The sequence below is a fragment of the Narcine bancroftii genome, chromosome 3, assembly GCF_036971445.1.
Source record: "Narcine bancroftii isolate sNarBan1 chromosome 3, sNarBan1.hap1, whole genome shotgun sequence".
In the NCBI taxonomy this organism is placed as follows: domain Eukaryota; kingdom Metazoa; phylum Chordata; class Chondrichthyes; order Torpediniformes; family Narcinidae; genus Narcine; species Narcine bancroftii.
In genome coordinates this window covers 195,261,926-195,550,283 of record NC_091471.1, presented here as the reverse complement: position 1 = coordinate 195,550,283, position 288,358 = coordinate 195,261,926, and the positions used below count along the sequence as shown (strand labels likewise).

The window sequence follows — 288,358 nt, the reverse complement described above, 5'->3', positions numbered from 1 at the left end:
CTTGTCCTGTTCCAGTCTCAGCTACTCTGCTGGCTGCAACACTATACAAATGATCTGTGTGCGTGTGTGTGTGTGTGTGTGTGTGTGTGTGTGTGTGTGTGTGTGTGTGTGTGTGTGTGTGTGTGTGTGCGTGTGTGTGTGTGTGTGTGTGTGTGTGTGTGTGTGTGTGTCCTGTGTGTGTCTCCCTCTCTCTCTCTCTCTCTCACACACACACACACACACACACACACACACCCTGAGAGAAAGCCTGTTTGACTCTCTGCTTGCAAAACCACATGACCCTCTTACAACAGCAAGCTCTACTGCAGACAATATGCAGCTCCAACAATCTCTTTCATCTGTTGCCTTTGGTAAACAACAATTCATTAGTAAAGTCTCTTGAGCACTCTTCAAGGCTCTTGCAAAAGGTGTTAGAAGCCATTATGTCTAACATTAGCAGAGTTCCAGTATTTCAAATAAGATCTGTTTTAAAGTATTTGTATGTGACCTACTCTAACAAACCTTTCCCAATTTATCTCCCAAAAACATTTCTATATACTTTGTCATGGGGGGAGGGGCCACAGGTACAATCAGCCTATAGGCGTGTCCAGACAGATAAATATCCAAACAGTGCTTTACCACAATGACATTTTTTTCTAGATATACAGCTAGTCTGTGCTGCCCAATTTATACTCCCACATGAGGTCATAGGGAGAACATATAAACCCCTTACAGACAGCATGGGATTTGAACCCCGGTCCCCATCGCTGGCGCTGTAAAGGTGTTGTACTAACCATTATGCCAGCCAAGCCGTGTCTTGGAAGAGCCAGTTCAAGTACTCAGCACCGTGCTATTTGTGCATAAAATCCTCTCAACTGCATTGAATAATCATATTTTAGATAAAATTAAGTTGTGTAGCATGTAAAAACAATTGATTTCCTTGTTCTCATCTCCATCTAATTGTTCAGAGAATATTACAGAGCTTAAGAGAGGGCCCTCACAGAACACCATCTCAGAGTGTTACACATATACCGTAAATATTCGTGTATAATGCATTCCATGTATATTGCGACCCCACCATTTTTTGAGGGGAAAAAGGGGGAAAAATATTACCCCTGTGTATAATACGACCCCCACTCACCCGCCTGAGTTGCACTGCCATCTCTCCACCAGCTCACCTGCCCGCCGGCCGCCTGAGTCACGCTGCCATGTCTCATGACCCTGCTTCCCCTCACCCACCTGAGTCACGCTGGCGCCTCTCCAGCCCGAGTCACGAGTTGCAGAAATGTCTTTTTTTTAATTTTACTCCCATGTTTAATGCGACCCCCCCCCTATTTTTAAGAGGAAAAAGGGTGGGGGGAAATTTTTGCATTATACTCAAATATTTATGGTAACTAAAGGGATTCTTACAGAGAAAAAGCCATGTTATTGCCCTACTCATGTTGTATGTATAAGGAGGGAGAAAAGGTAAATTCAGTGTTTATACTAAAAGCTGAAAAGCCAGGTCACACAGTCCTTTTACAAGAGAGATGTTAGCGAGCTGGCTTCCCAGGGCAAAAGAAGCATGATGTGTAGTACTGCAGCGCCGCCCTCTACTGTGAGGCCCAATGCTGAGGTTTTGTATACACATTTCTGCGTTGCCGCAGAGTTTTCAAAAGAAACACAAATTTTTTTTTTTTGTTTTAACTGTATTTGTCTTATTTTACTTCCCAATCAACAAATAAATAATTGTACCTGTATTTAAACCTTTACTTTCCTCTGTTTGAATGGGATCAGAAGGGACATTGATTCTCCAGCAAAATCAATTGTCAACAGAAGCAAATCGAACCAGGCTATAAATCTTGTTAAAATTATCTGTTCGCTTACCACTACAAATGTGAAATCCACGTACCTTGCTCTGTACCTCCTGAGATCAACCCAATCAAGTAACATAAAGCAGTACATAATAATAATGAATATCGAAACTAAGGAGATGAGGACTCCTTCGGACCATTGATAATCCATTTGGTCCATTTCAGTTAGTTGCAACCTTGAGAAAGTTTCATGAAAATATGTTCAAGGAACAAGTTTATTAGAAGATAAAGTGAGCTCAGTAGTAAAAGTACATTACACTGTAGGAAATTTGGGTTTAATTTTGACAAACAAGGAACTTAATGTGAGTTTTACAATTGACATGATTATTACTCTGTCCTGGTGATCAATCTCCCAGAAGAAAGCCTCATTGTCACATCCATCTTGTTTCCAGCTCCCACATGAGATGAGTTCACTTGTCTTGACTGAAGCTAATGTTAAAATGGTGAGAGATATGGTGGGCGAAGGAACGAGGACATGCCACGGGTAGAGAGAAGAGAGATCTGAGAAATCTGAGTCCATATGCTGACAGCTCCACTGACTGCTCCACTGAACCTGCTCTGATGTCATCAGTCATCCCCCTTTCAAGCCACTTTCAGTGGTAATCCTTTTACATAGGAGGTGGTGCGACTTGGTGGAGGGAACCCGAATCGGAACGGACCCACCAAACCACCTTTTCTGCATTCACGGAAATAGGTAGAGTGTATAAAAGCCCACCTCACTGACAAAAGGCAAAGGAGGAAAAACCCAACACCCAACCCCAACCAACCAATTTTCCCCTGCAGCCGCTGCAACCGTGTCTGCCTGTCCCGCATCAGACTTGTCAGCCACAAACGAGCCTGCAGCTGACGTGGACTTTTACCCCCTCCATAAATCTTCGTCCGCGAAGCCAAGCCAAAGAAAAGAAGATAAAAGCCAGAGGAAAGCTGTCTCAAAGGTTCTATGTAGAAGGGACTTAAGATTATCCATTGTCTGAGCCTGTCCTCATTTTCAACTGTACTAATCACATTCCACCAGCCAACAGACAACCAAATATTTCCACTTCTCCATTAATTTTATCAAATCATAAATATGCATAATATCCACAATTTTTTTTTAAACTGCAGATACTAAAAATTTGAAATTAAAGCACAAAAATCTGGATAAATTTGACAGATCAGGTCGCATTTATGTTACCTGGCCTGCGTTAATAGTTCAGGTCAAAGATCCTTTTCTCTTTCCTTAACTCTGTTTCTCTTTCAACTGATGCTTCCTATCCTGCATGTATTTCCAGCATTTGCTGTTTTAATTATTTACATTTTTCATGATCTTGATTCAACTCATTTTGTTTCTTTGTATCTTTTCCAATGCATTGAATTATATTTTAACACACACTTCTAAATGATGCACTAATCATAGTTTAACAGCATTTCAACTCATTCATTTGCACTCAATCCAATCAAAAGCATTAATTTATTGAATTTCATTCAACTAAATCAAATCTATCTGCCTTGAAAACTATTTTGAATTGAACAATTCAAGTATTGATTTTGTTGGATTAAGCAGTATGTAATCTCCTTCTTAATTTAATAATGTTGGACAGGGTCCATTTTATTCTTGATTTTGTAATATTTTAATTAATTATAATTGTCTGGTTTTACCAGGAATGGCACAACAAGAGATGAAATTTGATGAAAATATCCTTTTCTTCTTAAAATATTTTTTATTAATTTGATAGAGAGAAATATTACATGTAGATATTGTTTAGGTATTAATTATACAGCTTTTATATAATGCAATACAGAATATGAGTCACATTGTCTTATATAAATCTCAAAAAAAGTGAAAAAACATAGGAATTTCACATCGTATTCTAATACTGAGATATACATTGTGATTATCTAAATGGGCCAATCTCCAACTAGAAGATAAAAACAACAAAAAAGACCATACTAATCTAACCCCTCCCACTAAACTTGGTCGCCAGCAAATAAATTGTAAAGAATCAAGTATCGGCTCTTAGACATCGGATAGAAAACTCCCAGAACACCCCTGCCTAAGTAATCAAATTATAATCGTAGTCCATGAATGGGCCCCATATCTTGAAAAATTCAACCTTGATCTCTTTAATATTATATTGTAGTGAGACACTACTGCAGAGCGAGAAGAACTACACACACACGGGTGTAAGTGAAGTAAAGACTGATTTATTGATCTCCCCAGCCCTGCTTTTATAGACCCAGCTTCCTACCACTGGGCCCAGTATTCCCGCCTCTGCAGGCGGATGTAACATCACCAGTGAGCTGGCCTTTGATTCCCACTCTGTAGTCTCCTGGCCAGTTAAGGTTATTAGTGCGTGCGAGCTTTCCGCATTTGCCGCATTAATCCGCAATTTTGAGTGCTGGTTCGCTTGCCAGGTAGCGGGCCACTACAATATCTAATTTTCTCCAAACTCAAGCAAGACATAACAGAATTTGATGAAAATATCAAAATTAATATGATGAATCTGTGTGACAAAATGAATTGCATTTGAAACATTTTGTGCTCTCATCTCTGATATGATGGTGTTAGATGAAAATAGCTGGTGATGGACTCTCCATTTCTGGTTCATATTGTTTCAAGTATGTAAAGTCCATTGTTGCCTGGAATTGGAACTTTTCCTCTTCGACAGTCTTTAGCACTGAGAATGTCTAATGACTTGCTTCTTTTATGGATTTGTGCTACTGAAGCAAATGTAAGAAATACAATCTCTTCCAAGGATGGGCAAGGAGGTTATCCTATAGGTCAGTAGGTGAGCACTTTGTGAGCTGGTGTGTCCCTCCCAGTGAAGGGACTCAAGGTTTTCAATGCCATCCCATATTCTCCTTTTTTCGCAGTAATGGGCCAGGGACTCTCAGGAATTAGCAGGGAAGATACATTTCTTCAAAGAAGTTTTAATCACTGTTTAACTGATAATCTCTTCCCACAACAGAACCCAGAATAGAAGATCTGTTTCCTGAGAATGCTGTCAGGCATGTGAATGATGTGGCCTGACCATCGTAGAGTTTAACTGCAGCATTCATACCAGAGGCATTGGCCTTAAAGAGGACATTGGTGCTAGTTTTAAATTTAAATTAAATTTATCTACAACAGAGTAGAAGCTGAGCTTACCCATTGAAAACCTTGCTGTCTGATTATACCCAATTAACCTTCCATCCTCATACATTTTCGTTGGGCAGGAGGAAACTGGAACACCCAGGGAAAACCCATGCAGGCCATGGGGAGAACATACAAACTCCATACAGACAGTGCTGGATTTGAACCCTGATCACTGGTGCTATAATAGTGTGAAACTAACTTTATCCATTAAATTTGGAGGATTTTTTTGAGGAAGTGTTGGTAGTATCCTCGAATCTTTGAGATGCTTGCTGCAGGAAGTCCAGACCAAGAAACATAAGCAAGAACAGAGATCAGTGATGCCATTAGACCATGAGTTTTGTGCCAGGTCTAAAACTAAGATATTCATCTTAGAGCATCACTTTTCTGAAACAGATGCATGGGTTCATTGAAGGTAATGGTAAATTTCAGCATTGATGTTTGCTTTTTTCTTGAAGTGTGTAACAATATTAATATTTGGGGAGAATTTATAAGATTTAGAGTAGGTCACATACATTTATACATTTTAAAACAGATCTTATTTGAAAGACTGTAGAATTCACATTGCAAGATCTCTTGGAGAATGTAAGCACCGTTCTCAAGTAAATGTTAATTGAACTGACATCATAAAATGCTTGACAATTGTCTTGATGGAGTCATGCTGTCTATCAGTACCCTTTCTGCAAAGTGCTCACAGAAAAGTCAATTCTGGATTGTTTACCTAAGATAACAACAGATGGAGCAGAAGAAAGGACTCCTGTTGTTTGCTGGAGAAGGTGGGGGTTTTGCAAGTCATGAGTCACATGCTCTCTTTGGAGTTTCAGTTGGAAAAGAGAGAGAGTTGAGTTAACAGCTCAGTCAGTCAGTCAATTTGTGGGACACTGGCAAGTAACTGAAAAGTGCAATCCAGGGAAAACTGTTTGAAACTGATGAAAGCAAGTTCCAGAGGGGTAGATGGTTGAAGTGCTATCTGTCTGATGTTTCTCTTGCAATAGAAGAAGGAATGGAACTCTGTCGTAGCTTGAAGAAAGAGGTTACCATCTAGAAGACCCTGATGGGGCAAGTTTCATCAGCGAGACCACGAGGTGACTAGTGGTGGTACCTCAGTTGTGGAAATCTTGGAGCAACAAATATCTCTCTGCAAACCCTACAAGAACCTTCCTGAGTGGTAAACCTTTACCTTTCAAGTACCAAGCCTGGTGACTTTTATACATGTTAAATTCTATGCACAGTATGGTGATTGCCTGCAACCAGAGAACTTGGAAAAAGGAGAAGTGAGATTGAACTGTGAACCCCAAAGAACTTTTCTTGAATTTACACACACATTACATACACGTGTGCTTAAAATTAGAAGGGGGTAATTTGAGTTAGTATAGTATAAGAATAGAGTTATGTTAAAGTTTGATTCTATTTTCATGTTTAAAATTGATTAAAAATAACTTTTGTTTTGAAAGCCACTTGTCTTAGTGAATGTCTATTGTTGCTGGGTTTTGGGGTCCTTTGGGCTCGTAACAGGTATCTCCCAACCTAGGGGATAGAATTCATATTTTCCAGGATCCTGTCATGAACTTTTATCATCTGATGCCAATATTAAAAAATTGGGGGCTGGTTGAAAAAAAGGCCATGTACTTATGGATGTTGAGTTTAAGGTCCATCTTCTCAGATGCTGCAGTGAATAACATGGAGCTTGACCACCAAGCATGCTCAGTGCTCCTTCTCAGGGTCCTACTGCTTGCCTTTCCCACCTGCTCGCACTGCACAGTTCCAAATGGTCTATAGAACAGGGCTGGGGTTAATATTTTTACATCAAAGACCTGAGAGGTTCTTGACCTAGATGGCAGCACCCATCCTTGGCAGCCAAGACCTCAAAGGGCTACAAGGGAGCAGTGGACTGTTACAGGGAACCAGAGCAGAGAACAGACTCCCTACAGAAAAGGAGAAGCCTAGGAGGGATCCCTACAGGATAGGAAACCACAGCAGCAGACCAACACAGAGCTTGTTGGCCAAAGGACTCACATCAGGCTTCAGGCTTCTGAGAACTAGGTATGGGACCAGGATTCATGAGGGTATCAATGGTGAGCAGGGCTCCTGAAGGTTCTTAGGCACTGTCAAATTGTGGGTTCAGAACCAGAAATCAGGGAGGGTGGCTTGGCCTTGAGCTCAGATTCACTGTGGAACAGACACCCTGGCTATGGAAGTTACAGAAGCACAGGAGGTGACAGCATCGGTGGTACATGGTTGGATACACGGACACTTGCTGACTCTGAAGGCAATTCCATTTTCCCCTCTCTCTGTCATCTGAATTAACGTCACCACTTTGTGTGCCTTTTTGAGTACATGTCAACAAAGAGATCTTGAACCATCATCAATATACTGCAGCTTGATTACTGATATTTGAGCAGCATTGGTTCAGCACTGCATTTGCCAAGGGTCAGATTGTTTCCCAATAGCTCTGAAGGTTATTAGATTTAAAAATCTGTCTTTGTGTGCTCCTTGAGAGCTTTGACATTGATATTCCTGAAACAATGTGTCTGTTGAAGATGATGCTTTGGAGCCAGAGAAGATTAGGTGGATTTAATCTAATGGTCATTTATAATAGTGTGGGGATGTGGACATCTTTGCATACCCTCTGGCAAAAAAATGTTACAATTTAATAGGTGCCAATGCTTGGAGCAGGGGTGAGCTATGAATCTTGTGTTTTCCCCTCTGGCAAATAGTGTGTTATTTATAGAAAGACTGGGACGTGGCAGCGAGGTCCTTGGGTCGTAGGTTTTATATCGGAGTGGCCTTCTCCTATGCAGGTTTCTTACCCGGGCTGGAGGGGCCTGCCTCCCCTCCTAAGTCAGACCATACTGCCCGGACCGGGGCCGCGTCCGCCACTGCTTTCCCTGTGCCTGGACCGAGGCCGCCGCCCCCTTCTTTCTGCCCGGACCGGGGCCTCCGCCTCCTTCGCTCTGCCGAGGACGGGGCCACCGCCTCCCCCTCGCTTCTGCCCGGACCGGGTCCTCTGCCTGCCTCACTCTACTGAGGCTGGGGCTGCCCCCTCCCCCTCGCTTTTGCCCAGATCGGGGCCTCCGCCTGCCTCACTCTACTGAGGCCGGGGCCGCTGCCTCCCCCTCGCTTTTGCCCGGATCGGGGCCTCCGCCTGCCTCACTCGAATGAGTGATTACTCCATGTGTTTTATAAAGAACAGAAGATAGCTTTATTTTTTTACTTTTCTGCTGCTTACACCTTTCTAGAGGGAGCCTCTTCTACCCTTCATTGACCTGCTGAGTTCAGTAAGTGCTTTGCACATGAAGTGACTAAGTTCTCAAACATTTGTAGCAAAGAACCAAAAGAAAGAACCAAAGACTTGTTGATCCAAACCAAGGCTTTTATTAGCAAAAGACAGGAGCTCTTCACAGGTGGCTGACCAGTCCGAAATGATCCGACCTGGCTAGGGACACAACCCTTTAAGGCCCAGACAGTAGGCGTGGCTAAGCTCTCAGCCAATCGCTGTAAGCACAGTCATTACATACTCTAGATACTGTAACTATATACATTGGTGATAGGTCTGTACTATCACATTCACCCCTTCTTGGAGAACTGACCCTGGGGTGGAAGGGCTGAAGAGGGAGAAGGGAAGGGAAAAAAAATGAGGGAAATAATGAATGGAAGGGGTAGGTTAAGGACTGTAGCGGTCTGGGGGTCTGACCATCTGGCGTGACCGCCGTGGTGCCGGGATTGGGGACGCTGGAGTGGTGTTGCCAGCAGGCTCATTGGGTGCGACCACTCCTTCGCTTAATTCCCCAGCCGTGTTGTCGGCAGGGTGGCCCGGGTCATTGGGGTGCTGTTGGTCCTTCTGTTCCGGCATGGGGCCTGGGGAATAAAGAGTTGGGGAAGGTTGGGTTGGGGGGGTGTTGCTGGGCCTACCGCGTCCTGAGCTAGGTCCCGCACCGAAACAGTGTCCTCCTGCCCGTCTGGGAACTCAACGTAGGCGTAATGCGGGTTCACGTGGAGTAGAGTCACTCGGTCGACCAAGGGGTCGTTCTTTGAGTGCTGGACGTGGCATCGTAAAAGGACGGGGCCAGGGACGGTGAGCCATGCCGGTACAGTGGTTCCTAATTCGGATTTCCTCGGGAAAAGGAACATCCTTTCGTGGGGGGTGACATTTGTTGTGGTACATAGGAGGGAGCGGATGGAGTGTGAGGCACTCGTGAGAACCTCCTGCCAGTGAGAGGTGGGGAGATCAATAGACCGAAGAGCCAGTGTAACCGCTCTCCAGATGGTGGCATTCTCCCTCTAACCTGGCCGTTACCGCGTGGGTTATAGCTGGTGGTCCTGCTTGAAGCGATACCACACTCCAGAAGGTACTGTTGCAGCTCAGCGCTCATGCATGAGGACCCCCTATCACTGTGGATGGAATTGGGGTACCCGAAAATGGCGAAGATACTGTGAAGGGCCTATATCACTGAGGTGGCGGTGGTGTCTGGGCAGGGCACAGCGAACGGGAAGCGAGAGTACTCATCGATGGCCGTAACGTCGTAGTTATTATGCTTGGTCGACGGTAGGGGCCCCTTAAAGTCTACGCTAAGACGCTCGAAAGGGCGGGTGGCTTTGGTAATGTGGGAGTTCCCCGGACGGAAGAAGTGGGGCTTGCATTCAGCGCACACCGAACAAGCTTGGGTCATGGAACGGATCTCCTCGACTGTGTAGGGTAGGATGCGTGCCTTCACAAAGTGGCCTAGTGACCCCTGGATGACAGAGCGCCTCATGGAGTTTCTGTAGTCTGTCCATCTGTACGCTGGCGCACGTCCCCCTGGAGAGCGTGTCAGGCGGGTCGTTGAGCTTACCAGGCCGGTACAGAATGTTATAGTTAAAGGTGAAGAGTTTGATTCTCCATCTGGAGATTTTGTCGTTTTTTATCTTACCTCGCTGGGTGTTGCTGAACATGAAGGAGACCGCACGTTGATCAGTCAACAGTGTAAAGTGCCTCCCAGCGAGGTAATATTTCCAACGACGCACCGCTTCAACTATGGCCTGGGCCTCCTTCTTGACTGAGGAGTGTCTACTCTCTGGACCCTGGAGGGTTCTGGAGAAGAAGGCTACAGGCCGACCGGCCTGGTTCAAGGTTACTGCCAGGGCAAAGTCAGATGCATCGCTCTCGACTTGAAACGGGACAGATTCATCAATCACGTGCAGTGTTGCAGCGGCGATGTCGGATTTGATTCGATTGAAAGCCGCTCTGGCTTCAGTCAAGTGGGGAAAGGAGGTGGTCTTGATAAGAGGACGCGCCTTGTCGGCGTAGTGTGGAACCCATTGGGCGTAATATGAGAAAAAGCCCAAGCAGCGTTTGAGGACTTTCTGGGTATGGGGGGAGGTAAGTCCATTGGGGGATGCATGCGGTCAGGATCTTGCATCACTACCCCGTTCTCCACCACGCAACCTAGAATCGCGAGTCGTGTGGTCCGGAAGACACACTTGTCAAAATTGTTGGTCAGGTTCAGCCAACTGGCAGTTTGACGAAATTTGTCTAGGTTGGCATAGTGGTCCTGCATGTCGTGACCGCAGATGGTGACATTGTCCAGATACGAGAAGGTAGCGGTTATCCCATTCTGATCCACCATCCGGTCCATTTCCCGCTGGAAGACCGCGAATGGTACCCTGAGAAATTGATACAGCCGCCTATTCGCTTTGAAGGCCATGAATGGTCAGTCCACACAGCGGATTGGGAGCTGGTGGTAGGCCGAACGTAGGTCAATGTGGAGAATATGCGGTATTGGGCGATCTGGTTCATCACATCTGTGATGCATGGCAGGGGGTACGCATCCAGGAGCGTGAAGCAGTTAATGGTCTGGCTATAGTCGACTACCATCCGTAGCTTTTCCCCGTTCTTGACAACCACCACCTGGGCTCTCCAGGGACTTGAACTGGGTTCGATGAAGTCCTCATCCAGCAATCTAAGCACCTCACTCCTAATGAATTGCCTGTTTTCGTAACTATATTGCCGACTTTTGGTGGCCATAGGCTTCCAGCCAGGGGTGAAGTTTGCAAAGAGTGCGGGCGGGGCAATCTGGAGTGTGGAAAGGCCGCAGGAGTGGTCCCGGAGCACGGGGGCGGGTTGCTCGGGTGCTTCAGGGGTGGGGCGATGGCAGACCGAGAGGGGGGGCGTGGGGTCCCCCAAAGTGTAGAGACACCGTTTGAAACTGACACTGAAACTCAATTCCCAGCAACACTGGGGCGCACAATTGGGGAAGGATGAATAATTTGAAGTGGGTGACCGTTACGCCCTGTACTTCCAGCATGGTGATGCAATACCTCTTTATCCCAGTCGAGTGTGACCAAGTCACTAATGAGATCCTCTGGGTAGTGGGGATAATGTCAAGTCCTCAACGGAGGGCCAGATCTGGCCGGATAAAACTGTCAGTTGACCCAGAGTCAAATAAGCAATTGGTGAAGTGTCCATGCACTTTAATCAGTTCCATTGCTTTAGTGAGGGGATGAGAGCATTGCCGATTTAGTGTTATAGAAGCAGCCACCGATCCTGTTGACAGGGGAGTTCCACGTGTTGACGTCACACAACGGAATGATGTCATAGACACAGTCACGCTGGAGGAACAGGTTGGAGGTACTCCTGGAGGTGCTGTTGTGGCGGCGTCGGCGGATGAACGGTAAGTAGTGGGGGTTGTTGCTCGCGGTTGGAGGTGGGTAGGTCATCGGTCATGGCAGTCGTGCCCCAGCGGTCGTCAGCAATGGACGCTAGGGCGAGTACCTGGTTGGCCGCGGCGGGTCCCCAGTCGGTTGCGGTGGCCGCACTGGCGGCGGCGTGGGCAGCGGCAGCAGGAGAGCGGGCAGTGGTAGCGGTAGCTTCAGCCCCAGGGGTGGTCGTGGCCGTGGCAATAGCGGGAGCTACAGTCGGGACCGAGGCCGGGTCGAGTATTCCGCACGGGGGTGAGAGGCAGGCCAACATCATGGTTGCGAGGGTGGGCTGCCCCTTCCGGGTTCGGCGTCACCATGACATCAGGCGTTGCCGTGCAGGGGAGCCCTCGCTCTCTTTGGACGAGAGCTCTGGGGAAGAAGAGTTTGAATGGGATAGTGGCGGTTGGGCTTCACATGAGGCACTGTGTTTACCGGCGGCCATTTTAGACCTACAGACTGCAGCAAAGTGGCCGTTTTTAAGGCACTTCTGGCACCTGGCTTTTCTTGCTGGGCACTGGGACCTGCTGTGCTTGTCCCTCCCGCAGAAATAACATTTTGGGTTCGCAGTGGGCAGTGTAACAGCAGCCGACAGGTTGTCAGTATATCGAGGGGTGGTAGGTTAGAAGGGCACTCTACTCACATCAGAACGTGGGGTCCAGTCCCTAGAGAACTCGTTTGACTTTAAGGCTGCATCCTCCATTGTGATTGCAATCCAGGCCACGTCCTCTAGTTTTTCTACCCCTTGTTCGAGCAAGCACAGCCTCACTTCGTTTGATCAGAGCCCGGCCACATAGGCATCCCGGACGAGATCATTTGTGATCTCGGCAGCAGTTTTGTCCACACAGTTACAGTCCTTGCCCAACGCCTTTAATACTTGTAAATATGCCCTGCTCGACTTGCCGGGCTGTTGCTTCCTTGACGCAAGCATGAGCCAGCATGAACTCTGTTCATTGGTTGATCATACAGTTCTTTCAGTACCTTTATGGCTGCGGTGTAAGTATTCTCATCCTGGATGTTCTCGTAGACTCTCAAGGACACCATAGACAGCAATGCTGTTAGATGCTGGTTATCCTCCTCCACCTCAATGAACCTTAGGAAGTTTTCAAAGTTCAACAGCCAGAACTTAAAGGCTTTGAATGATGTAGCTGACTGTGGGTCGACGTCAAGTTTTTCTGGCCGAGTTAAACACTCCATCCCTTTCAAAAAAAATTATTTTTGCTAATAAAAATGTAGAGCTCGTCGAAAGAATCAAAGACTTGTTGATCCAAACCAAGGCTTTTATTAGCAAAAGGCAGGAGCTCTTCACAGGTGGCCGACCAGTCCGGAATGATCCGACCTGGCTAGGGACACAACCCTTTAAGGCCCAGACAGTAGGCGTGGCTAAGCTCTCAGCCAATCGCTGTAAGCACAGTCATTAGATACTGTAACTATATACATTGGTGCTAGGTCTGTACTATCACAGATACACAGCAATCCTGACAGAGTTTTGGGAGCATATTTACCAGAAATTCTGCAGCGCTTCAAGAAGGAAGTTAATCATTCTTTTCACAGGCATTAAGAGAAGTGTATTAAATTCTGGCCTTGCCTGCTTAGGCTTGTTATCCTGCCACCCAGATCGCATCAGTTCCAGTTACAGATAAAAAGTAATTTGTTCCAAAGAAAGATCACCCTTGGCTTCCTCCATAAAAAAAAATGAATGATAGATACCCAAGGGGTTAGATGGAGTGAGGAACAGAAAGCAGTAAGTATCACCAGGGAGGAAAAAAAACAACAGGAACACTAATATAGCAAGAACTGATCAAGACCCTGGATACTGAACTCACAGGGAATGGTTGCAGAAATCATCCGTGTTATGGTGGAATCCATCAAAATTCCCTGAATCCTCGAGAAGTTTCAGAGGATTGGAAAACCTAATACCATTAGTCAAGAAAGTTGAAAAACAGAAAGCAAGAAACTTCAGGCCATTTCCACCAATAAATATCATTAAGAAAATAATTTGTTAACAGAGAAATCATGTGTGACTTATTTGTTGCAGTTTGTTGAGGTGCAGCAAACAGGATGAAAAAAGGGGAATCAATGGATGCAGTGCATTTCCACAAGAAGTTGGGGTAATATGTTGATATGTCAAGAAAGCTCCTAACTCAATGGTTCTCAGCATTTTTTGCCCTAGGCCTCACTTTAATTTTTCAAAAAAAAAATGAACGCCCTACCATTAGCGGAAAAAAAGTTATATATATTCAAAAGAAGTTTTAATTAACTCATTTACTGCAAATGTATTTCAATGCAATTAAGGTCAGGAATACACCGGAACACATATTTCATATTCAACTGCTACTTCAATATATCAACCTTCTCAAACACACATTCAACAATTGTCATCACTCCAGTGGGAACCTTGCCCCTTACCCTGGCTGCAGATTTTTTTGATTTGAAGGACTAATTGTGTTAATTTCAACCTTAAATCTTCACGTTTTGTAATTTCTAGTCGGTTTCTTTTGGCAAATCAGTACTGAAACCACTTCAACTAAATAAGATGATGGAAAATCTATCAATAGTTCCCTTGCTAAAGTAGTCAAGTTTGGATCATTCTTTTTTATTTCATTAGACAGCTACATCATGGTTCCTTTCACTTTGAACAGAGTTTTCACAGATTCAGCATGTTGCAACTCAATAACTCCTCTTGGTATTGCACTGGAACTTCAGTTAAGTCCACCAGCAATGGCTGAGTTAACCAAGAGGGAAAATCCATTGCCTTTAAATCACAAAATCTATCATGGAAGTCGATAACCAACACTTTCAAATGGTCAACAATGACGTTTGTAGCAGCATTAGTTACCTCACACTTATTTAACCAATAGAATTGACTGAAATTTCTTACAGAAATATTCCTTTGGCATAATTCTAGAAGTGTCATGAATCCAAAGTCCTTTGTTTATGCATCAATGACCAACATATTTGCTACTTGGAGTTGCTTCTTCAATGTACTTAGTTTCTCAAAAATGTCCGTCAAGTAACTCTGTTGCCATCTGTTGTTAGCAAGTGCTTAATTTCAGGCGTGTCCTTCGAAAACTCACTGAGGTGATGAAACAGTTCCATAAACCTTTTGAAGCAGTTTCCCTTTGACAACCACGTTACTTCAGTATGAAGCAATAATCTCACATGTTCTGCATTTTTATCAACACAAAACTGCTTAAACAGATGTTCATATTTGGCATCAGCTTTGATGACATTGATACACTTGATCACAGAATGCAGTATCTCATATAGAACAGGGGAAACTTTCTTGGCAACTGAGTTTACTCAGTGGATAACACTAATGCACAACCAACATTTTTGGATTTTCATCCTTCATTAATTTTAAACATCTTGTTATTTTACCCATTATAGCAGGTGCACCATCTGCAGCACAAGATACAATGTTTCCTTTTGGTATTTAATTTTCATCCAAATAATTTTTGAGCTTGTTGTAGATGCCAACTGCAGTAGTGGATGTTTCTAATGGTTCACAAAACATTTCTTCTTGAAACTCTTTCTGATCAATATATCTCACATATTCCAATAACAGAGCCTCACTGACCCATTTGGTAGATTTATCTAGTTGTATTGAGAACTTTTGTGATTTCAACTTCCCATTAAGCTGTTTTTCAACATCTTGACCTCCTTGATCTATTCTGTTGCAGACTGTACTATTACTCGATGGCATTGCTCAGACATCTTTGTCATCCTTTTGCAGAACTGTTTTGAGAAACAATTATATTGTGGGTTTAATCATTTCCTCCCCAATCATATGATTCTTCCCATGTTTTGCTATCGGCAGTGAAATTTCATAGCGAGCTTCAAGGGTACAATTCAGGGCTATAGTTTATGCAGCAAATAATAAAGCGACTTTTGATCTATTTTTAAACTTCTCTTTCAGTGATTTAAATTATTCCAATTTCGAATTGGCAAGTTTAGGATGTTTTACCCTCAAATGAGCTTCAAGACAGCCTGCTTTCATTGATTCATTTGTCAAAGACTGTTGGCATGATAAGCAAATAGGTGCACGTTTGTCGTGTACAGCAGGTAGAAGCCAAAACTTCAAGAACTCCATTGACGAACCTTTTGCTTGTTTGGTCTGCTCATTTTGAATATACAACAGCGCAAGCTCCCTGAAACAGATTAATCAATATTTTCTTATGTCTTAGAATTGAAAAATGTAATAAAGGTAATGATTGAATCCAAGGAAGAATACTGACCTAAAAAAAATTTTAAAACACTAGCATGTTTCTGATATTTTTTCTCGCACTGCATCAAAACTGTGCTAGCCTCATGCTTTACTTTAAACATTATACATTAAAACATTATAGCATTGTACTGGCCCTTCAGCCATCCATGTTGTGCCAAACCATATAAAATTGCTAAACCCTCCCTACCCTATAACCCTCTATTTTTCTTTCATCCATGTGCCTATCTAATACTCTTTTAAAGGCCCTTAATGTTACATCCTCTACCACCACTCCTGGAAAGGCATTCCAAGGCTCAACAACTCTAAAAAAACTTACCCCCAATGTCTCCCCTATACTTCCCACCCTTAATCTTACACATACGACCTCTAGTGGTGGTTATTCCCACCCTAGAAAACAGGTATTGGCTTTCCAACCTATCTAAGCCTCTCATAATTTTGTAGACCATGATCAAGTCCCCTCTCATCCTTCTACACTCCAAAGATAAAAGTCCCAGCTTTGTCATCCTTGCCTCATAAGATATGCCCTCCAATCCAGACAACATCCTGTTAAATCTCATCTCCACCCTTTCCATAGCCTCCACATCCTTCCTATAATGAGGCAACCAGAACCGGACACAATACTCCAAATGTGGTCTCACCAGAGACTTATAAAGCTGCAACATGACTTCTCTACTCTTACTCATTAATGAAGCACAGAATTCCATAGGCTTTTTTTAACTATCCTATCAACCTGAGCAACTACCTTGAGGAATGTATAGACATGAACCCCAAAATCCCTCTGTTCATCCATGCTCTTAATTAACTGACCATGAACCCTGTACTCAGCTTTTTGATCTTGGTTTTGAAATGCAACCCCTAACACTGGATTGAACTCCATTTGCCATTTTTCTGCCGAAAACTGCATCCCATCTATGTCCTCTTGCAACCTCTGACAACCTTCAGTTCCATCTACAATTCCTCCAATCTTCATGTCATTTGCAAATGTACTCACCCAACCTTTTGTATCATCATCCAGATCTTTTATAAAAATCACAAAGAGCAAGGACCGAGAACTGATCCTTGTGGCACTCCACTAGTCACTGGTCTCCATGCAGAGTACCTCCCTTCCACCACGACTCTCTGTCTTCTTCCTGCAAGTCAATTTTTTATCCTGACAGCCAAGTTCCCACTATTCCCATGCCACTTGACCTTCTGGTGAGTCTCTCATGGAGGACCTTATCAAAAGCCTTACTGAAATCCATATAGACCACATCTACTGCCCTACCCTCATCAATTTCTTTCATCACTTCCTCATATATCTCAATTAGGATCATGAGACATGACCTTCCCTTCCCTTTACTTTCTGGGTCTCTATTTTTTTTCCAATTTTGGCATGCCCTTCATACAGATATAGATGATAATGAGACCGGTCAGAAAAAATATAATTATAATGTTAACCAAGAATAACAACAGAAGAGTAAAAATACATGTTATGAAAATAAAAAGAACAAAATGATTTTTCTTGGAAATTACCACAATTGTGATGTACTGGCAATGTTCCCAAATCATATCTTTCACACCAACATAACTAAAATATTCTTAAGCCCCACACTCCACCAAAATATTCCCATGCCCCACCTTGAGAATCTATGACCTAACTGAATGGAAACAGGGTGCCAGAATAAATTTGTGGAAGTTCCTCCTCAAAGTTCCAGTGATCTGGGTTCAATCCTGACCTTCAGTGCCATCTTTGTAGAGTTTCTACATTCTCCTTGTGCCAATGGATTTTCCCCTGGGTGCTCCAGTTTCTCTTGCATGTTTAAATACTGATTAAAGGAGGTAAAGGGGTATTAATTAGAATTATTAATAGGCACTAAATTATCCGTTTCATTCCAAGTTGTCCAAGCCACTATTGTGGAGAAGACCTCTGTTTTCTTGTATGTTTAATCAGTTTCTTGTATGGTTAAAAATAGTCAATGAGCAAAAAATAATGTTTTTTTTTGTTATTGATGATTACAGGGAAAGAATCAATTGACTGATTTTATGTAATACCAAGTAACTACTTGCCTCACAAACTGCAAATTGTCAAATCAAAATAAGATTCTTATTTTTCTTTCTGAAATGTAATTTAGTTATGATATTACAGAAGGTGGCTAGATACTCTGCATGATCAAAATCAAGACATGTGGATGAACCATCTTGTCGGGTCAACACCCATCTAGCAAACATGTGCCATGAAGTGTGGAAAGGGTATCCTTTGCATTGTAGCTTAGTCTGCCCATTCACTGCAACAGAACTTCCTCAGCCATCTTGAACCTCATCATGCAGCTGGATCCGGGAGAGGATGTTAAGAGGATGGGTCCAGAGCTGTGCATCCCCTACTCACCTAAATCCATTCACACACATGCTGTTCCTTTCTGAGAAGTGGGGTATGCTCATATCAAATCCCATAATCTGACTCAAAGGGACCATTATCTTCCTATGGGATGGATAGCCAGAATTACAGATTAATATTAGCTCAGGATCTTTTTTGAAGAACACTCAAATTGAACTAGTTACAAATGCAAACATATCAGTCGACCTGAAGATCACAAAACAGCAGTGAGGAATGCCTATTCTTTGAATCATGTCCAGCAACTGTTAAATGTTAAACAATAAGGAACAAAGTATGGATTCTGATCTTCTAAAATGCTTAGTGGGAGTGTAATAGCATGGACAAGGGCAAATATTTAGAATAGCAATTGATCTTGTCAAGATGTACGTCAGTGCAAATCAAGAGGCTATTAACAGATGAAAATAAAGATTTACACTCTGCAAGTAAGATTGCAACGGTGGTCAAATTATCTGGATAATGAGATCAAACATGAACCAAGTATCTAGTTATTGACATTTCAAGATGTATTCAGCTGTTTCATGTTTCATGCAAAGGTGCACGTAAGAACATGTCCTTGGCTGTAACATTGTGAAAGTTCCCAGCAACTGTGAAGAATGAATCTATAATTAGCTGATATTCTGTTCCTGTGCTTCTCCCAAGAGATGATCACTGCTGCACTCTGGTGCCTGTGCAGGTGTGACATAAGTGCTGAAGTGGCAGAAACAGATTAATTTTATCCACATCAAATGCAACAGGTAAAATAAAAGATTTCACTGGGGTTTGATAAGACAGGAAGATTTAAGTACCAGAAAGCAATTCCTTTCTGGATCTCAGTAATACAAAATCATCTGAAATTCCATCTTTCTCTCTGCCAAGCTCGTGTGTTGGCTGGTTGCATATGGCCATTTCAGGTGAAATCACCCATATGCAGTGGAAGAGCCAAATGACTGGGCCCTCAAAGACAGCTCCAGCAATGGCAAACTGGAACTTCACTCTCAACCTGGGCGCTGGCCTAAGTGAAATGTGATTGGCACCCCAAAGAAGGCAATGAATCCACTTTATTTTGGAAGAGCAAACAGGAAGGTGGAACATGGGCTTCAAAGGGTGGGTGTTGCCTTCAAGTATGTGTTTGTTTTCCAGGTTGACATTATCCATTTTTTTGCTACAGCTAAGCCTATTATAATAAATCTTTTTTTGTGCTTCATCCAATTTGAGGCCTAGTTCTTTACTTCTTATATTACTTAGAAGAAAGATCTCTGGATATTTTGGCATGTTGCTTTTTGTGATTTTATTTAATACTTGGTTTAGATCTTCCCAAAATTTTTCCACTTTCTCACATGCCCAAATTGCATGTACTGTTGTTCCCGTTTCCTTCTTACAGCGAAAACATCTATCTGATACTGTTGGGTCCCATTTATTTAACTTTTGGGGTGTGGTATATGTAATGCGCGTCGAAAGAACCAAAGACTTGTTGATCCAAACCAATGCTTTTATTAACTAAAAGACTGGAGCATATCATAAGTTGGTCGACCAATCCAGAATGACCTGGTCTGGCTTAGAAGCAATCCTTTAAGACCTGCCAATAGGTGTGGCTACACTCTCAGCCAATCACAGTCATCCTACACTACCATCTGTACATATGTACATATACACATTGGTAATAGAATCTGTACTATCGCAATATATAGCCTGTGTAACCAATTATATTGTATAATGCGTAACCTTGTGTTTATTGTATTTCTCATAGTTCCGGACCATAGCTTTTCCCATTTTTCATTTGTTCTTTTTATGTTTAGATCTTGTTCCCACTTTTGTTTGGGTTTACAGCTTATTTCATCATTCTCCTTCTCTTGCACCTTGATGTACATGTTTGTTATAAATCTTTTAATTATGATTGTGTCTGTAATCACATATTCAAAGCTGCTTCCTTCTGGTAACCTCAGCCTGCTTCCCAATTTGTCCTTCAAGTAGGTTTTCAGTTGGTGGTATGCAAACATTGCATATACCATATGAGTTATACCATATTTGTACTTCATTTGTTCAAAAGATAATAAATTATTTCCCTAAAAACAATTTTCTATTCCTTTGATCCCTTTTCTCTCCCATTCTCTAAAGGAAAGGTTATCTATTGTGAAAGGGATTAGTTGATTTTGCGTCAATAATAATTTTGGTAGTTGATAATTTGTTTTTTTCCTTTCTATGTGAATCTTCTTCCAAATGTTGAGCAGATGGTGCAGTACTGGTGAAGTTCTATGTTGCACCAGTTTTTCATCCCACTTATAAAGTATATGTTGTGGTACCTTTTCCCCTATTTCAACCTGGTCCAATCTGGTTTTTCCCTTGTTTGATAAAAATCTGATAGCTATCAGGAGAGAGCCTGAGAGTACAGGAATGGTACATAGAAATGAATAATTGTATTCCATTCAAAAAAATAACATATAATTTTTTAAAAATTAAGTCACAGTATTCGAACAAATTTGGGAACCATACATGGAACACAACCGCAGACCTCCACCCCCTAAAATGATAGAATGTGAAGAAGGCGAAATGAACTGAGCCAGTGTGTAAAAGTATATGACACAATTTTCTTCTTTATTTTCATTGTGTGATGACATTGTTTTAATGGGTTTATTGTATTATATATGTTGAACGTTTAGTGGGTAGGGAGGGGATGGGAAGGAAGGAGGGAAGAGAAGGGAGGAAAAAGGGGAGAAATTGACTGTATATTCAAGAGGGAAATATTTGTGTGTATTTTGGTTAATATGGTTCATAGTGTGAAAATTTTTTTTAATTTAAAAAGTATGTGTTTGTTCAGCAAATGAATGGCTTCCTCAGTCGAATAAAGGTAAATGACAGGATATCCAGTTCACAATAATGAAGAACCAGCACCCTGCAGTTATCAGTGCATACATTCTATCATTGGAAACTACAGACAAGGAGAATTTCTATCCCAACCTTGAAATTAACACAGTTAATATTCCAGAGAGATAAATTAATCCTTCTCAGCAACTTCAGTGTCACCTTTGGGTAGGATGGCAATCTCAGAAAGGAGATGATTGACTAGAAAGGGCAGGGAATGATAAATCAAAATTGATTTTGTGCTTGAAACATATTCTAATCACAACCATGCAGTCTGTTTCAAACAGAAAGACAAGAATGAGAACTCCCATGATCCAATCAATGGAATAGGGAAGATATTAAATGAGTTCTTCTCATTGGTGTTCACTAGGGAAAAGGAAATGGAATCATGTAGGATAAGTGAGATAAAAAGGGGTAATTATGGAAAACATAGGGATTAGGAAAGAGGGAGTGTTGGAACTTTTGAGGCATATAAAGGTGAATAAGTTTCCAGGTCCCAACGGGATTTTCCCCAGGACCTTGAGGGAAGTCAGGGAGGAAAAAGCGGAAGCTCTGACATTTATTTTTCAACAGTTACTGGAGGGAGGCATGATGCCGCGGGATTGGCGTGTCATAAATGTGGATCCTTTGTTTAGAAAGAGCTCCAGGTTAGGCCCAGCCATTATCAGCCAATAAGTTTGATGTCAGTGGTTGGTAAATTAAAAGTATTCTTAGAGATAATATGTAAAGTATCTAGAGAGGCAGAGACTGATCAAGGACACCCAATATGGGTTTGTGAGGGGAAGGTCATGTTTGACAAATCTTGTTGAATTTTTTGAGGAGGTGTCTAGGGAGGTCAATGAGAGTAGAGCAGTAGATGTAGTATATATATGGATTTCAGTAAGGCCTTCGATAAGGTTCCAGATGGAAGGTTGGTAAGGAAAGTTCAGGCGCTAGGTATTAATGTTGAGATAGTCAGATGGATTCAACGGTGGGTAGAAGATAGATGCCAGAGAGTCATGGTGGGTAACTGTCTGTCAGGATGGAGGCCAGTGATGTGCAGTGTGCATCAGGGATCAGGGTTGAGTCTCTAGTTGTTTGTAATTTACATTAATGATTTGGAAGATGGGGTGGTAAATTGGGTCAGTAAATACATGGACAATACAAAAATAAGGGGAGTTGTGAATAGTGAAGATAGTTTTCGGGGACTGCAGAAGAATTTGGACTGCTAAGAGTGGGCTGAAAGATGGCAGATGGAGTTTAATATCGATAAGTGTGAGGTGCTTCATTTTTGGAAGAATAATCAAAACAATATATACAATGAAGGGGAGGGCATTGAGGAATGCAGAGGAATGGAAGGATCTTGGAATAATGGTTCATCATTCTTTGAAAGTGGATTCTCATGTAGATAGGTTGGTAAAGAAGGCTTTTGGTATGCTGGCCTTTATAAATCAAACCATAAAATAAAGGGGCTGGGAGGTGATGTTCCCAAAACATCTCAAGAGCCCTGCAAAGAAATTCCCCCTCACAACGTGCATGAAGACAATCTGATGGCTCCCAACCAACAGAAGATGTGGCATCCAGTATTTGGCCCACCATCAAATCCTCAAGCTATTTGTTGGCTAGGTGTTTCTGAGCAAGCTAGAGGAGTGCTGTGCAACCACCTAGTGGCCAGGCTGATGAGGTTGGTCTTTGATAAACTCATGAACTTGAAGCATGTTGAAGTTGCCATTCAACCTGCTCCACTTTGCATAACAGAAAATATTATGAAAATTTTAAACTTTGTGACAATCAATTTTTTGACTGAATGACATAATGAAAGATGTCATTAATGCTACTTCTGATAAAATAGTAATTTGTAAGAAACCAGATGAAAATCTTTGCCCATTAGACGTATGAATAGAACTAGGCCAATCGGCCCATCGAGTCTGCTCTGCTATTCAAAACAGCTTTAGATATTCAATAGGATTATCCATTGAACATATTTTGTATAGATTGGTCTGAAATTGTTTGTATCTCATTTACTTCAATTTTGGGAATTAATTGTGAACTATTAACATCAATCAAGTTAATATATTGTTTCAATTACTATCATGTTGCAATATCAATTCCAGTATTTTAATTTGATGTCGAAAGATTGGGCCTTTCCTAATTAAAAGCAAGCTCAATTCATTTCATTCCATTTCAACAAGAAGATTATAAACATCATTATGGGATTTCTTACACCCTTAAGTTATGTTTAAATTAAACAAATGTGATATCCCAGGAAAAATATACAGAGCAAATTCATTTATTTATCACATACAAGCATATATCAGCCAAGTTTTGAAGTTTTCAGGAATTATTTGCATTACCAGTCAGATATACATTCTGACCATTCTTCAGGCAAAAGAGGGCAAGGTTCTGTCTTTTCCCTTGATTTAACACCCCTCCCCCCACTCCCCACCAACCATCCCAGAATTGAAGATCAATCAGATGACTTTTCTCTGCATTACCTTTATCCAAAATACTCAAGAGGTGAAAAAATTGAGGGGAGTAAAAAGAAAAGAAGAAACTTATTCTTTCTGGCATGAATATTGATGAGCATGGATCTAATTATTTCTGCTGACTAACAAATGATTTGGCTACGTATTTCAATGCTCTCTTTGGCTTTCTTTATTGTTGCTTTGTATTGGTTGGATGGGTTTCAAACTGGACCGACCAAAGCTACCTTTTTTTTCAATTTCAATCATATTTATATTATCATGGAGGAAAGATGACATTCATCTTTCTTTTGTGTCAACCCATAGGTGTACAAGCCGGGGCGGGGCGGGGGAAGGGGAAAGCTGCCCTCCCAAATTCGGTCAAAATAATGGGGAAAATTCGGGCAAAGCCTTGGAGAACTGAATCTCACCTTCCCTCCCTCTTTCCTTCCTCTTCACAGCCACAGGTGAAGGCAATGATCCATTCTCCACTCTCCAAATCCCTGGCCCAGACCCTGGTGCTGCCCAAATGGAAGAGAATCTGGAATAGGACATTACCTGATGTCTTGACCGGTGCTACTACTACCTCTTTTATTAGTTGGCTTCCCGTGGTCTGTGGGCATGGCCATTTTAATTCTCTTATGCATGCACGAGTGCTGGCTAGCGTATGTGCTAAGGATTTGAGTGCTGGGGCTGGCTGGTGCATGCGCAGTGGGCCCGCAGATGGGGGAATGTTTAGCACAACTATGCACAGGTGCATAGTTCTGGTGCAAGCGGCAGTGACCATAGTCCTTCAACTGCTGTTAAGTGGAGTTCTGTGTGACAGTGGCAGGCTTTGAAGGTAGCCAGAACAGGGAGGGGGGGAGGCTAGGGGGAGGCCGAGGGGAGGCCATTTGGGGGGGAGGGAGGCCAGGACAAGGGAGGCCAGGGGGGAGGCCAGAATAGTGGGGAGGCCAGAACAAGGAAAAGGTCAGAAAAGAGGGGAGGATGGAATAAGGGGCAGGCTAGGCTATATTGAAGGACTAAACAGGGGGGGGAGGCCAGGTCAGATGAAAGGCCAGAACAGGGGGAAGGTTAGAACAGGGGGAAGGCTAGGCCAGAGGGGAGGCTAGAACAAGGGGGAAGACAGAACAGGGGGGGAGGCCAGAACAGGGGGACAGCCAGGGGTTGGAGGGAAGCCAGGGGGAGAGGGATGGGAGTGACCACGTGATTTGGGCCTGCAGCGGGGTTCAGCCAGTGTGCAGCATGCCTGATGGCAAAAATGTTGACCAAACAATTGATATTTTTGCTGCTAGGAAAGGCAGAAAACAATATTTCTTTTAAGTTGCATATTGTGTGATTTGTGCTAACTGTGTATCATCAGTTGATTAAAAGACTTTATTAGAAATTGGTACTTACGTTTTTATCTGTTTAAAATTTTGGACAAATCAACCCCTCTGCCCTCCTTAAACAAAGAGTCCCCATATGCCTATTGTGTCAAAATGTTTCACTTTATGCTTGTACGCACTGAATTTCACATCATAACACAAACACACACACACACACACACACACACACACACACACACACACACACACACACACACACACACACACACACACACACACACACACACACACACACACACACACACACACACACACACACACACACACACACCCTCTGTAGCTTCAGCCCAATTCTTTTAATTCCAATCCCATGCACCCCCATGCTTTCGAATACAGATCTTTTCTATAAATTAGGTAGTGGCAGTCTTTCTACAAAGCAAATTGTATATTAATTTATTACTTAAATTCATTAATTACAAAAAAAAACAAACAGCAGTCCAATTTGTACATATTTCTTACAAAAACTATGGTTTTCTACCCTTCAACAAATTTCATATGATCAGTCTTTCATATGTAAGATTTGAAACTTATTTTGAAGCCATTATAATGGAGATTGATCTGTCTCGATTGTTTGGAGCTATGGTGACTGCTATTAACCACATAGTCATCACATAGCTAACCCTCAGATTTACTCCTGGTACAAATATAATTAGCTTACAAATTAAGGAATTAAGAACAATGATCGTGGTGAAAATCTCGTACTAGAATTCTGCAACAAAAACTGAAAATGAACTTCGGGCAACATCTGTGGAAAGAGAATCAAAATGAACATTGAGTATTTCAACGACGTGAACACTCGTAAGAACTTAACAAACCTGAAATGCTGCTCAGGCTGTCACGGAAATCAATCTCCCCTCCGTCAACACTCAGGGGCCCTTTTTTTCCTGCTATCATCAAACTTTTAATCGACCCCTTATTGGCAAAATATTTTGCCCTTGCGGTTTTTTAAACTGGAAAGTAGCACAAAAGCTGTAGACTTTATCAGGGAAAGAGATGGGGGAGAAATTAGGAGATAAATTAAATATAGAAAAATAAGAAGAAAATGTATGAGTGAAAACCAAGGTGAGAAACAAATAGATCCATAGTATAAAAAGAAGCAATGCAAGCTAATAATGGTTGTAGAGCTCGTCGAAAGAATCAAAGACTTGTTGATCTAAACCAAGGCTTTTATTAGCAAAAGACAGGAGCTCTTCACAGGTGGCCGACCAGTCCGGAATGATCCGACCTGGCTAGGGACACAACCCTTTAAGGCCCAGACAATAGGCGTGGCTTAGCTCTCAGCACAGTCTAGATACCTCCATAAATCTTCGTCCGCGAAGCCAAGCCAAAGATACACTATGTACATTGATAATAGATCTGTACTATCACATTCACCCCTTCTTGGAGAACTGACCCTGGAAAAAAAACAAAAAAATGAGGGAGAGAATGAAAGGAAGATGTAGGTTAAGGACTGTAGCGGTCAGGGGGTTGACCATCCGGCGTGACCGCCGTGGTGCTGGGATTGGGGTCGCTGGAGTGGTGTCACCAGCGGACTCTTCAGGTGCGACCGCTCCTTTGCTGAATTCCCCAGTTGTGTTGTCGGCAGGGTGGCCCGGGTCGTTGGGGTGCTGTTGGTCCTTCTGTTGCGGCACGGGGCCTGGGGAATAAAGAGTTGGGGAAGGTTGGGTTGGGGGATTTGCTGGGTCTACCGCGTCCTGAGCTAGGTCCCGCACCGAAACAGTGTCCTCCCACCCGTCTGGGAACTCAACGTAGGCGTAATGTGGGTTCGCGTGGAGTAGAGTCACTCAGTCAACCAAGGGGTCATTCTTTGAGTGCCGGACGTGGTGTCGCAAAAGGACGGGGCCAGGGACGGTGAGCCATGCCGGTACAGTGGTTCCTGATTCGGATTTCCTCGGGAAAAGGAACATCCTTTCGTGTGGGGTGGCATTTGTTGCTGTACATAGGAGAGAGCGGATAGAGTGTAAGGCACTAGTGAAAACCTCCTGCCAGTGAGAGGTGGGGAGACCTTTAGACCAGAGAGCCAGTGTAACCGCTCTCCATATGGTGGCATTCTCCCTCTCGACCTGGCCGTTACCGCGTGGGTTATAGCTGGTGGTCCTGCTTGAAGCGATACCACACTCCAGAAGGCACTGTTGCAGCTCTGCGCTCATGAATGAGGACCCCTTATCACTGTGGATGGAATTGGTGTACCCAAAGATGGCGAAAATACTGTGAAGGGCCTGTATCACTGAGGTGGCAGTCGTGTCTGGGCAGGGCACAGCGAACGGGAAGCGGGAGTACTCGTCGATGGCCGTAAGGATGTAGTTATTATGGTTGGTCGACGGTAGGGTCCCCTTAAAGTCTACGCTAAGACGCTCGAAGGGGCGGGTCGCTTTGATAACGTGGGAGTTATCCGGACGGAAGAAGTGGGGCTTGCATTCAACGCACACCGAACAGGCTCGGGTCATGGAGCGGATCTCCTCGACTGTGTAGGGTAGGTTGCGCGCCTTCACAAAGTGGGCAAACCTAGTGACCCCTGGATGACAGAGCGCCTCATGGAGTTTCTGTAGTCTGTCCATCTGTATGCTGCCACACGTCCCCCTGGAGAGTGCGTCAGGTGGGTCGTTGAGCTTACCAGGCCGGTACAGGATGTCATAGTTAAAGGTGGAGAGTTCGATTCTCCATCTGGCGATTTTGTCGTTTTTTATCTTACCACACTGGGTGTTGCTGAACATGAAGGAGACCGCATGTTGGTCAGTCAACAGTGTAAAGCGCCTCCCAGCGAGGTAATGTCTCCAACGACGCACCGCTTCAACTATGGCCTGGGCCTCCATCTCGATCGAGGAGTGTCTACTCTCTGGACCCTGGAGGGTTCTGGAGAAGAAGGCTACAGGCCGACCGGCCTGGTTCAAGGTGGCTGCCAGGGCGAAGTCGGATGCATCACTCTCGACTTGAAACGGGACAGACTCATCAATCGCGTGCAGAGTTGCAGCGGCGATGTTGGATTTGATTCGATCGAAAGCCGCTCTGGCTTCGGTCGAGAGGGGAAAGGAGGTGGTCTTGATAAGAGGACGTGCCTTGTCGGCGTAGTGTGGAACCCATTGGCGTAATACGAGAAAAGGCCCAGGCAGCGTTTGAGCGCTTTCTTGGTATGGGGGTGGGGGGGGTAAATCCATTAGGGGACGCATGCAGTCAGGATCTGGTATGACTATCCCGTTCTCCACCACGCAACCTAGAATAGCGAGTCGTGTGGTCCAGAAGACACACTTGTCCAAATTGTAAGTCAGGTTCAGCCAATGGGCAGTTTGAAGAAATTTGTCTAGGTTGGCGTTGTGGTCCTGCATGTCATGGCCGCAGATGGTGATATTGTCCAGATACGGGAAGGTAGCGGTTAGCCCGTTCTGGTCCACCATCCGGTCCATTTCCTGCTGGAAGACCGTGACACCATTCGTGACCCCGAATGGTACCCTGAGAAATTGATATAGCCGCCTATTCGCTTCAAAGGCCGTGAACGATCGGTCCTCACAGCGGATCGGGAGCTGGTGGTAGGCCAAACGTAGGTCAATGGTGGAGAATATGCGGTATTGGGCGATCTGGTTCACCACATCCGTGATGCGTGGCAGGGGGTACGCATCCAGGAGCGTGAAGCGGTTAATGGTCTGGCTATAGTCGACTACCATCCGTAGCTTTTCCCCGTTCTTGACAACCACCACCTGGGCTCTCCAGGGACTTGAACTAGGTTCGATGATGCCCTCATCCAGCAATCTACACACCTCACTCCTAATGAATTGCCTGCTTTCGTAACTATATTGCCAACTTTTGGTGGCCACAGGCTTCCAGCCAGGGGTGAGGTTTGCGAAGAGTGCTGGCAGGGCAATCTGGAGTGTGGAAAGGCTGCAGGATTGGCCCTGGGGCACGGGGGCGGGTTGCTCGGGTGCTTCGGGGGTAGGGTGATGGCAGACCGTGAGGGGGGCATGGGGACCCCCAAAGTGTAGGGACACCGTTCAGAACTGACACTGAAAGTCTAATCCCAGCAACACTGGGGCGCACAATTGGAGAAGGACGAATAATTTGAAGTGGGTGACCGTTACGCCCTGTACTTTCAGCGTGACGATGAAATGCCCCTTTATCCCGGTCGAGTGCGACCTCGTCGCTAATGCCCTGGGTAGTGGTGATAATGTCAAGTCCCCAATGGAGGGCCAGATCTGGCTGGATAAAACTGTCAGTTGACCCAGAGTCAAATAAGGAATTGGTGTAGTGTCCATGCACTTTAATCAGTTCCATTGCTTTAGTGAGGGGATGAGATCATTGCTGGTTTAGTGTTATTGAAGCAGTTGACAGGGGAGTTTTGCGCGATGACGTCATGCAACGAGATGACATCACACAACGGGATGACGTCACACAACGGGATGACGTCACACAACGCGATGACGTCACACAACGCGATGACGTAATAGACGTAGTCAACGCTGGAGGAGCAGGTTGGAGGAACTCCCGGAAGTGCTGTTGTGGCGGCGTCGGCGGAAAAGGTAAGTAGTGGGGTTTGTAGTTACTCGCGGTTGGCGGTGGGTAGGTCGTCGGTCACGGCAGTCGGGCCCCGGCGGTTGTCAGCAATGGTCGCTAGGGTGAGTACCTGCTTGGCCCCGGGGGTGTCTGTGGCGGCGGCAGCCACAGCGGTAGCCACAGTCGGGACCGATGCCGGGTCGAGTGTTCCGCACGGGGGCAAGAGGCAGACCAACACCATGGTTGCGAGGGTGGGCTGCCCCTTCCGGGTTCGGTGTCTCCGTGACATCAGGCGTTGCCGTGCAGGGGAGCCCTCGCTCTCATTGGACGAGAGCTCTGGGGAAGAAGAGTTTGAATGGGATAGCGGCGATTGGGCTTCACACGAGGCACTGTGTTTGCCGGCGGCCATTTTAGACCTACAGACTGCAGCAAAGTGGCCCTTTTTAAGGCACTTCTGGCACCTGGCTTTTCTTGCTGGGAACTGGGACCTGCTGTCCCTCCCACAGAAATAACATTTTGGGTTCGCAGTGGGCAGTGTAGCAGCAGCCGACAGGCCGTCAGTATCTCGGGGGGTGGTAGGGTAGAAGGGCACTCTACTCACATCAGAACGAGGGGTCTAGTCCCTAGAGAACTCGGTGGACTTTAAGGCTGCATCCTCCATTGTGATTGCAATCCGGGCCACGTCCTCTAGTTTTTCTACCCCTTGCTCGAGCAAGCACAGCCTCACTTCGTTCGATCAGAGCCCGGCCACATAGGCATCCTGGACGAGATCATTTGTGATCTCGGCAGCAGTTTTGTCCACACAGTTACAGTCCTTGCCCAACGCCTTTAATACTTGTAAATATGCCCTGCTGGACTCGCCGGGCTGTTGCTTCCTCGACGCAAGCACGAGCCGGGCATGAACTCTGTTCACCGGTTGATCATACAGTTCTTTCAGTACCTTTATGGCTGCGGTGTAAGTGGTCTCATCCTGGATGTTCTCGTAGACTCTCAAGGACACCATAGACAGCAATGCTGTTAGACGCTGGTTATCCTCCTCCACCTCAATGAGTCTCAGGAAGTTTTCAAAGTTCAGCAGCCAGAAGTTAAAGGCTTTGAAGGCTGTAGCTGACTGTGGGTCGATATCAAGTTTTTCTGGCCGAGTTAAACGCTCCATCCCTTTCAAAAAAAATTCTTTTTGCTAATAAAATTGTAGAGCTCATCGAAAGAATCAAAGACTTGTTGATCCAAACCAAGGCTTTTATTAGCAAAAGACAGGAGCTCTTCACAGGTGGCCGACCAGTCCGGAATGATCTGACCTGGCTAGGGACACAACCCTTTAAGGCCCAGACAATAGGCGTGGCTTAGCTCTCAGCCAATCGCTGTAAGCACAGTCTAGATACAGTAACTATATACACTATGTACATTGGTGATAGATCTGTACTATCACAATGGTAAAAAGACAAATCAAATCAAAAGGCACTGTGTTTTAATGTCCAGAGCCTTCCTAATTGAATAAGGGAATTAACAGTGAAAATACATATAAATAGTTGTGATATTCATACTATTTATAGAGACATTGTTGCAGGGTGACCAAAAATAGGAACTGAAAATCCAGGAGTATTCAATAGATAGCAAGGAAAATAAAAAGGGAAAAACAAGTTGGATAATTTTATTTATGGTGAGAAGGGAATTGACATGTGAAAACAGAATTTAGAACCAGATTGTCAATGAGGGATACAGCACACAAAAAGTCCCTTCACTCTACTAAGTCTATACTGAGTACCAAGCATACATTTACCCCCATTTATCCCATTTTTTCATTCCTCACATGCTCATCCACTCCCATTGGATTCCACCACTCACCTACGCACTAGTGGCCAACTCACCTTTGAAACCTCATGACTTTCGGAAGTGTTTGAAATTAGAGGAAACCCACGAGTCATAGGGAAAATGTACATATTCCGCACAGGTAAACCAGAGGTCAGCATTGAACTTGGGTTGCTGGAGCAATGAGGCAGCTGTCCTACTTGCTGAATTGCTTTGCTACCCCATAGAGCTGAGAAGAAAACAGCAGTGGGAGTTGTTTACCATGCTTTGTCCACAGCCTTCGATGCCTTGGCACATCTAGATAATGTTGCATAACAACCTGCCTCTATCTCCCACTCAGGAGTTGTTAAGGGTAAAAAATGTTCTTCTTCAGATCCACTCCAAACCACTAACACTTTACCTAAACTAATATCCTTTAGCTCTGTTGAGGAAAAGGTTTCTGTTAAGAGGGTGAGATGCACTCAGGATTACCACTCTTCCACTTTTGTCTTTCTTCTTGGTCTGGCAATTACTAGCTATTGAGGCCTATGTTTCTAAACGATACATTCCATCTACAGAAATTAAAATTAAATGAAATATGCTATCAGGTTATTATAGGCCAGTTGGCTTAACATCTGCTGTAAGGAAATGTTTGAAGCTTTCATTAAAGGTAGAAATAATGAGACATCAGGATATCTCATTTCTTCCATTAGGCAGATATAACATGGATTCAGGAAGAGCAGGTAATGTTTGACAAACTTACTGGGATTCTTTAAGGAAAATGAGCACAGTAAATAGAGAGGAAGAGGTGGATGATGTGTATTGAGATTTCCACAAGGCATTTAATAAAGTGTTGCATTAAAGACATCCATAAGATAAGGATGCATGGAGTTGGGGCAAGAACAGAGGATTGGTTAATCAAGACAAGGCAGAGAGATGGGATAAATGGGTGTTTCTCTGATTGGGTGAGTGGAGTTCTGCAGGGGTCAGTTCTAGGCCCACAACTGTCCACTATATACATTCATGATTTGGAAGAGGAGTCTAAGTGTAGCATGTCTACCTTTGCTGATTTCACTATATTGAGCGGAAAATCACGTTGTGCAGAGGAGGTAGAGAATCTGCAGAGAGGTAGACACAGGTTAATGGAGTGGGGAAAGAGATTGGCAAATTCAGTATATTGTTGGTAAATGCAAGGTCATCCTTTTTGGGGGAAACAATGTGGATCAGGTGATTATTTAAATGGTGAAAAATTGCGGCATGCAGTAGTACAGATATGCTAGGGAGTGCTTCTGTCTGCATAGCACAAGGTTGGTTTGCAGGTGCAACAGGTAATCAAGAAGGCAAATGGAATGCTGGCCTTCATTGCTAGAGGGAGTGAATTTTGGAGCAGGAATATTTCGCTGCAGCTGCACGGGCTGTACCTGGAGCACTGGGTGCAGTTCTGGCTCCCTTACTTATAAAATGATATACTGGCTTTGGAGATGGTGCACCAGGTTTATTCTGGAGATGAAGCCTTTGAGGAGAGGTTAAGTCACCTGGGACTGTACTCGCTAGAGTACAGGATCTTATAGAAGCATAAAGTTTTGAAAGGGATAGATAAAATAGAAGCAGGAAAGTTGTTTCCACTGTTAGGTGATACAAGAATGAGGAAACATAATGTCAGGATTTGGAGGAGTTGAGAGAATAGTGAATCTGTGGAATCCTCTGCCAAAGGAAGCACTAGAGGCTGTCTCATTAAATATATGCTAGAAAGAGTTAGACAGATTGTTGCATTAAGGGTTATGGGGAAATGGTGTTTAAATGGAGCTGAGTTCATAGTCAAATCAGTCATGATCTCATTAAATGGTGATACAGGCTCAACAAGCCAGATGGCCAAGTCCTATGTCTTATGCTATTTTCATAATTCTCAATCTCTGAGTGGTGATGACTACTGCAGTGGTGCTGGTACACTTACTGCCAGCTTAAGCTCCACAACTCAGGCACCTCCAGTTGACAATATTATTTCAAATACTAGAGGCATAAATCAGTTTTCACTTAACTCTGTATCATTTTTTTCTCTCGTGCATCTTGTGAAAATTTCATTTTGCGTAACCACCAAAATGTCTGTATTTTTCTACACCCTTAAGTCAACCGCATTACATGAATTTAATTCAATCTTTACTGACATAATTGCCCATGTCAGATAAACACTGAGTGCTGACCATCAGATTGACACTGAGCTAGTCAGGTTGTTAGGTGTTGATTAAAAGTTTTAACATTTCAACTTGCAGTAATGGCATGGGCTACAGAGCATGGCTGGATGAAATGGCTTTCTGGCATGTTCAATGCATTCTATGAACAGGAAGCCAGCGAGCCAGCGGCGCTCATCAAAACAAGCTCAGGAGGACCTATGTCCACAGTCATTGCTGCAGACATCAGATCAGCCTTTGTAGGGGTGGTCCTGTGGAAAGCAACGGGCCTGTACAGAGTCCCTGGATATGTCCTGAGAACTTGCGCAGACCAGCCCGCAGAAGCATCTTTAACGTCTCCCTGCTGCAGGAAGAAGTTTCCACCTGCTTTGAGAAAGCCACTTTCTTCTCACTGCCAAAGAGATGCATAAAGATAGGTCTCGATGATTCCCACCTGATGGTTCTGACATCCACCATTATGAAATACTTCAAAAGGCTGGCCATGGCTCATGTTAGCTCCAGTCTCAAAGCCAACCTTGATCCACTTCAATTTGCCTACCACTGCAGGATCTCCATTCACCCCCTGGAACACCTGGGCATCAAGAATACCGATGTAAGACTACAATTTATCAACTATAGTTCTGCCATCAATATTACAGTTCCAAATAAATTCATACCTAAACTCCGGAACCTTGGTCTCAACACTACCCTCTGTAATGATCCTCAACTTCCTGATCTGCAGATCACAAGGACTGTATAAAATATCTTCTCTATGATCATCCCTGTGGTTCAGATCCACATTGAGCATTTTGCTGAAGTTGTTCACGTTCTCTATTTAAACCCCCCATAACAACAATGTAATGTCCATTCAATCCTGCATGCTCCTTGTCATTTGGGGGTCTAGATATGAAGCCCCACTCCTTCACTTAGGGGAATATATTTTTGTGGGACTTTTTCTTTCTCAGCATTAATTTTCTGCAATTGATTTATCTTCAAGTTTTGTTTGAAACAAAGATTGGAAACATCTCTTGCTCTGGTAAATTAGTCTTACCCCAATTGAACTTTAATTCCTGTTCTCCCCTCTTTCTTTTCTATTATAACTAATTTGGAATCTCATCTCAGGTTGAAATAATATTATGATCTTCAAAAACACACTCTTTTCTAATATACAGTATATCTTTAATTTCTGAAGAACAAGATTAATTGTTTTGGTGTCTGTTAACAAAATCCTGCAACAGATCTAATGAATTTAGATGATGTTTATAAATAATAAGAATGAAAATAATAGAATAAAATCCATGGTTTTGGAGATTATTGCATTCTTTTTATTTATATTTTTCTAAGTCAGCTACCATCTTTTTAATGTACTGAATTCTTTGGCAGATCATATTCTCACTCAACACAATATTTTATTCATGGATCACTTTCATACATCTTCCTGACAGATAAAATAGTTAAGTTACAACGAATTATAATGTTAAGGCTTTAAGCACCTTTTCATCACCAGTGGTTGCTAAGTATACTTTCTATGAATGCCTCAATCAAACGCCACTCTTTTTCCCCCAAATGTCATGTTCCCTCATCTGTCATGCTACTGACAAAACAAGCAAACTATAAAATAAAGAATAAAGCATAATGCTAAAGTTTCAGGGTAGGTTTTTGAGCATGCACATCCTTTAACACCGTAAGTGGAACAATTCATCCCACTTAAAGTCATATTCTGATTACGCCAGCCATCCAAATAAACTTTATGTATTCTCACTTTTACAGTAGCACTATTCACAAAAATCAAAGTTGTGTTAGCTCCAAAGTAAAAGTGAATTTTGATTCATTTATCTGTTGCGAAAACAAATTCTGGTTTTGTTCTGTATATATTTGTTTTTATTGGCATCTTACCCTACAGGAACATTTACTGATTGACTCCTGGATATAAACCGCTTAATTAAGAATTGATGCCAGTAATGTTGGAAGCTCCAAGATTAGTCTTTTGCTATAAATAATAAAGAAATGCTTTCCAGTCTAAATTACAGTGCTTTCTTGCAAGTACAAGCTGTTATCCTCCACAAAATATCTCTGAGTAGGCCCAAAGGAATAATTGAGCAAACATAAGGAATGGCATTATGGGATCATGTTAGAATTAGTGCAATCATCACAAAATAAAAGATTATATCACTCATCAAATTCAAACTATTTTTACTGCTGAGGCAGTGATGATCCCTGGTGTACCTAACCCAAAATTAAAAGTGAACAGAGTTTATGCTGATTTGAGAACACTTATAATTGTTTGAAAACATAGCCTTTCACATTTGGATGCATTTGCATCTCTAAATGAAATGATGGATCGTAATCACAGAGGACAAAAAAATAATTCTCATTATTTGGATGATGCAATTTCTGCATGCCATCCCTCATAGTTGTAAAAAGAGAAATCTCGAAAATCATGAGATTTTGGAGGAGATAGAAAGCAAAAGAAAGATATAAATGATCTCAAATCTGAACATAACTAGCCACACACCCTCCCACTATCGCTGCCACTCCCCAACCTCCATTTTAAAGAAGGTAGAACAAGGGAAAGGAAGGCCAGTCGCTATCTGGTGTGGATCTCTTACTACGATCAGGCTGCATGTCTTTGTTCACTTTAACTGTAATATTAGCCATGCACGTTTCTCAGGCTTCAGGTATTACAGCAGCTGAAGGGATACGAGGACTACAGAATGAAACTAAATGGATTTTCAGCACTGCTTGCGGGCACAATGGAGAAAGATCTCAAGCAAACACCCCAGCAATTGGACACCCTTATCACCCCATGCTCTGGCACCCTCCACCATGGATAAGCTCCATCTGTCTGCCCCACACTGTTCCAGGAGGTCACCTGAGATTTTCCCTCATCCTCACATTACTTCTCTGGACCTCTTCTCTCTATTCACAATACATTCCACACTTCTATAAATATGCAAATTACTTCCAGTTTCTCCCTCCCTCCTCCATCCTCCACTGGCCTACTAATCTGGCAGTCAGTCACTGTCTATCCAACAGATTGCAGTCAGAAAATATCAGTTAATTGAGTAAATTTATTCAAACAGATGTTCAGGGTTACCTTTTCTTCAATGAGTAAATGAGCTCATCCTTGAATTCTTTTCCATGTCTGCCTGATAATCATTTCCTCTGACAAACTTAGAGAACAAATGTAAGTTTCAGGAGTCTGGTGTTAAACATGTAAACCTAGTGACCAACTAGGAGTAGCACGGTTAGCATTGCAGTTAGTGCAACTCTGTTACAGCACCAATGACCGATGTTCAAATCTGGTGCTGTCAGTGAAAGGTTTGTATGCTCTCCCTGTGTCTGCATGGGTTTCCTCCACGTGCTCATGTTTCCTCCCACCATTCAATATGTACTGGGTTTATAGGTCAATTAGGTGTCATTGTGTGGTACAGGCTCGAGGGTCGAAAGGGCCTGTTACCGTGCTGTATATATGTCTAAAATTGGCTGTCTAAACTCAATATAGCTGATCGAGATTAGCAAGGGTCTCAACACAAGGCAAGCCTGCATGAGATGAAACGTTGATTTATTTGATTTTCAGTGAATTTAGAGAATTTTTGTGGTATTATTTGCAGTCTTTTTATGTTTCCACTAGGTAGACCAGGTTGACGAAGTACATGGGAGAGCAGGAATCATGCCAGCTCCATAGACCATCAGCTTATGCCAGACTAAGGACTTGATCTTCAAATATCTTTTTCCTCAATCAGCAAATTAAGACATTGTAGCCGACCGCTACAAAGAAACACACACACACACACACACACACAGTGTGGCAGGTTAAGCTCACTCCTTTATTATGTCTGGAAAGGCTGTTTTATACTGTTCAAGTTCCCGCCATTTTTGCTGATTGACTGAGTCAGCCATATAAATAACAATAACAGGCAGGAACGTCCATGCATGTAAGTGCCCTTCTTTCCGAGCCTGTTTCAGCTGAGTTAGCTGGGCAGCTTGATCAATGCCATTTTAGGGATATTGATCTGATGCTGCCCCAGCTTCTATCCCCACCGGTTCGTTGTCTTGGGAGTTGCTTTAGCGATCTCTGTCCGTGTCTGCTGCCACGCAATGTGCCAGCCCGATCTCCACAATTGCGGGCCACCACAACATTTTCAGTCCATTAATGACACCTACAAGAGGCAGCATCTCAAGATAGCAGCTTCTATCATCAAGGACCCTCACCACCAAACCATCCCCACTTCTCACTGCTACCATCAGGAAGGGGGACGGGGGCAGGGGTTCAGGAGCATGAAGATGAATACCCAACAGTACAAAAACAACTTCTTCCCCTCTGCCATCAGATTTCTGAATGGACAATGAACCACAGACATGGCCTCACTTTTTCTCTGCTTATGCACTAAATTTTTTTATTTATTAAAAATTAATTTATAGTAATTTTTCGATTGCAGCGCTGCCATAAAACAACAAATTTCCTAACACATTTTCAGGACAATAAATTCTGATTCTCATTCAAAGGCAACGAAGCCAGATATGAATTTCATTGTTGATGATGAGCCGAGGATCCCAAGATATGGAAGGGACCTACATTTTCCAGGCCCTTATCATGAACATTCATTGTCAGAGAGCACTGGAGAGGCAGGTTGGTAAAAGGGCATTATTCCTGCAAATGTTGATTGAAAAGTCCATCCCCTCATATTCTTGGGCGGCACGGTTAATGTGGCTGTTAGCGCGATGCTGTTACAGTGCCAGCAACCCAGATTTGATTCTGGCACTGTCGCTAAGGAGTTTGTATGTTTTCCTCACATCTGAATGGGGTTTCCCCAGGTGCTCCGGTTTCCTCCCAGCCTCCAAAACACATGGGTTGCAGGTTAATTTGCGTGTAATTGGGTGGCATGGTTTTAACTGGCTGGAATCGACTTCTACTGTGCTGTAAGTAAAAGAAATACAATTTAAAATATGCTTAGTGAAGTGTTGACCATGGCTTAGAGCACAGCCATAGTGATCGCAAACACAAGATAACAAGACTTTGGGAGAGGATAACATCCACACTAAAATCTCAAACTACTTTTTTAGAGTTTAATCATAAATTCACAGGCTGAATCACTTGCATCAGGGGAAGAAGAAGATATTGCAGGGAAGCTCAGAGATGTTGCCATCAGGACCATTTTCAAGAAAGGAGATGTCTAATTGTGTTCACTCCAGAAGAATTTCTCTTCTCTATGCCTTAGGGCAGGGGTGTCAAACTCAAATTCATGGAGGGCCAAAATTAAAAACTTGGACTAAGTCGAGGGCCGAACTAAATATTTATTGAAAATTTTCAACAACATCTGCATGTTTTCTCTTCTTTCGACATATGTAATGTTAAACTTTAGGATATAACTTTAGGAGGATAATGCTACAGGTCAGGAGTAGGTAGCTCAAGTTCACCCTTTGCTTGACCTGAGGGAAACATATTTGGTCCCTGTGGAGATGTAGTCAGCATTCACAGGCTGTGTCCATTTTGGCCTGCATCAGGACTCAGCATTTCCTGCTCACTCCTCAGGCTCTAGGCCTCTATTCACCCTCGATCCACCATCCCTCTACCTGACCAGTCCTTTACCCAACCTCTACTCACCCCTCACTCCACTCGCTCCACTCGCTCTGCCTCTACCCACCCCATCCTATACACGCCCCTCTACTGCCTCTCCCCTCAACCTGTTCCTCCCTCTACCCATCTCTCACCCTCTAATCACCCCTCCCCTACTCGCCCTGCCCCTCCCCTTTTACCTCTTCCCTATCCACCCCTCCTTCTACTCATCCCTCCCTCTAACTGCCCCTCGCACCACCATAACTTCCCCTGCCCATTACTCCTCACCTACACCCTCTGCCCACCCCTGCTTACCCACCCACTCAGGCCCAGCGCGCTGCCGATCAGCCTTTGCGGAACAGTGGGGGCCGTGCGCAGCCTGCCATGTCCGTCGCGCCGACAGGAAATCACAGGCGCTCGCCAATCCGCCGCACCGCTCGACAGGTGGGAGAAGTGACTGGTTGTGCGGGGAGCCTTCCCACTAGCTTGCCGGCTGATGACATCAACAGACTTCTCGTGTTACAATTTTATTTTCCCCGTTCTCAAAGTTTGCACGGTCAACCTGCAACACTCTTGCTCCCTCCGCGTCCTGTGGATCTGATGCCCGGGTGTTGTTAGGATTCCCAGCAGAAGGTTTGTGGAACTTTACCATTCTGGATTCCTTTTTGAGAATATTCTGGCCATCTTTTAAGGGGGGTGGTTTTAGTGGGGAGGGGATTGTTAGGGGGTGGGGAAGGATGTGCAATGAAGGGGGAGGATGGTGGGGGTGACATTACCAAAAAACAGCATCGGCTCTCGCTGCAGGGCGGGCCACCTCTAATACATTTTTGAAATGATCTTGCGGGCCAAATATAATTATATCGCAGGCCAAATTTTGGCCACGGGCCAGAGTTTGACATGTGTGCCTTAGGGAAACCAATGTCAGGATCTTTCTCAAACACCTCCAAGTGTAGGAAGTTTAGTTCTTTCTTTCTTTGGCTTGGCTTTGTGGATGAAGATTTATGGAGGGGTATGCCCACGTCTGCTGCAGGCTCATAGGTGACTGACAAGTCCGATGCGGGACAGGCCGGCACGGTTGCAGCGGTTGCAAGGGAAAATAGGTGGGTTGGGGTTGGGTGTTGGGTTTTTCCTCCTTTTTCTTTTGTCAGTGAGGTGGGCTCTGCGGTCTTCTTCAAAGGAGGTTGCTGCCCACCGAACTGTGAGGCGCCAAGATGCACAATTGGAGGTGATATCAGTGGTCAATGTGGCAGGCACCAAGAGATTTCTTTAGGCAGTCCTTGTACCTCTTCTTTGGTGCGCCTCTGTCTCAGTGGCCAGTGGAGAGCTCGCCATATAACACAATCTTGGGAAGGCGATGGTCCTCCATTCGGGAGACGTGACCCACTCAGCGCAGTTGGGTCTTCAGCAGCGTGGATTTGATGATTGCGGACTCTGCCAGCTCGAGTACTTCGATGTTGGTGATGAAGTCATTCCAATGAATGTTGAGGATGGAGCGGAGACAGCACTGATGGAAGCGTTCTAAGAGCCTTAGGTGATGCCGGTAGAGGACCCATGATTTGGAGCCAAACAGGAGCGTGGGTATGACAACGGCTCTGTACACACTGATCTTTGTGTGTTTCTTCAGGTGGTTGTTTTTCCAGACTCTTTTGTGTAGTCTTCCAAAGGCGCTATTTGCCTTGGCGAGTCTGTTGTCTATCTCTTTGCCGATCCTTGCATCAGATGAAATGGTGCAGCTGAGGTAGGTAAACTGGTTGACCGTTTTGATTCTGTGTGCCCGATGGAGATGTGGAGGGGCTGATAGTCATGGTGGGGAGCTGGCTGATGGAGGACCTCAGTTTTCTTCAGGCTGACTTCCAGGCCAAACATTTTGCCAGTTTCCGCAAAACTGGACATCATGCACTGGAGAGCTGGCTCTGAATGGGCAACTAAAGCAGCATTGTCTGCAAAATGTAGTTCATGGACAAGTTGCTCTTGTGTCTTGGTGTGAGCTTGCAGGCGCCTCAGATTGAAGAGACTGCCATCCATGCGGTACCAGATGTAAACAGCGTCTTCATTGTTGAGGTCTTTATTGGCTTGTTTCAGCATCATGCTGAAGAAGATAGTAAAGAGGGTTGGTGCGAGGACGCAGCCTTGCCGTTGTCAATGGAGAAGGGTTCGGAGAGCTCATTGCTGTATCCGACCCGACCTTGTTGGTTTTCGTGCAGTTGGATAACCATGTTGAGGAACTTGGGGGGGGGCATCCAAGGTGCTCTAGTATTTGCCAAAGCCCTTTCCTGCTCACGGGTGTCAAAGGCTTTGGTGAGGTCAACAAAGGTGATGTAGAGTTCTTTGTTTTGTTCTCTGCACTTTTCTTGGAGCTGTTTGATGGCAAAGACCAAAGTTCCTCTGTTTGCGTGAAAGCCACACAATGATTCTGGGAGGACATTTTCGGCGACACTAGGTATTAGTCTATTAAGGAGAATCCTAGCGAAGATTTTGCCTGCAATGGAGAGCAGCGTGAAAGTTTAGTACAATAGGCATAACGGGCATGAATTTACAGCACTTTCCCACTAGATGCCACTAAACACTGCAGAAAAAGTTAACATTTTTGGGCAGCATGTGAAGGGACCACAACAGAAGTCTGGTCATAAATGCACCATTTCCTGCATCATTGAGGTCTGCTCTTGCATGGCATTCTGAGGGGTGATCAGGATCCCTTCAACTCAGTCCAGGCTGCACCACACCACCCTGCAGATACCTGTATTCCTCCAATCTTATCTCCTTTTGCACACGGTCATGATCTTCTTCCTCCACTGCCATCTCCCTCACAAAGCTCCACATCACCTCGGTAACGCACTGTTCCCAGGTTGCTCTCATCCTCTTCCTCCTCCCCAACAATCCTGCAGGCAAAAGGAACAGACTTACACAGCACACAAGTCAGCTGCAAATAACAAGTGGACAAAAACTACCGAATTAAATACTTGAAGGACATTGCATGCACTGTTCAAGCTTGCCATTCACATTCACACCTCCCTCCTCCATCATTGGCTTGCTGGGACAGCATGGGTGTCCGTGGGCATTTCTGCCCGTGATGGTCGCAGCTCCAAGGACGGCAAGCCATTCGGTGGCTGGGCACTGGGGTCCTCCTCCACGGTGTCCTCCAACTCCCCCCCCCCACCAGCCTGAGGACTTGGCTCAGAGGGAGCCGCAGTCATGCTGGGAGTGGATGCCTCACTGGCATGTGGCTATCAACTGTCGGTGCCTATCCAAATTAGCTATCAGGGAAATAGGGGTTGCAGACAGGCTGGCGCCCTAGATATGAAATGCCTGCTGACTATAGGGCCAGTCCAAGCACCCTTTTCCATTACAGCTGTTGCGGTCAGTGACCTGCATAAATCTCTTGCGCAGGTTTTTCAGTTGGTTTATTACCGATGTTTTTCTCTTCTCGTAGCCTGCCTCCAAATTGAGCAGATTTCTGATTAAGGTGTTATATTACCAAAGACACTGCTAGATATGCTAGAATTTACTTTTCCTGCACTATCCACACAAGGTAAGCCAGATGATCTGCACTTAGGTGGAATAGACTGCAGGTTTAAAGGCTGGAATAAAGTCCCTCTCTCTAAATGAGCACCCAATACAGTGCCCACTGTAGCAGAAACTGTCACCAGGGATGAAATTAAGTTAAAAATTTGAACCTTACAATTACTGAGAAACACATTTTAACCACGTTTTAATATCCCCTGTTGAGTCCCTCTACATTTGAACGGCACCAATATACAGCCCAGTGATGCACGCACACAAACGCTGGCATCACTGGAATAAGCGGGTTGGCCATTTTCCTGTTCAAATCATTGGTGGACGCGACCTAGGTAAGTTTAACTGGTTTCCCTGACTATCTCTGAGGTAGGCCAGGGACCTGGTTGGATTACGACCACACTGACAAAGTTGGACCCTTTCTAACTGCTGTGTAAATGGGGCACTAACTGGGCAAATTTTACACGGCAGTTTGAAAGGGCCTATTAATACATAGAGTTCCAGCAGGAAAACAGGCCCCTCAGATTTCAGATTTAGATTTCAGATTCGTTGTCAGAGAACTTAAATTACATTGCAGGCAACCTTGAGGTTCTTTTTCCTGCAGGCAAGGCAAAATTACCTCTTATTGGTAATGCAAAAAATACTGTACATAATGTACACATGAAAACAAATAAATAAATGTAATCAGATAAAGCAATGTAAACAAAGTAACTGTGCAATACAGAGAAACATTTTTTTAATCAATAAAGTGCAAAAGTAAGAGTCCTTAAATGTGTCCCAGATTGTCTTTTTGTTGAGGAGTCTGACGGTAGAGGGATAACAGTTGTTCCTGAACTTAGTGGTGTGGCATCTATACGTCTTTCCTAATGGTAGCATCAAGAACTGAGCATGTGGTGGGTGGTGTGGATCCTTGATAATTGCTGCTGCTCTCTGAATGTAGCATTCCTTGAAGATGTTCTCAATGGTGGGGAGGATTTTGCCTGTGATGTCCTGGGCTGCATCCACTACATGTTGAAGGGCTTTATGCTCAGGAATATTGGTGTCCCCATATGAGACCATGATTTAGCCACTCAGCATACTTTCCACCACACATCTGTAGAAATTTTCCAGGGTTTCCAATGATATATCAAACCTCCACAAACTCCTGAGGAAGTATGTAGTGCATCAAATGACTCAAAGACTGTTGACTCAAACCAAGGCTTTTATTAACAAAAGATTGGAGTGTAGTACGAGGTCAACCAGTCCCTACTGACCTGCATCTGGTTAGGAGCAGCCCTTTATGACCTGCCAGTAGGCGTGGCTATGGCTCTCAGCCAATCACTACTATTATATGTAAATATATACAAATATATACATTGGTGATAGTATCATGTACTATCACAATGTATAGGCGCTGATATACTTTCTTCATGATCCCATTAAGGTGTTGGGTCCAGGAAAGATTCTCCAAAATAGTGACTCCCAAGAACTTAAATTTGCTCACCCTCTTGTTACAGAGTTCTGTGTTGTGTATTAGCCTATGTGTTGTGTGGTTTTGTGTTGAAAAGTGACAGTTTGCCTTAGAGAGCCAAGGTGAAGGTGGACTGCTGAGAGAGTGGGAGACAGACTGAGCATGTGCAGAAAATTATCTAAAAATTTCTGGACTTGGACGATAAACCACCACTGGGTGGTGCTGTGAAGTGGAAGAAGGCTCAGAGCATGAGTCATTGTCTGGAAGACAGTTTAGAATGTTGGGCATTTTAAAAGGGATGACCATTCCAAAGGCAGCCAGAAGGATCTGGACCAAGCAACACAAGAAGACAACTTCAAATTTTGTGCTCTCTCTCTCTCTCTCTCTCTCTCTCTCTCTCTCTCTCTCTCTCTCTCTCTCAAAGATCTTTTGGCTTCAGTTTACCAAACAAACTGAATTTTGTTTATGATCTTTGCTTTGGTTGAGATCGAAGTTTTGTGAATCTTGTGTGTTTTGTGTCTAAGTTTTTCTGTGGGCTGGTTGTAAATATAACTTAGACTTTAATTACATATGTTATATTTAGGCTGGGGTATTTATTCATTTTACACTGTTATAGAAATTTGCATAGTAACCAATGGGCATTGTTATAAAAGGGGGGATTTTGAATTAAAGTTTGAAGGTGAATTTTTGTTAATAAAGTAATTGTTCATCTTTACCCCTGTGTGATATGCCTTCTTTGTGGTTGCTGGTTAGATCTTATAACACTCTCCACCTCTAATCCCATAATGATCACTGGATTGAATATCTCTGTTTTCCCCTTCCTGAAGTCAACAATCAGCTCCTTAGTTTTGCTGACATTGAGCGCAAGGTTGTTATTGGTGCACCATTCAGCCAAGTTTTCAATCTCCTTCTTGTTCACTGACATCACTTTTTTTGTACAACTTACTATGATGGTAATATCAGAAAATTTGTAGATGGTGTTATTGTTGTACAGAGCCACACAGTCATACAGTCCACACAGTGGAGATTATGGAAGAGATGTTCTTACAAATCCTCACTGATTGTGGTCTGGAGGTGAGGTAATCCAGGATCCAATTACACAGTGGGATGGTGAGTCCCAGCTCTTGGAATTTGATGATCAGTTTTGATGGGATGATGGTGTTAAATTTTGTACTGCAGTTGAAAAAGAACATCCTGATGTATGCCTCTTTGCTGTCTAAATGTTCCATGGCTTTATGTAGAGCCAGTGAGATAGCTGGTACGATAGGTGAATTGGAATGGATCCATGTCGCTGTTCAGACAGGAGCTGATATGCTTCAAAACCAGCCTTTCAAAACATTTAATCATTGTTGATGTAAGAGCTACTGGTCAATAGTCATTAAGACAGGTTACTGCTCTCTTCTTGGATACTAGTATGATTGACACAAACAGGTGGGAACTTCACCCTGCTGGAGTGAGATGCTGAATATATTTATGAATACATTGGTCAGGTGGTCAGCACAGATTTTTAATACTCAGCCAGGTACTCCGACATGGATGCTTCTCTGTTACTGAGGTCACATCAGGTGTAGAAGACATTTTGTTTCTCTGGGAGTGAAGCTTTACTGTCTGCCCCCTGCACCGGATTTGGTTTTGTAGCAGGTTATGTCATTTAGACCCTGTTGGGTGTCCTTCACGTTTTCCATTTTCATCCAGAATTTCCACTTCACCCAGGAGATGGATTTTCATAGGTCATACCTACTCCTTCTTTATTGATCTGGATCTCCAGACTTAAATGCCTGTGATCTGGCTCTCAGCAGGTTCCAGATTTTATTGTTTATCCAGGGCTTCTGGTTGGGGAAAATCCTGAATGATTTGGTGGGGACACACTTACCCACAGCTGTTTTGATAAAGTTTGCGACAGCTCTGGTGTTCTCGTTCAGATCCTCAGCTGAGTCCTTGAACACCGCTCAATCTACTGACTTGAGGAAATCCTGTAACCGTCCTTCAGCCTCCTGTGACCACCTTCTAGCTGTCCTGATCTCCAGAGAATCTATTTTTAGGCTCTCTGTATGACAGCAGAAGGAGCACAACCAAGTGACCTGACTTGCCAGAATGCAGCCTTAGGAAACAACAGTAGGCCTTCCTTATCTTGATGTAGCAGTGATCGAGTGAGCTGGGACCACTGGTACAGTAGGTTACATACTGGTGGTAGTTGGTCAGGGTTTTCTTGATGCAGGCCTTGTTAAAGCCACCGACTAAGATTAGTAGTGCATCATGGATGGCTGTCTGTTTACTGACCACATCATGCAGCTCTGCAAGTGCCCTTTTGTAATCAGCATTGGGAGGGATATAAACACGTGAGAATCAGTGAAGAGATCTCTCGAGGTAGATGGGTCTCCATTTAATCAAGATTTGCTCTAAAGCAGTAGAGCAGGAGGTCAGCATAACCCCAATGTCTGTGTACCACCCAATATTAACCAAATAGCACACACCACCCCCCTCTCCCCACCCCCCACCCCTTGCTACTATCCTAGTTCTGATTCAATCTATGAATGGTGAAACCGTCTGGTCAGATAATGGTGTCCAGTGTGTTCTCTGTTAACCGAGTCTCAGTGCAGCAAGCATTTGTCTCACCTGTCTCTAATAAAGTAGTCGTGCTCTCAGGTTGTCAGTTTTATTCTCCAAAGACTGAACATTCTCCAGTAATATGTACAGTAAGGGAGGTCTCAGGCCCCTGTGCTTCAGTCTTGTTTGGATTCCGGTCCACCTCACCCACGACATGCATTGACCACTCATTTACACTAATCTGTATTTTTCCCATATTTTCATTAACTCTCTACAGATGATTCCTCTCAGCTGTATACCGAGGGCAATTTAAAAAGGCCATTTAAGCTACCAACCCACACATCTTTGTGAAATAAAAGGAAACCAAAGAACCCAGAGGAAAGTCACGCCATCATGGGGAGAAGATACAAATGCAACACAGACAGCACACAAGCTCAGGATTTTATCCAGATCCATAGCTCAAATAAGTGAGCCACTCTGGCACCCTAATTAATTACATGACAACAGAGCAGAGGTGATATATAATTACACCACTAGGTCACCAGGGGTCATCCCAGTGACCTTGTATATAAATCAGTCCAGAGTTACAGTCTAGCCTTCTGGGTTCGTCTTGCAGAGACAAAACCTCTTAGTGAGCATAATAGTTTATTAAAGCTGTCTTATACTCACACTGCTGGTGTGGTTATTGTCAGTACAAGAGCAACATTATAATTTTTGCTAAAAAAAAGTATTTCAGCCAATGATCATTCATTTTTATAAATGTGACCTCATTCCTTCAGGTATGAACTTAGAGACTTTGAAATTATATTTAAAAATATAATTTTTTTTATTCTATTTTTCTTTCTTTCTCTTTTATCCTTTTTCCTCTTAATTCCATCCTTTCTATTTTCCTCTGTACTTAATTTGATACTTAACTAGATTCAACAGAGTGTTGAAGTTTACAGATGATACAACAGTGGTTGGGCCTCGTCAGCAGCAATGATGAGTCGCACTACAGAGGTGGAAAATCTCTTGATATGGTGCCAAAATAACAACCTGACTCTCAATGTAGACAAGATGAAGGAAATAATCGTGGACCAGGGAGCTGGGAACGACCGTCCTCCACTACACATCAATAATTCGGTAGTGGAGAGCACCAAGTTTCTTGGATTCCACTTAACAAGTGACCTATCATGGACATTCAGCATCTCCTCACTCGTCAGGAAGGTACAACAGTGACTGCACTTCCTGAGAAGTCTGAAGCGGGCAAGGCCACCAACCACTATCATGTCAACCTTCTACAGGAGCTCTATTGCGAGCGTCCTGGTGGCTGCATCTCAGTGTGGTATGTTTGCTGCAGAGAAATAGATCAGAGGTCAATCCACAGGACCATAAGAGTGGCAGAGAGGATCACTGGGGTCTTCCTCCCCACCAACCACCCCCCCCCCCACCCCCACTGACGTGATCTACCGGGATCGTTGTCTGACGATGGTGCAAAATAGTTGAGGACTCCCACCACCCCACACTGCATCTTTCAACTGTTGCTTTTTGTTCATACCTTGAGGAAGGGCTCCGGCCTGAAACATTGTTTATATATCTTTATCTCCTGCGAACACTGCAAGACCTGCTGAGTTCCCAAAGAAATAAGGATGGTCAACCCGGAGAAAGTTTATCCATGATCCTTGATCTCTCTTTGCATCAGTAATTGTACTGTTTAATCTGCTGCCCACACAACCAACAGCTGAAGCAGTTAAACAATTTACTATACTTGAGGATGGATGACTTCTTGACCACAAAACCTTGCAAAAGCTAATGAAACTGATTGACCTTCTTAGTATAAATACTCTACTCTCTATGACCTTGCCTTTTCTAGAACTTAATCACTTCACTTCACATATTAGATTATAACAGGGTTATTTTTTTTTCCCCAGTAAGAAGTTTTTTTTAATTCCATCACAGCAATACAGATTAATAAATCCTCTGCAATTAATCAAATGTCATGCTTTTAAGGCATTTTTCAAAATTCAAAATCAGAGTTCAACTTATTGTCAGAGTGCATACATGACATCATATGAGATTCTTTCGCCTCTGGGCCAGACAAAAAAATTCTGCAAAAAACTGTGCTCAAGAAAACATTTGTCTATGTATATGCGCAGCTTTGCACCTGCTTTCCAAAAACTGAACAGGCCTCTCTTCTCCAAAAACCTGCTTTTGAAGCAGAGTCTGACAAAATAAGTGACGTATGGCTTCCAATTATAATTTCCTTGGAGCTGATTGCCATGGCACGAGTTGAGGTTTCCCTGTGCATCAATGCACCAGGCACATGAAAAAGTGAAAAGAGAATCAAATAATTGACGATCTGCATGGTGCGGCTGCAGTTTTCTTTACCTGTGTTTTTAAATATTGTAACAAATGTGAGATAATTCATAACACTGACAAAGACAAAGGAGGAAAAACCCAACACCCAACCCCAACCCACCAATTTTCCCTTGCAACCGCTGCAACCGTGTCTGCCTGTCCCGCATTGGACTTGTCAGCCACAAACGAGCCTGCAGCTGACATGGACGTTACCCCTCCATAAATCTTCGTCCGCAAAGCCAAGCCAAGGAAGAAGAATTACTTTGAAAATTGAATCTCGTGGTGAGGGTCAAAGAAAGTGCTTTTAAAGTTGATACTTATGAACTAAACATTATCTTTGTAAATCCTGGGAGGTTACATTATTTCAGTTGCATTCCTCTGAAACTGTGTTATGAGTTTAAATAAATTTGAAGGGATTATGTTACAAAAACAGTTGGCACTCACATCCACAGTGATAAAGTGTTTTGGGAGGCTAGTGTTTTAGCATATCAGATCCTGTCTGAAAGGTGGCATGGATCCATTCCAATTTGCCTACTGCAGCAGCAGGTCTACGGACGATTCCACCTCTCTGGCCCTACACACCTGGACGGCCCAGGGGTAATAGAGTATAGGACAGAAGGTATGATGTGGCCCTTCCCCCAACTTCCTTCCCCTTTCATGTATGTAATTTTTACCTCTGTTATATTAGTCTTGAGAAAGGGTTCCCACCCAAAATGTTGACTGTCCACTTCTACCCATGGATGCTGTCTTGACCTGTGGGCTTCTTCCAGCAAATCTTTCTTTGCTCAAGATTCCAGCATCAGCAGCTTTTGCATTCCTCCATTTTACTTTCCTCAGTCATAAGCCTGACCCATTTTCACTTGCAACCAAATGCAAGCCTAGTCCATCCCTGATGATTCCATTGGAATTCCCTCGACCCCACAGTTTTATCCAAGTAAAAACACACAGAAATGCTGGACGAACTTAGCCAGTCTTGCAGCATCCTTAGGAGGTAAAGAATTGCCGAGGTTTCGGGCCTGAGCCCTTCTTCAAAGTACAAGCAAGGAATAGGAAGGTTTCAGAATAAAGACTGAAGACTGGCAAGGGGGAGGAGTCCAGACCAACAAAAGGTGTTAAGAGGAGAGGTGAGAATTGATTTTGTCTCTGTGGAAAGAGACAGGAGGAAAGGGAAAAAGAGAGAGGGAGACACAAAGAGAGAGTCAGAGACACAGAGCTGGGGAAAGGCAGCAGGGGGAGTCGATGTTAATGTCATCCAGTTGGAGTGTGTCCAGATGGAAGATCAGGTGTTGTTTTTCCAATTTGCAGGTGGTCTCAGTCTAGCAGTGGATGAGAACATGCCAGCAGGGTAATGGGATGGAGAATTAATGTTGGCGACAGAACGAATGTTAAGAGGGGGGGCATTAGTGTGTTGGGGGGGACACAATGCAACACTCATGAAATCACTCAGTGGGGGAGGGGTGCTGTTACCATCATCTGCCCCTCCGATGTAGGTGCCAAGAGCGCTGCTTTTATGGCGTCAAGCGTCATTAGCCACTAGTGATGCCTGATCCTACTCTGGGCTCTTTCCCTATACCTCTGTCTCCCTTTATCCATCTCCTCATCCTCTTCTCTTCCCTCTCCTATCAGCGGACTAACCTTCTTATCCTTCTCACTCCCCCATCACCTAAGTTTCGTTCTGTTCTACCCTCCTGCCTGTATCCACCTATTACCTCTTACCTGTGAGCTTGTGCTCCTTCCCATCCATTTCCTAGCTCTTCTCCTCTCCTCTTCCCCTTCCCCACCTCTTTATTCAAGTGTCTGCCTGGTTTTCTACATTGCTGACAAAGTGCTCAGTTTGAAATATTAATTGCCTTTTGGTTCCTATGGATTCTGTGTGACCTGCTCATTTTCTCTATTGATATTTGTCAGATCCTTTGAGGCAGAATGGGTCTGCCAGATCTTCACAAGCCCATCACCCTTCATCTGTAAGCCCATTGAAGTCTTCATATTATCCACCAGATCTTCACATGCCCATACCCCTTCATCTGTAAGCCCATTGAAGTCTTCATCTTATCTGCCAGATCTTCACATGCCCTTCACACTTCATCTGTAAGCCCGTTGAAGTCTTCATCTTATCTGCCAGATCTTCACATGCCCTTCACCCTTCATCTGTAAGCCCATTGAAGTCTTCATTTTAGTCCCTTGGACGAGAACTATTCCAGTTACCTCCCGCATTCCACAGACATAAAGGGTTACTAGGTTAATTGGTAATGTGGGTGCATTCATCTCTCACCAAATAATTGTCTAAAACCTGGGTTGTCCGGAATTATCTCTAACTTGTTCTTCATGCTGGTTTAGGGTGGCATCATGGGCTCCTTGACATTGAGGACCAGTTTCCTTCTATCTACTCTATCAAGTCAGTCAGAGCTGCATCTGAAAACCAAGTTCAAATTCAAGTTTATCTTCGCATGTACCAAGATGCAATGATAGAGGTTGCTTTGTGAACAGACTTGTAGGCATCTGTCAAATGTGAATGTGGCCTCCCTATCTGGAATATTGTGGATTGCAGATGATCATATGACCTCCATCTGAAACCTATCAAGTTTGGATTCCAGCCACCCACTAGTGCACACCTTACCATTGGCTCATTTAAATGATTCAGTGTCCTCGTTAGCCAGACACCCAGCTCTGAACAGCATAAACATTGATGCATAGCACATTTATTTCTCTCTGCCTCATGGTCCAAGTCCTGGACATCACTCCACACCAAGTCACTACTGTTGACATTGCTGGAGGAGTCAAAGTTAAGGTGTGCACTGCACTGAGTAAAGCCATAATAACGCAATAGATCAATGTTTGCAGAGAGCCAGACTCTCATTGCTACAGGGAATCAGGAGTGTGTCTGAAAGTCCATGTCTATGAAGTGTGTATACATGTGGGAGAGTGTGGTATGGTAAGCAGCCATCGGTATCGGAGTCCCTTATGCCCGATATTCCTGCTTGCACCATTAGTTTTTGTCTCACACTGTGTAGAAGATAGGTGGCCTCTGGTATCAGAGTCCAACCTGGGTCTGATGTGAATGTCTATATAGTTATTTAGTAGTAATTATGTATCATTTGACATCTTCCCCAGTTTGTCTCCTGTGTGTTCAATAAAGTTACCTTGATTGTAATACTTGTGTCCAGACATGTCTCTCTGTGAACCCACCGAAACTGATTCTTCGCAAGCACAAAAACATCTCATACATAGTACAAGTAAGACACAGTACAAAATTATACAGGTAGAGAGAGATCAGTTGATACAGAGCAAAGGAAACATAATTGTACTATATTGAAATTCATTCAAGTGTCTGATAATGGCAGGAAAGAAAATGTCCTTGCATCTGGTGGTGTGAGATCTCATATTCGTGAATCTTCTTCCTGACAAAGTAGGTGTCTTGGGTAAACTTATACCTCTCATTTTGTTCATTTTAGATTGGTCACAGTGTTTGAGCTACCGAAAGAAAATAGACACACACACCGAGAGCAGTTCAGATTATACAAATGTTTATTACAAATTCAAAAGCTGATTTCACACTACAATATGCAAGCCCTTCCCAACTATACTTATCAATGCTTGGACTGGTCCCAACTGCCGAAGCGAGGCAACGACTGCACACTTGTAGTAAGTTGTCAGGGGGCCGGTAGCAGTTTCTCCACCTCCCCTGACCGGGACGTTGGCTGGACTCCAGAAGTTCTTCTTCTTGCTGAGAGATGTTGCCACCTCTCGGAGAGTCTCAAACTTCAACAGCGGGACCATGGCTTATATTACCCAAAAACTGCTTACCCATGCACCTATTCCCAGCGCAGCAAGAAAGATAAGGAAGCAAGCTAGCATGCTAGGCTTCTAACGAATAACATAATTTTCAGCTTATCACTTTGAATACAATGGTTTATTTTGCATCAAGGCTAGGCCTCTGACAGTCTGTGACCAAAACAAGCAGGAAGATTAAATGTTCTTGGTACACAGATGTTCTTTCATCAGATAACAGCATCTCTGGCCCCTTGGTGGAATTTAGCTTATGTCTGCTGATTCTAAAACACAAGCAGGTTCTCAGCCTTGCAGAACCCAAAGCTGCAAGTTTAAAAAAACAGGTTAGAATCTTCCATTACATTCCACCCCTTGGTCATAGGCTGTCAGACACAAGACTTGACAAGCATAAGAGTACAAAAAGAGAGTAAAAGAGAAATTAAAAATACAATAATCACAAAAACAAGCAATAATGCGAGCAACCAATGGAGAATATTGTGGCCCAACCCCCCAAATGTACCAGCTAACCATAAAAAAGGATTCCAATCAAGGCTCACATGATCCTTGTTGGCCACAATACCCAGACACTGGAGCTCACGAACAGATTTTGAAACATGCTGAACAATAACATATTTATATAAGCTGCACTTGAGGCGGGTGACCGAGGACTTCCTTGATGTAATGCATCGGACCATGTCTCCCACGGGGAACTCACTCGGAACGTCCTCGTCATTACAAATCCAATTGTTGACACCAAAGCAGCTGTTAAGCCAGATCACCAGGAGCGTAAAACGGAGAACCTGGAACAAAGAAGCCTGACACATGTCACTCACGATACCATAAGCGTTCAGTGTTTAAACAGACTAAATCATCCTGTCCCTCAATAGCTACCCATCGAGTGTTACCCTGGGCAGGTGTCACTATTTCTCCTTTTACAGGAGGGCCACTACCTGGTGGTGCCACCCATACCTTTTGTCCGGCATTCTCTAGTTCAGGAGTGGGGGGCAATGATTGTTTTTCCTCTGGACTAGGCTGTAGTTCAGAGGCGTGAAGAAGTCAGTGGAAAGGTGTACCTCCTTTTAAAGGGCGATTATTTAAATTGTCGACTGCTTGCTGCAGCACATGACACCTCCCCTTCAGGGTTCCCAGTGGTGTTAACAAATGAATTTGTTCCTTCAGTAAGCCATTCATTTGTTCAGCTAACCCAGCAGCCTGCGGGTAATAAGGAATATGGTGAACCCATAAGATACCATTGTCATTTGCCCAATCACAGATTGCCTTCCCGGAGAAGTGTAAGCCATTATCAGACTGAATCTCCTCTAGTACATCATTTTTTTTTTTAATTTTTTTATTTTTCACACCATAAATCACATTAGCCATGATATACACTATTTCTTTTTCACACATATACAGTGACTTTTTCTCCCCCCCACCCCTCCTTTCCTCCCAAACCACCCCCCCACCCCCCCCCTCATCCATTTTAGGTATACAATCTAGGTTGCATTAAGCCAGTCAGACAATGTTGTCATTCAACAAAATTACACCAGAAATTCTACTGAGTCCATTCTTTTCTTTCCTTTTCCTTCCATCAACTTAGGTACTGTTTGTCCCCGGTAGGTTTTCGCTATTGTATTTAATGTAAGGCTCCTATACTTGCTCGAATATTTCAATATTATTTCTTAACCTATATGTTATTTTTTCTAATGGAATACATTTATTCATTTAAATTTAGTAGTTTCTTCCTTTTAATTTGGTTATGTATTCCATTAATATTTAAAGACATATAGTTCAGCGTAGCCCTTTTATATTTTGTTTATCTTCTCTTTCCGTTTTTCCATGATTACCTTTCCTCCTTTTCCATTTCTGTTTTCTTATTTTCAACTCTTTATAAGACAACATTCCTACAACATCCAACATTTTCCTTATTCTCCTATTTCTATCTTATTTATCCCCAATCTCCCCTTCACCTCCTGAGTTGTCCTTTATCCCTTGTCGGACAACCACATCTCCCCTCTCCATTTGGATTTGCGAATCCACTCGCAAGCGTCAACTGATTTTGCAGTGACCGCTATTTCCCCCCACCCCGCCCCCCCCCAGAAAAGATTTCACTTTTCATATGTCACAAAGGTCACTCTTTTAATTCCCTCCTTATTCTCTCTATTCCATTACCTTCCCTTATTAATTCTTGTCTATACTATCTATATTTTCCTCTAAGTACAGATACATTTATGTATGCTCATTGTCTCTATTCACTCTTATACCTCTTTACCCGCATACATATCAATCGTGATCATTTTTACTCTCATTACCCGTCTTCATCCCTCAGTCTATTTTTGTCTTTACCCACATACATATCAATCGTGATCATTTTAACTCTCATTACCCGTCTTCCTCCCTCAGTCTATTTTTGTAATTGTTCTGCAAATTTTCATGCTTCTTCTGGATCCGAGAATAGTCTGTTTTGTTGTCCTGGAATAAATATTTTCAATACCGCTGGATGCTTTAGTATAAATTTATACCCTTTCTTCCATAAAATCGCCTTTGCTGTATTGAACTCTTTTCTCTTCTTTAGGAGTTCAAAACTTATATCTGGATAAATGAAGATTTTTTTCCCTTTATACTCCAGTGGTTTGTTGCCCTCTCTTACTTTTTCCATTGTCTTCTCCAGTACCTTTTCTCTTGTAGTATATCTTAGGAATTTTACTACAATAGATCTTGGTTTTTGTTGTGGTTGTGGTTTAGAGGCCAATACTCTATGTGCCCTTTCTATTTCCATTTCATGCTGTAGTTCTGGACATCCTAGGGTCTTAGGGATCCACTCTTTTATAAACTCCCTCATATTCTTGCCTTCTTCATCTTCCTTAAGGCCCACTATCTTTATGTTATTTCTTCTGTTATGGTTTTCCATTGTATCTATTTTTTCAGCTAGTAGTTCTTGTGTCTCTTTAGTTTTTTTATTAGATTTCTCCAATTTCTTTTTTAAGTCTTCTACCTCCATTTCTGCTGCTACTGCCCGCTCTTCCATCTTGTCCATTTTCTTTCCCATTTCTGTTAAGGTCATCTCCATTTTATTTATTTTCTCTTCTGTGTTGTTTATTCTTTTTCTTAAATCCTTAAATTCCTGTGTTTGCCATTCTTTAAATGACTCCATGTATCCTTTAATAAGAGCAAGTATATCCTTTACCTTGCCTTTCTTTTCTTCTTCTATTTCTCTGTACTCTTCCTCTTCCTCTTCTTCTTCCTCTGGGTTGGCCATCTGTTGTTTCTTTGGTGCCCTTTCCTCCTCTTCTTTCTTGTTTCTATTGTCTTCTGTGGTCTCTTCTTGCTGCAGGTGTTCTGCAGCTGTCGTTGCCGGCTGTGGAGATCGACTCCCCAGCTGGTCCCCCCTCCCGTCGGTGTGTTTTTTTTCATTCGCATCGCGCATGCGCGGTTGCGCACTTTTACTCGGCTCTGCGAGCCATTTTTGTAGTCCATTATTTACCGACCTGAGGGAGCGGGTTTCTCTCTCCGCAGCGGGCCTCTTCGGACAGGTAAGGCCTTCACCTTTTTCCTCCTTTGTCTTCTCTTCCTCTCTTCTTACCATTGCTTTCGATTTTTCTTTTTTTGTCGCCATCTTCTTTCCACCTTTATACTCACTTTTCTGTAACTTTTATTTCTGTGCCTTTGTGTTTTTCTTTGTTTTTCCCGACTTTTCTGGAGAGGGCTGGAGTTCACCGTCCGGCCACTACTCCATCACGTGACTCCTCCTCCTCTAGTACATCATAATGAGAAATTAAAAGATTTAGTCCTTGGATAGTGCTAGCTTGGTCAGCCGTCTTGGTGAGAAAGGCAAAAACCAGGCCCGAAAAGGTGTCAACCATTACTAGGACGTAACGTTTACCCATACAGTCTGGCATGGGGCCTATGTAATCAATTTGCCAAACCGCAGCTGGGCGAGCACCCCGTTTTATTCGGACATGAGGACCAGGAGGAACGACACGGGACTTCACAAGTTGACATTCTGGGCATGTACGCACAACCATGCGGACATCATCCTGATGGACGGGTAAAGCATGTGTACAGGCCCATATAGCTGATCCCTTCTCCCCCAAATGACCACTCTGTTCATGTGCCCATCGACCCACGGCTGATAGTGGCAAGCTGATCTGCAACTGCATTATGTTGTGCCATGTTAGTCGCCACATTAGTATGGGCATCAACATGATACACGATTATCTCACGATGGTGGGAAGCATCCCACAACAGCTGCCACAACTCTTTGCCCCACACTGGGTGGTCATGTATCATCCAGTCATTCTTTTGCCAATCAGGCATCCATACCACGTCCATTAGCCACAGCCCAGGAATCAGTAAACAGGCGAAGTGAGTGATCATGGGAATCTAGTGGTAAAGTGACTGCCTTCAACTCAGCATACTGACTGAAACCACCATCCCCCTCCTCTGATAAGTGAGTTCCTGACTTGGGATGGTAAGCCACGGCCTTCCACTTTTGCTTTCCTTGCACCCACTGGCTGCTACCATCAGTAAACCAGGCATCCTCTTGTTCTGCTTTCTGTACCATCTCTTCCGTGGCCCCTTGGATCATTACATCATCAATATAATGGTGAATTGAGAGGGAAGGCGATACTGGCACCGTCTCCAGATCACGGGCAATTAGGCTGTGGCAAATAGTGGGAGAGTGTACATAACCCTGAGGGAGGCGGTGGAAGGTATACTGGCACCCCTTCCAGGTATAGGCGAACTGATCCTGTGAGTCTTCAGCTATAAGAATAGTGAAGAAGGCGTTAGCGAGATCAATGACATCATACCATGTTCCTGAGTTCCCAGTAGCAATGTTTTCAATAAGGGTAACAATGTCCGGAATGGCCAAAGCAAGTGGTGGGGCATGTTTGTTCAAAAAGCAATAATCAACCGTCATTCTCCAGGAGCTGTCCGGCTTCTGGACCGGCCAAACAGGGCTATTAAAGGGCGACGTTGCGGGCCTCACTACCCCTTCTTCTTGCAAAGTATCAATGGTGGCACTAATCTCTCCTTGCCCTCCAGGGAGGCGATATTGTGGAATGCACACTGGTTTCATGGGGGGTGGCACCATCACAGGATCCCACTTAGCCTGACCCACTGCTAGTTTTTTTGTAATAGTCCGAATTCCAAATGCAAATCCCCCTTGGCTAGTATTAAGGGCCGTACCGGCCAACATATCAATACCCAGGATACACTCGTCAGTAGCAGCCACCAGGGCATGTAACCAGATAGGGGAAGGGCTGTCACCCACCATGGCATGGACTTTTATTTCCTTTGCCAGGGTGACCGCTCCTCCCAACCCCTCTATTCAAAAGGTTGGTCCAGTCCAGAGGTCGGGGTTACCCGGAATCACCAAGTGCTCCGCACCGGTATCGACCAAGGCCAAATATTGGCAGTCATTACCCCTACCCCAATGGATTGTTAACGGTATGTAGGGCCGTGGGTCCCCGTGTATCCGCTGTATATCAATGGAGTAGACACAGGAGCCTTGCCCACACCTTCATGCTTTAGTAGGGTTCGGGGGCTTCCAGGCCCACATGCCACTATTATCCATAAGAGCCTTGTTAACCATTTGTTGTACCTCATCACGGGTAACTGGAGCAGAAGCTTGCTCGATAGAAGCAGCAGGGGGAGCAGAGGACACAGCTGGGCCAGGAGGACTCAGCAGCTGGGGATGATGTTCCCCTGCTTTACTCTTATAAAGAGCATAAAGGACTGCAGTAGGTTTCCCATCAATATCACTTTTAGGTACGCCTAACTTTAACAAGGTTAGAAAAAGGTCCTTTCTTGTCAGTCCTGTCGGACTCTGGCTTTACCCTACCCTCAATTTAGTCTATGTGTCATCTGAGTCCAACGTGCTCGTTGAATGAAGTGATAGGAGAAGGTATTCGGTTCAACAATCAGTTTATTATACAGCACAAGAATAAAGCTTAACAGAGCTCTGGTTCAGTCGTTAGTTCATAGGTCACCTGCACAGTGAGCTATTCCCCAAGACTGACCTCTACTGTCCGGTCTCTACAGTTTATATAGCTCAACCTTATCATACAGAACAAAAGTTGGCTTTCTTTTCTAGATTTCTTGCATAAGATTTATCACAAGTAATTTCCTGCTCTGCAGATATCTGGGGTGTAGAGCTCCCATCTTAATCCTCAAGGCCAGAATATCCTGTTGTTTTGATCAGAAATCAATCATACCCCAGATATTTCTAATTATTTCTTTGTTCTCATTTGGCCATGTTCTTCTGTTCTACTCAACACCTCCTTCTGCCTTCTTACTGAGTTATTCCATTCTCTTTGTTTCTGACAGTCTCTGTCAGGATTCTCTTTGTTCTTGTCTGGCCATCGGCTCCTGTGCTAATCAACACCTCCTTTTGCCTTAACCTTCCTACTAAATTGTTTCATACATATTCTCTCTTTTGTATTTTGGGAGCAGGCAATTCTAAACCTACTGTAATCAGCCAACTTTGCTACATACTGTGGCTGCCCCTTACTTACATTACTCTTTCCCTTCACCATGAGATAAATATTAAATTGTTACATAGTACTGGATTCATGTATACAAAATGAATGGTACATAAGCATATATTCTACATATTTTCTATGATTAATTAACCCCTATATTCCAACAGTCCTTTATTAGCAGCAGACCCTCCCTTTTCATGCTGCTTGTCTGATTTAACCTGGGTTGTATGTGAGTGGATTTTACCTCCCAACTCTAATTCTCGAAGCCCAGATAAGGCGTGCACCACCTCAGACGCAGGGTGGCCAATTAGCGGACTAGTTACGGACAGAACCAGCCCCCGTGTAGTAGGTTGGGCGGAACGAACCAATCTGGTATGCATTTCAGCCGTGAATATCTCTTCATCAGGGCTCCCCCCGTGTACCCACAGCCTCAAACGCCCTGCATACAAGGCAGAGGCCAGGGCCTGTTGATGAATTACTGCTGTACCCTCCTCTGGGGTTCTCCAATTGTTCTGCAAATGTAAATCCCAATTTACTGGTGATGGGTATACTCGTAGCAGGGCATCCCCTAGAGTAGTAAGTAATCCACCTCTCTCCCTCTACCCAGCAACTCAGCAGTGACCCTGATATCAGTAGACAATGTTCCTAATCCCAACAATTCCTCAGGGGTTAAAAATACATTACTCCCCCCCCCCCCCCTTGTTCCCAGACACGCAGGAGCCAGGCTGCCAGAGTTTCTCCTGCCTTTTGCCTAAACCAATCTCCAATGGGAGCCAGCTCTTTTACAGAGAAGTCACGTATCATTAACTGCTTCTGACCCCTGTTCCCACTTTGGCACCCAGTCTAGAGGAGGAGGTCGAGGCCATCCCGTAGAGAGAGTAGGCCATAGAGCATAAGCAGGGGTTTGGGTATTTTCCCCTGGGTCCATGTGGGAGACTGGGGTATCTATCCCTTTCATCTCTACCCTTACATCATCCCCCCTTCTGTCTGTTTGGGAAGTCTGCTGCCTTATAGGGTGGGCGTGAACAGCAGGTGGAAGGGCAGTATGTTAGACACATGCTGAGGAGTATCTGCATTATTACCATGGTCATCCTTCCAGATATTCCCATCCCAATCCTCAATTACATCAGGATCGTCGCCATTCATTATCATGGCACGAATACGATATGGATCGGGTTCTACTCCTTGCCTTTCCTTATCTGCATAGAGCTGCTGCCGGAGTTTAATATTACGGCAGATCGTTTGGACATGCTTATCTTCTAATTCTTTGGCTCTGTCCTGACTGGTGCGAACAATTTCGCTCATCATGGAACAGTGTTGTCGCATGGCTTCTAGCTCCTCCTCTAATTGCTTTCTCTTGCGCTGAGATTCTACTTCTCTTTGAACTGATTCTGCTTCACGCTGAACGGAGTGGCATAAGGCTGTGGCCAGCTACCAAAAACCATCCGTCAGCGTCCCCTTTTTATCAGGAAATTTTCTTTCTTGAAGGAGAGTGGCAACCCGCTCTCCCAGAGGTGCACTTGATGAATCTAACTTCTCATCCCAACTAATGGGTGGTCCCAACAAAGACAGGGTATTGGCCAACATGCCAAACCCATCGTCTTTGGAAGTCCATCCAGGAATCAAGAACTGCTCAGGGCTCACTTCTTTCTTTCGGCGAAACATCTTGAGACCAACCCTGCTCGCTGTGCCAATTGTCTTGGGTAAACTTATACCTCTCATTTTGTTAGTTTTAAATTGGTCACAGTGTTTGAGCTACCGAAAGAAAATAGACACACACCGAGAGCAGTTCAGATTATACAAATGTTAATTACAAATTCAAAGGCTGATTTCACACTACAATATGCAAGCCCTTCCCAACTCTTCTTATCAATGCTTGGACTGGTCCCAACTGCCGAAGCGAGGCAACGACTGCACACTTGTAGTAGGTTGTCAGGGCGCCGGTAGCAGCTTCTCCACCTCCCCTGACCGGGACATTGGCTGGACTCCAGAAGTTCTTCTTCTTGCTGAGAGATGTTGCCACCTCTCGGAGAGTCTCAAACTTCAACAGCGGGACCATGGCTTATATTACCCAAAAACTGCTTACCCAAGCACCTATTCCCAGCGCAGCAAGAAAGATAAGGAAGCAAGCTAGCATGCTAGGCTTCTAACGAATAACAATTTTCAGCTTATCACTTTGAATACAGTGGTTTATTTTGCATCAAGGCTAGGCCTCTGACAGTCTGTGACCAAAACAAGCAGGAAGATTAAATGTTCTTGGTACACAGATGTCCTTTTGTCAGATAACAGCATCTCTGGCCCCTTGGTGGAATTTAGCTTATGTCTGCTGATTCTAAAACACAAGCAGGTCTCAGCCTTGCAGAACCCAGAGCTGCAAGTTTAAAAAAACAGGTTAGAATCTTCCATTACAGTGGGGTGAGGTGAGATTAATTTTTAATGTGTCTAATTTAACCAGATCCACTCTCTGCCATGGTTCAACATAACATTGCTGAAAACAAAGTGCTCTATCCTAAACAATACGTAGTCATGGCTTCAGTCAATACCACTTTTTGTCTAGTGTCTGCCACATACAGAATTGCACCCATGTATTCAGCTTTGCAATAAATAGCACTTGCTTGGTTTGGGAAGGCAGATGCCCTGGAATGCAGAAGACTACAAAAGGTAGTGAACATAGCCAGGTCTATATGAAGAAGGCAGTGAAGTTCAGAAAAGACCCACATCACCCTGGTCACAACCTCTTCTCACTGCTATGTTCATGCAATGAGATGGCCTGAAACCGGCATCTCTAGGTTCAAGAACAATTTCTTTCCAATAGCTATCAGAATTTTGAACATCCCTTGGTCATGGATGGTCTGCACTATTGCAGGTCACTTTTTGTGCATGAGGATTACTGTGAATATTTATAATCTATGTATATATTGACTCTTTTAATTTAATTTAATTAGTTTTCTGTATTATAGTGTTCTTGGTTGTTTTCTTTCGCTCTTCAGCTGCACCAAATAAGAATTTCGGGATATGTACATTGTGCCACATGCAAGACCATAAACTCAGATAGCAATAAGCTCATTCTCATTATCCTTGGTTGGCAGATCAGTTACTCTCTGTGTAAAAAGCATTTTTTCCTCAGAATCTCTTTACATCCTTTCTCCAAAATGTTGTGTCTTTGGACTGGTTAATGGACAATCCCCTCTATGTATTTAAAGCAGTCATGATTTATACCCCTCTGTCAAATCTCCTCAACCTTTGTTCCTCCAAGGAGATGAACTTTTGATTCAACAGCCTACCCTGCTTGTTGAAATCCTTTATACTTGACAGCAGCTCAGTCTTTTCTGCCTCATCTTCAGACTTTTAAATGCTTCCTAAATGATGCGGGGATGGGGAGGTGGGGGCGCAGGGTGGTGATGAAGATTTAGATGCAACTGTCACAAAATTAATTGCTTTGTGGCAGCATTACCGTGCAAATATTGTTATAAATAACATTTCAAAATAGTGAATAGTGCAAGAAAAAGCGAGGTGGTGTCTGTGGTTCAGTGTCCATTCAAAAATCTAACGGCAGGGGAAGAAGTTGTCCTTGTGCTGCTGGGTGCTTGTCTTCAGGCTCCTGTACCTCTTTTCTGATGGTAGCATTGTGAAGAGGGCATGGCCTGGGTGGTGAGAGTCCTTGAGCATAGAGGCTGGTTTATTAAGACACCACCACTTATAGACTTGTCAACGATGGAGTAAAGTCTGGGGATGTGATGTCGCAGGCCAAATTTACAACCCTCTGGGGCCAAATTAATAACTCTGGAGTTTTTTCTTGTCATGCCCTTTGGCACCTCCGTACCAGACAGTGATGCAACCAGCCAGAATGCACTCCACTGTACACCTGTAGAAATGTTCAAGAGTCCTGGGAGACATACCAAAAACCCTCAAACTCCTCATGAAATATAGCTACTGACCAGCCTTCTTAGTGATTGCATTGACATGGTGGCTCCAGGGAACGATCTTGAGAGGTTGACACCAGGAATTTGTAGTTCTTAACCCTCTCCACTGCTGACCCCTTGATGACAACTGGTTTGTGTTCTCCTGATTTCCTCCTGAAGTCCACAATCAGCTCCTTGCTTTTGCTAACATTGGTTCTGGTGACATTGACTGTGAAACTACACCTTGTTTTTAATCTCCCTCCTGTATGATTCAGCTCCCCTTTTTATACAGACCACTACTGTGGTATTGTTATCAAATCTGTAAATGCGCAGTCATAAATCGAAAGGGAGTAGAGCAGGGGGCTAAGATCACATCCCTGTGGTGCTCCTGTACTGATGGAGATGTTCTTGCCAATCATCACCAAATGGGATCTGGTCCTGAGGAATTTCAGGATCTCATTGCACAGTGGGGCGTTGAAGTCCAGGTCTTGGCTTCCAGCAGCATTTTGGCATCTCTTTTGTAGTCATGATAATCCGCGCTAATTTCGCTCCCGCTGCCTTCAAGCAGTGCATTTGTGACTCCTTGAGGAGGGGGGGTGGTGAGGAGGGGGGTGGTGAGGAGGGGGGTGGTGAGGGAGGGGGGTGGTGAGGTGGGGGGTGGTGAGGAGGGGGGTGGGAGGAGGGGGGTGGTGAGGAGGGGGTGGTGAGGAGGGGGGTGGTGAGGAGGGGGTGTGGTGAGGAGGGGGGTGGTGAGGAGGGGGGTGGTGAGGAGGGGGGTGGTGAGGAGGGGGTGGTGAGGGAGGGGGTGGTGAGAGGGGGGTGGTGAGGAGGGGGGTGGTGAGGAGGGGGGTGGTGAGGAGGGGGGTGGTGAGGAGGGGGGTGGTGAGGAGGGGGGTGGTGAGGAGGGGGGTGGTGAGGAGGGGGGGTGGTGAGGAGGGGGGTGGTGAGGAGGGGGGTGGTGAGGAGGGGGTGGTGAGGAGGGGGGGTGTGAGGAGGGGGGTGGTGAGGAGGGGGGTGGTGAGGAGGGGGGTGGTGAGGAGGGGGGTGGTGAGGAGGGTGGTGGTGAGGAGGGGGGTGGTGAGGAGGGGGGTGGTGAGGAGGGGGGGTGGTGGGGCGGGAGGAAGGTGGGAAGTCTGGTAAAGTGAAAGCGAAAGCAGCGGATCTGGCTCACGCTCGCCCCTGCACGGGCCAACTGCAGCTTGATGGACACCCAGGAGCCGGCACCGCGGGCGCGGGTCGACGGCAGGATGTCCTGGCTGGTGCTGCTCTGGTGGCTGGCCGCCGCCCAGCTCCCCCGCCCCGGCTGCTGCGGTGCCCGGCAGCCGTTCCGCGAGCAACAGGCGACTCCGCAAGGGCTCTTCCCCACGTTTGTGGCAGAGTACGGGCGGAGCTACGCGGCTGGGAGCCCCGAGTTTGTGGAGAAGTACCGAGTGTTCCAGGTACACGATGGTCGCCCTAGTCCCTTGCAGCCTTCTCGGGTCCGACGGGATCAGGACTGATATGTGCAACTGGCCCGGGGGGGTTCGGGGTTGGTGGGGGAAAGTGGTGCATGAGGTCGTCACTGGCAGTGAGTGAAAAGGTCCGAGGTACTGCTTCAATATGAAGCTGTCGGCGTGCAGACAAGGCTGGCGGGGAAGAGAGAGCGTTAACCATCAGTGTCATTTTTCCAAGAGATTATAATGCAAACTATCTCAGCAGAAACTGTTCCAAAGTGACCTTCCCTTGCGACTTGGGGGAACCGGCTTTCTGGCAGGAAGTCGCCACCACCCGTGTTTCCTCATGTCATGTGAACGCACGGAGGGAACTGATGACAGTTCATTGGCAACTTGCAAACCCCGAGCAAGGCTGGGGACCCTGAACTTCAGCCACCCTTCTCTCCCCAGAGATTCGACCCAATCTGCTGACCAATTCTGTTTCTATCCCCCAGCCCCAACTGCAGTTTTTCCAATAACATCCGTAATGATAGTCAAGAGGAGCTTTATTGTTCAGATTTTTCAAAAGCAGACGTTCAAAACACCAAGCAAAGAATGAGCAAAAAATCTCTTAAACTAAAAATTGTGGATTAAGAAAAACAAAATTTCTTTCAACGAGAAGTGACAACGATAAAGACAAAATACTTTGAGGAAAGCACATTAGAATATGGTTTAAAAAAAAGTAACAGCCAAATTATATTTTTCTTTAAATGGCAAAGAGCAATCTGAGGGTAAAGTAATAAGTAAACACAATAAAAAAAGCATAACCTCTTGTAGCGTCCACTAACAGCAGCACTGCTGAAATACGTCCACACACACACACACACACACACACACACACACACACACACACACACACACACACACACACACACACACACGAGAGTGAACCAGTAACTGACTTTATTTGAATTTCACCCTTAATACGAGCCGCCTCCTGTCTGGAACGCGTTGTAAGAGCCACCTCCTGTCTGGAGCGCGTTGCGGAGTCACTGCCTGCTCAGCGCTACACGACCAGGAAGTGCCAACATCTCCCGGGCAATGTGTGTTGCCAAATGCGGGCTTCTCCTGACAAGGGAAGGGGAGGCCCGCTCCATCTTGTGCCAACCGATTGGGGCAGCGATGCAGCCCGTCTAAACGTGCGATCGCTCGGCCCACTACACTCCCCCTTCCCCAGAATCGTTGCCACACTTTGAGCAAGTCACAGTACTATCTTTAGGCGGGCGGCCTCTGGGGAGCTGGGACAGGCAGTGCTGAGTCCAAATGCACTGCCTTGAGGCAATCAATGGTAAACATGTCCTGCCACCCACCAATGTCCAGGGTGAAAATGCGCTGCAAGTCCTTGAATGGACCTTTGTAGAGACATTGCAGGAGTGTTCCTTGCTGTCCTCGCCGCATGGAAGCAAGGTCGGTGGACTGAGGATTTGCTGGGATGTGGCAAGTTGGAGAGCTGTGCCTGGAAGGTGGCTGAAGTTTCGGTTTAACCATCTGACCTCTCATGCGCTGGAGGACATCTAGGGCACTGGGTTGTGGGCCGGGAAGGTTGAAGTGAATGTCCGCTGGGATGGTAAGTGGGGAGCCGTACACCATCTCGGCTGATGACGCTGGTAGGTCTTTTGTAGCTGTGCAAGTTCCCAACAGTACCCATGGGAGTTTGTCCATCCAATTTAGGCCTTTTAGTGGGGCTTTCAGGGCAGTGAAAATGTTCAACAAGTCCGTTTGCCTGAGGATGGTAGGCCGTGGTGTGTAACTGGCAGCTGCAGAACTTGGCTGCGCTTGACCAGAGCGAGGAATCCCATATACCAGCAGCAATAGAAATACACCAAAGCAATGGTTCCTTAAACAAAATTAGTTTAATTCTCTGAGTATAGAACAAGAAGATCAACACTTGACTCATCAACAAATTATTTACACAATCCCTCCCCCCAACCTAAGCGCAAGTGTGTGTAATGTGTTTTCAAGAAAGTCCTTTTTACTGACCAATCTTCCACTGTCCACGTTTCCAAGGCTACAGTTTCCAGTAATCTTCAATCCTGTGCACAGAATCAATCTGTGAATGTAAATTCAAGCAAACTTCAGTGCTTTACTTAGAATTGCCAGGCAGAAAAGTTGTGGAGGGGTACAGAGAGGTGATTGTTGCTTGTTGGATACTCAAACCAGAGTGTCTTCCAGAAGAAACTTGTCTTCTTTCCAGGTTCTTCTCACAGAGTTCTCCTCTTTGCCACACTGGGAAGACTAGCCGCCACTCCTGATTTCCACTGAGAACTCTGCCCAATCTTGAAAAAGAGGGAGCCTTTTCAGCAGACTCCTGTCCAGCCTTTCTCAGACTGCCTCCTGCTAACTGCCTTCTCTTCTCTGCCCTTCCCCTCCTGATGTCTCAGGCACTGTTTTTTTTTGTGTTTCAGTTTGCAAAGCCTTTTGTTTGCACCTGCCCGTGGAACTTTGCAAGGCTGTGTCTGTGAAATGCATGCAACCTAACAGCTAATCCAATTCTAATCCCTTTTATAAGCATATATTTAAATAACCCATTGCATCACAAAGTGAGCTGGGCCCCTCGGTCTGAGATGATGTGGGTTCGTATGCCAAAACGTGCGATCCAACTGGACAAAAAGGTGCAAGTCTCCGTGTGTCGCATGTTGGCAGGGGTACCGCTTCTAGCTAATGGGTACATCGGTCAACTAATTGTGAATAAATGCCACATATGTTGGTTCACGGGGAGCAGGCCACATGCATATAGTCAAATCGGCATTGTGCTGGGGCAAAACTCTGGAGGGGGCCCTTTGTGTGTCTGTTTAGCACGCTGGCAGTCCAAGCAAGTGCTAGCCTACAAATTGACGTCACAGTGGAAGCCGTATTACACGAACTTGTAGGACAGCAGACGGACCATGGACCTTATCGAAGGGTGTGACAAGCCGTGGATTTGGTTGAACACCTGCCGTCACCAGGTCGCGGGTAGGATGGGTGTAGAAAAACCTGTTGATATGTCACACAGTAAAGTCGGGCTCCCCAGTGAAGGACAGAAATCGCTAACCTTAAAGCTGGTGATAGCAGTCCGGTAGGCCTGGACGTCAATATCCTCTACCTGGTCCCTGGTCAGTTGGGCAACATCAAGTCCTCCTGAGATGGTGGAGACAGCCGGTCTGGGCAGAGCATCAGCCACCACATTGAACTTGCCTGTGACGTGGAGGATGTCAATTGTATACTCCAAAATATAGGAGAGGTGTCGCCGACCATGGGTCTGAGACTTTACTTAATGCAGAAGTCAGTGGTCTGTTGTCTGTATAGGTGACAAAAACCCTTCTAGCATTTATGAGAAATGTTGTATTGGCAGGTACAAGGCCAACAGCTCACAGTTGAACGCACTGTTTTAGTTCTGTTTGATAAAGAAGGCCAGGGGGCGCCACTGATCATCAACCCACTGCTCAACTGCTACGCCGACCGTTATGTCCGATGCGTCTGTTGTAAGAGCCGGAGGGAGGAAGAGTCAGGATAAGCCAGAGATGCTGTATCTGCTTGGCCGCTTTAGTGGCCTGGAAAGCTTCATTGGTTTTGTGTGTCCACTGGAGCACCTTGTTGCTGAGTTTGATGAGGTCAAATAGAGGTTGCATGAGGGTAGCTGCTCCCGGGAGGAAACGATGATAAATGTTCACCATCCCTAAAAATTCCTGTAGGTCATTGATGGTGCTCGGCCTCGGGACACACTGAATGGCTTCTACCTTATCCGGCAATGGCGTGGTACCCTCGCGGGTGGTACGGTGTCCCAGGAAATCAATGGTTTCCAGACTGAATTGGCGCTTAGCTGGGTTCACCGTAAGTCCAAACTCCTGCAACCTCTTGAAAAGGAGAGTCAGATGAGCTCTGTGCGTGCTGGCATCGGGGCTGACAATGAAGATGAAATCGAGATCCCTGCCGACCACATCCATGAGATGTTAAAGATCTGGACTACACTCTTTAAAAGGCATTTGGAGGAACGCGGAGGCCGAAAGGTGTAATAATCATCGTTTTTGGGACATCATTAGGTTACACTGGAATCTGGTGGTATCCCTTGAGCCATGTAGCGAAGTCCTGGACGAGTGGGATGGGGTATCTAACTCGGACTGTGATGCCATTGAGTCATCTGTAGTCGCCACACAGACACCAACCGCCGGAATTTTCTGGTCCATGTGCAGCAGGGATGCCCAGGGGCTGTTCGAATGGCGGACGATACCCAACTCCTCCATGGCAGCGAACTCAGTCTTGACTTGGAGGAGTTTGTCTTGTGGGAAGTGCAGTGCCCGTGCGTCCACTGTGGTCCAGTGGTTTCGATGTGGTCCTCCACGCCATGTGCTGGTTTAGCATTGTGGAAATTGGACACCAACAGTGATGGGTACTTGGCCAGTAAAAGGGCATATTCATTGCAATACAGACCATGGATGCCCAACAGCATAAAGGAGCATTTCCATAGCTTGAAAGGGTATGACTGGAAAGTGGTAGCATTGACCAAGCAGCATCTGTTCACGTCTACCAGGAGCTTGTGTGCCTGGAGGAAATCATCTCTGAGGAAGGCTTGCCCAACGGACATGATCATACACTTCCAATTGAAAACAGTTCCTGCAGCATCGATTGTGACCAGACGGGTGCCAAAACTTGGAATGGAAGAGCCATTGGTTGTAGGGGAAGGCCCTTAGTATTGTGCTTGGGCTCAAAGTACATAGGCAGGATGAGGCTTATCTCTGTGCCAGTGTCAACTAGGAAATCCTTCCATGTCTGCTGTCCCTCAGGTAAAGTAGGCCTTTATGCATGCCAACTGCTGAGGCCACTATAGGCAGCCAGTCTGTTCATTTCCCATTGTTGCACTTCCAGCCCCATCTGCAGTGATAGAAACAGTAATCGTTCCGTTTGAGCATTCGTTGAATTGCAGTTGGGTCGTGGCGACTGCTGGCGGAACTAACGGAGGGGAAACCCCTGGCCCAGGGGCTGAGCCGGCTGCGCAGTTGGCATAGATCAGTCGTACATGTATTGAGTGGTGCTGCAGAGTATGAAAAGTCTGTCAGCTTCCTTGGCTACTAGGTGTGGGATGCTGAAGTCCATGTCTGATATTACCGAGGAAACGTGCACCAGTAGTTTGAAAAGGAACAGGGCCTCAAACAAGAAAACAGTTTGTGTGCCCATCAGCTAAAGCTACCATCCCATGCAAGAGGTCAGAGGGGTTTCTATAGCCTAGGCCTTGCATATTCAGGATGCGAATGGTGCGTTTATGCCAGCTGATTTCCAGCAAATCGAAGTAGCAGTAGTGGCATCCAGGGCTTTGATGACGTACCAGAACTTGGTGTCCTCCGAGACAATGCCTCTGACCTGGAAGTGGGACTCGGCCAGTTGTTACCAGTTCCTGGGCTGGCTGGCCCAGAAGGGTGGCAAATGCACACCCACAGCGTTGGTCGCAGCTGTGGTTGTGACTGAAGCAGTAGCAGCATCCTCCATTTTGTAGCGTTCAAGGTGGGTTCCAAAGACGTTGCAACCTTGGGGTTACCACTACAGCGTCTGCTAACAGCAGCGCTGCTGAAATGAAATGCGTCCACACACGCGAGGGTGAACCAGTAACTAACTTTATTTACATTTCAAGCGCTACTTTAAGGGTACGAGCCACTTCCTATCTGGAACGCATTGGTTTCTGGGAGTGACGACAGCGCATTGGGAGTCACTGCCTGCTCAGCGCTATGTGACCAGGAGTTGGCGACATTACCTTGGCAATGCTTGTTGCAAATGTGGGTTTCTCTGGAGAAGGAAATGGGGCCCCACACCATCTTGCACCAACCGACTGGGGCAGTGATTCGGCCCATTTAACCAGGCAATCGCTTGGCCGGCTACACTCTCATAATTAATTTTGAGGCTATATGGACTACATTAAATTTGGTTCAGATGGACAAATCTAGACAAATTGAAGCTTCAGTATTCCAGTTTAATGTCAATCCAATAGTATTTCTTTCCATTTTCCTCTCCAATAAAGATGGTTGGGTTTATCAGAGACTTTTATAAATTTGAACTGAGAGTTTCAGACTTACAGTGAGAAAAAAAAGATCTTTAGTTTATCAAGTTCCATCATAAGTTCTTTATTTGATTCCCCCTTGAGCTTCATTGAGCACTTCCACACTCTCTGCTGCAACAGCAAGGTTCTCCCAGTGGTGAGGCACTTCAGTTCCACTTCCTATTCTCACATAGGCTTGTCTGTCCAGGCCTCATGTACTGCCAAGTTGTGGCCACACATCAATTAGAACAGTGGTTCTCAACCATTTTCTTTCCACTCGCATAGCACTTTAAGTAATCTCTATGCCATAAGTGCTCAGTGATTAGTAAAGGATTGCTTAAGGTGGTATGTGAGTGGGATGGGAAGGTTGAGAAGCACTGCTCTAGACCCAATTGTTACTGAACTATTTTGCTTGAGAAAAATTGTCATTTGCCCATTTCCTTTGGAGTTATGAAACCATGCACATAACGAGTCAATTAAGTACGATTAAAACAGTGGTTTTCAAACTTTTTTCTTTCCACCCACATCCCACCTTAAGCAATCCCTTACTGATCACAGAGCACCTATGGCATAGGGAATACTTAAAGTGGTATGTGAGTGGAAAGAAAAAGGTTGAGAACCACTGAATTCGAGGAACAGCACCAATATTGATTTCTCCCAGTTTCTGGTAGCATCCTTCCGCCCCACCCCCACCCCTTTCATATTTCTCCCTCCCCCTGCTTTTCCTTATCTCTCTGGCCCCCTATCCCCTTCCCTTTCTTCCTCCTCTCACCAGTATTCACCTGTCATCTGCCAGCTTATGCTCCTCACGCTTCTTCCTCTCCACCCTTTCATTCAGACTCCCTCCCTATTCTTGCTAATTCTGATTACAGGTTTTCGGCCCAGAAGTCAATTGTCCATTGTGTTTTTCTGATGCAGTTTAACCTGCAGAGTTCCTCCAGCATTGTGTGTGTTGCTCCAATTTTCCAGTGCATGCAGACTACTTGTTTGCACACATGAGCTTTCCCTTTTGTTTAGAAAAAAACACCTCAGCCTTTTCAATAATTTCTGATAGCTACTGCTTCTCAGATCTCGATCATTCCTTCCAAGTCCTCTATGAATGTTCTCCAATGCTTTATTATTTTATTGTAAATATTTTCAGCTTGGAGAGAGTATGGCCACAGTTTTTTTTGAGTGTTCTTTCTGACATTTCAAATGTAAAAAGGGAATTGGTTGCTTAATGTTCCAAGATAAAATAATAAAGTTAATTCAATAATAGCTTTTCACAGGCTATTGAATAGCAATTGTAGGCAGGAATATCAGATGAATGCAAGGAAATTGCAATGGTGGCAATTAACTTAATTGGGTAAAAAACAGAAAGTAACACAGTAGTGAAAAGATGAAACCCATCCTCCAACTCCAGCTAAAATCTGTTTAAGGATGTCATTGGTGTTTTCATGCAGTGTCCTTTATTTGGATTGATTAGTGGTATACTCTAAAACTGTGAAAGAATCTTCAAAACTGTAGCCATTGCACGCAATAGATTTGCTGTCACGAGATAGACCTATCAGAGCTTAAGATACGATCTCATACCTTTGGAAGCAATGGTGAGAAGAATTACTTGAAAATGACTTACTGTTAAGAATTTTAACATGGTTACAAATAAGTGATATTAAACTAATCGGTAAACCTAGTTCATTCAGCATAATAACTGTTGTCCTGTAAACACTGTCCAGAGACCCTTCTAATTGGAGTGTGTCTTTGTTTTGCGCAAATCTGAAATCAACACAATTACTTGACGTACCGCCATTACTATTATTCTATTATCCGAAAAATTCCAAATTCTGAAAATTGTCTGGCTCAAGGGTTTCTGATAATAGATTTTGTACCTGTAGTTGATACTGTGTAAAAGTTGACCCCCTATTTCTGGGCCAAAAATCTAGTATTATCCATATATTGCGTGTAGAGGTCAATCCCCCCCTGGCCCCAGCCACCAACCCATCCAAGCCCCTGACAACCCGACCACCATCTCTTTCCCAGACTCTGGTCACCCACCCATCAAAGCTCCCAAAACCCTGCACCGTCTCTCACCCAGGTCTCAGATGCCTGCCCATCAGAGCTCCTGATGCCCCAACCACCCTCCCATCCGAGCTCCCAATGCCCAGACTGCAGACTCATGCCTTGGCCCTGGCCACCAGACACCGCTACCTGCAATTCTGATCCGGCCGCTAACCGGAGCTCCTGACCCCGTTTCTCACCTTGGATCAGGCCTCCTACCCATCCAAGCTCCTGATTACCTCAGCCGCGCTCACATCCAACCCATCTGAGCTCCTAAAGTACTGAACTCAGACTTGGACCTGATCGGCCGCCCATCAAGTTCCCGATGCCTCTTAACACCTCAGACTTACCACACAGTCCCAGCCACCTGCCCACCCATCTGAGTTCCCTGAGTGACGCAGGTACTTTACCGCTGTCAAAAGTAGAATGCATGTAATAGTCGACCCCCTAAATTTTACCCTAAAAATTGGTCCGCAAAATTTGACTATTACTTGCAAAAAAAAAAGTTTGTTTAGTTTGTACTTTAAAATAACATAATCGAACTTTTTACCTCTTCGTGCATTTGTGGAGCCACAACATCTGCTCTGAAGTTGTATTGCACAGCAGATTCAGATTAAACCTGTTTCCTATTTTTTTTGCTAGTAGAAAACTAACAAGCTAAACATATTCATGATCAGCGCCAGCGACTGGGGTTTGAATCCGGCGGTGTCTGTAAGGTGTTTGTACATTAACCTCTTGTCTGCGTGGGTTTCTTTCTGGTGCTCTGGTTTCCTCCTACCATTCAAAACGTACCGGGTGGGGTGGGGGGGTTATAGATCAATTAGGTGTAATTGGCCAGTAAGGACTCGAGGGCTGAAAGGGCCCTTTACTGTGCTGTATGTCTACATTTAAATTTTGAATTTTAAAAATTTAAATTCTTGATTTTTACTAAATGGGTGATTTACTGTTCAATTTATGGAACTCAATGCCACCAAAATAAGTTGCATTGTCAACGATATTTTAGTGTGTAATGTTTTAAGTGCTATGTGTAGAATTCTGAATGTACGCTTCTTAAACTGTATGTAAGATTAAATTTAGTACAGGTTTGATCTGCAGCACATAACTGGCAGAGCTGACAGTGAATTTAAATGTTTGTGAATACTTTTGAAAATGACAAAGATTGAAAACATCTGACAATTATTTTAAAAATTCCTTAATTTATACATATAGCATGGTAACAGGTCCTTCTGGTTCAAGAGCCCGAATACTCCAATTAACCTACAACCCCCATGCTTTTTGAAGGGTGGGCTGAAACCAGAGCAAGCAGAGGAATTCCACGCAGACATAGGGAGAACAGACAATCTCCTTACTGACAGCCCCTGATTTAAGCTCAGGTTGCTGGCACTGCAATAGCATTGAATGCTCAGTTAAGTTTGCCTGCATTTTAAATGATTTATTCTATACATAAGTTGTCAAGACTTGCCCATTAAAATTAAATATTTTTTGTATTAAGGAAAATATTTTAATCCATGCCCTTTCTAAAACAAAAAGACCATTTATTTGGGGGATGGATTTTCCACTACTTCAAGATCACAGCTTACCTACTCTTGAGCCATGCTGTTCCTTTCAATGTAGCCTTTTGCTGGGAGGCCAACACTCAACAGATTGACATCGTTCAGTGCAGTGAAGTACCAGGACTCTCCTTGAGGCTGATTGTCCTCATACACAGGCTCTGACACCTTGGATCACCAGTATTATAATTCATATACATTCAAAAATCTCTGAGAACTATTTAAAAATTGAATATAAAAACGATTGTTAAAATTTAGATGAGTTATTTAATTAAAACACAAAAGATACAGGCATGTGCTAAAAATAATTAAATATACAGGTAATTTAAAACTTTGAAGTTATTGAAATAAAAGAAACTTCTTACCACTGTTACAGCGTTTGTTTTCAGATGCTTTTTTAATGGGTTTGCAGAAGTTTGTGCTGTACATTGGGCTTTGCAGGTTTACGAAGTTGATGAGGGTGGCTCTCACGCAGAAATTATTGCTTTGTTTTCTTTAAGTTGCCACTTACATGCTGCAGTCAGTTAAACATTAAAATGCACATGTATGACACTTTCAGAATTTTTTTTTCAGGAAAGTATTCAGAGACATTACACACTGAATCTTCTTTCATCAAACTTGTTGAATGAAAGTGGCTGTGCTCTTTATGGAATTAACCAGTTTTCCGATATATCTCCACAAATATTCAGAGGTAAATTTAATCATTCTTTAACATTGTTATACTTATAATTAAGGCTTGGATCACCCTAACAATATTCTGAATAATTAAAGTTAAATATGGCATTGGCATGTTAAGCTTCAACAAACTGAAAATTTGGGGTAACCGTAGGTTGGATCATGATGAAATAAAAGTGCCGAGTCAGCTCTATTGGCAGTGGAAACATAGGACAGTAGTACATTTTCACTTTTCAGATTAAGAGTTGCCAGACTGTACTGATTTTCTCCCCTTATCTACCCTGACCAAAACATGACATTTAAAAAAAAACATACATCCCTCAACAGAGGACACATCACGGCACTAATTTTTTTCTCTCATTGGACCCACAAAGAAAATACCTTCATCTTTCTATTTTACTTCATAAAGGGAGCCGAAGAAATCTATCCCTGCTGCCCACCACATTTATTTCTCCCACAATCGTTTTTAAGCTAACATTTCTAGGTGTGCAACAATCACTTGGTAGTGCTTTCAAGCAACTTTTAATTGACTGAGCACACATGACAGCACCCAGAATTGACTTAGAAATAGACATAGAAAGGTTCTGCCTGTTATCCCTTGTGTGGATTTATTCTTGTAAATGATAATGTGTACTTATTAAATTATATACTACTTAGAGCAACACAATTTATTGATGATCACATAGCCAATGTGTTTACACTGTGTTTTTCTTCTTCAATGTAGGCAATGAGGTATTTCATGTTTAAAGTTGTCAACGTGCATTAAAATACAGGAAATGCACAACAAAGTCTATATACTGGTTATTTGTGCAAGTTTGTCCTCTGGAAATATTTTGAGTCAACTTTTGTAGAACATAGAACAATACAGCATAGTATAGGAGCTTTAGCCCTGGATATTGGCCGACCTACATAAACCTACTCAACAAACTAAACCTTACTTACCTCACATCCAAAGCCCTCTATTTTTCATGCATCCACGTGCCTGATTAAGAGTCTTTTAAATGTCCATATTGTACCAGCCTCCACCACCACCACCCCTGGCAATGCATTTCAAGCACCCACTACTCTGTTTAAAAAAAACTAACCCTTTACCCTTAAATGTTCCTCCCCTCACTTTGTACAGCTGTCCCGTGGTATTAGCATTTGGTATTATTTTGAAATTTTATATGAACTGGAAACTAATATCATTAAATCTGCAGCAACATATTTGACTTCACGACCAGTGCAACTTCCGAAGTTCCTATCGTTTATGAAGGATCACAAGAAACCAGCATTTCCTGCAAAATTTGACTGGAGGGACAAGAATGTTGTAACACCTGTGCATAATCAGGAAACAGTAAGTTTCTTTTCATTGTTAAAGTTGCATGTACCTTAGACTAAGGAATACTAACTTTTTTTGCAATGGAGAACCATTTCAGTAATATTGCTTAGAAACACATTGGACTGTTGGAGAGAAACCACCAACCAGTTAAATCCCAAGATATTATTTTCCATGTCATTGCTTGCTATTACAATACAACTGCCATTATCTAAATGGTCAGGACCAGGCCTATGTCGGATATACGGTTTTTTCAGATAATTGGTCATTTTTTAAAAACAGCCCAGTAGCAACAGCAAATCACTTGTATCAATGTTTAAACAACAACAAACAACAAGGGAAGGGTTTTTAAGCATTAAAATAATGTTTAATTCTCACCCAAAAAAATGCTGGCTGCAATGCCGCCAATGATCAATGAGACCTCCAAACCGCCACTACCAATCCCTGACACGTCCCCACCGCTGTAGTTAATCCCCGGGAAAGCTTCTCGGGCTGGTGAAACACTCATTGGTGAATCGATGGGCTCCTGTCTCCGCAGTCAGCAGAGCTCCCAAAACCCAAGTCCCAACTCCGAATCCTTCCCTAGGCCTACTACTGCACATGCACACCAGGGAGTCCAGTGTGCATGTGCAGTAGTACGCCAAGGGGAGGGTTCGGAGTTGGTGTTTGGAGCTCCGGTGTGCCGAGGAGGAAGGGAGGGGAGAGAATGCCACTGAGCCCGAGGTCCAACTCCTGCCCGAGAGGCCACATTTCTTGATGATGCCGGGGCAAGGGATTCTTCCAGCTGCTTGCGGCTGGGAGACAATGGCACACGGTTTGAGAGGATGAGTTGGAGACAAAAGTCAGTAGAGGAAGGTAAAGAAGAAATAGAAAAAGAGAGGGGAGAGAGTTACCTGAAACAAAGTCAATTGTCATTCTAATATCATGTTGAGTGAATTTTTTTTCAACCTGTGAGGTCAGTTCAGCTCCAAAAAAAATTCGGATAAATGAGGATTTCTGATTTGTTTCAGATACCCTCATTTAGCCAAAATTTTTTTTTTTAATTTGGATAAATGAGGATTTCAGAGAATCCGATTTTGGATATTTGGAGTTGTACTGTATGCTGCGATTTTTCAAAATCATGTGAAAAAAGTGATTATATTTTTTTAAAAGTAAGACAAATAAGTGGAACTTTAGGACAGTTCATTTTATTTCATTTAATGGTTCATTTTCAGAGTTTATACACACTTGATTCATTCAGGGATAGTCATTACAGCCTTCAGCATGACATCATGTTTTATAGGCTTCTGTTAGCGATAATGCGGTAAATAATGTCATTCAGGCAACTTAAGAAAAGATTTTAAAACAAAAGTACCATAAAATATATTGAACAGGAATTTCATTCTCAGTTAAATAGCTACCCTAAGCATGGGTTTGAATTATAATCAATGTTCGTGAATGTGAAAAGTTGTATCACTGTAAGTTTTAAAGTTTTTTTCAGCTCCTGTCCCAGCCATTTGCCACAACACGTTTGGGATCACTGCACTGTTAGAATCCTCAGAAATATCCATGCTATTGTATTTTAAACCAGCTGCAGACAGACAATACAGTGGTAGAGAGTGGCCTCTTATCTTTAAAGACACCTTGATTTCTTAGTAGACATGGTGCAGAGAAAGCAGATGCTCTGCACTAGCATGGTAAAACGACTTCCAAAACAGACGTGAAATACAAGTGGAAGGAGAATGCCACTTTAATCCCTTTGGAGAAGTGTTGGAAGTAATTCCATGTCCTCTCTCCCTTTATCAAATTGAATTGTATGATTCTTCGAATTATAGTTGACAGGTGCAGTTATGCAGCAAAGCCACACAGTAGCCGTGCATGCATGAATGCTCTGAGTTATTCCATTATAGCAGGCATGTTCCTCGCCTAGGAGCTCAAATAATCCCCATCATACACTGGACTTAACAACTGAACCACAGCAATAATGTCATTTGAAATCACACACATAGAAATCAACTTTGCACTTTGTCTTGCAGGGCAAGATTGCCTGCACGAGGCAGCTTCCACAACAAATGGGAGGAAATTTTGCCTGAGCAAGTTACCTCTCAATATTCTACAAGCACAAGATGAGCTTACCAATCTTCAGAAGGGTTCTTGAGCATTGACTCAAAGAATTACACTTTAATTTCAAGAAATTCAATAAATCTGGAATTTAAAAAAAAACTTTCTATATTGGTGCACTCCCTTGCTGCCATACTGAGGGCCCTCTCACTATTGCATTCAGGGCATCCTCATACCTCTGTTCATTGGCCCTCACCACAGCATTCAATGCGACCTCACCACCTCCATTTAGTGTCCATTCATTGCTCCAGTCACTGCCTCTATGCTCTCATATCTGGTGGTCTCTTCCACCTTGCCAGGTTTGTGCCTACCATTGTTGTAGTCCGATACAGGGATAGATCTGTACCCAGCATTATTAACCCAGCGATATACCCTGATACCTTACACTTTCCTGTATTCTGCCCAGTTTGCACCTGCACTTCATCCAATTGTCATACAGCTAAGACCTGTACCCACCAAGTGATAGTCCATGTTTACTTGCTTGGTGCAACCTGGTCTGAAGCCTTACTTTATGGACCTGGATCTGGATTCAGGTTGAGGACATTAATCTGGGTCAACATGGTCCTTGGAACTCTATATCCTGGGTATCTCATTCCTGGCTCCCAGACCACAGTGCTGGCCTAGGCCCTGACAGCAGGTGGATCCAAGTCCTAGTTTCACGTGAGCCAAGGGAATTTAGTACCAGGGAAGATAGACCCACAAACCTAGAACCAGTACCATTTGGGACCTGGCATAAGATTGGCCTCGTGAATGGAGCAGAAGTCAATTCCTGTCCTAGTGCAGGTCAATTCTTGTCCTGGTTCTTCACCAGCAGTCTGCACAGTGCTCCTTGTGGTCTCCATGCAAATGCCTAATGGCATTACAGCCGGCTTCTCATAAGGAGTTGTAGGTGCCCAGAATGTACTGGAATGCTGTTGGTAACAATAACACCAGGTCAGCTAAATTGCAGAGTGGCTGATCTGGATAAAAGTAAGGCTGTGAGGAAGGCAGGGTGGATCCATCCTGCCAGCCATATGTTAGTCACAGAGAAATACAACATGGAAATAGGCCATTCAACCAACTGAATCTGCACCTACAATCAACCACCATTTACCCTACTCCTACATTAATCCAATGTTTTTCTCATCAACCCCCAAATTTTACCTCTCACCCACATATGAGGGACAATTTACAACTTTTGAGATGTGGGAGAAAAATAGTTCATAGGATAAATGCACAAAGGTCAGGATTGAACCTGTGTCTCCTGCACTGTGAGACAGCAACCCTATTAGATAGGCCACTGTGCCACCTAATAATAGGGTTACAGATTGCAGTTAAGTGCCCAGTACAGAGCTGCCAGTTCTGTTCTGAATCTGTTTACCACAAAACATGATAGAAGGTCCTCCGCGGAAAGACAGAACCTTGTTTCAATCGGGATGCAATGTTGATGCTCCTATTAATAGTAACATCTACTCAGGGGAAAAATGTGTGTGGATCAATTCTCCACCATCTTACATGTGAATGTACAACTTCGGAAGAAGGCGGCCAAGTAGTCCCTCAAGCCTTTACTGCCATTTAACAAGTCTTTCTACTGTATCTTCAAAATGTGTTTAACTTGGTCATTGGTAATGGTACCAAGCCAATCTAGGTGATGGAAAATTGAAGTCCCTTACCCAGACTTTCTATTATGCCCACATAACTTTAAATATTCAGTAGGGAGGAGATAAGGACAGTATGTGTCAAATAGCAAGAGATTTCCTTGCCCACGCCATCATTAAACTTCATCGGTCCTGGAGTCGATATTAATGACTCCCAGCACACCACTATATCCCTTTCCCGAGGGGTTTGTTCTGCCACAGTGGGGGAAGAATCAGAGGTATTTGCTGTTACGAGCCCAGAGGACCCCCAAACCCAGCAGCAATAGATATTCACCAAGACAAATGGTTACTTAAACAAAAGTTGATTTTAATTATCTTTAAGTATGAAAACAGAATTACACTTTAACTTATCACTATTAACTTACTTTACCTAACTTAACCCCCTTCTAATTCTAAGCGCATGTGTACCTAATGTGTGCATAAGTTTAGAAAAGTTCTTTGGTTCACAGTCCAATCTCACTTCTCATTCCTCCAAGTTCACTGGTTACAAACATTCTTATACTGTAAACAGAATTTAACATTTGTAAAGTTCATCAAGCTTTGGTGTTCGAAAGGTAAATGGTTAATGCTCAGGAAAGTTCTTATTGGTTTTCAGAGAGAGATGTGTTGTTCCAGGACATCCATCCGTCATCTCAGTGTCTTGCTGATGAAACTCGCCCCATCAGGGTTCTCTAGATGATAACCTCTTTCTTTCAGGTCACCACAGAGTTCCTTTTTGTTTCTCTTGTTCCAAGTGAAACATTAGATAGCCAGTCCTCTCCTCTTGCATGAACCACAAGGACTGTTACCAGGCCGTCTTCCACACTGGGGCTTCTTGCCAGCTTTTCCTGTTTCAGTTCCAGCTGCTCTTGCTGACTGACACTGTCAAGTGATCTCTGCTTTTCTCTCTATCTCTCGCACACACACTCTGAGACTGAGAGAAAGCCTGTTTGACTCTCTCTGCTTGCAAAACCACATGACCCTCTTACAACAGCAAAACTCTGCTTCAGATAATAGCAGCTCCAGCCTGCTCTTTCATCTGTTACCTTGATAAACAATAATCCAGTCTCCGGAGCACTCTTCAAAGCTCTTGCAAAAAGGCGTGAGAAACCACTATGTCTCCAGTGTTTCAAATAAGATCTGTTTTAAAGTGTTTGCATGTGACCTACTCTATCAAACCTTTCCCAATTTATCTCCCAAAAACATTTCTATATACTCTGTCACAGCTGTAAGATACGATTCTCAGAGTTAAACAGCAGGCTATCGCTTAAATAATATGCAGGAGAGCTCTCCCTCACTTTAAACATGAGTCCCCAGATATTCATGCAAATACCTTTGCTCCATTCAATTCATTTGCACTAATGTTAACTTTCCCCTATTGAAATGTTGCCATTTCAGGCACAAAAGCATCAGGATAGGCAGACTGGTGGGAACATTTTAATTCTAAATAAAGCAAAGTGTCCATTAATACCAGAGAATTAGCGGTAGGTCTTGGGATTGGGAGTACATTGTGAGCATAAAAATATATGCATCCACAGGTTGCTGAGAAGGTCGTTCCTTACCGAAAGATAATTAATGGAAGTTTCACAGAGTTTGTTCAAAACCCCAGCTGTCATGGAAGGCTCTGAACTCACTCTGGATTATTGGGCTTCGTCTCAGGATTATAAATCCAGGCGCATAACCACAAGCCATTACCCTATTATTATTTCCAGTGATTGATTCCAAAATTACTGATTTCTATTTATTTTAATAATTCATGAGCTGTAGCAAATTTATCAATCCTTGGAGTTGCTTCCTTTGCAACTTTGATTAATAATTAGTTACACTGGGGACACGAGCTGTGTCAGAATTAATGAATACTGAATCACTGATCAGATTTTTTGTCGTGCCATGAAAACCAGGTGGAAGTAGGTAAGGTTATTAAGTGCAAGTATCTGGACAAGTACTTGAATTGCCAGGGCCTGCAAGGCTAAACACCAAGTGCTTGTAGATAGGATGAATATCGATGAATGGGATCAACAAGTGGGGCTGAGGGGTTTTGTTTCTGTGCTGGACCCAACGAAAGGTGAGAGCCCACAAAAGATGATCATTATTAAGGTCTCTGATAAAGCTTCCAGGGTTTATTATTTTTAAATGTATATTCCAGCTGTCAGAAAATTGTGATTATGCTGATGTTGACAATGCTGTTGGGGAGAAAAGGGCAGGGTTGGACTAATTTCTGATTATTTCGTGCTATAGTGTGGAGGGTGCTGGGCCTTCAGTGTGGTGGAAAGTATTGAATCTTCTCTCGCAATTAAGAAAGGAGAATTAGTGACGCTGAGTGCACAAGAAGTTCTAGATTGTTCTTACAAGGATAGTGGCTGCAATGGCGGCTCACCAGTAAGTGCCCTTAGATGGCTAAATCAGGTAAGTAACATGTTTTTTTTTCTGACAATCATTTGTCATTGTTCATGTGGTAAATTTATGGAAATAGCATATGATAGTTGATCTTATCTATTGAGCTTGTTCAACAATCTTCATAACGACAGAATCATAACCAAACCCTTCCAAGTCCATGTCTCTGTGCCACTGGGAGCTGAATCGCCTAGATTTTACAATAGCCTCTTCTTCTGGCTATTCAGGCTCCACTGAGAACTTCCTGCATGCCTGGGTTGCTGAGTGAGAGTACTTTCTGGGACAAACTGAAGCTGGAGTTAGGTGGGGGTTGGCTGATTGTGTGGAGAATTGGCCATCACAAAATAACAAAGATGCTGTTAAATTTTGGGCATTTGACGTTAGAGCAACAAAAATTCAGTGGGGGTTGTAAATGTTATCAGACGTTCACAGCTTAGAGCAGTGGTTCTCAACCTTTTTCTTTCCACTCACTACCACTTTAAGTATTCCCTGTGCCATAGGTGCTCTGTGATTAGTAAGGAATTGCTTAAAGTGGTATGTGAGTGGGAAGAAAAAGTTTGAAAACCACTGTTTTAATCGTACCTAATTGACTTGTTGTGTGTATGGTTTCATAACCCCAAAGGAAATGGGTGAATGACAATTTTTCTCCAGCAAAATATTTCAGTAACAATTGGGTCTAGAGCAGTGATTCTCAACCTTCCCTTCCCACCCATATATCACCTTAAGCAATCCCTTACTAATCACAGAGCACTGATGCCAGAGAGATTACTTAAAGTGGTATGTGAGTGGAAAGGAAAAGGTTGAGAACAACTGGCTTAGAGGGTCAGTGGTAGATTCAGAGCTAAGCTTGTGTCGTGGCAGACAATGGTGGGGTCGAGGCAGTCGGAAATGTAATAGGGTGCAAGACCCAAGACAAAATTGGTTTATGATCCTGCATTTTGGAGGTTGGTAAGTTGTTGGATTCATAAATTGAAGTCCAAGGGGTGAACACCAAATAAATAATTAAATAATGTGTCTTCCACAAAATCAACACCCAGACTCCCTCACAGCAGACCAGGAAATGTTTACCTCAGGCTTCTTTAGGTGTGAATGACACTCAGCTCATGGGCCATCAACATGTATATACATGTTATGTTATTTGCAATGTTGACTTCATTCCACGTGCCTGTTATACGTTCTGTCAACAAATAAGCAGGGTCAAATTTCCATGTGAACGTAGGATCAGCTCTTCGATAATGTTTGCTTAGCACACAAAAATGTTGCAATATTCAAAATAATTTTTAGTTCCACCAGGGTTGTTCCTTTACTAAAATGGAAAACATTTTTTTGTTAACAGAGTAAAACAAAATTGGTGAAAGAGTCATTGTATCCCTTCAAAGCAAAAACTGGAATCTGCCATTATTTTCCAAAGTCTATATTTGGTGTTTCAATCAGAAACTATTGGGCATATAGCTTCAGGTAATCCTAGTTCCTTTAGCTCATTAGGTGTTGAAATTTTAAATGATGGGAAATTAATATCATAATTGTAACTTGTTTACTGTCTCTCATATACTGCAAAGTTTATGGTAAAGGAAATGAAGCTTTATATCAGTGATTAGTTCCACTACTTACCCATGTAGATTCAACTTGGCTATCAATGAGTCCTATTGATTGGATTCTGGACAGGACTTAGACTAAGCAGTCAGCATTCACCACAGCAGGTCGTTGTGACAACACAGAATGTAGCTGTCGAAGCATAAAGGGGAAACATAGAAACATAGAAGATAGGAGCAGAAGTAGGTCATTCGACCCTTCGAGCCTGCTCCGCCATTCAACGAGATCATGGCTGATCTTAAAGTTCAGTACCCCATCCCCGCCTTCTCTCCGTAACCTTTAATGCCCTTATACTGAAGAAATATATCTAATTCCCTCTTAAATATATTTAATGAACCTGCCTCTACTGCCCTCTGTGGCAATGAATTCCACAGATTCACCACCCTCTGGATAAAGAAATTCCTCCTCATCTCGGTCCTAAATGGTTTGCCTATTATCCTCAAACCATGACCCCGGGTTCTGGATTTTCCCATCATTGGAAACATCCCATCTGCATCCATTCTGTCCAGTCCTGCCAGAATTTTATATGTCTCTCTGAGATCCCCTCTCAATCTTCTAAACTCCAGCGAGTACAATCCCAATTTGCGCAATCTTTCCTCATAAGTCATTCCTGCCATTCCAGGTATCAGCCTGGTGAATCGCCTCTGCACTCCCTCCATTGCAAGAACATCCTTCCTTAGATAAGGTGACCAAAACTGCACACAATACTCCAGGTGGGGTCTCACCAAGGCCCTGTACAGCTGCAGTAAGGTATCCTTGTTCCTATACTCAAACCCTCTTGATATGAAGGCCAACATACCATTTGCCTTTTTTAACCGCCTGCTGTACCTGCATGCTCGCCTTCAGAGACTGGTGTACAAGTACCCCTAGGTCTCTCTGCACTTCCCCATCTCTTAATCTATTGCCATTCAAATAGTAATCTGCCCTCTGGTTTGTATTACCAAAGTGGATAACCTCACATTTATCCACATTAGTGCATTTGCCATGTATCTGTCCAGTCCCTCAATTTATCCAAATCACACTGGAGCTTCCTGACCCCCTCTTCCGTGCACACAACCCCTCCTAGCTTAATGTCATCTGCAAATTTGGAGATAGTACATCCAATCCCCTCATCTAGATCATTAATGTAAATTGTGAACAGCTGGGGTCCCAGTACAGATCCCTGTGGCACCCCACTGGTCACCGCCTGCCACTCAGAAAACGAGCCATTTATCCCAACTCTCTGTCTTCTACCTGCCAGCCAGTTCTCAATCCACATTAATACTTTGCCCCCAATCCCATGAGCCTTGATTTTGAAAGCCAGTCGTTTATGCGGGACCTTATCGAAGGCCTTTTGGAAGTCCAGGTACACCACATCCACTGGCTCTCCCCCATCTATTTTATCTGTCACCATCTCAAAGAATTCCAATAGATTTGTCAAGCACAATTTACCTTTTGTAAATCCATGTTGACTCCGTCCGATCCCTTCTCTGCTAGTCATATGCTCCACTATTACATCCTTAATAATGGATTCCATTATTTTGCCCACTACTGATGTAAGGCTCACCGGCCTATAATTCCCCGCTTTTTCTCTACCCCCCTTTTTAAATAGTGGGGTAACATTAGCTACCCTCCAATCCATGGGTACTGATCCTGAGTCTATCGAGTTCTGGAAAATAATTCTTAAAGCATCTGCTATCTGATTGGCCTCTAAGTTCAGCAACAGATCATATGAGCATTGCTGTTTTACTCAGAAATTATGGGTACAATACAGCCATATAAACATTCAAGTTTTCTCCATCTTGTAGTAAAATCATTGTCTTTCCAGGAAGGGTTTTTATGTCCAGTACTCCAATTATGCATTTTGCTCTGTGTTGCTATATCTGTGTCAACTTTCCATTATTTATTTACACGGACTACAAATATTCCCCAAAAAATGTTTCCTACTATAATAATATTTACTGATTACTGAATAATCTTTTGCCTTATCATTGTGTTATCCACAGATGCCCACATTCATTTCCATATGCCATTGCCTTCCAAAACTTGATCAGTCTCCAACCCTTGACTTGTTCATTGAATTGTCCTTGCATCTGACTTTGATGCTGAGCTTTGTACCAGCAATAAACCTAGATACAATACAATGCAATGACATGAGATTAGGTTTAGTGTAAATAGGTGAGGCCAAAGGACTAAACCTTGTGGGCCTTCAAAAGGTATCCACTGCCATCTCAAAAATATATTTTCCAATAAAGTAAAGAGGTGATAAGTCAAATGATCTGTTCTAGTCATGCCCATCATCAGATTTTTCACCTTTCACCCTTAACACATGTCCTCTCGTTCTCGTTTCACAAAATCTCAGTGGAAAAAGTCTGCTTGCACGTGTCTATCTATACCCATCATAATTTTGCATATTGATTGAGGTCATTGCTGGATATTTGATGCCCATTAACTTCAGGGCTTCCTATCTGCATACCACACACACACACACACACACACACACACACACACACACACACACACACACACACACACACACACACACACACACACACACACACCTCAGATTGCACTCCGCCAATTGAAGTACTTGATCATTATTTCTGCTTTCTGTCTTCTGCGAGCCAGGGATATGATTTGCCTTCAATTCTATTAGTTTTCACTGAGTTAATAGGACAGACTTTAGCAAACCTCTTGTGAAATATAAAGAGTTCACAATCACTACTCTGGAGACAAAGTCTTGGAGAACAGGTTCAGCTTTATTTCGAGTCTGCAGAGTCAGATGTCCCTAGTCTGGAGACACACCAGAGGTTCAGAATCATCACTCTTTTGTACACTCCCACGCTCAACATCACCCCACCTTCATTTACCTTCTTTCAATCAGAATCCCAATGCATTACATAATTCTCCTTTTCCCTTCCATCAATACAGGTATCACTCAGTTCCTCCCTCTTCATACATCGCATGCTATGTTAATTAGTTCATTCCCTCCTTAGGGGCGACTAAGTTAATATTCATGTCTCTATTAAGCAAGCGCAGTACTAGCTATAGACTACCTTAGGTCACTGTACCAGCCTGAACCAGATCCTTGCATCCTTGGGGCTCCTAATAAGAAGAGGCCTACTAACTAGTATTGTCTGTTTTCAAGCTCTCATCTACATTCTTTGCATTCCATCCTTTTTCACAGAATGGTGAGAGTTTAATCATCTTCAACCATATTTTACACTCTTCTAGAATTACAGATGAATAAGATCCATGGATCATTCCCTAGCTGCTCTTTCTACCACCTTTTCATAAAAGACAGCCATATTCAGACATGATCTAACCTTTTCAAATCCACGTGCTGTCAGTTAGTGGTAATTTCTCTTTGTATGTTTTCCTCTTTTTTAATGTTCTCTTGCACTTAAATTATCAGCTTAATATTAACATCTTTATCCATGTTATCTTTCCATCCAGAAAGGCACATTTCTATTTTATTCTTCGATTGCCTCATTCAGAAAAAAAATACTTTCTTCTAGAAAATAGGCATTGTTCATGCAACTGGGAATTGAAAATAGAAAGCTAAACTCCCAATAGTGGAAATCTAAACCAGCTATTCTCAACTACTTTAGGAATCTGCACAGAGTTTATGGGCTGCTTTCCTTGTGAAGCAGTCAAGGTTAGTTAGTTTCTTCCATTCTTCTCTCCTACTGACAACATAAAAAGAACATTCAGTCCATGGGCTCCCTAAAATGTGCTGTTTCTCTCCCCCCCCCACCACGGAGAATGGCTGGTCTAAAATATAAAACAGGAACCATTGAAAATACTCAGCTAGTCGAGCCACATCTATGGTTAGGGAAGGAGAGTACCAGTGAGCTGGGTTCAATGTTGGCACTGTTTGTATGTTCTCCCAGTGTTACCTCTGTGCTTCAGTTTCCTCCCACCATTCAAAGCGTATGGAGGCTGTAGGTTAATTGGGGTATTTGGGCAGCCCGGGCTCGTGGCAGAAGGGCCTGTAACCATGTTGTATGTCTCAAAAAAAAATTGTTGGCTGTTCATCCCAAAGAACTGATTTCACCAATAGATTGGATAATGGTTGATTTATTTATTAATAAATCAAACACAAAATTGAGGCAGGCATCCAAGTTGAGCCCTTTTCACACTGGCTAATGCATAAATTGGCTGTTCAATGAACCAGTTAAAGAAGTCACTTTGCTGTTCACACTGGACCACTGTTAATCTGTCTCTGCATCCTTTCACACTCACCACAAGGCATCCCTGGGGAGAGGGGCACCTATCCTCCACCCGCAATGTTTGAGTGATGCAACAAGCGATGGCAGACCTCCCCTCCCAGAATTGCGTGTGGCAGAGAAATCCCTCCATAAGTCTGCCATGAATTCACCCCTTTCTATGCCGCACGCTATTCTGGGAGTGCAGGTCCGCCATCGCTCGCTCCATCTCTCTCTCTCTCTCACTCTATAAATTGTTTTATTGCTGCTAACACTTTACCACGTTTCTTTAAAAATTTATAAATTTTATATAGGTTGGCTCAACAACAGGGGCTGAATAGCTCATACTGTGCTGTACATAATGTTTAATTATGTTAATAATTAGGGATGATTAATTTTGTTTAAATACAAGATCATAATACATTGATCAGGATTTAGTAAATTGAATTAAAAGTTTATACCTTCTTTTTAATCTTTTGTTTCCTTCACGTTCCTACACTCATGCAATCAGCGCATCACTACTTAGTCCCTGAATAGTCCATGTCCCTTTCACATTGGGCTAATTGACTGGCAGGTGTCAGATGACCCCAGGGATGCTACACTCCCTGAGGTGATTTGATCCCTGTGTGCCAATTCACGAGTGTTCACACTGGCCATTTAACCAGTATACTGGCCGTTAATTACTAGGATAAGGTGCCAATGTGAAAGGGGTTTTAGATGTGCAGTCTTCTGCTCAACAGAATTAGCTTGGCTGATTTAAAAAGAGCCTTGGTGTCCTTCCATGACATGGCCAATGTTTAACCTGCAACTGTCATGAATCCAAATTCCTAAAAATAGGTATTTGACATCCCATTGGTGTAAAAATTATTCTTGTGCAGATACAATGAAGAAAAACTGATGCAAAAACTATTGGAATGGGGGCCTTTGGTGGCAGTTGTTGATGCAGTAAGTTGGCAGGACTATCTGGGTGGCATTATACAGCACCATTGCTCTCATGAAGAACCCAATCATGCAGTAGTCATCACTGGTTATGACAAAACAGGTAAGTGCAATGCAATTAATAAGTGAAATCAATATAGTTCAGTTTACCATTTGACTGAAACATCCAACTTGTTCCTCTTATGAGCTCATTCTAATTTCAATTTTAAATGTATTCTAAATACAGAAAAAAACAAAGATAAAGAATGGAGAACACCATATTAACATCACTGCATAAGAATTTATACCCTGGAATTTGACTTGCTGAACTGCCCATCTTTCAACATTCGACTTCTCTCTGACATCTCCCATCTAACCACTGTTGAATCCATTTCACTAATTTATCATTCATACCTAATGCTTCCACCCTCCTTACTAACCTCTTACGGGGAACCTTATCAAAAGCCTTACTAAAGTCCACTGCCTTCTCCTCATCAACCTTTTTAGTAACCTCCTTGAAAGACTATAAGATTTGTTAGACATGATCTTCCACGTACAAAACCATGCTGACTACTCCAAATCAATCCCTGCCTTTCCAAATAGTTGTATATACCATCTCTAAGAACACTCTCCATTAATTTACCCTCCACCAATGTCAGACTTACAGGCCTATAATCACCAGATCTACTTTTGGATCCTTTTTTGAACAGCAATGATCTATTCTTAAAACTCAGTAGAAAATCTCTTAAAAATTCTCATAACAATGTCTAGAGAAAGTAGTCGTTTTCCAGTCTCCATTTCTTTTCAAGCAACATGTTCCATATTTGGATTAAGTTCCTGACTCCTATCAGTTCTTTGCCTTTTGGTTTTGGAGGATTTATAGTACTTCTCGGATTATCCAAAATGGTTGGGACCAAGCCTATTTTTGATAAACCATTTTTTTTCTGAGAACTAGTCTTTTTTTTAAAGTAGCCCAGTAGCAACAGCAAATCACTTGTAACAGTGTTTAAACAAACAAGGTAAGGCTTTTTAAGCATTAAAGTAATGTTTAATTCTCACCCAAAAAAATGCTGGCCACTGCCAATCACCAACACCTCCCTACCGAGGCCCCGCTCTGCTGGGAGCCCAAGGTCTGCGTTGCCGCCAACTGACCCAAGGTCCCCGGTCAGTTCAGCTCTGGAAAAAAAAATCGGACAAATGAAGATTTCTGATTTGTTTCAGATATCCTCATTTATCCAAAATTTTTTTTAAAAATTCAGATAAATGAGGATTTCTGAGAATACAATTTTGGATAATCGGAGTCATACTGTATTTACTCTATCATGCTGGTGTATATTTTTGTGGAGAGAAAGGGACTTTGTCCTTTGCTGAGGAAGACTGTTGTGTTATCCAAGTGTTAAAGTCTTTAAAGACCACTTGTTAATAACTTTAAAAACTGAAACATCATTGTGTGCATTTTAAAAGAAAGCATGATCAATGTTACTTTAATTTCCATTTCACATTGTTTTGTGACCCAAATTCATATTTCTTACAAATACAAAATAAGCATTTCCAACACTATTTTACAAGCAATGCTTTGCTACATTTACTCATGCAATATGGTTACTAATATTGGCCACAATATATCATCAGTTTAACGTTAATTCCTTCCTACTCACATTACAAATTAACAACCTATTATACTTAATATCAAAATTTCAGGGAAACAGTTCAAAAGAGTCTAATATTAATGGAATATAACCTGAGTACGTAAGGATATAAATCCAATTATTGTTCTGACGTATCACTTTCATCAAAAGTATTATTTGACATCTTGAATAATTCCACTCTAAAATTAAAAACAACAAAAAAACAGATAGTGGTCCTTTGCTTGATTAGTCATGAAGTTGATGACAACAGCCCTATAATTTGTTATAGAAAATTTGTTTTCTGTGACACAAAATCCGCAAATATGACATGAAATTCATTCATACCTTTTTTTGTGAAAACAGGTGATATTCCTTATTGGATAGTGAGGAATTCATGGGGAGAAAAATGGGGAATCAATGGCTACGTCCACATCAAAATGGGAAGAAATGTTTGTGGTAAGTTTTCTGTGCAGTTCATTAAAAAGTTGTCATTCATTTGGAGAATGTACTTTAAATTTTAATGCTCTTGATAGTTTATGCTGTTGTCCAGGTACTCAATGTTAAACTACTCTTCTCATTCAATGTAGCACCTACTAAGAATCAATCTATTTTTCTTTCTCCTGCAACTTTAAATATTCAAGGTTCCTTTATTGTGCTGTGCACATTTGTTTTATTTTGGGGCTCAATAAATTCACACAAAGCAGAGCCACTAATCCAGATGTTCATAATAAACTTCCAGCAATGTGGAGTACCCCCACTCCCCCTGTTGGATTTCAGTTCAGACGGAAGAAAACCAGGAAATGTGCAGACTATCTGTGGCATTAGAGAAATAAGATCTGGCCATCCCTTTTATTGCTGACACATTTCATGCCACCATGTCCTCGAATCTTTCAATTAACGTCAGTTTCCAGGAACCAAAGTAGATGCTGTTATTTAATCCCAGGGAAAGAAGCCAAGGAAGGGCATTTGTCAAGCCAAATAGGTAGGTGACCTTTACAAACTCACTGGTCACTTAATACTGGTACAAATTTACTAAACTCACACAACCTTGACTCTGAGAGAAGAGGGCCAACACTGATCAAAGGCTGAAATCTAAATATTTCAGTATTCAAGTCACGATGGAATAAAGGTCACTGTACTCACATGATGCACTTTTCAAACAGGAACAATTCCCAGTTATCCATTTATTGAATTAGCCAGTTAATGCAAAAAAAAGTTTTGATTTATTCATGGAGATCATTCAGTAAACAGCTTCATTAAGCATACAGATAACCTCAGAAAGTCCTCCCAAGGCCAACACCCTATTGCCACACTGACATGACTGTCCATGGCCTTGGGTTGATACCAATGGGAAATTGGAGGAATAACACCTTATTTCCATCTTGGCAGTGCCCAACCAGATGGCATCAATATTTACTTCTCCAATTTCCATTAACTCCCCACCCCCCATCTCTCTCTCTCTCTCTCTCTCTCTCTCTCTCTCTTTCCCACATCCCTCTCCCTCCAGCTCCACCCCTTCCTTCTATCATAGAGCTATCTTAATTAACCCTCTGCCCTTTTCTTAGATCCTTTCTCTTCTCCCTCCCCCCTGTATCCTCCTATCACCTTCTAGCCCTTGCCACCCTCCAACAATCTTCTTATTCAGGTGTCTGATTGATTTTCAGCCCTCTTGATGAATTATCTTTTGCTTTCCATGGGGGCTGCTTGACCTGCTGAGTTTATCCAGTGCTTTTGTGTACTGTCAAGAAAGCCCTTTTATTTCATATTTCAGCAATATACTAACCCAGTATCTGAGATGATGTGCTCAATTTCAACATAGTACATCATTCATTCCAATCCACTCCTCACCATCCACCAAGGTGAATACATTCTCATAAAAGTCCAAATACTGTATATACTGTAATTCAAACTAGACAGATCATTCTCCGTAATGAATTCCATTGCTTGTGGCGACAGGTGTTGAATGAGCCACACAAGCAAGCCTCTTCACCATTTTATGTGAGGGGGAAGGGAAATAATTTGAAAGTAAATATTGGAAAGTATTATAAATTGGAAATGTTTCTCCTTTTCCTAGGTATTGCTGATTCCATTGCAGTAGGATTTGTGTGAGATGAAACTATTTTCACGTCTCTCTGTGGGATAGCTTCTCATCACAAACATAAATCTGAAGCATTTTGATGACATTGAGTCTGCAGGGAATAGTGGAAAATTGTGCTTTTAAAGTGCATATCTACAAAGGAACCCACCAACATACTTTGCATGAAGGAGATTTTATGGAGAAGATTCAGACTGCTTGCCTCAGGTTGTATTCCTAATTCCTGCTGAAGTCATTCCAATTCTTTGGATTCGAGCAGCTTTCACCTGAAAGCTTCTTCAGCTCTGTGCCAAAGTTTCTGCTGCAGGCCAGAAAATCGTCAACTCATGGCACTACCTCTAATACACTACCATTGGGCAATCTACTTCACAATAGATCAGCCTCAGAAAATTTACATGTCTGCTTTTTACAGGGAGATAACTGGATTGTAATTTAAAGTCATACCCCACATGACCTTTAGAAATAGCTGGTGAACCACCAATTGCAGCTATGGTTTATTTGAGATTTGCAGTATTTTAATCCAGCAACTCAGAGAAACAGGGATCAACTTCTTGCCAGAGAAGTGTGTAAGTTGTCAGTGTCGATATTTAACATTAAGAATTCCTCACTGAAAATAGAGATGAGTCTTCCCATGCAATTTATTCCATTATGGAAGTTTACAAATATATAAAAGGACAATATTAAAAATAAAATCGATGAAAAATCTTACATTTGAAAATCAATTCCTTTTTCTCAGTTTTGTCATCTCTGACCATATTTATTCCAATGATGAGGCCTTCATTGATGTTCTTCCTGAAATACAGCTTCCCCATTTACCATTTGTGGCTGGAGCTCTAAACCACATTATTTCCCATAGGTCTGCTCTCACCGCTGCCTGCTGGAACAGAACAAAGTTCCCCTGGCTCTGACCTTTCACCCCATCAGCTTTCACATTCAATTTATTATCTTGTACAATTTTCACTATCTCCAATGTGATCCTACCACCAGTCATTTTATTTTTTTTATATTTTAGAAATGAGGCTCAGTAACAGGCATTTCTGGTCCATGTACCCATGCTGACCTAATGCACCAATAAACCTACAAACCCTGTACAATTTTGGGAGGGTGGGAGGAGACCCATGCAGGTCACTGGGAGAGCATACAAATTCCTGACAGACAGTAGGCTCTTTCAAATTGCCATGTAAAAAGGGTTTAACTGGGCAATTTGCTCGGTTGACGACTCAGGTACACGGCTATTTGAAAGGATCCAACTAGGTCAACACAGTCAAAACCCAACCGGGTCCCAGACCTACCTCAGAGGTGGTCAGCAGACCCAGTAAAACTTCTCAAGCATCCTGCTCCAGTGAATTAAAAGAGGATATGGCCAACCTGGTTACACTGGTGGCATCAGTGCTTACATGTGTGCACCAAACCCCTGGCTGAAGTGCCGCTGCCATGAAGCGGGGGGGGGGGGGTCATGATGTGCAGCTGCCGCAATCGGGTGGGGGCCGTGATGTGCTGCTGCTGCGATCGCCACTCTGGTTCATGGCAACGGCTCAATGTGGAATTACCTATAATTCCCCACACTGCTGGAACCACACTGGTGCTGCCATTGCTCCCGCATTGAGCCGTCGCCGCAAACCAGAGCGGCAGCAACCACTCCGCCCCCCAAACCACCATTAGAGAAAGTGGCGTTGCGGGGAGGAGGGGAGGTGCAACTGACAGCTGGGGCGGGTCGCGTTTAGGAGAACTTTAAAATTGACTGCATGGCGTTCCTCTGTGCGTTATCGCAGGGGCAGGATCCCCCTTAAATCGCCGGGTTGGCAGTTTATCAAGTAAGTCTGGCTACGATTTGAAAGATATATCCTGCACTCACGACCCAGTAATCACACCCAGATCCCAGGAGGGCTACCTGGATGCTGCTAGATTCCAACCAAGGTTGCTGGCACTATAATAACTTCCTCTTGTCTTCCTTTTTTTCTATTATACAGGGACTGCTCACTTTAGGTCCATTCAAACTGCACGTAAAATGGGGTTAACCAGGCAATTTGCATGGTTAGTGCCCAAGTTACATGGCAATCTGAAAGGGTCCAACTGGATCAACCCAGTCAGAACCCAACTGGGTCCCTGACCTAACTCATAGTCAGGGAAACCAGTTAAACTTACCCAGGTCTCCTCCACAGCCTATTTGAAAATGAAAATGGCTGACCTGCTCACTCCAATGACATCAGCAATGCAGGCATTGCAGTGCAGGCATTATGAACTTCCAGTGAATGCAGAAACAACAGCAAAGACATCCCAAGCCCTCTGACTGCCCCACCAACAGCCCGTCCTGGTTGCCCTCTGCCCCGCCAACACCCCACCTCACTTGCCCACTGACTGTACGCCAGCCACCCACCCTGGTCACCCTCTGACCGCCCCGCCAACAGCCTGCCCCGGTCACTCTCTGACTGCCCCGCCAACAGGCCAATCTAGTCACCCGCTGACTGGCCCACTGACAGCCTGTCCCGGTCACCCGCTGACTGGCCCACTGGTAGCCCACCCCGTCGCTCGCTGACTGCCCTGCCAACAGCCCGTCCTGGTCGCCCTCTGCCCCGCCAACACCCCACCTGACTTGCCCACTGACTGTATGCCAGCCACCCACCCTGGTCACCCTCTGACCGCCCCACCAACAGCCTGCCCCGGTCACTCTCTGACTGCCCCGCCAACAGGCTAATCTGGTCACCCGCTGACTGGCCCACTGACAGCCTGTCCCGGTCACCCGCTGACTGGCCCACTGGTAGCCCACCCCGTCGCCTGCTGACTGCCTTGCCAACAGCTCGTCTCGGTCACCCACTGACTGGCCCACTAGCAGCCTGTCCCAGTTGCCCACTGATTGACCTGCCAGCTGAGAACCAAATGGCAGGTAAGAAATAGACTTCTAATACATTAATGCAACTTGTGTGTGAATTACGGGCGGCTGCACATTGCATTAATCACAAACTTTAAGACAATACTTTTTGATCAGACAAAGTTCATGAGAGTTAATTTGTGACACATCATTCACTGTGTCATCACAGGGGCGAGATCCCCATTAAATCACTGGCTTGGCTATTTAGCAGGTAGGTCCACCTTTGATTTGAAAGCTGCATCCTGAACACAAGACCCAGTAATCACACCCAAGTCCCAGAAGCAATATTCAGGTGCTGCAGTTTGAAGGGGTCTTTGTGACTCTGGACCTTCCCTCTTTTCCTCCCCATGCCATCTTTATGCGCAACTGGAGGTGATGCAACACCTCTCCATTCTCCTCTTTCCCTAACATCATCCAGAGACACAAACAATAGGCCCTTTCACACCAAGCCTCCTCCTGGAGCCCGGCTAGAAGCACGGAAGGAAAAATATAAACTTGCCTTTGCTCCAGTGTCACATTCATGTCCAGCCGCACCACATAGAACCCTCCAGAGCTGATGGAGGTGGATCAACTGGTACAGTAATGCCACTCATTATAAATGAGCGGCAGAGCAATGGCTGTCTTCCCTACCCATAATCACCCATTAAGCTGGAATGCTCTGTTTCCCTGAACAGTTTCAGTGGCGAGGGGGATTATAGGTAGGGAAGACGGCCATTGTTCTGCCGTGTTTTGAGCTGCAAAGAGCAGCCCCAAAGGCCAAAGCAACTTGGTGTGGCTGTCTCCGCCCGCACTGGCCACCCCTTGACAGCCATCGCCAACTGCCTGATGGCCTTCACCCTGACAGCTTCCACCAGCAACCCCTACCCTGACAGCCCCTGCCTTGATGGCCCTCCTTGCCTGACGGCCCCCGCCAACCACCCCTGACCTGATGGCCTCCACCGGCCGCCCCTGCCAGGAGGGGGTCATGGAGAGCGAGGGGTGAGTGGGTGGGAGAGAGAGGGAAGATGGGTCGCTGGCTGATGGTGTCATTGCAACATCATCAGCCTGCCCCTAACCAGCTGCTTGCAGCAGCAATACGTGTGAGGCGGTGGAGTGCCACGCTCTGCTAATTATTCTTCCTGAGAGCGATTGCACTCGGTGCTTTGCAGCCAGCCACGGCACATTCATGGAGGTAAGTTTCCCGACGTAAGGGCAGAGAATCTCCACCTTTACAGTTGGGCTCTTTCACTGTATGAAAGGCCCTACTAATTATCAATCCCACTCCTGCCACTCCTGATCTGTTTGCCTATGGAGCATGGAGGGAAGCAGGTGGCTTTAGACACGCGAGCAGTAATTTGAATGCCAATGAAGCAAGGAGGATGGACGGGGTTCAGATCCCTCACTGCCCAGTGTCATTGGTGAGACATTCCAATGCTCTGGTCATCTGTGGATTGCGTACTTTACATTTCCTTTCTTTGTACCTCATCCTGTTTTAGCAAATATTGGGACATGCCTTCCTCTGCGCAACACACTGGTTCTAACCCTCGCTTTATTGATGTCCCAATTAGTTGCCCATTAACTGTTAACTATTTTTAACATTCCCCTTGGCCGGGCAATGAGTGGAGGCATACAAGACACACGTGTCCATTTGCCAATCAGCATACATTAACCTTGAGCAAAATGCAAGTAAACACATTGACATAAGGGTTTACCTAATGGCGGTATCTAAATAGGCACGCATTCTGGAACAAAGGGAATAATTTACCAGCACGAAGTGGCTGTGTAAAAAGCATAACAGTTTGATCACAATTCCGGCATTTGTGGTTCATGTATTTCTCCGTAGAAGATCAGCAAGAGGCCTCAACAATTTAAAGTCCGCATTATTTGCTTGGATGAAGAAACAGCGTGTCCTGGAAAGAAAATGAGTGATGATTCAAATATAGTCTATGAAGAGGATGCAGTGTTTGCAGAAGTATATAGACAGGTTACAAGAGAGGGCAAGAAATTGACAGATGAGGAGTAATGTGGCGAAATCGAGATTAAGCACATTGGAAGGAAGAAAGAGAAAGAAATTTATTTAAGTGAAGTGAAGCTGCATAACATTGCAGGAGGATCTGGGGTATTCATGAAATGGAAAAAGCCAGTATCCAGATACAGAAAATAATTATAAAGATTAATGTGGTGATGAAGAGTTAAGGAGGATAAAATAGGGCAGTTCAATGCAAGGCACTGATGACACTGCACTTGTATGTAAAGTTGGTCTTATTTCAGGAAAAATATAGAGTGGAGGCACTGCAGAAAAGGTTGAATCCCAGGATGTAGGAATGACAAAAGACCAAAACTTGGTTAGATTGGGCCCTTTTTCAGATTTATTGTCAAAAGTATATACATGACATTGCACACGACCCTGAGATTCTTTATCTGGCAGGCGAGGCAGAATGACTGTTTATCGGTAGTGCAAGCAATAAATTCTACCACATACACATGTAAACCAATAAAGAAATGTAAACAAAATGACTGCAATACAGGACAATAAAGTGCAGAAGTAAGAGTCCTTAAATGAGTCCCTGATTGAGTTGGTTGTTGAGGAGTCTGATGATGGAAAGGGAGCAGCTGGTCCTGAACCCGGTGGTGCGAGTCTTGTGGCACCTACACCTCTTTCCTGATGGCAGCAGTGAGAACAGAGCCTGCGTTGGGTGCTCTGGATCCTTGATGATTGCTGCCACTGTAAACGTTCTGCATGGTGGGGAGGGTTTTGCCTGTGATAACCTGGACTGTGTTCACTACCTTTTGCAGGGCTTTACACCCAGGGGGGTATTGGTATTCCCATACCTGACCGTGATGCACCCAGTCAGCACAATTTCTACTACACCACTGTAGAAATTTGCCAGGGTTTCTGAATTCATACCAAAGCTCAGCAAACTTCTGAGGAAATAGAGGCACTGACGTGCATTCTTCATGATGCCATTAGTGTGTTGGGTCCAGGAAAGATCCTCTGAGATGATGACTACCAAGAAAAATTTGCTCACCCTCTCCACCTCTGATCACTGGATCATACACCTCTGGTTTTCTCATCCTGAATTCAGCTTGTTGGTGCCATTGAGTGTAAGATTGTTGTTGGTGTACGATCCAGCCAAGTTTTTAATCTTCCGCCTGTATGCTGACTCATTGCCCTTATTTATACTACCCACTATGATGGTATCATCAGCGAATTTGTCATTGGCGGTGTTTTCATACTGAGCCACACAGTCTTGGGTGTAAATACTCATGAAGTTTCGAGAACTGAGAGGTGAATTTATTGAAACACATGGTTGTTGAGGGGATTGATGGAGTGAATACAAAAGGGGAATTCCCCGAGATAAATATTGGAATTAAAAAACCCAGAGTATTTTGAAAACACTCAGCAGATCAGGCAGCATCTGTGAAAAGAGGAAAAGGATTCACTTTTCACATTGAACACTGGAGAACTGTGAAAAAAATCACATTAGTTTTAACTGTGTTAAGGTGGGGAGGAATAAATAGGATAAAAGAAATGGCAGATGATAGAATTTGGAGTAAAAAAAATAAACTGCTAGAACTCAGTGTGGTAGAACACTGTAATACATGCATTATACTGGTTGGCCCACCCCCGATACTGTAACTCCTCCCCCTCCAGGATTCTTAATAAAGGTGGCACTGCCCAATCACTTCCCTCAGTACTGCCTTGGAATTGGGCCAACAGCATGTAAGATTTGATTGTAAGTTTATAGTGATTAAAGCCTATTAATCATGACTTCTGGTCTGTAAGGTCTAATTGACAGTGCTACAATGAGGAAGTGATAAGGTATCTGTGGAGGCAAAGGCAGGTAAATATTTCATGTTGAGATTCAGGAGAGTGGAGGGAAGATGAGCAGTAGATGGAAGTAGGAGAGAAGGTGATATGAAGCTGGGAGACAATTGGTGAAATCAGATGGGGGGGGAATTGATGGCAGAAGAAGTCGAGTGGGGGACAAGAGTGGGACAGGCTGGGAAGGTAAAGGTGGAGCCTGATAAGACAGGTATGATGGCAAGATGGAACAGGGAGAAGAAAATAACAAATCTAAGTAACAAGGAAGAGGGAATGAAAAGTTGAACAATAAGGATAGATAACTTGAGTGATCTAGCGTGATTGGGAAAGGAACATGGGGCATGAGGGTTACCTGAAATTGTCTTCAGACCATCACATCCATGCCAGTCTTTTCTGCCCATTTGTATGCATTAGGACCATATTCTTCTATGCCTTGCCTCTTTAGGTGCTGTGGGTGGTCACTTTTTGGCCCCCTTCATCCCGGTCCAGGGTGGTTCTCTATTCTTCAGCAAGGAAGTACCCTAAGGAATGGAGTACTCAGACACCTTAGTCCCTTTTACACAGACATAAAAAAAACAGGAATTAACTGCCATTTAAACACTTCACCTACCTGTAAAAAGGTGGAATGGGGGGGTCATTGTTATCCCATGTCTGATACTGTCAAGGTAGGTGGTATCAGAGCCGATGTGTTTTACAATGGCTTCTGACTAGAGGGTTTAACACTATAATGCTACAGGTCCTGCCTCCTTTTACTCTGGGATTCTGGCTTGCTTAGGTAAAAGGTTGCACTGATGCATCATTTCTTGGTTCAGTGTGAACAACCCAAGCTGCCTTTAAAAACAAGTTGTTCACATGCCAATTAAGTGGGTTTACTGTGTAAAAAGGCCTTTTGTTTCCCGGTACACCTTTATTACACGCAAGCTTGCAGGAGGTCCATTGCACCCACAGGATATCAAGGAGCTCCCTGAACATATAAATGCATGTGTTTGTATACCCTGCTACAATCTAACAACCAATCACAAAACAGTAGTTTCCCATGTGACAAGCAATACCCTATCAGCATTAAGCTACATACAATTCATCTGCAAATTGCACCACATAAACCGGTTTCCCCTTTCCTCGGGATTGTCCTTGTAAGTCATCTGGGGAACTCCGGGCTGATGGAAATTTACTAGCTCGATAGGGTTGCCCAGCAGCACACATCATGGGGCCCCTCACATCTCTTAAAATTATTTCCAGCCCCCACAGCATTTGTTCATAGAGCAGCAAGGAACATATGGGCATTAATTAACATTGATCAGTCTAAACCAGGTAGGCCCCTCCTTCCACAAATGGTTCAGAAACGTAATCATATCTGTTCTGGCAGCATGTTTTGGATATCATTCATTGTGTTAAAAAATTAACAATTAGGTCCCCTTTAAAACTCTCACATTACACGTCTGCCCTCTTGAGTTTGATAACCCTACAATGGAAAAAAAAGATTTTGACTAATCTGTTTATGCCTCTCATAATCTTATACACTTTCACTCAGCTTCTTTAGTTCTTGGGTAAACAAGCTCTACCTATCCAATCTCTCCCTATGACTAATGTCCTCCAATCAAAGCAGGCATCCTGGTGAATGTACATAATTTGATGACCAGAATTACGCACAACATTCCTAAGCTTGGCTAAACCAATGTTTTGTCAAATTGCAACATAATATCCCTACTTTTCTATTCTGCACTTCAATCTATGGCTTATCCTATCTACCTATGTAACCTCTTTCAGGGACCTATGGATTTGGACCCCCCCTAGGTCTCTGTTCAATGACATTCCTTGTTGTCCTCCCATTCAACATACTTGTGGGGCTGATTGATAAGGATCAGCTCATGATAACATGGCAGATCAGACCCGATGGACTGATTGGACTACTTCTGCTCTTACTGTATATCTTGTTCTTGTGAAATATTTAAAGAGAAACTTGTCCGTGAACTACTCTTTGCAGATGATGCCGCTTTAGTTGCCCATTCAGAGCCAGCTCTTCAGCGCTTGACGTCCTGCTTTGCGGAAACTGCCAAAATGTTTGGCCTGGAAGTCAGCCTGAAGAAAACTGAGGTCCTCCATCAGCCAGCTCCCCACCATGACTACCAGCCCCCCCACATCTCCATCGGGCACACAAAACTCAAAACGGTCAACCAGTTTACCTATCTCGGCTGCACCATTTCATCAGATGCAAGGATCGACAATGAGATAGACAACAGACTCGCCAAGGCAAATAGCGCCTTTGGAAGACTACACAAAAGAGTCTGGAAAAACAACCAACTGAAAAACCTCACAAAGATAAGCGTATACAGAGCCGTTGTCATACCCACACTCCTGTTCGGCTCCGAATCATGGGTCCTCTACCGGCACCACCTACGGCTCCTAGAACGCTTCCACCAGCGTTGTCTCCGCTCCATCCTCAACATCCATTGGAGCGCTCACACCCCTAACGTCGAGGTACTCGAGATGGCAGAGGTCGACAGCATCGAGTCCACGCTGCTGAAGATCCAGCTGTGCTGGATGGGTCACGTCTCCAGAATGGAGGACCATCGCCTTCCCAAGATCGTATTATATGGCGAGCTCTCCACTGGCCACCGTGACAGAGGTGCACCAAAGAAAAGGTACAAGGACTGCCTAAAGAAATCTCTTGGTGCCTGCCACATTGACCACCGCCAGTGGGCTGATAACGCCTCAAACCGTGCATCTTGGCGCCTCACAGTTTGGCGGGCAGCAGCCTCCTTTGAAGAAGACCGCAGAGCCCACCTCACTGACAAAAGGCAAAGGAGGAAAAACCCAACACCCAACCCCAACCAACCAATTTTCCCTTGCAACCGCTGCAATCGTGTCTGCCTGTCCCGCATCGGACTGGTCAGCCACAAACGAGCCTGCAGCTGACGTGGACTTTTTACCCCCTCCATAAATCTTCGTCCGCGAAGCCAAGCCAAAGAAAGAAAGAAATATTTAACATGTCCTTAACCACAGGTGTGGTGCTGAAGGATTGGAAGGTAGCTCATGCTGTTCCATTGTTCAAAAAAGGATTCCAAAAATAACCCAGGAAATTATAGGGTGGTGAGCCTGATGTCAATAGTAGGTAAATTTTTGGATAGTAAGGTGTTCTAAGAGATCGGATAGACAAGTATTTGGATAGCCAAGGACTAATTAGGGATAGTCAATATGGTTTTGTGTGTGGTATCCAATCTTAAGGAGTTTTTCGAGGACTTTACCAGGAAAGTTGATGAAGGAAAGGTTGTAGATGTTGTCTACATGGACTTTAATATGGCCTTTGACAAGGTCCCACATGAGAGGTTAATCAGGAAGATTCATATGCTCGGTTTTCATGCTGAGGTAATAAACAAGATTCAACATTGCTATATAGGAGAAGCTGGAGAGTAGTCGTGGATGATTACCTCTCAGACTGGAGGCCTGTGACTAGTATTGTACCTCAGGGATCAGCGCTGGGGCCATTGTTGTTTGTCATCTACAATAATCTGGATTTCTGGATGATAATGTGGTAAATTGGATCAGCAAGTTTCAAAGCTTGCAAAGGGATCCAAACCAGCTGAAAAAATTGGATGAAAAATGGTAGGAGGAATTTAATGCAGAGAAGTGTGAGGTGCTGCCTTTTGGAAGGACAAACCAAGAAAGTACATACACGGAAAATAGTACGGCTCTGAGGAGTGCGGTAGGGCAGAGGGATCTGGGAAATCAGGTACATAATTCCCTGAAAGTGGTGTCACAGGGAGATAAGGTTGTAAAGAGAGCTTTTGGCACATTGGCCTTCATATATCAAAGGACTGAGTATAGGAGTTTGGATGTTATGGTGAGGCCCCATTTGGAATATTGTGTGCAGTTTTGGTCACCTAACTACAGAAATAAATCGATAAGATTGAAAGAGTTCTGAGAAGATTTACTTGGATTTGCCTGAACTTTAGGAGCTAAATTACAGGGACAGATTAAACAGGTTAGGGCTTTATTCACTGGAGTGAAGTAGAATGAGGGGAGATTTGATTGAAGTATTTAAATTAGGCAGAGTAAATGTATTTAGGCTTTTATTTCCACTGAGGGTAGGTGAGATACAAACCAGAGAACATGGGTTAAGAGTGAAAGGGGAAAAACTTAGGGGAAACATTAGGAGGAACTTCTTCACACAGAGAGTGGTGGAGGTGTGGAACGAGCTGCCAGCTGAAATGGTGAATGCGGGCTCAATTTTAACATCTAAGAAGAATTTGGACAGGTACATGGATAGGAAGGGTATGGAGGGCTACACACTGGGTGCAGGTCAGTGGGACTAGGCATAATAATAATTTCCCACAGACTAGAGGGGCCAAAGGACTTTTTTCTGTGGTATAATGGTTCTAATATTGGTATTCAGATGAAAAGTGCAGTTGGTGACCAGCAAGGTTGGAAATATTCATAAAACCAATCATGCAAGCATTGCTACTTTGGCACGATGTCTCCACTGAAAGCAACCTGCAAGGTTTAATCATTCTTCTTCACCACTTTTCAGTGACTACTGAACAACCCCCACCGTGGTGGCTTCTGTATTTCAAAAATTGGTCTAACCATAATCGCTAGAAGGATCCTGCATATCAAGCCCCTCACCTTCAGGCCAACCGTAGATGGCACATTTGAATGGGGTTACCGACTTTTGTTAAAGTTTAGAAAAGATTCTATTTTTATTTATTTCAATATATGTTAATATTTTCTATTCTCTAGCATTTTCATGTTCTTTTAAGCAAACTTCTCTTCAATTTCCTTAGTTTTTAAATTTTTTTGCAAGTGTTTTCAAATAACGTCCATCCTGAGAGCTTTCAGAAGCTGTCATGTAGCCGATGGTAGGAGCATGGCTTCTGTCCCCACATCCCTGTCACTGCTGTATCTTTGATGTAGAGCTTTGTGGTGGTGATCCTGGTTAAGAGGGGTGCTTCACAATTACAAAGACTGAGTATGTAACTGGCCCATCCCCTATTGGTGACTCGCTCCCTGTTAAGTCCTCCCCTTGTGACCCTGGAATAAATGTCGACCTCCCTCTCCCTGTCCTCAGTCGAGCACTTGGAATTGGGCCAGCTACAAGTCTAAAGTGTAATAAAGCCTCACTCTACGGCTTTGGAATTATTGATAGAGCCTATCAATTTATTACACTTTAAATTTTCCACACAGGATGGACAAACTGCCGTGCCCCAACAGACTAGACCTCAACCCGCAGACACCCGGAGGCCCAGAGCTGTACGAGCAGTGGATCGAGTGCTTCACAGATGTCCTGGAAGCTTCTGAGGACCTCGTGGACTCTGACAAGAAGAAACTCAAGTTACGGTGAGCGAGGGTCGGCTGCCATGCATAATTGGTGATCAGGGGCTTCATGACTTACTCTGAAGCCATTACCAAGCTCCACAACCTCTACAGACTGCAGGTAAATGAAGTCTACTCATGGTACCTCCTGGCCTCGAGAAAACAGCAATCCGGTGAGACTCTGAACGATTTCTTTCAGGTCCTGCATGATCTGGGGCAAAAATACAGGGGCAATATCCCTGCACTAGTATCGGCAGACCAGTATGTGGAAGAGCTGATCCGGGATGCCTGCATCAGCCAGTAACTGCTAGAGGGCAGGCTGCCGTTGCAGAGAGCCCTCCAGCTCGCGAAGCCTTTAGATTCAGACCACCGCAATGCTGAATCTATCACTGCCGACAACAGGCCCTCCACACACGGGCAGTGGGTGCAGTATTATGAGACACAGCTTCACAGGCCACCTCCTTACAGGGGGGGCCCGACCCCGCCCCTGCCACCACAGCTGAGCACCCAAAGTGCTTCTTCTGTGGCCAGCAGAAGCACCCCTGGTGATGTTGCCTGGCAAGAGAAGCCACTTGGCTTCTCTACCGGGCAAGGGGGTCACCATCTTATCCGGTTCCACTTTTGTCATCGTGGACAACGTCACTTCCACCTTCTTCATCCGCCTCTCCTGGTGCGACCGTGTGGTCCGACAGCAACGGCGACCCGCCACTAGTGTCCATCATCTAGGATCAGGGCAGCCCTCACCTGATCACCCACTCGATGATGAAGAATGGGGTAAATGGGAAATGAATTAACTGCCTGTTCAACAGTGGAAGCATTGAAAGCTTCATGCACCTGGGCACTGCTCACAAAAATCTCTCTCCCTGTCAGACCAACAAATGGCATGATATCAATGGCCGCAAAGGACCAATCTGCGAAGGTCCGTGGGTATTGCATTGCATTGTTAACAGTGCGGGGTAAATATTATGACAATTCCTCTTTATTGTTAATGCCTCAGCTCTGTGCACCAATCCTTCTGGGGCTGGACTTCAAAAGCCAATTCAGGAATGTCACGATGACATCCGGGGGGGCCCAACCACCCATCAATGTGTACAACCCCCCAGCTTAAGGACCCCTCACAGCCAGCCCTCGGCTGCAGTCTCTCCACCCTCCATATACTCCCACTATCATTATTTAAGAATCTGATCCCAGACAGTAAGCCTGTAGTGATTAAGAGCAGACACTACAGCACTGAGGACAGGGTATTCATAAAGTTTGAGGTGCAGTGACTCCTGGAGGAGGGGGTCGTAGCGCCCAGCTCCAGCCTGTGGAGAGCCCAAGTGGTCAGGGGTGGATGTAAACCTCGTATGGACATATACCCCCTTCCTGAGATTGCTGATGTTCAACAATATCGCCCAGTACAGGGTATTCTCCACCATTGACTAAAGTCGGCGTACCACCAACTCTACCTATGCCCAGGAGTCAGCCAATATACCGTGTTCAAAGCAGATTGCAGGCTCTGCCACTTCCTCCAGTTACCCTCCAGTTTGGACAAGCACAAACTGACGGCCATGCTCCCCTACCTAGATAATATTACCATCTGCGGCAATGACAAGCAGGAACATGATGTGAGCCTTGGCAAATTTCTCCACACTGCGAAGTCCCTCAATCTGACCTACAACAAGGACAAGTGTGTGTTTAGTATGACTTGCTTGGCCCTCCTCAGATGCATATGGTAGCACATGGTGTCATTGCCCCTGACCCTGACCACATGCTTCCCCTAATGGAACTCCTGAGCCTGCACACCTCAAGGCACTAAAAAGGAGCCTGGGTTCTTTTCTTATTTCGCCAATGGGTGCCCAACTATGCCGATAAAGCCTATACCCTGGTAAGACCCATAACCTTCCCTTATCAGCAGAAGCCCGGGCAGCCTTCACCTAGATCAAGGGAGACATGGCCAAAGGCATGATGCATACTGTGGACAAATCCATCCCGTTTCAGGCGCAATGCCTCCGACTTCATGCTGGCTGCTACTCTCAAGCAGGCAGGCAGGCCAGTAGCCTTTTTCTCCCAAACCCTTCACGGTCCTGAGCCATGGCACTCCTCTGTCGAAAAGGAGGTGCAGGCCATCATTGAGGTGGTACGCCACTGGCGTCAGTACCAGGCTGGGAAGAGATTTACCCTGCTAACGGACCAACGAGCCGTTAGATTCAGGTTCAATAACAAGTTGTGGGAAAAGATCAAAAATGCCAAAATCCCGAGGTGGAGAATCGAGCTCTCCACCTGCAACAACCCCCTCCACAGGACCCGTCCCGCTGCGGAAATGTGAGGGGTCATAATCTGACCTGTTGGTCGAAGAGGTCTAACTCTTGCACGCCAATCCTCAGTATGCCTACATGGTGTACCCGGTTGGCCATGATGACACAGCCCAATACAGGACCTGGTGCACGTCAGAGACCCCTGCCCACTCCCCAGCCCCACCTACACCCATACTGCCCCCTTCAGGGACTCAGAGCAGGTCAGCGACTCACCCCCACCCACCACTCCATACACCCTGGACTCTGCTCCAGGTGCTTCAACCACCACAACTGCCCCCACATATAACCAAGCTCCACCTCCGATGGAGCCAGCCCTCCCTGCCCAGCCTCAGGACACACGTCCAGCAATGGAGCCGGTCACAGAGGTAAAGGAGACCACCTGACTGGCTGAACCTTTAGGAATTTTAACCCACAGGGTTTTTGTTTTAAAAGAGATGGTGAATGTGGTGATACAAATATGTAACTGCTGCTGGATAGCTGGCCCGTCCCCCACTGGTGATTTGCTCCCTGGTAACTGCTCCCCTTGTGACCCTGGAATAAAGGTCAACCTTCCTCTCCATCCTCAGTCGAGCACTTGGAATCAGGCCAGCTACATGTCTAAATGTATAATAAAGCCTATTGTTCCTCACTCTAAGGCTTTGGAGTTATTGATAGAGTCACTAGATTGTTTCACTTCATTAAAACCCAAAACCTCCCATTTTCAGTAGAGGAAGTCAGGTCAGTGAACAAGAGCTGCCCCATCTGTGCAGAATGCAAACTGCAATTTTGCCACCCAGTCAAAGCTACCCTGATAAAAGCAAAAGACCTGCCTGTTACTAGATGGCAAGAAGTGTTGCTAGAGGCCCTACACTCTATATGTTCTTTGTTGTGTACTGCCACTAACATGACGCCACATGACCGTATCTTTTCTTTCACAAGGAAAGCCTTGACGGGCACAATGCTGTCTAAATGGATGATGACACCGGACCTGTTCTCCTCCGGAAGCACTGGAGACCCCACGAGGTGAACCCGCTGATGGATCAAGTGGAATTGAGGCACATGAACCCTCAGTACGCCTTCGTCACATTCCCAGATGGAAGAGAAGACTCGGTGGCCACCAGGGATCTCGCGCTGGCCAGATGTGTGAACAACGGGGAGGAAACACAGATGTCTATGGATCAACAAGGAGCACAGCAGCAGTCACTAGAACAGTCGTCCATTAAGTCACCCCAGAGGACTATACCACCCACCCTGGAAATCAGGACCCTGGGTCCGCCTGCCCCACAAAATATCACCACCCTAGACTTGATGGCTGGACCTAACCCCATACAAGAGGATCCCCAGCCCACACGGCCACAGGGGCATCTAGTACTTCCCACTCCCACACCTCCACCAAGAAAGGCTGAAAAGCAGACCGCACTCCCCACCCCTATACCACTACCAAGGAGGTCGAGAAGGCAACGGAGCCATGAAAAATTTTGGACATAAACTATAAACAAGGGAAGGAGGATGGGGGTGGGGGTGGGGGTGGGGGCGGGGGTCACCCCGGTGACCTTGTATATAAAGCAGCACAGAGCTACAGTCTAGCCTTCCAGGTTCGTCTTGCAGAGAGACAAGACCTCTTAGTGTACATATTAGTTTATTAAAGTTGTCTTATATTCATACTGCTGGTGTGATTATTGTCAGTACAAGGCCTACTAGCTGGTATTGTCTGTTTTCAAGCTCTCATCTACATTCTTTGCATTCCATCTCTTTTCACAGAATGGTGTGAGTTTAATCATCTTCAACCATATTTCACAATTCCTCCCTTTTCTCTTTACCATGTATTTTTGATTAAATTGCATTATTGTTCACTTTTTGTTTCTTCAAATTGATGTAACATTAGTTGAATTTGTAATTGTTCATCTGCCATGGGGTTTTTTCAACACCATCTGCTTCACTCCAGTAGCTGAGTAGACTAATCTGGTAATAACATATCATAGGATGGCCAATCCAATAAATAAACCCATTATAATCATTAAACCATATATTGCAAGGTGCATTAACCATAGTCCCCAACCTCCGAAATTCCAATCACCCCATGTCCAATCACCCTGTACACCTCCTTTTTGATATTTGTCTCCAGCCTCCCGGATTTTCTCTCTATACTTTTTAATATGGACTGCCAAATCAGAGATATTAGCTGATTCGTCCGGGATGTATGTGCAACATTCAGATCCAATTAAAGCTGGTTAAGAACACGGACATGGGAAATTAAGTAGGCCAGGTAACAACATCCACTCCAACCTTTAGGTGTACAGGTCAATTTAAACCCTTTTGTCTGATTCCAACATTCCTTTTCCCCAGGTAACCATGAATAAATTTTACGTCCACACACCTAATATGTGCCATTTACAGGTTGCGGAATTTGTGTGACGGTCCGATTCTGCATGCAATTGGAAACTCCTGGTTGGTCTGGGGCAGATCGATTTATATTAGAGAGGCAAGTTATATTCTTAAGTCCCTCCTCAAAAGGAGGCAACACTCCAGACTGAGTAATTGCTGACCTTGTTGGTTTTGGTCGTATAGACGACCCTTTGTATTTATCTTCAGTGGTTGGATCACTGTTGCTGGGCAAGGTATATATATCAAATAATTCATGTAGGGAGAGAGGGACTGCTACTAAGGGGACTCCTGACTTGTCATGGTGTGGTATTTTCGCACTTAACCCAAGAATCTGTTTGATTTTGGTTCTTAGCATAATTAGTACATAGAGAGATAAAAGAATCTTTAGGTTCAACATGCAAAACTATGATATGTATAAGTACAAGTTGAGATAATAAGCATAGAAGTTTCATTATTGTAGTTTTCTTTTCTGTCCCTTTTTACTCCTCTTTCCCTCTGCGGCTGGTGGTGGGTCCACTGGTCCCTTTATTCTTGAAGCGTGTGTCCACTCCTTTTCCTTCATTCGGATTGCTGTTTCTGTGGTCAACAGTACCAGATATGGGCCGTTCCACTGGGGCAGAAGCTTTTCTTCTTTCCACGATTTGATCAGGACCCAGTCACCAGCATTCACAGAGTGGATAGGGAAATCCAGAGGAGGGCTCTGCACCAGCAGACCCCTTAGCTTTTAAATCTGCAAGAGAACGAGAGTCTGCCAGTAAATAGTTCCTTAAAAACACATCATTATTTTCAACTGTAGGTATTCCTTCTACCTGCCCCAAATATGGGAGTCCAAATAACATCTCGTAAGGTGATATTCTAATATCTTGTCATGGGGCTGTCCGAATTCTGAGAAGAGCTATCGGTAAGCACTTGGTCCAGGGTAATTTAGTCTCTTCTTTTAGTTTTGTAATTTGCCTTTTTAAAGTGGCATTCATTCGCTCCACTCTTCCCGAACTCTGTGGATGCCATGGTGTTTGCAGCTTCCATTCTATCCCTTAGGCTTCACAGACCAGGCTGTGAATTTTAGAAGCGAAGTGCGATCCCCAATCTGAATCGATAAACTATCGGGGTACAATTTGTTCCAGAATTATTTTTGCCATTGCTGAAACGGCCGGATTGCTAAAGGTTGTCCTCCTCCAGGCATACCTTTCATAACTTTCTTATTAACCTTTAAACAGATCACTGTCTGTCTTGCTAGGGTATAGACTCCTCTGCAGGCATAAGTTTGTAAGAATGCATCACACATTGCTTGCGCTCCCCGGTGGGAGCGTAAGTGCAGTTCCCCTAGTATCTGCCAGGTGATTTCTTTATTTAACAATTGTCTTCCATCGGGGAGCCACCATTTTCCATCTTCCATCTTCTTTGCTCCCATCTTTTCCATTTGTTCTTCTTCAGCCCTTCTCTGAGAGGTATCAGAGTCATTATGTGCCTGCACTGTTCCTGATCGTGCCGCTTGTCAGGCCAGTTCATCAGCCATCCGATTTCCTCACGCTTCTGGTGAGTTCCCCTTCAGATGTCCTGGTACATGTACTATGGCAATTCTTTCTGATTAATGCTTCCAAAGTCTTTTCAATTAGTTGCTCATGAGCTAGTTCTTTTCCTCTTGCTGTTATCATCCCCCGTTCTTTCCAAATTTTCCCAAATGTGTGTACCACTCCAAACGCACATTTCAAATCTGTATATATGGTACCTTCCTGCCCTTCCAACAGTTCCAGTGTTCTCATTAGGGCATACAACTCACAGGACTGAGTGGACCAGCTGCCGGGCAGATGCCCAGTTTCCACCTCGGTTTCGGTAACTCCATCAATGATAAGCATATCCACTGTATCTCTTTCTATCTATACAGCTCGACGATCCATCTATGAACCACCGTTGTCCTTCCGAGATGGGCTCCTCTTCTAAATCATTTCGACTTTTCGTTTGCAGTTCGACCACCTCGCTACAGTCGTGCCCTGAGTCCTCTGGTTCTTTATCTTCTCCTGACGAGTACAGGAACTGTGAAGGGTTCAGACTTTTATATGTACAAATAGTCATCACCTTTTTCCATTAAGATTGCCTCATACTTTAAAATTATTGAGACTGTCAACCATCTGTGAGACTTTTGAGTTAAAATGGTTCTGACAGTGTGGGGAGTGAATACAACCAGACTCCCTGCAAAGGTAAATTTTCGACTTTCTTCCATTAATACTGCTGCAGCTGCTATTGCTTGAATGCATTCTGGCCACCCTTGTTATACTAGGTCTAACATTTTTGAGAGGAATGCCACAGGTTGCCTTTGGCCTCCTCTTTTCTGAGCTAGCACTCCCAAAGCTATCCTTTTTTCCACATTTACAAACAAGTGGAAAGGCTGATTAATATCAGGCAAAGCCAGGACCAGAGCATTAATCAAGTCTTTCTTCAAGCGATTAAATTCCTGCTGTTCTTCTAGGTTCCACTCCACATTTTCTTTTTCGCTTCCCAGTTTTTCATATAAGAATCGCACTTTCTGTGCATATCTATCTATCCACAGTCGGCAATACCCGATTAATCCAAGGAACTTCTTTATCTCCTTCTGTTTTTTAGGTATAGGCAGACCGGTGATACCAGCAAATTGTTCAGGTCTGATTCTCTTTTTCCCTTGACTAATCAAGTGTCCCAAATACCTTACTTCCTGTTCGACGAATTGCAGTTTGTTCTAAGAAACTCTTAATCCTTTCTCTCCCAAGAAGTTTAGCAACTCAATGGTGGATTTCATTTCCTTTGTTCCTGAAATCAACAGGTCGTCTACATACTGTATTAACCGTGTTCCCGGAGTGTTTGGATGTTCTTCTAATACTTGCTCTAACACTTGTCCAAATATATTGGGAGATTCTGTAAACCCTTGCAGGAGGACTGTCCATCGATACTGCTGTTTTCTTCCCGAGTGAGGTGCTCCCACTCGAATGCAAACAAGTCCCGACTGTTCTCATCCAAGGGGCAATTCCAAAAATCATCTTTCAAATCTACAACACTAAACCACTCGTGTTCCGGGGGAATTCGATTCAATATGTTATAGGGGTTTGGGACTACTGGATGTCGTGTCTGAACAATCTTATTTAATTCACATAGATCCTGGACCAAGCGGAAAGTCCCATTCGTTTTCCATACAGGGAGGACAGGGGTGTTATAAGGGGACATGCAATCTTCTAGCATTCCATCTCGCAACAAATTTTCAATAACCGGATGAAGGGCTCTTCGTTCTTCTACCGAAATGGATACTGTTTCACTCATACTGGCTGGAACCCCTCCTTTAGGGTTATTTGCAGTCCTCCCCTGTTTCTCTCTCCGGCCCAGACACAGTCCCCAATGTCCTGGATATCCTCTTCCCTCAATGGGTACAATTTCACCATTATACGTCCTTCCACTGGAGCAGTACCGACTCCTAGTCTAATTTGCAGATCTCATCCCATCAGATTCACCCCAGCTTGAGGAAACAGAATCAGGTCTTCAAGTGTCTCCCTGTCTTGATACTTCACACAGACCCCCTTGATCAGAGGAGTCTTCATGACTCTCCCCCCTACTCCCGATACCTTTAATTGTGCAGTAGTGAATCTAACTCCCTCCGGTATAATGCTTAATGATGATCTAATGGCCTCTGTGTCCACCAGAAAAAACGGTATCCACTTTTTTGGGTCCCAACTGGAAGAAACCCCTGATACCCTTAATCCTCCCCAAAAGTCATCAGAGGGATAACATCCCTTCCCCTCTCTAATTCGGGATATTCCTGTTTGAAATGTCCCACTTTCCCACAAATAGTAACACCCTGCCTGCTGGGGTTAGCCAAAACTCAAGTACATCAACATAATAACAACCGGAACATTCCCATCACTCAATTTCTCTATCAGAGGCGTCCCTCCGGTGGAGTCTAATCTCCTGGATGAAAGGTATAAGGCTCATTGAGGAGGACTCATGTTGAACTAAATCTTTGGGGTCGCAATCCTGATAACCCTTTAGAAAATTTATCTGCTGCCTCATTAAGTTAAGAAATCACATCTTTATCATGGGGATGTACTCAACTTTAAACTGCAAACAAATTGGTATCTTGTGTGGCCCCTTTAAGTGTATTCCTGGCTGTCTTCATTCTCTACTCTGTAGTATTCTGCACAAACTGGCTGCGTTATCTCTTCTTATGGGCTTCCTGCCAATTTGCCTGGCTGGTATCATATGTTTTTATGCTGAGTTCGCTCTGTCCTCACTGAGAACAGCTTAATTTTTAAACTGTGCAAATGCAGACAAACGTGTTTTAAAAGCTTCTAGAATTTTCCACAGACTTTAAATCTTAGCTTCTTTGTTACAGTGGCCGGATGATTTATCATAGCTCTGGGTTCGAGCACTAACAGGATCCGAAAAACTTTGGGTATTGCTGGCTAGGGGTCTAGATACAGGCAGATGATATGCTCGTGGTGGTCCTTTGGGGGTCCCCGAGGAGTACTCAGGGTCACTCGTCTCTCCCTCCTCCATCAGTCTTAGGACTTCCATTTGACTATGTAGTCTTTGTTTATCCTCCTGTGCAGGAGGCTTCTCCTGCCTACCCTTTGCTTTTTTTCCTTCCTGATTTTTCCTGTCCTGCTCCTTTCTATGTGCACATTCTTTCTGGAGGACATCCATAGGTTTACTGTCCCTCCCCTTCTGCCAGTTTTACAGCATTAGTTTGGCAACCTGCAAGCCTATCTCTTTTCTTTCTTGTGCTAACAGACGCCACTTTCCAATGAGCTCTTTAATGAATTCATCATCCCAAGTACCCCCCAACGGCCAGCCTTCTCTCCCTAGTGTTTTATTTAATGTCTCAGAAACTTTTGGATTATATTTTCCACCTCCAGATAGTTGTATCTTCCCAAAACCTGAGCTCCCCGAGCACACACATACATACAAATTCACTAACAGTCCCTGACCGGACTAGTTCCCTGCACTCTTAACTCTTATTCAACCACGGTCCTGGACTGCTGAGTTCCCTGAAATCTCCCCAGAGACATTCCTTGGTCTCCGACCCGACCCTTTTACAGGTCTATTTCTCTTTTGCTCATGTTTTTCCTTGTCTGTCCAAGATCTTCTGTCCTGCCTCCTCTAGCTCAGGGGCACTGGCCTCTACCCTTCCAACGGGCACCCTCACCAATCGGTGATCCCCGGGAGGGATATCACCAGCATCCGGGTGATCCTCCCCTCCCCTCTGACTGTCATACGGCGGGGGCAGGTGCTTCAAATGATCCCAATTTCGTCTGCCTCCTCATTTTTTTCACAGCAACCTTAAACAACTCGGTCACTCGGATCCAACACGCTGCATAATCTGACTCCTCCAGGTCTGGAGGGCTTCTTTCATTTACGAATAAATCTAATTTCTGACATATTCAAGCTTCATCTGATCCCAGTCAGGGCCACCAAACCGAAGACGCCAGAATCAGAGTCTAAGGCCATTTGTAATAACAAAACTTTATCATAGTTTCCTTAGTCTTTCCCTGGGTCCTTCCCCGACCCCAATATCCTAACATCTGCCCTAATGGACAATCGGGCAGAATGTCAATCCCGGGACCCCCCACTCTGGAGTCCCTTCTTCTCACGGGTACTCTAATTACCCACATCCCTGTCAGATCACTCACTCCTGACAGAATCCCGGTCGCCCGAGTAGTACTTAATAGTCAATTTTTCTTACCTGGGTCTCGTGCACGAGAGTTGACTCGACCGAACCACTCCTCCTACTGGAGTCCCTTCTTCTGTTCCACTCCCTCTACCGGAGCTTCCCTAGGTCCTGTTCTCCAGAGTCTCCTGTCCGGATATCACTCACTCCAACCGCTGACGGCAAGCAAGGAAATCAGAGACCACTGAAATCAGTGGGGTGCACCTTCTCCGTTCTTTGGTAGCCAGTCACCAAGCGGTGGGAGTTGAGGATCCCGGATGAACCCCCAAGCTTGTGAAATATAAAATGTTCACAATCACTACTCTGGAGACAAAGTCTTGGAGAACAGGTTCAGCTTTATTTCGAGTCTGCAGAGACGGGTGTCCATGGTCTGGAGACACACTGGAGGTTCAGAATCATCACTCTTTTATACAGTCCCATGCTCAACATCACCCCACCTTCAATTACCTTCTCTCAATCAGAATCCCAATACATTACAACATTCTCCTTTTCCCTTCCATCAATACAGGTATCACTCAGTTCCTCCCTCTTCATACATCGCATGTTATGTTAATTAGTTCATTCCCTCCTTAGGGGCATCTAAGTTAATATTCATGTCTCTATTAAGCAAGCGCAGTACTAACTATAGAATACCTTAGGTCACTGTACCAGCCTGAACCAGATCCTTGCATCCTTGGGGCTCCTGATAAGAAGAGGCCTACCAGCTAGTATTGTCTGTTTTCAAGCTCTCATCTACATTCTTTGCATTCCATCCCTTTTCACAGAATGGTGAGAGTTTAATCATCTTCAAGCATATTTCACAAATATTTTTTGTGTTTTTTTATATAGTCAGTAGAAATACAGCAGAAACCAAAACTTGACTGTTTCACAGGGAAGGGGGCCTACAAACTTTGAGCAGAATGCTGGGAGGCCATAGCTGAAAAAAAGATTGAGAATGGCTGATGTAGGTACTCATCAGGTTATGCAGCATCTATGAAGACAGAGAGATAATTGCTGCAGGTTGCTGAACTTTCAACAGATTTTTGATTATCTGAAAATGTTTTCCAAGTTTTTGATGGACAGAATGACAACTTAAAAACTCAATATGCCTTCAGCACAATGCATCTTTGGGCTTGATGAGAAACTTAATGTTTAGTTTGTAGAAGTAACTGCTTTGTTCTCCAAATTTGTGAATAGATATGAAAATAATGACCATAGCGAAATATTAAAAGTAAACACAAATATTTTAATTGATTTAAAATAATTTATTTCTGTTAGTTTATAGTACCAATTTACAAAATATTATATTGCCTTCAACATTTATCAGTTTTGTTTACAATGATGCAATTAGCATTCCTATTGGTGAACAAAATAGCACACAGCCAGGACAAATGGAGAAGGAAATTAAAATGAGACTACTCACTAAATGAGTAACCATCACTGAAAGGTTGGACGTTGAGGTAGGTTGGGTGTGAGAATGAAAGATACAGTGGTTGAATGAGAGCAGATCTTCATAAAATAGATGTGATGAGAATGGGGAGCCAGAGGAACTACTCCACAAGGCGAAAAGTATCATGGTGATGTGGTTTGTAAAACAGAGTGGCAAAATAGCAGACAAAGCCTCTGCTAATCATTATTAGGCCAGTATTTTAATATCACCTGAAAAATAAAAAAAATCAGTGTATTTCAAAATATTACATGAATGTTGCTTTATGTTGTCCAGCTTAACAATGATCATTAAACCTTATGATGCCCTCAGATTTACTTAATTATTTTAATTTTTGTTGACTGATGACTAGAATAGAACCATAGAACACTATGGCACAGAAATAGGCCATCGAGTCCTTGCCGATTTATTCCACCTGGTCCATTGCACTTCATGCCCTCCCATCCGTGTGTCTATCCTACCTTAAATATTGAAATTGAATCCACATCCTCTATTTTCACTGGCACCTCGTTCTACAGTCTCATCAATCTCTGAGTGAAGAATTTTCCTCTAATATACCCTTAAACATTTCGCTCTTAACCCATGTCCTCCAGTTCTTCTCTCACACAACCTCAGTGGAAAAAGCATGCTTTCATTTGCCTAATCTATACCCATTATATTTTTGTACACCACTATCAAATCTCCCCTCATTCTCCAATGCTACAGGGAATAAAATCCTAACCTATTTAGCCTTTCCCTATAACCCAGCTCTTCAATACCTGGCAACATCTTGTAAATTTTCTCTGAACTCTTTCAATCTTAGTGATATCTTTCCTGTAGATGGGTGTCCAAAACTGTACACAAGACTCCAAATTTGGCCTCAACAATGTCCTATACAACTTCATAGCATCTCAGCTCTACTTCTGAATGGCATTAACAAGGATCATCAAAACAGACCTTTTGATAAAATTTACATATTTACAATATATTGGTAAAATTAAACTTGTCCATTAATTTTCAGAATAGTGCTATTTTAAATTAATCATTTTTGAAATATAACCTTATATTAAGATCAATTAAGGAAAGAAGATATTTTTACATATTCTACATAATATATAATATAAATAGGGCTACATGACTATTCATGAAACTTGTTACAAAAACCACCATTATTGAGCTGTATGCGAGACGAATAGATTACACTGATCAATACAATGATCAACAGAAATAAAAATCAGGAAAAATGTAACATGAGCTCTCAATTTGTTATTGCCCGCATTTCAATAGCACACAATTTAAAATCTACTCCAGAAGTCTTTCTGTTTTGATCGATGCCGTACAAGTGACTTTTTTTTAACTAAAAGGCATTAAAGGCTTTTAAGGCTATGAACATTACTACTTTCTAAATTATATACCATCCAAAAGATTGACCTGATTTTGACTTTAATCAGATTCATCACTGCTGAAGTATGAACTATCACAGCACTCTGCAGTGTACAGGAATTTGTGGATAGACGAAGTCAACTTTGGAATCCAATGTCTTGGGACCAAGAAGTTTGCAAGATTAAACAGGTCCACAAAAACTTTGTATCGGTCACTAAAACAGAAAATAGAAAAGGAAAAAAAAACAAAGTTTGAATTTTTTATTGGCTTAAATCGTGAATAGTTTACTGGAATAGTAGTTATATAATATTCTTTACATAATTGCTCTTACCTTTAAATATTTCCCACTCACTAATGTGGGTATTATTGTTTGTTGATTGATGTTCTAAAAGCCTCTGTTAGCCTGTGCTCTTCCCTTGGTGGTGAGGTGAATTATTTTGGCAAGTCATGGTATGGGAAGCTACATTGTTACTTGGGCATTTCACCAGTTGCTAATGTGATTTATGCATGCAATGGAAAAGTACAATCAAGAATCCCACAACATTGGAATTAACATTACAAAAGCCCTGTTGCAGAAATCTTTCTATTGGCATTGTAATGGAGTAGATAAATATTGGGAGAATTTGGTAAAATGAGAGTAGGTTACATACATACACATTTTAAAACAGATCTTATTTGAAATACTGAAGAATTCATATTCAGTGACTTTACAAAAACTATGGAGAATGCTATGCACATTTCACAAGTAAGTGCTAATTGAAATTATGTCATAAAATGAATAGACTTATTGTTTGGACTGGAGACACTTTGGCTGTTTGGCTTCTGACCTTTCTACAAAGTGCTCACAGGAAGGTCACTCCTTGGTTTTGTTTACCTAAGACAACAGCTTGACCAAGGATAACTCCTGTTGTTTGCTGAAGAAGGTGGGGGGTTTTGCAAGTGAGAGAGACACATGGGTTTTCTAGGAGTCTCAGTTGGGGGGAGAGAGAGAGAGAGAGAGAGGAGAGATGAAACAAGATCTCTCAGCCAGAGTGTGTGTGTGACATTGAAAGCCGCTGAACAGTGCAAGCCAGGAGAAGCTTGTTGCAAAGAGAAAGCTCCAGAGTGGTGTATGGCTGGAAGTGCTATCTGTCTGATAGGAACAGGAAGGATCTCTGTGGTAGCCTGAAAGAAGGAGGTTATCAGCTGGAGAACCCTGATGGGGTAAGTTTCATCAGCAAGACATTGACGTGACTAATGGTGGTACCTCAGTTGTGGAAATCCTGGAACAACAAATCTCTCTCTCTCTGCAAACCCTACAAGAACCTTCCTGAGCGGTAAACATTTACCTTTCTAGCACCAAAGCCTGTTGAACTTTATGCATTTTGAATTCTGTGCACAGTATAAGAATTGCCTACAACCAGTGAACTTGGAAGAATGAGAAGAGAGATTGAACTGTGAACCAAAGAACTTTTCTTAAATTTACACACACATTATATACACGTGCGCTTAGAATTAGAAGGGGGTTAAGATTGGGTAAGTTAATAGAGATAAGTTAAAGTTTGATTCTGTTTCCATGTTTAAAGGAATCAACTCCTGTGACTATCCACTACCAAACTACTACTGACTATATGAACTTTGCACGTCAAATGCCTTTATTTTCATCATGTGTTGAGAGAGTTTTGCATTTCCCAATTATTCAGTCTGCACTACCAAGAAACTCCTCTCATGATCTGACCAACTTGATGTTTCTGCTTCATTTTATATAGTTTTATATATATTTTTATATATTTATATATATATTATATAGTGTGAAAACATTACATTTATGTGGTTTTCAAATGATGACATGATTTTGCTAGTGTAAACTCCCTCCAACAGAAAATTTGATCAGAGTGGTTTTTTTAAATGCAAGTTGCAGAATTACTGAACTTCAGATCATTTTTAAAATGCACCAAGATCACAATAACATATGAACTTTAGAAGACACGATGTTTTCTCAGTGAACATTTTATCACAAACAAGAGCAAATAAAAGATGTGATAGCAAGATTCTCAACATGAGATTGAACTAATAAGAGTATATTTGATCTCAAGCAGGGTTTTGGAGTTTAGAAAATCAGTCTCTCTTTTCACCCAATCTAATGTTCATTTCTCACAAACTTTTGTCTATTTGGTCAAAGGATCAAATAATATAATGAGGGGGTAAAATGCATAACAAACAGAAGCAACTTGGCAGCAGGCTTCACAGTACAGGTACAATACAACTTTGCCAGTGTTAAGAAAATAAATACTGAAATAACCCACTTTAGAAAAGTGGTTTTGAGGTCTAGCTAAAATATCTGGTTGGGTAGAAGTGAAAGAGCAAGAGGAAGATCAGTAATAATAGACTATTAGCCATTTTCAATGGGTCCTATGGTCCTTGTTTTCTTTTCACCTCAAAACATTTTTTTTTGTGAGTTTTTTGTTTATTCGGTAGAAGTAAGGAAGAAATCAAAACTTGACAGCTTCACAGTTCCCTGTGGCCCATAAACATTGGGCAAAGTCCAAGGGGAGCCTCAGCCGAGAAAGGTTGAGAATGGCTGGACTATATGATCTCTCGAGCAAGCATTAATATTCAACAAGTTCACAGCTGATCATGCCTTTTCCCCCAGATGATCCTCATATCCCGACCTCCTTAACGTCATTGAGTTAATTTTAACAATACAACATGGTGGGAGGCCCTCCTGGCCCACAAAACTCATGCAGCCTACATTTTTGGAGTGTGGGAGGAAACCAGAGCACCCGGAGAAAACTCGCGCCACAGGAAGAATGTACAAACTCCTCACAGACAGTGCTGGATTCAAACACTGGCCACTGTCACTTTAATAACGTTGCATTCAGCATGCCTAATGATTTTGAACTTGAAGCAGAAAGAAGCTCTTCATAGCTTACACAGGGCAACCTATGGATGCTGGCTGACAAAGGACACCACATAGATAAATGCATTGGGATCAATTCAAAAGATCCAAGCAGATAATGTCACTGATTGTCAAAAATACAAACTAGTAAAATTAATTGAATATACTGTATTTTGTGTGGATTCTCCAATTGATGATAGGCCCCAGAAGTAGCTGTGCAAGTAATGCAAGGACAGGTTTACTCGGAGAGACTACTTATCAGAAGTAACAAATGGTGTAGTACCCATTTATAGGAAGCAAGCTATCTCCAGAGGGATGCAGTTAGCATAATATCATAGTAAAGATATCCGGAATTGAGAGACAGATCAGGCAAGCATGATGAAACTGAGGACGGTTAAGTCCTCTAGAAAAATGAGGGATTGGAATTCTGGGAGTTCTGTCAATTTTACACTTTGGAAGAGGATTATGGAAGGCCAAGAAAATACGTGGGTGTAGCGAGCCGAGCGGCCCACGGTTAGAATCGCCGTCCCAGTGTCTGACTCAAAATGGCATGGGTCCCCCTTCACTCCCAAGGAGAAGCCCGCAGTTGGCACCCCGCTTCTGGTGGCGCATCACTGGCTAAGGAGTGACGCTGTGATGCGTTGATGTCACTTCTAGAAGCCGGTGCACACATCACCGGAAGCGGGTGTTCCCCTGAGCGCAGCGCGAGGAATTCAAATAATAAAGTGAGTTACTGGTTCATCCTTGCACCGTGTAGACGTCTCTTTATTCTGTAGTGCTGCCATAGTATATGCTACATAGTTGTCCTTAAAGGTGAAACACAAAAGTCTGCAAATGCTGTGATTTTAGTAAAAATACAGAGATGCTGGAAGAACTCAGTCAGTTTCGCAGTGTACATAGGAGATAAAGATAGACGTATTACCAATGTTTTGCACCTGAGCCCTTCTTCAAGCTTATTGATAAAGGGTTCAGGCTCGAAATGTGGGTTATATATCTTTACCTCCAATGGATGCTGCAAAAATCAGCGGAGAACGTTCAACATCTCTGTGTTTTTAAATAGTTCTCCTTTAACCTACCTCAAGGTAGAACGCAAATATAGATAACCAGATGATCCACCAGTGCCACCTTTACTTCCAATCATCCTTTGCACTGTACAAACGTGGTTATCTAAGGGAAAAGAAGAAATTACAACTTTAATAAAAGTATGTTTCAGTGAATCTATATATGCAAACAGTTTGAAGTATAACTCACGTCTCCATTTCATCACAAGGGCATCAATATCCATGAGTGAATTCAGTAACTGGAATGGTACTTGGAAACGTGGTTCTTCTCTGGAAACAGTACAAACAAACAATTTAGTTACTTTTTACAATTTCATCTCAATTTTAAATTTAATTCAGTCTTCACGATTCTGAAGGCATGTAGCAAATGAATGGGCAAAAATTGAGTCTTCATCCCCCTGCAACAATCTGCACGACTATTGTAAAATGATTGAGAATTACATCTCACAAGGACTTTGGTTGCATCACTATATTTCAGTTGATTCTTTGGTTGAACAATGCAAAGCATCAAATTGTATTTACTTTCCTCATAGATACATTCCCTCACCACCACGCACCATAACACCCCCACCCCCGCCTCACACCCAGTCCTCAGTTTCAACATTTTGGGATTAAGTTTCATCTTTTCAAGGGTAAGGTATACAGCAATGAAGGAAGATCTACTAGTCTCATCCGCCAAGATGGTGTATGCTTTCCCACTTACCATACCTGTGGACATTCACTTCAGCCCCCCCCTCCTGACCAACACTTCAGTGCCCTAGACACAGCTCTCCACCCTGCCACATTCCTGCGGACCTAAAGTCCACCGACTATGTCTTTGTGTGGAGAGGACAGCAAGAAACACCCCTACAGTGCCCCTATGAAGGCCCTTTCAAAGTGTTGCAGTGGCATGGTATCGTCTTTACACTGGGTATTGGCGGATGACAGGACAGGTTCATTATCAACCCCATCCAAAAAACTCAACATCGTTGAACATTGTAGAGACAATGGTCTGCACTGGAATCATTCCCTTTAAAATACATAAACAATGGATTTTTCTAAATTATCTAAGCTTCAGACAGATAATCTAAATCTCCTTTTGTACCTGTGCTGGAAGATGGAGAAACAAGGTATATGGCCACTTCGTATAAGATTTCCACTTAGGCAATGGCTGATTATCAGAAACTTTCAGAAAGTTTAACCTTTACCTTTTTGTACCTCCTCTAATTTCATATTGGGAGTCATATTACAAATACTGTAACCAGCAAACCTTGTGTACTGTGATTGCTAAAATGTTTGGCCTGGAAGTCAGCCTGAAGAAAACTGAGGTCCTCCATCAGCCAGCTCCCCAGCATGACTACCAGCCCCCCCACATCTCCATCGGGCACACAAAACTCAAAACGGTCAACCAGTTTACCTATCTCGGCTGCACCATTTCATCAGATGCAAGGATCGACAACGAGATAGACAACAGACTCGCCAAGGCAAATAGCGCCTTTGGAAGACTACACAAGAGTCTGGAAAAACAACCAACTGAAAAACCTCACAAAGATAAGCGTATACAGAGCCGTTGTCATACCCACACTCCTGTTCGGCTCCGAATCATGGGTCCTCTACTGGCATCACCTACGGCTCCTAGAACGCTTCCACCAGCGTTGTCTCCGCTCTATCCTCAACATTCATTGGAGCACTTTCATCCCTAACGTCGAAGTACTCGAGATGGCAGAGGTCGACAGCATAGAGTCCATGCTGCTGAAGATCCAGCTGCGCTGGGTGGGTCACGTCTCCAGAATGGAGGACCATCGCCTTCCCAAGATCGTGTTATATGGCGAGCTCTCCACTGGCCACCGTGACAGAGGTGCACCAAAGAAAAGGTACAAGGACTGCCTAAAGAAATCTCTTGGTGCCTGCCACATTGACCACCGCCAGTGGGCTGATATCGCCTCAAACCGTGCATCTTGGCGCCTCACAGTTTGGCGGGCAGCAACCTCCTTTGAAGAAGACCGCAGAGCCCACCTCACTGACAAAAGGCAAAGGAGGAAAAACCCAACACCCAACCCCAACCAACCAATTTTCCCCTGCAACCGCTGCAACCGTGTCTGCCTGTCCCGCATCGGACTTGTCAGCCACAAACGAGCCTGCAGCTGATGTGGACATTTACCCCCTCCATAAATCTTCATCCGTGAAGCCAAGCCAAAGAATGTTGTAGTCAGCATTTGTTTTGGATGTTCCAATGACCAAACCCTGGTAGAGTAGCACTTACAGGAAGAATGTAGAGGGAATTGTAGCCATATCACCAAGAATTTTCCATCCAGTGCCTGCTGGAAGTACATCAGCAAGGAATCAATCCTTGCAAAATGAACTGGGCTTGATTTAATAAGAGGTTGTAGTAATTTGCTGGTTTACCTGTACCATTCATCTCCTTTCCCTTTTTAAAAAACTTTACTAACCTATAGAAGAAGATCATGAGAGCCCCCTGTAATGCTTTGTATGATATTCTCCGTTCACCTGAAGAGAAAAAGCACAGGTTTAAAGACACAGAGTGTTAAAGGATGGAAACAGGCTCTTTGGCCTAACTTGTCCATGCCAAACAAGTTGTCTGCCCAAGTTGGTCAAATTTGCCCACATTCTGCCCATATTCTAATGCATGATACTGTCTAAATGTATTTTAAATGTTACACATTTACCTGCCTCTACCACTTTCACCATCAGCTTATTTCTTTTTTATAAATTTTATTTAAAAGTTTTACATACATGTAATTATAACCAGATATAAAATACGTAGTAATGACGTATCAATATCAAATCCATTACTTGATGGCATAAACCCCAACCCCTCAACCCCCACTAAATAAATCCCAATAGCAAAGAAAAGGAAATAGAAATAGCATAAAAGAAAAGTAAGAAATAGAATAGCAACCTGGCTGCTGGAGGGCCCCTCTCACAAGGCATCAATTATTTAAATCTTTGTATACACCAAAAGGAGGTCAATGAGGATCAAAGCTTAAGGAAAAGATTTATAAATTAATTCACTCAATTTATAGATACAGGCACCAAATTTTCTAAAATATATTATACATATCTCAAATTGTAAATAATCTTCTCCAAAGGAATGCAGCTATGCATCTCCATGTTCCACCATTCCAATCCCAGGTGGGTATTTGATTTCCATGTTATTGCTATACATTTTCTTGTATAAAGCAATCTTTAAAAGCTCTTTTTGATATATAGATATTTTCAATTATTTATTTCATTATTTAATAAAAATAACATTGGATTTTGTGGAAATTTGATTTCTGTAACTTGTTATAAATAACTCACCAAATTTGACCAAAAAGATTTCACTTTAGGGCAAGACCAAGTTGAATGTAATAAAGTACCGATCTCCTGACCACATCTAAAACATTGATGTGATAAATCCAACTTCAATCTATTTAACTTTTGTGTATAGTGGGTGTAAAAAATTATATTGAACTAATCCATATCTCTTCTTCTTTGGCTTGGCCTCGCGGACGAAGATTTATGGAGGGGGTAAAAAGTCCACGTCAGCTGCAGGCTCGTTTGTGGCTGACAAGTCCGATGCGGGACAGGCAGACACGATTGCAGCGGTTGCAAGGGAAAATTGGTTGGATGGGGTTGGGTATCATATCATATCTAACATTCATACTATCCTGACACAAATTTGACCAATTTATTTAATCAGTATTAGTATTTAGGTCTGTTCCCCACTGTTGTCCTGAAATAAATATCTCATATTTAAAAGTCCCTTTCTCCAATAAATTAAATGTAGCTGAAATAAATGTATAATATATTCTACTACATATCAACATTTCTACATCACCACAATTCAGTAATAGCATTGTCAGACCTAATTTATCTCTTAAATAAGCCCACATTTGATAATAACAAAATAGTGTATTATTTTGTATCCCATATTTATTATTTAGTTGTTCAAATTACATTAAATTCCTTCCTTCATAACAATCTTCTATACATCTAATTCCTTTCCAAGACCAACTATTTAAAAATTGATTATCCATTGAAAATGGAATAAGTTGATTTTGAATCAAAGACATCTTAGTCAGGGAGGGGGGCAGTCCTCATTCCTCTCTTGTTATTTGCCTTATTACATATATTATTCAAACATTTTAACAAGGGGGCTTCCCTCTCCCCAGACAATAATTTTGATTCCCATTTATATATAAAATCTTCTGGTTTCCTCTCTCCTATTTTATCAATTTCAATTTTAATCCATGCTGGTTTTTCTTCCTCATCAAAAATAGAGGTCAAAATCTCAATTGACCTGCTCTAAAATAATCTTTAACATTTGGTAATATTTACCCTCCTAACTCAAATTTCCATGTCAATTTATCCAGAGAAACTCTCAACATCTTACCCTCCAAAGAAAAGTTCCAATTTATTTATTTATTTTATCAGAGAGGGGAAAAAAAACATTTATGGTATCCTTATTGGTAATATTTTAAATAGGTATTGTATTTTAGGAAATATATTCATTTTAACACAATTAACCCTACCCAATAATATATTGGTAATAATTTCCACATGCATATCATCACCAATTTTCTCAAGTAACAGTACATAATTCAATTTATATACATTCTCCAACTTAAGATCTACTTGGATCCCTAAATATTTTATTCCATTCACCAGCCATTTAAATTGAATATCTTGTTGACACTGAGTATAATCCCCTAAAATTAGGGGCATAATTTCACTTCTATCTCAATTTACTTTATAACCAGATACCTTACCATATTCTTCCAATCTTGCATATAATTTATGTAACAAACTTATTTGTTCCATCAAAAAAATCAGAAAATCATCAACAAATAAATTGATAGCAGCTCATTTCATAAACACCTTCAGTGTGCTGAACTGCCCATCAGGTCCCTCTTTAATCTTTCCCCCTCACATTAAATCTAAGTCCTTCTGTTTAACTTTTTTTGATATTTAAATTTTAAATTTAGCCATACAGCACGGTAACAGGCCCTTCCTGCCCATGAGCCCATGCTGCCAAAGTACTCCAATTAACCTACAACCACAATTTGTCTTTGGAGGGTGGGGGAAAGCTAGAGCACCCACAGAAAACTCACGCAGACACAGGAAGAATGCACAAACTCCTTATAGGCAGTGATGGATTCAAATCAGGGTCACTGTAATGGAGTTGCGCTAACCACTACAGATTAAAATTTCTCCAGCCTTGGAAAAGAACTGTGATCACTTACATTAACTGTGTCCACCACCCCCCTCCCCCGTAATTTTATAAACATCAATTAAATTGTACACCTCAGGGAAAAATTACCAGCCTATTTACCCTCTCCTTATCAATCAAGACTAGCAACCCCCATAACATTCATGTCGATCTTTTCTCCACCCTCTCCTGCTTCATATCTTTTCTGTAGAGAGGTGACCAGAACTGCACACAAAGTTTGCTGAGGTTGGAATCCTCAGTTCAGCCTCTGAACAGGAACACCAAGAAACAGGATTGATTTGCAGCTCCATTCCATGCATAATTTGTGCACAAGCTCATTTTGTGCCTGATGCAAAGCATCCATACCCATTTCCCATGGAAATCCTATCCATCATGATATTGGACAGGGCACCTCCTGCCATTATTTCCCAGGCATAATTTGCAAATTCATTAGGCTGTCACCTCCCTCATGCTAAAGTAAACAGTAACTGGTGAAATTCTAGCATGTCCTTCTGCACTTCACAATGAAATAGGTTAAATTCTCTGGCTTGATTGGCCATAAAGTTAATGGTGACGTTTCATGCAATTCAGTGCAGATACATCAACTATTGGGAAACTACATTAAGGACTCGGGTGAAGAGAATGAATGAATTGTAACCAAATTTTCTAACAATTAAAAGATAAGTGGTAAAGTAATCAAAAGGTTAAAAAAAATCTGTGCTGGAAATCTAAAGTTACAGAAAGCTTATTTATCTAACAAGTTTTTGATCTCTGCAGATAATGCCTGACCTGTTAAATATTCCCAGCATTCTCCCATGAGGAGTATACAAACAGCAAAAGCTGATGAATACATTAATTGTGTGTGTAAAAATATGGTATAATCTGGGGAAATGTGAAATTATGCGCTCTCATAGGAGAATAAGACAAGAATGTTGTTTAAATGGAGAGAGTTAACAAAACATCACTGTATCAAGGGGTAAGGAATTATTCACAAATGAAGCATGCGGGTAGAGCAAACAATTAGACAGGCAAAGTTCAGCTTTATTGTCAGAGTACATACATGACCTCACATGCAACTCTGAGATTCTTTTTCCTGTTGGCCAGGCAGTATTTCTAAATGTCAGTAGAACAAAAAAACTGTACTCAAGGAAAGATACGTAAACAAAAGAGAAATGCAAATGAAGAAAGAAATGTATACAATCTGTCAGTGCCATTCAGAGAAAAAAAATCCAGAAATACATAATATGCAAAGTAACTTTCCTTAAATAGGTCTCTGATTGAGTTTGTTGTTGAGGAGTCTGATGATGAAGGGGTAGCAACAATTCCTGAACCTGGTGGTATGAGTCTTGTGGTACCTATACCTCTTTCCTTGATGGCAGCAGTGAGAACAGAGCATGCGGATCCTTGATGATTGATGTTGCTCTCCAATAGCAGCGTTCCATGGAGATTTTCTCGATGGTGGGGAGAATTTTGCTTGTGATGTCCTGGGCTGTGTCCACTACCTTTTTCCAGGCCTTCTGCTGAGATATATTGGTGTCCCCATACTAAGTCATGATGTAGATGGTCAGCACACATTCCACTATACATATGTAGAAGTTTGCCAAGCTTTCGAGTGTCATACCAAACCTCTGCAAGCTCCTGAGGAAGTAGAGGCACTGTTGTGCTTCCTTCATGATACCATTAGTGTGTTGGGTCCAGGAAAAGTCCTCAGAGATATTGACTCCCAGAAATTTAAATTTGCTCACTTTCTCCACCTCTGATTCCCCAGTGATCACAGACTTCAGGTTTCCCCTTCCTAAAGTCCACAACCAGCTCCTTGGTTTTGGTGACAGTGAGTGCAAGGTTATTGTTTTGGTGCACCATTCAGCCAAGTTTTCAGTCTCCCTCCTGTAAGCTGACTCATCACCCCATTTTATACAACTCACATCTGTGGTATTGTCAGCAAATTTGTAGATGATGCTGTTGTCATACCAAGCCAGAGAGTCATAGGTATAAAGTGAGTAGAGCAGAGGGCAAAGAAATCAGCCCTGTTGTGCTCTAGTACTGATGGAGATTGTGGAGAAGTTCTTACCTGATTGGGGTCTTGATGTGAGAAAATCCAGGATCCAATTACACAGTGGATCCAGGAAAAGATAAGTGGTAAAGCAATCAAATTAAATTGACCCAACTGGCTCTAAAGAAGTATCCTTCTACAATTCCTATGATTCATGGCATTCACGGGATTGAAACTTTCTTCTTGGAACAGGTTAAAATCACTTTCATGGAAGAAGATGGCAGAACCCACAATTTTTCCAGATTTCCTCATGTCATTGTTTTATTACTTAAAATAAGGTTCTTCATTCTCAGTTCTTCAATTTGTATTCTTACCTTTGCTCAAGTCTTGGAGTTTGCTGATCAATTTTGAGGGGATGATGGGGTTGAATGCAAACTGTAGTCAGCATTAACATTAACTTTGAGAAGATTTGGTGTTGATTCTTTGGGTGAGAATTAATGTCATAGTTTGGTGTGTGTGGAGGAAACATGGCCTCCCTGCCTGTCTGGAATGTGTGTATTGCGGGTGTTCACATGTCCTCCTGCCTGAAACTTATTTAGAAGTCACATCACCTGTCATTCAAGGTTGGACTCCACCCGCCCATTAGTGCACACCTTGTCTAGGGTCATTATTGGATAAAAGCATAGATTAGTACTGTATATAACACCAATGCACAGCACATTCTTTCTCTCTGCCTCATGGTCCAATCCCCAGATATCGCTCCATGCCATGACACTACTATGGACATCGCTGGAAGTGTCACAGGTAAGAAGTGCACTACACTGAAGCAGAGGTGTAGTATTCCAATAGATCAATTCATGAAGAGAGCTGCACCCCCGATGAATACAGAGAACCGAGTGTGTGTAAGAATCCCTGTTTGTAGTGTGTGTGTACTCAAGTGTGGGAGTATGTCAAGTATAGTTTCATTATTGTTGGTCTCCAACCTAGGTCCAAGGTGAATGTCTATATCGTTGCTTAAGTGAAATAGTAATTGAGCACTGTTTAATGTTCTCTCCTGTTTGTCTCCTGTCAGTTCATTACTGTTATGTATGATTGTTACACTATGTCCAGACTCGGTCTCTGTGAACCCACCGAAAATAATACTCTTCCCAACACAACCTATACCCAACATGCTCCCAAACTTGAGTTATACACTCTACAAAAAAGGGCTCTTACACACACTTGGTTCCCTGTACCAATGCAGGGTGCGGCTTTCTGCAAGTATTGATCTATCGCAATACTATGGCACATCTTCAGTGAGGTGCACACCTTACATGCGACACGTCCAGCAATGTCAAAAGTAGTGACTTGGCATGGAGTGATGCCCAGAGTTTGGACCATGAGGCAGAGAGAAAGAATTTGCTGTGTATTGATGTTTTATACAGTGCTAATCTGTGCTTCTATCCAATAATGACCCCAGGTGATTTAAATCAGCCAATGGCAAGTGTACACTAATGGGTGGCTGGAGTCCAACCTTGATTGACAGGATATGGGACTTCCAAATAAGTTTCAGAAAGGGAGGACATGTAACCACCTGCAATACACACATTCCAGAGAGGCAGAGAGGCCACATTTCCTCCACACACAACACCATGTGTATTGGGGTTTAGAAGGAAAAGATGTGATCTTAGAGTCAGAACAGTACAGCACAGTAAAGGGTCACTGGGCACAGCTTGTCCATAATGACCTTTTTGATCATCTACACCTGTGGCTTTCAACCTTTTTCTTTCCACTCATAGGCGCCATAGGCGCTCTGTGATTAGCAAGGGATTGCTTAATGTGGTATGTGAGTGGAAAGTAAAAGTTTGAAAACCACTGTTTTAATCGTACCTAATTGACTCGTTATGTGCCCGGTTTCAGAACTCGAAAGGAAATGGGCCAATGACAATTTTTCTCAAGCAAAATATATCAGTAACAATTGGGTCTAGAGCAGTGATTCTCAACCTTCCTGTCCCACTCACAAACCACCTTAACCAATCCCATACTAATCGCAGACCACCAATGGCATCAGAATTACTTAAGGTGGTATGTGAGTGGAAAGAAAAAGTTTGAAAATCACTGAACTACACTCACCATTTGCCTGCCTTTGGTCCTTATCTATGCCTTATCTATTAAAATGTCTGACACCCCCACCTCTTCTGACAATGAGTTGCAGAAATCAACCACTCTGTGTAGAAAAACCTTCCCCACAAATCCCCTTTAAAAAATTTTCACCTTAAATCTTGCCTTTTTGTTTTCAATATCTCCACTATTTAAATTATGGAGTTACAGTTTCTATCTTTTAATCTGTGAGGACAGCTCTAGTATGTATGGAATTTTAGAAAATGACTAACATGTACATCCCCTGTCTCAGATTCCACCTTCAAAATGCTAACCATTGCATTCACATCGTCAGATCCTGGGGATTTATTACCTTTCAGTCCCATTAATTTCTCATTACCAATTGTTTATTAGATTAAGATCTTTGTTTATTCTGGATCAGTAGTGCCTCATTATTCCATTAAATATTTGCCATTGATGTGACCAAGAAAATAAAACATTATCAACCTCTCCAACCTCACTTCCTGTAGTCTGTAAATTAGGTCCTTCTTTAGCAGGCATCATTCTGGAATCAGATATATCTAGGTTGTTCATACTTTGAGTACCCTGTGTTCTCCTAGGGAGTTATCACAGCTCGATTTGAGCCATACTGTCTTCAGGCTGTCAAAACTCTGCTGCTTGCATGGAAATCTCTTTATTTCCTTTCCAAAGCTACTTCATCATCTTCCCACATAGCCCAGCCCTGTTAAAGGGCCTCATCAAGCTATAAGGGCAGTACAAGTAGCATAACAGTTAGTACAACATTATTACTGCGCCAGCAATCTGTGTTGGAATCCAGCGCTGTCTGTAAGGAGTTGGTTTTAAAAACATAGTAAATGCTGGAAGAACTCAGCCGGTCTCACAGCGCCCATAGGAGGTAAAGATTTATTACGAACGTCTTGGGCCTGAGCCCTTATTCAAGGTATAAGCAAAGAATAGGAAGGTGTCAGAATAGACTGAAGACTGGCAGGGGGAGAAGTCCAGACCAACAAAAGGCGTTAATTGGGGTTGCGATAAGAGAATTGATTTTGGCTCTGTGAAAGGAGACAGTGGGAAAAGGGAAGAGAGAGAGAGCCAGAGCAGGGGGAAAGAAAACAAGGGGAAGAAGAAGGGGTGGGGGTTTCCTGGAAATTGGGAAAGTCAACGTTAATTCCATCTGGTTGGACAGTGCCCAGATGGAAGATAAAGTGTTATTCCTCCAATTTGTGGTTGGTTTGGCAGTGCATGAGAGCTTGGTTAGACATGTCAGCAAAGAAATGGGATGAGGAATTGAAATGGGTGGTCACTGGGAGATCCACACTATTATGGAAGACAAAGCCAAGGTGCTGAACAATGTGATCTCCCAGACTGCATCCAGTCTCTCCAGTGTAGAGGAGACCACAAAGTTTATATGCTCTCTCTATGACCTACGTGGGTTTTCTTCGGGTGTTCCAGTTTCCTCCTACCCTCTACAAATGTGCAGGATCGGTAGGTGAATTGGGTGTAATTGGGTGGCTCAGATTTCATGGGCTGTATCATTAAAGAAATAATTCTGCCAGGATAGCCCTGGCAGGAAAAATAGGACGGATTCTGTTGTGTGTATATTAAATCGACCCAACTGGCTCTAAAGAAGTCTCCTTCTACAATTCCTCTGATTCATGGCACTCATGGGATTGAAACTTTCTTCTTGGAACAGGTTAAGATCACTTTCATGGCAGAAGATGGCAGAACCCACAATTTTTCCAGATTTCCTCATGTCATTGTTTTATTATTTAAAATAAGGTTCTTCATCTCAGATCTTCAATTTGTATTCCTACCTTTGCTCAACAGATGTTCGTGACGCTTTTCATCAAACATAGACATGAGTACTTCCTTTCGTCTGTTAAATTCCAAAAGCATATCTTCCTTTTCCTCAAATGTAGCCTTTGACTTTTTTTTAAAAAAAGAACAATAAATTGCCATTTTATTACTGAAAATGCTTGAGATCTTAAAATGGATTTCTCTTCAGTTAACTGGAAATATGATTTTATAGCTGAGTTTCCCAATCAGGAAATTTCCTTCAAAATCATAGTAAAAGCTGCACCACAAAACTTTATGTTCATAAAATTTGTGATTTAATTGCTCACTATATTTTATATTTATCCAAACATAACCTTTTTTGTCCTTATTAGAATAATGAATTCCTTTCCTCAGTTTGTTATGCACACTTGTTTTAGAGAAAGTTAATCAAATGCACTTTGCTTTGTTAATGTGTGTATGAATATGCTTTGCAGTCTGAAATCAAATGGTGAAAGTTACCTGAATATCTGTAAATTCTTCATTCAGCCCTCGTTCAATGTTGATTTTCAATTTGCCCCAGAAATTATACCCATCGGGTTCAAGTCCAGGAGTTCTCTCGAGCCATTGCTGAAGAAGGTGGTAAAATAAAAAAAAAATAAAAAAAAAAATAATTTTTTTAATTTAAAAAAAAATTGGTGAAAATTGTAATATTCAATTATGATAGAAAATAGATGTCTGTCTTCAATCTCAATATTAATGAGCATTTCTTGTGCTCCAGATGAAGTGGGTGACCCTCAGTAGAGAATAATGAACCTAACAGATAAGCCATAGCTCAATTATGAGCACACTCATCCCTGGACAGAAAGTATACAAAAATCAGGAGTCATATGAACAGGTTTACTCACATTGGTTACACCTCAAACCAGCAATAACAGAAGATGCCATTTAAAAGGGTTAAATTTTAACTCTATATTTATTGATGACTATTAACAATATAATGTCTTAACACAATTAACTCCATTATAAGTATCTATAGCAAATGTATAGATATATATTTATAAACAGTGTGTATGTGAAAAACTCAAACCATTATTCAAAAGGAAAAATCCCCAAAAACCTCAGGTCAATTAGTCAAGTAAATCAGTCCAAAAAACAGTCCACAGAATTCAATCTCTAAGTTGAATGTCCAAGTTCAGTTCTTTAACTGATAACAAAGGACATGGTATTGAACGTTGGAGGGAGAAATTACTGATGTTATGCTGCAGTAAACTTATGCATCCTCACTTATGAGGCATGTGCATTTCACACAGCTCTCCAGCTGCCCTCTGCTGCTGTAACTGCCATTATCTGCCTCACAGCTGGATTATCCATTTGTTCTCGAAAGTTCGACGCAATTGGCAAGTCAGCACTCAGCTGTACCACAAGTTGCACAGTTCTTAGCAGAAATCCATCATTTATAATGACAGTCTACAGTCTAAAAGGACAGACCATGGTCCTTAGCACATTTGTTTCCAATTATGCCTCACATTTACCTGCATTAATTCCATATCCCTCTAGTTCAAGTTCATTACCACCTGACTCTACATATACAGCCAGACAAAACAAATTACCCCTCAGATTACCCCTTAAACCTCTTCCACCCCACTTTAAACATATGGCCTCTCATCTTAGACATCCTTACCAAGGGAAACAGACTCTGGGCATCTTTCTTAATACCTCATATTTTCATTTAATACCTCTTTATATCACTTCTCAGCCTCTTTTACTTCAGTGAAAATAGACCTAAGCTACCCAATCTATCCTTACAACCAAAGCCTTCCAATTCAAGCAACATTCTCAAGAATCTTTTCTAACTTAATCACATCTTTGCTGTTGTGTGATAACCAGAACTACACACTTTTGCCAAACATTCTGTATAATCATTGTAAAATCTAGGTAAGGATTTGGGGAAGCATGCATTTTTGGAGAAAATTTCACATTAAAGACCTTTTAAGTGAGTATTATTTTGAACAGCAGGCATTTTAACCCTGATGACCTGGCCAATTTTAAGTCGTCAATAAACTTACCCAAAACAGTTGATCTAATAATGATCATGTTGCTGTTTCGGAAAGTGTCTTGTGTGCAAGTTGGTGGGATTCCTCCTGCGTTTTTTTCGACAGCTACAACTCAAATTCCCTCACTGAATTCCAGGCAGAATGTCGAATTTGGAATCAGAGTACTAAAATAGAAATTATTGAATCATCCAAATGCACAGTGATAGTATGAACAACTATCTACCCAGATAAGTTTCCATCGCCACTTGCTGTCTATTCAAATTCCACATTTGTCTCTAATTCAACGACTGGATTCCAGCATCTACAGTCTCCTGCATGGCGAGCCTGCATTTGCACCTCAAAAGTGGTTTCCGTTGACTACCTCAAACAAGATAGAATCTAATGGTTGAATTGAACATTGTTGAATTGCCCACAATGTCCAGAAGAAGTCATCACAGAGTAGAAATTCATCTGGACTAGCCATATAAATGCCGTGATGATAACAGCAGGTCAGAGGCTAGTAACTCACTTCTTTACATCCCAACGCTTTTCTCCAATCCACATAGTACAAGTCACAAGTCTGATTCTCCTATATTTGCTGCAGTGAAAAAAAATGTCAGAATAATCCAGAAAGTTCAGGGTGTTAGTAGCATATGGATATACGGATACCTTCAGAATGTCACAGCTCTCCATCACTAGTGATTTTTTTTAAAAACCAGTAACACTGTTCTTTAGAGATTCTGAGACATGAATGTGGCTCCCTCTGCAGTATGGGGATGGGGAATAAAATCTACAATAGTCACCCTTCTTTTATTTTTGATTATTTTATTTAAAATTTTCAAATGTATTAGTATCCAAATACAGAAAAAGTCAATCAAATATTCAAATTAATTATACATGCTACAAACTATACTCCTCTCCCCCAAATAATAATCCCCAAAATGAGAAAGAAAAAAAGATAGATACAAAGATAAAGAATAATAAGAAAAAAGAAAAAAAAACAAAACAAATTATCATGATCATTTACACAACTTTGCCTTCAATATCATCCTTTGTTTATCCAATGAGTTAGGAAGATTTTGAGAGGTTCAGGGAAAAGTTCTCTATAAATTCATACCCAGTTTATGTAAATATCAATGCCAAATTTTCAGAAAAACATCATATTTATTCCTTAAAGTATATGTGATTTTCTAAAGAGGTATACAACTATGTATTTCCACATGCTGCCTTTCAATTCCGAAATAAGAATCTGATTTTCATGTCACTGCTATACATTTTCTTGCAACCATTAATGGAATTTTCACAAATTCCTTTTGGAAAAATTCAAATGCAATATTGATCTTATCACCAAAAGATTGTCCAATAAAGAAAGCAATAGATCTTGCGGAAATTTAACTCTTGTAATTTGTTCCAAAAACTTTCCAAATTCTATCTAAAATAGCCTCAGTTTTGAACATGACCATTTAACAGGCAAAAAGGTGCAGACCAAACCAATTCTGCTAATGGCTCTATTGCTAAGCTGGAGATAATGGACATCCTTGTCTACTAGACCAAGTTAATTGAAAAGAAGTCACCTTTCTTGATAGTATACATTAAAGTACATTTAGAAAATAATGAACACAAAAATTGGTAAATAATAAATATTCATAGTTGCCATTGTGCAAGAAAAAGGTAGTGTGGCAGCGCACTCGCTCAGGGTGAACCGGCCCCATTTGTAATGCCACGTGGCGGGGCAGCCCTGGGAAGATGACGCCATCGAGGGTTTCTTCCTCACTCAAACTTCCCATGTGGCGCGTGCCCCAGGCAGCGATTGTAACATCATCACGCACGTGGTGACTGAACCAATGCTGCCTTTAAAGGGGCATGCTCCAAATTCAAATAATACAGTCGTTAACAACCCACAGCATGGTGGCTGTGCTTCTTACACTGCTCACCCACCACATTGGTGACCCTGATGAGCCCAGACATTTTTCTTGACTCTGAACCATGGATTTGGCAGAGGTTAACGCCTTCTCGATCAAGCTTCCCTCCTTCTGGACCTACCACCCGAGGACATGGTTCAGGCAAGCGGAAGCACATTTTCAGCTTTGAAACATCTCCGCAGATGCCACGATGTTTTACCACATTGTGAGTGCGCTGGACCAAGATATGGCAGCGAGGGTGGACGACCTCATCCACCAACCCCTAGCTGTGGGCAAGTACACTGCCCTCAAAGACCTGCTACTGGGGACATTTGGGCTCAGCCCCCAGCAACGGGCTTCCAGGCTCCTGCATCTGGACAGGCTTGGAGATTGCAGTCCCTCAGTGCTGTTGGACGAAATGGTGGCCCTGGCAGAAGACCACAAGCCCTGTTTTCTCTTCTGCCAAATTTTCCTCAAGCAGATGGCGGAGGACATCCAGCTGCTCCACACCAATGAGGATTTCTTGGACCCACGCAAAGCTGTGGCCTGGGCGGATGCCCTCTGGCTAACAAAGAGGGAGCACGAGGCAGCTCTCAACCAGGTAGCACGACTGGGAATCAACCGACCGCAAGTCGCCCCCAAGACCAAGCCAGAGGAGAAACAGGCGACCAGGTGTTTCTACCATCAGCGCTGGGGAGCACAAACCCGTAAGTGCTGACAACCCTGTGGGTTTCAGGGAAATGACCAAGCCAGCCGCTGTTGATAGCTGTGATGGCTGGCCACATGAACAGCCTCCTTCATGTTATGGACAAATCCACCAGCCACCGCTTCCTGGTGGCCACAGTTGAGCATCCTACCCCCCACAGCCTAAGAGACTCGCACCCGATCTTGCGGTCCAACCCTGTGGGCAGCCAACAGCTCCACCATCAAGTCCTATGGCACCCACAGAGCACAGATCCAGATTGACAAGGAAATATTTCAACTGGAGGTTCATGCTAGCCTCGGTGGGCACCGCACTGTTGGGGGCCGACTTCCTGAGGGCTAGTCGACATGAAGGGCAAGAGGCTGGTCAATGCTCGCACATTCCACTCCATATGATTGGACACGGCAGACGCTTGCAAGCCGGAAATCGCTGCTGTAGCCACCGCCAAGGACGAGTTCTCCGACATCCTCCATGTTCCTCGCCATCTTGGAGCCATACTTCGACACCGCCCTGTAAGGCCCCCCACTGCATGCTAGGCCCAGACGGCTGCCGCCCGAAAAGCTTTAGCAGCCGAAGGAGGAGTTTTCCAGGCTACGGGAGCTGGGAATCATCTGATGTTCGGACAGTGCCTGGGTATCACCGCTCCATGTGGTGCCAAAATCGTCTGGGGGCTGGAGGCCCTGCGGGGACTACTGTCAGTTAAATGATGCAACCACTCCTGACAGGTACCTGGTTCCCCACATACAGGACTTCTCCTCCAACTTCCATGGCACAAGGGCTTTCTCCAAAATGAACCTTGTGCGGGATACCATCAGATCCCTGTGCACCCAGCCGACATGGGTAAGACAGCCATTATCACCTACTACGGCCTTTTTGAGTTCCTCCGCATGCCGTTTGGCTTAAAGAATGTGGCCCAGACATTCCAGCACCTCATGGATGCAGTGGGAAAGGACTTCGACTTTGTGTTCATCTACCTGGACAATATACTGATTGCCAGTCACAACCACGAGGAGCACAAAGCCCACATCTGCACCATTTGCCCGGCTGCCAGATTTCAGCCTTATGGTCAATGCGGCCAAATGCCAGTTCAGCAAGGAGTCCCTCCAGTTGCTGGGGCATACCATTTCAGTGGCTGGAGCTGCCTCGGCCCCCCCGTAGAAGGTGGCGACCGTCCAATGTTTCACCAAACCCTCTACCCTGAAAGGCCTGCATGAGTTCGTGGGGATGGTGAACTTTTACCATTGTTTCATCCCTGGGGCCGCCTGTACCATTTGCCCATTGTTCGCGCTGATGGCCACCAAAGAAAAAACATTATCCTAGCCTGAAGAAGCGGACAAGGTGTACGTGGCACTGGCGATGGCCAAGGACCCGTGGACCACCAGACAACAGTGCCACCTCTTGTACGTGTCGGAATTCACTACTGACATCCAGCAGGCAAGGACAATGTGGTGGACAATGTGGCGCCCAGCCATCAACTTGCTCGCCCCTGGGTTGGACTACGTACAATTAGCCCAGGCCCAGCGAACCGAAGCATCAGAGAAGCAAGCCCTGTGGATTGCTATCTCAGGCCCTGAACTCATGGACATCCATGTACCCAACAGCCTGGACATGCTGCTCTGTGACATTTCAACAGGTATACCGCATCCGGTAGTCCCACCGGACTGGAGAGCGAGACTCTTCAGACTGGTACATGACCTCACTGACCGTACAGATGGTTGCAGAGCAGTTCGTGTGGCATGGGCTTAAGAAAGAGCTGGTGGAGCTGGCAAGGAACTGCACCAGGTGCCAGACCTCCAAGGTCCACTGGCACATAGGCTTCTATTCAGGACTTTGAATCGGCAGTTCGCAGGTTTCAGCACATCCACGTAGATGTCGTTGGCCCCTTGCCGGTGTCCAGGGAGATGTCTTACCTACTCATGGTAGTGGACCGCGCCACAAGATTGCCCGAGGCTATCCCCATCAAGGAAGCCTCTGCGGAGTCATACACCAGGACACCGGTTCGGGGTTCCGGTGCACATTACCAGCGATAGGGGTGCCCAGTTCACAACTGCTTTGTGGACCCAAATGGCGAAACTCCTGGGGGTCAAGTCTACCACACCACTGCCTACCAGCTGCAGTCCAAAGGTTTGGTGGAGAGGTTCCTCTGGCACTTTAAGTTCTCACTCATGGCCAGACTCACCAGCCCAGACTGGGCAGACGAACTACCCTGGGTCCTCCTCAGGATCAGGGCGGCATCCAAGGAGGACCTGCAAGTCTCAGCAGCAGAAATGGTATACGACACACCACTCTCCCTGCCCGGTGAGCTCTTCAGCCCAGAACACGACACCCCGCCTGGGAACGTGAACCTGCTGGCGGACCTCTGCAAGAGACTGGCCTCCCTGGCCCCCCCACCCCCAGTGCGCCACGGCGCTCGGCTGATCCACCTCCCCAAGGAACTTGACTCTTCCCAAATCGTGTTCGTTCGGAGAGGACCACAGGCACCACTGCTAAGCTTAGGGACTGTACTCGCTAGAATTTAGAAATTTTATAGACACAAAATTATGAAAAACATGGATAGGATAGAGGTAGGCAAGTTGTTTCCATTGGTGGGGGGAGACTAGAACTAGGGGACATAGCCTCAAGATCCTGGGTAGTAGATTGAGGACGGAGATAAGGAGGAACTGCCTTTCTCAGAGGGTGGTGAATCTGTGGAATTCACTGCAATTTAAACGACCTCAGTAAATAGATTTAAGAAAAGGTTGGATAGGCTGGATATTAAATAATGATGAGGTGGAATACATGAATAAATCTGAACTTTGAAATTGAGAGTCCAATGGCCTGGACCCAAGATAACCTCTCTCTCAATGTCAGCAAGGAAAAGCTGATCATAGACTCCAGGAGAAGGGGTAGATCCCATACTCCTGTCCACATCTGGTTCAGATTTATTGTCAGAGTGCATACATAACATCACATGCAACCTTGAGATTCTTATTCCTGGGGGCGAGGTAGAATTACCACTTATTGGTCGTGCAAGAAAACTGCACTCAACGTACACATGAAAATAAATAAAGAAATGTAAACAAACTGTGCAATGCAGGGAGAGAGAAAAAAAATAGCACTAAGGTGGAGAGAGTAAGTAGCTTAAAGTTCCTGGGGGAGTAAACATTTGTAATGTGCCGACCATAGACCAACCATGTTGACACCACAGACAAGGAAACAAAACACCCACGCCACCACTTCCTTAAAAGACTAAAGAAGTTCAGTGTGTCCCCCTTGCCCCTCAACAGTTTCTACAGGTGCACCATTGGAAACATATTTGCCGGATGCATCACACCATGGTTCGGGAGCTGCTCTGCCTAAGGGCTGAAGAAGCTGCAAAAGATGGTGAATACAGCTCAGAATGTCACACGCCCTTCATCCCTTCCTCTCATCTCCACCTCTCAATACCTAGGCAAGAAGCAAACATATTGAAGGACCTGTTCCATTCTGGACACACTCTCCTCTCATTGGTCCCATCGGGGGAAAGGTTGAAAAGTGTGAAATTGAACACTATCAGGCTAAAAGACAATTTCTTCTCACCAGGCTCCTGAATGTACTACACATCAGTGCTTTCTTATTGCCTTTGGCCTTTACAAACTGATCTTTTCACCATAATGCTAAAATCTGCAATTATGATTTTGCCTTTCTACTTTGTATGCTTGTATGTAGGTTAGAGATAATAGGCTGGACTGCTCATGGAAGAACCCTTCTCACTGTTGTAGGTATAATGTGACCATGAACTTGAACAGGCTCAAGAGGCTGAATGGGTGACTCCTGTTCCTATTCCTTATGGTTTTAAGCAATCATCCACAGACCGAACCAAGTATGGATGGGTCGTTACCCTCTTTGAAAAATATTCATGAACCAAATTGGATTTTATGACAATTTCATGCTTTCATAGATATTAAGACAGGACATTTTTTTAATTCCAGATTTAATTAATTGCTTGATTTTTTTTTTTAATTCCCTAGATGCTGTGGTGGACAGAACTCTGGACTGATGGTCTGGACACCTTGCTGTTAGTCCATTTATTTAACCATCACACCACCTTTTAACCTGGCATGTACCATCATGTTTATGCATCTGTTTGAAACAAATTTACTTTCTGCACATAATGTTTAATTGTGGGGAATGTTAGATCGCTTTTTCCCGGGGGGGGGGGGGGAGTTGGACACCAGTTGGACACCATCTCAACCACCAATTCCCCAAATTCCTCTAATTCTTGAGGCATCTAATTTTCTAAATGCCCTTGATTCAACAGTGCAATGAAGAGACTGTTCCTCGACCCAAAACTCTGTTTTTATCTTTACTGAAATTTCTGATCTGATTAATGCTTCCAATGCCTTTTCTTTTAGATCTTCAGCATCTCCGGTTTTCTGTCTTTCTGCTCATTTGTTCACCCTTTTAAGATCCACAGGCAGAATTGTCCCTGTCAACCCATTGTTTCAACCTGTTCTTGTCCTAACTCTTTTCTTCTTCATTAGACTTTATTTTTTCTACCCTTCTTCCAATCTCTTCCCAAATATATCCATAGCACCCCTGACAACATCTGCCACTTTACCAACTCATCCTGGTAAAGGTCTGGCACATGGAGTACAATGTTAGTAAATGTCAGGTCATCCATTTTGATAGGAAAAATAGAAGAGCAAATTATTATTTAAATGATTAAAAACTGCAGCATACTGTAGTACAGAAGGACTTGGGAGTACTTCTCTGACTGGAGGTTAGGTGTGACATTTTCTATTTCTGTCCTATTCAGATCCATGCTGTCACTGCCTTGAAGATCTTTCAAAAGGGTAACAATATGCACAGTGCTGTTTATGGACTTCTGTAGGCCTTTCCCAAGATCCTACATGGGGAAACTGGCAAAAATGTAAGAGCTCATTGAATTCAATGCAAGGTTGGCAATTTAGATCCATATGTTTTATATCTATATCTATCTATCTATATGGATAAATAGAGATAGATAGAGATAGATAGAGATAGATAGAGATAGATAGAGATAGATAGAGATAGATAGATAGAGATAGATAGATAGAGATAGATAGATAGAGATAGATAGATAGAGATAGATAGAGATAGATAGATAGAGATAGATAGAGATAGATAGATAGAGATAGATAGAGATAGATAGAGATAGATAGAGATAGATAGATAGATATAGATATCCAATCCATGGATTGGAAAACAAGTCTTATGAGGCAAGGTTAGTAGAACTAGGATTTTTCTCTTTGGAGCACAGAAGGATGAGTGGAGACTCGATAGAACGCTACAAGATAATCCACATTTAATAAAGAAATTGGTCAGTATGAAGCTACATTCAATGGGCCTCTATCTTTCTTTGGAATCACCGTAATTATCGCACTTGAACAAGATTCTGGTAATGACTGATCTTCAGTTATTTGTTACAACACGTCCATAAATATAGAAGATAAGTATTCATAAAACACTTTATAAAATTCCATTGAAGATCTGTCATCATCTGGCGACTTTCCATTTGGCATCTCTTGTATAGCTTCTTTAATCTCAAAATCCATAAACGAAGCTTCCAATTCCTTTACCTCTTCCTCACCCAAAACTGGTAAATTTAACTTAGATAAGAAGCATTCAATAGAACCATCATCCAGATTTCCCTCAGAAGTATACAATTTCTGATAAAATGAATAAAATTGGTCATTGATTTCCTGAGGTTTATAGGTAACTATTGAATTCTTTTTAACAGCATTAATAGTTCTCAATACTTGTTCCATTTTTAATTGCCAAGCTAATACCTTATGAGCCCTCTCACCCAACTCATAATAACATTGTTTAGATCTTTGAATTAATCGCTCATACCGATATGTTTGTAAAGTATTGTAACATAATTTTAACTTAGTTAATGCTGCTTTCTTATCTTCTGTAACCTTCTTCTGAAATTCCTTTTCCAACTCAGTAATTTGTTTCTCCAACGCCAAACATTCCGCCAGATACTGTTTTTTCACTTTTGTGGAATAACTAATAATTTGACCATGCAAATATGCTTTTAAAGCATCCCACTATAATAGTGGCTAAGGTATTGGCAAATAGACTTGCTAAATATTTACCTCAGTTGGCACATACAGATCAAACAGGTTTTATTAAGAATAGATGTGCGTCTGACAATATTCTTAGATTGATAACGTTGATCAATGCATCGAGACAGCATCCCAACCAACCAATGGTGGTTGCGCTTGATGCGGAAAAAGCATTTGATAGGGTTGAATGGAATTTTTTATTTAAGGTGCTGGAGAAGTTTAATTTTGGCCCTCTTTTTACTGGTTTGGTTAAGTCATTGTATAAAAACCTGATTGCTAGGTGGTGATGAATGGCCAAACTTCTTTGCCATTAAATTATTGTGATCAACTCATCAACATTGCCATTGTCACCAGCCTTATTTGCATTGGTTATTGAACCATTCATTAGCTCAGGCAATTCGACAGAATTACAAGGCTAAAGAGATGAGAATTGCAGGTGATGAATATAAGATTAATTTATTTGCTGATGATGTATTGATTTATTTGACATATCCAGAACATTCTTTGAAATATTTACAAGAATGTTTACTTCAATTTGGGGAGTTATCTGTGTATAAAGTGAATTGGGATAAAAGTGAAATAATGCCAATTTTGGAAGGGGATTATGAAGAGTGTAAAATATTATAAAATTAAGATGGTCTGATAAAATTAAATATTTAGGGGTAACTGTGAATGCAAATTATCAATCTTTATATGTTAAATTATGTACCTTTATTGAAAAAGATTCAAATGGATTTGATTAAATGGAAGTATCTTCCATTAACATTAACAGGTCATGTAAATTGATTTAAAATGAATATTTTTCCTCGTATTCAATACTTATTTCAGTCAATTCCATGTTTACTTTCAAAGGGTTTTTTTCAGGATTTGAATAAGGTGGTGAGGAAATTTTTATGGAAGGGAAAATCCTTTTTTACAGAAATTGACATGGATATATGCATTAGCTGGACTTCAGTTGCCTCATTTTCAAAATTATTATGAAGCTGCAGAGTTGAAGTTTGTTAGTAGCATGATGGATATTAATCAGCCTCCTAGTTGGGCCAAGGTGGAGTTAGCCTGTATTTCTAAATTTGAAGTTCATCAGTTTATACATAAGTGGAATTTGAATTTATTGCAGGGATATGATATGCCAGTATTAAAACATTTGTTAAAGATATGGATTAAAATAAATGATGTTATAGGAACAAAGGGTAAATTATCAATCCAAACTCCATTATATCAAAATCAGCTTATTCCTTTTTCAATGTTTAATAGGCATTTAACGATATGGTATTCTTGGGGTATAAAAGTGATTCAGGATTGTTTTGAAGAGGGACAGTTTCTTTCTTTTAATCAACTGAGGGAGAAATTTGGTATACCAGTAAATTCTTTATTTGTGTATTACCAACTTAGAGCTTTGATAAAGAATAATTATGGTAAAGAGATGAGTTTACCTGAATTAACAAAATTTGAATCTTTGATTTCCTTTATACCAAAGAGAGGTTTTATTTCAGATATGTATCGATTGTTACAGGAAACTATGGATAAATTGAATTTGGAGAAATCTAGAAATAAATGGGAAAGTGATTTAACTTATGTTATACCTCAAGAGGATTGGGAGGTTATGTGTCATTAAGGGGTAACTAAATTGTCTAATGTAAGATATGGTTTGATTTATTATAATTTTTTGCATCAGTTATATTTGACTCCTGAGAAATTGAAAAAATACGGATTTAGTAATTTCGATCTTTGTTTTAGATGTGGGTTAAGTACTGGAACTTTTTTGCATGTAGTTTGGTCCTGTGATAGGGTACAACCATTTTGGGAAAAAGTTAGGCTGGTTTTGGAGAAATTATTTAAATTTAAATTACCATTAGATCCAGAGATTTTTTTGTTGGGTTATATGGTTTCTTTGACTGGTTTGGGGTTGGATAAGTTTCAATAGCATTTGTATGTTGGTGTTATCTGTGGCACGAAAATGTGTAGCAATTACTTGGAAAGAGAATGTAGAGATTAATATAGCACATTGGCATAATGAATTGAGATTTTGTATTTATATGGAGAAAATAACATAATTTACATGATAATTACTCTTTTTTTTGTTAAAATTTGGTCATCTTTTTTAGAATATATGGATTTGGAAATATTTTAAAATATTGTATATGTTTTATGTTTTTTTTTCATTCCCCTTAAGGGGGCTGTCTGGGGGGAGGGAGGGGGGTTTACTATATTGTATTGTATAAAACTTTTCTTTTATTGCTATTGATTTTATGTTGTTTTTAAATTAAGTTTTTAAAAAAAAGAAGTCTACAAGATTATGAGAGGCATAGATTGGTGGTCAGCCAGCATCTGTTTCCCAGGGAAGGAATAGCAAACACCAGAGGAAATATGTACAAATTGAAAGGAGGGAAGTTTAGGGGAGATATCAGGAGTAAGTTTTTTTTTTCTGCAGAGTTGTGGATGCCTGGAGTGCCTTGCTAGGGATGGTGGTGGGGGCTGAAACAATAGGGGCATTTAAGAGACCCTTAGACAGGCACATGGATGAAAGAAAAATAGTAGGTTACAGGGTAGGGTAGCTTTAGTACTTTTTTTAGGAAGGAATATATGGGTTGGCACAACATCAAGGGTGGAAAGGTCTGTACTGTGCTGTTGTTCTATAATTGATTTAGTAATAGGAAGGAGAGGGTGATGGTGCAAAACTGATTTTTATTTGAAAGCTTGCGACCAGCTGAGTTACAGGAATCATTTGTGGGATCTTTTATTATTTGTTATATGCTTAAGAGATTTGGATATGAATTAAAGAGAATTATTAGTACATTTACAGAAAATGCAAATCATGTTGTTGTTCCCAGTGAGGAAGAAACTGGTCTGCATTTGTTTTCTCTGGAGAGAAGGAGATTAAAGGGCAGGCCTGATAGACGTATACAAATTAAGAGGGGTGTAGATTATAGGAAACTTTGCCCCATTGAAGAGGAAACTTTACCCTATAAAAGTACAAGATGAATGTTGAGGATAGGATGCAAGAGATTTAAAGAAGAATCGAGATAACCACTTAAATCAGAGAAGGTTGTGCAGTGATGGCCAATAAATGGGATTATTTTGGATGGGTATTGGATAGTTGGCATGAAATCGTAGGATGAAGTGCCTGCTTCTGGGCAGTTCGTTGATAGAATTGGAGTGGCTGGAGTTGTTCCTCTTTGAATGAAGAAGCCTGAAAGAGCATTTGTTGGAAGCATATTAGATCATGATAGATTTATATCAAGTAAATAGAGGAAAGCTTGTTTTCCAAAAGCACTACTCTCTGAAATTTTGTTTGATTCTCCATTGTGATACTTAAAGTATCAAATGACTTACTGGATGTCATGCAAAACAAATATTTTCAATGAATCCCTCATGACAATAAACTATTTAATTAAATTCAAGTTCATGGACCAAAACATGGAAATCTATTTTTTTTTTCCAAAAGATGTCTGGAAATTGGAGGAATTTTTTTTCTTGAAGAATAATCCAGAATTACCTGCTTGTGCGGGTAATGAGAACAGAGGAACAAAAAGGCTGATAGAATTCCTGCGTGAGGAGATGGGAGAGGCTCGATAGACTGAATGGTCACCTGCATTGGCATGAACTTTTATCATCAACTGTACCTTCTTAATCAGAAGATTATGAGTTTGGTCCTTTTCTATTAAATGCATGAATTCTGAAGACCTTCCAGTGTGAAAATGAGGGTGTGTGGTGTAGTTGCGCACACTTTAAATTTTAGGACTGGCATGTGGGAACATGGACTATTGATTCAAATGTGTGTTTGTATCCAAACACAGCAGGTGAGAAACACGTGAAATAGGGATCTAGAATGGAAACTATTTTGTACAGTGGTAGTCCCAAAAGATTGTTATAAATTTTGTGTAGTTCACAAATGTTTGTAAGGGCAGGAAACTAGCTTTCAATACACATGTGAATTGTATGTGACTCCTGACCCACAGCAATAATTAGTTACTGAAAAATAAATTCTGAGACTGAATTCCATGAAGGAATGAAAACAGAAAAAATTCAGCCTCATCTGGTCTTGCAGTTATACATTGTGAAGGAGAGCAGGGGAACTGCCTGCAGTTTATTGGCCAGGTGTTTATCCTCAATCAATAATCACAGAGTAATTATTGATATTTTTTGTGCCCTGCAATGTCATTGACTAATATTTGAAGTTCAATGGTAAATACCTCAACCAGTTGCAAGAGTGTGGGTTCCAGCTCAGACCGACATAGAAATTCATTCGCCTTCCCTCTGAAGTTGTCCCTGTAGTGCTTTCTGTTATAAGGAACTCGCAGGTTCTCTGGAACTCCAATCTTATTTTCTAAAAGGCGAAATTGCAGGCTCTGAAATCCAGATGCAGGCACTAAATAATTTCTTCCCAAAAAAATTGACAATGAAGTTAGCATGTTAGATGTACAATTAAATGTAAAAAATACAGCAAACACTATATTCTACATTTTCTCCATCAAATATTAAAATAAGATGGTATGTGTCACATTTGTGGCCCGAAATGTGAAGTTAATAAAACATTAAACACAAGTTTTATCAGGTAAACTTCTCAGTGTCTTTTTATTTTCCCGTTTCCTTTGTTCTCCTGCTTGTGTTCTTATCTCTCTCTCTCATACCACGTGACTTCCGGTATATCTCATACATATTCATTATCATGACAGTATTGTTGACTCACAAAAGTAGCTATCAATCACTTTCGGAAACTCTGGAAAAGTGCAAGTTGTAAGATAAGCATTTTGAACCATCCATGACATACAATCAGACATAGATGTTGGGATAAAAAGAGTAATACATTTGTTTTGTTCAGTTCTCTGAAACATCTCTTGTTTCTAAGGAGGATTAAAGTGTCTTGGCAACATCTATCCCCATTTCCTGCACCTAATCCAATCTTGTAGCTTTTTTTAAACAAATCCAGCCTTTATTATACCTTTTTTTTCCAGTTTTCCCCATCATTTTCTCATGAGATATTGACTGCATAAATAACCTTTGCAAAAAATTGATATATATTATCCCTAATTGGCACCATCCCCACTATTCCTGTTTACAAGCCTATAGAAATATTAGCCTTCCCTTTTATGCTCTTTGTAGTTCTTTTTTCATGCTATGTCATATTCATCTTATTTTCCAGTTCGCTGTTCCTGACAGGTTATTATATTCAGCCTTGTTCTCACTAGAATTTTTCATCTGATATGCATCAGGTGAACAACTCTTCATCACCCTTGCTTGGGCTTGGTTCCTTTACCTTCCCCATTTCCTCCCCCCCCCCCCCCCCTTATAAAAGAACATAAATATTTACTTTTTAAAAAGTCACACATTATTTAGTTCAGAGTATGTAGCCAGATTCCTTATTATCTTTAGGAGGTCAAAGGTTTAGAGGGGATCTGAAGAAACACATTTTTACCCAGAGGAGGGTTAGAATTTGGAACATAGGACTGAGGGGTGGTAAAGGCACAGACCCTCACAAGCATTTAACAAATAACTGAGATGAACATTTGATTCACCAAGTCATGAAAGGGAAATCAGATTAATACAGTTCGGTACTCAATCGTCCATACAGAGTGTAGCGCGACTGAGAGCACTCAAGACCAGAGAGAGTACACACGCTTTTATTCATGGTCTTTGACTGAACTGGGGTTTTGACAGGGATCCAGGGTTTATAATAGCATATGTGGGGGCAGAGTCGGGGGAGGAGCCAGTCCTTAGAACATCACATCAGTAGTGAACTTCCAGTTCACTACACGGAGATGGTAGATCAAAAAGCCCATTTTTGTGCTTGTGTCACTCCAAGCCCCATGCCTCAAATGCCCTGCACGCTTCAGTTCAAACACCTTACATCACTTCTTCCACATTTAGTCCCTCAAGAATCATGACGTGTTCTGAAGTTCCCAAATGTTGCAGGAATTGCAAGCAAATCCTTTGAGTTTACTTTCCAATGAATCTCTATTCAGTTTTACAAATACCTATTTAATTGTTATTCTATTGTGTTCCTTATCCTCTTAGTTGAAACGATGCAATAATTGGTTACAGCAGGAGCTCCATCCCAAATTGACAAAATACTTAGTCCAAATTTGGATTCCGTAAAGAAGTCTATACTCCGCACTTTGCAATACTTTAGCTATAGATCATTGGTAAAATATTACATTGGCACTTGTTTTCACACTTTATTCAGTTTCCACACCTGTCTAATTTAAACTATTGCACTCAGATGCCACAGCATCCATCCTGTGCTGATACACTCTTGGTGGATTACTCAATTTAGAAGGAATATCATCATAATTATTGATTTAATCTTTTTTTTAATTTTGCTTCTCAGCCAATCTGCTCAAAGCAGTGTATGTGGTCAGGTTAATCAGGATCGGAAACCCCGCACATTTTCAGACTGGGATAATTTCTTCCCTACCTTGCTCTATTACTTTGAATGCACAACGCCCTTAGAGAATTTGAGCATGGCTCCGCTTTTAATTGTATATCTCATCCGAACACTGAGCCATATGGGGTTCTGGTGAGATTAAAGTAAAATTACCAGTACAGATTCCTGTAGAATCCCCCTGCAGAATTTTGGTCACACCAGCACAAAATTATGTATGTATGGATAAGTAGGGCAGGAAAACCCCATGGCTAAAAATCTGATTTCCATGCTGTTCATTTCTACTCATCATTTGCCTAAGGCTCTGCATGAACAGCAAACAATGACTTCCTTTCTTTTGCAGTTATACAACCTGCAGTATAACTACTGGATGAAGTGGCAAGTGAAATCATAACCTTATTGCCTGACTATTATGCTTATGCCCAATAGGCAGCTGATGAAGGCACGGGCCAAATGTTCCTCACTGTAGTCTCAAAGTTCCCAGTGAGCATTGCATTCATGATGCTTGGTTGTTCTCGAGGTAATAGGTCATAAAAACCTCCCCTCCATTAGCCCCATCTTTATCTCCAACATGAAAATATTTATTAAACAGATACCAATGTGTTGAACTTGCATGTGACTATACTTGTTTAAATTTATTCAGCGAAATGTTAAATGATAACAATTTTGTTTCCAAATTCAGGCACATCATATATTCATTTACCTTTGTGCTGCCCCAATGTGTATTTATGAATATGTACTACCTGAAATCAAAGAAATCCAGTGATGTCATTGTCTCCAGAACTGCAAAATGATCCACCAAGAGTTTAAATATTGTTGCAATTCGATTAATTCTTGAAACCACCTTCAACATATTTCTTTCATCTCTCACCTGGAAGACATTTTTCTCCAAGGATTATAATTCAATTTCATTTTTATTCAAGAAACAACAAAACTGAATATCCTCAAGGTAAAATTGGGATACCTAAACAATGATTATTGAAAAAAACAACAGAAATGTTTTGAATTTACTAAATGCCAAGAAACTCTTTCCAGCTTTACTTTTGATTTGGTCTTATTAGATTACGTGTTCTGTTTGTTTTTAATTGTTAGGAAAGAATAAGTGAAAACCAGTGCTTTTTCATAAGTGCCAATAGTTACAGTAGCAATTAACATTACAGAAATTATGAAAATAAATTCCTGCACTGAAATTCCACAATTACATTCATGGCATCAAAGTTTGCAGAGAAACACATTCATTCCATGTGTGGACCTGCCTAGTGTTCCTTGAGCAAGCTTGAAATTTTTGTGTATGCTTAAGGACAGAAACCCCAATCCTAGTGGAATGGTTTAGGGATCAGTACTGGGTCCACTGCTGTTTGTCATATATATTAATGATCTAGATGATAGGGTGGAAATGTACAACAGAGCGACCTCCCTGCAACAGATTAATACAACAGTGCGAGCTCCCTGAAACAGATTAATCAATATCTTCTTGTGTCTTAAAATTGAAAAATGTAATAAAAGGAAGAGTACTGACCCTCTATGTAGCAAATGTGCAAATACATAAACACAGTTTTGGGCTTAAGCCCTTCATCTAAGTATGAGTGAATGCCGGCAGGCATCTGAACAAAAGATAGAGGGGGGAGGGGAGAAGCAAAGGCAGGAAATGAGAGGTGGAGAAGAAGGGGAGGAGAGATGGTAGGGTGTGTAAGGGGGAAGGGGGGAGAACTGGAAAGACAGAAAGGGGAAGGGAAGGAAAAGGTGATGTCCATGTCCATGCGACTCCCCCTTCAAAACAAGCGACGTATCACTCTCACCAGTGTCTATGCTCCAACCCTTCAGGCGGAACCAGCAGAAAAGGACAAGTTCTACACTGATCTGCGCAACCTCATCCAATGCATCCCTACAGCTAACAAGGTTGTCATCCTTGGCGAATTCAACGCTCGCGTCGGCAGAGACTCAGAAACCTGTCCAGGAATCCTTGGCAAGCATGATGTCGGCAAGTGAAATGACAATGGGCGCCTCCTGTTGGAACTCTGCGCAGAACAGCGGCTTGTCATTACTAACACCCTTTTCCAGCAGAGAGACAGCCTGAAGACTACCTGGATGCATCCCCGATCCAAACACTGGCATCTTCTGGACTACGTTCTGGTGCGAGGAAGAGACAAACGAGATGTGCTCCACACCAGGGTCATGCCCAGTGCGGAATGCCACACTGACCACCGGCTTGTTTGCTGCAAGCACAACCTTCAATTCAAGCCAAAGTTCAAGAACAGTGGAGCCCCCAGAAAGAGGTTCAATGTTGGAAACTTGCAGTCAGACGTAGTGAGAGGAAACTTCCAGGCAAACCTCCAAGTAAAGCTCGAGGATGCAAACTGCCTCACGGACACGTCTCCTGAAACCCTCTGGGATCAGCTGAAAACAGCCATACTGCAATCCACTGAAGAGGTACTGGGCTTCTCTTCCAGGAAAAAATAAGGACTGGTTTGACGAAAACAACCAGGAAATCCAGGAGCTGCTGGCAAAGAAGTGATCTGCCCACCAGGCTCACCTTGCAAAGCCTTCCTGGACAGAGAAAAAATTAGCCTTCCGTCTCGCATGCAGCCACCTTCAGCGCAAACTCCAGGAGATCCAAAATGAGTGGTGGACTAGCCTCGCCAAACGAACCCAGCTTAGCGCCGACATTGGCGACTTCAGGGGTTCTTATGAGACACTAAAGGCAGTGTACAGCCCCTCACCCCAAGTCCAAAGCCCTCTGCGCAGCTCAGATGGTGAAGTCCTCCTCAGCGACAAAATCTCCATCCTCAATCAATGGCCAGAACACATCCAATCCCTTTTCAGTGCCAACCACTCAGTCCAAGAATCCGCCCTGCTCCAGCTCCCTCAACAACCCTTGAGGATAGAGCTGGATGAGGTCCTTACCCGGGAAGAGACATATAAGGCAATTGAACAACTGAAAAGTGGTAAAGCAGCAGGTATGGATGGAATCCGCCCCAGAGGTCTGGAAGGCTGGCGGCAAAGCTCTGCATACCAAACTGCATGAGTTTTTCGTGCTCCGCTGGGACCAAGGAAAGCTCCCTCAGGACCTTCGTGATGCCATCATCATCACCCTGTACAAAAACAAAGATGAGAAATCAGACTGCTCAAACTACAGCAGAATCACGCTGCTCTCCATTGCAGGCAAAATCTTTGCTAGGATTCTCCTTAATAGACTAATATCTAGTGTCGCCGAAAATGTCCTCCCAGAATCACAGTGTGGCTTTTGCGCAAAGAGAGGAACTACTGACATGGTCTTTGCCCTCAGACAGCTCCAAGAAAAGTGCAGAGAACAAAACAAAGGACTCTACATCACTTTTGTTGACCTTACCAAAGCCTTTGACACCGTGAGCAGGAAAGGGTTTTGGCAAATACTAGAGCACCTCGGATGCCCCCCCAAGTTCCTCAACATGGTTATCCAACTGCACGAAAACCAACAAGGTCGGGTCAGATGCAGCAATGAGCTCTCTGAACCCTTCTCCATTTACAACGGCGTGAAGCAAGGCTGCGTCCTCACACCAACCCTCTTTACTATCTTCTTCAGCATGATGCTGAAAAAAGCCAATAAAGACCTCAACAATGAAGACGGTGTTTACATCCGGTACCGCACAGATGGCAGTCTCTTCAATCTAAGGCGCCTGCAAGATCACACCAAGACACAAGAGCAACTTGTCCGTGAACTACTCTTTGCAGACAATGCCACTTTAGTTGCCCATTCAGAGCCAGCTCTCCAGCGCATGACATCCTGTTTTGCGGAAACTGCCAAAATGCTTGGTCTGGAAGTCAGCCTGAAGAAAACTGAGGTCCTCCATCAGCCAGCTCCCCACCATGACCACCAGCCCCCCCACATCTCCATCAGGCACACAAAACTCAAAACGGTCAACCAGTTTACCTACCTCGGCTGCACCATTTTGTCTGATGCAAGGATAGACAAAGAGATAGACAACAGACTCACCAAGGCAAATAGCGCCTTTGGAAGACTACACAAAAGAGTCTGGAAAAACAACCACCTGAAGAAACACACAAAGATCAGCGTGTACAGAGCCATTGTCATACCCACACTCCTGTTCAGCTCCGAATCATGGGTCCTCTACAGGCATCAACTACGGCTCCTAGAACGCTTCCATCAGCGCTGTCTCCGCTCCATCCTCAACATTCATTGGAGTGACTTCATCACCAACATCGAAGTACTCGAGCTGGCAGAGTCCGCAAGCATCGAATCCATGCTGCTGAAGACTCAACTGCGCTGGGTGGGTCACGTCTCCAGAATGGAGGACCATCGCCTTCCCAAGATCATGTTCTATGGTGAGCTCTCCACTGGCCACTGAGACAGAGGTGCACCAAAGAAGAGGTACAAGGACTGCTTAAAGAAATCTCTTGGTGCCTGCCACATTGACCACCGCCAGTGGGCTGATATCGCCTCCAACCGTGCATCATGGTGCCTCACAGTTCGGCGGGCAAGAACCTCCTTTGAAGAAGACCGCAGAGCCCACCTCACTGACAAAAGACAAAGGAGGAAAAGCCCAACATCCAACCCCAACCAACCAATTTTCCCTTGCAACCGCTGCAACCGTGCCTGCCTGTCCCGCATCGGACTTGTCAGTCACCAACGAGCCTGCAGCAGACGTGGACATACCCCTCCATAAATCTTCGTCCGCGAAGCCAAGCCAAAGAAAGAAAAAAAGAAGAGAGTGCTCAGAAGGAAGATAAGGTGTTGTTTCTCCAATCTTCAGGTGGTCAGGGTAGGATGGTGCAAAAGGCCATGGACAGACATGAGTCTGGGAATGTGACTCAGAATTGAAATGGTCAGCTAATGGGAAGTCACTGTGGTTGCGGATGGAGAGGAGGTGCTCAAAAAGCGATCTCCCAATCTGCAACCAGACTCTCTGTTGTAGAGAACGCCACAAAGGGAGCACCAGATCCAGTAAATAAATCCTGCAGATACACAAGTGAAGTGTTGCTTCACTTAAAAGGCCTTTTTGGGGCCCTGGTCCATGGTGAGGGAGGAGGTATGGGTGCAAGTGTTGCACCTCCTAGGGAAGGTGCCAGGAAGGGGGGAAGGGAATAGGTAGGGAGGGATGAATGCATGGGGGAATCACGAAGGCCAAGAGGGGAGGAGAAGGAAAAATGTCTGGTGGTGGGATCCTATAGTAAGTGATGGAAATTCTGGTGGATAATGTGTTGGATGCGGAGGCTGGTAGGGTTGTATGTGAGGATGAGGGGGAGGGTTGCTTCACTTGGTGGCGTGTGACTAGTGGACTGCTACAAGGGTTGGTGTTGGATCCACTGATGTATGTTACCTATATTGATGATTAGATGGCAATGTTGTTAACATAACTATTGAATTTGGAGATGACACCATAGGGTCAGGATTAGTGAGGAAGGATATCCAAATTTACACGAACATCTAGATCAGATGGAAAACTGAATCATGGAATTTAACTCTGACAGGTGTGAGGCATTGCATTTTGGTAACCCATACCAGAGTAGGCTGGCATAATAAGTGATTGAGCCCTAGTAAGTGTTGTAGAAGGGACAGGTCAAGGAGTATAGATGCTTCATTTTCCAAAATTATCAACACAGATGGACAGGATAGTGAAGAAGACATTTGGGATGGTTGCCTTCATAGAATCTGGAAAACTTCAGCACAGAAACAGGTTATTTGGCCCATCTAGCCCATGCTGAGCTATTTTTCTACCTAGTCCCATCAACCTGCACACAAACCCTTGCCCTCCATTCCCCAATCCAAATTTCTCTTAAATATTGTAATTGAACATGTAACCACTTCTTCCAATAGTAGCTTGTTCCACACTCTTACCACCCTCTGAGTGAAGAAGCTACCCCTAATGTTTCCCTTAAACATTTCATCTTTCTCCCAAAATCCATGTCCTCTAGTTTTTGTCTCATCTAACCTCCATGGAGAAAATCCTGTTTGCATTTACTCAATCTATATCCCTCATAATTCTGTATACCTGTATTAATTAAAGCCCCTTTCATTCTCTGATGGTCCAAGAAATAAAATCCTAACCTATTCAACATTTCCATATAAATTAGCTCAAGTTGTGGCAACATTCTTAAAAATTTTCTCTGCCCTCTTTCAATTTTATTGATATCTTTTCTGTAGGGGGGTGACCAAAACTGCACATACTGCTCCAAATTTGGCTTCACCAATGACTTGTAGAGTTTTAACATGATATCTCAACTCCTGTATTCAATACTTTGATTTATGAAGGCCAATGTGCCAAGAGCTCTCTTTATGATCCTATTTATCTGTGACACCACTTTCAAGGAATTATGTATCCATATTCCCAGATCCCTTTGTTCTATTGTACTCCTGAATGGCCTACCATTTACCATACAAGTCCTATCTGGTTTCATCCTCCCAAACTGCCACACCTCATACTTGTCTGCTAATTCAATCTGCTATTATGCAGTGTATTTTTCCAGCTGGTCCGGATCCCATTGCAAGCTTTGAAAACTTTCCTTGCTATCCACTACGGCCCCTGTCTTCATGTCATCTGAAAATTTGATAATCATTCAAATTGTTAATATAAATGACAAGCCTACCCAGCACTTGATCCTACAGGCACACCATTAGTCATAAACCTCCAGTCAGATACAATCATGTGTAACTACTCTCTGGCTTCACCCATAAACCCAATGACTTAATTCAATTTACCGCCACATCCTGGATTCCAAATGACTGAACCCTCTTAATCAATCTCACATTAGCCAACCATTTCAATTCTGAGCTTTTTAACATGTTGGCTACTTTTCTAAGGCATCAGGAGTTGAAGATGGGGCCATTGGAGGGGCCCAACCATCAGGAATTTTTTGCGGTCTTGGGTGGAGACATTCCTGTATGAAATGATGATGTACGCTTACTGGATGTTTTCAAAGGTGCACGCTTAGATTTTGGTCAAGGTCACATGCGGGACCTTGGTAAAAACCTCACTAAAGGTAGACAACATCCACTGCTTTCCCTTCATCAAATTTCCTGGTAACCTTCTCAAAAGGCTCTAGAAGATTGGCTTGCCATGACCTACCATGCACAAAATGATGTTGACCATGAAACTCACTTCCTGGTCCTCATCAACAGTGTTGAGGTGCAGGCAGCATAAAGTTCCTCAGGATAAAAACTTCCAGTGACTTGTCTTGGTCCAACCACATTGATGCCATGGCCAACAAAGTGCGCCAGTGCCTTTACTTTCTCTGTAGCCTGAGGAAATATGTCATGTCACCTACATCACTTACCGAATTCTAGACGTGCACCATTGAAAACATCCTGTTAGCATACATCATCATGTGATACAGGAACTGCTGCAACCAAGACTGCAAAAAACTGCAGATTGTTGGGAACATGAATCAAGACAGCAATCCCCTCCCCTCCGTTGCCCCATCTTCAACTCCTAACATCTTAGAAAAGCAGCAAACATATTAAAAAGCTCATTGCACACAAGAAATATCTTGACCATCCCCTGACCTCATCAGAAAGAAAATTCCACAGTCTAAGACCACACACAAACAGATTTAGCAGTCTAAGACCACACACCAGCAGATTCCGAAGTCTCTGACCACACCACCAGAAACTGCAGTCGAAGACCCCACACCACCTGATTCCACAGTATAAGAACACACACCACCTGATTCCACAGTATAAGAACACACACCACCAGATTCCACAGTCTAAAACCACACGCCACCAGATTTATCATTCTAAGACCGCACAACACCAGATTCTGCAGTCGAAAACCACACACCACCAGATTGCACAGTATAAACATATAACCATATACAGCACAGAACACGCCATTTTGACCCTACTAGTCCATGCCGGAACAAATCTCCACACTCCTGTTCCCACTGACCAGCACCTGGTCCATACCCCTCTAATCCTCTCCCCTCCATGTAATTATCCAGGCTTTCCTTAAATGTAAATAACATTCCTGCTTCAACCATCTCCGCCGGAACATTATTCCATATCCCAACCACCCTTTGCGTGAAGAAATTTTCCTTCATGTTCCCCTCATAATTTTCCCCATTCAATCTCAAACCATGGCCTCTGGTTTGAATACCCCCCACTCTTAAATGAAAAAGCCTATCCACGTTGACTCTCTCTGTCTCTTTTAAAATCTTGAAAACCTCCATCAAATCCCCCCTCAATCTTCTACACTCCAGAGAAAAAAGCCCCAGGCTGCTCAACCTTTCTCTAACTCAAACTCTGACATCCTGTCAACATTCTCGTGAACCTTCTCTGCACTCTCTATTTTGTTTATATCCTTCCTATAATTTGGTGACCAAAACTGCACACAGTATTCCAAATTTGGACTCAACAATGCTTTGTACAATTTCATCATAACATCCCAACTCTTGAATTCAATACTCCAATTTATGAAGGACAACATTCCAAATGCCTTCTTCACCACTCTATCTACCTGAGTATCAACTTTGAGGACACTATTTACCATAACTCCCAAATCCCTTTGTTGCTCTGCACACCTCAATTGTCTACCATTCAATGTATATGACCTTTTTTAGATTTGCCTTTCCAAAATGCAACAATTCACACTTATCCATATTAAATTCCATCAGCCATTTCTCAGCCCACTCCACTAGCTTTCCTATATCTCTTTTTAAGCGACGGTAATCATCCACAATACCACCAATCTTTGTATAATCCGCAAACTTACTTATCCAATTCACCACCGCTTCTTCCAGATCGTTAATATATATAACAAACAATAGTGGACCCAGGGCCAATCCCTGAGGAACTCCACTAGTCACCGGCCTCCAATTTGACAAACAATTTTCTACCACTACTCTCTGACACCTCCCATCCAACCACTGCTGAATCCATTTCACTACCTCCTTATTTATACCTAATGCCTCCACCTTTTTTCCTAACCTCCTGTGGGGAACTTTGTCAAAAGCTTTACTAAAGTCTAAATAGACAACATCCACAGCCTTCCCTTCATCAATCTTTTTTGTAACCCCCTCGAAAAACTCTATAAGGTTTGTTAAGCATGATCTACCCCTGACAAAACCATGCTGACTACTACCTATCAATCTTTGTTCATCAAAATATTTGTAAATGCCATCCCTCAGAACACTTTCCATCAACTTACCCAACAGACATCAGACTCTCAGGTCTACGACAACACACCACCAGATTTAACATTCTAAGACCACACAACACCAGATTCAGCAGGCAAAGACCACACCCCATCAGATTCCGCAGTCTAAGACCAAACGTCACCTGATTCAGCAGTCTAAGACCACACACCAGCAGATTCGGCAGTTTAAGAACCCACACCAGCAGATTCCACAGTCTAAGACCATACACCACCAGATTTATCATTCTAAGACCGCAAAACACCAGATTCTGCAGTCCAAGACAATGAAACAACATTGAGCAGTCGAAGACCACACACCACCAGATTTAACATTCTAAGACCACACAACACCAGATTCAGCAGGCAAAGACCACACACCAGCAGATTTCACAGTCTAAGACCACACCCCATCAGATTCCACAGTCTAAGACCAAACGTCACCTGATTCAGCAGTCTAAGACCACACACCAGCAGATTCGGCAGTTTAAGAACCCACACCAGCAGATTCCACAGTCTAAGACCACACACCACCAGATTACATAGTCTAAGACCACACACCACCAGATTACACAGTCTGACCACACACCACCAGATTACATAGTCTAAGACCACACACCACCAGATTACACAGTCTGACCACACACCACCAGATTACACAGTCTAAGACCACACACCACCAGATTACACAGTCTAAGACCACACACCACCAGATTACATAGTCTAAGACCACACACCACCAGATTACACAGTCTAAGACCACACAGCACCAGATTCATGCAGTTGAAGACCACACACCAGCAGATTATACAGTCTAAGACTACACATCACCAGATTCCACAGTCTAATACCACTCACCACCAGATTAAGATGTCGATCACCACACCCAGCAGATTTATCAGTCGAAGACCACACACCTCCAGATTCCACATTACAAGACCACACACCACCAGATACCACAATCTAATCCCACACATCACTTGATTCCGCAGTCTAAGGCCACACACCACCAGATTACACAGTCTGTGACCACATACTACCAAATTTAGCATTTAAAGACCACACACCAGCGGATTTAGCTGTCTAAGACAACACACCACCAGATTCTACATTATAAGACCACACACCACCAGATTCTGCAATGTTAGACCACACACCACCAGATTCCACAGTCTAAGACCACACACCACCAAATTACACAGTCTAAGAAAACACACCACCAGATTTATCTGTCTAAGACCACACACCACAGGATTTAGCAGTCTAAGGCCATACACCAAATGATTCCACAGTCTAAGATCACACACCTCCAGATTCAGCATTCCAAAATCACACACCACTAGATCCTGCAGTCTAAGACCTAACACCAAAAGATACAGCAGTTGAGGACCACACACCACCAGATTCCGAAGTCTAAGACCACACACCACCAGATTCACCAGTCGAAGACCACACAGCATTAGATTGCACACTCTATGACAACGCACCACCATATTTATCATTCTAAGACCACACATCATCAGATTCCGCAGTCTAAGAGCAAACATCGCCAGATTCAGCCGTCTAAGAACACACACCAGCAGATTCTGAAGTCTCTGAACACTCACCACCAGATTTTGCAGTCGAAGACCCCACACCACCAGATTCCACAATGTAAAACCACACACCACCAGATTCTGCTGTGTAAGTCAACACACCACCAGATTGAGTAGTCGAAGACCACACACCGGCAGATTCAGCAGTCGAAGACCAAACATCGCCAGATTCAGCCATCTAAGACCACACACCATCAGATTACACAAAGACAACATATCACCAGATTTAGCAGTCATGGATCACACAACACCAGAATCCACAGTCTAATACCACTCACCACCAGATTAAGCTGTTGAACACCACACCCAGCAGATTTATCAGTCTAAGACCACACACCACCAGATTTAGCCGTCTAAGACCACATACCACGAGATTTAGCAGTCTAAGGCCACACACCAAAAGATTCCACTGTCTAAGACCACACACCACCAGATTCTGCAATCTAAGACCACACGCCACCAGATTATGCAATCTAAGACCACATGCCACCAGATTTATCATTTTAAGACCGCACAACACCAGATTCCACAGTCTAAGAACACACACCACCAGATTTAGCAGTCTAAGGCCACACACCAAAAGATTTCACAGTCTAAGGCCACACGCCACCAGATCCTGCAGTCTAAGATCACACACCACTAGATCCTGCAGTCTAAGGCCACACACAACATACAGCCGTCGAGGACCACACACCACCAGATACTGCAATCTAAGACCATACACCACCAGATTTATCATTCTAAGACCGCAAAACACCAGATTCTGCAGTCCAAGACAATGAAACAACATTGAGCAGTCGAAGACCACACAACAGCAGATTTATCGGTTTAAGACCACACACCACCAGATTGAGCAGTCGAAGACCTCATACCATAAGATTACGCAGTCTAAGTCCACATACCACCAAATTCCACAGTCTAAGACCAAACACCACCAGATTTAGCAAAGTCCTCACACCACCTGATTTAGCAGTCTTAGACCACACACGACCAGATTCGACAGACTAAGACCACACACAACCAAATTCCGCAGTCTAAAACCACACAACACATGATTCCGCAGTCTTAAACCACACAACACAAGCTTCTGCAGACTAAGACCACATACCACAAGATTTAGCAGTCCAAGATGACACACGACCAGATTCCGCAGTCTAATAACACATGCACCCGATTTAGCAGTCATATCCCACACATCACTAGATACCGCAGTTGAAGACAACATATGACCAGATTCAGCCGTCAATAACCACACACCAGCAGATTTATCATTCTAAGACAACACACCAGCAGGTTCTGAAGTCTCTGACCGGACACCACCGGATTCCACAGTGGAAGACCACACACCACCAGCATCCGCAGTCTATGACCACATGCCACCAGATTCAGCAGTCAGAGACCACACACAACCAGACTTAGCAATCGAGGACCACACACCACCAGATTCCACAGTCAGAGAACACACAAATAGCTCTGCAGTCTAAGACCACACACAACCAGATTTATCAGTCTAAGACCATACACCACCAGATTCCACAGTTTAAGAACACACAAAACCAGATTAAACAGTTGAACACCACACACCAGCAAATTTATCAGTCTAAGCCCACTCACCAGTAGATTGCGCAGTCTAACTCCACATACCACCAGATTCCGCAGTTGAAGACCACACACCACCAGATTCCACAGTCTAAGACCACACACCACCAGATTCAGCTGTCTAAGACCTGAAGAATCCACAGTCTAAGATCACACACCACCAGATTCCGCCGTCTAAGACCACACACCACCAGATTCAGCTGTCTAAGACCTGAAGAATCCGCAGTCTAAGACCACACACCACCGGATTCCGCCGTCTAAGACCACACACCACCAGATTCAGCTGTCTAAGACCTGAACAATCCACAGTCTAAGACCACACACCACCGGATTCCACCGTCTAAGACCACATACCACCAGATTCAGCTGTCTTAGACCTGAAGAATCCACAGTCTAAGATCACACACCACCAGATTCCGCAGTATGAGATCACACACTACCACCAAATTCAAGGATAGTTTCTTTCCAACTGTCATTGCAATCTTGACAAACCCCAAAAGAAATTTATGTTCCTGCAGCTCCTTACCTACTGATCTCTCTATAACTTTGTTCTTTTGTACTGTGTCTGGTTCTATGTACGAGATGCCTACTAGTCCACTCACAAAACAACCTCCATGTCCAGATCTTGGTGCATATCTCAATAAACTTGAACGGTAGATAAAGTCATGAGAGGCATGGATAAAGTAAATGCTCACAGTCTGTTTCCCAGTGTAGATGGGTTTGGAACTAGTAGGAATGGATTTATTCCCTTTCATTTAAGGTGATAGATTTAAGAGGGACCTGAGGAACAACCTTTTCACTCATAAGGTAGTCCGCAATTGGAAGGAGCTGCCAGAGGGAGCTACAGCAGTGGCTACTAATTTAAAGTGTCATAAAATATTCGGACAGATTTATGAATAGGAAAGGTTAAGAAGGATATGGTCCAAATGAAGGCAAATAGGATTAGCCCAGAATGCCAACTTGATCAGCTTGAACAAGGTGGCCAGAAGGGCCTGTTTCATGATTTACAGGCCGAGGACTTTAGACTCTAAGTATTCCTTGAATATTCTGTTTTATTTCAGATTTTCAGTACTTGCCATCTTTTTGTTTTGCTTTCATCAAGAAGAATGCACTTCTTCGTCTGTTGCCTATCTATCATTTTAATCACTTTCTGTACACTTTGGGTTATTGATCAAATACAGTTATTGATCAAATTCAGTATCAGAGCTAATATATTCAATTGATCCCTTGCAAAATAGTATGTCCCAATCATCCATTAGGTTGGAGCTTGCTTCATCATTAAAAATGTCTTTTATTTTCTTTTTGCAGCACTTGATGCAAATTGTTGGCCAGTGAAAATCTGAGAGGATTTGACCACCTACTGAGACTTTGTCTAATCCTCAGCCACAACTGTGATTGAACCCAAATGTCGCTCTGTGCTTCTATCTTCTAATAAGCTTGCACTGCAACAATTTGCTCTTTGACTTAGAATTAAAACTATAATTATGGACTGATTGTTAATATTGGCATTGATCAACATAATCATTTGTCCAGATTTGAGTGGCTGGCTTAGCACTATAAGTAAAAATGTCTGTAAACATCACAAACCGAGATCTGGTTCACATATCATGGAAATGTGCGTCATGGAAGGGAGCCATTTGATCCACTCATATCTATGCCAGTTATTCTTCTCTCCCTCCTGCATCCAGTTTATGTTCTCTGATAAATGTTACCTATTTATTCTCCCAGCAGAAGTCCGCCCAACTCTTTAAAAGTAGAAATTACCTCCTCAATCTGCTCCAGAATACCAGAAAAGGTATGAATGTAAATTACTCACGTGACCATTCAGAAATATCTCACGAACTGAATCCAATTCCCAGAGGATCTGTTTGAACCACAACTCATAAGCTGCATTTTGTAAAGACAAATAGAATCACTAATAATGTATGATACAATGCTAATTTATATCAGGAACAATGAGCAAATACCAGCTTATTTATAATAACAAATGTCTGCTCCTCACCTTGGTGGGTTATAATAAAAAGATGCTCATCGTGTATTTTATTTCCCTTCTTTTCACTCTGCAGTTCTTGCGCATTGATTATTTTATCCAACTTTTAAAAAATACAAGAATGTTTCAATTTCAGTACAAAAATGTTTTTGAGATTTTAAAAATCTATGAATATTTATTCTGCATTTTTGTAGCATTTGTCTCGTGTTCTTTTTTAGAGAGTAACCTACACCCAAAGAGAAAAGTAAACAATAGTTAGGAGGAAAGAAAAAGAGGCAACAAAAACAGAGGTATCTGTAGAACATTTCCAAATTCTTCCACACATAGAAAGATCAGCAAAAACAACAGAAATGCCTGTTTAAATTGGTTTTTCAATATGTCTGCTCATCTAACCCTGACCCTCCAAAACATATGGGGTTAGTTGTGTCCCATAGCCATCTACCCCAGACTTCATCTCCTTTGTTAGGGGCACTGCTGTTTCCAACTGCTCCATTCAGATCTATAGATGCTCACGGAGTCCCTTTTGGTCATTTAACATTAAACTCACTGAAAGAGAGCCATCTTTCACCAGTGTTAAACAAGAAAATCTGCAGATGCTGGAGTCTAGTGCAACACACAAAAAAAAAAATTAGCAGGTCACGCAGCATCCATGGAAAGCAAACTCCAGTCAACATTTCAGGCCTAAGCCCTTTGTCAGAATGTGGAAAAACAGGAAAATGTCTGAATAAAAAGGTGAGCAGAAGGGGAGGAGGAACGAGAAGGGGGGGGGGGGAGCATGGGCTAACAGGTAATAGGTGGGTACAGGTGTGAGAGTAGAAGAGAAAGAAACCAGGAAGGGGGAGAACACTAAGTAGGAGAGCTCTCTGATAGGGGAATGAAGTGAATGAGGTGGAGATCTAAAGGAAAGGAGAGACTGGGAGAGGAGATTAATGGAATTTGGAGAAGTAAGTATTGATGTCACCTGGTTGGAGTCTTCTACAAGCTTAGTTATAGCCAATGTTACAGGAGGAAGGGGTAGAGAGAACTCAGGAACACTGCCAAGGGAAGTAATAGAAGCAAGTTTAATCACAACATTCAAAAGACATTTGGACAGATACATGAAGAAAATGGACTCAAAAGGACATTGACTTAAGGTGGGACACAAAGGATTAGCCCAGAGGGCTGACTTAATCAGCATCAACAAATTGGCTGAAGGGCCTGTTCCATGCTGTATAACAATGATTCTCAAGTCAAGTCAAGTTTATTGTCACCTGATTGTACAAATACAAACTGATGAAACACCTTTCTCTGGTCCTTGGTACAAAACATGCAGACACACAACCAGACATAACACACAAACAGACAGACAACATATATGCAGAATAAGTATTTCATCAATACAAATAAATTAATAAATGTTGCTTCATGAATATGAGAGTCTCAGTTGGATAGTGTGAGCAGTTCCTTTGGTCGTTCACCATTCTCACTGCCTGTGGGAAGAAGCTGTTCCTCAGCCTGGTGGTGCTGGCTCTGATACTCCTGTATCTCTTCCCCAACAGGAGTAGTTGAAAGATGCTGTGTGCAGGGTGGAAAGGGTCCTCCTTGATTTTGCGCACCCTCTTCAGACAACGATCCTAGTAGATCACATCATGGTGGGGGGGGAGGGGTGGAAGGGAGACTCCAGTGATCCTCTCTGCCACTCTTATGGTCCTGTGGATTGAACTCTGATCCATTTCTCTGCAGCAAACATACCACACTGTGATACAGCCAGCCAAGATGCTCTCAATAGAGCTCCTATAGAAGGTTGACATAATGGTGACTGGTAGCCTTGCACACTTCAGTCTTCTCAGGAAGTGCAGTTGCTGTTACACCTTCCTGACAAGTGAGAAGATGTTGAGTGTCTATGATAGGTCACTAGTTAAGTGAACGCTAAGGAATCTATATCCTGACCTGACTTATTTCCTAGAAATAAGCCCTTCACCATTGGCCAGATTAAATAAGTTCCTCCAACCATTTCTGTGTTTCTCCAACACTGATACCTCTTCTCTCCATCCTCGTTCATCTTATTGTATCTACACCTTCTCCAGGCAGACCAGCTATGATCAAGTAGCTTTCAAAGCCTATTGTTAGACAACACCAACAGTACATATGTCACCTGCATCTACAGCTGGAGACCAGAGATTAATAAAGGGTGCTCAGCATGGTTTGGTAAAAGGGGAAATTCTGATTTTTCAAAGAGATAACTAAATAAGTCAATAAGTGTATGGATTTAATGTAGCCTACATAAATTACAGAAAGGCCTTATGGTGCACTGTTAGCTAGAATCAGACACACACAAGGTAAAGACTGTACAACAGGCTTTAATCCACAAAGACTTCCACAGAGACAGGCTGGCTGTTGCTGCAGTAACTCTGATTGAGGCTTCGGGAGGCCAGCACAGGCTTATATCCCGGAAGGTGATTGACACCCGACTGGGTGGAGTTTGATCCATTCAGCCGGACTGGTTGACAGCCAGCCAGGTGTTGTCCAGTCCCCTTACACTCCTACAGGTATAGAGGTTGCCCTCTGCAGTAGGCCGGTGATGTACCACCACAAGGCCTTTGACATGAGAGAATGGTCAAGAGCCAATGGGATGTCGGCAAACAGTATCTGAAATTGGCTTGATGATAGGAGGCAGAGGATTGTGCTTTGCAACTGGAAGTTTGTGACCAATGGTGTACCAGAGAGATCAGGGCTAGGATCTTGCTGTTTTTTTCATGTACATTAGTCACCTAGATAGGAATGTAAGGAATATTATTTGTCAGTTTCCAGATGAAATAAGATGTAACGGTGTCATTGAACATGGCGAGAGTATTCTTCTGCTACTTGGTTAGTTAGTAAGATGGGCAGAATAAAGGCAGATAGAATTTAATCCTGGAAATAGTAGGTGATTCACTTTGGGAGGACTTACATAAACATTCTTACATATCCTCCTCTGGGCTCTCTCCAGTGCTTCCATGTCTTTGCTTTACTGAGAAGTCGAAAGTGGAACATGATGATTCAAGTGAGCATGGCCCAAATGTTTCTGAAAACCTCAGTATAGGAAGTACATGGATGATAATCCAAAGGAGATTTATGGAGGTTACTGAGATGTAGAACAACAATCACAAATATAGATTTGTGTCAGAGACAGTACAGTTTTGTCTGAATGGAAGACTGAGGAGAGATTTGGTAGAGATATATATAGAAATAATGTGTTGTTGGGACAGAATGATAGTGGGACCTATTTCAATTTATCTAGATGGGGGGGAGTCAAAAACTAGAGTTCATAGGTATAAAATAAAGAGGAAGAGAGATGAGGAAAGCCTTTTATTTACACTGTACAGATGGAATCTGGAATGTACTGATTGCAGATGTAGTGGAGCTAGGGTTTATTGCAGCCTTCAAGGGGAAATTGAGATTAATATGGTAAAGGAAAATGTGCAAGGCTACTGCGAAGGGAACAATAAATGGAAATAGCATGCTTCTCTCCCTTATGTCAGAATGATGTACACTTCAGTATGGCTTCAAAGAACCATCTGATTCCACGCAGTAGAAAGTTTATTATTGATCCCTTGAGATAGAAATGCTGAACATGGGTGACTGGTGTATGTATAGCGACACTGTACATTTTTACCATGCTTTCATCAAGACATCTGAGAGGTAATCAGTTCCAAAATTCTTGCCTCAGGAATCACTAACCACTGAGTGTTGAGAGCCAAATGGTCTCCTTCACCATTGTAATACTTTTGTGATTCTATGCAGCATGGGGTAGGAATTTTCCTGCTACTTCGACCATAACCATAGTTCATTTAAGTATAAATTGGCAGGACAGTTGTTCAAACAGCATTGCCTGAAGATTGATTCAAATTAATGGATTATGCACATGACACACAAATGCTACAGTGCTCTTCATTTTAATGAATACCGTATTTGAAGGTGACATTTTGGAACTGCCATTTTGGACACTGTAATAGAGGCTTTCATCTGCAAGATGGTGACTGGAAGAAAGTGCACAAGCTACAAAAATGCATACAAACTAAAAGTCATAACGTATGCTAAGGAGCACGGTAATAGAGTGGCAGCTACAGAGTTTGAAGTGCCACCTGCAGCAAACATAGTACATGAATGGAGAAAGTGAGAAAAATGGCTCGAGGCTGGTAAAAAGAGTAAACGTAATCTTTGTTGTCCAGCCCCATGTTGGCCACAACTTGAGGAGGAGTTTAAAAAAAACTGGGTGATAAATGAAGGAGAAGCGGTGAAATGTGTTCCTACAAGATGATAATGCATAAGTCTAGGAGATTAGGAGAATAATAAAAGCATCAGGATTTTACTGGAACATAAGGTTGGTGTTACTGGTTCATGGAATGGCACGGTTTATCAATGCATATGAAAACATCGATTGCACAGAAAATGCCAGCGGATTATGAAGAAAAAATATTAAAATTTCATAAGTTTGTAATATATGTATGAAAAATCATTTGTTTTGAACTGAGCCAAATAGAGACCATAGATAAATTTCCAGTAACACCCAACAAAACTGTGAGTGTTAAAGGAGCTAAAATCATCAAAGAAAAAAACACTGGTGATGAAAATACACACTATGCAATAGTTCTGGCCTGTTGCGTTAATGGCACAAAACTGTCACTTTTGTAATATTTAAAAGAAAGTCTCACCCCAAAGAAAAAATATCATGAGATGCATTTGTTCATGTTCATCCAAAAGGCTGGATGGATGAAGCTGGAATCAATTTATGGTTACAGAAGATCTTCTTTGGCTTGGCTTCGCGGACGAAGATTTATGGAGGGGGTAAAAAGTCCACGTCAGCTGCAGGCTCGTTTGTGGCTGACAAGTCCGATGCGGGACAGGCAGACACGGTTGCAGCGGTTGCAGGGGAAAATTGGTTGGTTGGGGTTGGGTGTTGGGTTTTTCCTCCTTTGCCTTTTGTCAGTGAGGTGGGCTCTGCGGTCTTCTTCAAAGGAGGTTGCTGCCCGCCAAACTGTGAGGCGCCAAGATGCACGGTTTGAGGCGTTATCAGCCCACTGGCGGTGGTCAATGTGGCAGGCACCAAGAGATTTCTTTAGGCAGTCCTTGTACCTTTTCTTTGGTGCACCTCTGTCACGGTGGCCAGTGGAGAGCTCGCCATATAACACGATCTTGGGAAGGCGATGGTCCTCCATTCTGGAGACGTGACCCATCCAGCGATACAGGTAAGGCATCCCGATTGACTCTTACAGTGCACTTCTGGTCTGGGATCAGTTCAGAGGACAAAGAACTGAAGACATTAAAAAAAAGCACACAAACTGAAAACCCAGATGGCTGTTATTCCTGGTGGTCTGGCAAGCCTTTAGATGTAGTGTGTAAACAAGCCATTTAAAAATAGCATGAGGGAACACTGGCACAAATGGATGGGAGGAAAGGACCATGCACTAACACAAGCAGAAATGTCCCACCATTTCACAGGTGTGTGATTGGGTGAAGACTTCTTGGGATGGTGTAAGAGCTGGAATTATTGTTAAGGCTTTTATGAAGTGTGGATTTAGAAATCCCCTTGAAGGCACTAAGGACAATGCATTATTTGAAGACAGTGATATATGGCGAGCTCTCCACTGGCCACCGAGACAGAGGTGCACCAAAGAAGAGGTACAAGGACTGCTTAAAGAAATCTCTTAGTGCCTGCCACATTGACCACCGCCAGTGGGCTGATATCACCTCCATCTTGGCGCTTCACAGTTCAGCGGGCAGCAACCTCCTTTGAAGGAGACTACAAAGCTCATCTCACTGACAAAATACAAAGGAGGAAAAACCCAACACCCAACCCCAACCAACCAATTTTCCCTTGCAACCGCTGCAACCGTGCCTGCCTGTCCCGCATCGGACTTGCCAGTCACCAACGAGCCTGCAGCAGACGTGGACATACCCCTCCATAAATCTTCATCCGCAAAGCCAAGCCAAAGAAGAAGATGCCAGCAGTATGATGCTGAGTTTTTGGGCTTTGAAAGTGATGACGCTGATGAATGTTCAGGAAGTGAAGACGATTAAAGTCTTTGTTACAGAACATTGATGTTTTATTGTATTTTGTCTATGATAATCTTGTTTTAATGTTCTCTTATTACAGGTTTTCTTTGTTAATTACTGAAGTATTATTATTAAAACAAGTTTTAACAATTACCTAATTGCATGTTTTGTCCAAGTTTTACTTGTAAATACACTAAAATTAACTTTTCCTTAAATTTTGCACTAAAAATGGGGAGGGGGGGGGTGGGCTGGGGTTCTTATATGCTGTCAAATAGTTCTTGTTGAGCAAAATAACTTGCATGTTAATAAGTTGTAAAAGCAAATGTACAGGTAGATGGAGCAAAGAGGCCCAACTTTTTAACTCTCCCATTAAAAGTTGAATGGTTTCAAAATTGAGATGTTATCAGTATCTGATGGGATTCCACAACACTTACACAAAATATTATATCAGGATATTATATTATATCATTTGTTGAAGTCAAAAGGAAAAAAAATGTTCTGTATGAAATAACAATGCAGTGGACTCCTTCAACATACCTGGAGGTAGTCCCCGTATATCAATCCACCTTTACTGGCTTTGTTTGTTCCATCTTGTGGTGTGTCATTGTTTTCCTGCATTTCTGAATTAAATGAATGTCTGAAAAAAGACACAAGTTACAGTTAGCAGAAAATGCAATGTTTTGCTTCATGATAATCACAACCAACTAAAAAGGGGATATTTTATTCTCTAATTAAGTAAACACAAACCTAACATCCCACCTCATCACCTTTCCAATATCGCCCATCTCTATCTCTGCCTCAGCTCATGAGATGATAAAGATCTTCTGCCTTTGTTACTCATGGTATGAACTATTCCAAAATTTTCCTTGTTTTGCAAACTGGAACATATCCAAAACTCACACGATTTAAATTCTTGTTTTTCCAGGTCATGTTCATACATCACCAATCTGCAATGAATCCTCAATTTTCAGAGAATCTCCCTGGTTTTTACATCGGTCTATGAGCTCACCCATTTCCAGCCTCTGTCACCTCATCCAAATCTATGAACCTGCAAGATTTCATCACACCTTGTCCTCTTCAGATTTCAATTACACTGTTATACCTTCAGCGGTCTTGGTCCTTGGCTGTGGAAATTCTTCTCTAAAATAATGTGGATAGTTTAAATACATTAAAAATGTAAATTTAAAACCAAGCTTGTAACTACCCATCAATCTGTTTTCCCTGATTCCCGATGAAGGCCTCAGGCATGAAATATTGGTTACCTTTTACTTCTGATGGATGCTGCTTGACCTACTGAGTTTTTTTCAGCAATTTTGTGCATTGCAACTGCCTGTCATAATATGCAAATGTGCACTGTCAAATTTTAAAATATCTTTCTGTGCCTTAAGATATTTTGCTGTTCTAAAGACAAGGTGTTGCAGCCTTACTGTAAAACGGAATGTTCTCTAGTGAATTACATTATGTGGTAGAGTATTGATGCCGCTTTAGTTGTCCATTCAGAACCAGCTCTTCAGCGCTTGACATCCTGTTTTGCGGAAACTGCCAAAATGTTTGGCCTGGAAGTCAGCCTGAAGAAAACAGAGGTCCTCCATCAGCCAACTTCCCACCATGACTACCAGCCCCCCCACATCTCCATCAGGCACACAAAACTCAAAATGGTCAACCAGTTTACCTATCTTGGCTGCAACATTTCATCGGATGCAAGGATCGACAACGAGATAGACAACAGACTCGCCAAGGCAAATAGCGCTTTTGGAAGACTACACAAAAGAGACTGGAAAAACAACCAACTGAAAAACCTCACAAATATTAGCGTATACAGAGCCGTTGTCATACCCACACTCCGAATCATGGGTCCTCTACCGGCATCACCTACGGCTCCTAGAACGCTTCCGCCAGCGTTGTCTCCACTCCATCCTCAACATTCATTGGAGCGACTTCATCTCCAACATCGAAGTACTCGAGATGGCAGAGGCCGACAGCATCGAATCCATGCTGCTGAAGATCCAACTGCGCTGAATAGGTCACGTCTCCAGAATGGAGGATCATCGCCTTCCCAAGATCGTGTTATATGGCGAGCTCTCCACTGGCCACCAAGACAGAGGTGCACCAAAGAAGAGGTACGAGGACTGCCTAAAGAAATCTCTTGGTGCCTGCCACATTGACCACCGCCAGTGGGCTGATATCGCCTCAAACCGTGCATCTTGGTGCCTCACAGTTCGGCGGGCAGCAACCTCCTTTGAAGAAGACCGCAGAGCCCACCTCACTGACAAAAGACAAAGGAGGAAAAACCCAACACCCAACCCCAACCAACCAATTTTCCCTTGCAACCGCTGCAACCATGTCTGCCTGTCCCGCATCAGACTTGTTAGCCACAAACGAGCCTGCAGCTGATGTGAACATTACCCCTCCATAAATCTTCGTCTGTGAAGCCAAGCCAAAGAAGAAGAAGAAGGAAGAGTATTCTATTGTGTAATAATTATATTCTATTCCAGGATATACTACATAATGTGAAGTTCTGTAAGATAATGGGATATTTTAAAAAAATTAAAATGTTCAAAAAAATGTTATTATATATGTGATAGTACAGATCTATCACCAATGTACATAGTGTATATAGTTACTGTATCTAGACTGTGCTTACAGCGATTGGCTGAGAGCTAAGCCACACCTATTGTCTGGGCCTTAAAGGGTTGTGTCCCTAGCCAGGTCGGATCATTCCGGACTGGTCGGCCACCTGTGAAGAGCTCCTTCCTGTCTTTTGCTAATAAAAGCCTTGGTTTGGATCAACAAGTCTTTGGTTCTTTCGACGAGCTCTACAATTTTATTAGCAAAAAAGAACTTTTTTGAAAGGGATGGAGCGTTTAACTCGGCCAGAAAAACTTGATATCGACCCACAGTCAGCTACAGCTTTCAAAGCCTTTAACTTCTGGCTGCTGAACTTTGAAAACTTCCTGAGACTCATTGAGGTGGAGGAGGATAACCAACATCTAACAGCATTGCTGTCCATGGTGTCCTTGAGAGTCTACGATGAGACCAGGATGAGACCACTTACAACGCAGCCATAAAGGTACTGAAAAAACTGTATAATCAACCGGTGAACAGAGTTCATGCCCGACTCGTGCTTGCTTCGAGGAAGCAACAGCCTGGCGAGTCCAGCAGGGCATATTTTCAAGTATTAAAGGCATTGGGCAAGGATTGAAACTGTGTGGACAAAACTGCTGCCGAGATCACAAATGATCTCGTCCGGGATGCCTATGTGGCCGGGCTCCGATCGAATGAAGTGAGGCTGCGCTTGCTCGAGCAAGGGGTAGAAAAACTAGAGGACATGGCCCGGATTGCAATCACAATGGAGGATGCAGCCTTAAAGTCCACCGAGCTCTCTAGGGACTGGACCCCTCGTTCTGATGTGAGTAGAGTGCCCTTCTACCCGACCACCCACCGAGATACTGACGGCCTGTCGGCTGCTGCTACCCTGCCCCGTGCGAACCCAAAATGTTATTTCTGCAGGAGGGACAAGCACAGCAGGTCCCAGTGCACAGCAAGAAAAGCCAGGTGCCAGAAGTGCCTTAAAAAGGGCCATTTTGCTGCAGTCTGTAGGTCTAAAATGGCCACCAGCAAACACAGTGCCTCGTGTGAAGCCCAATTGCCACTATCCCATTCAAACTCTTCTTCCCCAGAGCTCTCGTCCAATGAGAGCGAGGGCTCCCCTGCACGGCAACGCCTGATGTCACGGAGACGCTGAACCCGGAAGGGGCAGCCCACCCTCGCAACCATGGTGTTGGCCCGCCTCTCGCCCACGTGCGGAACACTCGACGCTACCGCCGCTGCTGCTGCCGCCACAGGCATCCCCGGGGCCGACGCTACCGCCGCTGCTGCCGCCGCCACAGACACCCCCGGGTCCGACGCTACCGCCACTGCTACCACCGCCACAGCCACCCCCGCGGCCAACCAGGTATTCACCCTAGCGTCCATCGCCGACGACCGCCAGGGCCCGACCACTGCGACCAACGACCTACCCACCGCCAATCGCGAGTAACTACAAACCCCACTACTTACCATTCACCCGCCAACGCCGCCACAACAGCACTTCCTGGAGGTCCTCCAACCTGCTCCTCGAGTGTTGACTACGTCATCCCGTTGCGTGACGTCATCGCGCAAAACACCCCTGTCAACTGCTTCAATAACACTAAACCAGCAATGCTCTCATCCCCTCACCAGAGCAATGGAACTGATTAAAGTGCATGGACACTACACCAATTGCTTATTTGACTCTGGGTCAACTGACAGTTTTATCCAGCCAGATCTGGCTCTCCGTTGGGGAATTGACATTATCCCCACTACCCAGAGGATCTCATTAGCAATCAGGTCGCACTCGACTGGGATAAAGGGGTATTGCATCGCCACGCTGGAAGTACAGGGCGTAACGGTCACCCGCTTCAAATTATTCGTCCTTCCCCAATTGTGCGCCCCAGTGTTGCTGGGATTAGACTTCCAGTGTCAGTTCCAAATGGTGTCCCTACACTTTGGGGGACCCCATGCCCCCCTCTCGGTCTGCCATCGCCCCACCCCCGAAGCACCCGAGCAACCCGCCCCCGTGCCCTGGGACCAATCCTGCGGCCTTTCCACACTCCGGATTGCCCCGCCAGCACTCTTCGCAAACCTCACCCCTGGCTGGAAGCCTGTGGCCACCAAAAGTCGGCAATATAGTTACGAAAACAGGCAATTCATTAGGAGTGAGGTGCGTAGATTGCTGGATGAGGGCATCATCGAACCCAGTTCAAGCCCCTGGAGAGCCCAGGTGGTGGTTGTCAAGAATGGGGAAAAACTACGGATGGTGGTCGACCATAGCCAGACCATTAACCGCTTCACGGTCCTGGATGCATACCCCCGCCACGCATCACGGATGTGGTGAACCAGATCGCCCAATACCGCATTTTCTCCACTATTGACCTACGTTCGGCCTACCACCAGCTCCCGATCCGCTGCGAGGACCGACCATTCATGACCTTAGAAGCAAATGGGCAGCTATATCAATTTCTCAGGGTACCATTCGGGGTCACGAATGGTGTCGCGGTCTTCCAGCGGGAAATGGACAAGATGGTGGACCAGAACGGGCTAACCGCTACCTTCCCGTATCTGGACAATATCACCATCTGCGGCCACGACATGCAGGACCACGACGCCAACCTAGACAAATTTCTTCAAACTGCCCGTCGGCTGAACCTGACTTACAATTTGGACAAGTGTGTCTTCCAGACCACACGACTCGCTATTCTAGGTTGTGTGGTGGAGAACGGGATAGTCATGCCAGATCCTGACCGCATGCGTCCCCTAATGGACTTAACCCCCCCCCCCCCCACATACCCAGAAAGCTCTCAAATGTTGCCTGGGCCTTTTCTCGTATTACGCCCAATGGGTTCCACACTACGCCGACAAGGCGCGTCCTCTTATCAAGACCACCTCCTTTCCACTCTCGACCGAAGCCACAGCGGCTTTCGATCGAATCAAATCCGACATCGCTGCTGCAACGCTGCACGCGATCGATGAGTCTGTCCCTTTTCAAGTCGAGAGCGATGCATCCGACTTCGCCCTGGCAGCCACCTTGAACCAGGCCGGTCGGCCTGTAGCCTTCTTCTCCAGAACCCTCCAGGGTCCGGAGAGTAGACACTCCTCGATCGAGAAGGAGGCCCAGGTCATAGTTGAAGCGGTGCGTCATTGGAGACATTACCTCGCTGGGAGGCGCTTTACACTGTTGACTGATCAACGCGCGGTCTCCTTCATGTTCAGCAACACCCAGCGTGGCAAGATAAAAAACGACAAGATCGCCAGATGGTGAATCGAACTCTCCACCTTTAACTATGACATCCTGTACCGGCCTGGTAAGCTCAACGACCCGCCTGACGCGCTCTCCAGGGGGACGTGCGCCAGCATACAGATGGACAGACTACGGAAACTCCATGAGGCGCTCTGTCATCCAGGGGTCACTAGGTTTGCTCACTTTGTCAAGGCGCGCAACCTACCCTACACAGTCGAGGAGATCCGCTCCATGACCCAAGCCTGTTCGGTGTGCGCTGAATGGAAGCCCCACTTCTTCCATCCAGATAACTTCCATGTTATCAAAGCCACCCGCCCCTTCGAGCGTCTTAGCGTAGACTTTAAGGGGTCCCTACCGTCGACCAACTGTAATACCTACATCCTTACAGCCATCGACAAGTACTCCCGCTTCCCATTCGCTGTGGCCTGCCCAGACACCACTGCCACCTCAGTGATACAGGCCCTTCACAGTATTTTCACCATCTTCGGGTACCCCAATTCCATCCACAGTGATAGGGGGTCCTCATTCATGAGCGCAGAGCTGCGACAGTACATTCTGGAGTGTGGTATTGCTTCAAGCGGGACCACGAGCTATAACCCACGTGGTTATAAGGTCGAGAGGGAGAATGCCACCATATGGAGAGCGGTTACACTGGCTCGCCGGTCTAAAGGTCTCCCCACCTCTCACTGGCAGGAGGTTCTCACTAGTGCCTTACACTCCATCCGCTCCCTCCTATGTACAGCAACAAATGCCACCCCACACGAAATGATGTTCCTTTTCTCGAGGAAATCCGAATGAGGAACCACTGTACCGGCATGGCTCACCATCCCTGGCCCCATCCTTTTGCGACGCCACGTCCGGCACTCAAAGAACGACCCCTTGGTCGACCGAGTGACTCTACTCCACGCGAACCCACATTACGCCTACGTTGAGTTCCCAGACGTGCGGGAGGACACTGTTTCGGTGTGGGACCTAGCTCAGGATGCGGTAGACCCAGCAAACCCCCCAACCCAACCTTTCCCAACTCTTTATTCCGCAGGCCCAGTGCCGCAACAGAAGGACCAACAGCACCCCAATGACCCGGGCCACCCTGCCGACAACACGACTGGGGAATTGAGCGACGGAGCAGTCGCACCCGATGAGCCCGCTGGCGACACCACTCCAGCGACCCCAATCCCGGCACCACGGCGGTCACGCCGGATGGTCAGACCCCCTGACCGCTACAGTCCTTGACCTACCCCTTCCTTTCATTCTCTCCCTCATTTTTTTTTTCCCAGGGTCAGTTCTCCAAGAAGGGGTGAATGTGATAGTACAGATCTATCACCAATGTACATAGTGTATATAGTTACTGTATCTAGACTGTGCTTACAGCGATTGGCTGAGAGCTAAGCCACACCTATTGTCTGTGCCTTAAAGGGTTGTGTCCCTAGCCAGGTCGGATCATTCCGGACTGGTCGGCCACCAGTGAAGAGCTCCTGTCTTTTGCTAATAAAAGCCTTGGTTTGGATCAACAAGTCTTTGGTTCTTTCGATGAGCTCTACAATATAGATAGGCCACTATATAATATTCTAATTTGTAAGTATATATATTATTCTTTTATGGATAGTTGTTTTGGTAGGATTTTCCACTGAAGAAAGTGATATTCATTTATGAATTATTCTGTTGCATGATGTGGTATTCTATTTTGTCATGTGTTTGTAATTGTTATAAAAATCCAGAAACCTATGGGGAAAAAAAAGGTAGCCATTTGATAAAGTATGAGGTATTGAGGCTGATCCCCATTTTCAGCTTTTAGTCTTCGTCAACACAGCAAATGACGTAGCCACATTTTGAATGAGATGACTGTTTCTACCTCCACAAACCTTGCAGATAGTGAATTCCATTTTTTTCAGCAATATTAAAAAATACTCTCTAATCTGTACTTGTTAACTTAAATCTATGTCCTCAAGCCATTGAACTCTCTTCTCATAATCTTTGGCTTGGCTTCGCGGACGAAGATTTATGGAGGGGGTAAAAAGTCCACGTCAGCTGCAGGCTCGTTTGTGGCTGACAAGTCCGATGCGGGACAGGCAGACACGGTTGCAGCGGTTGCAAGGGAAAATTGGTTGGTTGGGGTTGGGTGTTGGGTTTTTCCTCCTTTGCCTTTTGTCAGTGAGGTGGGCTCTGCGGTCTTCTTCAAAGGAGGTTGCTGCCCGCCAAACTGTGAGGCGCCAAGATGCACGGTTTGAGGCGTTATCAGCCCACTGGCGGTGGTCAATGTGGCAGGCACCAAGAGATTTCTTTAGGCAGTCCTTGTACCTTTTCTTTGGTGCACCTCTGTCACGGTGGCCAGTGGAGAGCTCGCCATATAATACGATCTTGGGAAGGCGATGGTCCTCCATTCTGGAGACGTGACCCATCCAGCGCAGCTGGATCTTCAGCAGCGTGGACTCGATGCTGTCGACCTCTGCCATCTCGAGTACTTCGACGTTAGGGGTGTAAGCGCTCCAATGGATGTTGAGGATGGAGCGGAGACAACGCTGGTGGAAGCGTTCTAGGAGCCGTAGGTGGTGCCGGTAGAGGACCCATGATTCGGAGCCGAACAGGAGTGTGGGTATGACAACGGCTCTGTATACGCTTATCTTTGTGAGGTTTTTCAGTTGGTTGTTTTTCCAGACTCTTTTGTGTAGTCTTCCAAAGGCGCTATTTGCCTTGGCGAGTCTGTTGTCTATCTCATTGTCGATCCTTGCATCTGATGAAATGGTGCAGCCGAAATAGGTAAACTGGTTGACCGTTTTGAGTTTTGTGTGCCCGATGGAGATGTGGGGGGGCTGGTAGTCATGGTGGGGAGCTGGCTGATGGAGGACCTCAGTTTTCTTCAGGCTGACTTCCAGGCCAAACATTTTGGCAGTTTCCGCAAAGCAGGACGTCAAGCGCTGAAGAGCTGGCTCTGAATGGGCAACTAAAGCGGCATCATCTGCAAAGAGTAGTTCACGGACAAGTTTCTCTTGTGTCTTGGTGTGAGCTTGCAGGCGCCTCAGATTGAAGAGACTGCCATCCGTGCGGTACCGGATGTAAACAGCGTCTTCATTGTTGGGGGAATCACGTTGCTCTCCATTGCAGGCAAAATCTTCGCTAGGATTCTACTAAATAGAATAATACCTAGTGTCGCCGAGAATATTCTCCCAGAATCACAGTGCGGCTTTCGCGCAAATAGAGGAACCACTGACATGGTCTTTGCCCTCAGACAGCTCCAAGAAAAGTGCAGAGAACAAAACAAAGGACTCTACATCACCTTTGTTGACCTCACCAAAGCCTTCGACACCGTGAGCAGGAAAGGGCTTTGGCAAATACTAGAGCGCATCGGTTGTCCCCCAAAGTTCCTCAACATGATTATCCAACTGCACGAAAACCAACAAGGTCGGGTCAGATACAGCAATGAGCTCTCTGAACCCTTCTCCATTAACAATGGCGTGAAGCAAGGCTGTGTTCTCGCACCAACCCTCTTTTCAATCTTCTTCAGCATGATGCTGAACCAAGCCATGAAAGACCCCAACAACTCTCTTCTCATAGGAACTTTCTATTTACCCTCTTCAGGCCTTGCACAATGTTATTCCCTTTGATTAACCTTCTTTCAACCTCTTCTTAATCAAACTGGCCAATCCAACCAATTCTTCCTCGCAAATGAATTTCTACAACCTAGCATCATCATTGTAAATCTTCTCTGCAATCTATTTTAATAATGTGATATTCTTTCTCAAATGTGTATCCAGTTATTTGGCCAAATTAAGACAAGGGAACAGTTCCAGGATTATTTTTCTGACCACATTCTGTGTTTCAACCAATAATGATTTACACTACAATATACAGTAACAAAATATATCTCAGAACACAATTCCAAGAATGCAAAATGACTCTGCACTGTTTTCCTTCCTAAATATTTTACTATGAATAAAGTTTACTTTTCAAAAAAGATAAAGTTTGCTGTCTGTAGAATAGGCCTTAACCACCTTCCTTGCTATCTATAGAATTTATAGATATTCAATATTAGGCTTCTGTGTTTCTTAAACATTTTGCCAACCTATCAGTTATCATGTAACCTTCCAAAAATATATTATTCACATATGGATTTCCAGTGTGAAATCCATTTGCCATTTTTCTGTCCATCTGACACCTTGACCTCTTCCAGCAGTCTTCACAGTTTTGCAAACTGGTTTTACTTCAAATAGTTGAGTTCAAGTTGAATTCTAGAGTTATAGCATCAGAGGGGAGGTAAGGATCACTTAACTACAGAAATCTGAATTTGCAGCTTCCGAATTAAAAGTTGGAATTTGAAATTATTTTTAATATAGAAAAGACCTTTTTTTAATCTATTCATAACCAAAGTTCAAAAGTGCATTATAAACAATTATTTTATTGAGGTTTACCCATGGTTATCATCTACTCGACATAACAAGTTGTTGAATTACAAAATTATCTGCTTCCAAATGAAATTGTAACAAATCCAGGAAGCTGGGAAACTCACTACACTTCTCTGAATAGATCTTGTACATGCATCTGGGAAATGTCACCACATATGTTTTACTATATGCCATAACCTATTTGCACGTGGGTAAAATAGTTGTTTGCTTTTATAAATGCTTTTTCAAAAGTAATTTACAGAAATTTGTATGAGAGTTAGTGATATCAATTACAGAAATGTAATACTACATCAGAAATTGTTTCTGGCTTATTCATTTTGTCATCAAAGTTATCTAATAATAAATTAGACAGTGCAATATGCTCAGTTCAATCTTCAAAAGAAAATCAGACAACATGTGATGCAATCAACAGGTGCTCACTCAAACCAAAGAAGATGTAACAACAATCTTTAAATTTCGATTTTACGCAACAAAATCTTGAATTATTTCAAGATTATTTAGCTCGAATCAGGATATCAAGATAGTTTGCAATTATTGTAATCATTAAAAATAAACACTCATATTTTATTGTCATATGTATGTATATTAACCTATTCAGTGCACACATAGACAAACAAATAATCACCTTCAGAAAAAAAAATTGTCATGCAATATTTCCATAACTATAGGGCATTACATTGTAGCTCTTTATCCCAGATGTGTATTTGTGAAATGTAATGTAAAGCTGATAATAGCAGGTCAAACAGAAGTAAGCAGGTACAGTACCAAACATTTTCATGATCACTCCCTTTCGGGTCAACATTCAGAATTGACTAAAGAGCAGTTTCTCAAATTGTCATTCTTTTGCTGTTAGGTTTTACCTGAATTCATTTTTAAATCAGTGGCCAAAAATTTTTAAAATAATGAGAAACTGGCAATAAGATGAGATGATTTTATAGGTAACAATTTTATTTCTAATCAACTAGTTGGTCTCCTTTTGTAAATAAATTGCGTTGAATATTATTAAAGCCAAGTGATAACTTCTTCCTCATAAATCTGAAGCTCAAAGAGTTTGTTGACCAAAATAGCTAGTGGAGACACTCGTTCTCCTTTGGAGTTACTGTGCATAATTACTTTTGGTGAACTGCGTAGAGGCACGTTTCATGAAAAGATTATCTTTCTGGTCTCTCAAGTGATCCTATATATGGAAGTAATAAATATATTTGGAAAAAGCCAAAGAAAATATGGCACAAAGACAGGAAAATGCAAGCAGGCTGTGAATTGAATTGTTATTGTTTTCACATGTACCGAGGGATGGTGAAAAACTTTGTTTTGAACACTATTCGGACAAGGCAATGAAAACTTAAATACAACATGCAGAGCAAGATGAACACAAGTGCAGAAGATAGTGTTACAGAGAGAACAATGCAGGTGAAATAGTGCAAGGTCTAAGTTGTGGTAGTTTTAGGAGAACAAGAGGTCATCTTTCACATATTGGAGGTCCATTTAGGAGTCTGGTAACAATGGGCAAGATGCTATCGTGTTGTCAAACCCATGCAGCTTCTGTTCAGCGGGACAAGAGGGTATGAGGATGCTGGATTATCTTGGCTGCTGTTTTTAAGGCAGTGGAAAGAGTGAACAGAGTCAAGGGTTGGCAGGGTGGCCTGAGCTCCATTCACAATTCTTTGAAATTTTCTGCTGTCTTCTTTCTTTTCTTTGGCTTGGCTTCGCGGACGAAGATTTATGGAGGGGGTAAAAAGTCCACGTCAGCTGCAGGCTCGTTTGTGGCTGACCAGTCCGATGCGGGACAGGCAGACACGATTGCAGCGGTTGCAAGGGAAAATTGGTTGGTTGGGGTTGGGTGTTGGGTTTTTCCTCCTTTGCCTTTTGTCAGTGAGGTGGGCTCTGCGGTCTTCTTCAAAGGAGGCTGCTGCCCGCCAAACTGTGAGGCGCCAAGATGCACGGTTTGAGGCGTTATCAGCCCACTGGCGGTGGTCAATGTGGCAGGCACCAAGAGATTTCTTTAGGCAGTCCTTGTACCTTTTCTTTGGTGCACCTCTGTCACGGTGGCCAGTGGAGAGCTCGCCATATAATACGATCTTGGGAAGGCGATGGTCCTCCATTCTGGAGACGTGACCCATCCAGCGCAGCTGGATCTTCAGCAGCGTGGACTCGATGCTGTCGACCTCTGCCATCTCGAGTACCTCGACGTTAGGGGTGTGAGCGCTCCAATGGATGTTGAGGATGGAGCGGAGACAACGCTGGTGGAAGCGTTCTAGGAGCCGTAGGTGGTGCCGGTAGAGGACCCATGATTCGGAGCCGAACAGGAGTGTGGGTATGACAACGGCTCTGTATACGCTTATCTTTGTGAGGTTTTTCAGTTGGTTGTTTTTCCAGACTCTTTTGTGTAGTCTTCCAAAGGCGCTATTTGCCTTGGCGAGTCTGTTGTCTATCTCATTGTCGATCCTTGCATCTGATGAAATGGTGCAGCCGAGATAGGTAAACTGGTTGACCGTTTTGAGTTTTGTGTGCCCGATGGAGATGTGGGGGGGCTGGTAGTCATGGTGGGGAGCTGGCTGATGGAGGACCTCAGTTTTCTTCAGGCTGACTTCCAGGCCAAACATTTTGGCAGTTTCCGCAAAGCAGGACGTCAAGCGCTGAAGAGCTGGCTCTGAATGGGCAACTAAAGCGGCATCATCTGCAAAGAGTAGTTCACGGACAAGTTTCTCTTGTGTCTTGGTGTGAGCTTGCAGGCGCCTCAGATTGAAGAGACTGCCATCCGTGCGGTACCGGATGTAAACAGCGTCTTCATTGTTGGGGTCTTTCATGGCTTGGTTCAGCATCATGCTGAAGAAGATTGAAAAGAGGGTTGGTGCGAGAACACAGCCTTGCTTCACGCCATTGTTAATGGAGAAGGGTTCAGAGAGCTCATTGCTGTATCTGACCCGACCTTGTTGGTTTTCGTGCAGTTGGATAATCATGTTGAGGAACTTTGGGGGACATCCGATGCGCTCTAGTATTTGCCAAAGCCCTTTCCTGCTCACGGTGTCGAAGGCTTTGGTGAGGTCAACAAAGGTGATGTAGAGTCCTTTGTTTTGTTCTCTACACTTTTCTTGGAGCTGTCTGATGGCAAAGACCATGTCAGTGGTTCCTCTGTTAGCGCGAAAGCCGCACTGTGATTCTGGGAGAATATTCTCAGCGACACTAGGTATTATTCTATTTAGTAGAATCCTAGCGAAGATTTTGCCTGCAATGGAGAGCAACGTGATTCCCCTGTAGTTTGAGCAGTCTGATTTCTCGCCTTTGTTTTTGTACAGGGTGATGATGGTGGCATCACGAAGATCCTGAGGCAGTTTACCTTGGTCCCAACAAAGCTTGAAAAACTCATGCAGTTTGGCATGCAGAGTTTTGCCGCCAGCCTTCCAGACTTCTGGGGGGATTCCATCCATACCTGCTGCTTTGCCACTTTTCAGTTGTTCGATTGCCTTATATGTCTCATCCAGGGTGGGAACCTCATCCAGCTCTAGCCTTAGGGGCTGTTGAGGGAGCTGGAGCAGGGCGGAATCTTGGACTGAGCGGTTGGTACTGAAAAGAGATTGGAAGTGTTCTGACCATCGGTTGAGGATGGAGATCTTGTCGCTGAGGAGGACTTTGCCGTCTGAGCTGCGCAGCGGGCTTTGGACTTGGGGTGAGGGGCCGTACACAGCCTTTAGAGCCTCGTAGAAACCCCTGAAGTCGCCAATGTCCGCGCTGAGCTGTGTTCGTTTGGCGAGGCTAGTCCACCACTCATTTTGGATCTCCCGGAGTTTGCGCTGAAGATGGCTGCATGCGCGACGGAAGGCTTGTTTCTTCTCTGGACAGGACGGCTTTGTAAGGTGAGCCTGGTGGGCAGCTCGCTTCTTTGCCAGCAGCTCCTGGATTTCCTGGCTGTTTTCGTCAAACCAGTCCTTGTTTTTCCTGGAGGAGAAGCCCAGTACCTCTTCAGTGGATTGCAGTATGGTAGTCTTCAACTGATCCCAGAGGGTTTCAGGGGACGGGTCCGTGAGGCGGGTTGCAACGTCGAGCTTTGCTTTGAGGTTTGCCTGGAAGTTTCCTCTCGCTTCGTCTGACTGCAGTTTTCCAACATTGAACCTCTTTCTGGGGGCTTTATTGTTCCTGGGCTTTGGCTTGAAGTGAAGGTTGAGCTTGCAGCGAACCAGCCGGTGGTCAGTGTGGCATTCCGCGCTAGGCATGACCCTGGTGTGGAGCACATCTTGTTTGTCACTTTCTCGCACCAGGATGTAGTCCAGGAGGTGCCAGTGTTTGGATCGGGGATGCATCCAGGTGGTCTTAAGGCTGTCCCTCTGCTGAAAAAGGGTGTTTGTAATGACAAGCCGCTGTTCTGCGCAGAGCTCCAACAGGAGGCGCCCATTGTCGTTGCACTTGCCGACGCCATGCTTGCCCAGGATTCCTGGCCAGGTTTCTGAGTCTTTGCCGACACGAGCGTTGAAGTCGCCCAGGATGACAACCTTGTCGGCTGTAGGGGTACGTTGGATGAGGCAGAGCAATTGTGATGCATTTCCAACCCTTCCTTCTCCTATCAAAGAACTATTCTTCTTAGCCCTCTACCCTCTCCCCCATCACCTCAGCTTCTACCTTCCCACACATAGTCATCTATGACCTTATTTTATTGAATATTTTATTTTGAGACATGCTGTCAAAACAAAGAATAATCAAAAAGAAAAACATAGATATCAACAATATTAACAAAAATAATAGAAATCGATCTGCATGTCAAAATTAAAGAAAGTGAGAAAAAAGTCAACACGTGATTCAATTAATATAAAATAAAAGTTGCAATAATCCTAGAAAAATGCAAATTTAATGTCCATGTTGAACCAAAGGAAGAAACAAATAATAGAGAGAAAGAAGAACAAAATAAGAGGAACCCTCCCACCTCCCAAGAAGCAAGAAGAAAAATTTTAAAAAGAGAAAGAATAAGAAAAAGATTGGCTTCACCTCAGATAAACCCCACATCCATCAAGGGACAATAACTTGACTCATCTAGGGTCCTCAGCACTGCAAGCACCGGGGGTGTGGGGGAAGGAGACAGGACACGCAAACTGAAATCTGGTAAAATAGCAGATGGCAAAGTTTCTCTACCAGAGGAACTCAATGCCTTCTAAACCCGATTTGACTTTAACCAAAGAACCAACCCTCCATGCCCCCAAGTCCCCTGATGATCCCATCCTGTCCATATCTGAGGATGACATGCTGCTGCCTTCAGGAGAGTGAATCAGAGGAAAAACCATCTGAGAATGAGAGGAAATCTTATAGGAACATATCGGATTATGAAGGGTATGGATAGGATAGATGTAGGAAGGTTTTTTGAGCTGGCCGGGGAAACTAAAATGAGAGGACACAGTCTCAAGATTCGGGGGAGTAGGTTTAGGACAGAGATGAGGAAAAATAGTTTTTCCCAGAGAGTAGTGAATGTTTGGAATTCTCTAACCAGGGAAGTGGTTGAGGCTGCCTCATTAAACATATTTAAAATTCGGTTAGATAAATTTTTACATGATAGAGGAATTAGGGGATATGGGGAGAAGGCAGGTAGGTGGAGTTAGGTCATAAATTAGATCAGCCATGATCTTATTGAATGGCGGAGCAGGCTCGATGGGCCATTTTTGGCCAACTCCTGTTCCTACTTCCTATGTTTCTATGTTCCTATGACCTGGATGGAGTACCTGACTGAGTATTAAAAATCTGTGCTGACCAACTTACCAAGGTATTCATGAATAATCTTCAATATCTCACTCCAGCAGGGTGTGATACCCACCTGTTTCAATCCTACCGGTGCCCAAGAAGAGTGTTGTAATTTGCCTTAATGACTTTGACCAGAAGCACTTACATCAACAGTGATTAAGTGTTTTGAAAGGCTGGTGATGAAGTATATCCGCTCCAGTCTGTGCAGTGACATGGATACATCCCAGTTTGCCCATCGGAGCAACAGATCTACGGTGGATGCCATCTCATTGGCACTACACAAAGCCCTGGAACACCTGGATAGCAAAGATGCATTCATCAGGATGTTCTTTATTAACTACAGTTTGGCATTTAACACCATCATCCCCTCAAAATTGATCAGCAAATTCCAAGACTGAGGAGTTAAAACCTCACTGTGTAATTGGATCAAGGATTTCCTCACCTCCACAACACAATCAGTGAAGATTGGTAAGAACATCTCCTCCACAATCTCCATCAGTACCCGAGCACCACAGGGCTGTGTTCTTAGTCCCCCTGCTCTACTCACTATATACCTACAACTGTGTAGCTCAGTACAATAACACCATTTACAAATTTACCGACGAAACCACAGTAGTGGGTTGAATAAAGGAGGGGAATGAGTCAGCATATAGAATGGAGATTCCAAACTTGGCTGAATGGTGCACCAACAACAACCTTGCACTCAATGTCACCGAATCTAAGGAGCTGATTGTTGACATCAAGAAAGGAAAGCCAGAGGTATACAATCCAATGATTATTGGGTGATCATTGGGGGATCAGAGGGGGAGAGGGTGAGCAAATATAAGTTCTTGGGAGTCATTATCTCAAAGGATCTTTCCTAGACCCAACACACCAATGGCATCATGAAGAAAGCACGTCAGCATCTCTACTTTCTCAGGAGTTTGCAAAGGTTTGGTATGACATCAGAAACCCTGGCAAATTTCTACAGAAGTACAGTGGAAAGTGAGCTATCTAGCTACATCACGGTCTGGTATGTGAATACCAATATCCATGAGCATAAAGCCCTGCAAAATGTAGTGGTCACAGCCCAGGACATCACTGGCAAAGCATTTCCAGCCCCCCCCCCCCCACTACTGAGTACATCTACAGAGAGCACTGCCATCATCAAAGACCCTCACCACCCAGCACACGCTCTGTTCTCACTGCTCCCATCAGGAAAGAGATATAGGTACCACAAGACTTGCACCACCAGGTTCAGGCACAGCTGCGACCCCTCCAACATCAGACTCCTCAATGACAAACTCAGTCAGAGACTTATTTAAGGACTTTTGCTTGTGCACTTTAGTGATTTTCTTTTTGTTCTCTCTGCATTGCACAGTCAGTTTGTTTACATTTGTTATCTTTTTACATTTCTTTTAATTGTTTACATGTTCATGCTGTATACAGTTTGGATTTTGCACTAACTATTAGTGGTAATTCTGCCACACCCACAGAAGAAAGGAATCTCAGGGTTGTATCTGATGTCATGTACGTACTCTGACAATATATCTGAAATCTGAAGCTATTTATCCCATTAAATCTATTGTGGCACATTTAAGCACAATCTTTCCCCATTCTTTCTCTAAGCCCTATGTTGTTTCAGTCTTCAAATATTTATCCAATTAACTCCTGAAAGTCAATCGTGAACCCTCATCTCTCACACTTTCAAGCAGTATATTCCAGATCAGAATTTTTTTTTCTAATACACAAACTCTGACAAATGTGCCAGACCACTTTCATTTTTTTAAATTTTCCAGTTGAATTTAATATAAAAAATTGAAATTAAAAATTAAGGCCAGAATTAGGATTTGTGTTTTTTATATCTTAACATTTAGAGTACCATTAATTATTCTTTTTTACTCAATAATTTAATGTGTAACTAACACCAAGGCAGCACCAAATCATTAAACAATCATCTTTGTAATTTTGCATTGTATTATCACTTCAATTCTCTCAAATTGTTCCACACTAGTTTTTTTTGAATTGCAGTGTTTGTTCAGTAAATGCCCAAATAATCTAAGTCATTGGGTCTCTATGTGATTAGTAAAGGATTGCTTAAGGTGGTATGTGGGTAGAAAGAAAGAGTTTTAATCGTACCTAACTGACTCATTATGTGCATGGCTTCATAACTCCAAAGGAAATGGGCCAATGACAATTTTTCTCAAACAAAATATTTCAGTAACAATTAGGTCTACAGCAGTGATTCTCAACCTTCCCTTCCCACTCACATACCGCCTTAAGCAATCCCTTACTAATCACAGAACACCGATGGCATAGGGATTACTTAAAGTGGTATGTGAGTGGAAAGAAAAAGGTTGAGAACTACTGACCTAAGTGCTTCTATCTGAAAAGGATAGCTGTACAATAGTTTCATATAAACTTGAAAGCAACATGGGCACCAGAAAAACCACCTGCAAAGATAGACAACATTTGAAAAACTTTAAAATCCGGCAAAATGGTCTTAAATTCTTGTTTTACAATTTATTTTCTTAAATCAGAAGAAAACTTACATCGGTTTATTCCCTCCGAATGGACACCCACTCATGATCCCACTTCTTCACCCAAACCACGTCAACTCCTCAAAGTTTGGCTGAGGTTTTCTGACAAACGATGCAAATGACCATGTTTTCCCTTTAAATGAAGTCCCCTTATCTGTCCCGATCAATCAACAGTAGAACTTTGATTTGTGTTTGGAGATCAATTTTACTATGCAAATATTAAGAAGAAAAATAAATTAAACAAACTTCAGTCGTTGTGCCTTGAGCAAAAATATAATTATTGACAGACGCTTTTGCACACCCTTTACTTACTGACTCTGGTAATGTGGAGTAATTGCATTCTTAATATGCCAAATAACAATTAGATATATTTTTCATTGTTCTTTCTTAAATGTCTCTTCACGGAATTATAATGTGCACTATGTGATATAAAGAATAGATGTCTAATATAAGGCTATAAAAACAAGAATAAATGTTACAGGAGATCAAAGAGAATCACATAATGCTAAATGAATGGGATAATGCCCCCAGGTGGTTGTCTTGTGACAGAACTTGGACTGTCCTTTAACCTGAAAGTTGGCAATGACATTATACAAATTTTCATAACTTCAGGTGCATCTCTCTCACACAGAGATATTCTTCTCGACTGATGGGGATGAGGATTTGGTGAATTCATTTATGTTTTTTAACCATACCTTCAATTGTCTATTGCCATAAAATTATAAAGCTTTACAAGATGGAAACAGGCCTTTCAGCCCAACTCATTCATGACAACCAGATTGTCCATTGGAGCAAGTCTCATTTGCCTGTGGCAGCTCATATCTTTTCAAATCCTTCCTATCCAAGTACCTGTTCAAATGGATTTTAAAAGTCTCAATTGCAGTCACCTCCACAGGTTCCACTGGCAGCTCTTTCAAATAAAGAAACACTATTAGCCACCCTTCAATCTTATCCATGGCTGAAGATTATGGAATCCCCAAATTTCTTCCCTTGCTTCCCACAATGTCCTCATATAGCTTCCCTAGCTTCCCACAATGTAAGGCCTTGTGGATTTGTCCACTTTTTATACTTTAAAACCACTAGCCCCTCCGCTTCTCAAACATGGATATATTTCACGACATCACCAGTCATTAATCTCAGTTCCTTAGCCTCAATGACCCTCTCCATGGTGAACACAGATGAAAAATATTCATTTAAAACCTTCTCTACTTTCTATGACACTGCACAGAGACAAACTAGTTAATTCTGAAGGGAACCTATTCTCTCCCAAGTGAATATACTTGTAGAACTTCTTGAGATTCTCCTTAACTTTTTGATACCAGAGTTATCTCATATCATCTTTTTTGCCTTCCTGATTTCCCTCTTAAGCATACTCCTCCATTGCTTATATTCCTTAAATCTAGTAGATGCATTCTTCTTTTTTTCCTGACAAGCAGGGTTCCCTATTTCTGCCAGCCTAGTCCTTAACTCCAAATGCTGCCCCAAAACCTCCCTATCTCATTTTCAAAAGCCTTCCCCTTTCCAAAACTCAACTTACCTGCAAAACAGCCTCTTCCAATTAACCTTTGCAAGTTGCTGTCTAAAACCTTCAAAATTTGCCTTGCCCAATTTAAGACAATAATTCATTAACTTTCTCCATAATAATTTTTAAATTAACAAAGTTATGGTCATTATTCCTCGAGTCCTCATCGACTGATGCTCAATCACCCCAAAAGGAGGTTTAGAACATAGAACATAACAAGCACTTCAGCCTAGGATTTGCACCATCCTATGTAAACCTATTCCACAACAATCTAATTTTTCCCTCCCTTTATTTTTTTTGCATCCATATGCTCATTGTGACCAGACTCCACAACCATCCTCTGCAATGCATTCCAGGCACCCCCCAACTCTCTGAGTAAAAAAAAACAACTTACTTCAGACATCTCCCCTAATGTGGTAAATCACTATTATGTTATGATTGGCTGCTGCTGGCTGGACACGCCTCCTAAGACCAATCCTACCCATAGTCCTTCGCATGCTCCCCATTCCACTCTGCCTGATCAGTCAATGAGATTGGTGGCTGTTCTAGTCTATAGTTAATAAAAGTCTGTCAGTTTCACAACTTCAGTCTTTTGTGATTATTGAGGGTGCATCAATTTTATTAATTATATATTTTTTTAAAATACTTGGAACAGTACCTGAAACCTGAGAAGCTCAACATTGACCCTCAATCACCAGCCACCCCGAACGTGTTTGGACTCTGGCTACATTGTTTTGAAGTCTTCCCGGCGGCCGCCGCAGATATTATCACCATGGATACTAACCGAATGAGATTACTCTTCTCATGAGTTGGACCCCAAGTATTCCTGATGATCAGCAATGCCAACTCGTACCAGGTGCTATGGAGATCCTAAGGCCCAGTATCATAAGAAAGCAAATGAGGTCTATGCCAGAAAGCAGCGACCTGGAAAATCAAGCACCGAGTACCTGTGGACCCTCCAGAACCTATGCAAAATGTGCAACTGTCAGACCATGAAGGCAGCCCAGGAAGCTGCGGCCTCATCTGGGATACTTACGTGGCCAGTACTCTTGGAACAAAAGATACTTGATCTACAGAGGGTGGTTGAGCTGACAGAGACACTGGAGGTGGCCCTTCAAAATTTAGATGATTACTCAGCTGTCACTTGGTCAGCATGGGCGATGCTATCCTGGGATGGGGGATCATCCCACACCATGAGCGACTGGTCGCCCACACTGTCCCACTCCTCTAGTGACCTGACCTCGGCTGCCATTGCAAATACTAATTCTGTGAGAAGGGTAAACACCTGAGGAAACGCTGCCATGCCAAAGATGCGATATGCACTAGGTGCAGGAAAAAAAGACATTATGCCAAAGTTTACCAGTCCAAACCGCCTGCAAAACCTAGCAGCACCATATGCAGACAGTTCCCACTATGAACAGTGCGATCAATGTCATCACCTCTACAAACCAGCGATGACATGTGCGAGTCATAGAGGCCGCCATCTTGGACCACACAGCAGATGTAATCTTCTCAGGCATATGACACTACGAAAGAGCTGCGTGAACACCCATAGGATTCAGACAGCGAATCTATACTGGCCTTCATCACCCTGAACCTAGAGGCACCACATGAACTTGCCAGGTCCATGATGGATGTCCCAGTAAACAGGTGTGTTACTGTAATGGAAGATTTAAACCGTGTTTCTTACTTTTGCAGCCTTTGCTTCTGCAAGGCTGAGAACCTGCTTGTTGGATATGAATTAGTAGACACACCTGTAGAGCTCGTTGAAAGAACCAAAGACTTGTTGATCCAAACCAAGGCTTTTATTAGCAAAAGACCGGAGCTCTTCACAGGTGGCCGACCAGTCCGGAATGATCCGACCTGGCTAGGGACACAACCCTTTAAGGCCCAAACAATAGGTGTGGCTTAGCTCTCAGCCAATCGCTGTAAGCACAGTCTAGATACAGTAACTATATACACTATGTACATTGGTGATAGATCTGTACTATCACAACACCTAAATTCCACCATGGGGCCCAGGATGCAGTTGAATCAGAAGACATTATCTAAATTTACACTATGGGGCCCAGGGATGCATATGAATCAGTAGACGTTATCCAACTTCCACCATGAGGCCCAGAGATGCAGTTGTCTTTTGTTGGTCAGGAAGATAATTAAATAATTTGTTCAAAGAGATAAGATCTGAAGTAAACAACTTTTGGATAATATAAGCCATGGTCCCACTGCTGAAGTTTGAGACTCTCCAAGAGGTGGCAACATCTCTCAGCAAGAAGAAGAACTTCAAGATTCCAACCAACGTCCCGGTCCGGGGAGGTGGAGAAGCTACTACCGGCGCCCAGACAACCTACTACAAGTGTGCAGTTGTCGCCTCGCTTTGGCAGTTGGAACCAGTCCAGGCATTGATAAGTATAATTGGGAAGGGCTTGCATATTGTAGTGTTAATTCAGCTAGCTATTTAGTAATAAAGACTTGTATAAACTGAACTGCTCTCGGTGTGTGTGTGTCTATTTTCTTTCGGTAGCTCAAACACTGTGACCAATCTAAAACGAACAAAATGAGAGGTATAAGTTTATCCAAGACAGTTACCAACTGTTTATTTGATACTAGGAGTACAGGAAGTTTTATCCACCCCAATACCGCAGGCACCTATCCTTTAAAGTACGGCCCACAAAATAAAATTTCACTCACATCCAAATCACACATGGCAGCCATCCATGGGTCCTGTCCAGTGACCCTGACCATTGGAGGCATAGTTTACAAACATTTCAGGCTATTCATTATGCCACCACTCTGTGCCGCCTTGCTACTAGGGATGGACTTCCAGTGCCAACTTCAGAAAGTTACATTAAAATTTGATGGGCCCCATCCTCCTCTCACCACTTACAATGAACAATTCACAGACGGCCCAATGCATGTGACCTGTGGCCTCTCGACACTCAAGGTGGACCACCCTCCTCACCAACCTCACCCCTGATTTCAATCCGGTGGCCACCAGGAGTAGACAGTAATGTGCAGCAGACAAGGCATTCATTAAGTCGGAGATTCAGTGCTTGTTGGGTGAGGGCATCATCAAGCCAGCAATAACCCTTGGGGGGCCCAAGTAGTTGTGGTAAAGAACATAGAAAAGAATAGGATGGTCATACACACAGCTTGATGCATACCCTCTTTCCTGTATATCCAATATGGTCAACCAGATTGCACAATATCGGGTATTCTCCACGGTTACCTGAAGTTAGCATATCACCAACTCCCAATCCACCTAGAGGACTGCCAGTATACTGCTTTCGAGGCAGATGGCATCTGTATTAGCCTCAACTTTCCCATCTGCCACCAACACCACCCATAAATTGAAGGAACAATACCTGATTTTCTGTCTGGGCCTCTCTAGCCAGATAGCATTAACATCGACTTTTCCAGTTTTTCCTAACCTGCTCTCCTCTTTCCCCCCGCCTCTCCACCCACCCTACCCCCTTCAGCTCTCCTCCTTCCATCTCTATTCACCCAGCCATTTCTCCTCCCATTGCTTTCTAGAGTCCCCTCCCTCCCTTCTCCATCTATCACCTCTTGCCTTTGTGACCACGCCTCCCCCCTCCACTCTTTTATTTGAACCCCTGCCAACATTTTTCCATACCTTTGAAAAGGGCTCAAGCCTGAAATATCAGTTATGCATTTTTACCTTTGCTGTATAAGGATAAAATCAAGGATGATCTACCCCCAGGAATCAAAATTGTCTACAGAACTGATGGCAGACTTTTCAATCTTGCCCATCTCAATTCCAAAAACAAGACATCCCCAAATTCCCTCATTGAGTTTCAATACGCAGATGACAACAGTGTTGCAGCTCTCTCAAAGTACCACCCTACAACAGATTCTGACTGCCTTCAACTGTGCATATACAAAACTTAATCAATTCCAAGAAGACTCAAATCATCTACCAACTCTCACCAACTGAGACAAATCAGATAGAACCATCAATTCAACTTGGTGAAACAACCCTGTAAAATGTGGACTTGTCTTCCAATGTTGACCTTAATAATGAGATCCAATATCATCTTAAATGCGCTGGAACAGTTTTTAAATGTCTCCGAAAAAGATTCTTTTATGATCGTGACATTCGAACAGACACCAAAATGTTAGTGTACAAAGTAGTGATGATCCCTACTCTTTTGTATGCATAGGAAACCTGGACAACATGCCGACGACATCTGAAGGCACTTGAAAAGTTCCATCAATGCTGTCTTCAAAACATCTTTAATGTCAGCTAGGAAAATAGAAGAACTAACATCAGCATGCTAAACGAAGCAAAAACAACAAGCATTGAAGCCTTGGTCGTTAAGAACCAACTAAAATGGTGCAGTCATGTTGTTCGGATGGAGGACAAACATTAGCCGAAACAAATCTTCTACTCCCACCTTAAAGAAGGCAAACAACAGAAAAGATTCAAAGATGTCTTAAAATACCACATGAAGAAATGTAACATTGGCATCAGTAATTGGGAAACCAATGCCAAGGACAGGAAACTCTGGCAAACCATCATCCGAGAAGGGACAGCAACCTTTGAAGCCAACAGATGTGCAGAACTAGAAGAGAAGTAAATGGAAAGAGAGGCAGCAACAACCAAAGCCTGATCTGCCATCTGGAACTAGCTGTCCTGAATGCTGAAGATATTTCAAAGGCAAGGTTGGACTCATAAGGCACTTGAGAGCTCATAAATAGATCAACGAAACATGGCTGAGGATGATGGACTTTGAGGGAAGGCCATGATGACGATGAAGGACACTGTTTGACCTGCTGAGTTTCACCTGCATTGTATTTTTACTTCAATCATGGTGTCTACAGGTTTTCGTGTTTTACATCCCATCTGCCATACTTTTGCATCCTGCCCTCTGATCATTTAAACACTTAATTTGCATGATCATATCACCTTACCACATTATTGGTGTCCCTCCAGTTCAGGTACAACCTGTCCCCCTGTTCCCTGGAAGAGCATAATGATCCATATACCTGAAACCCATCTCCTCCACCAGCTCCCTAGCCACATATTTAACTGTGCTATCTTCCTATTTCTTTACCTTGTTAGATTGTGGCACAGGGAGTAATTCTATCTATTACAAAAAAATAAAGATCCTTTTTTTAAAAAAAAAACTTACTGCCAAGCTCCCTAAGAGAGGAGTGAAACATAGAAGTCGGCAGATGTTGTGATTTAATGAAAACATAAAAGTTCTGGAGCAACTCAGCAGGTCTTGCAGCGTCTCTAGGAGGTAAAGATATATAATAAATGTTTCAGGCCTGAACTTGATGAAGTGCTCAGGTCCGAAACGTTAGTTATATATCTTTAGCTCCCATAGATACTGCAAGACCTGCTGAGTTGCTCCAGAACTTTTATGTTTTTACTTAATCCAAATCCTTAAGCTCACCTTGCAGGACCTTGTCTCTTTTTGCTTATGTAATTGATGCCAATATAGACCACACCTACTGGCTGCTCACACTCCTCTTTCAGAATGTCCTGAGCCTGTTCTGAATCATCCTCCACTCTTCCACCAGGGAGGCCACACACCATCCTGGAATCTAAGCTGCAGCCACAGTAATGCCTGCTTGTGCCTCTGACTAGAGTCACCTATCACTTGCCTTGACATGTCATTCGCTGCCGTATAACAGAGACAGTCATAGTGCCACTGATCTATCTGCTGCTGCTATTTTCCCCTCAGATAATCTCCCTGGCTCTAGTATCCTATCTAGTAGATATGTTTGTGAAGAGGAAAGCCAAAGGTAATTCCTGCATTTTCTGTCTGCCTTTCTTGGCAGTCAACCATCTATCTGACTGAACCTTTGGTGTGACCACCTCCCAGAAAGTCCCATCCATGAGACTCTCCACTTCCTGTGGATTGGAGGGGGAAGATCCAGTTATCATGGTCCATGTAGACCATAGATTCTCAAGTTGGGGTGTACTCCCCATTGGTGGGGCGTGGGAATATTTTGGTGGGGCATAGGAATATTTTGGGAAATAATTAAAAAGTTGGTTTGAAAAAAATAAACTCATTACATTGGTGTGAAAAATGTGACTTGACAACACTGTCGGCGCAACACAATTGTGGTAACCTCCAAGTAAAATCACTTTGTTCTTTTTACTTTCACAACATGTTTTTGCTCTTCTGGTGTTTCTCTTATTTAAATTATTGTTATCCTTGGTTAGCATAATAATTTAAATTTTTTCCGATCACTCTTATTATCATCTATTCCAAATTATCTCAACAATCTTGTCTCCATCCATACCCCTTTACTTTATCTATTCAGTAGTGAGTGAAACCTGTACCTGTATATTTGTGCACCAGAATATTAATGGGGGCGGGGCCAGGGGTCCGCCCCAGGCACCAGCCTTAGGGGAACACCAAAATCAGGAAAAAAATAGGGACCCCAGGAAGTAAAGCATGAGGCGAGTGCAGTTTTGATGCACTCTCTGCGAGAAAAAATGTCAGAAACCGGGTTAATGTGTTCTTTTCATTTTTTTTGGGGTCAGTATTTTTCCTTTGATTCGATCATTACTTTTATTAGATTTTTTCAATTCTAAGACAATGAAATATTGATTAATCTGTTTCAGGCAGCTCGCATTGTTGTATATTCAAAATGAGCAGACCAAGTAAGCCACAGGTTCGTCAATATTTAGGTGAGTTCTTGAAGTTTGGGTTTATACCTGTTGTACACGATGAACGTTCACCTTCTTGTCTATTGTGCCAAAAGTCTTTGACAAATGAATCAATGAAAGCAGGCCGTCTTGAAGCTCATTTGAGGGTAAAACATCCTAACCATATCAATTCGAAGTTGGAATATTTTAAATCACTGAAAGAGAAGTTTGAAAATATATCAAATATCTCTTCATTATTCGCTGTACAAACTTTAGCCCTGAATCATACCCTTAAAATTTCACTGCTGATAGCAAAACATGGGAATAATCATATGATTGGGGAGGAAATGATTAAACCCACAATATCATTGTTTCTCAAAACAGTTCTGCAAAAGGATGACAAAGATGTCCAAGCAATGCCATTGAGCAATAGTACTGTCTGCAACAGAATAGATCACATGGGCCAAGATATTGAAAAACAGCTTACTGAGAAGTTGAAATCACAAAAGTTCTCAATACAACAGTATGAATCTACTGTATGGGTCTGTGAGGCTCTGTTATTGGCATACGTGAGATATATTGATCAGGAAGAGTTTCAAGAAGAGATGTTGTTTTGTGAACCATTAGAAACCACCACGACTGCAGTTGATATCTACAACAAGCTCAAAAATTATTTGGATGAAAATTAAATACCAAAAGGAAACATTGTATTTTGTGCTGCAGATGGTGCACCTGCTATGATGGGTAAAAAAAACCAGGATGTTTAAAATTAATGAAGGATGAAACAAACTCCATACATGGTTGTGCATTGTGTTATCCACCGAGAAAACTCAGTTGCCAAGAAAGTTTCCCCTGTTCTACATGAGATACTGCATTCTGTGATCAAGTGTATCAATGCCATCAAAGCTAATGCCAAATGTGAACATCTGTTTAAGCAGTTTCGTGTCGATAAAAATGCAGAACATGCAAGATTATTGCTTCACACTGAAGTAAGGTGGTTGTCAAAGGGAAACTGCTTCAAAAGGTTTATGGAACTGTTTGATCTCCTCAGCATGTTTTTGTAGGACGAACCTGAAATAAAGCTCTTGCTAACAACAGATGGCAATGCTTCTGTGAGTTACTTGATGGACATTTTTGAGAAACTAAGAACATTGAACAAGCAACTCCAAGTAGCAAATATGACACTCGTTGATGCAAAAACAAAGATATTTGGATTCATGACACTTCTAGAATTATGCCAAAGGAATATTTCTGCAAGAAATTTCAGTCAATTCTATTAGATGAATAAGGGTGAAGTAACTAATGCTGCTACAAACGTCATTGTCGACCATTTGAAAATGTTGGTTACCAACTTCAATGATAGATTTTGTGATTTAAAGGCAATGGATTTTCCCTCTTGGTTAACTCAGCCATTGCTGGTGGACTTATCTGAAGTTCCAGTGCAATACCAAGAGGAGTTATTAAGTTGCAACATGATGAATCTGTGAAAACTCTGATCAAAGTGAAAGAAACCATGATATGGCTATCTAACAAGATTGAAAAGAAATACCCAAACTCGACTACTTTAGCAAGGGAACTATTGATACATTTTCCATCGTCTTATTTCATAGAATGTGGCTTCAGTACTGTTAATGATTTCATACAAGCTAAGAGAAACCGACTGGAAATTACAAAACATGGAAATTTAAGGCTGAAACTAACACAATGAGTCCCTTGAATCAAAAGAAAATCTGCAGCCAGCATCAGGGGCAAGGTTCCCACTGAAGTGACGACAACTGTGGAATGTGGTTTTAAGAAGGTCGACGTATTGAAGTAATAGTTGAATATGAAATATGTATTCTGGTGTATTCCCAACTTTAATTGCATTGAAATACATTTGCAGTAAATGAGTTAATTAAAACTTCTTTTGAATATATAACTCCTTTTGCTAATGGTGGGGCACAAGATTTTTTTTTAAATTGAAGTGGGGCCTAGGGTAAAATAGGTTGAGAATCATTGGTCACGAAGGCAACCTACATCAGATGAAAATCTCCTTGACCCCAACAGCAATGCTCTGCAAAGCAGTATTGCCTTATGTGGCAATATTGTCACTCAGCTCAAGTCATGCCACAAGGTAGCTTTAATAGATGAAAAAGCAAGCAGTGCTATCGGATTTGAGCATCCCAATATGTAAAAGCATTTACAAAGTTTCAAAAGTCAAGAAAATATTTTTATTATGAATTTTTTTTAAAGATACAGGTACAGGTATCCCCCGCTTTTTGAAAGTTCACTTTATGCCACTTTGCTTTTTTGAAAGACTGACATTAGTGCCTGTTTTTGCTCACCAAAAGAAATCCAAAGAGGATTTTCGCTTTTACAAAAAAGGCAAAAGTGAAAATAGCATTCAGCATTTGTTTTGTAGGGAGCCGTTATAGAGGCAGCGCACACCCCAAGCAGCAAGAGTGGCACCGCCGAGCTCCTTCCCTGGGAACTACACTCAGCATCTCAGCATCAAGCCACTATAGCTTTGAACTGTGTCTGTAAGCATCTACACTCAAAGCTTTTTCCAATATAAATTATCGGTAATTGCTTCTTCACTTTACACCATTTCGGCTTTCGAATGGTTTCATAGGAACCCTCTACTTTTGGATTGCAGGGGAAACCTGTATCACTAAATGTGCATAAAGTCAATATTATTGAAAATTTACATCAGACAAAAATAAATTTTACATTTTTAACTTAATCATCTTTCTTCCTCTCAGCTCTTTAAAACTCCAGGACTGGCTGGGATCTTGTGAAAGGTCTGAATGAGCACAGAGTCCCCAACTTAAATAAGAGGCAATTCCAGCAAATTATAGGTCCTTGCTAAAGTTCGCCAGGTGTCAAGTGGCAAAGCGCAGAGCCAAAAGATGCTTTCTGGCCTTTCTTGTTTGGATAAGTAAGTGTTGAAGCCTCAAGCTTGCTGGGAAAGGGAAACACCAGCAGATGGCTGCAGAGTTGAAGGCAAAATATTGTGAAACTTAGGTCATGATTTGAACTCCCTTAGCAATTCCCTCGATGCTGATTTCTTCTACCAAGAGCACGGATCAACTTAATAGTTCAATTCATCCCATAATCTTCCAACTGAAATTCTCACCTTCACAATTCAGATCCATTCAAGATGCCAGGTATGTTCAAACTAGCTAGCATTTTGAAGGACTGTTCTCTCAACATCTGGAGATCCATGCATTAGTGGATGCATGCTGTTGACTTCTCTCTGCAACAGTGACTATTGCAAATCCATCAATTCCTCTTTATCTGCTGCAGAATTTGAATGCATATTTGAAGTTTATTTGCATGTACACAATCTTTCTTTCTTTGGCTTGGCTTCGCGGACGAAGATTTATGGAGGGGGTAAAATGTCCATGTCAGCTGCAGGCTCGTTGGTGGCTGACAAGTCCGATGCGGGACAGGCAGACACGGTTGCAGCGGTTGCAGAGGAAAATTGGTTGGTTGGGGTTGGGTGTTGGGTTTTTCCTCCTTTGCCTTTTGTCAGTGAGGTGGGCTCTGCGGTCTTCTTCAAAGGAGGTTGCTGCCCGCCAAACTGTGAGGCGCCAAGATGCACGGTTTGAGGCGATATCAGCCCACTGGCGGTGGTCAATGTGGCAGGCACCAAGAGATTTCTTTAGGCAGTCCTTGTACCTTTTCTTTGGTGCACCTCTGTCATGGTGGCCAGTGGAGAGCTCGCCATATAACACGATCTTGGGAAGGCGATGGTCCTCCATTCTGGAGACGTGACCCACCCAGCGCAGCTGGATCTTCAGCAGCGTGGACTCGATGCTGTCAACCTCTGCCATCTCGAGTACTTCGACGTTAGGGATGAAAGCGCTCCAATGAATGTTGAGGATGGAGCGGAGACAACGCTGGCGGAAGCGTTCTAGGAGCCGTAGGTGATGCCGGTAGAGGACCCATGATTCGGAGCCGAACAGGAGTGTGGGTATGACAACGGCTCTGTATACGCTTATCTTTGTGAGGTTTTTCAGTTGGTTGTTTTTCCAGACTCTTTTGTGTAGTCTTCCAAAGGCGCTATTTGCCTTGGCGAGTCTGTTGTCTATCTCGTTGTCGATCCTTGCATCTGATGAAATGGTGCAGCCGAGATAGGTAAACTGGTTGACCGTTTTGAGTTTTGTGTGCCCGATGGAGATGTGGGGGGGCTGGTAGTCATGGTGGGGAGCTGGCTGATGGAGGACCTCAGTTTTCTTCAGGCTGACTTCCAGGCCAAACATTTTGGCAGTTTCCGCAAAACAGGACATCAAGCGCTGAAGAGCTGGCTCTGAATGGGCAACTAAAGCGGCATCGTCTGCAAAGAGTAGTTCACGGACAAGTTGCTCTTGTGTCTTGGTGTGAGCTTGCAGGCGCCTCAGATTGAAGAGACTGCCATCCGTGCGGTACCGGATGTAAACAGCGTCTTCATTGTTGAGGTCTTTCATGGCTTGGTTCAGCATCATGCTGAAGAAGATTGAAAAGAGGGTTGGTGCGAGAACACAGCCTTGCTTCACGCCATTGTTAATGGAGAAGGGTTCAGAGAGCTCATTGCTGTATCTGACCCGACCTTGTTGGTTTTCGTGCAGTTGGATAATCATGTTGAGGAACTTTGGGGGGCATCCGATGCGCTCTAGTATTTGCCAAAGCCCTTTCCTGCTCACGGTGTCAAAGGCTTTGGTGAGGTCAACAAAGGTGATGTAGAGTCCTTTGTTTTGTTCTCTGCACTTTTCTTGGAGCTGTCTGAGGGCAAAGACCTTTAAGCTAGTATCTCTACATATATTTTGTACTATTATACAGTAAATGCTTTGTTATTCATCGTTATGAAAGTCTTAATGTAAAGCTATGCAAAATGTTTATCTGTTTTATCAACAAATTAAAGCTACATAAAGTAACAGCCATAGAGTTTGATTTGTTGGATTGAAGAGATCAAAATTTGGAATATCGTAGCTCATGCCTTGGAAGATGACACTTTGAAATTTGTATATATTAGAATAAGGAAAGTGTCATCTATACCCGCCCCTGCAATGATGTGTCATGCACTCACTAGAAGTATTGCCAGATGTTCAGATGCTGGTTGCCCAGTGACGCACGCACACAAGTTTTGATATCACCAAAATAAGCAGGTTGGCTATTTTCCTGTTCAAATTGGCTGTGGACACAACCTAGGTTAATTTATCTGGGTTCCCTGACTACCTCTGAGGTAGGTCAAGGACCCAGTTGGATTCCAATGGGGTTGATCAGGTCAGACACTTTCTAACTGCTGTGTAATAAGATATATGGTGTGCTTTATTAGATAGGGGATTATTCAAGAGCAGAGCGGTAATGTTGTAGCTCTATATAACTTTGGATAAAACACACTTAATTGTGTTCAGTTCTGATCATCTCATTATTGGAAAGATGTGGAAGCTTAAGAGAGGGTGCAGAGATTTACCAGGATTTTTCCTGGATTGGAGAACAAAGTTTGTAAGGAAAGATTGAGCGAGCTTGTGTTTTTCTCTTTGAAGCAATGGAAGATGAGAAATGACTTAATACATAAGATACATAAGATTATGAAGGGCATTGATTGTTTCCAGGCAGCATTGGTCAATACCAGTGGGCATCTGTCAAAAGGTGATAGAAAAATATTTATGAGAGATGACAGAGGTAGGTTTTTTTTACACAGCAGTGGATGCCTGGGAGTGGTTGCAGAGGGTGGTACAATCAGGAAGATAGGCACATGGATGTAAGAAAAGTGGAGGGATATGGGCTGTGGTAAGGGCTATGGTTAGGATTGATGTGGGTAGGTTTACACAGGTCAGCATAGCATCGTGGGTTGAAGGGCCTGCATTGTGCTAAGGTATGCTCTACATTCTCTACCCACTGCCTTCTTTTGCAGAAAGTGCCAAACCAAAATGGAGTTTATGGTTCACACCAAATATCCACCTCAGAGCTGGAACAATGCCCTTCAAAATATCTAGCCAAAGAGCGAAGGATTTTCTCCAGCCACCTTCTTGCTCATGTGGACAAATCAGGGGCACTCGAGAGACCAAAAGCTCTGATGAGGTAAGTAACAAAAAGAGGCTGGAAAGAAGATAAATAATCCGAGACAGGATAGAGAAATGAATGAGTCTCAACTTCCTGGAGGGTGCTTAATCACCTGTGAGAGAAGACAAAATTGGGAGAGAAGTGGTAGCTAAAATGAACTGGCTAGTTGGTTATAAAATGGTGATTTATTTTGCCTTCATCAATAAGGGAGGTAATGTGCCTTAACTTACAATAAATGCGTGCAGCATATTAGAGAAGTAGGAGGATCTTCTCTGCCTAGCAAATAAGAACTGCATGGCTAGACTTCCAATCCTTATTTTGCAGCCAGACCAAATGTTGACGCACCTGAAACTACAGTACTCAGTTTTGATACTGAGTAACAGAGATACAAAGGCATTTCATTTTTATCCCCGATAATCATCAATTTTTCAGACAATAATTTTTCATTTAACCCACACTCTCTACCAAAAGGACAAATATTTAAATTAATTCATAAATTCACAACATGATTGTCAGAAATATGAAATCTACAAGAGTCCTAATCCATTGATTATTTAACAAAAAAGACAACAAAATGAGGAACAAAAACAATGACACTAAGTTCATGTTTAAATTGCAAGACTGTCCTTACACTGAAAAGTCAATATCATGTACAACCAATGAACCAATTAATCTTCAGTGTCAAGGGGAGGGTTAGTCAAGGTCCAGCATTTGTGGCAAATGGAAATTTTAGAACTATCAAACAGAGGATTTTTTTTAACTAAAAATATACTTAATTCACAATAATTTATTTACAAGGGAAAAACCATTCAGAGTCTGTTCCCACCTTTAATTTTTCCTGTCACTGTGCATAGTTACATTCGATTCCATTTACACCACTGTGGTACCTCATCTCTTCTTCCCTGTTGTTTGATGGTCTTTCCCTTGGTCTCAGCCCCTTAATGCCTGATAATGGGAGGACTCCAGACTATAGTCCTTCCCCACAGCACCTCAGAGTGTCCCTCAGCACGTACACCTGCAGCCTGGAATTCCCTTACCGACATCTCCAGATGCTGAAGGTCCAACAAGTCTCGGGCAGACCAAAGTGTGTCTTTTACCGATTTGATGAAATTTCAGCAGTTCTGGATGCCTGACTCCACCAAACAGAAATCCTCCAAATCATCTCACCATAGTCAATTTGCAAATGTGTGTAAAGAAGCATTGCAAAATAATATATAACAAGATATCAAACCAACTAAAGTGAAGGAATTCCTGACTATTTCTGTAATAATGCAATAATCTGCAGGTTTATCAACGAGTAAATTTGCAAATCTGAATGCAGTGTTCACTACTAGGTGAAACAAATCAAAATAAGATATTTAATAACCATCATGAAAACATAGTTGCACATGAACAAAATTGGGAATTAAACATTCCAGGATACTTATCTTTGAGAAGAGATCATAGAATGAAAGATTAGTCCAAATAATAAATAATGTGATAAAGAGAAAAAGGAGATTAGTGAAATTGGTATGGATGGAGCTAAGATTTAGCAAGGAGCAGATAACTTGGTGAGATTTGTTGATTTGCCTCCATAAGTATCAATAGTGAACAGCATTATATAAACAAGGAAACTTATATAGATTGGTCAAAATAAATTAGTGTGTTTTTATGGAATTAATGAATTATTAGATGGTTCTCTTTATTGATGTGAAGAAATGAACAAGAAAACGGTGGCACAGTTGGAGTAGCAATTAGCACAACGTTGTTGCACCACCAGCAATTGGGACAGGGGTTTGAATCCCACGCTGTCTGTAAGGAGTTTGTACATTCTCCCCATGTCTGCATGGGTTTTCTCTGGGGGCTCCGGTTTTCTCCCACCATTCAAAAAGTACTTGGGGTGTAGGTTAGTGGGGGGTAAATTGGACGGGAGGGACTCGTGGGCCGAAATGGCCTGTTACCGTGCTGTTCAATTTAAAAACTGATGAACTCTATCCTGTAACCAAGTAAATCAGCCCAAGATATTTATGCATATTTATTTTAAATTGTATCTTTGTGTCTATGTGTGATTATTATTGCTGTGAATTATGTGTGTGCAGCAGGAAAAAAAGCTGTTTCATCTGGCTGTATATGTGCAGGCAGATGAAAATGAACATTAATATATTTTAGTTTTCTCAAGATACACAGCTGGACTGCAGTGTGCATTTTGAGGAGGATATTGAGAGTCAAATATCAGATACAGATGAGTGAAGGGAATGGGCAGAAAAATACAAAGAAGAAAAATGTGAGGTCATGCAGTTTGATGATGTGGAAAATCAGCAAATGATTAAAACCCTCTACCATCAACAGCCTCCTATCAGCAAGCAATTTTGGATTCATTTTGCCAACTTGCCTTGCATCCCATGAGCTCTAATCTTCTGGACCAGATGCTCACATGTGATCTTGTCAAAGGCATTTCTGAAATCCATGATCATAATATCAACTGCTCTACCATCATTGCTCAGGTATTCAAAAGCTTTAATCCAATTAGTCAGATATTATTATTAAGGTGAGCATCAAAATCATCCTTAGTGAGTTTCAATTGTTGAATTCTCATCCCTTTGACCTGATTTCATATCCTGATAATTTGGTCCCAGAGAGAGTATTTTTTTTTAATTGCCTTTATTGTCATGTAATAAAACAGGCATAATATTGCACAAAATGTCCTTTAGTTTGCTACAAAGCAGACAAAGATTCATCATCCATAGAAATTGCCCAGTGCCCCTTATGGTCAAAGAAAAAGAAGCAAAAAAGAATCCCTTTAGAGCCACTGAGTGCCCTGGACTCACCTCCAGTGCTCCAGCAGCCTCAGCTGCCATGCAAGACTCCAGTTCAGTTCAAACCATGGCAACCTGTGATAGTACAGATTCTATCACCAAAGTGTATATGTACATAAGTACAGATGGTAGTGTAGGATGACTGTGATTGGCTGAGAGTGTAGCCACACCTACTGGCTGGTCTTAAAGAATTGGTCCTACCCAGACCAGGTCATCCTGGACTGGTCGACCTACATGTGATATGCTCCAGATTTTTTGGTTAATAAAAGCCTTGGTTTGGATCAACAAGTCTTTGGTTCTTCCAATGCGCATTACACAGCCCAAACCCAGATCCAAACATCTGACACAATGAGAAAGACTTCAGCACCCTCTCGCATTTTGGTTCCGAAACCTGGTATCCCTTCAGCCTCGAGTCAGTCTTCACCCGTCTCAGCCCAGTGTGATCCTTTGACTGCAGTCGCCAAGAGCCTGCAGACTGCATGGGTTCCTCGCGTTGACTCACCAACAGCCCACCGCCTGTGTGTTCTTTAGCTGCAGAGGTCCTCACTCCTCCGACACTGGCATCACCCTCCTGTGGGTTGACTCCTCTGCTTCTGTTTCTCAAAAGAAGTGTTCTCCCCATTACTGGTGCCCTGCACCAGACCTCTGCTTCCTTGGAATTTGCAACTCCTCGAGGCCGTTGCTGAACACAGGTGCTGCCATCTTGGGCCCAGACCCCGAGGTCACAGGATTTAAAAATAAACTTCCATCGGGTACTTTAACAGGAAGGTTAAAGCCTGTATGGCGCCATCTGCAGCATGACTAGGTGGTAGAACCCCACAGAGGAGCACTGTGTCTCCTCTCCCCACTCTCCCCAGGTCTGCACCAGCGGTGGTGCTATTTTCTTTCTGAATGTTATCCTCAAATGATATTCAAACAAGTATCAAGTCAGAGCAGATCCATAATAGGAGATGAGCGCTACAGAATAAGCACACCACCTGCTGGTTGTAGAAAACTGTAAGTGAATAGCAGCAGCTTGAACTTGTAACACACTCCTGAAGTGGGAATTTTTTTTGTAAGATCCTTAAGTTTAAGAATTTCTTTTGAGCAGTGACAGTGCAGGTGAATAATCACTCAGAATCCTCGAGCTCAGGCCAGACTGCAGCTGTTTCAAATCACCAGTCACTGCTTCTGAATCAAGGAATCTTCCTCAATTATATCATAACCCTTCTTTGAATGTTAGCTTAAGGCTATGTTAAAACCGAGGACACAAAGGTGTTGGGATCGTGGGAGTTAATTTTTAACAAAAATTCTGAAATAAGCTTTCTGACCAAAACAGAAGCCCCATAAAACAAGTTAATGGTTTGCCAGAATCCCCTCTCTCCCCCTCTCCACAGTTGTGTTCTACATTAAGTACAGGGTTGCTGAATATGATCATAGAGGAGATGTTGCTTTCCAACCTCACTGATTGTGGCCTGCTAGATAAGACATCAAGGATCCAGTTGCTGAGCGAGGTTGCCATCGAGGAGGGGAGGGTGAGAGGTTGGGGGAAGGCTGAGGCCTAGATAGTGACATTTAGAAATGACTTTGCAAGGGACTATGGTATTGAAGAGCATAGCGTGAATAAAAGCTCTCACGACTGGAGGGAGAACAAACGCCTTTATTAGCTTATACATATGGGTAGGGTTTCACAATAGTCTTCGGAAGGGTTCTGGGTTTAAGCAAGAAACCAGGGTTATATGTGAGCAGATAGGGTTGGAGCTGGGGGGGCAGGGGCAGCCATCAGCACAACATAATACCAGTGAATCCCAGTTCACTGTATTCACCCCTTCCTGTAGAATTTAGGGTCTGTGAATGAAGACAGAGAACATGGGTTCAGAAACAAAAGTTGAAAAATATACACTTATAAATTTATAGATTTAAGTGGTCCGGGGGTCTGGAGATCCTGGTAGAGTGCCTTAGCACCAGGGGTGGGGGGCCTTGGACTCCTTGGGTCTCCTGGTCCCCTTGTGAGGGAGGAGAGGTGGGCAAGGTCTCCAGCTCAATGGTGGAGGGGGATGCACTTTCCTCCTGAAGCAGATCCCCTGAAACCCTGACTGGGGTTGGCGAGGATGAGTTCTGTGGTTTGCAGGGCACTTGAGGCAATGGACCTTCTGTTCCGGTGGGTGCCAAGTCCCTGATGGTGACGGTGTCCTCCCTGCCATCCGGGTACTCCACATAGGCATACGTGGGATTGGTGTGGAGCAGTTTCACCCTTTCCACCAAGGGGTCAGTCTTGCTTCTCCTCACGTTTCATGAGGACTGGACCAGGAGTGGTGAGCCAGGTTGGAAGTGTAGTTCCTGATGCTGACCTTTTTTTTCAAATTTGAATAGGAGCTCATGAGGAGTAGCATTGGTCATGGTACATGGTAGCGACCAGATGGAGTGGAGCGCCATGGGGAAAACATCCTGCCAATGTGAGTCTGGAAGGCCTTTTGACTTCAGGGCAGTTTGACAGCCTTCCAGACCATAGCATTTTCCTTTTCAACATTCCCGTTCCCCTGGGGGTTGTAGCTGGATGCAATGCCCCTCACCAGCAGGTACTGACGTAGCTCGCCACTCATAAAGTTTTAGCCCCGATCACTATGAACATAAGTGGGATACCCGAACAAGGTGAAAATGGAGTCTAGGGCCTTCATGACTGACAAAATAGATGTATCTGGACATGGAATGGGAAGCAGGAGTACCCATCAATGATTGAGAGGAAGATGTTCCCATTTGTGGAGGGGAGAGGTCCCTTAGAATCGACACTGAGCAGTTCAAAGGGCCTGGATGGCTTGATAAGGTGCGCCTTTGCAGAGTGATAGAAGTGCGGCTTGGACTCTGCGCAAACCTGGTCATTTCCCTGACGTCTTCTATGGAATAGGGCAGATTGCGCGCCTTGACAAAATGAGCCATGCACGTAACCCCTGGATGGCAGAGCTCATTATGCATAGACCGCAGTCAGCCAGTGTGTGTAGAGGCACAGCATCCTCTGGATAAGGCAGCTGGAGGGTCATTAAGGGCTCTTGGCCAATAGGAATCGTCATAATTGTAGGTGGAGAGTTCGATCCTCCATCTAGCAAACATATCATTTTTTATTTTCCCCCTTTTGACATTATTAAGCATGAATGCGACCAAGCACTGGTCAGTGAGGAGAGTAAATTTCCTACCAGCCAGGTAGTGTCTCCAGTGCCTCATGGCTTTTACAATGGCTTGAGCCTCCTTTTCCACAGATGGGTTCTGGAACTCGTGGCCTTGTAATGTCCGAGAAAAAAATGCAACCAGCCTTCCCACCTGGTTGAGGGTAGCAGCCAGGTCTACATCCAAAGCATTGCATTCCACTTGGAAAGGTACATTCTCATCCACCGCGTGCATGGCAGCTTTCGCAGTGTGATTCTGAAGGTAGTTAAAAGCCGTTTGGGCTTCAGCCAAGATGGGGAAATTAGTGGCTTTTAAGAAAGGGCGAACTTTATCAGCGTACTGAGGGATCCACTGGGTGTAATACGAGAAAAAGCCTCAAAGCCTTTGTAGTCCTGGGAATGGGGAGCTCTAACAGAGGCCGCATCCTATTGGGATCAGGGCCAATTATGCCATTCTCCACCACATAGCCAAGGATAGCCAGACGTTTAGTCCTGAACACACACTTGTCAGAGTTATAAATGTGGTTCAGAGCTTTCATCACGTGGAGAAAACTCTGGAGGTTGGCATCATGGTCTTCCAAGGTGTGCCCACAGATGATGACATTGTCGAGGTAGGGGAACGTAGCCTTCAACTCATACTCATTCATCATTCTGTCCATCTGTCTCTGGAAGATAGAAACCCCATTAGTGATACTGAAAGGGACCCTCCAGAATTGATACAAATGACCGTTAGCCTCATATGCCATGTCCGAAATGAGAGAGAGGGCATGCGTCCAGGAGAATGTATCGATTAATAGTTTGGTTATAGTCAATTACTAGCCTGGGCTTGTTTTCCCCTTTTACCACTACCACCTGTGCTCTCCATGGGGTGGTGCTAGGTTCAATGATGTCAAGCAGACATTGTGTCTCAGACTTTACGAAATCTCAGTCTGCTGTGCTGTACCACCTGCTCTTGGTAGCAATAGGTTTGCAGTCCGAAGACAGATTCGGGAAGAGAGGTGGGGGTCGATATTCAGTGTGGAGAGGCTACATGTGGGTTCTGATTTTAGGGCCCCTCCATTCTAAACTATTACAGGAGGGAAGGGACCAGAATACTCCAAGGTCACGCTTTTAAGGTGATACAGAATGTCCAAATCCAACAACACCGAAACACACAATTCATCAAGTACATACAGGTTTATCTTACAGAATTCCTCCCCTTCAAATGACAAATGTATTATACAATGTTGTTAAATACACTTAGAATGCAAATGAGACGCAAGGAATATGCGATAATTAGACGGATACATCTTTAGGTTGTACTCCTGCACAATCCATGAGTCTATGAAGCTTTCAGTAGAGCCTGTGTCGATTAGGCACTCAGTGGAATGTCCGTTTACCTTCTCAGTCACTATGGAATTGCTGATCTGGTGAGGTCTGTCCTGATCTAGAACCATCAAGGCCAGGACCCAAGATACTCCATAACTCCTCACTTGAGTGGCCCCCACCATCCTGGATTGCCCTGTGTGGGTAAGATGGTGTCGACCTTGTGGTGCGACAAGATGGCTGCCCTCCTTCCTCCTCTGATGATAGTGCCGAGTTTGAATTTTGGTTGCGGCAAGATGGCCGCTGAGCCTTTTTACGCCATTTCCTCACTGCCACTTTCCATCGGCATGAAGCACAACAAGTGGTCTCGGGTGAATTCGGACCAGGTGGCTTGGGGCTGGAATCGGATCCAGGAGCAATGCAGGCCGTAGACTTCCCCGGACTTCCCCTAGCGTGGCAAACCCTTGCCCAGTGCCATTTCTTGTCACAGCTGGAACACACTGAGTCTTTTGCTGGGCAACGAGATCAGGGATGCTGGCTCTTGCCACAGAAAATTCAATCCCTAGCACTGGAAGCGGCAGCCATTAGGACTGGGCTAGTGGGAGTGAACTCACTGGCTTCAAAGTTATCGTTCTCAAGCTTGACCTGTTCCAACAATTTGGCCAGTTCAACATACCTAGGCAGATCCTTCTTTCCTGACTCAAGCGGTTCCTGTCTCATGTATCTAGAGCGGACCCCCATGACTAGAGTGTCTCGGACCTGTTCTTCCTCACAAAAGCAGCCCGTAGCTGCTTTGTATCCGCACCTCTTGTCAAGCATCCACAGATCCAGCAGGTAGTGATTGATGGCCTCTCCTGGCCATTGGCGATGTAAACCGAGTCGGTGCTTTGCTAGGACCTCGTTTTGCGACTTCAGGTACCTAGCCTTCAACACCTCGATGGTTGTGTCATATGTACTGCATACCCTTTCATTCCTACCCTCAAAAGAGTGCGGATCTCCTGAGTTCATCACGTCTCTGGTCACATTCAGGTTGGTCTGGAAGCAGTCTAGCTAGTACGTGAACTCCTCAGCCGCGTTGGGGACATAGGGTCTATCAGCAACATCCCTGACTTGAGAGGCACTTCCATTATTAGGGAATTACCTAATAAAATTGTAATGTGAATAAAAGCACTGGAGGGAGAACAAATGCTTTTATTAGCTTATAACTATGGGTACGGTTTCACAGTAGTCTTCGAAAGAGTTCTGCGTTAAGGCAGGAAACCAGGGTTATATGTGAGCAGATGGGGGTGGAGTTGGGAGGCAGAGCCAGCCATCAGCACAACACACTACCAGTGAAGCCCAGTTCACTGCAAAGAGAAAAAGTGACAATGAGTCTTCAGCCTGAAACATTCATGATATCTCTTTCTGGAGATGCTACCTCATCTCTTCAAAATTTCTGGTTTTATTTAGGTATGCTGAAGTTATTTATGGTTGACTGGGAAAACACATCGACAGGCACAACAATGGACATACAACCACCAGCATTTAAGAAATCATGCATATTCTTCAGAAAAATATTTCACAAAAAAACAGGGAAGTCATTAATCCCTGGCTGACAGGATATACCAAACATTATATACATCAAAGAATGAGGCAATTATGTGCAATTTAGATCCCAGAAAATGTGGACCAAAGCAATTGATAAATTGTGGCAAGAGAGAATTTAAGACAATACTGGTGAGAATCATTATCTCCAAGAGATAATGTAATAACAGAAATAACAAGGATCCCTGCGAGAGGGTCAGAAACTGGAGAATTTACCACTGGAAATAAGAAAATTGTAAAGGAATTAAACAAATGCTTTGGGTTTGGTTTTACAGAAGAAAAAAACTATATTCCAGACTGAAGGAAAGACATGTACATAAAGTTCACTAAAAAGAAAGTTGGTTATGCTAGAAATTAATAAGTTCCAAGGATTCCATGAGTTTGGAAAGAAGTCAATTGTGAGATAGTGTATGTTTTGCTTACCACCTCCATAACTTAGATAGATACTGAAAATTTTCTTGCAGATTGGAAAGTAACATGCAATGCCATTATTTTAAGAATGAAAGAAAATGAAAAGGTGAACAAAAAGGAAGAGAGGGTAAGGGGGAAAGAGAGAGAGAGAATGCATGTTGCATTATCTGCTGGAATTATTTGAGGATGTGACTTAACAAATATATAAGGGGGAATCAATGGATTCAATGGATAAGGGGGCACCTGCTTCACATAGATGATGGTGGTATAGAGCACAGTGCCAGAGAAAGTGATAGAAGTGGATGGAGTAAAACATTACCTTGAAGCAGTGCTCACGCTTGAAACATTAGTTATACATCTTTATTCCTATGGATTACTCAAGACCTGTTGAGTTCCTCCAGCATCTTCGGGTACATGAAAGGAAAAGGCTTGAAGGGATATATGCAGACATATGGGACTAGTTTGGACAGCATGGACAAGTTGGTCCGAAAGGTCTGTTTCTACGCTGCAGACCTCTATTGTTTGAAAATATTGAGGCCCTGTATTATAACAATTGTTTCATCTTGATAGCCAGAGAAAGACCCATTGATGGAAAATTTTTCCTGATAGTCAATCATCTATCCACACTAAAGGATTAGTTCCCATATCATGTTTTTTTTTTCCCCCATAATAACCTGATGCAGTTTCCAGAGTCTCAGAATGAAAGTTTAATGTCAGAGAGCAGGGTGGTACAACCCCTGCTGAGAAAGAGATGACTCTACAGGGAAGGAGACAATGCCAGTGGACCAGAGAGATGCTCAGCAACTGAAGGACACACAGAGACTGTGGCTCCTGGACACTGGTGGCCGAAGGATCAAACCAGGCTGCGGGCTCCTGGAGATTGGTGGCCGAAGGATCAAACCAGGCTGCGGGCTCCTGGAGTCTGGTGGCCGAAGGATCAAACCAGGCTGCAGGCTCCTGGAGACTGGTGGCCGAAGGATCGAACCAGGCTACGGGTTCCTGGAGACTGGTGGCCGAAGGATCAAAATCTATTTTTTTCTAATAGATTTTGAATGAAAGGCCCATCCTATCATATGCCCTGTGAAAACACCACTGATAAAATGAAGCTCCTTCTTTCAGTAGGCAAAAACATACATCCTGTGCAGACTGTGAAGGAACCCATGGCTCTGAGGATCTGACAGCAGTTTTCACAGCTTGCCAATTAGTTCTAAAGATTAACCACATCAACAAGAAGTTAACCGATTTAGATCTTCCCAAACTTTTCCACTTCCTTACATGCCCAAATTGCATGTACAGTTGTTCCCGTTTCCTTCTTACAACAAAAACATCTGCCTGATACTGTTGGGTCCCATTTATTTAACTTTTGGGCGTGGTGTATAGCCTGTGTAACCAATTATATTGTATCATGTGTAACCTCATGTTTATTGTATTTCTCATAGTTCCGGAGCATAGCTTTTCCCATGTTTCATTCTTTATGTTTAGATCTTGTTCCCATTTTTGTTTGGGTTTACAGCTTGTTTCCTCATTCTCTTTCTCTTGCAGTTTGATGTACATGTTTGTTATAAATCTTTTAATTATCATTGTGTCTGTAATCACATATTCAAAATTTCTTCCTTCTGGTAACCTCAGTCTGCTTCCCAATTTGTCTTTCAAGTAGGTTTTCAGTTGGTGGTATGCAAACATTGTACCATGAGTTATACCATATTTTTCCTTCATTTGTTCAAAAGATACAAAAGATCCAGAGATTTTTCTTCTAAGTAATATAAGAAGTAAAGAACTTAGACTCGATTTGGATGGAGCACAAAAAAGATTTATTATGATAGCCTTAGCTGTAGCAAAAAAATGTATTATGTCAACCTGGAAATTAGAAGATAGCCTGAGAATACAGCAATGGTACATAGAAATGAATAAATGTATTCCATTGGAAAAAATAACATATAATTTAAGAAATAACATCACAGTATTCAAACAAATTTGGGAACTGTACATGGAACACAACAGAGAAGTCCTACCGCAGACCTCCACCACCTAAAATGACAGAAGGAGAAGACGACGAAATGAACTGACCCAGTGTGTAAAAGTAGATAACACAATTTTCTTGTTTATTTTCATTGTGTGATGACATTGTTTAATGGGTTTAATGTATCATGTAGGTTGAACTTTGGTTGGTTCGGGGGGGGATGAAGGAGGGAGGGAAGGGAGTGGGGAAAAGGGGAGAAAATGACATTGTGTATATTCAAGAGGGAAATGTTTGTGTGTATTTTGGTTCGAATGGTTCATAGTGTGAAAAATAAAAAAAAACAATAAGTTAACTGGAGATGAAATGTAGCAAGAGTGATTCAGAAAGGTGTTGCGGCAATATAGAGGCCACACTAGTCTTTGCTGAGAATGATTCTGTGGTAGACCTGTTAGTTAATATCACAGCTTGCTTAATCCTCGAGATTAATTCCACTCAGCAGTTAAATTTTGCAAAGGAAATTCCATGGACTCTTTTGTCTGAAGTCAAAGATTTTAGTGAGGTCAGAAATGTTTGGTGCTTCATTTTTCTGGGAACTGATGGCAGTGATGGAATCACTGAAGCATTTCTTCAGCCTCTGAAGTGAGACAGGTGATGACCTTCCCTGTAGTGGGCAGCAGAGGGACACCTCTATAGTTACCACAACTGTACTTGAACTTTACAAGGTCTGCTTAAAGAAATCTCTTGGTGCCTGCCACATTGACCACCGCCAGTGGGCTGATATCGCCTCCAACCGTGCACCTTGGCACCTCACAGTTCGGCGGGCAGCAACCTCCTTTGAAGAAGACCGCAGAGCCCACCTCACTGACAAAAGACAAAGGAGGAAAAACCCAACACCCAACCCCAACCAACCAATTTTCCCTTGCAACCGCTGCAACTGTGCCTGCCTGTCCCGCATCGGACTTGTCAGTCACCAACGAGCCTGCATCAGACGTGGACATACCCTTCCATAAATCTTCGTCCATGAAGCCAAGCAAAAGAAAGACTTGAAGATGACCATTATACAGTCTCTGATATCCTTGGCTTATCCTTCCCTTCCCAGATATATGCAATATGGCTGTGAATTTGGAGATGGAAGATTAAGACAAATATATGTATGTATATAAAATGAATAATATCAAAATTTGTAAGTTTAGGTGCCACTAATATTGCCTGGCATCCCCAACAAGAGAAAGAGAAGTAAAAGTGAGTCCCTTCAGTCACCGAGTGCCCGTGGATTCACTTCCATTGCTCCCCCAGCCTCTATTGCCACAGAGCTTCCTGTCCAAGTCACTGGCAAACCCAAGCTCTAGCTTCAAACCTCTAATATAATCAGAAAGCTTTCAGCACCTGAGACCCCTTCGGGAACCTTTCTTGCCCTGGGCACCCTCTCCAATCAAGATCCCACAAACCAGTCTCCAGCAGCCTGGAGCTGATCCTTTAGCCACCAGTCTCCAGGAGCCCACAGCCTCTGTGGGTCCTTCAGCTGCTGAGCACCTCTCTTGTCCACTGGCATTGTCTCCTTCCCTGTAGAGTACTCTCCCAAGCATCTCTTTCTCAGCGGGGGTTGTTGCTCCTCCCTGGTGCCAAGTAATCCTTGGAGTCTGCAACCCTTCATGGCCTGCTGCCAAGAATAACTACCATTATAGTGGATAGAGACCTCCATTGTTTCTGGATGTTAAAAAAAACACTAGCCCTTTTACCAGGTTGTTTAATGCCTGTACGGGGCTGCAGGCATTATGACTGGGCAGTAGGAGGAGCCCTGTGTCTCCGCTCCCCGCTTTCCCAGGTCCACTCCAGTGGCAGCGCTCCCATTAAGGCAGCTCTAGTAGTGCTGCCAATTTCCATTGAAGCTCTTGATCACTAATTTCAGCAGGGATATGTTCTGCTCCTGAGGCCCTTTTATTTTTGAGTTGACCTGTGAGCTTCTTGACCTCTTGTCAATAGACGTATACAGCAATGGGTCAAGCAAGCCACAAGTTCTAAGGACAGCACGTGTACAACCTCCTAGGTCACTTCACTCATACTTCTTCAGATGTGTAGAGGGAGAATATGAAACAGCACAATAAGTATACAATTGCAGATAATTTCAGGGATGAGAGGCCAAATAAAACCTATAGATGTCATAAGAAATAGGAGCAGGTGTTGGCCATCTGTCCCATTGAGCCTACTCCACCATTTAATAAGATCATGGCTGATCTGGCCAAGGATGAGTCCACCTACCTGTCTTTTCTGCACAATTATTAATTCCCCTAAGATACCCACACTCCTGTTCGGCTCCGAATCATGGGTCCTCTACCGGCATCACCTACGGCTCCTAGAACGCTTCCACCAGCGTTGTCTCCGCTCCATCCTCAACATTCATTGGAGCGCCTTCATCCATAACATCGAAGTACTCAAGATGGCAGAGGCCGACAGCATCGAGTCCACGCTGCTGAAGATCCAGCTGCGCTGGGTGGGTCATGTCTCCAGAATGGAGGACCATCACCTTCCCAAGATCGTGTTATATGGCGAGCTCTCCACTGGCCACCGTGACAGAGGTGCACCAAAGAAGAGGTACAAGGACTGCCTAAAGAAATCTCTTGGTGCCTGCCACATTGACCACCGCCAGTGGGTTGATATCGCCTCAAACCGTACATCTTGGCGCCTCACAGTTTGGCGGGCAGCAACCTCCTTTGAAGAAGACCGCAGAGCCCACCTCACTGACAAAAGACAAAGGAGGAAAAACCCAACACCCAACCCCAACCAATCAATTTTCCCCTGCAACCGCTGCAACCGTGTCTGCCTGTCCCGCATCGGACTTGTCAGCCACAAACGATCCTGCAGCTGACGTGGACATTTACCCCCTCCATAAATCTTCGTCCGTGATGCCAAGCCAAAGATGATGCAAAATCTCTTGAACTATGTCTTGAACATATGCAATGAGGGAGCCTTTGTTGCTTCCTTGCAGATAATTCGACAGATTCACTACCTTCTGTGATAAGCAGTGCCTCCTCATTATCCTAAATGAACTTCCCCTAGTTCAAGCCTCACCTACCAGTGTTAGAATTCCCAACCCCCCCCTCCCCCCACAACAATGCTGAGTGCTGTGTTTTTAAGTGACCCATACCCAGTTTTACCAGCGAGTTGGGACTCCTGTTGGGACGCAGCTGGCCCCTCCAGTGCAGAAGCTCATCGTAGGTATCCATCCAATTTCTCTCCTGTCAGCAAAGAGGGTTGTCTCCCAGCAACCTGAAGGACAGCTGGGGTACCATTGGTTGTATCATGTCTCTGGAGTTACTTGGGAGGCTTCTTAAGTAACTTAGCGATGCAAGATTCAAATAACAAAAGAGACTTTACTTACTGATGCCTTCCATCATCTAAGGAAACTCTTCACACACCCATATACATACACCCCAGAGTGGTGCACTACAGTTACTACGTGGTTACAAAATAGTTCATATTATCTTAACTATATAACAGATAGGTTAGTAAATAAACCCCAAAAAAATCACCACACAAAAACGAGCAGCATAGTCGTGGAGTCGTACAGAGTGGAAACAGGCCCTTCAGCCCAACTTACCTACGCTCATCAAAATGTCCCACCCACACTCATCCCACCTGTTTGTATTTGGCCCATATCCTTCTAAACCTATCCTATCCATGTATCCATCCAAATTTTATCTTATACATTGCAATAGTACCTGCCTCATCCACCTCTTCCAGCAATCCATTCCATACAGTGACTACATTTTGTGTAAAAATGTAACCCCTTAGGTTCCTATTAAACTCTCCACCCTCACCTTAAATAAGTGGTTATCAATTCCCCTACTCTGAGTAAAAAAACTCTGTGCATTCATCCGCTTGAATTAGATTCTTTTGAGTGAAATTAATTTTGCAACTCAATTTCTGTTTACAACTTCTTTGGTTGTTTACCTCAGTAGAAAGCATTTTGTGCTGATAGGTTTTTATACATCTTCCAATACTTCATGGAGAAAAAGATTATTCCTTTGAACTAGTTTTGTAGACCTGCTTATATTTGCCATTCTATTTCAGGGTCAAAAAGAGAAACTAATGCATTGTGGTGCTTTGTCCCAAGATTGGTGCTTCACTACCTGGTTGGCCTGCCTTCCCTCGATGACTCCACACCCTAGAATCCCCTAATAAAGGCAGTAAGCTAAGTCCCTCCCTCAGTACAAGTCCTAGGATCGAACCAGAACAGGAGCATGGTCCAAGTCTTATGGTATTAAAAGCCTTTCATCCAGCAACTCCAGCCTTTTGGTATTATTGATAGTGTATCAACTCCTATATTATTCATTCAGCATCAATGACCACCGGTATGCTTCATAGATCAATGCTGTGTCCATTTTTGTTTATCATCTACATTAATGATTTGGGTGAGAATTTAATTTAGCATAGTTAGTAACTTTGTGAATGACACCATAATCAGTATACAGCCAACTGTGAAGGTGGTTATCTAAGAATACAATGGGACCTAGTTAACAAGGAAAGTGTGCCAAGGAACGGCAGGTGGAACTCAAACAAGTGTGAAGTGTGGCATTTTGTTAAGTTATACCTGGGCATGACTTGCACAATAGATGGAAGGGACCGAGAAACTTTAGGGTACAGGCACATAGTTCCCATAAAGTGGTGACAAAGGTTGATGGGATGGCAAATTTGGCACACTTGCCTTGATCAGTCAAGGCATTGAGTTGGGCAATTATGTTAGAAATGTACAAGATGTTAGTGAGAGCACCCATGCAATTGCATCTGCAGTTCTGGTCATCAATCTATAGGAACGATTTCATGAAGCTGGAAATGATGCAGAAAAGATTCACAAGGATGTTACATTGACTTGAATTTATAAGGAGAGATTGGATATGCTGAAACATTTTGAATATAGCATAAAAGGCTGAGGAATGACCCCTAATTCTCGAGGGGTAATGCTAAGCTGAATGTTCACAATCCTTTTCCCAGGGCAGGGAATCTAAAACTAGAGGGCATAGATTTAAGGTGCGAGGGAGAAAAGTTAAATGGACATGCGCAGGGCAATTTTTGTTTTAATAATACAGTTTACTGGAACACATTCCCAGAGAGTGTGGAGTGGCAGAAGCAGATAAGATAGTGGAGTTTAAGTGGAATTGAGACAAGAAAATGAACAGGCAGAATATCCAAGCAGATGATTTTCATCTGGTGCCATCAGCACAGATACTGTCGGCCAAAATGCCTATTGCTCTATTCTGTGTTCAGTAATGATACTGTGGGTTTTGTGTCTGTGCATATGCATAACCTTGATTATGCAGTCAATGAATTATTGATCAATCTAAATTATTCACTATTGTCAATGATGCCACAACATTATCCAGATACAATGTTTTTCTGTGCTCGTTGAGTCAGCTGAACCTTTGATTTCTCCAAGTCCAAAGGCCGAGTTCAGTTGCTGATTCCAGATGTCCTTACATTGAACATTTGAAAATGTATTTCTTGAAAAGGATCCAAGAAATGTTGGTTTTCCACTGTTCCTGAGATCTACAGGCAACCCTAGAATAATTACAAAGAATGGATACAATCCTTGGCTGACCTCAGAGTCTAATGTATTTGAGTCAATGCTGGTCTGAAAGTCCCCACCTTTGTGAAGAATGTGCTTGATTGCAGCTGCCAGGTGAGTGGAACTGGAGAGTTTCAGGCCAGATGAAAAAAACCCTTTGAGTTTACACTTTATGCAATAGGGGAGGAATGGGAACATCAGCAACTACATTGTCTCCAGTATCTCCCTGCCCCTGCTCCCTATCCCAATAGCCAGGACTTCCTGAGTGGATGGTTGTGGTAAACCACTGTACATATGTTTTGGTTGCATTAGTACAGTAAAACCGCATTAGAACGCAGTAGTTGGGGTCCAAGATTTCATACCGCATTACACCTGAGTCACGGAACAGATGCATATATGTCAGAGAGCAGGGCTGCCGTCGCGGGACTTCGGGGCAGGGGCAGCCGGCGACGTCCCGTGCCAGGGGACAGGGGCAACGGGGAGGGGAGCTGTCAGGCAGCGGGGAGGGGGGCTGCTGGCTGATTGTCATCAGCCCGCCTCTTAGTAGTTTGGGCTCCACAGGCACCCACGCTACAAGCGATTCCACGGATTAATGAATTCATTCTAACAAGGTTTCACTGTACTTGTAATAGTTTATCTGAACACGCCCCTTGCTGACTGTGCCTGTGGCACCTCCTATAGACCCCTGAATAAAGGTGAATGTGCCACAGCTCCCTCCTCAGCTCAGGACAGTCAACCAGCATGGATGTTCTTCCATTCTGTTGTTATAAAAGCCTCTTCCTATACAACTTCTAGTCTTTTGAAGTAATTGATCAATAGTATCATGTGCACATGGTACACCTCTATGACTCTTACTGAAAAGTAAAAACTTCTGTTAATATGTAACCTCCAACAGGGTCAGCAGAGCAGAATCATATCCTCACCTCCCAAACGACATAAATTGCCAATGAAGTGAATCACTGATTATCAGGAACTTGTTCTTTTAAATAAAGATGACAAACTTGGCAAAATCTGCAAATCTTTGCAAAGTAAATCCCCAAAACAAGTGCTTGTGAGTATTTGTTTATTTAGTGAAGAAAAATCTTTTGATAAACAACTTCCTTGCTACTTGTCAGTTCATATAAAATGCCCTCAAGTTAGGAAAATGTTTCTCTTTTTCCTGTCATGAAGGTTAATGCTTCACTGTTTCTGAAATTAATGACTTTTCCACTGTTTATGTTCAAAATTATAAACTGTTCTTTGATTAATCATATTTCAGTCTCTTTGCATTTCCTGGACAGGAACCAAACTTTCATTGGTTCTTTCTTACCCTTCATGCTAACCAGATCTCTGTACTCCAGTTGAAACTGTTCATCTGAGTTCTCAGGACTCAAAAGGCATCTAATTATAAAAGAAGGTAGTAATTAGAACTTTTCAATATTCTTTTAAATGCAGATTGAAACAATAGGAATTCAGAAAAGATAAATATGGAACTTATAAATGTAGCATCTAACATACACAATACACAGTGATAATATCCATAATGAAAATTTCCAGCTATCCTTGCAAGTCAAGTCACATTTATTTGCTGTTCATACCATGCTTGCACAGTAAAGATGAGATAGCATTTCTCCAGGACCACAGAGCATATTTACATAAATACAAGTTAGAATAGAAGTTAAACACGTTAAAATATTAAGTTGTATACAGTAAAAATCCATGGTACCCTATCCCCAAATGTTCTGGGAGTTCAGGAGTCTGATGACTTGAGGGAAAAAGCTGTTACCCAATCTGGATGCAAGGGCCTGAGTACTGCAGCACCTCTTACCTGATGGCAGAAGGGAGAATAGTTTACCTGAGGGGTGTATGGAGTCCTTCACAATGTTTATTGCCTTTCATCTGCATCGAGTGTTGTAGATGTCCTTCTTGGTAGGAAGAAAGCTCCCAACCATCTTTTCCATTGATTTCACTATCCTCTGCAGAGTCTTGCAGTAAAAGTTGGTTCAGCTTCCAAACCAGGCGGTGATGCAGTTGCATAGGATGCTCTCAATACATCCTCTGTAGAATGTAGTTAGTATGGAGGGTGGGAGATGAACTATCCTCAGCCTTCACAGGAAGTAGAGGCATTGCTGGGCTTTCTTGGATATAGAGCTGGTGTTAAGGGACCAAATGAGGTTCTCTGCCAAGGGCACTCCAAGGAACTTGATACTCTTGATGACATACCATTGAATTTCTTTCCCCACCCACCCCCTGACTACCAATATCCTTGGGGTCAAAACTGACCAGAAGCTGCACTGAAGTAGCCATGTGCATCTTACACGTAATGTGTTGACAAGAGCAGATCAGAGGCCAGAATCCTGTGGTATGTAACTCCCCTCCTTACTCTCCAAAGCCTATTTACCATCTACAAGGCTCAAGTTAGAAGTGTGATGGAACATTCTCCATTTGCCTGGACGAGTGCAGTTTCAACAACACTCAAGATGCTCAAAACCATACAGGACATGGGATTTACAGGCACCCCATCGACAACCATTCACTCACTCCACTAATGGAGCATACTAGTAGCAGAAGCTTGTGTATGACAGTGACTCACCAGGGCTCTTCAGACAGCACCCTCCAAGCCCACGGTCTCTACCAGCTAGAAGGTCAAAGACGGCACATGTATGTGATCACCACCACCTGGAAGTTGCCTTCAAGGCACACCCCATCCTGACTTGGAAATGTATCATCATTTTTTTCACAATTGGTCAATATCCTGGAACTCTCTTCACAACAGCATTGAGTGTCTCCCCACCCTCACCAGATCCACTCCAGCAGATCAAGAAGGCAGCTCATCACAATCTTCTCAAGGGCAATAAGAGAAGGGGAATTAAAAGTTGTTTCGCCCTGTGATGCCACATTTACTGAATGAATGAATAAAACACAATACGCTCCTTCTCCCCCTCCTTCACAACTGATTAAGCTTACACTCACCTGTATGTATAATCTGAGACATTGATTCTCCCCCTTTCTCCAGTGGTTTCTGTTCTGCTTGTTAGGTTGACCGTATTTCCAAACAAACAATAGCGAGGCATCCTCTGGCCAATTACACCAGTGACAACTTCCCCAGTGTGAATGCCAATTGTGATCTGAAGTGAAAGAAGATATCACTTTGGATTATATCTGCAGTTTTGGAGAATTCAACAGCAGTATCTGAGTTGGGGGCAGTGAAGATGCAGGAAAGGAAGTGTAGTTGGGCCACAGCTAGAGGTTTGTATTCATTTCACATTCTAGGAAGGATACGAAGATGAATTGTTGAGAAAATGTAGAGGAGGGGATTTCTGAGTGGTCCATTGATAAGGGGCATTAAGTACACTGTTAGGTTGCAACTGAGGGGATTCTCCCTCAACCAGAGTACTGATTTGAAACTATGTATAAGGTTATAATGACTTCAGATAAAGCAGACAAAGAAAAGTTGTTCCCGGTGGTTGTCAGTTCAAGGATGTTCAGGAGACAGATTCAAAGTTAGAACAAGAAATACAGGAAGACTTTGAAAGATTTTTTTTACATTACAAGTGCTAATGAACTGGAACTTGCCACCTACAAGAGTACTTAAAGCAGAGACAATGATGTCAAATGTCTTTGGAGAGGCTTTTAGTGGAACTGGCAGGGCTAAGGGGAGGAGCAGGAGAACAGAATTGACAGGGTGCTTTACAGAGAAATGGCATGGACTCAGTGGATAACTGAACATCTCTGTACAATGGCTTCATAGTTCATGTCTTCACAACTTGATAAGTTTTCTTTCCATTTATCAACATCTATATCTCCACTTTTGCATGGAATCTTTTACGTGCAATTAAATAATTATTTCAGATTGAAGAGACTGCCATCCGTGCGGTACCGGATGTAAACAGCGTCTTCATTGTTGGGGTCTTTCATGGCTTGGTTCAGCATCATGCTGAAGAAGATTGAAAAGAGGGTTGGTGCGAGAACACAGCCTTGCTTCACGCCATTGTTAATGGAGAAGGGTTCAGAGAGCTCATTGCTGTATCTGACCCGACCTTGTTGGTTTTCGTGCAGTTGGATAATCATGTTGAGGAACTTTGGGGGACATCCGATGCGCTCTAGTATTTGCCAAAGCCCTTTCCTGCTCACGGTGTCGAAGGCTTTGGTGAGGTCAACAAAGGTGATGTAGAGTCCTTTGTTTTGTTCTCTGCACTTTTCTTGGAGCTGTCTGAGGGCAAAGACCATGTCAATGGTTCCTCTGTTTGCGCGAAAGCCGCACTGTGATTCTGGGAGAATATTCTCAGCGACACTAGGTATTATTCTATTTAGTAGAATCCTAGCGAAGATTTTGCCTGCAATGGAGAGCAACGTGATTCCCCTGTAGTTTGAGCAGTCTGATTTCTCGCCTTTGTTTTTGTACAGGGTGATGATGGTGGCATCACGAAGATCCTGAGGCAGTTTACCTTGGTCCCAACAAAGCTTGAAAAACTCATGCAGTTTGGCATGCAGAGTTTTGCCGCCAGCCTTCCAGACTTCTGGGGGGATTCCATCCATACCTGCTGCTTTGCCACTTTTCAGTTGTTCGATTGCCTTATATGTCTCATCCAGGGTGGGAACCTCATCCAGCTCTAGCCTTAGGGGCTGTTGAGGGAGCTGGAGCAGGGCGGAATCTTGGACTGAGCGGTTGGTACTGAAAAGAGATTGGAAGTGTTCTGACCATCGGTTGAGGATGGAGATCTTGTCGCTGAGGAGGACTTTGCCGTCTGAGCTGCGCAGCGGGCTTTGGACTTGGGGTGAGGGGCCGTACACAGCCTTTAGAGCCTCGTAGAAACCCCTGAAGTCGCCAATGTCCGCGCTGAGCTGTGTTCGTTTGGCGAGGCTAGTCCACCACTCATTTTGGATCTCCCGGAGTTTGCGCTGAAGATGGCTGCATGCGCGACGGAAGGCTTGTTTCTTCTCTGGACAGGACGGCTTTGTAAGGTGAGCCTGGTGGGCAGCTCGCTTCTTTGCCAGCAGCTCCTGGATTTCCTGGCTGTTTTCGTCAAACCAGTCCTTCTTTTTCCTGGAGGAGAAGCCCAGTACCTCTTCAGTGGATTGCAGTATGGTAGCCTTCAACTGATCCCAGAGGGTTTTCTGAGGCGCCTGCAAGCTCACACCAATACACAAGAGAAACTTGTCCGTGAACTACTCTTTGCAGATGATGCCGCTTTAGTTGCCCATTCAGAGCCAGCTCTTCAGCGCTTGACGTCCTGCTTTGCGGAAACTGCCAAAATGTTTGGCCTGGAAGTCAGCCTGAAGAAAACTGAGGTCCTCCATCAGCCAGCTCCCCACCATGACTACCAGCCCCCCCACATCTCCATCGGGCACACAAAACTCAAAACGGTCAACCAGTTTACCTATCTCGGCTGCACCATTTCATCAGATGCAAGGATCGACAATGAGATAGACAACAGACTCGCCAAGGCAAATAGCGCCTTTGGAAGACTACACAAAAGAGTCTGGAAAAACAACCAACTGAAAAACCTCACAAAGATAAGCGTATACAGAGCCGTTGTCATACCCACACTCCTGTTCGGCTCCGAATCATGGGTCCTCTACCGGCACCACCTACGGCTCCTAGAACGCTTCCACCAGCGTTGTCTCCGCTCCATCCTCAACATCCATTGGAGCGCTCACACCCCTAACGTTGAGGTACTCGAGATGGCAGAGGTCGACAGCATCGAGTCCACGCTGCTGAAGATCCAGCTGCGCTGGATGGGTCACGTCTCCAGAATGGAGGACCATCGCCTTCCCAAGATCGTATTATATGGCGAGCTCTCCACTGGCCACCGTGACAGAGGTGCACCAAAGAAAAGGTACAAGGACTGCCTAAAGAAATCTCTTGGTGCCTGCCACATTGACCACCGCCAGTGGGCTGATAACGCCTCAAACCGTGCATCTTGGCGCCTCACAGTTTGGCGGGCAGCAGCCTCCTTTGAAGAAGACCGCAGAGCCCACCTCACTGACAAAAGGCAAAGGAGGAAAAACCCAACACCCAACCCCAACCAACCAATTTTCCCTTGCAACCGCTGCAATCGTGTCTGCCTGTCCCGCATCGGACTGGTCAGCCACAAACGAGCCTGCAGCTGACGTGGACTTTTTACCCCCTCCATAAATCTTCGTCCGCGAAGCCAAGCCAAAGAAAGAAATAATTATTTGCTGAGAATTATGCATCAAAATTAAAAAGCATTTTTAATGTACCACAGAGAGGGGAAATGTGATCAATGTTTATATATGGCTAACCTGCACAGGTTCTCCGTCGATTTTCACCTGTCCTGCAATTTCCATCATATCTAATGCCAGGTGACAGATGGAACGAGCATGATGGACACATGGCTCTGGCAGACCACTCACAGTCATGTACTTATCGCCAACTGTCTCCACCTGAAGAAATAAGAGCAAAGTACGAGTTTACTATAAGAAGCCAATGGAATAAAGAACAATCTAAAATTTGGAGATGTCCCAAATCTTCAAGTACTTTCAATTTTTTTTTAATAAGAGGGCTTTTGACACATTGGCAAAGTATTGAGGCCAGGTGTTGCATTTCACCCTTCAGTCTTAACTCACGTCCCCTAGTTCTTGTCTCACTCAACCTCAGTCACAAAACCTTCCTTGTATTTAATCTTTTTATCTCCCTCATAATTTTGCATACCTCTATCAAATCTCCCTTCATTCTTCTATGCTCCAGGGAATAAAATCCTAACCTGTTTAGCCTTTCCCTGTAATTCAGTTCCTCTAGTCCTGACAACATCCTTGTAAATCTCCTCTGCACTCTTTCAATCTTATTGAAATAGTTATTGTGGTTTGGTGATCAAAATTGCACATAATCCTCCAAATTTGGCCTCACCAATGTCTTGTACAACTTCACCATAGCATTTCAACACCTAAACTTAATAAAATCCCTTTCAGGGAATTATGTATCTGTATCCCCAGATCCCTCTGTTCCACCGCACCCCTCAGTGCTCTACCATTTACCTGGGTAAGTCCTACCTTGGTTCGTCAATAATTTGAAATTAAAATCACATATTTAATAAAACATAACAGCAGTTCCATCTGATAAAATCTGGCACAGAGGAAATATTAAGACAAATAAGTAAATGCTTGATCACGAGCAAAAAAAACTGTTGGAGGGACTCAGCAGGACATAAACATCTGTGAATGCAAAGGGATGGTCGGTGTAAATCTGCATGATGAATGATAGAGGGGCTGGTGAGTGATGGGTAAAAACAGTTAAGGGAAAGAAATCAGGCGGAAAGAGCCAAGTGAGGGGAAAGGAGGAATCAGACAAGGGAGAGATGATTCCATTTGTGTGAGAATGAAACCATTTGTGTGATAGAAAAGGTACACCAAGGGAGAGGAAACCCAAATGGGTTAATGAGCAAATAGAACTAGGTGGGGGTAAGTAATTAATCTGGGTAATGGGAGGGAGGGGGTACAGCAGGGGGGGGGGGGTGTTGCATTATGAAAAAAATGGTACATATCACAAGTCCGTGTCATCCAAAATTTCTCATCTGCATGTATATTCAGTAACGCAAATTGAAAAATAATTGATTTTGTGTTTATTTGTGTTCTTTTTTTTTTAAACATAAATGCTATGAGAGTGGATTTCATATTACATCACAAATTTTTGGGTAGTGATATGTAAATTCTGTAAGGACAAATTTCCATAACCTGAATGGTTGTAAAATGGGGGTCACTGTAACCTGGAGGGGGTGGGGAATTAGATTCTCCTTCTTTCAGCACAGTAGACCAAAAAAAAACTGAAGAATTTAATAGTGTTTGTACTTAATGACAAAGGAAATATAATTTTTTACATTGTGCCAGGGATGGCCAAACTTGCTTAATGCAAGAGGTACATACAATAAACTTCAGATGTTTGAGAGTCGCAAGACATGACAAAATATTACATGATCATTCTAACTCTTACATGCACATTATTTTACATAAAAATTATATAAATATTAAGAAATACATGTACGTAATGCTATTTATTCATGTGTGTAGTTTTTAAAATGATCATTTGTATTAGTTCCAAGAATCAAGAAATATACATATCACATGTAATAGTCAAATTTAGTGGACCAACTTTTAGGGTAAAATTTCGGGGGTCAACCATTACACTTTTGACCACGTTAAGCACCAGAGTCATTCGGAGCATCGGAATTTCAGGTGTGCAGTCGGGGGAGTGGGGGGGGCGGTGGTACGGCTGGGACCAAGTGGTAACTCTGCATTCAGGGCGTCGGGAACTCGGATGGGTAGCCAGCCAGGGCCTAGGCGAAAGTCTGTGGTCGGGGCATCGGGAACTTGAATGTGTGGGAGGCTGGGGTGATAGGAGCCCGGATGGGTGGACGGCCAGGTCATCGGGAGCTTGAATGGCGGGCGGCCGGGATGTTGGGAGCTTGAATAGGCGGATGGCAGGGGCATAGGCCAGAGTCCGTAGTCAGGATGTCGGGAACTCAGATGGGCGGGTGGCCAGGGCTTTGGCGAGAGTCTGCAGTCAGAGCATCAGGAATTCAGATGGATGGGCGGCTGGGGCACCAGAAGTTCATATGGGCAGGTGGCTGAGGCATCAGAAGTTCATATGGGCGGGCGGTTGGGATGTCGGGAGCTCAGATGGGCGGCCGGGGCTTAAGTGAGAGTCTGCTGTCGGGGCATATATGACTCGTGAGCCACATATTATATGTCAAAGAGCCACATGTGGCTCACAAGCTGCTGTTTGGCCACCTCTGCTTTGTGCAGATAGGTACTTAAATATTATTGTTGATAGCATGTTCATTACAAGTTTATTGATAACCTCCAGATAGAAACGCAAAGGAGAAAATACTGTAGGGCTATAAAGAAAATGCTCATTCAATAATTAACCCCATTTTCACGCAACTGTCAAAGAGCAAGAACAGGTGTAGCATGCTGAATACTTGTCAATGATAATTTATTAAACCATAAAATCACAGAACATTGCAGCACAGAAACAAGGCTTCAACCCACTATTTTTCTGCCTAGTCCCACTGACCTGCATCCTCATGTTTCCTTTAAACTTTTCCCCTTTTACCTTTAACTCATGTCCTCTGGTTTGCATCTTACCTATCATCAGGTGGAAAAAGCCTTTCTACAGTTATGCTGTCTATACCCCTCATTATTTTAAATACCTCTATCGAATCTCCCCTCATTCTTCTGCACTCCAGAGAGAGAGAAAAAAGTCCTAACATGTTTAACCTTTCCCATGACTCAGTTCCTGAAGTCCTGGCAACATCCAGTAAGTCTTTTCTTCACGCAAATTTGGCTTCAGCAATGTCTTATACAATTTTACCATAACATTCAACTCCTATTCTCAATACTTTGATTTATGAAGGATTTATAAAGCTTTCTTTACAAACCTCTCTACCTGTGATGCTACTTTCTGGGAACTATATACCTGCATTCCCAGATCCTCTATTCTACCGCACTCCTCAGTGCCCTACCATTTACCATGCAATTCATTTCTTGATTTGTGTTTCCAAAATGCAACACCTCACACTTGTCCACATTTAAATTCCAACTGCCTTTTTCTCAGCCTTTTTTTCCAAGCTAGTCCAGGTCCCGCTCACTCCATGACTCCCTTGTCCAATCGTCCCTCCCCACCAATCATCCCTTCCACTTGCCTACACCTCTTCCCTCATCTCCATTCGAGCCCCAAATCAATCCTTCCAAGTGAAGCAACATTTCACTTGTGAATCTGCAGGGGTCAGCTACTGTATCTTGTGCTACAGTTGTGGATTCCTCTGCATTGGAGAGACTGGATGCAGACTGGGAGATCACTTTGTTGAGCACATCGGCTCTGTCCGCTGAAATACCATGGATCTCCCAGTGGCCACCCACTTCAATTTTACATCCCATTCATTTGCTGACATATCTGTCCATGGTCTTATGCAATGCCGACTGAGGATATCCACAAATTGGAGGAATCACCTCATCTTCCAATTGGACACCCTCCAACTGGATGGCATTAACATCTACTTCTCTTAAATCTACACCCCCCCCTTCCCCCATCACATTTCCCTATCACTGTCTCTCCATTCTGGCTCCTTTCGCACAAACATGATAAATTCTTATCTCATCCTTTGTCATATCTAATTAACACCTTTTGTTGGTCTGGATTCCTCCCCCAGCCAGCACTGTCTGAATTTGAGACTTTCTGAGATTTCCTGCTTCTGGCCTATTCTGCTTATTCGTTGAAGAAGAGCTCAGGCCCAAAACGTCGGCAATATATCTTTATCTCTGATGGATGCTGAGAAGACCACTGAGTTCCTCCTGCATTTAGGTGTGTTTTTACTACAATCACAGTGTCTGCAGATTTTTGTGTTTCACTCAGTCCAGAGAAAGTTTTGAAAACCTTTCTCGCTGTCCACAACACCTCCAATCTTTGTGTCATCAGTAAACTTGTTGATCCAATTTACCACATTATCATCCAGATCATTGACATAGATGACAAACAACAATGGTCCCAGCACCGATCCCTGAGACACATCACTAGTCACAGGCCTCCAGTCTGAGAAGCAATCATCCACCACCACTCTCTGGCTTCTTTCATGTAGCCAATGTAGAATCCACTTTACTACCTCACCATGAATAGTTAGCGTCTGAAACTTCCTGACTAACCTCCCAAAGGTTCATCAACTATCCCAGTAACCTTCTCAAAAACCTCTATAAGTTTGATTAAACATGACCTATCACACACAAAGCCATGTTGACTATCCTTAATCACTCCTTGGCTATTCAAATACTTGCATATACGATCCCTTAGAAAATTTACCTACTACAGACGTCTGGCTCACTGGCCTATAATTTCCAGGGTTACTCCTGGAACTTTTTTTTAAAACAACTGAACCGATTAATGATGGCAATTTGTGCAAGTGATTATCAGAGATAAATCATCCTTCATAGTGAACAGGAATCCAAATTTTGAAATTCATTTTTGTTTGTTGGTGTTTCACATAAAATAATAATGGTTTTTACTTCTGAAATCTGGATAAATTCAATGGGACTGTAATGATCGGGACTGTAATGATCGGAAGTGTGAACCATTCTCCAATCTTCCAGCATCACACCCATGGCTTAGAACATTTTAACTATTTCTGCCAGAGCCCCTGCAATTTCTACATTAGCCTCCCTCAAGGTCCAAGGGGATATCTTGTCAGGCCCTGGGGATTTATCCACCCTTATTGCTTTAACACAGCAAGCACCTTCTCCTCTTTAATCTGTATAGGTCCTATGACACCTGCTTCTTTTCCTAACTTTCCTCAACTCTGTGCTAGTTTCCTGAGTAAATACCCATTTAAGATCTTTCCTATATCTTTTGGCTCTATACACAGCTGGCCACTCTGATCTTCAAGAGGACTAATTTTGTCCCTTACTTTCCTTTTGCACTTAAAATACATGTAGAAACCCTTATGCTGTTCCTTCACATTGTCTGCCAAAGCAACCTAATAATTCTCTTAGCAATTTTGATTTCTTTCTTGATTTTTTTCTTGCATTTTTTTATACTCCTCAAGTACGTCATGTGCTCCATGTTGCCTATACCTGCTATAAACCTCTCTCCTCCTCCAAACCAGATCCCTAATATCCCTCAAAAACCAAGATTCCCTATGCCTGTTTACTTTGCAAACAACAGTGACAGGAACATACAAACTCAGTACTCTGAGATTTCACCTTTGAAGTGTCCTGACTCATTTCCTCATAGGAGATCCAGTATTGCACTCTCTCTAGTTGTTACCTCTATATATTGATTTAGAAAACTTTCCTGAACACATTTCACAAGCTCCAAGCATCCATCCCCAGTCAATATGTGGAAAGTTAAAATGTCATACTATCACAACCTTGTTTTTCCTGAAGCTATCACATTAATGTGTGAAGCCATTATTGGGTGGTCTATAACACAAACTCCATGAGCATGATCATACTTTTCCCATTCCTCAGCTCCACCTACATAGTAGAGAATGTCGTGAACTCAATCAGAGTTATCTCAGACTCTGGAACTGGGGAGGCAACAGAGACTCTTCTATGTCCCCATTCTATGGAATCCACTATCACTGCAGCTCACCTCTTCTCCTCCCTTCCTTCCTTTCTTAGACACCAGAGCAAACTCCGTGCCAGAGATCTGATCACTGTGTCTTGTCCCTCGTAGGTCTTTTCTCACCACCACCACCCCCACCCCCTTCCAAGCAGGATCCAAAATGGCATGCTTGTTATGAGAATGGCCACAGGGGTGCCCTGCACTCACTGCCTGTTCCCTCTCATGACTGTTACCCAGCTACATTCCTCCTCCCCCCTAGGTGTGATAGTGTGCATGTAACTCTTGTCTATCACCCCCTCAGCCTCCTGAATGATCCGGAGTTCATCCAGCTCCAACTCCAATTCCAATTCCTTAACTCAGTTTATAAGGAGCTGCAGCTGGATGCACTTCTTGCCAATGAAGCTGAGAGGGATATTGCTGGCTTCCCTGATTACCCACATTCTGCAAGAGGTGCATTCCTCTGCCCTGGCTGCCATTCTTACTGTCCATAACTGGATGAAAAAATATATGATACATAAAACCTGCCCTTACTTGTGCCTTTTTCTTCCTCAAATAGGGTAGTCCTAATTTACTTCAATTCCTGTACCATCACCTTAGGCGTTACTCACCAAGGCCTTACCACTCCTTCAATGACCACTCCATTACACAGTCCCTCATTTTTATAATGATGCTGGGTCACGTGACCCCAATTGCCCAATCAGCTTCTTCCTGCTGAGTCTGAACTTTTTTTAAAATCTTGCTCCAACTGGATGGGTCTCCTGACCTCAATTGCCCTTTTATCATCCCAAAGTTTGGAATAAGGCAAAACTGATTAGTGATGGCAATTTGTGCAAGTGATTCTGCCAGGGCCATGTATATTAAGTATATCAGAGATAAATCATCCTTCAAAGTGTACAGGGATCCAGGTTTAGAAATTAATTTTTGTTCATTGGTGTTTCACATAAAATAATAATGGTTTCTACTTCTGAAATCTGGTTAAATTCAATGGGATTGATTTTAGAACAGGAGTGTGAAACACAGCATAGGATTATACATTTACTGCTACCAAAGAGTATCAAATTTCTAGTTGATAATATTCATTTCCAAACTGAGGCTAATGAAAACAGAACAACTCACCTTGAACACGTAAGGGTTTTTGCGTGAATCCGTGAGGATGTCAAATTTTGTGTAAAGATCATTGAGGAGGTTTACAATTTTCATAGCTCCTTCAGTTGAGGCATGTTTGCTACAGAAGGAGTTGAATCCAACAATTCCACTGAAAAGGATGGTTACGTTGTCATAACGTTTTGCAGGAACAGGCCGCTTGTGTCTCAGCTCATTGGCAACAGATTGGGGAAGAACTGAATATAGTAGTCTGAAAACAGGTGAATGCAGGTCAGATTTTCACAACATTTAAAAGATATTGATATTAATTTTGAACCACTGGGAGATAAATTCAAAGAACTTTGATCTAGATTTAGTTTAATAATGTCTGATTCTCCAAAGCCACTAGATGTAGGAAATTTTAAAAATCAGTAGCATTCATAATTATAACCTGTCTGTCTTTTTCTTTTCATCTTCCAGTTCTCGCAGTGTGTGTTGTAGGCGGTCAGTCAGAATTTCTAGTTCCTGTGTAAGCTTGTACTCTTCTCTGAACTGCTCACCGAGCAGAACAAGATCTCGTGTGGCATCATGTAGTGGGATGTCACTAAGATAAAGACCTCTTCTGGTAAGATCATCCAAATTCATGACACTGGATTGAACATGAGGAAATGTTTATACTTTACTGAAGGATTACAAACAGAAAGAAGTTTGATTTCCACATGAACACATCAAATCATGCACGTTCATTACACTCCTTTGAATAACAAAGTAAAATATCTGAAAATCCAACAGTAATCAAAATATACCATAATGCACCATATATCTTAAAAGCCAATTTAACATTGCATATTACTGAACAGTAACCAAAGGTCTACAATAACATAGCACAATCGAAACTACACACCAGAAAATGATGCTCAAACTTCAACCTTTCCAAAATTCTATTGTGAAACAAGTTTAAATATTTCATAGAGATTTACAGAGGATCATTCAGTCTATAAAAGGTCAAATAGATTTTTGATTAACCCCACTTCATACCACTTGATCCTGAGACCTGTGGGCTATGGCTCTTCAATTACCTTTCTAATGCATTTTCCAATATACCAAATCTTTTTCCAAATCTGTATCTACTCTTTACCAAGCATCTGGGATTGTTAGCGTGGCCAGCGATTCGGGTTCGAAAATTGCGCTGTCTGTAGAGTTTCTAGTTCCCCCATGAGTTGCCTGGGTTTTTCACAGGTGCTCCAGTTTCCTCAACCCCCCTCCCCCGCCCCCCCAAATATGGACAGGGTTGGTCGGTTAATTGAGTGTAACAGTCCAGGCAAAATCTCTCTATATCTTCTCTGTACTCCCCAACCTTCAACCACATTCTTCTTGCGATATATCTGGAAGAGTACTCTATGGTATTTTAGACCAGCTAAGATCTACATAATGGAGAAGAAAATGAAAATTTTTGGGGTCTTGTACAATCCTGCTGGAAGTCCGCATGAGATGTCTAGGAACGTGGGTGATTCCAGCTTCAGGCTATGAGAAACCTACAGTCCATCCTTTCCAATATGGAAGTGGTGGCTGACTCCATATCAAGCTTTGCAAACTCAATGTTTCTGATGCCAGAGACAGAAGCCATTCGACATATGGTGACTGAAGTGGAAGCTTTCACTTCTTATCTTCCAATCTCAAACTAGTTCCATCATAGCTCTAAAATCCAATCTTAGCAAGGGATTGGAAGTTGTCATGGCAAGTTTCTTGGCCAATTGATGTCCTGCCATGGTTCTCCAGAAGAAGAAAAAGCTCTTACAGTATGCACTTTAGCTGTAGGAATTACTTGGTTCTGATTTTGTAATAGGAGACCTTGAGATCTTGTTGATAAGCAAGTGGAGAGTTTTAGAGCTTCTTTCATAACCATATAGATGGTGGAATGTGGTCGTGAAGTGACTGGCATTCCGTATCTGACATATCACTGCTATGAAGGGCCTAGTTGAGGAAATTCTGGTCAGTGGAGATGCCAGGATGTTGTTATGATCAAATGGGCAAAAATAATCTCCCTTGATGTAAAGAAATGGGGAGACTTCCACATGACATTGATGGCCATTGCTAAGCACAACTGTGACAAGGCAGAAACCTCATCATTCGATGCTTGCTGCTGTTGGCCACAAACATTGCTCTGGCTCTGATACCTCAGTGGTTACAGCACTGATCTTGTAAACCAGGGTTCGTGAGTTCATTCGTCGCTGGGGCCTCAGTTCTGTGAGTGGGGCTGGATAAAGTGGCTTCTCTGTCTTTCTGACGGTAGACAAATAATTTCTAGTGTTGGGAGTAGTAGGGAGAGGGAGGGGTATTGGGGTGGATGGGAGAGAGTGGGGGAGGAGGGATTTGGTATATGAATTATTATATTTGAATATACTTGAATGTAATGAGCTCAAAATTTTAAATATTCAAAAAAAAGAATTTCTATCCACCCATCAATAACTACTCCAGAAATGGCAGGAAGCAGCTGTGAATTAATCTGATTTGACTGTTGCACTAAAAAGCTTCAAACCCAGTTTGGCCAACAGCATGATAAATCTCATTACTTTGCTTTTACCATGTGGATTTTTATTTGAATTTTTAATTCCAAAACAGTGCCAGTGTGGTGACTATTTGCAAAGCACAGGCAACAAAGCTTTTCACTGAATCTCAGTATAGGTGAGCAATGTTTGTGGCCAACAGCAGCAATAAACTAAACCAGCCATCATTTCAGGAGATATTGCTGCCTTCAATGAGGGGGAAGGCACTTCTTCACTCTGAACTCTGTGAACCTTTGGAATTATATAGCCCTGGAAACCTTGCATTGTTTCTCAATAAAGACACTCAACACTGAAATTGGTAGAGTTTAGAGACTGTTTTAGTTGACTGGGTTCAGGAATTAATATAATTCTGCCACAATAATAAATGTCAGAACAGGACTGAGAGATAGTAGAGCCCAGTCCTGTTCCTTTTACTGGTATTAAAATTAATACATCTTGCTCTAAAATATTGTAAAATTAATGTATAACTTCTTACACATGAAGAATATACCTGGGAGAACACAGGAAAAGTATATTATCAGCTTCAGGTAAATAGATCATCTGCCCCTTCAAACGTAAACAGCAGATCTCAGCACCCGTCAGATCATTATAAGATTCTGCTTTTTCTACATTGAGCAAATCTTCCTAAGGTGGGTAAGTAAAATATATTTGTTTAAAACAAGTTTACTTCTTTAATGATTTTAATTGCAATGTGGATAATAATACATAAATCAAGTTTACATTACCTTAGTTCTTAGCACAAAAACAGTGTTAATATGTGAGAGGATTCCGTGGAAAGTGAAGTCAATGTGTGGTCGAACCAAAGAAAAAACTGATAGAAGGTTACAATTGCCAGGCTGAAGCTAAAGTAAAAGTAAAGAAAAATTACAAACAATAGACTGTAATTCTCTGCAGAAATCAACCACAAAATTGAATGGCTCTTTTACTCAAGACAAATCAAGATGAAAAGAGTTGCCTCTCTGTTGAGATAGAACATTAAGATAGAATGGGAGGACAGATTTTACATGTGCATTACTGGGAGCTTTGAACACCAGCAATACAGATTGATGCATCTCCAGCACACCTCCCGAGCACAATGGGCATATGATCATAAAGAACTGGCCATATGGTAAAATGCAGTAACATAAAAGATCCTTATGATCATCCTTATCCTTTAGAACATTTAAGTCATTTTCAGAATGATCAAAAATGTTACCTGAAGTAAGCAATTAAAAAATACTTTTAAAGAGATGACTTGAAATATAACAGGTAGGATATATAACATCATTGTTTTTCATTACAAGCAAAAAAAAACATTATTAGGCAAAGAAATGACTGATACTTTGTTTATTTTTTTGATTGATCGTGTATACCAGTACTGATGTTCTCCATGATTACACATAATTGCATTAAGTCTCACATTATTACAAAATTTCTTGACTGCATTCAATCCAAATTCAAGAACTCATATCTGTAGCCCATGTCAAGGTGATTACTGGACGCACTGACTTGGAAACTTGATTTTACTGAATGTGTTTCAGAAGCCACCTCATAGACACTGCAAGTGGAAGATATGATATGGTATTTTAAATCCAAATGGTAGCACATCATTTCCTTTTAGTTTTAAACTTCAGAAATTAAACCAGAACATGTGAAGCTAGTTGCTTTCTCACTACTGATGCACACAAATGAGTATGTGCATATAACTATCAATAGCTCAAAGTTGGTTGAAGTATCTTTGCTATTTTCAAAAGACTGGCTTTAAGAAACATAGACATGGATGCCATTAGTGAAGTTTATCTTTATCCAGAACATGGCTCCAAGCAGCACCAGATCGTAGGGGAATGAAGCTCTAAGCCAGTCTAGAGTTTTCAAGAACCTTGAAAGCCTTGAGCTGGTCAAACCCAAAGCAGGCCCACTTCATCCTCAGATGAAGGCCACATATCCTTAAATCTAGCTGATTACTTAGACTTGCAGAATATGAAAATGAATGATTAAAGGTATAGGTTTACTTTTTCAACATATGAATCCACTAAACAAAGAGAGCTTTTGTACATATAATTTGTGTATGATTTGTACACCTCGTGCACAATATGTATGATTTTGCAAACTCCACCCTGCAGTTGAAAACAGATTTAACTTGGAATAGGGCATCTAACAGGAAAGCCAGACAGTGATTTTTCAACAGGATATTTGTCTGCACTGGAAACTTGATTTCAGCAATGAATTCACAGAACAAAGTGAATAATAGAGTATTTTCAATTCCAAAGTGATTTTAGAGCACCTGTCAACTCTGATGCACAGACCACCAGCTTTCACTAACACTGCTGCCTCCACAACCATCTTATTTAAAGGGCCAATCGCACTTTACTGATTTACGGCTGCACACCATTGTGTCAGAGATTTAAACAGGAGATGAATGGTTGGAGGTTGGAAATATGAGATGCAGAATACTGCAGTTGCTACAAATCTGAAGTAAGCAATTACCACGCTGCTGAAGATCCAGCTGCGCTGGGTGGGTCACGTCTCCAGAATGGAGGACCATCGCCTTCCCAAGATCGTGTTATATGGCGAGCTCTCCACTGGCCACCGTGACAGAGGTGCACCAAAGAAAAGGTACAAGGACTGCCTAAAGAAATCTCTTGGTGCCTGCCCCATTGACCACCGCCAGTGGGCTGATATCACCTCAAACCGTGCATCTTGGCGCCTCACAATTTGGCGGGCAGCAACCTCCTTTGAAGAAGACCACAGAGCCCACCTCACTGACAAAAGGCAAAGGAGGAAAAACCCAACACCCAACCCCAACCAACCAATTTTCCCCTGCAGCCGCTGCAACCGTGTCTGCCTGTCCCGCATCGGACTGGTCAGCCACAAACGAGCCTGCAGCTGATGTGGACTTTTACCCCCTCCATAAATCTTCGTCCGCGAAGCCAAGCCAAAGAAAAAAAGACAAATCTGAAATAAAAAAGCAATCTAGAAATTCTCTGTAGGTTAGGCAACATCTAAAGGAGAATAAAAAATTGATTTTGTTTTTACAAGTTGATAATTTTTTTTTATCCAAATTATTTTCATGCATCTGAAAAACCTGGTTCCCAAAATTGTTGAATTCAATGTTAAGCCCTACAGCATTTTCCCAATTGTCATCATTCACCTATTTTTATGTAAATGAACCATTTGCCTTTACCACACTCTTGCCCGGCACTGCCATTTGGTCTCTTGGCACATACATTCCCTTTGATCTTTTTGTTACAACCAAATATATTTTTACCTTCTAACTTCTCCCAGTTCTGATGTGATTCTGAATGATTCTGACTCTCTCTCCAAAGATGCTGACTAACCTGATGAGTATTTCCTGCTCTTTTTTATTTCAGATTTTCAACTGAAGAATATGAAAGAGAATGAGAGAGAGATTAGACAGACATAGAGGAGAAAGAGAGAAATACAGATTGATAAAATGTATAGATAAGTGTCAGGGAGAGAGATTGACAGAGGTAATGACAGAGATGAAGACCATCCCATTGGTGAGATCAGCATTTTCAGAAAATTAGCCTGAGATTTTTTTTCTTGAATTGTAATTGTGGTGGTACACCACCAACCTACTGCAGGGTGCAACCTCTGTACCTGCAGGAGTATAAGGGGACAGGACAACACCTGGCCGGCTGCCAATCAGTTGGCCTGAATGGATCAAGCCCCACCCAGTCTGGTGTCAATCACCCTCCGGGATTTCAGCCTGTGCCAGCCTCACACTGAGTTGCTGCAGCCACAGCCAGCCTGGCTCTGTGGAGGTTTTTGTGGATTAAAGCCTGTTGTTCAGTTTTTACCTTGTGTGTGTCTGATTCTGTCTAACAGCACCACAGTAATTAAAAATATAATCTTATAATTCCTACTAAATGCATACCTGTGGAAGTACCCGATATATTGCATTTCCAGATTGTGTTATCACAAATTGCCTATCAAACATAATGTGAAAAGGAAATGCTTTGGAGAAGGTGAACGGACTGATTCTGGATTCTTGGGAACTATTCTCCTCAACCCTATCCAGATCTTCTGAAAAAGCTTCTTCTTCAGAATCTTTGTGCTCAATCAAAAATTGAATGTGATCACACTCTTCACTCTTCTGTTGAATCACCTAAAAACACAGAAAGACTCGCCTTAGCAATGTCTTCACTTTCAAGCAAGCATAATCAATCAAAAGGAAGCAATTTCCATTGTTAGTCATATTCTTCGTAAAACCTGATGCACACCATTCCTGTTACAAGAACTTCCTTTTACAAAAACAATTTAAGCATACCTTTAATGGGTCCAACAATCAAGAGCATTTAAAAAGATAAACACATACATCAAATGAGTCCTCTGATTCCATCTTCACTGAGAAAATTCATGCATAAAGGATACAGAGATTCTTTTTGGATACAAATGCATTGGATGTACATGTTCAGTTAAAATGTCTCAAACAGCAACTCACACAATTCTTAAATTGCTGAGGAAGGAAGGATGGAGGTAACAGAAGCTTTGGCCTCTACTTCAATCCACTGTGAATATGGAAGCAGGACCAAAGAACTGAAATGTTGGAATAATTGTAATCCTCTTCAACATTTACAGGAAAACCTCAGTAGCCCTAACATAAATTGTAGGAGATTTCCTGTGGCCATCATTCAAAAGAGATTTAACTGCAACACTGCTTAATAAATATAGATAGATTTCTCAGACAAATCATGACCACCCGTCACTGAGTTCTTCCATGAGATGAAAGGGATGAGGGGAATGTGAGTCATACTGCTTTCGAAATTGAATCTTAAAGGTAGTAAACTCCAAATTATTCCTGGTGTTAAATAAAGTAAAACACCAATAATCCAGCATGCTTGAGACTTTGATGGTGTTAGACAACAGATTAGCCAGACTACTGGATTTGAGGACATCCACAACACACCTATAATTCACTTTTTGTACATGTTGCATTCATCACCACCATGTTCATGTGGAAGAGAGAGCTGCTGGTGCGCAATAAACTGGCACATTCATTGCAGTGACTAAAGATGAGTTGCTCCCTTTTAGATCCAGTTTTCCAAAATTAATTATTAAAATTGTAAATATTGCAGTCTTACCTTCATGTCTATTGCAGTCCCATGAAGCTGCTGTGAAACTGTCTTAATAATTCCAATTACGATATCCTGTAAACCTTCCCTTTCTGAATAATAATGTAAAAGGAGACCTTTCCCTTTATCCGCATCTGTACATCGGAATGACGGTGCACGCATCCCGGGGTAAATGGTTGCCAGGTGATCATGTAGGGCATCGAGGTTCTTAGAAGAAAAGATGAAGAATTTTCTTAACATTTATCGAAGCAATAATACATCAGCAACAAAAGGAAAAAAAAAGTTGATATTATGCCAAAGCTTTTCAATTCCATCATGAATCCTATTCATAAAATGCCTTGTTAACCTTATCATGGAAAACAATGGCCCAAAAAAGCTGATTCCACTGCATGGAATTCTGACATTTATCTCTCTAATCATGAAAAAGTTCAACATTTTTGAACTCATGTAAAAGAACATGAAAATTATTCACAATTAATCAAGGTTATCATTCAAATTGCACTGAAATGTTGCAGTCCTGGAAAAAAGCTAGGAAATCAGCTAACCATGCATCAGGTTAGACATACTGCATTCTGTGGCTCCTTGAAGTGATGGATAACTTGGAAACCTCCAGTTTCATAGTTATTTACATTAAATATGTGAAATGAGTTGCAAGCAGCAGCTTGTGTTTGCTTTCATTTGTAACTTTTTTTTAAATGTGGTGCAATTTTTAACATTTGAATGTTTGTGAATGGCCAGAGACATTCCATGTAGCTCACAGCTTTGACAGTTCTGCTTATGGACCTGGCTTACAATTGTGGGATGTAGAATTGAGGACAATGCACAGGCTTTGTTCTAGGCTAGAGACAGCATTATTGAGAAAGATCTCAGAGGCAATTTACACATGCTAGAATGGCAGACAGGCAAGAACTGGGCATGTGACCGTTCTGAGGAAATTCATGACCAAGAGAACTACTGCAGTAATTTTGTGAAATTTCATTTCTGCTTCTCCCCCTGATGATTTTGACATCAAAGGTGTTCATCAACTCACTACGAGCAAATGAAGAAATTATACTGCAGGACAGGTAGCTTCTGTGAAAATGAAAACCAAGCAACTATTTCAGGTCAAAGATTCTTCATCAGAACTGAGAAAAAGAGAGAAAAAAAAACAGGTTAGTTTGAAGTTGCAAATGGTGGAGAAGAGATAGGTAAGACAAAGGGAATGTCTCTGACTGGAGAAGGTCAAGGTTATTGTGGGCATAAGTTCTCCAATATCCTCTCTCACCTTTTTATGAATTAAGTTAAATATTTTTCAGCTGCTGCACTCTCCACAACTTCTCCTCACACTCCCAGCCCAATTATTATCTCTGTCAGGAGAAACAGATCATTCCTATTCATTGTCTTCAGGCCTCATACATGTGTCCCTCTCAATTAAATCCCCCCTCAGAAACACATCCCTTTGTTCTCAGACTTCTTTCTGCTGACTCTCCTTGAACTTCTGTCTGCTTAAAAGAAAAGTAATTTAAAAGTCATTCACCGGGAGCTGCTGCCAATCTTGCCTATACTTCCATCGCAATACCCAAGTGATTCCCAATACATTGTCCTATTTGCAATATGAATTCAGCCAGTTTGGAAAGTGGTCACCAACCCTAAATTAATTTAGAATAACTTCCATTGATCGAGAAAGCAAGAATCCCAAATAGTACCTTGTAACTTTTATGTCTGCTTCAGGTGAAGATAGTGGCTTCAGTTCAATGGTCCTTCTGACAGTGCAGCATTCCCTCAGTGTCAGCCTGAAGTTGAACTCAAGCATCTTGAATGGAACTTGAATCTGAACCCAAAACTTTCTCACTCAGACATGAATGTGTTCCATACTTTACTTCTCAATTCTACTACATGTACTGATGAAACTCTACTGACTGGTTACATCACAGTCTAGTTTGGAATCTTGAAAGCCAAGGTAACAAACCTAGCAAACTCCATCACAGGCATCCTCTGAAAATATCTGTATGAGGAGCTGCCTCAAATGGTAGCCAACATAATAAAAGACCACCATTATCCTGGTCACAATCTCTTCCTGCTGCAACCTTCAGGCAGTTGGTACAGAAGCCTAACGTTCAGCAGCTCAAGGTACGACCACAGTTTTTTTTTTAATTCCAATAAATCAAGCTCTTGATCCATCTCATACTAACCATAACTTACCCCAGAACCACCAAAACTTCTTTCTGCACCACTGAAACGTCACTTTTTTTATTGCACTAATTGTAAATGTGAACATTAATTTATCTACCCTTGGACACATTACCTTTTTTTCTTTCTTGGCATCAATATATATTTTTGTACTTGGTGTATCTGTTTTGTTGCAGCAAGTCAAGTTCTCAGAGTATCGGGACATTGTACTTATGTATTTGACAATAAATTCTTATTGTATCACAGTACAAAGCAGCAATATTTATTATCCAAACCTTAGATACTGTTCAAAGTAAATAAAAGTTCAAATAAAACTGAAAAAGAACATGTCAAATGTCAGAGGAAAAGAAAATTAGTTAAAATCTAAAAGAATATAGAAAGTACATGTGTGAAATATCATAATTCAGAAGAAAAGTACCGTATATTTTGGCATATACCTTGAATCTTGAAACCCAAAAAAATTCTCAAAAAACCCAACTGCAACAAATTTTCATTGAGATTTTTATTGAAAACCACAGCACATTTAGAACCCTTCAAAATCACTCTCGTTATCATCGTCTGAACCAAAGATGGCGGCCAGCACATCCATACTCTCACTGTTTAAACAGTCATCATATGGGTCCCAGTCTGTATCTGATGAGGCGGTTTCAGCTTCGTCGTCATGTCCCACAATAAATAATTTTCTGTGCATCAATTGCACAAGAGATTCCACACTGTTTAAACAATTTTATCAAAGTCTCTACTTTAACTTTGTCCCATGCCTTGAGCACGAAGTTACACAGTACATCAAGTGATGCAGCAGCCTTTTGTAAATGACTTTTCTGCGCTTGACATCCATGTATTCCATCCCTCGCGCACATGGTCTTTGAATGGCTTGTTCAAGCAGTCATTGAGAGGTTGTAATATAAATGTCAAACCATCTGGGATAACCTCCATGTAGGTATTATGTCGTGCTAATCTACTTTTAGTGTTCTTATTTAAGTGGCTACGAATCATATCCCAAACCAGAAAATTCTGTTCTTTGCGTAAACTGCCTGACCACATGTTCCACATATTGTCTACCCATAGTTTGGACCATTTTCACCCGTCCATTCTTTTTCATTAAAATGCACAAAAATACCTGCAGGGAATTTCATTTTTGGTTTAATTTTGTGTTTGAAGTTTACCATGGGTCTTAACTTTGTCCCACCAGCCAAGCATGGTAACTCCATGGTAAACCTGGTCCTTTCATGGCCCATTCTTCTGGTTTGCACAGTTTTAACACCTTTCCATTCCACTGTTCTATACTATTGCCTATCATGTCAAATTTCATGGGGGTTTCATCAATGTTTCTGATATGTGCCAATGCAAACTGGTGATTCTGCTGGTTCCCAATAATAATCTGGTAAAATCTTAACACTTTATGATCAAGATCTTTTGGTAGTTTCTGTGCAATTTTTTTTTGTTGTAATACCAGATTTTTCCTGCTCATGAAATGATTGCACCAGTCTACTGTAGCCTCAAAATTATCACTGAGGTCTGGGTCTTGGTCCACTCCAGTGAAAATTTTCTTATTTTATTTCGGGTGACTGTGTTGTAATCTTGCCTCTGTTCACGTACTCATTCTGCAACATGATTTTCCATCTATGGCCAATGAGTGATTCCTTTTTAGTATTTTTCTTAAAGTCTCTTCTTTCTTCCTCCAATCTCTTACCAAATTTTCATGCACATCATATTTTCTTGCAGCAGCCCAGTTGTTGGTTTCCTTGGCCGTTTTCTTGGCCATTTTCTTGGCCTTTTAACTTAAAACTCACTTCATACTTTCCTTGTGAGTTGCGTTGTGTCAATGGCCTTCCATGATAGCAATCACCTCCAGCCAATGCCTTATACACCAGTCAACTTATATGTTGAAATATGCCAAAGTAAGTGTTGTTAGAATAGATTCACAGACAGGATTATATTGAGTGCTGAAATATTTTATAAAATTGTTCTCCTGGAAAATGAACACATTTGTTCATATTTTATATAAAAAAAATAATTTTCTCTCAGTGTCAAGATCCTGGTAACATCCATTTTCTCGTCAAGTGGCAATTATACTGGGCAACTCCATGTGTGATTCTCCCTGGTGCAGTCAATATTGTCCAATGCCCGCAGTGTATCGAATGATATCCTAATTTGCATTTCCTCCATGCAAACAGAAACTAGTGGTACAGGGGGGAACCTACAATCTTTCCAAATAATTTTTTTTAATCAAGGAGATTATTCCAGTTCCCATGCACTCATCTGAACCCCAGTTCCAGCACTTCCTGTTTATTATGTGACCCCCACAATAGATGTGAATGACAGTGTGCCCTCCATGCATTGATTTATCTTCATACTTTCTTACAATATAGAATGAGGCTCAGCTCAAAGATCAATCGCACAAATCCCACTCCTCCACTTATTTCTCTTTAACTGAGTCCCTCGCATGCCCAATAACTATATCGATACTGGGGGTAATTTAGAGGAAGAAAAGAATCTATAGAATGTGAAGTAAAAAACAGGGTATCCAGGGAAAATGCATACAGTCACAGGGAAAACACAGAAACTCCACACAGACAGCACCAGGTGTCAGGGTCAAACCCTGAGCATGACCAGTTCAGTGGTAGATTAGCTACTACCTGGCAGCACTGCACCCCTACCCAGCGAGCCCATATTGACAAGTGGTTACATTGATGTACCAGTGGTTGTGATGGGCCCCCTTACTTTCCAGGCCCCTAGGCTTCAGCCTACTCAGCCTAATGGTCAATCCACCACTGGACCCACTGAGCCACTATGCTGTCCAAAGGATGATGAAGCATCATGTCTCAATTATTTATAACAATGTGATATATGCTTTTCATATGTGTTGATTTTAAATAAAATATTAAAAAAAAGCACCATGACTGAAGTTACAATTATTGATGGTACAAACATTCCCTCTGGCTAAAGTGCAAATGAAATGCTTGGTTAAAATAAACATAATTCATAGCAAATGAAAGATAAGAAGGAAATTGAACTTACTACATTTAGTTATTATATTATCTTGGTGTTTATCCCATGCCCGTGCCTTTCAGATCAGCTTGAGCTACAAGTGCTGCTGGAGGATCTGCAATATCTTGGTCTTGATGGTCTTGCCATCATATTCAGCTATAGTTTGAGACACCTGTCTATAAGGCAAATCAGTGTGTGTTGCCTGAAAGTCAGTGGTGGGAGAAGGTTGAGATGGTGGGAGTGAAAGTGCAGAAGGGATGTCGTGGGAATATAATGGAGACATCAAAGCTGAGCTCCACAAGACTAATGCACTGAGTATGATAATGAGTGCTGAGTAGACAATGATGTCTTCTTTCAACCTCCAGTCCTGTGTTAGATGCGGCTGATACTTTCTCCATCCCAGCCAAGTGCTCCCAATGTCTTTCAGATTTCTTCCAGGGACTATCTTCCCTTTTTGTATGAACAACAATCTGCTCCCAATGAAGATGTTTATGACATCAGATGGCAAAGGAAGATGGATTAATTTGCAGCATCCTTCTGTCACTGTAGAACAGCAGTCTGCTTTATTTAGCATCTCGCTGAACTCACAGAACAGCGATCAGACAGCAGAGATTGATTGGATCCTCACAAATCTGCATGGTGACATGGAGTTGTATCATGTTCTCTATTTTTGTCTCCATAGCAGGTTACACAACCCATGCTACTGAAAGATGGGTTTATCACCAGATCCAGAGTGGATGCGATGAGCTCCAGGCTTCATCAATTTTACACCATCTGCCAATTTTCAATTCCAAGTCACTTAATATACATCTTGAACATAATGAATCAAGAATTCCTAGTTTCTGTTAATTGAGAAAAACATCTTAATTCCTAGCTATTCACTGCAGCAATAAATTCTTCTATTCAAATCAATATGCCCAAACCTTTGCCAGAGAATGAGTGGCACTCCATCCAAAAACTCCGGTATACTACGTGCACAATTACATTTTAAAATAATTCACTAGGTATAACTCAACTTGTAAGAAACCATGACTGACATTTTTTTTTACAAGTTTTACAATCAAATTTTATACAATATACATTCTGGTATTTTTCCCCATATATCATTAGTTTTTCTTTTCTAGATTTGTTTCTATCTATTTAAGAAGTCCCTCAGTTATGGAGCATCTGAGATAGCAAAATATCTGAATGCTATTTAGTGTTTCTTCCCACAGATCTGACTGAAATAATTATCTTTATCATGTTTGTATCCTGTGTTGCTGTAGCAAGTACCAAGCAATTTCTTATCATTTAGTTAACAATGGTTCATTTTCCGGTGATTATTCAGGAATGCAACCGAAGACAAGTGATACAAAATGATGCCACTAGAAACTACATAAAAAAAGGTGTTGAACAATAAACATACTATTGACAGATTCAGAAATGTTTAATTAACATGATGCTTTGTGAAATATGCAATGCCAATAGGAAAGAGCAAAGGAGTGCCATTCAGCTGTCAAACAGTATTGATGTTGCAAAATAAATTCTAACGTTCTAATTTAGGTTATCAATCTAATTTTCAAATGAAGCAAATACTTGAAAATAATTAATGTTCACGTGCTTAGACTGAAATTTGCTGTAGTTATGCATTTACCTGCAAAAACTCTCGAACATTGGAACCCAGAACACGAAGGATTGTGTCATAGCCTGATTCTTGGCAAAATTCAAAAAACATCTTCCCAAACATCTGCAGAATTTCCCCCGCATTTATTTCTGGAAAGAAATGATCATGAAACATCATTTTAAATGTCTCAGCCATGATTTTCATCAACTATTTCATTACCCGACTATGTTTTCAGAAGCTTAGTAATTTTTCATTAAAAATGGTTATGACCAAATGTGAATGATTTATGAGAACTGAAATATCAGGTGTAAAATAGAGCGAAAGAAACATCCAAGAATGCCCATTTTGTGCCATAAATCAAGCTGAATTGCTACCCTAGAAAGGCAAAGATATGATGTACCTTGAAGAAGGGCTCAGGCCCGAAACATCAGTTATATATTTTTACCTCGTATGCATGCTGTGAGACTTGTTGAGTTCTTCCAGCATCTCTGTGTTTTTACTACAATCACATCTGCAGACTTTTGTGTTTCATTTCAAACATATGAGATAAACCTTCTGAGATTTCCTGAATCACATTTATGAACAATAAATACCTCCTCAATTCACATTCTGGTTTCAAAATAAATGACATGAGAATCTCAGTCATTCATCAAAATAATCAGAAAAAGTTTACAGCAAAGGAGGCCATTCAACCCATCCTGCCAATATTGGAACTTGGGTAATCCCACTCCACTGCAACCAGTATGGGCCCAAAACTAATGCTTATGAGAGACTTCACTTCTGGCAGGGAAAGCTCTTCCAAGTCTGCAGCATCACTAATTCATCATCTTTAGACTGAGTGACTGCAAACTCAGTTATTGCTAATAATCTGGCCCACCAAATGTAGCTGCTTTATTCTTGCAATGCCCATCACTTGTCCACATTCCATTCAAGACCGTCATTGGGCTAATACCTCAAGTTATCTTCTTGTTTGTTTACATTTACCGCATAGTTTATCACTAAATTGAAATAAAATTAAAATCACATTTTAAATGTCCACATTTTCTCGTAGAACTTCTCTGTGTCATATGCCTGACCAGATCATTGTACTTATGTGTATGACAATTAATACATGATCATCATCAAACTTCCACCCTTCTTTCAAAATAATCCCAGATTCTTATTTTATTGACGTTGTCAATAAATATGCAAGCAATCTTACAAAGAATTAAAAGGGGGCCTTCCTAGGAGACCAACATGTTCAATTTTCACAAATCAAGTCCTTAAATCAAAAAATATACAGAAGTCACCTGAGTTTGCACCATACCTTCACAGCATCATGATGAATGGCATCCAAAGTGTATATAATGGTTAAAATAGAGCAATTAATAAAAGCAGAGGAGGAGAGAAAAGTAGCTCGGCCATTTATGTAGTGGAACATGTGTACCTACATTCGAATTTCGAATTTAATTATATTGTGGGGGCTCCTTCTTGCACAGGGGTGTCCATAATCTAGGCATCCAGAACTGAAGGATGGCTGTAGTAAGTCAGATCATTGGAAAATTTAGAAAGCCAGCAAGGGATGACTTGACGAATAAAATAGCAAACTACCTAAAATATAAAAACGTGCAGTAGAATCTCAGCCAGTCAATGTAGGGAAAAGTAGAGTAAAAGAATGAGATTCAGGAATCAATATTGGGCCATAAGGAATTGACATTTTTTTTAAATCATACCAAATGCCTCAGTTTTACTTAAAAATCAGGACATAAAAGCAGGAACTTTATTCTCAACAGAAATAATCCCATCAGTTTGCCTCGTACAAATGTTGAATAAGTCATCTGGCCAGGAGCCTAGACTGTCAACAGAAGTAACCACAGAGATTGTGGATCACAACTTGTGATCTTCCAAAATTCCTCAGATTCTGGAAATGTCCCAGCAGACTCATAAACTGCAAATATAAACCCCTAATCAAGTAAAGTTTGAGACAGAAAGGTGAAAAATACAAGTCAATTATTCAGTATCTGAAAATACTGGTATCTATTTCAAGCAAATAATATTTAAAAGCTAAAAATAGAATTAAGCAGAGCCGACCTGTTTAATGAAAGGAAAAATTGACATAGCTCTTTGAAAATGTAAGAAGCAGGGTATATAAAGGAGAACCAGCAGAAGGACTGTATTTGGATTTCCAAAAGCAATTGTCAGCATATCTTAAAGGCTTGGATTCGCAGACGAAGATTTATGGAGGGGTAAATGTCCACGTCAGCTGCAGGCTCGTTTGTGGCTGACAAGTCCGATGCGGGACAGGCAGACACGGTTGCAGCGGTTGCAGAGGAAAATTGGTTGTTTGGGGTTGGGTGTTGGGTTTTTCCTCCTTTGTCTTTTATCAGTAAGTGGGCTCTGCGGTCTTCTTCAAAGGAGGTTGCTGCCCGCCGAACTGTGAGGTGCCAAGATGCACGGTTTGAGGCAATATCAGCTCACTGGCGGTGGTCAATGTGGCAGGCACCAAGAGATTCCTTTAGGCAGTTCTTGTACCTCTTCTTTGGTGCACCTCTGACACGATGGCCAGTGGAGAGCTTGCCATATAACACGATCTTAACAGTTCAAAGTAAAATCTCATGCCACTTCAAATTAATGCATCAACTTAGATAGAGGAATGTTTACTAACAGGAAGGTTCAGTTTTGGATAAAGCAGTTGCCCATTTAAGAGAGATGAGTAATTGTAAAGGTTGAAACCATGTGTTTTTGATTCGTAGTTAACTTTATGCCTATCCTTTTAAGAAAAATTATTTCTTGTGTTGTCATAGTAACTATGGTCTCATATGTCATAATATACGAGCGGACCAAGAGCTTGCATCTTACTCGTTGAAGAATTGTGAGACATAAGCTCGAGATACTTTTCTTTGAATTCATCTTATTTTGTCTTATATCTATTTAAAGTTGAATATCGTGATATCATTATACATAATGTTTATTCGTCATTATGAAAATATCACTGCAAAGTTATGCAAAATGTTTATCCATTTTATCAACAAATTAAAGCTACAAAGCTGCAACTACAATGTTTGGTTTATTGGATTAATAAGATAGTAATTCAGAAAATTGTCGCTCACATTTCCTTGAAGATGACATGTTTTGAAATCGGGCAATATTAGAACTTGAAAAGTGTCGTCTATAGTAATTTCTCCTCTATAGAGAGTTGCAAATCTTTGGAATTCACTAATGCAGGGAACAGTGGATGAATATATTCATATTAAGGTGCATAGATTTTTAGATTCAAGAGTTGAGGAGAGCTGGCAGGAAAGAAAAAAAATATATGATTTCAGTAAATGGCAGAGGAAGCTCAAGGGCCCACTCCTGCTACTATTCCTTACATTCTTCAGACAAATCAGACTGCACATTGAGGCTAGAGTTCTGCAAGTTGCAGTAATTGCTCTGTAATTAGCCTTAAGAAATTTGCCCAAAGTCTCTACATCAACTCAGAGGAAGCACAGGAAGTAATTGCTCATTAATTTAAATGGTGGGGAAGTTCTAATCTACCTCTAATGAACTCTACTGCCATTTTTCAATACTTGGAAGCTACTAAAATGGATGCTTCCTGATGATTCCTCTGACATGTTCTACTTAAATGGGAATACCATTGTGTGCATCACAAATGCAACAAATCAGGTCGGGGAAGAGGCATGCAAATGCTCATGTTCATGGATTTCATGGAGAGATATGCTATCCCTAGGGGCAGTACAGTTAGTGTAGCAGTCGCACAATGCTATATTACAATGCCAACGATCCAGGTACGAATCTGCCACTGAAAACTATGTTCTCTCAGCCTCTGCATGGGTTTCTTCCAAGTGCTCGGATTTCCTCTCACCCTTCAAACCAACGAACGGGTCAATTGGGATATTTGGGTGGCATGGACCCATGGGCCAGAAAGGTCTGTTTCCATGCTGTATGTCTAAATTATAAAAGTTTTAAATATCCTGACCACTCCAAAAAACAATCCTTCCACAAAATTAGACAGTCTGAGGCAATGAGAAAGATGTGACAGTTGGTGGGATTTTCTTCAGTCACACACCCACACCCAGACCTCCATGCCTAAAGTGGTTAACATCACTGTCATGCACATCTTCCTACCCTCAGGATCATTCAAGGGAATGGAGCCAATCTCTACCCTAACTCTCAGTGTGACCCTCAGTCCAGCACTAAGAGCTTGATGCCACAATGCTAGTGCCATGCCTGAGAGAAATTCTTGGAATAAATGTACACAAAAGTGCATCATCTTTGACCTGCGGCACCTTCATCGAGGAGCTTTCACTTTATATCGCTAAATTAGTAACATCTCGTACAAAAGTTAAAGGTTCCACTATTGTCATGTAATACCACAATTAGAATGTAACCTACATGAAATTCTTAAACTTTGATAACCATAAAGAAGACAAAGAGTCGCCATTTTGTCCAGCACCCCTCACAGAAATGAGGCCCCAGCAAGGAACAAACTCATGACCACTGGTTTACAAGATCAGTGCTGTAACCACTGAGCTATTGGAGCCTCTTTTATTAAAAGATTAGCAATAAGTAATAAAGGTTAGTAATTAGTAATAAAATGTGAATGATTTATGAGAACTGAAATATCAGGTGTGAAATGAGTGCTGAAAATATTTTCAAGAGCAACCGTTACAAAGTAATTGTTTCGCTTATTCCATCTCTAAACACAATGGAGAGAAAATGGTCCAGATAAGGTTGAATCTCCACAATGAACACTGTTTTCAATTACATCTTAATGACAGATAACCTCTGCCTTTGCCATTCACGTAACTGGCACCCCACCAAGTATCACTCATATATTTAGCTCCATATTAAGTGGCAGATCAACACTCATCAAGCTAATGCCACAGCATCACTCATGTTCACATCACTAATCAGTAATTCTAGTGAATGAGAGCACAGTGATTTAGAACCCTGGAAGCTCTGAATCTTGGTTATTAAGATCCAAGATTCAATTTATTGTCATGTACACAAAATACAAAAAAAAGGCTGCCCTTTGATTTTGTAATTATACCTTACACTATCACTTCCTCTGGCAGCTCATTCCAAATGCCCACAACTCTCAGTATGAAAAACTTGCCCCTCAGGTTCCCTTTTTAATCTTCTCACTTTAAACCTATGGGCTACTGTAACGATCTACCCAACCTATGCTCTCATAAGGTCATTTCATACAGTCAAACATCCCGAGTGTAAAGGCAGAGATTCTCTGCCCTTACATCGGGAGACTTACCTCCATGAATGTGCCATCGACAGCTCCAAGGCACCAACTGCAATCCCCCTCGGGGTAAGGGTCAGTGGCGAAGCGCTGTACTCTGCCACCCTGGATGAATATACTGCCGCTGCAAACAGCTAGCTAGGGGCGAGCTGATGACATTGCGGGGTCCGTCAGGGTAGGGGTGGTCAGCAGGAGCCATTAGGGCAGGAGGGGGGCCAGTAGGAGCTGTCAGGACAGGGGGGCCAGTGGGAGCCATCAAGACAGGGATGGCCAGCAGGGGCCGTCAGGGCAGGAACAGCTAGCGGGGGCTGTCAAGTGGCAGCTAGTGCGGACTGTGACAGCTCCAAAGCCGCTCTGGCCTTCAGAGCTGCTCATCAGAGCCAGCAGTTTAATAAGCGGCAGAGCAATAGCCGTCTTCCCTACCCATAATCCCCCACGCAGCTGGAACAGTTATGGGAAAAACAAAATGGTTCGATCTGCGTGGGGGATTATGGGTAGGGAAGACGGCTATTGCTCTGCCGCGTATTTATGATGGGTGACACCACGGCAACAGTCACCCACCTACAGCGGCACCGGATAACACTCTGAGGCACCATTCTGCATAAAAGCAGTACTAGAGCAGTCTTTTAGTGCTGCTCCATGAACGGGTAAGTTTAAAATTTTCATCTGCCTCTCCAGCCGGCCTCGAAGCAGAGGCCCAGCATGAAAACACCTTTTTTCTTATAAACCTCAATAAGGTTCAGACTTCTTCACTCCAGGGAAAATCTGAGCTCTTCTCTGGGTCAGAGCTCCAATGACAAGAAGCGGGAAAAATAAACAACAAGAGGAATCTAGAAATATTCCAATTCAATGAATTGCCATGTTATAATGGTATGGATTATATGTGCTCATTGGTCGGCAAAGGTTCAGACTGGCCCCCCTCCCTGATGACACTCTCCCCTTTCACCCAGGCCATAAAGGTCAAGCCACCTCTCCCTTCCTTGCACTTCCCTAGCTTGGATCCGGGCAAGCTTAAGTCTTATGTACAATAAAGTCTATCGTTCCCATCAGTCTTTGTCCTTGTGATTATTGGGGCAACTGGTAGTGCCCAACAATTTATTGTAATAAAATTTTAACATCTCTGGTAATGGAGAAGTTGCTGTGCCCCAATTGGCTAGAGGTGGATCCCCAAGTCCCAGATGCATCAGAACTCTTTGAGCAGTCGATCAATTGCTTCATCAACTTTCTGGAGGCCGCTGCTGGAGTGGTCGACTCCGGCTGAATGTCCTACAGGCAAGAGTCGGCCAAAGGACTTTCCAGGCCATCAGAAGCTGCGCGACCTACACCAAGGCAATGGCTGAGTTACGGACGCTATATAAGCCCAAAATCAACAAGGTCTACTCCCATTACCTTCTGGCATCCAGAAAACAGCAGCGTGGTGAGTCAGTAGAAGAGTTCATCCAAGCCCTGATCACAATGGGAAAAGGCTGTTTGGGGAACCCCACAGTCCCTGTGCCCAGTGTGTAGAGGACCTGGTCCAGGACGCTTGCATGTCGGGGTTGAGGTCGGATTATATCCAACAACGTCTCCTCAAGGAGGATCAACTCCCATTGAAACGGGCAATCCAACTGGCCAGGACCTTAGACGTGACCCAGAGCCACACAGAGTCAATCGAGGGCAGAAGCGGGCCTATCCAGTACGCGCCGCCATGAGGGCCGCCATCTTGGGAGTCGGCATCGGGGACGGCTGACCCGACTGCAGCTGCAGTGGTGCCGGGATCCTCGAGGTGTAACTTCTGTGGGCAGGCAAGACATCCACAACGTCTCTGCCCCACGAAAGGAGCTACCTGCTCGGGCTGTGGGAAAAAGGGCCACTATCAACATGTCTGCAGGTCCAGAGCCCCATCCCAAAGCAGCGTGGCGTGTATGGCCAAGGAGCTTCCAGTGCCGGCTGCGTGCGCAGTAAGGCAAGCTCCATTTTACCCACTCCCGCCTCCATGCTCTACGGAATGGCAACTCTCACAACGACATCACTTCCACCCCTGACGACATCATTTCCATCTTCTTCACCAGCGTTGGCAGCATGGTCAATATTGAGACCGCCATCTTGGACATCGGGCCTCCCCACCGACGACAAAGACGATGCACCCATCCTGGCATCGATCACCTTAGGCCAAGCCAGCCCTCACCCGATTATGAACTCTGTGATGCAGATCAAGGTGAATGGGCACAAATCGAACTGCCTCTTTGATAGTGGCAGTACCGAAAGTTTTATCCACCCCAAGGTGGCCCATAGACTCTCGATCACCATTTGGTCAATGACAGGATCGGTGTCAATGGTGGCGAAAGACCAGCGGACCTTTATCCGGGGGTACTGTGTGGCGTCTCTGACGGTGGGGGAGGAATGTTATAATGACTTTTGTTGTTGGTCATGCCCCAGCTCTGCGCACTGATCCTCCTAGACCTCGACTTCCAGAGTCAGTTCAGGAGCATAATGATGGCGTTCGGGGGCCTCCAACCGGTACTCACCTTTTTCAACCCACAACTTACGGACCCCACACCCCCCCCCCCCCCCCCCAATCGAGCACCTAGCCTCCAGCATCAACCAGCAGCCTCACCACCCTGTAGGTGGCCCTTCCGTCACTATTCGCAAACCTCACCCCAGTCTGTAAACCGATCGCCACAAAGAGCAGGCGCTATAGCATGAGGATATGGCATTCATCCAGGCCAAGGTTCAGCAACTCTTGGCGGAGGGGATCATACCCCCTAGCTCCAGCCCCTGGAGGGCACAGGTCCTCATGGTCAGAGGGGCAGGCAAGCCCCAGATGGTGATTGATTATAGTCAAACCATCAACCGCTTCACCCAGTTGGATGCATACCCTCTACCCCGGATAGCCAACTTAGTCAACAAGGTCACACAATACAGAGTCTTCTCGATCATTGATCTCAAGTCGGCCTATCATCAACTTCCCCTTCGCCCGAGCGACTGGCTCTACATGGGTTTCGAGGCCGATGGCAGAGTTTTTCACTTCCTGCAGGTGCCTTTTGGTGTTACTAATGGTGTCTCTGCTTTTCAGAGGGTTATGGATGGTGGAGAACAAGCTGACAGCGATGTTTCCATATCTTGTCACCATCTGTAACTCGACCAGCAGGACCACAATATGAACCTCGCAAAGTTCTTACGTACGGCCAAGTCTCTCAACGTGACGTACAATAAGGACAAGTGCGTGTTCAACACAAACAGCCTGGCCCTTGTCGGTTGCATCGTGGCACATGGTGTCATTGCCCCGGACCCCAACTGCATGCGACCCCTTATGGAGCTCCCAGTCCCAAACACCCTACAGGCGCTGAAAAGGTACCTGGGGCTGTTTTCCTATTATGCACAATGGTTGCCCAACTACACCAATAAGGCCCATCCCCTAATTAAGTCCACAACTTTCCCGTTATCGGCGGAAGCCCAAGCTGCATTCTACCATATCCGAGGGACATCGCAAAGGCCACGATGCAGGTCGTGGACGAGTCCATCCCGTTTCAGGTGGAGAGCGATGCCTCTGATTTCACACTGGCCGCCACTCTTAACCAGGCTGGCAGGCCAGTAGCACAGTCCTGAGGTACGTCACTCCTCGGTCGAGAAGGAAGCCCAAGCGATCATTGAGGCGGTGCGCCACTGGCGACAATACTTTGGTCTTATGACAGACCAAATGGCCGTGGCCTTCATGTTTAATAATAAACAGCAGGATAAAATCAAGAATGACAAGATTCTTAGGTGGAGGATCGAGCTCTCCCCCTATAATTATGACATCCTGTACTGACTAGGCAAACTCAACGATCCCCCAGGTGCCCTATCCCGGGGGACATGCGTCAGCACACTTCTCAACGACCTCCAGACCCTCCATGACAGTCTGTGCCACCCCAGAGTCACAAGGTTATACCACTTCACCAAGACTCGGAACCTTCTGTACACCGTTGAGGACATCCGGTCCACGACCAGACACTGACAGATCTGCGCTGAATGTAAGCCGCAGTTCTACAAACCCAAAAATGCACATCTCATTAAAGCCATACGCCCTTTTGAATGGCTTAGTGTCGATTTCAAGGGCCCTCTATGCACCACAAATAGGAATGCCTACTTCCTGACGGTGCTATTCCCTGCCTGCATATGACCTCAGCAATGGAAATCAAGGTGCTGTGTAGCATCTTCACCCTGTTCGGGTACCCCGAATACATTCACAGCGATTGAGGGATCTCGTTCATGAGTGAGGAATTGCGACAGTACTTTCTGGCCAGAGGCATGGCCACCAGCAGGACCACCAGCTATAACCGCCGGGGTAATGGTCAGGTGGAAAGGGAGAATGACACCATTTGGAAGGCGGTGCTCCTGGCCCTTAGGTCCAAAAACATGCTGGTGTCCACTGGCAGAACATTTTGCCCAAAGTGCTCCACGCCACCCGAATGCTCCTGTGCAACACAACTAACACCATCCTGCATAAACGCTTGTTTGCTTTCCCTAGAAGATCGGCGAATGGTGCCTCCATTCCTCCTTGGCTGGCAAACCTAGGCCCGGTCCTGCTACGGAAACATGCGAGGGGCCATAAGACGGATCCATTGGTGGAAGTGGTACACCTCATACACATTTGTGAGCTACCCCAATGGACACTGTGCCTATCTGAGACCTGGAGGGCTGGAGATCCCGAAACTGCCCTGCCTGCCATAGCCCATCCCACGGAGCAGACACCGCACACGGGAGCGCAATACTGAAGGCCGAGCCACCCGGCTCTCCTCTCCAGGAGTTGGTCCTCCAGGAGATATCAAACCCCCACCCCCTCCTCCCAGAAGCTGTCAATCATCACCCCGACCCAGACTGTTTCCTCCCCTGCCCCCCCCCGGGACTGCTTCCCCTCCCAAACAGCAGAGCACGGACATGCCTGCCCCCCAGTGGTCCCGCAGAAGGAGGAAGCCGCCGGTGTGACTAAATCTCTAGTTAAGTTAAAAAAAAAATGTTCTCTTCTCTCTGTTTAAAATGAAGGGGTGAATGTAATGGTATGGATACGTACTCATTGGCCAGTAAAGGCTCGGGCTGGTCCGCCCCCTGATGACATTCTCCCCTGTCACCCAGGCCATAAAGGTCGGGCCACCTCTCCCTTCCCTGCACTTCCCTAGCTGGGATCCGGGCCACCTCAAATCTTATGTACAATAAAGCCTATTGTTCCCCTCAGTCTTTGTCCTTGTGGATACTAGGGCAACTGGTGGTGCCCAACACATGTACACAAGATACAATGAAAAGCTTACCTTTGCCTGCCCCACAAAGACAAACAAAGAGTTCCCATTATTAAAAGGGGGAAGAGAAGTAAAAGCAAGTCCCTTCAAAGACCTGGTTGGCTGTCATTTTGGCAACTTTCTCTAAAATTCTATTTGATTAACTCGGCCTCCGCTATTCTTCAGAAACACATGTTAATTCTCCTGATTAATATCGGTGCTCGGTCACTCCACCACGACCTGTAGACTCCAATAACTGCCTCACAAACAGGTATTTCACATCTCTTAGTCTCACTGAACTTATCCAAAAAATGCCTTGGAAGAAATCCACAATTTCTTCACCCATTCAACCTAAAACTCTAGAAAACACCAGGGATGGGACTTTATCAATCTTTAGGGCAATGACTTTCCCACAATGTATTTTCCATTAACTTTGTCACTTCCTTATCTGCATGGACAAAATTTCTGCCATCTGATTTTAGAGGGTTCATATTACATTCAATCAAATTTTCTCTTTTAATACAATTGTCAAATTAGTATTAATTCCACTTTCTTATTTTATTTTGAGGAACATATACCATATTAGTTAAGACATCAAATTTTTTAAAATCTCTCAAAAAATGGGGGTTGACTTATTCACCGGATATACTTTTGAGACCTTAAATTCAGCTCAAAATCCAATCCATGCCAATTCAGTGCATAAGTCAACCCATAAAAAAACCCCAAAAAATGACTGCAACAGGTTTTCATTGAGATTTTTATTGAAAACAACATATTCAGAACCCTTCAAAATCACTCTCGCTATCATCAACTGAACCAAAGATGGTGGCAAGCACATCCATACTCTCACTGTTTAAACAGTCACCATATGGTCACAGTCTGTATCTGATGATGTTTCAGCTTTGTTCCATAACTAATCATCTTCCGTGCCATCAATTGCACCAGAGATACCGTGCTTACTGAACGATTTTATCACAGTCTCTACTTTAAGTTTGTCCCATGCCTTGAGCACGACAGCACGCATTGCCTCACCTTTTGTAAATGACTTTTCTGCGCTCGACATCCATGTATTCCATTCCTCCCACACATGTTCTTTGAATGGTTTGTTCAGCAGACATTGAGAGATTGCAATATAGACGTCAAACCACCCGGGATAACCGCCATGTAAATATCATGTAGTGCTAATCTACTTTTAATGTTCTCAGATAAGATCAATCCACACAATCTTTGGGGGTTGATGTATACGCTGGTTAATGGCTCATCTCAGGCATCGCGATCTTTGGGGGTTGACTTATACACTGGTCAACGGACCAACTCAGGCAACCCGAAAATTAAGGTAGACTTATGTGATATAAAAGTCAATATTAAAATAATTTAGAAGTATTAATGTGAATTAAAACACAAAATGGAAGCCTGATGCTTGAAAGATTAAGGATGCATGATGTGTGTGTGTGTGTGTGATGCAGGGATATAGAGGAGGGGAGAAAATGGGTGTTTACTTGCTGCCTTATTTGAGATCATGCAAGTTAGTGACTGATGTAATCCTTTTTCTTACCTGCTAAAATGTATAAAAGCTTTGGCCATTCTTTTGTCAACCAGAGATCCTCCAAGACTGCTTTCAAGTGTGTGAAAGCAGGAAAGGATCTCTCAGGTCAGCTTGTTGTACAAGAAAGCGTCAATTGAATAGAGTTCTGTGTGCTGTGCCATTTTGCATCAGAAAGCGACGGAATCAAGAACAATACTTATATGATGGATATAGCATTCTGAAAAAGTGGGGGGGGGGGGGGGGGTGACTTATTCACTGGTTGAATTATACACCAAAATATACTGTATTTTCCTATCTTTGATGCCTTTTCTCTCAGGGTTTAATCCTTTACACCATTTTGGAAATTTGGAATCTCTCATCTCTTATTGGTTATACAGTTTTTAAACAACTTTATGTTCTGCCACAAGGTGCTAATCTGCCACAATATTGCTTCTATACTCCCACATAATAACCATTACAGTTTTGTCTTCTTATTCTATAATCTAACCAGGAAGCCTCTATCAAAAGCTTTTCCATCCCAATATCCACTCATTAAACTTGCATTCATGGCATTGATGGCTAACCTACCTAATTTCCCCTTTCTTTATCATTTTCTAAGGAATATTTATGTCAAGTTCATGTGATTAACAAATACAACCTGACAAAACAGTATTCTCCCATCCACGATGCACAACATAACACACATACAGACAAACAATACATATACAGGACAAGTATTCATATATACAAATAAACAAATAAATATTTCTCAGGAAATACGAGAGTCTCTGATGGTTAGTGTTAGCAGTTCCTTTGGTCGTTCAACATTCTCACTGCCCGTGGGAAAAAGCTGTTCCTCAGTCTGGTGGTGCTGGCTCTGACATTCCTGAATCTCTTTCTCAACGGGAGCAGCTGAAAGATACTGTGTGCAGGGTGGATGGGTCCTTAATGATTTTGCGTGCCTTCTTCAGACAGTGATTCTGGTAGATCACATCAACGGAGAGAGGAGGGATCCAGTGATCTTCTCTGCCACTCTTATGATCCTGCAGATTGATTTCTAATCCATTTCTCTGCAGCAACCATACCCCACTGTGATGCAGCCGGCCAGGATACTCTTGATAGAGCTCCTGTAGAAGGTTGACATGATGGTGGCCGGAAGCCTTGCACACTTCAGTCTTGTCAAGAAGTGTAGTCACTGTTGCACATTCTTGACAAGTGAGGAGATGTTGTGTGTCCACAAAAAGTTTCTATTTAAATGGATTCCAAGGAACATGGAGCTCTCTACTTTCTCCACTATAGTGTTGTACCTTATTTAGACAGGATAGATCAACTTGCTTTTCTTACACCCTTTTATTTAAAGCACTACCTCCTATGATAACTTCAGTCATTTTAGCATTCCTTTCATCTGGAGTACCTATATTAAAGTTCTTCCTTTTCCTTCCTGTGTCACTGTGATTCCCTACTGAGATCAACAAATAGTTATTCTTCTTCTTTCCTAACTCCAGCTGCATTGACATGACACCTGATAGATAACATAGTCTTTGAGACAGGTCACTGCAATACACCCGATGACTGCTGCATTTCAGTTCTGCTTCTCCATGTTCTGAATACCCTGTTGATCAAGGATGCCTCTGACACCACTCAAGCTATCCTCCTTAAATTCAAAGCATCAAACACATTGTATTTATTGGATGGATCCAGTATCAGTGGAATCCACTTCTACCTTCAGTTTCCCAACTCCTCCTGGTGATAATCACCATAATTTGCACAAGTGCTTTTCAATCACTGTATCTGTACTCTGGGGAAGAATATAACCCAAAGGTTGCTCCACATCCCCTTTCTGTTCATGCATCTCAAGTCAACACAATTTGAAAGTTTAAAATCTCAAGCCAGGGGCCATTTCCTTCAGATGTCAAGTTCCCAAAGCTTCTCCACTTTAAAGAAATTTCCAAATATAAATATGAAAACAAAATCCCTGCAGGCTTTACAGTTGAATATACAAGTTAATGCATCAACAGGTGATAATGAATCAGAATATAGAATAGAGATTGAGAACCAAGTTGGGTGGTGCCAAAATGACAATCTCACTCTCAATGTCACCAAGTCCAATGATCTTATTGTGGATTAAAGGCTGAGGGTTCACGCACCTGTCTCTATTAGTGGGACAGTGGTGGAGGCTTAGTCAATTCAAGGTCCTGGATGTCTACGTATTGGAAGACGCTCTGAGCTCATCAGTTCAAGGCAAATGTAAAGAAGACATGCCCCTACTTTGAATACCCCTCAAAATTTCCAAGGGTGCACTGTGGAAAGCATATTGATTGGTTGCATCACTCTCTGGTTTCAAAACTCAAATGATCCAGACATGCAGAAGGCTTGAGAAAGTGGAGGACTTCACCACCTTCATCAAAGACACTGACCTTCCATCCACAGAAGACATCTATGTGAGATGCTACTTGAAAAGGCAACCACCATCATAAAGGATCTCCATCACCCTGATCACAGTCTCTTCTTGGTGATACCTTCAGGCAGAACGTGCATAAGCCAATACCCAGTTCTAGGACAGTTTTTTTTTCCCCCAAGCGGCTATCATGTTCTTGAACCTCCTCATACAACCATGATATTACTCCAGGACCATCAAAGAACTCTGCACTATTGAAACTGCACTTTCGTTTTGCATTTTTGCATCTGTGAATATTTATCTATCCTTTTATTATCTTTTTGCTCTTGTGGCACATAATTTAATTTATACTCGTGTTATTACTGTGTTTTATATACCTGGGTAGCTGCAGCAAGCAAAAACTTTGTTGCATCTGTACATTGTATATGATAAAAGAACTTTCATCTCAACTCTAAATGTTCTGGACATTCTTATCCTCAATATATTAAAATGTGCATGAATGTAAAATACAGTAAATATTTGGGATCATTTCAATTCAGTTTGGCCCCAAATGCAGAGGCAACCATAAATTGAGAAGTTAATCTTGATGAAACAGAGCTGAGAGTAAAGCTGAATGCATTTGGTAAACAATTAGGCTGTAGATCACATGATAAGGATGTTCAATACTCTGCAGGGTAACAAATGATCCACTTGTGGTTCTGATAATGAAAATTCATAAAAATATTCCCCCAAAAAAATCTACTTACTTAGGACTTTGCTTGCTGCACTGATTAAATCATAGGTTTTAGAATCATCATATATTATTCGTACAAGAAATTGTCCTTCCACATCCAGCTGTGCTTCTTTTCTATAAGAAAATTGATATACAAAAACATTGTGGACTTGAGTAACTGCAAGAGTTCATTCAGTCTTACTTATGGTTATGCTTTTATTTCAGGGCTTCTATGAAACTCCTGACTGAATTCCCTTGGAAATCCCAAGAGGACACAAAAGTTTGATGATGTATGCAGAAGTATTGATAATATAGCTTCAAATGTAATAAAGTTACAAAGAACACTGCAAAGAATGGATGTGCACATATTTTGATGTTTCCCTATCGTCATGGTTAATTTAAGTAGTTGAAAACACCTGGAATGAAACTGGGACATTGTTTCAAAGACTGTTGCAAATTATTTCCTGTTTAATAATTGGTACCAATAATCAGAACTTCCAGAGATGTTGTTTTGACCCAATGATAGAACTAAACAGAGGTGATCCAGGGTTCATTCCTCTTTCCAATATTTCCTCTGTTCTTGCCATGGGATGTGGATGATTTCATTGGCTGCTCTAAAGATCAGTAGATTTTGAAATCAGTTCCTCCAGATGCTTTGATTGAAATGAGGAAATTCCAAAAGAACAAAATGTTGTAGAGTTGGTTTATGGTGATATCAGAGAATGAGGTGCAAGATCCATTGTGAAGGAAAAATTGAAGTGCAGAAAGCTGGAGAAGTTGAAAACTTGAAATGAAGGCAGAAAATATTCAGAGGTCAGGTAATATTTGTGAAGATTATAAATTTTTATGGTCACATGTATGCATGCAATTAGCAAGTATGGAGATGTTTGCTTCTTAATATCCTAAATATACTTAAGTTACAATTTACGGTGAATTAGAAATTGTTTTAGGAAAAACATAAATGGATCTTTTCTGCTCTGATGTTACCCAGGTTATTCTGATGTAAAATCTTTGCAGATCAATATAAATGAACCAAATATACTCAAATAAAGTTTGAAGTGAAAAGACTGAAATCAAATTAAAATCATGTCCAGAAGATATTCCTCACAGAATTCTGAGAGACACTTCTGAAGAAAATGCAGAGTTATTGTTGGAGGTTAATGAAACAAAAAAAAGTGAAGAATAACCAATATAAATCTCTTCAATGAAATAAAAGTAATGAAACAACAAAATTACTATACTTCTACCAGCCCTTTAAAACTGCAGGCCTAATAACAACCCCAATGAAGATTTATTATAATGAATGAAAAATAATCATAACTAATTCCAATCTCTTAACCAGCCTCAATTAGCAGCAAGCTAACTAAAGTGAACTTGAAATATCTCAATCTTGTTAGCTTTGTTTTCCACCCATTTTGGAAGCAGTTTCTGTTGGCAAATGAATTACACCATGCATTATCAAATACAGCTATGGAAGGCAGTTCTAAGATATACAAGTGTTTGGAGAGACAGGGAATAATCAGGGACTACCATCATGGTTTTGTGTGTGGCAGGTTGTATTAAACTAATCTTAGAATATTTTGAGGAGGTTACGAGGAAGTAAGGCCTTTGACAAGGTCCTGCATGGGACCAAGGTAGATCATACACTCTAAATACTAGGGCACTGAGGTATGGGATAGAACAGAGAGATCTGGGAATACAGATACATAATTCCCTGAAAAGTGGTATTACAGGTAGATAGGGTCAGAAGGAGAGTTTTATGGCATATTGGCCTTCATAAATCAAAGTACTGAATATTGGGATAGGAATGTTATGATAAAGTTGTATTAGACATTGGTGAGGCCAAATTTGGAGTATTGTGTGGCGTTTTGATTTACGACAGAAAGAATATCAATAAAATGTAAACAGCGCAGAAGAAATTTACAAGGATGTTGCCAGGACTTGAAGAACTGAGTTACAGGGAAAGGTTAAACAGGTTAGGATTTTTATTCCCTGGAGTATAGAAGAATGAGGGGTAATGTAATAGAGGTAGACAAAAGTATGAGTATAATCAAAGTAAATGCAGGTAAGCTTTTTCCACTGAAGTTGGGGGAGATACAAACCAGAGGATATGGGTTATGGGTGAAAGAGGATACATTTAGGGGGATCTCCTTCAAAAAAAGAGTAGAAGGAGAGTGGAACGAGCTTCCATCTGAAATGGTGAATGTGGGGTCAATTTTAACATCCAAGAAAAATTTGGACAGGTACTGGGATGGGACTGGATGCAGTTCAGTAAGATTAGGCATAAAAATGTTCAGCATAGTCTAGAAGGGCCAAAGGGTCTGTTCGGTGCTGTAGTGTTCTATGTTTCTATGGTTCTCATTAGCCTGCATTTTCCTTTATATAAAAAAAATTGCATATTGGAATCTGTGATAATAAAGCAGCCAATATTCTGTCTATTCAAGAATATCTAATGTGGCATATTTATAGATGTTACAACAGTATCTGATAATATTAAATTAAATACACATCATATAATTGATCTATATAAACTTTCAACAAATTTGAAATGGAAACTAGTTTCATTGTGACTGAGGAGTTCACATAGGAATATAGGAAATCCACATTGGAATATATTGTTAATATTTGATTATTCATATATTTATAGAAAGCTTGAGAACATTGGGGCCATTAAGAAATAACATATTCATTATCGCCAGTTACACACATGCATTTGAACAAGATGATCGTACATAACCAACATATCATACCTTTGGCATGAACTAATCCCCACCTATTATCTACAACTCAACTTAAAACCAGTGTATTGTGAATAACATTGCAAAATCACCAACAAAGAAATGGCTGATAGTTTAATGTTCATTTAAACTCTACTGTCGCTTAACACAAATTACCAAATAGTACTGGGGATAACCATTTTTCTCAATGTCCCTACAAAAGAAAATACCCAAAGGTCCTCCACAGCTAAAAGGAAGAAGTCTCCAACTGATTCACAAGTCTGCTGAAGTTTTCACTATAGCTGACAGATTAGTGAAAATTCTTCTTCATCTGTTCTAAAGGAACATTTTTGTATTCTGAGGCTGTGCCCTCTGGCCTCAGTCTCCCCATCATGGGAAACATCCTCTCGACATCCACTGTATCCAGTCCTTTCAGTATTTGATAGGTTTCAATTGGATCCCCTCCCCCATCTTATTCTTCAAACTGCAGCGTGTACAGTCCCTGAGCCATCAAACACTTCTCAAGTGATAACTTTTTCATTCCAGGAATCATTCTAGTGAACCTCCTCTAGACCCTTTCAGAGACCAAAATAGTTTGTGTGGTCTGGCCAATGTCTTTTAAAGTCCCAACATTATTCTGAAAGGGATACAATATAAATGTAATGCTAGCATTGTATATGCCTTCCGTGTCACTGAATCTACCTGCAAGTTAACCTTAAGGGAATTTTGTATAACTCCCTTTACAGCTCTGATTTCTGAACTTGTTGCCTGTTTGGGAAAAAGCCTACACCTTTACTCTTTCCACCAAAGTGCATAATCAAACACTTCTTGACACTATATTCCAACTGCCGTTTCCTTGCTCAATCCCCTAACTAGTCTTAGTCTTTCTATCAACTCAGTGATTCCTCAAAATTATCCCTCCCCTATCTTTGTATCAACTGCAAACTTGGCCACAAAGCCATCACTTCCGTCCTTCAAATCAGTGAAACAAAGCAATCTTATTACCAACCCCCTGTGGAACACCAACAAGAAAAGGCCCCTTTTATCCCCACTCTCTACTTCCTGCCAATCTTCTATCTATAATACGATGGGCTCTATCTCACTCAGCAGCCTCAAGTGTGGCTCATTAACAACGGCCTTCTGAAAATCCAAATGAACTACATCCTCTGATCTGTCGTTCCAATATCTTCTCAAAGAATTCTAACAGGTTTTCAAGCAAGATTCCCCCTTGAAAAAACCAGTGTGACTTCTGCCTATTTTACTGTGTGCCTCCTGGTGCCCTGAAACCTCATCCTTGATAATAGATTCCAACATCTTGCCAACCACTGAAGTCAGACTATTCGACCTATAATTTCTTGTATTTTTGTCTTCCTCCCATCTTAAAGATGGAGTGACATTTGCAATTTTCCTGTCTTCTGGAAACCCTCTGGAATTCAGTGATTCTTGAAAGATCACTACAAAAGTCTCCATAATCTCCTGAACCCTGGGCTGTAGTCCATTTGGTTCAGGTGATTTATCCACCATCAGACCTTTTAACTTCCTCAGAATCTTCTCTTTAGTAACAGCAACTACACACATTTCTGCACTTGACACGCCTGAACTTCCGGGATACTGCTAGCATCTTCCACTGTGAAAACTGCACAAATTAATTTGCTGAGTTCATCTGCCTTTTCCTTGTTTTCCCCCATTACCATCTCCCCAGTACTGTTTCCAGTGGTCCAATGTCCACCCTCGGCATTTGATTTTTTTTTCTCCTTATTGCTTTTTTTTTTAGTTACCTTCTAAGAGCTTTTAAAAGCATCTCAATCCTCTAGGTTTCTACCAATTTCTGCGATATTGCTTGCCTACCATTTTGCTTTTATCCTGTCTTTAACTTCCCACGTCACCCACAGTTGCCTCATCCTTCCTTTAGAGCAGGGGTCCCAATTTTTTTTTAGACCATTGACCACCCCCCCTATCCCTGCATGGAATCCTTGATCTCTCACCAAACCTTAACCCCAAGGGTTAGGTGCCAGACAGGGGAGGGGGGGGGGGTGAGATGCGGTGCTGGACACATACTTCCTTCTTCTCTGCTCTGTCAGTCCTTCACTCTCTACTTATTAAGAGGCTGAAGCCACATACAACAGGCCAGCTCTCAAGAGGTTAGCCACCCCTGCCATAGGCACTATTTTCTGTCGACACACCACTGCTTTCAATCACAAAAGTTCAATTGACTCTCTTCCCCCCCCACCCCCGGAGTCATTTATCAACCTCTTGGATTGTCCCATTGACCTCTTCCCACCACCAGCACAACCCCCTCCCCCCACCCCAGAGTCAATATCGACCACTTTGGAACATTTCTTTATCCTTGGGATGAATTTGTCCTATGCCTTCTGAATTAAGCTCAGAAACTCCAGCCACTGCTGCTCTACCGTCATTCCCATCAACAAGGGCGAACTCCTCTCTCTTACCACTGTGGTCCCCTTTATTTCCACTCCTCATGACCAAACCCTGGTGATGTCAACCGAAGACGCCATGAGATGTCAACAATTCGAAGATGATGTGTGTGCTTCACTCACTTGATATTTTCCCAGACCAAAGGTCCATAATTGCGTTGAATTAATAATTCCAAGGCGTGGTTCACAAATCCATACTGCAAAAGAAAAGAAAGATGTGATTTCTTTTGCATGAACTGACGCCAGAATGTTGAACGTCTTCAAGGCATCAAGGTAAAAGTGTAGCAGAACAGTGTGTGCATTTAAATTGTGACTGAGAAGCCATGAAGCTTCTCCTCCATGGCCAGTCAATAAACCAACACGTCTATTTAAAAGCATCGATCCAAATCGGGGATTTTTCTTTCCATCCTCCATCCATCGTCATTCTGAGGAACCTACCAAACGCAGCTCGACAGGATTCCTTTCCCAACGAATGAGAATCGAATCTCGTCCAAACGAAATCCAGTCCAAAGACCATCATCACGTCTCGTTCTTCCATCACAAAGTCAGTGCTACCGGAATCCTGAAAGAGAATTATTCAGCCAGATGCGCGTCTTTTCTGTTAATGAGTAAGGCGATCGCTTACCATATCTGTCTTTCCAGCCTGCTTCTCTTTCTGGGTGACTTTTCCCGGAGCAGGCGATCTGTCAGCGAGCTCAGGCGCTGCCAGCCAATGAGCTGCGCGTTCAGCTCGGATTGACGGGGAGCTCCGCCAATAGGAAGCGGATTGCCGCAGGCTTTAGTCGAAGTCCAAAAAGCCAATCGTTGGGCGAGCTTGTGACAGAACGTTCTTGGGCTCGGAAGCAGCAAGGCAGAGGAAAGGGTTGCGTAGGAACAAGCAATCGTAAAAGTGCAGGACAAAACGTGGAAATATTTAAATGAAATTTATACAGCATGTCATTCTCGTTATGAAAATGATTTGTTATTAGGTTATTAACAAACTTCGGGAGGTTCTGCACGCAAAAGTGCGAGAAAACTCAGCAATATATCTATCTATATTTTTAAAGTAAAAGGCAGTCAATAGTTTCGGGCCCGGGCCTTTCCTCAGGGGTGTTGAAACTTTCTGAAGTATAATTGAAATTTTACAAATCATGTGTATATGAGTATTTAACTTTATGGATGAATCTTTACAGCATTGAATAGAGTTGGCATTCAGTGGTCAGCCCAGAGGACCCCAAAACCCAGCAGCAATAGATATTCACCAATGGTTACTTAAACAAAAGTTGCTTTTAATTATCTTTAAACACGAAAAAGGAATCACACTTTAACTTATCACTATTGACTTAAATAACCGATCTAATTCTAAGTGCACGTGTATGTAATGCATTTGTAAGTTCAGAAAAGTTCTCACTTCTCATTCCTCCAAGTTGCAGGCTGTGCACAGAATATGACACTTATAAAGTTCACCAGGCTTTCGTGCTTAAAAAGGTAAATGGTTACTGCTCAGGAGGGTTCTTTTTGGTTTTCAGAGAGATTCGTACGCTGACATCCACAACTGATTCCTTTTTTTTTTAAATCAGCCACTTCAGCATCTTACCAAAGAAACTTGCCCCCTCAGGGTTCAACAGATGATATCCTCTTTCTTTCAGGTCACCACAAGAGTGCCTTTTTGTTTCTCCTATTCCAAGAGAAACATTAGACTCTTCTTACATGAACCACAAGGGCTTTGACCAGGCTGAACTAGGCACTCACAGCCCATCTTCCAAATGGGGTTTTCCACAAGCTTGCCAGCTTATCCTGTTCCAGTCTCAGTTGCTGCTGCCGACTGTAGAACTGTGTCTCTCTGAGAGGAAAAAAGCCTGTTTTACTCTCTCTGCTTGTAAAACCACATGATCCTCTTAGAACTGCAAGTTCCACTGCAGGTTCCACTGCAGGTTCCACTGCAGGCTCCACTGCAGGCTCCACTGCAGTCTCCACTGCAAGCTCCACTGCAAGCTCCACTGCACGCTCCACTGCACATTCCATTGCACGTTCTGTGGTTCCAATCCATTAGTGAAGTCTCTTGGGCACTCTCCAAAGCTTTTGCAAAGACTGTTGGCTTTAACATGTCTAGCATGAGCAGAGCTCCAGTATTTTAAATAAGATGTTTTAAAGTGTTTGTATGTGACCTACACTAACAAACCTGCCCCAGTTTATCTCCCAAAAACCTATCTATATTCTGTTACAGTACAGAAAGTGTCTTACAGTAATGAACTTGGATTTAGTTCCATTAAACAAGCACACTATTTGAAAACACCTGCCTGTTTGTCGAGATACAGCTAAGCCCCGCCCCACCATTTTCAATTGCTCTATTGACCAATTTTCACAAAAATACAATTGAAATCCGAATCTTTGCCCCTGAAATAACCATGTTCATTTAGCCTGAAATGTACAATGTTTAATGTTGACAATAAATAGAAATTGGGTGTTGCTCAGCAAGTGGGAATTGCAGTATTTTACTTTTGTTTGCAACAATGTTCATCCCATGGAATATTACACAAAAAAAAATCATTGAAGATTACAGTGCAGAATTGGAGCTATCAAGTTCATTGTGGTCAGTAAAGGATCTATTTTAGTTAAATGGAGGTAATCGAGAAAATCTGCAGATACAGGGGTCTAGTGCAATATCCAAAAGTGCTGGAGAAATTAATCAGATCTTGCAACATCTATAGGAAGTAAAAGGCAGTTGATGTTTCAGCCCTGAGCCCTTCTTCAGGAGTGCTGAAAATCGGGCAAATACCTGAATAAAAATATGGGGTGATGGGAGGAAGGGGAATGGGGAGGAACACAGGCTAACAGGTAATAAATGAATTCAGGTGGGAGGGTAGAAGAGGAAGAACTGATGGGGAGAGGACAGAGGGTTGACTCTTTGATAGGAGAAGGAAGCTGGAGGTAAGAAGGATGAGGGAAAATGAGAGACTGGGAACCATGGTTACAAAAATTGACGAAGTTGATATTGATATCATCTAGTTGGGCACTGCCAAGTCAGATTATAAAGTGTCATTTACTCCCTAGTACATCCTGCTTCCCAACTCGGATCACAGCCTTCAAATATATTATAATTAACTTTTAATTGTGAGGAGCTGTTCCGCCTCCATCCCTCTTTCAGATGGTGGGATCCAGGCGCCCAATACTCTTGGAAACATGGCAGTGCTAAAGCCTGAAACATTTACAAACATTTTCAAGCAAAAGAGGCAAATGCATGATCCATATTATCTTCCTGACATTCCTACCATCATATAAGCCTGTCTTCCTCCAAATCATTTCATTCCATGTGTTATTAAGAGACAGCTAAGATGCACGAAAGCAGTGGTTCTCAACCTTTTTCCTTCTAGTCACATACCACTTTAAGTAATCCCTATGCCGAGGAGTCATGTGATGGAGTAGTGGCTGGCAGGGGAATACCAGCCCTCTCCAGAAAAGAAGAAATAAAGTGAAGAAAATACAAAGTTCAAAAAATACAAAACATAACAAATAAAAGATAAAGTTGTAGAGAAAAGAAAGAAAATGGCACCCAAGAAGGAAAAAGTAAAAACAATGGGAAAAAAAGAAGAAAAGACACCGGAAGAGAAAAGAGAAGGTCTTACCTGCATGAAGAAACAGGGAGCTGTCATGGAGAAGTGAGCCTGTTCTCCAAGGTTGGTGATGACCTCGCAGAGTCACAACCCCACGACTGCTGGACTGCAAAAATGGCTCTTTGAGCCAAACAAAAGTGTGCAACTGCGCATGCGCGAGGAGTCACACATGCGCAGTGCGCTTACTGAGGAAAAGGAGAACACCGACGGGAGGGGGGCTCAGTTGAGGAGCAGGCAAACACAATGTGACCAGCAGAGGGATGCCTGACAGCAGTGCTCTCAGCTTGAAGAAGAGGGAATGACAGGAAAGAAGAGCAGCAGCAGGAGGCCCAACAGATGAGTAGCCCAGAAGAACAGCAAGAAGCCAAGCAAGAAGAAGCCCAGCAAAGTGAGGCAAGCAACTCAACAGGAAAGTCAGAAGAGACACAGATGCAAGGAAGAGAAGAAGAAGACACAAACACAGGTGCAGACACAGAAGAAGAGAAAGAAGAAGACCAAGATCTGCAGAGAGAAATAGAAGGTAAAATAGATGGACAGAATATAGATTTTAAAAAATTTCAAGAACAAATGAAAGAATTAAAAGAATGGTTAACATTAGAATTTAGTGAAATGAAAAGTATAGAAGAAAAAGTGAGTAGAATAGAGCTGGTCATGACAGAATTAGGGAAAAGATTAGAAAATGTGGAAGAACGAGAAACGGGTGTAGAAATGGAAGTGAACGACTTAAGAAGAAAATTGGAAGAAAGTGACAAAAAAGTTAGTCACAGGAGTTGTTATTTCAGAAAATTGATACGATGGAAAATTATAGTAGGGGAAACAACATAAAGATAGTGGGCCTAAAGGAAGATGAAGAAGGCACAGATATGAAAGAATTTATAAAAGAATGGATCCCGAAGGTCCTGGGAATTATAGAAATACAGGAAGGAATAGAAATAGAAAGGGCACATAGAACACTAGCTCCGAAACCACAGACACATCAAAAACCAAGATCTGTCTAAGTAAAATTTTTGAGATATACGACAAGAGAAAATATACTGGAGCGGGCAAGGAATAAAATTAGAGAAGACAAAAAAACCATTGGAATACAAGGGTCAAAAAATATTTTTTTGCCCAGACATAAGTTTTGAACTCTTAAAGGAGTTTAATACAGCAAAATCGATCCTATGGAAAAAAAAAGGTTATAAATTTATGTTGTGCTTAAAATATTTAACCCTGGGGAGCAAAACAGATTGTTCTCGGATCCGGAGGAAGCACAAGAATTTCTAGAATGCCTGCAGGAAGGGGGGCGTGGCAAGATGGCGTAGAGTCTAGATGTGTGATCTCGACCTCTCTGGCTGGACTTTTAAGTACCCGTTTTTAACCCCTTGTTTTCAAGTTTAAACTTTTTAAATTTTGGTTTAAAGTATTAAGGAACTGTTATGGCCATTAATAGTAAAAATATTAAACCTCAAGTGCAGAAGAAGTTACATTTTCAGAGTGTTGAAGATTTTGGGCCTAAACAGCTTGCTACAGCCTCAGGTTTAATTTCTTCAGTGCCTAAACCTCAAAGACTGCCTGTGGGAGCTGAAAAAAAAATGTCTACTACTCTCCAAGAGAAGGACAGCGCTGGAATTACCCATTCTCAGGAGGAAGGTGCGTGTGCCCACGAAGTGGATCCTGATTCTGGCAGTCTGCCGACTTTAACGGAGGGAGCACACAGGAAGAGAACTCCATTGCTTGAAACGCCTCAGGCAGTACTCCAACCTGAAGAGCTCGATCTTATCCGTGAGTTTTTGAAACAACAGTGAGCTGCGGGGGGAGACCAGCGTCGACCCCCTGAGGAAGTCGGGGTGCCATTGCTGGGAGTCCAGATCTGCAGTAGAACCGTTAAACTGCCTGTTGTTGAGATGCAGCAGGAGCTGCAGTTACCTGGTTCTGCCACTATGTTAGAGAAAGCAGGGCTGAGTTTTTCTGAATTACAATGTAAACAGTTAAACGCTGTCATCCAGCCTATGATGAATGAGATGACTCAAAGGATAAGTTTAGAATTGAATACAGTTAAAACACGTGTGGAAGCATCTTGTGAAGATTTTTAAAAATTTCAGTCTGCTTTTTTGGAATGGCAACAACAAGTGACTTCTAATACAGAAAAAGTGTTGGAGGTTGAAAAATCCGTTATAGAATTGCGAGAACGTGAGAGGGAGTTAGAGAGGAAAGTAGACTATTTGGAGAATCAAAGTAGAAGGAATAATATGAAAATTGTTGGTTTGCCAGAAGGTATGGAAGGACAAGATCCTCTTCGTTTTTTTAAAGACTGGATCCCACAAGTATTGGGGCAAGAATTTTTTTCTGGATGCTTGGTATTGGAAAGAGCTCATAGAGCTTTAAGAAGATCGCCTTTACCTGGTCAGCCAACGAGACCTGTAATAATTTGATGTTTGAATTGTTTGGATAGAGAAGCAATACTTCACCTAGCAGTGCAAAATGCGAGAAAACGACAGGCTCTGTTATGGATTCAGAATAGCAGAGTTTTTTTTATCCAGATCTGAGTCAAGAGGTTATTCAGCGTTGGCGTCGATTTAATCCAGTTAAAGAAGTTTTGTGGCGTAAAGACAATAAGTCTACTTTTCGCTATCCGGCAGTGTTGAAGGTGTTTTATGGAGACTTTCAATCTCGTTTTTTTGAGAATGATTGTGAAGCAATTATTTTTGCTGATTCATTGCCAGATGCAAGAGGACAAAGATGTAGTCCACCATTGTCTCCTAAAGAAAAATCTGGTTGTGCTGGAAATGGAAGAAATAGCAAAAATGGGAGAAATGGGAATGGAAAGAGTCCAACTTCTCTTGAAATGGGATCTCCAAGTTTGGAATCTTTTGGATGAATAGAAGAACTTTCTTATTCTTACTTTATTTTTTATGTCATTATGATATTTTGATGTTATTCTTTGTTCGGCTGGGGAGGGAGAGATTTGCTCTAAGTTCTATTAGTCATCAGCCACTGGTGTGTGATCCACACCCAAATTTTGTTTAGGGATTACTACCTTTGGGTAGTTTTTTTTTGGGTGGGGGGGGGGTTTCTTCTCTTTTTCTTCTTTTTCTTTTTTTTTGATTTTTTAAAATTTATTTTCATTTTATTTAATCTTTAATTTTTTTTTCTCCTATTGGAGGCCCTATTTACGCTGATTTGAGTTTTTATATAATGATATTATTAGTTCTTAGTTATATTAGTAGATAAGTTGAGATTTGCTACTTTTAATGTTCGAGGTTTAAACAGTCCAATTAAGCATAAGTGCATTTTGGCGTATATTAAGAAAATGAAAATTGATGTTGCTTTTTTACAAGAAACACATCTGAATGTCAAAGAAAGTATGAAATTGAAGAGGGACTGGGTAGGGCATGTATATTCTTCTTCATTTAATTCCAGGGCTAAAGGTGTAGCAATTTTGATTCATAAGAATTTATCTTTTGAATTACAATCAATGGAGGAAAAAATAGGATGTATTCTTAAATTAAATTGTAAGATTTTTAGTGAATTTTGGACTTTACTTAATATTTATGCCCCAAATGTAGACGATTAAACATTTATTTCTGATGCATTTTTATATCTAGGTCGGGCTAATGATAATATTCTAGTTGGTGGTGATTTTAATTGTGATTTTAATCTCCGAAGAAAGTTAAGAAATCTAAAATGGCAGTTTAGGTTCAAACGTTAATGAAAGATCTTAATTTAGTGGATTTTGGAGATGTCTTAACCCGACAGAGAAGGATTTTTCCTTTTATTCAACTAGACATGAATCGTTTTCAAGGATTGACTTTTTTTAGTATCGGCACATTTACAGGGGAAAATACAACAAGCGGAATACAAAAGAAGGGTGATTTCAGATCATTCTTTGTTATATTTTACATATGCAACCTCTGAGAAAATTCAAATGGCCTACCGTTGGAGGTTTAATATAATGTTATTAAAAAATACGGAATTTATTGATTTATTGAAAAAACAATTTAATTTTTTTTAAAGAAAACTCTAATTCTGTTCAAAGTAAGTTTGTATTACGGGACACTATGAAAGCTTATTTGAGAGGACAAATAATTAGTTATACTTCTAAAATAAAAAAAGAATCGATTAAATCAGAGTCTTGAATTAGAGAAACGGATTGGTGAGTTAGAAAAGGAATTTCAGAAAGATGCTACAGAAGATCAGAAAATAGAATTGTCTAGGTGGAAAATGGAATATAATACTTTACAATCTTATCAATTTGAATGTATGATTAGTAGGACTAAACAATGATATTATGAATGGGGAGAGAAAGCACATAAGGTATTGGCATGGTAATTAAAGAAAGAACAGGTTTCGAGGACCATTAATGCTGTTAGATGGAATTTGCTTATCACTTATAACCCTCGTGAGATTAATTATGAATTTTGTTCATTTTATAAAAAGTTATATACATCTGTTGGAAAACAAGAAAATGGATCGATTGATTTTTTTTTAAATCACAGTTGAATTTACCAACATTAGAGGATGTAGATATACAAGAGTTGGAAGCATCATTTACTGACTCGGAAATTAAAATGGCTATGATGGAAATGCTGAATGGTAAATCGCCTGGTGATGATGGATTCTCGGTTGAATTTTATAAATTTTTTTATGATAGTTTTTCTACAGTGTTTGGAGATGTATTATGTCAGGTTGGAGAACATTATGAATTGCCTGAGTCTTGTTCTAGTGCGTTAATTAGAGTAATTCCAAAGAAAGATAGAGATCCTTTGAAAGTATCTTTATATAGACCAATTTCGTTGTTAAATGTAGATTATAAAATTATAGCTAAAATTTTAGCAAAGAGATTGGCTAAATTTTTACCTAAGTTGATTCATATGGATCAGACAGGTTTCATAAAGAATAGATATGCCTCAGATAATATTTTGCGTGTGATTAGTTTGATTAATAGATTTCGACAATCTTTCGACCATCTGATGGTGATATCTTTAGATGCCGAAAAAGCATTTGATAGAGTTGAGTGGAATTTTCTGTTTAAAGTTCTGGAGAAATTCAAATTTGGTCCTTTTTTTATTGGTTGGATTAAGGCTTTATATAGTAAAGCAGTAGCTAGAGTATTGACGAATGGTTTGATTTTGGAACTGTTTAAATTGACCCGATCCACTCGTCAAGCTTATCTTTTATCACCAGCATTGTTTGCGTTAGTGATCGAACCTTTGGCACAGTTGATAAGACAAAATACACAGATACAAGGTATGAAAGTTTTAGATGAGGAATATAAAATTAATTTATTTCCTGATGATGTATTGGTGTATCTAACAAATCCAGCTCAATCAGTTTTACATTTGAAGGAGTGTTTGATACAATATGGATGTCTTTCTGGATATAAAGTTCATTGGGGAAAAAAGCGAAATATTACTGGTAAGTGAAGGAGATTATTCATCTTATAAGAATATTCTTAATTTGAAGTGGACGGATCGAATTAAGTATTTGGGTATAATTTTGGATGTTAATTATCAATCTTGAAATAAATTAAACTATGTTCTGTTAATTAAAAAAAATTAAAACTGATTTGATTAAATGGAAAGATTTACCTATTAATTTATTGGGTAGAATAAATACAATTAAGATGAATATTTTTCCACATATGCAATATATGTTTCAATCTATTCCGTATTTACTTGATAATATTTTTTCTGAGATTTGAATAAAATGGTTAGGGAGTTTTTATGGAGAGGTAAATTTTCAAGAGTAGCCTTGAATAAATTAACTTGGAAATATGAATTAGGGGGACTACGTTTACCACATTTTTGAAATTATTATGAAGCAGCTCAACTTAAATTTATTAGTTCATTGATGGATTTGGAACGGCCCCCTAGTTGGGCCAAAATTGAGATGGCAAATATCTCTGAATTTGAAATACATCAATTTTTGTTTAGATGAAATGTAAATTTGTTGCAGCAATATAATGTGCCTATATTAAAACATTTAATGAAGTTATGGACAAAGAAAAAGAAAATGATAGGTTCTAAGGGTGAATTATCGGCTTTGACTCCATTATATAATAATCAACTTATTCCTTTTTCAATAAATAATCGGTTTATTACATTGGAGATTTAAAGGTGTGGAAAATTTGGGAGATTGTTTTAAAGAAGGCAAGTTTTTATCTTTTGACCAGATGAGGGACAGTTATGGTATTGATAAGAAAAAGAGGATGAGCTTTGTTATATGTGAAGAAAAAAGTCTTTTCTGGGGGGGTTGGGTGGGAGAGAATAACTGTCACTGAAAAATCAGTTGACGCTTGTGAGTGGGTTCGCTATCCAAATGGAGAGGGGAGTTGTGGTTGCCCGGCAAGGGATAAGGGGCAACTCAGAGAGCGGGGTGGGGGGGGGGGGACATTTGGGGATAAGGGAATATTAGATGTGGGAGTTGTTGAACTATTATGTTTTAAATGTGTTGTCATACCTTGAGTTCAAAAAGGGAAAACTGAGAGATGAAAATAGGGAAAAGGGGGAAGGTGGTGGTGAGGAAGCAGAAATGAGGTGTAAACAGGATATGAGATGGCCATGTTGAATTTTATGACTATAAATATGAATGGAATACATAACCAATTTAAACAGAAGAGGCTATTAAATATACTGGAAAAAAAATAGACATAGCATTTGTGCAGGAAACGCATCCAACTGAAGTGGAACATAATAAATTAAAGAGAGACTGGGTAGGGCATGTATTGGCAGCACCATATAATTCAAAAGCGAGAGGTGTAGCTACATTAATTAATAAAAATGTACCAATCAAAATAGAGGAGGAAATAATAGATCCAGCAGGTTATGTAATGATAAAGTGTCAGATATATTCAGAATTTTTGAATGAAGAGGATCAAAAGTTTATGCAAGATATTTTTTTGAAGATTGTAGATACGCAGGGGAATATACTGATAGGAGGGGATTTTAACCTTAATTTGGATCCAAAGTTGGATAAAACTGGACAAAAGACTAGCAAAAAGAATAAAGTGGCCAAATTAATGGTTAAATCAATGCAGAAAATGCAACTTTTGGATATATGGAGGAGGCAGCACCCAAGGAAGAAGGAATACTCATATTATTCGAGTAGACATAGAACATACTCAAGGATTGACATGTTCCTGTTGTTAGCCCATATTCAAGGGAGAGTTAGAAAAACTGAATATGAAGCTAGATTGCTATCTCATCATTCACCCCTGTTATTAGCAATAGAACTGGAGGACATCCCACCAAGAACATATAGATGGAGGTTAAACTCCATGCTACTTAAAAGGCAGGAATTTAGAGAATTTATTGAACGCCAAATTAAAATGTACTTTGAAATAAATACGGAATCAGTGAAAGACAAATTTATACTATGAGATGCATTGAAAGCCTTCATGAGAGGCAGATAATAAGCTATGTAACTAAGATGAAAAAGGACTACAATCGGGAAATAGAACAATGGAAAAGGGAAATAGTAAATACAGAAAAAGAACTAGCAACAAGGGAAGATACAACAAAAAGAAGAGAACTGGTGGACAACAAAATAAAATACGAAACATTACAAACTTATAAGGTGGAGAAGAACATAATGAAAATAAAGCAAAAGTATTATGAGCTAGGAGAAAAAACACAAAATATTAGCCTGGCAACTTAAAACAGAACAAGCTAAAAGAACTGTATTGGCATCAATGAAAAAGCACAAACAAATTGCATATAATCCAATGGAGATAAATGAGAACTTTAAGGAATTTTATGAACAATTATACCAAACTGAGAATGAGGGAAAAGATGATAAAATAGAAGATATTTTAGCTAAAATTGAACTGCCAAAATTGCAAGAAGAGGAACAGAACAAATTGATAAAACCATTTGAAATAGAGGAAGTACAGGATATATTTAAAAAGCTGCTGAACAATAAAACGTCTGGAGAGGATGGATTCCCAGTAAAATTCTATAAAACATTTAAAGAGTTATTAATTCCTCCTCTCCTGGAAGTAATGAACCAGATAGAAGAAACACAAAACTTGCAGCTTCATGTAAGACAGCAATAATTACAGTAATACCAAAGACGGGGAAAGATCCACTAACACCAGCATCATATAGACCAATATCTCTACTTAATTCAGATTGTAAGATAATAGCAAAATTATTAGCAAACAGATTGGGCGACTGTGTACCAAAAATAGTAAAAAAAAGACGAACAGCGGATAATGTCTGTAAATTTATTAATCTAATTCATGCAGTTCAAGGAAATAAGAAGCCAACAGTGGCTGTAGTTTATATGCAGAAAAAGCCTTTGGCAGGGTAGAATGGAATTATTTATTCAAAGTATTACAGAGGTTCAATCTACCAGAAAAATATATTAATTGGATTAAAGCATTATATAATGGACCATTGGCGAAGGTAACAGTAAATGGATATGTATCGAACCAATTTAAGTTAAGTAGGTCAACTAGGCAGGGATGTCCATTACCTCCATCACTGTTCGCTTTAGCAATAGAACCATTGGCAAAACTGATAAGAACAGAAAATAAAATAAAAGGGATAAAAATAAAGGAGAAGGAGTATAAAATCAGTTTATTTTCAGATGACATCATAGTATACTTAAGAGAACCAGAAATATCAATAAAAGAACTACATAAGAAATTGAAGGAATATGGAAAAATATCAGAGTACAAGATCAACGCAAATAAAAGTGAAGTGATGCCAATGAGTAATGCGGATTATGCAGAATTTAAAAAATAATTACCATTTAAATGGCAAATACAAGCAATCCGATACCTAGGAATTAGGTTAGATAATAATTTAAGCCATTGTACAAATTAAATTATCAGCCATTAATAAAGAAATTGCAGGAAGACTTAGAACCTTGGAAAGAATTACAGTTAACGTTGATAGGGAGGATAAATTGCTTTAAAATGAATGTCTCCCCAAGGATACAATACTTATTTCAATTATTACCAATTCCCTTAACAGAGAAATTCTTTAATGAACTAAAGAGAATAATAAGGAAATTTTTATGGAAAGGTGGGAAACTGAGGATAGTGTTAGATAAATTAACAGAGAGGTACAACCAAGGTGGTTTGCAGTTACCAAACATTAAAAATTATTATAGAGCAGCACAATTAAGGTATCTATCAGATTTTTATCAGACAAGGGAAAAACCAGATTGGACTAACATAGAGCTAGATAAAATAGGGGAGAAGATACCGGAACATATACTTTATAAGTGGGATGAAAAGCTGATACAATATAAAAGCTCACCAGTATTGCATCATTTACTCAATATATGGAAGAAGATTCACTTAGAAAGGAAAAAAAAAATAATTACCAAATAACAAAATTATTATTGACGCAAAATCAGCTAATCCCTTTTACAATAGATAACCTTTCCTTTAGAGAAAAGCAATTGGGAGGAGTCACGTGATGGAGTAGTGGCCGGTCGGGGAAATCCAGCCCTCTCCAGAAAAGTAAAAAAAAGACAGTGAAAAAACAAAGGCACAAACACAAAAACCAAAATAAAGTGAAAGTAAAGGTGTGGAGAAAATGGCAGCGAAGAAAGAAAAGCCAAAAGCAACGGGAAGAAGAGAAGAAGAAAAGACGTTGGAAGAAGAAAGTGAAGGCCTTACCTGTCCGAGGAGGCCCACCGCAGAGAGAGAAGCCCGCTCCCTAAGGTCAGTTGAAGCCCCGAACTCGGGACTACAAAAATGGCTCACGGAGCCAAACAAAAGTGCACGAGGCGCAAGACAAAAATAACACTGACAGGAAGGGGGACTAGCTGAGGAGTCGATCTCCACAGCTGAAATTGACAACCACAACAAAGCAGCAAGAGGAAAACACAGAAAATAACGAGAACAAGAAAGAAGAGAGTAAAAAGAAATCAAAGAAACAACAGATAACCAACCCAGAGGAAGAAGACCAGCATCAAGACACTTCTAGTAAAAATAAGAAGACCAAAAATACCCAACAAAATAAAACAAGCAAACCAACAAGAAAACCAGAAGAGACAGAGGTAAAGGACACAGATCCTGGAGTGGACTCAGAAGAAGAAGAGGAAGAACACAGAGAAATGGAAGATGAAGGGAAGGGCAAGTACATGGATATATTTTTTTTTAAAGAATATATGGAATCAGTAAAAGAATGGCAATCACAAGAATTCAGTGAAATAAAAAGAGTAAAAAGTACAGAAGAAAAAATGAATAGATTAGAGATGATCATGTCAGATATAGGAAAAAGAGTGGACAAGGTGGAAGAATGAGAAACAGCCGTAGAAATGGAAGTAGATGACTTAAAAAAGAAATTAGAAGAATCTGATAAAAAAGTTAAAGAGACACAAGAGCTGTTAGCTCAGAAGATAGATATAATGGAAAATTATAATAAAAGAAACAATATAAAGATAGTGGGCCTTAAGGAAGATGAAGAAGGCAAGAATATGAGAGAATTTATAAAAGAATAGATCCCCAGGGTCCTAGGAAGACCAGAATTACAGGAAGAAATGGAAATAGAAAGGGCACACAGAACATTAGCCCCTAAACCACAACCACAACAAAAACCAAGATCCGTTCTAGTAAAATTCTTAAGATATACAACAAGAGAAAATATATTGGAGAAAGCAATGAGGAAAATAAGAGAAGACAAAAAACCACTGGAATACAAAGGTCAAAAAATTTTTTTCTATCCAGATATAAGTTTTGAACTCCCGAAGAAGAGGAAGGAGTTTAATACAGCAAAAATGATCCTATGGAAAAAAGGATATAAATTTATGCTAAAGTATCCAGCGGTACTTAAAATAGTTATTCCAGGGCAGAAAAACAGACTATTCTTGGATTCGGGGAAGCAAGAAAATTTGCAGAACAACTACAAAACAGACAGAGAGAGGAAGATATGTAACGAGAACAAAAATGACCACAAACTATATGTATGTGTGTATGTATATATAAAAAAAATAGAATATAGGTAAGAACTAAGAAGGGGAAGAAAGGGAAGAAAGGAAATATGGGGGGAATTAAGAGGGTGACCTTTGTTATATATGAAGATTAAAATCTTTTCTGGGGGGGGCTGGGTGGGGAAGTGTTACGGTCACTGCAAAATCAGTTGACGCTTGCGAGTGAATTCGCAAATCCAAATGGAGAGGGGAGATGTGGTTGCCCGACAAGGGACAAAGGGCAACTCAGGAAGGGGAGGGGATAGTGGGGTTAAAGGAATTTTAGATAGGAGAATAAGGGAAATGTTTTATGTTTTAGAAATGTTGCCTTATAAAGTGTTCAAAAAAAGAAAGCAGAAATGGATAAGAAGGAAAGGTGATGATGAGGAAGCGGAAAGGAAAGATAAACAAAGTATGAAATGGCTATGTTGAACTATATAACTTTAAATATTAATGGAATACATAACCAAATCAAAAGGAAGAAACTGCTAAATTTACTGAAAAAAGAAAAAATTGATATAGCATTCGTACAAGAAGCACACTAAACTGAAGTGGAACATAAGAAATTAAAGAGAGATTGGATAGGACATGTAACAACAGCATCATATAATTCAAAAGCTAGAGGAGTAGCTATATTAATCAGTAAAAATGTACCAATCAAAATAGAAAAGGAAATAATAAATCCAGCAGGGAGATATGTAATGATAAAATGTCAGATATATTCGGAGTTTTGGAATTTACTCAATGTATATTCACCTAACGAAGAAGATTAAAAATTTATGCAAGATTTTTTTTGAAGATAGCAGACACGCAAGGGAACATACTAATAGGAGGGGATTTCAACCTTAATTTGGATTCAAACATGGATAAAACTGGGAAAAAAATTAACAGAAAGAACAAAGTAACCAAATTTATAATTAAATCGATGCAAGAAATGCAACTTTTGGATATATGGAGGAAACAACACTCAAATGAAAAGGAATATTCATATTATTTGGGTAGACATAAAACATACTCAAGAATAGACATATTCCTGTTATCAGCTCGCATGCAAGAGACAGAGTTAGGAAAACAGAATATAAAGCTAGACTATTATCGGACCACTCACCCCTGTTATTGACAATAGAGTTAGAGGGCATCCCACCAAGAATGTATAGATGGAGTTTAAACTCCATGCTACTTAAAAGGCAGGATTTTAGAGAATTCATTGAACGACAAATTAAAATGTACTTTGAAATAAATACGGAATCAGTGAAAGATAAGTTTATATTATGGGACGCAATGAAAGCGTTCATCAGAGAGCAAATAATAAGTTATGTAACTAAGATGAAGAAGGACTACAATCAGGAAACAGAGCAGTTGGAAAGGGAAATAGTAAATATAGAAAAAGAATTAGCAATGAAGGAAGACACAACTAAAAGAAGAAAATTGGCAGATAAAAAAATAAAATATGAAACACTACAAACATATAAGGTGGAGAAGAACATAATGAAGACAAAACAGAAATATTATGAACTAGGAGAAAAAACGCACAAAATTCTAGCGTGGCAGCTTAAGACAGAACAAACTAAGAGAATGGTATTGGCATCAAGGAAAAAAGACAAGCAAATCACAAGTGAAAAAGTTTTGGGAAGATCTAAATCCGGTATTAAAAAAAATCACAAAAAGCAACATACCAAAAAATCCAGAGATCTTTCTTCTAAGTAATACAAGAAGTAAAGAATTAGGCCTCAAACTGGATGAAGCACAAAAAAAAATTATTATGATAGCCTTAGCTGTAGCAAAAAAATGTATAATGTCAACTTGGAAATCAGAAGAGAGCCTGAGAGTACAGCAATGGTACATGGAAATGAATAAATGTATTCCATTGGAAAAATAACATATAATTTAAAAAATAAAGTCACATTATTTGAACAAATTTGGGAGCTGTACATGGAGCATAACAGAGAGGGCTTGCCTCGGACCTCCACCCCCTAAAATGATAAGAAGACAAAATGACCTGATCCAGTGTGTAAAAGTAGATGACACATTTTTCTTGTTTATTTTCATTGTGTGATGACATTGTTTAATGGTTTTATTGTATTGTACATTTTGAATGTTTAATGGGTTTGGAGGGGGGTGGGAAGGGGGAGGGAATGTAGGGGGGAGAAAAGAGGAGAGAATGCCACTGTGTATATTTTAGAGGGAAATGTTTGTATGTATTTTGATTGATATGGTTCACAGTGTGAAAAATAAAAAATAAAAAAATATTTAAAAAGCTTCCATTTATTGTCATGTAATTTAAAAGTGTCATATCACACAAAATTGCTTTTGTCTGCTGTAAGGTAGATAGATTCGGCATCAGTAGAATTGTCAGAAGCTCCTCTTACAGCCAGAGATATAGAAGCAAAAGAAAGCTCTTCCCAAAATTACTGAGTGTCTGTGGATTCACCTCTAGTATCCAGAGTCTAACCCAAACCATCGGCAACCTGAGCTCCAGATCAGAACCTCCAATACAATTAGGAACCCTTCAGCAACCTCAGCACCCTCTTGCATTCCAGTTCCAATACCTGGTACCCCTTCAGCCAATTTCAAGCCAGTCTCCTGTAGCCTGGAGTGAGTCCCTTGACCACAGTTACCAGCAGCACGCAGTCTGTGTCGGTGCTTCTGCTGCGGAGTCCTCTCTGGTCCACTGCTGTGATCACCATCCAGTGTGTCCTTTCCTCTGCTTCTCCTTCTCACACGGGGTGGGGGGGTGTTATGGTGCTTCTCCTTCTCAGACGGGGTGGGGGGGTTATGGTGCTTCTCCTTCTCAGATGGGGTGGGGGGGTTATGGTGCTTCTCCTTCTCAGATGGGGTGGGGGGGGTTATGGTCTCCCTGTTTTCTGATGCCCTGCACCAGTTCTCTGCTTCCCTGTAGTCTGTAACCCCCCTCTCGCAACTGCTGCCGATTATTGATGCTGCCATCTTGGACACAGACATCGTGGTTGTGGGATTTTAAATAAAATTACTGTTGGCTCCTTTATCGGACCATTCAAAGCCTGTATAGAGTTGATGGGAGTCGAACTGGACAGTTGCTCCCTATGGGGGCACTGTGACTCCGCTCCCTGTTCTCCATGGGTCTGCATCAGCCACAATGCTGCCAAAGGGTGAAAAACTACAGCATGCTGTTGTGCAGAGTGCTTGTGCATGAATTGCAAAAAGTTGGGTTGCAGGTGCAGCAGGTTATTAAGAAGGCAAATGGAATGTTGGCCTTCATCGCTAGAGGAATTGAATTCAGGCGTAGGGAGGTAATGTTCCAACTCTATAAGGTACTGGTGAGACTGCACCTGCAGTACTGTGTCCAGTTCTGGTCTCCATATTTGAGGAGACAGTCCAGAGGAGGTTTACTCGGTTGATCCCTGGGATGAAAGATTAAATCGTCTAGGATTGTATTCGCTCGAGTTCAGAAGAATGAAAGGAGATCTTATAGAAACATATAGGATTATGAAGGGAATGGATAGGATAGATGTAGGAAGGTTTTTTGAGCTGGCCGGGAAAACTAAAACCAGAGGACACAGTCTCAAGATTCGGGGGAGTAGATTTAGGACAGGGATGAGGAAAAATAGTTTTTCCCAGAGAGTAGTGAATGTTTGGAATTCTCTAACCAGGGAAGTGGTTGAGGCTGCCTCATTAAACATATTTAAAATTCAACTCAGGAGGGGAAGGGGAGATTGGGGATAAAGAAGATAGAAATAGGAGAATAAGGAAAATGTTGGATGTTGTAGGAATGTTGTCTGGTAAAGAGTTGAAAATAAGAAAACAGAAATGGAAAAGGAGGAAAGGTAATGATGGAAAAACGGAAAGAGAAGATAAACAAAATATAAAATGGCTACGCTGAACTATATGACTCTAAATATTAATGGAATACATAACCAAATTAAAAGGAAGAAACTACTAAATTTACTGAAAAAGGAAAAAATAGATATAGCATTTGTCCAAGAAACACATTTAACTGAATTGGAGCACAAGAAATTAAAGAGAGATTGGGTAGGACATGTAACAGCAGCATCGTATAATTCAAAAGCAAGAGGAGTGGCTATATTAATTAGCAAAAATGTGCCATTTAAAATAGAAGAGGAAATAATAGATCCAGCAGGGAGATATGTTATGATAAAATGTCAGATATATTCAGAGCTTTGGAATCTACTTAATATATATTCACCTAACGAAGAAGATCAAAAGTTTATGCAAGATATCTTTTTGAAGGTAGCTAATACGCAAGGGAACATACTAATAGGAGGGGATTTCAATCTGAATTTGGATCCAAATATGGATAAAACGGGGAAAAAAATTAACAGGAAGAACAAAGTAACCAAATTTATAATTAAATCAATGCAAGAAATGAAACTTGTGGACATATGGAGGAAACAAAACCCAAAAGAAAAGGAATACTCATACTACTCGACTAGACATAAAACATACTCAAGGATAGACCTATTCCTGTTATCAGCCCACATACAAGGGAGAGTTAGGAAAACGGAATATAAAGCTAGACTATTATCGGACCACTCACCCCTGTTATTGGCAATAGAGCTAGAAGACATCCCTCCAAGAATGTATAGATGGAGATTAAACCCCATGCTACTTAAAAGACAGGATTTTAGAGAATTTATTGAAAAACAATTAAAAATGTACTTTGAAGTAAATACGGAATCAGTGGAAGATAAGTTTATACTATGGGACGCAATGAAAGCATTCATTAGAGGGCAAATAATAAGTTATGCAACCAAGATGAAGAAGGACTATAATCAGGAAACAGAGCAGTTGGAAAGGGAAATAATAAACATAGAAAAAAAATTAGCAATAAAGGAAGATACAACCAAAAGAAGAGAATTGGCGGATAAAAAAATAAAATATGAAACATTACAAACATATAAGGTGGAGAAGAATATAATGAAGACAAAACAGAAATATTATGAACTAGGGGAAAAAACACACAAAATCCTAGCATGGCAGCTTAAGACAGAGCAAACTAAGAAAACGGTATTGGCAACAAGGAAAAAAGACAAACAAATTACATATAATCCAAAAGAAATTAAGGAAAACTTCAGAGAATTCTATGAACAATTATACCGAACCGAAAACGAAGGGAAAGAAGGGAAAATAGATGAATTTTTGACTAAAATTGAACTACCAAAACTACAAATAGAGGAACAAAATAAATTAACAGAACCATTTGGAACAGTAGAAATACAAGAGATAATAAAAAATTTACCAAATAATAAGACACCAGGAGAGGATGGACTCCCAATAGAATTCTACAAAACATTTAAAGACCTAATAATACCGCCCCTCCTGGATGTAATCAACCAGATTGATGAGACACAAAACTTACCAGATTCATGTAAAACAGCAATAATTACAGTGATACTAAAACAAGGGAAAGATCCACTCTCACCAGCGTCATATAGACCAATATCTTTGCTAAACACAGATTATAAGATAATAGCTAAACTATTAGCGAACAGATTAGCAGAACAGGTACCGAAAATGGTAAATTTAGACCAAACTGGATTTATCAAAAAAAGACGCACAACAGACAATATTTGTAAATTTATTAACTTAATTCATGCAGTAGAAGGAAATAAAGCACCGGCAGTAGCAGTTGCTTTAGACGCAGAGAAGGCCTTCGACAGAGTAGAATGGAATTACTTGTTCAAAGTATTGCAAAAATTCAGTTTACCGGAGAAGTATATTAATTGGATTAAAGCATTATATAAGGGACCGTTAGCGAAAGTGACAGTAAATGGACATGTATCAAAGCAATTTAACTTAAGCAGGTCAACGCGGCAGGGATGCCCACTATCACCATTATTGTTTGCGCTAGCTATAGAACCACTAGCAGAATCGATAAGAAGAGATAATAATATAAAAGGAATAAAAATAAAAGACAGGGAATATAAAATCAGTCTGTTTGCGGATGATGTGATAGTGTACTTAACAGAACCAGAACTATCAATAAAAGAACTATATAAGAAATTGAAGGAATATGGAGAAGTGTCGGGATACAAGATAAACGTAAATAAAAGTGAAGCAATGCCTATGAATAACGCGGATTTCTCAAAATTTAAGGAGGAATCCCCATTCAGATGGCAAACGCAGGCAATAAGATACCTAGGTGTGCAAATAAACAAAAATCTAGGCCAATTATATAAACTCAATTACAATCCACTAATGAAAAAACTACAGGACGATTTAGAGCATTGGAAAGAGCTACCACTAACACTGATAGGAAGGATAAACTGTATTAAAATGAACATTTTTCCAAGGATACTATACTTATTTCAGGCATTGCCAATACAACTGACAGAAAAATTCTTCAAAGAGTTAAAGAAAATAATAAGGAGATTTTTATGGAGAGGGGGGAAACCGAGGATAGCACTAGACAAATTAACAGAATGGTATAAACAAGGAGGCTTACAATTGCCAAACTTCAAAAATTATTATAGAGCCGCACAATTAAGGTACCTATCAGATTTTTATCAAACAAGGGAAAAACCAGACTGGACGAGACTAGAATTAGATAAAATAGGGGAAAAGATACCTGAACACATATTATATAAATGGGACGAAAAATTGGTACAACATAGAACTTCTCCAGTATTACACCATCTCCTCAATATATGGAAGAAGATACATGTA

At 42.5% G+C, this 288,358-nt stretch overlaps 3 protein-coding genes and 2 long non-coding RNA genes across 6 annotated transcripts; 2 read left to right on the top strand and 3 right to left on the bottom strand.

The window, feature by feature from the left end:
• Nucleotides 1-52,288: 52,288 nt before the first annotated feature.
• On the bottom strand, nt 52,289-83,747 carry LOC138757988 (uncharacterized). The gene is made up of 3 exons (XR_011354022.1): nt 83,663-83,747; nt 83,120-83,228; nt 52,289-53,301 (listed from the first exon to the last, which is right to left on the bottom strand). It is a non-coding gene; the product is annotated as an uncharacterized lncRNA (long non-coding RNA).
• ctso (cathepsin O) lies at nt 64,035-93,190 on the top strand. The gene is made up of 8 exons (XM_069926205.1): nt 64,035-64,324; nt 74,522-74,639; nt 75,823-75,959; nt 81,896-82,063; nt 83,388-83,509; nt 88,710-88,873; nt 90,741-90,833; nt 92,452-93,190. The coding sequence occupies exons 1-8, from the start codon at nt 64,088-64,090 to the stop codon at nt 92,484-92,486; spliced, it is 1,074 nt and encodes a 357-aa protein (XP_069782306.1). The 5' UTR covers nt 64,035-64,087; the 3' UTR covers nt 92,487-93,190.
• A 22,839-nt stretch (nt 93,191-116,029) lies between these two features.
• On the bottom strand, nt 116,030-188,612 carry tdo2a (tryptophan 2,3-dioxygenase a). Of its 2 annotated transcripts, none has more exons than XM_069922865.1 (13): nt 188,481-188,612; nt 170,548-170,647; nt 164,008-164,098; nt 163,822-163,892; nt 150,427-150,554; nt 147,495-147,681; nt 133,113-133,220; nt 132,632-132,743; nt 123,963-124,020; nt 121,724-121,803; nt 121,549-121,639; nt 117,643-117,808; nt 116,030-116,444 (listed from the first exon to the last, which is right to left on the bottom strand). In XM_069922865.1, the coding sequence occupies exons 1-12, from the start codon at nt 188,513-188,515 to the stop codon at nt 117,655-117,657; spliced, it is 1,215 nt and encodes a 404-aa protein (XP_069778966.1). In that variant the 5' UTR covers nt 188,516-188,612; the 3' UTR covers nt 116,030-116,444; nt 117,643-117,654. The 2 variants fall into 2 exon arrangements, with proteins under 2 accessions (XP_069778966.1, XP_069778968.1); XM_069922867.1 differs by lacking the exon at nt 188,481-188,612 and adding an exon at nt 171,468-171,530.
• An 11,039-nt stretch (nt 188,613-199,651) lies between these two features.
• LOC138756347 (uncharacterized) lies at nt 199,652-262,340 on the top strand. The gene is made up of 3 exons (XR_011353012.1): nt 199,652-199,761; nt 202,494-202,660; nt 262,268-262,340. It is a non-coding gene; the product is annotated as an uncharacterized lncRNA (long non-coding RNA).
• gucy1b1 (guanylate cyclase 1 soluble subunit beta 1) lies at nt 220,447-267,895 on the bottom strand. The gene is made up of 13 exons (XM_069922864.1): nt 267,820-267,895; nt 267,318-267,391; nt 262,077-262,177; nt 246,971-247,089; nt 240,187-240,384; nt 238,980-239,210; nt 235,828-235,944; nt 235,593-235,726; nt 232,987-233,184; nt 232,569-232,806; nt 225,647-225,787; nt 222,353-222,507; nt 220,447-220,780 (listed from the first exon to the last, which is right to left on the bottom strand). The coding sequence occupies exons 1-13, from the start codon at nt 267,820-267,822 to the stop codon at nt 220,648-220,650; spliced, it is 1,842 nt and encodes a 613-aa protein (XP_069778965.1). The 5' UTR covers nt 267,823-267,895; the 3' UTR covers nt 220,447-220,647.
• Nucleotides 267,896-288,358: the final 20,463 nt, after the last annotated feature.

What these genes read in the sequence shown, in the direction of transcription:
- ctso (XM_069926205.1), top strand. Translation starts at nt 64,088, where the DNA reads ATGGACACCCAGGAGCCGGCACCGCGGGCGCGGGTCGACGGCAGGATG. An exon ending in AGAAGTACCGAGTGTTCCAG is followed by an intron (nt 64,325 to 74,521) that starts GTACACGATGGT and finishes TTTTTTTTTCAG; the next exon opens with GAAAGTATTCAGAGACATTA. An exon ending in CACTGGTTATGACAAAACAG is followed by an intron (nt 88,874 to 90,740) that starts GTAAGTGCAATG and finishes TTGTGAAAACAG; the next exon opens with GTGATATTCCTTATTGGATA.
- gucy1b1 (XM_069922864.1), bottom strand. An exon ending in TATATCGGGTACTTCCACAG is followed by an intron (nt 235,945 to 238,979) that starts GTATGCATTTAG and finishes CTTTTACTTTAG; the next exon opens with CTTCAGCCTGGCAATTGTAA. An exon ending in AAAACCCTTACGTGTTCAAG is followed by an intron (nt 225,788 to 232,568) that starts GTGAGTTGTTCT and finishes TTATTTCTTCAG; the next exon opens with GTGGAGACAGTTGGCGATAA.
- tdo2a (XM_069922865.1), bottom strand. Translation starts at nt 188,515, where the DNA reads ATGAGTGGGTGTCCATTCGGAGGGAATAAACCGAT. An exon ending in TATACGGGGACTACCTCCAG is followed by an intron (nt 164,099 to 170,547) that starts GTATGTTGAAGG and finishes ATTTTTTAAAAG; the next exon opens with TTGGATAAAATAATCAATGC. An exon ending in CCTTGTGATGAAATGGAGAC is followed by an intron (nt 121,640 to 121,723) that starts GTGAGTTATACT and finishes CTTTTCCCTTAG; the next exon opens with ATAACCACGTTTGTACAGTG.